Below are 288,358 nucleotides of genomic sequence, written 5' to 3'. Positions count from 1 at the left end.
AAAGCCTCTTGTTATGTACTAGGCACAATTCATACTCATTAAGGGAAAATGTGGTGCCATCCCATCATGGTAGAACTGCAGGAGATGTGCTGCTGCTACTCTGAGGACGTCTCCTGCATGTCTCTGAGGACCGGTATGGTGAGCAAAGTAGTCCCACTGCCACCAACCTGCTGATTCACAAGAAAACAGGGTTATAGTTCTGCTTTTCCCAGGTCTATTTTGGGTGCCTTGCCTTGCAAGGGGACAGAGAAGGGGTTTGTTCTGGAAGAATAATAGCATCTTGGTAGTCCATGATTCAGTCAATAACTATGCTTACTTAAATGTCTTGGTATGTAGATGGAGCAGGGTTTTTTTCTGAAAACCAGTCACTGAACTGTGTATCCTGGATGCTAAGAACAAAAAATTAGTATTAGTATTAGTGCTAGTATTCTGCGCTGCCCTACAAAAAATGTAAGACTGCCCTTTAAGAAAGAACTGGAGCAAGAGCACATATGAACAATTTTCTTCAACAAAACTGTCCTTTGCATGCTACCAAATGTAGTAAGGGGATCTTCCAAAAAAAGTCAAATGAGTCCCCCTGACAAGAAAAGTAAATGCAATTACTGTTATGAAGAATTGGATCTGGATCCAGCTGGAATTGTTTAGAGAAATGACAGTGAGTCAGTCTCAAGGAAACCAGTTTGAATGAGGTTAGGGTTTTGTAGAGTGACACACTGGTCCTTATCTTTCAGGATATTATCATCAGTCAAGGAAATTACATGCTCTTTTATATTCTTCATATAAAGACTCTGAGGTTATGATTGTGTTGGTTGGATGATTATCTAAGAAACAACAGTCAAGATTCCTTTTCCTCTCTAAGACTCAATCAGTACAGAAATACTCCTGGCAACTTTATAAGATGGTTGTGAAAAAATAAATAATAAAAAAGTCGGTCCTGACATAATTTAATTGTGTCCATTCTAGACAGAGTCTCAGCATGCTTTAATATCCTCTGAGAATAGCTGACTTACAATAGAACAGCTCATCCCAAGCTTTTGACCACCTAACTCTCCCACTGGCTGGAAGCATGAAAATGTCAATGCCAATATTTTCCATTGCTGTGTCTTCAGCTGCCATTATGCACCATCCAGGGTGAGTAACATTTTCAACTGCTGACAACAGTCACCATCAGATAGCATGAACTCGCTAACAAGGAGTTCCAAAACCTCCTGGTTCACTATCACCATCTCAGAGAGCATGAGGAAATGCTTCTGATAAATAACCATCCTAAAATGCCTTGTAGATAAACACCTTATGGCACCTTGACACAAGACAGTTGATAAATGACTGAGTGAAAAGACAGTGGGTACATTCAGATCATGTTTCCATTTTTTAAAATGGTACTTTTGCACTTTTTCAGAAGAGAAACCAGGGACTTCCTAACCTTACAAATGAAAAATACAGATGCAGCAAAGTGGTGGATTTAACCTGAGAGTAAGTATGTGTTAATTTCAATTCCTGAGAGTGTGCCGCATTAAATTGTTCTTGACAGAATTTAATAGGAATTTTGGACATTGTACATTAATAAATAAGTACTACCTTTGCTATTTTAACTGCAGTGGTTTTCCTTAGTTGAGAAAGCCTGGCTCTCTCACTTGATTTATATGATGCTATGTTAAAAAAAGGTAGTAATGATACGTGTGTTATTCATGTGCTTGGAAGTCTCAAAGAATTTTAAATATATCTTGACACGTATGCTCATAAATTGTGTCTAAGGTAGACATTTTGGCAAACTGGATATGGAATTAATGTTCTTGAGACTTCCAAACACCATTGATCAAAAATACTTTCAAAATTCTCCAGAACTCCAAACGGATTTCTTTTGAACCTGCCTGTGTGGTCAGTACACCATCTATCAAATTGTCTTCAGCTTACAGACGTAGTTCATGGGCCCAGGCTGTGTTTCAGTGCAAATTCTTCCCATCGCGAAGGCTTGATTTCATCAGTTTGAGACAGAGCAGTTGAGCGTGAGCCTCTAATGAAGCAATATAAAGAGTGAAACATGAGTAAGCACAGAGCTCAGCATTCCAAATGTGCATGTGTTTATGAGTTTCTTAGTGATGATCTTTTTATACTCAATCTAATGTGTGAAATGCAAAGGCTTTTGAAAGCAACATGTTTACTTTAAGCAGTGAGCCACATGGTTTCTGTGGGGTGGATTTGGAAGGATGCTCTTGAGAAGATTTGGAGAGGCAGAATCAAACACAGCAGCGGGCTGAGAGCAGGATTCTGGTTTTACTTCCCTATCTGTATATGGGCTTAACTCCTCCGGACCTTTTTTCTACAGATCTCCTATAACTGTTAGTATTACAGATGGTTTCAGGCATGAAGAGTAATTTTTCCTTACTGTCTCTACCGTGCTGACAGCTGTTGTAGCCTTCAGGTAAGAGTGTAATCCCAATAACATTGCTGCATTCTGATTTATACAACTAGCCCAAGTGGGGGCCATGAAGGTTATTTTCCTTAGGAAAAGCAGATGGCAACCTAATATTTCTTTGGCAGAAAGCATTATTCTGGATGCAGCAGTAACAAAACTGGAGCCAGTTCCCTTGCTTGCCATTCCAAGTCCTTTCCAGGCCAGTCCCCCTCCCAAAATGTGTCCTCGATGTCTCTCCAGGTGTGCTGCAAGGGCTTCCTTACCTACTGCCTTTTTGATGCTTTCTGCAGCTGGGTAGCTCCAGATCTTGGAGACCAAAGTGTTACTGGTCCTGGCTGCTCACCTCCATACCACAGCACGTTTCCACTGTAATTTAGAGAAGATAGAGATCTAATTATTTATAACAGGGTTTACTTCTTTTTTTTCCTACGAGGTCGTTCTATCTCCCACTGATCTGACCAAATCTCATTCAAATGTTCTTCTTGCCTGATTACCTTTTCAGCACGTGGAAAGGGTCTTTCTGTTTATCTCTGATGGGTCTCCATTGTTCCTGCAAAATCTGCTCTGTTTGGTTCCTGGAGGTAATTTCTTTCTAGTACAACTATTTCGGTGTCTGATATGATACTCCTTGGTTTTTGTGGCAGAAACCTGAAATAGTCCTGTGACACCTTTCTGGGTGATCCTGCAGCATTCAGAGCCGTCTTCCAAACTTTATTCAGCCTGTCCTTCCTCATAGCTCTTCCCACACCAAGCAAAATACCTCTTCTAAGAGTTCCCTGTTTGAATAGGCAGGAAACCTTTTATAAACTGAAAATATCTTCTTCAGCAGAAATTAGCATTTTTTCAGCATTGCCCTATAGAAGGCTTGTATAAGATCCACACTTCTGTGTTTCTTTTCAGGAACCACATCTGAGAATTTATGAAGGACCCAAGTTTATGCAACACTGTGGAAAGTGCCGTGATATATTTTACTCTCTTTTTGGAGTGTTTTTCTATTCAAAGGAATGGAATATACAGTTCCCAGTCTTTCTTGGGAGGTTTGATGCACGTAACCAGATGAACTGCTATTGAACCTTACTACTACACGGTCAGATTGCTGGTGCAGAGGTGAGTGTGAGATTTCTAGATTCACAGAATCTAATAAACAGGACAAAACACTTTGAATTCAAAGTTTAAAAGGCTCAGGGGGCATCTCCAGTATTAGTGTACCTGCGTTTCTGAATTTCTTTCAGGGAGCACACATGTTAGTGCTTACAGTGCGAAGACAATGTTAATAAATGAACAGAAAGGACTGGGAGGAGAATTTGATTTACTGCAGGGAAGTAAATTTCCCAAGGAGAACTTGTTACTTTACCTGGCAGTGCCTAAGTCTGTATCACATTTTCTCCATGACTTGTATGTAAATTCAAAACTCCAAGTAAGCCAAAAACTCCACAGAAAGCTGTGTGTCGAAAAATGTTTGTAGAGCTGATTCTTCCAGAGAGCCTCCGTTTTCTTTCTGTAAGAGGAGTTTTCTCCCTCCCACTGGGTTTCATAGCAAATATCCTTTTAAACTAACTCATGTTTCTCTGCGTTCGCTTTCCTATTGACAGCCCACTTGCTTTGCCATCAGAGAGCAGTAGTGAAAATAGCAAGTTCTGCTCAAAGATTTTAAAATGCTCCGTGGTATTATCTGGGTTTAAAAAAATATTCTGACAATGGCAAGCTTAGCCATGCAAAGCCTGCTCCACGGGCCTCCCAGATGGGACAGGCTCTTTCCCCACAGTAAAAAGCTGTTACTTTAAATCACACCAGGCCTTGTTCTAGTGTATTTTCCCCTTGTTTGGGGCATTTTCAATTTTTAAGACCAACACAACAGGCAAGGGTGTCCCCCATTCCTAAACATAAACAGGAATCCTCTACCATTCCCTAGGGTAAGGTTTCTGTGCTTCAGGCTGAATTGACCCCTGCTGCTTGTTCAAGTCAGCTCGCTCCTGAAGTTTTGTTTCCCTCTGTCCAGCTCCCTGGGCAGAAGACAAGCTTCCACTGAAGACACATGATGCTCTGTCTGGCCAGCCAGAGATATATAACAGTCTTGGCCATGAAACAAAGAAATTTCATAACAATAACTTCTATGTGGTCCATTTCCTAAATTTTGTGTGTTTGCCAATTTTTCTCATGTCTCCTTCTCTCTCTCTTTAAAAAAAATTAAAAAATAAAAAACTGAGTTTCATTGTTTCTCTGTTAGCTCAGGAGAGCCATGGGCCAAGTTAGAGTCCCTTTGCTTTATATGTGCCAGGGGTGGAGCAGATCATCAGGACTCATGGATACCGTCTTCCAGCCTCCTTGCTACCGCAGGCCCTTCTCCTGCTGAGAGACTGTTGACTGGAAAACTGGAGCACCAGTGCAACTTATTCCATGTCCTGAGGTATCCTGGGCCTTTCTTCTCTGATTTAAGAGGCATGTCTCAGTTCAGGCAAGCATCCCTATGTTAGTCTTTTAAGCTTTGCGATCTTTCACTGAATCTAAGCCCACATGAGCTGAGATTGCAAAAGTCTCCTTGGACTTTCTCCCTTTTACTTAAGGTCTTCTTCTCTCATGCTTTCCATCCAGCTGTAACCTGTTATCTGTCTGGCAGATCTCAGGCAGATTTAGATGAACAGTACAGTAGGTGTGTTGTGTACGACTTTCAAAGCGGGATGATCAGAGTGATTCTGTTTGGACTGGCATATAAAACCCCCAACCAGCTTTTTGGGATGCGAGATTGGCTGACATATGTATGCCTTCACAAAAGCCTGACCCTGAGCTGACACTTACCTTCTCTCCCATTTGGTGTTCCCAAATAGAAGCTGGAGTAGAAAGAACCACCAATGTGAAAGTCCTTTAGATGGTATGAGTCCACATTTGTTTTATTTAGCAAACGGGGGGTGGGGGTGGGTGGGGTTTGTTTCTTTTTCTTTTCAGCTCCTTAAGCCCTTGTTTCAGCTGAACTGTATTAGTAAATTTCAGTTGAAAAAGGCCTCCCATTTTTGAGAAGCTTTGTGATTCTTTATATCCCATTGCTCAGCATTATGTTGATCCGTTACTGACTGCAACTTGGAAATCCCTAAAAAACTGAGTGTCACAATCTGTGACAGCAGAGCAGAGGCAGAAGAACCACCTTACACTTTTTTTTTTAACACTTTTGCCCTAAACTTCTAATATTGGCCATTGTTAAAGAAAGGATACTCTGCTACATGAATCTTTAGTTTCTCTTAGTGCAGTTTTCTGAAGTTGTTTTTTATGTGCTGGTTGAAATTGTATTTACTTTAGCAGGGGTTTTCAGTCTGCTCAGCCACACTTGATGCTACCTCCAAAGACCTGGTCATATTTCTGTCTTTTCTGGGAAACTACAGAATTTTGACTCGGTTCCTTTCCAGAGGCTCCAACAATTGTGTAGATCTTGTTTTAATTATTTTCTGGCTATTCTTGAGTTTTGTGAGTACCTCCATTATTTGTTCCAGTTTCATTGCAGATACCAGCTCAATCTTTCTCTCTTGGGAAACCTGATTCCTCTGCTGATATTTGCCTGTCCCGTAGCCAATATTTTTGTTGTGCAAGATTGTTTTCACTGGAAGGAGAAAATGGTGACAGGTATTTCTTGATTGCAAGCATGTTTGCTTATGGAGAATGTTCACAGACACCTGCAGCAATGACCTAGGAGTCAGTGTCCTTGCTCATAATGCCATTTTTCTTCTCCAGTAATTCTACCCTTTTTGGTGTTTTTATTTTATAGGTACTCTTTCTGTTGTTTTCTACCTGCCACTGGTTTCTTCTGTCACTTGTGGAGATACATACAAGTCTACCAAGCCATGAGCACTGCTTACAGTGTGTATTCCGTTCCCAGCCAAACCACCAAAGACAGCTTAATAGATATATCAACTGTCATGTAGATTAGTTACATGAACAGTAACTTCTCTTGTTAAACATAAGAGCATTTTTTCTGCTCTCCCATATATCCTAAATAAAAGGCTGCTACCAGTTCCATCAGCTTCAGAGAGGCTTGGAAATGCCTGTATACCAAAGACGCTACCCTTTGAAGCATTGAATCTGCCAGCAGAATAATGAGAGAGATTTGGGCTCCATCCCAAGCCTTCATCCAGACCTATTGGGTGGCTGATAGTGTCTTAGGCTTAATATGCCTTATTTTCCCATTCTGAGGTACTGAGATAGCAGTAATAAATTATTAGTTAGTCATAAAGCTATAGATATTAGTGTCTATGAAGTGTATTTGGATCCTTCACTGGGATCAATCTAGAAATGCAAAACTAAATTAATCAGAATGGTGACAGGCACAATTTGTAGGTTACAAGCAGATACACATAATTTTTTTTTTCATTTTCTTTGAACTGGAGGAGACACTCTGCAGACCTCAGAGGTGGCCTCTTCTTTTTGAGCCTTCAAGTCTTTCCCCATGGAGCTTGTGGGAAATCACTTCTGCAACGTTGCTTCATCTGGAAGAAGTACACCAGAGAGTCAGATCTGAGACACTGGCCTTTGCAGGTCTTTCTCCCTCCACACTTAAAAGTTTTGCTCTGTTCTAGATACACAGGACAATTATGTAGCTATCAAAGAGGAAGGAGTTAAAACAATTTAGCTAGGCAACAGGTGAGCAACAATGTCATTAAATGCACAACTGGAGGAGTTTAGAAATTTGGAGTAACACCTTTACTTTAGTGAAAATGTGAGTGTATGTTTGTGAGGTAGGGAAACCAGGCGGTGTTCCCTCAGTAGTGTTTTCTCATGCGCCGACAAGAATAAAAAGAAACTAATATATGGCTATTTTTCTAATGGCAACAGGAATTCTACCAAAGTTTCCACCCCTGTGCTGACCTGAGGGTTTGGACAGCTGAATGCTGATCCTTTGCACCCAGAGATTTTGCAGAAAAGATGTAGTGTAACTTCCCACCAGGTCAGTGCCTTCTCTGCTCACGCAGCCAAGTCCTTGCTGCTGACCTGTTCATCTGTTGGCACCAGCACACACTTCCCCTCCGTGCTGTACCTCTGGGGTCAGCATGACCTGGGCTGTGGCTGCAACAACAACTCCTGGCTATCCCTGCTCGTTGGCCCCAAATAGGCCCTTTGTCACTACAGCTGATATTTTTCCTGCTTTAACCTGGCAGGCGCTTCTCTTGATGAATTTCTTCTCTTGACCCTTGTTCTCAGCTCGCTTGGTCTGAACAGACATTTTTTTCCTCAGCTAATGTGTGATGGAGGATGGTGTTTTGCCTCCAGCTCGCTGATAGCTCTGGTTCCACCCTTAATGCCCTGCTTGAGGCTCTAAACTTCTCTAACCCCTTTCCTCTCTCCTGTGAATGTTTTAGATCTCCGTCTATTTATTTTTTCCCAGATTTTCAGCTTTACATCTTTTCCCTTTTCTAGGATGTTCTTTTCCACTGAACTCTAAACCCTTTCCTTGCCTTTACCATTCTCTTTTGCTTCTTCAAGCCTACAAGCACTCACTCACCCATCTGGTCTGGGGATGGCTCTGAAACATCTTTCTTCTCCAGAATTATCTTCTGAAGGAAACTGGCTCTGAACCGACACTGACCTTTTCCCAAGGGGCTAGGACACATGTTTAAATTTCAGTCCTTTTCTTTCTTTTTCTTTCAGTGACGTTTCTTGTGGTAACATCTCCCAAAACACAGGCAGGTTTTTCTAAACTGTCTTTCTTAATTGTTTTCAGATACAAATGATGCATCTTAAAACTCACAAGCCATTAGTAATTGAAGGAACTTTTGGCATGTAAAAAATGGTGTTTAAATGCTGAGAGGAATCTGGCAGAACATTACTGCCCTACCTTTCCAAATGTTGCAAGATATTCTTGGCTTATTACATATTATATAACAGAGCCTTTAAACATGGATTATCTTTAGAAAGAAAGTCAGTGATTATTGTCAAACTGCAGTGATGAATTAGCTGAAGCTGATGAGATGCATTTGCAAAAGGAACTGACCGAGAGAAGTGAGAAGTAGCCAGCCTGTTTTGGGAATAACAATGTTCTTAAAGATAAGTAAATAATGCATGTGATCCCACATTTATTCTTCTCTTGGAATGCTTTTTCTGACTTCAGAATAAACAGAACCTTTGTTTACATTACAGCTGTCTGCTTTTCATAGGGCTAACTAAGGACTTCTGCCTGTCAGTATAGCAAAGCTATTGGCCAAAACTGGGGCCATGGCAAGATAAAATATCTTTGGTTTTCTATTGGAAATCCTGCCATACAAGCAATTTCTGACCGATGGAGTCAGTGTAACTCATGGTTTTTCTAGGACTCTTACTGGCATCAGGAGAAGACAAACATTGGGGGCAAAGTTAAAGGAGCAGAATTTTTGTGCCTTGGTTTGCTCATACATTTTGAATAGATGCTGCTTCTGAGTGCTAAGATTTTAGTCTTCAAAAAGAGTAAAAGAATATGTCTTGGATGAACAATATCATGCTCCCTGTAGGGATATTTGTGCACCCTACTCTGACTTAAAAAAATTCTTTTAAAACTGGGAATACTTTACCCGATTTCTTACTTTACTTAGCATTAGGGGCTTATGATTTCTCGGAGGAGTAAATTATAACCTACTTCTTCTGTGAATATTTAATAATTCGATATTTTGTGCATATTTAAGGTACAGGTTAAATATGAGTCCGGCCAAAACTCCCATTCCTGCTGATGAGATTTTGCCCTTTTGTAACTAGCAGCTTGCCAAAGAACGTGGTGGATTCTCTGTTGCATATAGTCTTTAAATCAGACTGCATGTCTTTCCGAGAAAGATGCCCTGAGTCAACCGCAACTTATTGGAACTGATTTAGGAATTGCTGGGCAACCTCCTCTGGGCTATGCTCTGCAGATGTCGGAGTAGGTGAGTGCAAAGTTTCCATGTGATCTTAAAATCTACAAATACATGGCTGATCTTTGAAATTCCAGGGTCTTAAAAAAGTTTTTCTTTTTTCGTCAGGGAAGTTTTAAGATCTTTGATGTGCTAATGAGTCGTCTGGCTAGATGATAAATCTCAGATGAAAGAAGTAGATGGTGAGTTAAGACTTCTTTCTCACCTCTGCCTGGGAGCTATGGCACATATTAGTAACTTCCTTAATAAATAGTATGTGTGTTCATGGGATTGGGCATGATTTTAATTGCAGCTCAGTAGGAAGCTGTTTTCCTATTTTATGAAAGCTCTCTTGGTTTTTCAAAATGTCCTCATGCATTGCGAAGCTGAAATCGTACCAGCCTTTCGCCTCCTTCTAGCTTAAAGCCCAGGGTTTAGGACTCTGGGGTTATAATACCATGTCCTTGTTCTGGGTCAGACAGAGCAGGAGACTGATCTTTTGTCTTCCAAACCTTTCTGACAGAGTTGGGCTGGGGACTATGGACTGTTGCCCGGCAAAATTCCATCTCCTTCTCATTTTGTATAGCTGCTCTATCCTGGACCCTGAAACTTTCCCTGGGGAAACTGGCCAGTGCTTTCTGGTGAAAATGCCACTTCTGACAATGTGATATTTCTTCGCAAACACTTTCCTCCCCAAATAGTAAAATATTTTGTCAGAAAATTAATGGCCAAGTCTACTAGCAATGATAGCAAAAAAAGCTACACTCAGATATATGGAGAGATCACTTAAAGCTGTGGTGCTTTAAGAATCTCAAAACCTTTGTGGACCACCAGAGATAATAAATCACAACAACTGTGAAGGTTGAGATGAAAACACTATAGAATACCATACAAATTGTGTCTTCTCTTTTAAGTGTTCAGAAGTTTTTTAATGAATATGTTTACATACTTTTAAATCAGAATTTTCTGTCAATGCTAGTATATACATAGAGAAAAGAAAAAGAACAAAACTTTTTCACGTCATAATCAGATTTATTAAGTGTAAACAAATGTCCTTCTCAGTCTGTCTGTAGCCGGCAGTGCAAAATTTTAACTTTGCAGAAAGTATTTAACATAATGTGTGTAAATATTATGTTAAAGGTTTTGCGTCCTGTTTTGAACAGTGGCAAAAATTTCCTTTCGGTCTTTAGGTTTTCCACTAATTTCTTTCATATTAAATCAGAGCAGGCTAAAAAAACTGCTGATCAGATCTTTACTGAGCTTTATTGTAATGTAGTTTAAGTGGATGCAGACGGCTGGTTTTTCTTTTTCTTTATTTCCTCTTTTTTTTTCCTCTCCATGTCTGAAATATTATAAAGGAGACTGAAGTTCTTGTGGCATTAACATGAGAGTCTCAAAATGGGCCAAAAAAGAAATATTGTAAAAATATGTCATCCAAATCAAATACTGTGTGAATAAGGGAAACTGGAGAGGTTACAATTGTGGTTCAAGGTTTTACATGCAAGGTACCTCAAAAGTTAGCTAAATACATTTCAGATGGATGTAAAATGCAGAGGAAATGTGTTAAGTATCTTTCCTCAGTGAGATCTCGAGCCTGGCTCAAATAACAACCTTGGAGGTCAAGTTCCCATGTGGGTACCTATGGGGTGGTGGAAATAGGCTCAGATCCCCCTCTCCCTTCGACAACAGCATCCAGCTGGTAAAAAGGCAGAGGATCTGCTATGGCCTGACAGCACACTGTGGACACCTTTATGCTCACCTGCAATCAAAACCCTGAGGGTGCCCAAGAACTATATTGCAGTATATGGAGCCTTCAGGTTTCCTTACACCGGGCAAAAGCTTTGGCTACTGACTGCTCATGGTGCTTAACAGTATAATTGTCTTAATTATGCTAAATTGCACTGTGTAGTCCCTTAACAATTATGTGGGTTAGCAACAGTATTAAATGACAAAAATGACATTAATGCAATTGCAGCATTGTCTAGCAGAAGCATGAAAGTCAGTAAATACCAGAGCCTGCATAGGTTTCCCGTAACGAAGTGCTCTCACCACTGCACATTCTGGCAGCTGCATGCGACTTCAGCACAGGGGGTGATCATAATATCACTGATTATGCAAAAAGTCTTCATTTATGGGATCACTCCACCAAAATGCTTATTTTTAAATATTCACTAAATAGTGAATGTTTGGGCAAAGAGTTTTTAGCCAGTGGTTTCCATCAAAGAGCTGATGTTGGCTATCAGAACTTGACTGAAGGGTTTTCAGCTGGTTTTGAGTATTGCTGTGAAATCTTACTATTACTTTCACAAAGCTGGTTGAATTCAATAGTCCAGGACAGTTTTCATGAACAGATTGTTTTTAGGGGTGCAGTTCTGGTCAGTTCTTTGACCACATTGCTTTCCTTGGGAGCCAGGGACACAGAGCCTTGAAACGAGAGTCTCAGCAGCGAAAATCGAGGAAGAAATTCTGGTGGCTAAAATCTCAAAATTTTTTGCAAGTGTCTAGTTTGTGACCCTGCTAAGATCTTCCTATTAACTTGGGTACTGCGGACCAGTTTCCTTCCTCCCCTGTCTGAGGCAACAGAGCTGCCTGTGGCAGCCTCCCCGGACAGATGGGCTCTCGTTCTCAGGAAAGGTGCAATTCCTCCCCCTTTTCCAGAAGGGTCAACCTGCTACAATAACTCCAATGTGGTAAAGAGGTAGCTTCCTTCCCTGTTGCACTATCTGCAGTATTATCTATTTTAATATAAAATATATCAATTGTATTTAATAATTTAAATATTTTAAATTTACTGTTTTACCAGACAATAATATATATTGCATTTGTGCAGCAAGCTGTGAGCTACAAATGTGACTCTTCTGCCATCCACTGCTTTCCATATAACTTATCTGAAATCTGCATTGTTTCAACCCCTGTGACTGGCAACAAAAAAGACTGTAGCTCAGACGAGCAACCACACATGAGTATGAGCTTCAGGGAGGCCTAGAAAGTTACAGAACTGAGTGCCAGCTTTTGTGCTGTACTGTGTTAAGGCCAAAAGGAGGCTATACATGTATTATTTAAATATTTGACCAGCTTCACCATGAAATAACATCAGGAGTGAACAGAAACTAGCTTGTTCTGATTGAGTTTTCATGTTAGGGTTCTTTAAGGGTTTGTCTAGGATCCTCTGCAGCTAGCAAGCTTATTACATGTCTATTTTTAAAAAGATGGTTATAGGTCATGGGTATGAAATAACATGGCCACATCAATGAATCCCATCTTAAATATTAGTAAAGCATTTATGCTTGTTGTCCTAAAGTGCTGCTAAAATCCAGAGCAAGGCCCTTAAGCTAAGCTACTTGATTGACTGTCTCTGCCAGTGAAACCATTTGTAAAAGCTAGGATTAATTTATATTATCTCAAAGTAATAACAAATTGTGGAGAAATATTTTTTCACTTAACCATCTATGGAAAAATGAGTGCATTCCTCTTTTCATGTTCTGGGGTAACCTGTAAATTAGTTCCTTAGGTATTTATAAGGATAGCTCAGTGTGTGGGATTTGCTCGTAAGTCCTCCTGAATTCTAGTTTGGGTTTCCTTTGGTGAAGTGAGCATACATATCCCCAAGTAAGCCATCTGGACACACCCTGTTCAGTCTGAAGAATTTAACATTCCTGTAAGGTTTAAGCATTCCTAGAAAATTTTGGATTCCCATACAAATTGTATTTACATTTTTTAATAGTGTGAGTGTAGCCAAGATGGACTCTATCTGGAAGAGGTCTCCCATTTATCAACTGAATACCTATTCTTTGAGTGGTGAAGAGGGCAAACCTTAGAAAAGCAAAGAAAATCTGTTTGAAAGGAGGAAAGAGAGGTATTTTCTTAAGATGGCATGCCTTCTTGCATTTGAAGTCACATTTTATAGAGTATATGGCTAAAGTTCAACATTGTGTGGTCTGAGCTTGGCTTCTTTTGGTAAATAAAAGCATACATTCAATGGATGGACCTTCCTTTAATTTCAAATTCAGCCTCAAACTCCCTCCAGAGTTTGGGGAATTTTGCTCCCAGGGTTATGACCAATAAGCTGAAAAAGGAGGGAGCTGTATGCAAAGCTCCAGGATTTGATATTTTGGGTTGAGGACATCTCTACCATTTAAAAATCCTTCCATATACAATCCCCTCACAACAGACTAACTAATAATCTACAAAGACTTACAAAAATGTATTGAAAAATGAATGCTGTGTTTGTATCTGGGTGTTAGCTTTTTAAAAAAATCTCAGTCTCTCCTCCTGAACTCACACTCAGTAGTGCTTCTGCAAGCACTCAAATAAAACTTTGCAGTTAAAGAATTGCTTTATCAGCCAAAATGATCTATAAAAAAACTTGAGGAATTTTCTGGTGAGTAAAATATTGTACTGCAAATATTTGCTCTGCTTTAACCTGGCATTGTTCCTGCTCTGAATCTATTGACAATCTGGGGGGAAAGACACGTTATCGTTTTGAGCTATGTCTCAGTATTCCTGGCCTAGTTTCTTTACAGAATATGTTACGGCAGCAATTCCCTAAAAAATGTCATTTGATACTTTGGTACAAGTGGAACAGTGGTGTCAGCTCTATTTCTTTGCAAAATACCTTTGCTGTGGACACAGATCGCAGCAAGTACAGCTCGTTTAAAGCCAGAAGACTTTCTCTGGTTGCAGCATTACTCAGCTTCCATATTTAATGTGTCCATCAGTTGCACACTTGACAATTACTCTTGTCCGAAAATAAATTTTAAAAAAAGATAACTTACTGGTTGAAAAAGTGATTTACATTAAAGAACGAATTCCCGCAGTGCATTATAGGTATAGCTGCGGAGGGAGTATGGATTAGGAACCTTGCCAAGGTCCCAAATTTATCTGTCTTAGGCAACTTCATGACTCATTTTGACTGCAGTTTTATCTATTTGTGTTCCACATTTTGGGTGTCTGCTGCGGGCAGTGGTTCCCTCTGTGCTCGTGGCAGCTTCAGAAGGACAGTAGTCAGCCTCAACACCTGGGGCAGTCTGCAGTGAGGTGCACTTTGCTCTTTTCCTCCAGCAGACACAACCTCCAGCCTGAGAGAGAGAAGAGCTTTACAGTCTGAGTTCTCTCTTGCCCTACCACTCTCAAAACCTAATTTTAATGGGCTTGTAGATTAATTTATTTGTTTGCAGGAGAGATTCATTTGAGAGAATGGGCTGGGTTCATTTGTCACACCCATGCAAATCTGGAGTAATGGCTTTTGTCTTGGAAATCACTCTAGATTATGCTGCTGCAATAAACCAGGAGTTGGCTACTGTGCTCTTCCCAATCATAATTTTAATTCCAGCACATACTTGTATGTGCACTGTGGTAAAATTAGAGAAAGAAACATCTGGCAAACAAAATGATTACCAAATAGATGTTGCCCATTGGCCCTGATTTCACACTCAGGATATTTAAAACAAATGTTCTGGTGTTATTGAGATCTTGACATGTTTGTGTTTAGCTCGTCGGGTCAGCTGAAATTGCCTGTGTTCACAGTGATCCCTGATGAGAGATGCTTTGAGTCACAGATTATTTAGACTATTCTCAGTATGGGGTACAACTCAAAGCTCCTTAGCAGCGTGACTCTCATAACAATGATATAACCCAACAGCAGGTCCTCTGACCTGCCAACACGCCCGTCACTTCCAGGGAATTTGTGTAGCTAAACAAAATATTTGTGAACTAGTGGGAAAACAGGAGTCACCTGCAATGAATCTGTCTTTATTTTAAGGACAGACAGCACTCTGCGGCCTGTTCTGATTTCCTGGCATATTGTACCAGGATTTTGTGTGGAAATAGACCACAGCTCAAGGGATGCCAACAGTTTTCTTTTCCTCTTGTCTCCTCCCCATTTGGAGATGAGCACATGCACAGTTTGGTTTGGCAACTTTTGGCTGCATGTTAAAGGTAGGATGGAGCCAGCCTCTCTGCTCAGGTGTTAATTAAATGATGATGAACTAGGCAGTAGAGTCCATAGAAGAGACTCACAGGTAGGGCAAATTGGCATTTTTGCCATATCAAGTCAACAACATATGTGTACAGGGAAATGGGAGGGAGAAGAAAAGGGTAAGAGGATGTCTTTGTTTGAGGGCTGATAGTCTCCAGAATCTGAAGACAGGTGACTTCACCAGGAATAAGCACACATGCATGCTCCAACCTACCTTAGACTTTCCCCTTGTTGGTGAACACATATCTCCTTTTTTATTCCTCTTGAGCACAAAACCTTCCCAGCAAATCCAGCTTCCCGAAACAGGATCACCCTTTCCCCTCATCCCAACACAGTGTAGAAAGTTGCTCTTCCCTCTCACCCACTCTGAGCTCAGTTTGTCCTTGTTAACACAAACAGGAGCAGGCAGCTAATACCTCATGTCCTGCAGAAAATACTTCGCTTTTCCATGCGTGATTCGTTCCTCACATGTAGTATGCATCTTTGCCTCCAGACAATCCACTCTTCCCTTCATCTCTTTCCTTTGTATGGTGCTTTGGAGACTGCCAAACCCACCGCCTAGAGTAGGCTGTGCTCATTAACTTCTGGCTTTATAACATGTTCTCACCTGACACCTCTCTCTGTTTTTTTTTACTGTCCAGCTGGGGCTGGCTTTCTGGATGAGAGTGACAACAGTTTGGAGCGTTGTTTGGGTTTTTTTGTCTTTACTGGAATAATTTCTCCATTCAGGGAAGGCTAAGTCAGTCTTGGTAGGCTTGTAGGGGCCTCAACCCAAACAAAGTGAAGCATTCAGGCTCAGCCAGTCAGAATCACTTTAGTGGATCCATAATCTACAAGAACATGCAAATTTGGTCAAAATGAAACACTTCAGAAAACATATTGATTTTGTCAGCACTTTGGTTTAAGAAAATAGGAAGGAGGAAGAATTTCAGTCTTGTTGAAATGTGCTGTTTTTAAAATACTGCTATTTTGTTTTTTTCATTTCAGAGAAACTTTTCTTTGGCATTTTAACATTGTGTTGTTTTTTTCTAACAAAATCAAAGTAAAAATCAGAAAAGAACTGGTCTTCTGTGTTGAATTCTGAAGCTTGCCGGTTTAATTTTAAAATAAATGAAAATATGTATCTAAATCAGCAGCAATCAGAACTTGTTTCAGCAGAGATCCACACTAAGCCAAAAAGCTTAGGCAATATCCCTACCAACTCCCATCATCCAGCTCTGTCTGGGGAAAGTGGGACCGCAGGGGATTCAAATAACAAATTAACATGGAATCATTACAAGTAATTTAACTTTTGAAATGAGATATTTCTGCACGAACAATAGATACAGCTTGAACCCCCTTCTTTCCCACAACTGTCAAACATGCTTGTTTTTATGAGGCCTAGGATAAATTCAGTTTGACTGCTTGATAACATCTTTTTGGTATCAAAGCAAGTGAATGTGGCATGGATTCTGAGAAATAACTATGTACGTGCAAAATCCAAACCTGACTGTAAGTAAGTAGGTAAGGCTGCTTAAAACAGAACAGATATTCTGTCAAAGATCTCCCACTCAGTTTTAATTTTATTTATGTGTACTCAGAGACCATTTGTTTTTATCAAACAGGTGTGTTGGAATACTTTTTTATACTGACTTTTATGTCAGCCTTTTGCATTCTCCCTGAATTTCTCTTCACCTTCCTTTTTATATCAAGATTTGAAGACTTTTTCAGTTTAAATATTTTTTCTAAAAAAAACCCCCAACAAACCAGTACTGAAAAAACATGTTTTTATTAAAATCTGTTGATGTTGACAACATTTGATGACTTCTGAGTGATCATTTCTAAGTGCTCAGTTCTAAGTAAAGCATTTGATAATTTTTTCAGGCTGCATATGGGGAAAGTAGACACAGTCATATCAGTAACAACGGAAAGTATGTATCTAATTCTTCTTATGCCATCACAGTAAAATCAGTCCTTAATAATAACATTACAGCAAGATAGATAGTTTTATTATTCTTAATAGCATGGTAGAGTATGGGAGACTAAAGGACAGAAAAGTTGATTGAGTCTGAGAAATGTCTGGTATCCTTACAGTTAAAAAATGTCATCATTAGGGATGTGCAGCAAGAACAAGGTAGTTGTGTGCCATCCCATTAAATCTGTCTGTATTAATGAGCAATTAAAGTGTAGTCACATGGATGTAAGTGAACATGATTAGGAGTGAAAACTCACCATGCCCCAGAAGGAGTTTTGTTTCAATTCATAAAAGGAGCTGGTTGTTTAATTATAACCACACAGAGGATCAGAGTCAAAATCAGATTCGCTATGTATTTTAATTCATGAATCAACCTTTTGTTTAACTGAAAGAAAGAAAAGTTGTGATTTAATTAGTGGCATGAGAGCTGGACAACCTGATCTCATTAGGACTAATCACTTTCCAGGAAACGCTGAGTGTCCTGTCTCACACAGCATCTCCCAGAAATGATCACTATTTTGCAGGACTGAGCTCGGTGTTTAATACAACTGTTGCAAGAAGCTCTCATTAGCTGTGTTAGGGAGGACAAAACAGGGACAGAAGGCCACTATTCTTGAAATGAGTGTGGCAATCCAGGCTCTCAAAGCTTCCTCTTGCTCATTAAAACTGGAGTTTGCCATCTCCACCCAATACAGGCTCGAAGAACAAACTGGATTTTATTACGAAGGGAAATAACAGAGGATAACTCCAAACAAACAAGGAAGTTGGGCAGGAAGAGGTCAGGTTTGGAGAAGATGGTGCACAGATGCTTTTGGGAGTAAATATATCCTCGTGGGAGCAGCCACTGAAGGAGGCACACAGGGCAACAGAGGGTGCCATTGTGCTAATTGTGTAAGTGTTTTTGGGAATGGTTTTCCCTTGTAAGCTCTGAGATCTAGTAGATAAAACACAATCAGATATATTTATTCATAAATCTTCCAGAATTTGTTTGCATGACATTCCTGGCAATGCAGGCAGGAGGGCATCTCACATGTTTTCATGTATATATATGTACAAATAAATATACACATTGTTGAGGGGGTGTGAATAAATACAAAAAAGCACACCTCCTAGGTGGACTGTGATAAATGACTTCAGCACACATTCTTTCCTAGCTTCATCTGCAGTCAATCCACTAATTTCTTGATCTGGCAATCTATAGGCTCCCGGTTAAGCCCTGTCTCTTCCCCCCTCCCCAGTGCTTTGGCACTGGAATATTTCCCTATGAATCTACTCTGGCTCGTGGTCCAGTAGATCAAGGTACTCAGCCATAGACAGCATTTGTTTATAGTAAAAAATGCCATAGCTTCATATCCAGATTTAGCCCTCGTCTCTTAGTGCTGTAGAAAAGGGACATTTTTAGATACTTGATGCTCATTCCTAGCTCTCAAGTTATCAGAATTTACGATTGTAATGTTCTTATTAACAGAGAAGGCTATTTTTGGTCAGAATGAAGGCCCGTGATGGACCAAAGCTATTAAGACCCCTTATTTTATTAACAGGAGGGTAAAAAGTAGTCCTAATTAAATATTTTTCAGCTCTCCAAAACATTCCTAAAATAGCCCTTTCTGTAAGGGAAGGGGCATAAGCAGAGGGTGTGTACAGGGCAGTGCGGTTTTCATGGCACTCCTTTAGCTGCCTGCAGGATTCATACCGCTTGTTATGTGCCCAGCCCAAAGTTCATCTGGTAAAAACCTCTCCCTGCTCTGCCATGTGCTCCTTACCTATGTCGCAGGCAGGCACTTGCACACTTCATGCAGCATTTGCTTCACGCAGCAGAAGGCACTAGGTGAATAAAATCACTGATGCCCTTTAAATCACTGTAAAGCGGGTCGAGGTCTTAAAAGCTTAAGAGGAGAAGCTGAGCTGTGCAAATGTTGGTGCAAAAGCTCCGTTGTACAAACAAGAGCTGCGTTCCAAGGATGCTGCCACCTTGGATTTCACTAAAAACAACACCCCCCCTTACAACTGCTGAATTATTCAGGCTGTGAATCCTCAAGACAGACAACCTTTATTTTGAACCTTGTACTCTACACGTCCTGCAGGCTCACGAGCACTTCTCCTACCAGAGCAGAGACTTAGGTACAAGTTTTATTGCTGCAATACAGAACTGAATACAAGTTTCGGTTTCTGTCTGTGTTTGAAAGGCAATACAGACCCAGCTAATGACAGGTCCCATTTGCTGTCTATGGAATAGACACATTCCATATCATTTGTTGGGCATTCAGAGGAAACAGCAGTGAGACCAGCTAAGCTCCTAACTAGTTTAGGAGCATTGAAGTTTTGAACCTGGAAGATATTTTTTCAGCAGAAGTGTGTGTTTAAGTAACAAAGCCATGTGCCATGCAAGTTGTTCCTGCTATAAACGGAGAGTCCTGTCACGGTGCCATTAATTATAACAAAGAGAATGAAAACTACGCACAGTCTTTCAGTGAAAAACAGCATGAAAAAAACTTATGTCAGAAAACGAATGTCTCTTTGTATAGACTCATTTGGAAATACTGTTTTCCCTTGAGTTTTGCTTTGAAGATGAAGAGATCAGGTCTGTAATAAAAATGTCTCATGGAGAGAGAAGTAGAATTATTCAGTGTGAAAAGGTGCGAAATATGTGCAAGAAGGACCCCAAACTGGCAATGGCTTGGAGGTAGAGGGGCATACTTCTGCTCCTATGGTGAGTGTTCCAAAGAAGACTGAAAAGCTTTAAAACTTGAAAAAGACAGGTTTTGATTGAACACAGATTAGAGTGATTAATTTCTAAGCAGCACAAACTCAATGTGGCTAGGGAAGCCAGAAGAGAAATAGCAAGGTTTCTGTGCTAACCCTGTGCCAAACACCAGTACGTGTGTGTTGAAGGTGAACTTTAAGCCCAATCCATAAGCTCCCCCAGGACAGCCTCTAACGGCCAGGACAAATGAGAACGGAATTCTTAGCTCTAGCACCCTCCCTGGCAATGTTCAAGGCCAGCTTGGATGGGACTTTGAGCAACCTGATCTAGTGGAAGGTATCCCTAGCCATGGCAGGGGCGCGTGGAACTAGATGATCTTTAGGGTCCCTTCCAACCCAAACTATTCTATGATTCTATGATTCTATGAACTTGCTCTGGAGGGCATCCATCCACATTGCTTTCTTTGCTAGCAAGCAGCAGTGTGTTGGGCCAATTAACAAACCTGCCAGCTGATCTTTGCCACAACACCATGGGGCTGGCAACATAACTCCCAGTGTGAAGGAATAACCATGTTTTTTCTGCTGATCATCCTGAACAAAACTGGTGTTGGTGCAGCGGAGCTGTGAACATCCACCTACTGAAATTCATAGGAGCTGTCATGATCAGCCAGATTTTTCTTTGGAACAAAGGAAACTCCCCCGTTCCGGCCTTCAAAAGTTAGACCGGTGTCTAATGTTGCCAACCTCACCCTTCCTGTCCCCTCCTCACCTGCCTTTGATGGTAAGCCAGGTATTGTTTGGATGATATACACCCAATTCTGTTTCTTCACCAATGAAATGCCATCAGCTACAACGGATCAGCTCTTTCTTTATCCGAGCACATTGTGTGCCTGAGGACTGATAGTTTTGGTCCTGTGGGATTTATGCTCACAGATGCTATCTGATGTGGTAGCAAAGAGTTACCATGGTCCCTCTGAGCCAGCAGCAGGGACAATCAGTGCAAGAGGGAAAAGTGGCATCTTTTTGGATGAGCACCTCTATGGTTTCCCCTGCACCTAGAAATTGCTTGAGGTCTGAAGTGCCTGGATTTATCCTTTCCAAGTGTTTACATTCTGTTTTTCTGTAACTTTTCCTCTTCATTTCTGTCCTAGGACTGAGTCAAACCTGGAGTTTTTATCCTATGGAAAATCCTGGCACGTCAGATTCTGTTTCCATTCTCAGTCAGAATTAAAAGAATATGTTGAGAAATTCCAGCTTGGAAAAAAAAACCCTATTGCCCATCACCTGAGCCATCCCAATTTGAATATAGCTTAAATGTTTTTGCCAAACTGTTTTTATTTCCACTTTCTATCACAACAGAGAAAAGATATGTTTAAAAAGTTTCCTATAATCTTCTTAAACAAGTTAATCAAAATCATCAGAATACTTTTTGTTTTAACAACAGTATTATTCTTACCAAAAAAAAAAAAAAATAAGCATTTAGCCGGAAGCTAGTCTAAGTCTAAGTCTAGTCTTTTCCTTCCTTAATTTCTGCGAAGTTCATGAACACAGAGACACAGAGGAGACCCACACTCTTCTTCTAAAGGTCTTTTTGCCACTGCAAAACCTTTTGCCACAAAAATCTTTTGCTGTGAATGGGGCCATTCACTGATTGAGTGAGTGAGACATCGGCACTCTCTGACCCGGTAACAAAAGACTCCGTAGAGAGTCGTTCCCAGTCAGAGGGGGTTATATAGTTTGGAAACAGCTGGCTGTGGCCAAGATGCTCAGACTTTCTCACCTACAGAATTGCACCTTCACTTGAAACTCTAACACTTAACACTACACTTAGTCTGCTATGCTACATTCATCCTATGATCTGGAGTACCACAAAAACCCAAATACAATGGTGTATTGCTTTTTCTGTGATAAATGCTATGTAATCAGAGACATTTCCCAGAAAGGGCTGCTATGATTCTGTACAAAAGCACAGTTGGGCTTTTTTTTATCCCAGAGGTGGTCTTACCCTTGACCTCCAAAGGACATTTGGCGGAGAAGAGTGGTCAGGAAAAATAGCGGCTATGCCATGAGACAATTGCACAGCACTACATTTATAATAATTTTCAAATAGGATACTATTAAATGAAACAAACAACATGCTAAAATTGCAAAACTACAAACAATCACTACATCTTTTTTATTGGTATACTCCACCCCCGCACATACATCTGAAATACATCCAGATCATTATGCTGCTTCCCACTAGCACAATGATTTGGCCTTGTTGCTCCTAGAATTGAGAGAGAAGGTTTTAGGCTTTTGGACCAAAAGGGAGAAGATCCAGATATACCCTCTAGGTAGACTGCATGTCTTCATTTTTTGTAAAGGAAAGGATATTTAGGAAATCACCTATGAGCCATAACCATGAACTTTCTCCAGGACATTCAGGTTAAATGTTAGACAGCTGCCATCACTATTGAATAGGATAGGAAAAAGTGTACTTAACCTTGATGCATCCATTTATGTGCTCTTCCCATTGAAAAAGCTGGAGGTGGAGGGGAGGTGAAGTGATACCTCTCTGCCATGCTATGTGTTGCCCTGGCATATGGGCCTCTGTTGGTGAACTGTACAGACCAAGCCCCTGTCACACTAGCTTAGCCAAAGTGCCAAGGACAAACATTGGTGTGACCAGAGCATGGGGTCACTGAAAGAGAAACACATGTCCAGGAGTTGGACAGTCCTTTAGCTAATTATCTGTCAGATCTTGAAGCTCTCAGATCCTCTGCGGCTGATGTGCGATAGGAAGGTGGTGCCCTTCCCATCCCATCTTTCAGCAGGGGATCAATGGACTTTCTCTAGAAGATTATCCACATGCCATTGTCCATGCATCAATCATGTGCCATTATCTGGCTGCCATTGACTGAGGTCCTGTCTCCAGGGACTTTGGTGGAAAAGGCCCCAAATGACCTTAATGGGTCAGGATCCCACCTTGCTATGTAAAAAAAGAGCATCTCTCAATTATTCTTGTTTCAAGTGTAGTCCCTCAGTAGACACACATGGAAGATACGTTTTAATAGTAATTCTCTCTAGATGCCAAAGATGATTACTTTACAAATTTCTCTAAAACACCTTTTTAGCCAAAGCACACTATCTCTTTAGCTCTCTCTCTGTCTCTGTGTATGTATTTTTGTGTACATACACACATACAGTTATACATAGCATAGGATCACACACTATCTAAACAAGAGTGTATTTTGGTTTTGTCAGAGCCCAACCGTAACACAGTAGGAGTTAATCTCGCCATTCAAAAATCAGCCCTTCATCCAGCTTTCTGTCCTACACAAATGCTACATCACCTCCTGAGCTATGCAGGACGGATGATCAGCCATAGCATTACAACACGAGTGTGCAAGGTACAAACCGGCTGCGTGAACGCGGTTGCCTGGGGCTGGGGGAGTTATTACTTGCTCTGTGGCATCTGTCAGCATCTTGCCATGAGCTTTCATTCTATATTTATGAAAAGGTACTGAGGCACAGCAGGCATTATGCATGATCTTCAGCATAAAAAAGGATCATGCCCTTATCAGTTTTCTACAGTAATTCGCTAAATGTCATTGCTCTTACCCAGGTCTCATTCTGCGGAGCCCTGGCATGCTGTGGTCCTGCTAAAATGCAGTCTGTCTTTCCCCTTGCACTCATGTGAGTGTTTGCTCTGTCATGAGATCTTCTGAACACTGGATGTTTGATAGGCCAGTTAGGTGCCTGAATAAATATTTTCACTTTCTTTTAGTCAATGCTAAAGCCAAAATTTCAACTGAAAATAGCTTGGGGCAAGTATTGCTGTTTTCAAACTAATTTTATAATACATTCTGTTCGTGGAATCATTGATTAGTGTTCCTATGCTGGCTTTTAAAGTGCACTATACAATATTGCAGAGAAATAACTTTTTCAATGCTAGAAGTATTACATTTTAGCCGTGTCTGTTTTTGGAAGGCTATCCTAAACTGTTCATGGAAAAGTAAAGCAAAACATTCTAGCTCAAAAACAGTGATACATGTCTATTGCTAACAGATATTTGATTGTTTGACTTAAATGACTGATTGCAGTTAGTATCTACTTTTGCTGCAGCCTAGAGATTTTAAATGAAAATTAAAAAAAATAGACTCTACCAACTACAGATTTAAGAACACTTTAAAACCTCAGTAAGAGTTTTAAAAATAAATAAAAAGGTATGATCCTAGTTTGGATGGTGAGCTATTTTTTACATTATTTGATAAAAGAAGTCAACACGGATCTTTTTGAAATATGGTTCTTATTACCATTTGGACAGAGTACATTTCCTTTTTCTTGATTCAATCATGAAAAAATTCCACTTACAGATAGTCCGTACAGTCCATTAGAGCAGCCTCTTTCACACATTACTACATCATAATACAGCTGGCTGCACTTGCTTCAAACAGGTCCACTCAACCCATATGGCCTGGCTTTATTATTTCTTGCTCACATCTGTTTTAAGTTATCTTCTTTGGGCTACGTTTTTCTAAGAGATGCTCTTCAGCTACATGCAGAAAGGATATTTCTGACAGAAAATGTGAACAACAGGGGACTTTTACAGTCTCACATCTGTGCAAGGTTCACTGAAGTCGGTGCAGCCTACTGGTGTAGATTTTGGCTCTGCAGAGTCTGTTAAACCCCATTTTGTCTCCATGGTCTAAGTTTACATTACAAAACCCTAGAGGCCTGGTTTTTAAATCCTTCATTCACGTGAATATTCCTGCTGGAGAAGAGCATCTTGCAAAAAGATGTCTTTCATTTTCATTTTCCCATTCACCTCTTTCCCTCCTCGTCTCTCCCTACTGGGTCAGTGAGTGCTGACCACATCGTCCATGCTGGAGAAGTAAAGAAACAATCCTTGCCCTAAGGCTTTTCCATCCTTAGCAGACAGGTCAAAACCTAGAGGAGATTTCTGCTGACTTCCCCAACTTTTTGATGGGTCTCAGGGTGGACTGGGAAGACAGGAGAAGCAAATCCAGCTCACAAGACCTTCTCCTACCATCCAGCCTCGCTCCACTCTCTCTAGGTGGTCAGACCATCAAAGTCACTTCCTTGTTAGGAAGTCCATATTCTTCTCCTTTCTTGTTCTCTCCTGAAACTCAATGTTCCCAACATAGTGATGCCATTTGACATTACTGATCCCTCCTAAACACCTGCTATCAAATGCATCAAATCTTTTCTTGTCAGCTTGCGTAATGCCCCAGGTCTTTGCAGCATCAAGCAAAACTGATACCACACAGCTGTTGTAGAGTCTTATTTTTTGTTTTGCGGACATGTCACTACCCCATACTTTTGCCCTTGAATTTATTTACATTGATCTACACCTTATACTGGTCAAGCTTAAAATGACATCGGACAAAATCCAGGCAGAATGGTCCAGAGCACTGGGAATGGGAATAATACAAAAACATGAACGCTGCCATGACTGCAACTGACCTCAAAGAGGAAGGACAAAGCCAGTATTTCTTTTCTTCAATAGACCCAAAGCCATTATTTAATCAAAAGTTTTGATGCCTGTTTCTACTGAAAGTTTCACTTTTTAGGATTCTTTTTTTTTAAGGTGATCACTGACCTTTAGGCTCACCAAAGAGGAGCCAAAGGATTTTGTAATTCTTGTTAATAGCTAGATATATTGTATTTGTGAAACTCCTTAGAAAAGAGAGACAGAAGGCAGTGGATCTTAAATAATGTATTAAGTCCGAAGGATGGGTTTTCTTTTTCAGAAGGGAAAACTTGTGATATTACTGAATTTATTGCTGAAGTTCTGCACCAAAATTTAAAAAAGAAAATAACAGAGAGGAAAAAAAATGAAAATCAAAGCTCTGTGCAGAATTGTTTTCATTTGTCCAGAGGTAGGTAACACTGTTTATCACAATTTTTAACATACCTTCTGACTTTTTAAAGATTATATTGACAGTGTGAAAGAAAACAGACAGAGAATGATGCTGTTGATTTTTAAATTAACCTTTCCTGATTTGTTTTGTCTTCTGTCAAAGCTTTCTTTGTCTCTGTCTGTGTGAAAGAATAAAAAAGAGTGTGTGTACATTTCCATAATACAAAAATAATTTGAAATAAATAAAGAAAAAAATATCTGAAAAGGGTTAGACATGTGTAGAATGTGTTTTTCTTATATACAAATTCCAGGAAACGTCCACACGTCATAAAATCAGACTATGCCAGCCCATGTAGAGCACTGCATATATTCAGTAAAGGTAATATTATGTCAGAAAATAAAGAAAAGTTCCTTCCTAGAATTATAAAATTTTGTGGGAAAAAAGTTAATGCTATATGACTTACACATAAAAGTATATAGTAAGCATAGGCCATTAAAAAAATTTAACTTATTCTCCAGTATTGACGAGGACATTAATAATATGAACAATATATATGTTAGAAAGTGTTTTGAACAATAATATCTAATGTAACTACAATTACAGTTACATTATACTATACATATACATAATACATATATAATTATCATATTTTATTATTGTAATCATAATAGTATTTGAATAATATGTTCTTGAAAATAAATATTGCAACCAATATATAAAAGTAATTTTCACTTAATTGTTATAATTCTATTTACTAATTGTTAATTATAATATTTTTACGTAGTGCAATTATATAACTGCATACATTATACATAATATTATTATATATTACATGTAGGAATAAACTGTTTACAGTTTGCAATGGCACCTTTCTGGCAACTAACATAAGACTGTATAAAACTCTGGTGTATTTTTTTTCTGCTTATTAAAAGTCACGTGAACATAAAAGTATCCAGTATCAGATTCATTCTACCTGTAATTTTGTAATTTTCATCTAACTTTTGTTAACTTAGAGCAGGCTCACATTTTATAAGAAACCAGAAATATTTTTATCTTCCAAAGCAATAAAGTCAGCATGCAAGTAAGCACGAATCAATTACTGCATTCAGCAGTTCAACATGTGAACCTTTACTGTGACTGTTTTTTACATTGCATGTTCCAAATATTGCCTTTATTGTTTACGTATCTAAATAAATATAAATACATTGTTTACATATCTAAATAAATAGAAATCAATATGTAAATAATATTAATAAATATATAGATAATATAAATGTAAATATAAACAAATATAAAATATATAATTAATACATCAGTGTGTCTTTAAAAAACACATTTGAGAAGTTATTCCTTAATTGCAAGACAAATAAATAAATGTAAGTTGAAAAGAATTCCTGTCTGATCTACAAAACTTCTGCAGAGCAAAGATTTCTATTCACAGGAACAGATGTTGTAACTTTTAGGGTTGCTTCTAGATTTTGGTCCTGATGGAGATAGGAGAAATAGATTTATCACAACTGTTGGAATAAAATCTCTCCATAAGTAGGTATCGGAATAGTTCTTGTATTTTTCTGTGCTGGAGAACAGTCTTTGCTATCCAAGATTCAAAAGATTTATTGTTTTGAAGTTAATAACAAAAATCATCTTGATCAGAATTTTTTAAAAAAATTGTTCAGACATTTGAGTTGCAGTTTAAAATGGGAACGATTTAGTGGGCAAATATTCATTTCAGTGCAACTAATAATATGAGTAACTACTACTGCAACTGGTTTTCAAATAAGTATACAGCCTTTCTCTATGAAAAATATACTTTTTTTATAAAAGTGACATTAATTTTTTAACTCTCCCAGGTTTTCTTTACAAAATGGGACGCTGTCAATTAGATACTTAAAACTCAATTCAGTTGAACTTGCTTTGAACCCAACAATAGCACAGTAATGAGAAAGAACATTTTAAAACCTTTAAAACATGGGCTGGACACTGTACAGAACGTGCCCTTTTACACCAACAGTGACATAAGATAAAGGTGCCTTTCAACTGTCTTTTTTTTTGCCAAGACCATGTCAAATGAACTGAAAAGAAGCCAGTTGACAACGAGCCTGTGTGTCTGAGGTCTTTCTTTCTGGGCGCTGAGGTAACATTTTGAGCAGCATGGTTACCTGCATAAAGGGCAATAAAACAGAGGTGATTTTAACTAAGAGCATTAATAATGTGCAATGTGATCTTTCTTCACTGTAAATCATGAGGGTTTTGGGTCCCCCCCCCCCCCCCATTTTATTTTTTTAAATTTCAGGACTGTTTGAACGTGGCCAAAAGGAACAGCATATCCCTGTCCCAGCCCAGATGCCACAACTGGCTGCAAACCTCCCTTAGCCTGGAAAGAGGTCCTGGCATCCAACAGGGCTGAGACTAGCCCAGCCTTGGAAGAAAAGGCTACAGATAAAGGAGACGAATTGCACCCCAAAAGGTGGGAGCAGCACAGTGAAGGTGACATAGAGGGTCAGTGGAAAGACACCTCAGTCTCCAGCTCTGGAGGATGACTGAGCTGAAATAACTGTTCCATCAGTGAGATGGAGATGTTGGACCTGAGAACATGAGGCTCCACGAGCCTGAGCATGGACAGACCCTAGTGTCTATCAGATAAACTTTGATTTCTTGCAGAAACAAGTTTGGAAACGCACAGACATATGGACAGTGTGCCCAGGCTGAAAACTTCGATCTAAAATACCACTAGAAGGATATCTCAGGGCAGGGAATGTGACTTTGTCCAGCTGAATTATTTCCCAGGGCACAGGCAGTATGGGCAGAGGTCCTCTGTAGAGACTGATGACCATAAAGCTGGTTAGCTGAACAACTGCCCACCTCCTCACGTGATGCCCTGCCAGCTTTGATCTCCGGAGCCAGTAGCTCCCCTGCCTGAGCAGCTGCTAGAGGGAATTTTCCAAGAGGGCTCTTGTTTCTGAGCTTGTTAGCCCTTCTGAGCTCATTAGCCCTCTTGGCCCAAAGCAGCCAAGCCCCAGTGACATTTACTGTTTGTTGAAAGACCCATCCGTTACGTGGCCCTTCTAGTAAAGGATGAGTATAAGGAACTTGTGGCATAATGTAGCCACGTGTTGACTTTGGCTAGCCAGCCGGAGTCATTTGGGGAATAATGCCATGTGTATTAATTATGACTTTGTACTTTGCATAAGAAGTCTGGTGAGCTAGAGACAGATAAATGGGGTAGTCAGCTATGACACCAAGAGAAAAACTCAGGTCCCAACACTGTTTTTATTTCCATGTGAATACCATCAGCGCACACATTCAGGCAGGTGTCACCCACAAAAGCAAAACACAAAGCTTCCCTATCTTTCAAACTGCTGAGACTTTGTCTTCTCTCTGCCTCAAATAGGAATACCATTCTTTTTATGTCTTTACTTGTGGGCCCCATAGGGAGCTACTATGATGCCTCCCCTACACAGGCAAGCATGGTGGATGGGTTGCAAAGAAATGCAGTAACAACTGGTCCTAAGCTATGGTGGCAGAAGGAAGGTCAATGAAAATTTAATCGGAGAAAATGGAACAAAAATTGTCAATGCACAAAAAATGCCATCAAGATAAAGCAGCTTGGTACACCGTCACTTGCAGCTAGACCACAAGTTAAACTGCACAGCTATATAGAGCTCCAGCTCAGCATACAAACTCTCCTTTCCCTATTCAGTATCCCATAACCCCGTACCCACCACTGTCCTCCCCGTGTGCCAAAGACATCGGCAAGAGCTGAGCCTTGGCAGTGCTCCACTCCAGAAATCACATGGGACTGGGAGAGGAACAGAAATTGGCTACTGTCCTGGACAGAGAAGAAAGCTCTGAGGTCTGAAGGAGCCGATTTGGTGCCATTGCTCTTAAATGCAAGAGACAACAGGGTCAGCAGGGGGGACTCCGAGGCAACATGGAGCAATTATGTTCTGTGAGTTCTGCCCTGCAGAGCTTACTCAGGTGGACAGACTCATTAACAACAATTAACATCCCATTTCCAGGCATGGCTTGTAAAAGTACAAAGGTAATCACTGACTCAAAGCTGAAGTAACATTTAAAAGTCAGTTTTACTGCACGTCCAAGTCAAACAAACCAGATCTGAGTTTCTGCAGACACTCGGTAGTCTCATGTGCTGTTTCTGGGCAACAGGGAGGCTGTTATACAAACAGCCTTGCTACAGCAGGCTGAAACCGTGCTTTATTCAAACCATTTCTGAATGGTGCCTTAATTGCATTCTGCCTCCCTGCTTATTTATTATTTGCACTAGGTGACCCTGTTACCAGTGCAGCTTTACATAGAGAACATCAAAGGGAAGTTCAGAAGTTATCAGAGCCTTCTTATCTTGTAGCCAACATGATTTCCTCATCAGCACACATCTGCATTGCATTTTGTGAATTTTAGCACGTTGAAATCATTGTGGCTCAGAAAAGCTTTTCTGGAGCCTGCTTGGTTGGTACACACTCAAATCACTGCTGCTTCATGTCCTGGTCCTCCAATGCTCAAGTACTTGAGTTACTTTGCACATCTGAACAGTCCCATTGACCCAGTAGGAATATCTGAGTGGGTAAGTGTCTGCAAGATCCAGACCCTAAACCTGAAGTGAAGCTGAAAAGCACAGGCAAAAAGGGGTCAGGGAGAAGGAAGGACATGATAAAAACACACTAAGTAGTGAACAACCTCAGGCTGTGAAATCAGGTGTTACTATTTAACTTCTCATAATCAAACAATAAGGAACTCCTTGTAGCACAGGTACGATAACAAACTGAGAAATGACAGAAGGAAATACTGGATTTTAATCAAGTCACATAATTCTCTCTTGCTCACAAACAGTAATTCATGCTGGAAATTAATCAAAAATGCAACAAGGGAACTATTGTACTTCTTTCTAGCTGTGGAAGAAGGATACATGCATTGGGTGATTATGCAAGGAAAAAGATATAGTGACAATTTCTCAGCACAGACTGGAAGATCTTGCTAAATTGATAGACGCTGATTTTAGACACTGGCTAACACATATCACAGATTAAAAGAGAAACATCACAAAGTTTGGTTGTTGGATGGGGAGAAGAGTGGCAGCTGAGACAAAGAAGTTTGTACACGTTAGGCTGAAAAGCAGTTTGGGGCAGGGATTTGTGTTGCAATATATTTCTACAGTACCCCTGAATCCTATTACCAAGAAGTATTATTAAGCCAGAAAAAGCTGGTTAAAAAAAAAAAAATCAATTTTTTGTAAATAATACTGTTGAAGACCTGCATGCTTGGGAGTACCATTGCTCATTCAGGGTTTAAACTGAGTTACCAGGATTAGAGACAGAGCAAAATAAGCCCTTCCATTACCTTGGACAGCCCGCCGCGAGACACGAGGGTGACTTGCTCTTGACCTGCTGGTCTCGGTTTTGGCATCGTGCCCTGATTTGAGTGAATGTGACTCACTAATATTCTACAAAAATACAGTTTCCTGGTTGTTGGGTGATTAACTATTTGTCCTGTTGCAATCCTTTCCACTCACCTCCTCATACAGTGTGGCAGTAGGAACGAACTGTAAATTTGCTGGAACAACAGCACCAGCAAACCCAGCGCAAGTGCCCCCGTGACTTGCACATCCTAAAACCACAGTGTGCTGAATTTAAATTGAAAAAAACACTTTCTCCCTCACTCCCTGAACCAATCTGAATGATTGCTGTAATAGAGGCACTGAGGAGTTAATGACGAGTATGGCTTTGGATGGAGTCTGAGCCTTTGATGTGCCATCGCGTGACAGTTTGTGGATGTTGCTGCAGAGCCCCTGTATTCGAGAGCCGGTCGGGCTGGAGCTGATCAGCACACCCAGAGCCGCAGCTCCTGGCATTAATGGATGCAATCAGAAGCACAGCTAGATGGGAATATAGAAAGAGGCAGCCTTTCAGTGGGACAAAAAATGCCTGTTTGTCCCAGCTGAAACGCTTTGCAGCAGCTTTCAGATTTTGACAACCACCTGGGGATGCAGGGGGGCAGTTTCGGGGGGACTCAACCACTTCACCTCTCTTCTGACCCCAGAAAGTTACTGACGTGTTTGAGCATAACGGCCAGAGTGAACTGACTGCAATTTTGCAAATTTTTTCTGAGAGGAGCAGGAATCTGGGTGGCTCCATGCTCTGGGGATCATGTCTGGATGTCCCAGGGGGCTGAGCCTTAAATCTTTGAGTAATCGGGGCTTGGCAGAGCCAAGCCAATTCAAATCCTTTCGCTTATTTGTTTTTGAAATGCTTGGAGGACTCCCTGTTAGCATGGATTCATGGTACTACCAGGTTTAGGTGAGAAACTGCCAGTTTCTGTGCATTAACATAGAACTTCATAGACTTTATCAACAAACCAAAATACTAGCAATTCTCTTCCTATCTCCTCTTTTCTTTCCACTGTGTGATTTTTTTTTTAATGCCAGGATTTTGTTTCTGAAGATCATACTGTCATTTAACTATTTAAAACTACTACGTACCCGTGCATACAAATTTCTCTCATATATTTTCACATTGTCTGAGATACTTCATAATCTTACACTTGAATTAACAATTACTTTGTCAGCACACCATCTCAGACATGACTGAGTAGCTGAAATACAGCATTTTAAAGTTAGGACACCTGAGTGGTTTTTTTCCCCTCCTTGAGCTCTCCTGCTGCTTTATGTAAGGTGCTGGGCAACTTACTATAACTTTTTGCACCTCATTTTTTTAATCTGTTTTGCAGAGCTCCAATAATTTCTTTCTCAAAATGTTAGTGTGCAACTAAATTCATTAGCTTCCTTTTGGGTGACGAAACACAAACTGTTATCACTTATTGAGTCTGGTAATCAACATAATTTGAATATAATGTGGCCTCAAAATTAATAGCCCTGAAACAAATAAGAATAATAGACTCTAAGGAAAACTACCAAAATAGGAGCACAGCAGGCTCTCTTTAAATATGTCTTTAAAAATAAATTGCATACTAATAATCCTATTATTCAAAGGAAAAAAGAGTATCTTTCTATGTTTATTAGATACTCTGGAAAAGCCACAGACTTTTATAATACTTCTTCTCACAAATCACTTCAGTTTAATGACAAGATACTGTACACTTCATCTCACATTTAAGTAAATATGTTTATTTCATCCTGGTGAGAGATTTTATTTTAACTTTAAGGTTATAATTTCTTATAAGCCTGTCACAAAACAACATGAGCACTGCCAAATGGAAATACATACCAACCCCCCGGTATGTTTAAAAATTAAGTTTTTTTCCTCCAGCACAGAAAAATACTTATTTATTCTGACAAAGAAGCAAAGGATAGCGATCAGGGACACTAAAGTTAACTGCTGCCTGAAGTCATAAACATCTGGTGGCTATTTTAATTGCATTGTGAACTAACCACAAAATTCTCTGCTAAAAGAATAGAAATATTTCCCCTGTGCAATATTGTATTTTAGAATTCCTCTCTTCTGAATCAATGTCAGATGTGATTACAGCACAATGAAGTCTGTGTTTTCATGCCTGCATCTTCCTGAAAATGCCGCGTACCCTTATTACAATCACAGTGTTACTCAAAGATTCACATACAAACGAATTATTCTGGTTATTGCTGTAAACACTGACTTAAAGCTAAAACATAACGCTTACATCATTGTCATTTTTTTGCAAGTAAGTTAGATAGATAAATACGTCTGTATACAAATACTGGACATCAGAAAGCACACGGATAATCACACAAGCACATAACTTTGTAAAGAATATATATATGTATAATACACACAGACATACAGATATTCACACATATATATGCATATACATGTGTATATAGGATGCATTTAGTAAGTAGTAATACAACCTACCTAAATGTGAATAGAAATTGTTGTTAATAAAATACTTGCATGAGTTGTACAGGGACCTTCTAAATGTCTGTGCTTCCTGGGGAGACCAAATGACCTCTTTTTTACAGATACCAAGATCAAAGCTCTTGGTTTAGATACTCCAGCTGTCTCTCTCATTGGCATTTGACATGCAACCCGGTCCATTTAAAATCAGGGGGCATGTAAACATTTTAACCCTTGGCAGCAGTATCTGAGAGAGATGCTAGCAATAAATGGTCATAACTGTCTGGGCCAAATCACATTTGGTGTCCTTCCTTTGAAGTCCATGCAGGCACTGTACCCTATGGTTTTGACAAAGAGCCAAGTCCAAAAAAAGGTTGTAGTCTCTCAAAGCTGGCTGGACGTGGACTTTGAGATCCAGAGTGGCTCCGCGCAGCTGAATAGTTGCCTCCAAACTTGCCGCAGGCCTCCCTGCCTGACCTTGGAGGGTCTTTGCCCACGGCTCTGCTTTGGTGTGCTGCCTGCATTGCCCCAGCTCCCACAGACAAGTGGTGATTTTTTTGCCTAAGCAGAGGGGCACCTTCATCCCTTGCAAAACCTCCCTTGGTGGGTGTGCACATGGGTAACACATGCTGACAGGATTAAATCCTGCACTTAATACAGTCACAGCTATTTTCTTTTTTTAAAATCATTGCCACAGGAGGGTGCCATTTTTCTGTTTAAGTCCCAGTTGGTCAGGTCCCTTGCTCAGAGCCAAGTTACAGGGTTCAAATACCTCCTGAGATCCATCATGTCCCAGGAGAGCTGGAGATGATGGGTGTGAGCCCAGGAGAAGTGTCCTCACATGCACACGCCCTTCCCACCAAAGTCAAGCCAGGTCCCTAGGGACAGGCAAACAAACAACATCAAAAAGATCCTACGGGTAAAAGCACTTCTTCTGGAGAGGACTTCTGGTCCTCACTGCCAGGATGATTTCTGTCACATTTTTGGAAGAGAGATAGCAATGGAAACCAGCACACTTCTCTTCTGCAGCCACGCTTTAAAAAGAGTGACTATCTCTCTCTCTCTCTTTCCAGTCTTTGAAGAAACAGTGGAGAACCCCATCCCATTTGACTCCTGAAGCTACCTGCCTCCTGCACCAGGTACCCATGGTCTGGAGAAAGGATGAGATACATACCCAGATAAAATACGTCCCATTGGCTTGTGTGTGGCTTGAATGCTATTATCCCCATGCAAAGAGCCTGGTTGCTTAACCTGACTTTCCAGCTTCATTTTGGGTTCAGGTGCTTAAATACTTTTGCCCTTAAAGTGCCAAAGTGCCCAAAGGTGTCCAGGGCACCTAGGCAAAAGCCAGCTCTGGTGCAAAGGCAGTAAGACAGGCTGATGTGACACTGGTTATCAGAGGGGCAGAGCAGACCTGTGGAACAGCTGCCTCTTATAAGGTGATGCAGAACATGTTCAACACGATGTGACGCTTGTGGGGAAGAGGAGGAGGGCACTGCAGACCTGGGTCTATCCTTCCCAGAGAGACCTTCATTGCAATGTGGGTTCTGCAAAGCCAGCTCTGATGGTTGTAGCCTGGCAGTGGAGTGGGGAGCTGTGTACCTGATGAGGGGGCAGGAGCTGGTTCTCAGGGGGAGCTCTGAGGACCCGTTTCTTGCTTGGAGGACAGTTGATATAGCCAGCTGAAATGGCAGAAATAATCCTGGCAGCAGAACCCCAGGAATTTCCTGTCCCCAACCACAAAAGAGTTTCAGGCTTTGCACCCCCTTTTCCTGCTGCACTCACCCAGGCGCTTGGCTTCTGTAAACAGCTGAGTTTCGGGCACATCCCTCTCCTTGTTCCTCCTGGTGCAATCTTCCTGTTGAACAGCTACTTCCACAGAGGGTTTGTCTCCCTGTGCTGAGACAGAGAACAGCCCAGACAGACATCTACCCTGGTGCTGTGATCTGCCTCCTCGGGGCTCCACAGGTAGCAGTGAGGCATCTTCATGAACATCCCTGTGCCTGAGTCCTGCTGCCTATGGGTGAATGTAGCTGAACACAGACATTTTAGGGAGTGATCCCTGAGTCTCAGACCAAATAGTGCCAGCTGGTTTGTACCCACACTGCTCTCCTTCCTGATCTTACCCTCCAAGGTGGAAGTTGCTACAGCCCTGTGCATGGCTCCCCTTGGCGTGCTCACAACAGCTTAGGCTGTGATGGCTCCTTGATTATTAAATTCACAAGTACTCAAAATTACACTCAGAGGTGAATTAGTAATATTTAATCCAAATCAACTTAAATTGATTTTCAGCACATTTGAGTATTTAAAAGCAGTGGCAGTCACTATCAACTGCAAATAAATCTATAATGGCATTGTAAGCACTGAAGAATGTATTTGCACTCAACATGTATTGTTAGTAATTGTATTTTATACCAACAAAGATCTCAGCAAATATGATCTAAGGAGGTCATTGAAAGGGGAAATTATAAGATAATGCTAACCTCTGAAGTTTTTTTCCCATTACTCTTTCTCACAGAACTGCAGCTATTAAAGTGTCTTGTTAAATACGTAGCTTCTAAATAAGTGCCCACTAACTCAAAATTTACTGTGCCTTAATATTATTTTAAAAGTTATGCTTGTACAAAGAGACAAAACAATCTAACTACACCATTTCAGAGTTTAAACAAACACACTTTGAGCTGTAGTGGCAAGATTTGGTTGCTAGCTGACTGTAATTGTATCAGTGCATTTATTTCCACTTCCAGATGATGTTACAGAAAACCATCAGGGAAGGATTTCCTAATAGTGCGAGTGTAGCTGGAAATATTAAAATAAACACTATGCCGAACTTCTGTAATTAATACAGAGTTGACTCGAGGTTTTTGTAGCCAAGAAATTGAAGAAATCAACATAACATTTTTGAAATTGGTGCTGTTCAAGAATGGCTACCTAACCAGAAAGACTGAAACCTGGATTCCAAGCGTACCAATCTCGCACTTTGCTATCAATTGCTGATATGGATCACTGGTCACAGCTCTAATTGACTGATTACACAAAAGCACTTTGCAAAATCAAGACTAAGCCTCTGCAAATTATGAGCTGCAGTTCCTAGTGACTGGCTCCAACAGAGCTTCGAAGTTTGCATAGAGTCACCAAAATTGAATCTGCTGACTTAAAAGCAAAACTCGGGGGGATTTGTCCTGTGCATTTACAGAGTCTGAAGGAATAATGAATAGAACTGAAACAGCCAGATGAAACATTAATTGCCAGGATATAAATTGAGCAGCAGTGTTTAAAAATATATTTTGTGTCTGGCTTCAAGTGAGAAAAGGATTTAGATCAGAATTGGCGTTAAGGTTGGAAGATCAGCTTTTGATTTGCCGATAGCAAAATACAGATGAATTTCGGGAAAAAATGATAGCACAAACAAGCATGCCTCTGGAATATGATTTCATTGATGGGTCTGTGAGCTTGTTTTCCTTTTACCTATTTCAAAACTAATTAAATTAACTGCTACCGCGTCTACCTATTTACACTGTAATCTCAAATCTAATTCTGCAGATGGCCTTGAGACATCTTTTCATCTGTTGCCTTGAAAACAGGAAGAAAAACAGAGGCAGAGAAAGAGAAGCGTAATCAAAATTCCTGGTAGCAACTAAAGATCTGAATATCAAACTGCTTCGTTGTCACAATTATTTAGAAACAAGCCATCTCACTTTCAGTGTGTGCTATGATCTTACATGGCAAATGGTGGAATATCAGATCAGGAGTGCAGAATTTATGTAATAAATTAGTCACATCAAGCATAATAAGATTTTGTGTTCTATTTCTGCAGCACCACGCTATCCATTTCATGAAGGTTAGGGTACGTTTAAAAAGACCCTCAAAGTTTTCATGGACATTTCAGCAGCCCAAGAACAGAAGCCATTATACCAGTGCAACCTAATAAATTCTACCAAATTGGTGGGTTTTTCCTCTTCTTCTTCTTCTTTTGAAATTCAGAGAGGAGATAAATGAGTTAAAATAACAAGGAGGAAAATAACATTCCTGTAAATCTTTGCCAACTTCTAGTTTATGGAAAAAGACAAATGTAATTTGGGACAGCAGATTTGTATTAAAATGTGACCCTTTACAACTGGAATGTCCATAATGGGTGGCAGTTGAAAGATCTGTTTTATAACCCCGTCACTTCTTTAACAGCCTCGCATGCAATAATTTCTGCATTCAATTTCCTGTACATGTGTATGACAGCTCACCCAAGGGAATTGGGTTCCCCTACAATCCTCCTTCTTTTCCTGATCATTTGCAATTTCTAGCCACTGGAGGAAAAAAGGGGGGAAAAAAATCCCATAAAACATAACACAATAACACTCTATTTATGAAGCTGTGAACAAGTTTGCATTCTTTGCTTCCAGTGGAACGGAAAAGGTCTGGCCTGATTCCACCAAGCTGTGCCACAGCTCTGCCAGCTGGAGGACAAGCCCTCCTCACCGGGGAGAGCAAAGATGTCCCTCATGGCAGCTGTCAGATCCAGATGTGAAATGCTGTATTCCCCTTTCCCCTTCCATCTCTTCCATTTGGAGAAGAGGTGCAGGGAAGGAGAATGGGAAAGAGAAGGGGAAGAGTTAATCTCAGCCTTGTGGCTAATGGGGATAGTTCTGAGCCAGCTATGACAAGAGATGGTAAAGATGTCATTCAGTTTTAGTATTAATCTTCTTCACAGTAGTTCTGGACTGTCATGGCACACACTGTATAACTTACAATTTATTATTTGGCATGGGAAATCATAAGGAAATCCTTTACTTAACAATGAAAAGTGTTTTCAGCCCGTTTGATAACTGACACTTCCTTGTCTATTGTTGTTGGGTTTGATGCGGGAACTGCTGGAGGGAATCGGTAGCCCAGGCTATGCCCAGAGGACTGACTAGACAACTGATTAATATCCTCTGGCTGTGTAGTTCATTCAGAGTAATAAAGATAAATCAGCTATTGATCTACATATGGAAATTTTATATACTGGGTTAGCTCTGCTAACTAATGCTCCAGGCTTTTAGAGCTGGCTTTGGGCAGATAAGGAGCCTTAGTGCTTTTAGGAAAACCATTTATGCCCTGTGCTAGGCACAAGCATTAGCCTTGCCAGCATTGCGGCTTTGAAGGGATGTGTCATGCAGCGCTTGCAGACTTGAAGTCATCTATCTTGTGGTGGATGATAGTACTTCCACCCAACCACTGCCAGCAGATGAAATGGTAGTCATTCCAGTTTGTGAACGTAGGTCATCTATATTTAAAGTCTGCATATGCATATAGCTCCATATCTATATGTATGAAGTCTACAATATTTAACAGCTCCTCAGCCTTAAGTGTAATATTGGTGTTAAGGCTTTGAGCAAAGAGTAGATCCGTTTTTGGTTTTGTAACAGACGTCTTCCCTGTTTTTGGCATAGTCACTTTCTCCTGGAACTATTTAATGTCCCTTTGCCCTTTTGGGGGTGAGGATGGTCTCCAGGATGCCTAAGCATTGCGCTTCAAGGGACTTGCAGGTGCAATTGGAGCACAGATGGTGGTAATAGCTCCAGAAAATTAAACGTACTTTTTTTTTTTCTTTTCTTCCTTTTTTTTCAACAATTACCATCTTAGAAATCATTTGGCCAGGCAATGCTGTTCAGTGCACCCAAATACAATAAGAAATCCAACAAAGCAGTCAAGATATTAATCAAATTTTCCAATCCCTTTAAAAAACATCAAGTGATGTGGCAAAATAAACTACCATCTGGATAATTTTTGTTGACACAGTAGCGTACATTGCCTAGAGAAGCTGCCTTCTTTGATTTGTTTCATCCAGCAATGAGGCAAATGGGCCTTAGCTCTCCAGCTACATTATCAGCGAGAGCATTAGCATGGCTGCTGTGCCATTTATCTCCTGTGCTTCCTGACACGTCCTTTGTCCTGCTGTCACAGCAGATATTTCTGCAGCTGGAGACACTCTGCAGCGAGTGTAGCAGCCCAAAGCAGGTACACCTACAGAAAGAGGGAACTGGGAAACATAGCACATCCTGGAAAAAAAAGGCCATGGTTTCACCTCTACCTCCTGGGAAGGCAAGAGTGTGCTGACAGCACCCTCTATATCACAGAAATTACTTCTGCACCCAGGAAGGGCATTGCTCAAACGCCCTTCATCGGTGTGAGCAAGAAGATGGGGAGCAGCATTGTGCATGAAATGCTTTTTATTTCTTCAGAAAAAGGAGCAAGCCCTGCTGTGCTCTTTGTTTCCCAAAACACCCTCAATGATAAAGAAACTCCAGGCACCTCCAGCAGGACCTGTGCACCAACACAGTACATTTGGCAGCTTTAAAATCACACAAGACTCTTCTAGCTGGCCGATCACAGAAAGGTTGAGGTTGAAAAGGATCTCAGGAGATCATCTTGTCCAACTCCCCTGCTCAAGCAGGGCCACCTGGAGCCAGTTGCCCAGGATTTTGTCCATATGGCTTTTGAATATCTCCAAGGATGGAGATTCCACAACCTCCCTGGGCAACTTGTGCCAGTGCTCAGTCACCCTCACAGTCAAAAAGTGTTTCCTGATGTTCAGAAGGACCCTCCTGTGTTTTGGTTTGTGCCCATTGCCTTTGGTCCTGTCACTGGGCACCACTGAGAAGAGTCTGGCCCTGTCTTCTTTGCACCCTCCCGTCAACTATTTATGTACATTAATAAGATTTCCCCTGAGCCTTCTCTCCTCCAGGCTGAACAGTCCCACTTCTCTCAGCTTTTCCTCATAGTAAAGATGCTCCAGGCCCTTAATCATCTTTGTGGCCTTTTGTTGGATTCTCTCCATGTCTTTCTTGTCTAGGGAGCCCAGAACTGGACCCAGTACTCCAGGTGTGGTCTCAGCAGTGCTGAGTAGAGGGGAAGGACTACCTCCCTTGACCTGCTGGCAACACTCCTCCTGATGCAGCCCAGGATACCATTCGCCGCCTTTGCAGCAAGAGCACATTGCTGGCTCATGTTCAACATGTTGTCTACCAGGACCCCCAGATCTTTTTTCTGCCAAGCTTCTTTCCAGCTGGGGTCACCCAGAATGTACCAGTGCCTGTGGTGGTTCCTTCCCAGGTGCAAGATTTTGCACTTCTCCTTGTTGAACTTCATGAGGTTCCTGTTGGCCCATTTCTCCAGCCTGTTGAGGTCCCTCTGGATGGCAGCACAACCTTCTTGGCAAACTTGCTGAGGGTATACACTGACCCACCATCCAGATCATTAATGAAGGTGTTAAACAGGACTACACCCAGTATTGACCCCTGGGGTGCACTGCTAGCTACTGGCCTCCATCTAGACTTTGTGCTGTTCATCACCACTCTCTGGGCACAGCTGTTCAGATGGTTTTCAATCCGTCCAGTCCTTTCAATACGCCTTAGCTGCCTTCACTAGTGTTCAAAATCTTAGAACACAGGAATTGTTTACTAAGATAACCCTCAAAACTGCAAATCTTGCATTTGACAATTGAAGAGTGCAGATGTTTTATGGCCTCTTCTAAAGTGCCTGAAAGGTCATTCTGCTTTGCCTTGCTGTATGAGGCAGATGAGGCACTGGACATGTCAGGCAACCAGATGGACTTGGTATAGAGAAAGGGACCTCATCTCCCTCTTGGGGGCATGGCATCCCGCCCTGCTAGTCATCACCATGGCAAGGAGAGGGGAAAGAGCCACTTGGCTCTTTGAGGGGGGAAAAAATGGCAAAAGGAGCAGAATCAAAGTTATTTTAACCAGCTTGTTATCCTAGTAGCACAGCAGCCTTTAAGAGCAAGATAGTCCTTTTCTTTCTTTTTAGAGGATTTCTTTTGGTGCACTGCAATAATGGGGAGGCTCTAGAATGCCAAAAACATCTCCCTTCACCTCTGTCCATAACACTTGCAAGCTGTCAGTCCCCCTGCTATGAGCTTGTTTTTCTTGTCAAGGGCAGTGCTGACCCCACTTGTGCTGGCTAAAGAACCGCAGCACTTGGTGCCAGCGGCAAACTGGCAACTGGACTAGCTACAGCTGTTGAGACTTCAAGCCAAAAATCTCCTTTTGCAGCTCCAGCAGTGTAAGGCGTGTGTCCCTCCATGCTGCCCTATCCATCCTATCATACAGGTCTGCATTTCCACGGTGGTTTCAATGCAATCAGTGTTAGTCCCTTATGTCGTTGGGCTCAGCACCATCCAAATGCCCCCAAACCACTGACAGCAGCCTAGAATCCAAACCTTTGTGAGATGGATTTTTTTTTCCCCATTTTTTTTCCCTCTCCAAAATGTGCTAATTGAAAGCTGCAGTCAGATGATCAACAGGCAAATTTCACAGGATGGACATGTGTAGGTGTTACACCAACACAGCTCGCTCACTCACCACCAGATCTGGAGCCACCAAACCACAACATTGCTGGCATGATGCTGCCATTGCATGAGGATTCAGCTGCTGTCTCCACAGTTTGCAGAATCATGGGTTAAAGTGCACAGATTTTTTATGCAACCATGTGGATAGAGGATGTCAAGGTCATAACTGACAACTTTATGTCACCCATCAGGTAGTTTAGATAGTGATTGGACATGTATTTACCAGGTAGGTTCTTGAACAAAACAGAGCTAGCTTCTTAATTTAAAAAAAAAAAAAAAAAAAAAAAGGCACCACCCCCCCCCCCCACCTCCCCCACCCCCCAGCTTAATAAATGTTTTTATTTCTGACTTTCAAAACCTGGAGCCTGAGAACTACAAATATATTGAGGAGTCTAGGTCCTGTTTAGGAAAGCAGCAGGGATTAAAATGCCTGACTAAGTGACAGGCACTAAGCACTTTTTTGCTCCTAGGCCTAAAATGTTACTGATACAAGGGATTGCCAGCAGACTTATTCTGGGAAACAATTTATTCAGTTATTCTGAATTGTTACATTTTGCTCTGGTTGTGGATGCACCGGTGAAATCAGAAGCCCTTTCCACAATAAATTAAACACTAATGTGCTTTGGAAAGCAATAGGGAGGGATGGTGTGGGCTTTACCAGAGCTGGGTTTATTTCACATTCATTCCCAAATTTTTTATACCTTTGTGGGCAAATCATCTTATTAGTTTGAGACTTTATTGCCTAAAGTATAAAAATATTTCCTTTCTCTGCAATACTTTGTCTCTCTTGTCTGTTCAGCTTGTAAGTTTTCTGTGTGTAAATGCAGTGTGTAGTAGCATTAACAGGACTCCAATATTAGATGGCAATTCTAACACTATTGCAATAATAAGTGTAGCCAGCTCACATTAAATCAACATATATTTGATGTAACAGTGACAGTGTCAATGGAATTAGGCTAGAGAGAAATTTATCCAAGAGTCTTTAGCAGTGATTTAGACATGAATGCCCTTCTTATGTAAAGTGATAGTTGGAAAGATTAAGATTGGGAGGTTAATCTTTCCTAATGGCTAACTCATTGTTTTCTCACGATTCCAAAATTCTTTGGTAAGAGACATGTTCTGGACAGCTCACCATTAGCAAATTTGGAATGGAAAGTTAACCGCAAAATAGTCAGAGCTGGATATCTTGCAAAACTTGCTCAAATACTGATTTCCTTCTGAGTCTTTCTTCTAAAGATGCCAGACACATTCCTATCTATGTCCAACAACTCTGTTTTCTGAAACAGGACGCTTACACATACACACATATCCACGCAGAGACACACATGCTCAAAAGAGACAACTTAAAGTCTCTGCCAAAGAACACGTACACTGGAAAATATATTGATTAAATAACTTGTTTTCTTATCACAGGCTAAGATAGCTTGCCCTTTGTAAGAAAGGGTGCTGCTCATAGGGGAGGCTAACATCAAAGTTAATATTAATTAATTAGAAATCTTTAATGATTTTTTTTCTTTAGTTTCTGAAATGGAAAGTCATTCCAACAAATATTTGGGACAGAAAGGAATTGTGCTGCTAGTCCTTCCCAGGAGGAGAAAGACTTTCTGTCAAAGAACTGCTGGAAAGCAAAGAGGGAAGGTGCCATGAATAATTTTTGACTTAAATCCCAATATCTGGAATCTAAAATGAGACCTCTGGGTGCTATGCTAATACATACCCAGTATAAATCCCCTTCCAACCTCCATTTGTAAATTTTGTCCTCAAATCCAGCTATGTAACAAGTTAACAAAAGCTTCTTGTTTCCAGCAGATTTCTCCTTGGTCTGTCTGAAACAAGTCTGCAGTTCAGCTTTGCGTCTGCTGGGCACTGTGTCGGTCTACGTTCCCTCCGGGGCACTTTTGTTATGGTCTTGCCATTTGACGGTTGCATGACCGTGGATTCAGTGGGAGCCTGCTCTTGCCAGAGGGAACCTTTCTCCGCAAGGATTCAAGCATATTTATAGGCAAATGTAGAGAGGTCTGGGTTTTTTGGGGGTATATCTTTTACATATCAAGGGTCTGATGGCTTCAGGGCAGCTTGTGCCCAGGGGCAACCCGAAATAGAGGATGCTGCTCATGCTTTCACGTAATCAGTTCAGACCATGTGCAAAATACATTTAGGGCCAGGATTTATGAAACAGCCTTCTATTAGGCAAAATCTGCTCCCATGGCGGTATCTGAGTGGTACACGCATATAAATGGAGCAATGCTAGGCCAGCGAAGAGCGCTTTTGGAAAACTGCCAGACTACACAGTTGTGGGATGACATTTCTCAGTCACACCCCGAATTCTTATATTCTTCCATCCTGTTAGAAGTGAAAGTCCTGTTACTTGGAAATTGTTAGTTATGCTTCCAGTTCCTAAACAATTATTAAAGAGGGCTATGTCGGGTTATTTATGGCACAGCTGCAATCAGAAAAAAATGGCTGTGAAAGTGCCATTGTGGATATCTGGTTCAGGAGCAGCTTTCTTCATCCTGTTTACAAATCAGGGGAGTTGTCAGCCTCACAAACTCAGCCAGGGAACCGAGTTTTAAATGGGGTCATTTCTGGCTCAATAATCATTAGCAGTACTGAACTTTCTGCAAGATAAAGAGTCCTCCATCCAGGCACAGATTTATATCGGTAGGATCAGAGCCACCAGCACATAAATTCTTTCGAGGCCAGCACTGCCTACATTTATGTTTTTAAAGTATCTCACTGAAAGGGGCCTCAGAGCCATATTATATTGGAATTAAATGTTATTTTTAAATCAATGCGTTCCTGAATCAGTTACATGGTTTTGGCCAACCCGAGGCACTACTGTTGAGAGAAATACAATAATTTAATTTTACTGGCTAATTCATTCTGGACACCTTTAGATGAGGCAGTGACCTGATGTCCTCTGAGACTGGTGGAGAGACAGAGAAAATACAGGCAAGAAAAGTCTTTGAAGCTTCGACTAGGAAGTCCAAATTTGGAAGAAAGGATTTTGTGCTATACAAATGTTATTGTGAGTTTGGGACAGAATTGTATCATTATTTTTTATAGTGTTATAAAACGAAAAACTCTTTTTAACGAATCCAGTTCTAGCTGTCCCTTTTGGGTTGTCAAGTCCAAGCATGCTCTGCACAGGATATAATTAGCCTGATGCGCAAGCTAGTGAAATAAATGGACTTTTAATGATGCTCAGGGTGCTCAAAGAAAAGAGTAGCCAATGCAAAAAAGCACATTAGAACTGGAAGTCAAATAAAATTGCTTCTTGTAAATGACTTTTTGGCTTGTTTTCTCATTTCATCTCTGGATATTTCTTCTTGCTTTTTTTTTCTTCTTTTTCTTTGGTTGAATTATTCTTCATAGCTTCCAGGGAGGCAAATCTGCTGCAAGCACAAACTTCCCTGACTATCTGATCTTCCCACCCTGTCACAAGCAGCTGCCATTTCCTATGCTCCTTCACGAGAAACAGCCTTGCCAGCTCTTCCCTGGTCCACTGCCATGAACCCCAGGCAGTCTGGTGGGGATGCCCCTGGGCCAAGCGGGCTGCAGGCTGAGCAGGCTGAGCCTCAGCAGAGGGGGTCAGAAGACCTTTGATATGTCCCCTCTTCACTGTGTAGGAATGTCTTTCAACTTTCTGTCTTGCATTTTTCTTGGAAGTGGAAAAACTCTTCTAGATCCCACTGACTTCTGCTTCTGGCTCTGTCTCTTCAAGAAAGAGCAAGTTCAGCCCTGAACTTCAAGAGCCCTTTGCTTAGGAGCTGTCATTTTAAGAGGAACTTGTCTGGCTTTCAATGACTTCAGTTCTTAAGTGCATATAATTTGTAAAGAGCATAAGTCTCATGCTAACTATACACATCCTGTGGATGTTCATATTGAAAGGCCATCCTTCTTCCATGATGTACTGAAAAAGGGAAATGAATCACAAAACACAAGCCTCCGTGAGCTGGACAGAGTGCAAGTGTCTCCCTATCTTCGTTCAAAGAAACTTTTGGCTCTGAGCCCTAGACCCGTTTGAACTGGTGGCAACCTTCCCACTGCCTTCAGTGGCACTGAATTTGGCCGTTGGACATTTCTGTTGCTAAATGGAGCTAATAGTCCCTGGGTGAGCCAGGAGAAGGGTCCCCTCCAGCCCACAGGGTCACGGGGTCTGACTCTCACTTACTTGAACATGCAAAACACCACCATCAAAAGCTCATAAACAGCAGCAAAGGCTGGACATTAAAAGAAATGTCTGCATGCTTCACAGAAATCCAAAAGCAGTTGTGCAACTGCAAACACATTAAAGCATGAGTCAGCCTGGCATTTGGAGGGAAAACACGTCCCATGGTGGACAGATACAGTGGGTAGATGGACCACATGGCCCACTGCCATCCTAAACTGTTGCTATTTTAGGTCTCTTATAATATATTATTTGCAAAACAACCCTTTCAAACCAACTTTTGTGCCATGAAGTGGGGTGTAACTTCCCTGTAGGTTGGGTTTCTGCCCCGGATCTCATTATTTCTCTGGTTACACTCTCAGTTTTCCACTTTCCTTTTCTATGACTCTGCTCCCATTTTTCTTAACACTGCCCTTTTTTGAGCTGCCTCCTCCTCCCTGCTCGCACCTTCTTAATCCCAATGTTTGCAGTTACTCTCTTGTTACTTTTCCATTGGTCGGTATCCTTCTGTCCCATTAAACAAGCCATTTATGCAGCTCTGTTTAAGTGTGATCGCCTGATCCCACAGTCCATGTTTTCTTCAACTCTGTGCCAGTATTGGTGCTCAATTATTTGTGTTATTATTCTTAACTGGTCTGGTATGTGCCCATATTTATGGTAGGTTTTTTCCAGTTCAATCACTACTCTCACCTACCCAGTCTGACGAACTCTTCCTTTGCTTTTCTAAGGAGCACCTTTGTTACACGGTCTTTTCCTTAATACCTTTATGGAAAATTCAGCCTGGGGAAAGCTTGGTTGTTAAAGATCTTATTTGGGAGTAGCTGGAAAAGTGAAGGTGAGTCAAGCCACTGATGCACGATTGCCTTGAAGGCAGTATTTGGCTGATCACCTTCTACTAACAGGTGAAGTCAGCATCCCCTTACTCACCTCATCACACAGCTGTAAACCTCATGCAGCTTGTGACAACATCTACAGCAGTCAGTATGTGGGAGAAATACAATTTCGGCTCTAAAATTTTACACACTGTTGTTATGAACTGTGAAATGATGGCAGCTTTCCATCCGCAAACAGCTGGACTTGCATGTGGGTGAAGTAGGCTCTGTATTTTACATCTATACTTATCTTATCTACCATAAGGTAAGGATTTCTGGAAAATGGATCAGTCACCGCATTAATACAAAAAAGCATGTTGCTATCCTCACAATAAGTTCATAGAAAGTCATGAAATTACCACACATGTCCATTTCCATCCATTTGCATGTAGATTTTCAAACCCAGCTTGGCATGTTTTCTTGGAAAATGTGAGGTTTTAGGTGAATGAGCCATTTAGTTGTTAAAATATTGCCTTTTTGCAGAGCATGATTGAATGTGTCTTGGATGCCAATCAGCTCGCTCAGTGAAGAGAAAGAACAGACAAAACTCTTGGAGCGTTAAAAAGCTCCTTAGCTGCCATCCACTTTCCAGCTTTCCTTAAGCAGCCAGCCTGGAGGGGACCTGGTTATTCTCTCCTTGCAAAAACACTTGGGCATGTGTGGTGCAAGGCTTGAGCAAAGCAGCTTCCAGCAGAAGCAAGTCGCTTCTTACCTAAGAGCACGACTAAACTCAGTGGAGACAGCAATGAAGACTGGAAGGTTAATATTTTGGCTCCAAGGTCCTTCTGGCAGACTTTAGATTATCTTTGGACGTGTCAAGAAAAGCTTTCAGGACAGACCCCAGAGCCAAACATTTCTGAAGCGACTAGCAGTTTTGGAAGCTGTGCCGTGCCCAGCTTGAGAAAGAGGCATCTGAAAACTCACCTTGTGAGAAATCAGTCCCCTTTGCAGAGATGGAAGGAGATAACTCAGCTCTCCACCTCCAGTAACACATAAAAGCATTGAGCGAATCCTTGAAGTTGCCTCCATTTCTTCCCAGTAAGACATCTCTGCAAGATAGTTCTCATTTCATCATGAATTTCTGGACCATATTAGCGTTTGAGATGTTTTTGCATTACTGTTATTTAGGTCTAATTGCTTTCAGCAACATCACTCACAGTGGAAAATCGATAGAAGTTTTGTCACATTTCAACGTCACTGAGATTTCTCACAAGTGAGAGCTTAGATGTCAGCCTGCTGCTTCAGAAAGGCCCGGTAAATCACAGACACGAGGAAGACACAGTGTGCTTGAACTCGTGTTCATCAGTCAGACCTCAAAGTTGGCTCCATACAGAAAAAAACAATTCTCCCCTCCCTAGAGGGCAAATGAGGAGTTCCCCACTGAAGTCAGTGGGGTAAAAATAGTATAACTGAATGGAAACTCTGTCTCAAAGAATCAGCCTTTTAAGGTTGTATTCTGATTTTATATATGCTACCTCAGGTCTGGAGTATGCCTGACACAAAGACTCTGCAGCTTAAAACTTGCACCTAAACGTGAAAAAATTGACAAAGCAAATTAAATATTGCAGTGCAGTTAGGTACGTAACTCAGCTGTGAATCCTCTGCTACTGTAAGGTCTTGAAGGCTGGTCTGCTTTTTGTCCGACTCTCTTATATAGCTGTCGGGTGAAAACCCACACCTGAAATGTAGGAGACTGAGATTTGAAAACAATATTCCTCCTTCAGCTCATCTTTCCCTGTCTCCCCTGACCTGATGGATATTTAACTGTGTACAGAAAGTGAGAAAACTTCAATAGGAATGCATCGCTCCAATAGCTTGAAGGCTATCTGACCTTGCAAACAAAGTGTGAAGTGATAGCCCAGCTTCAGATGAGCTGGAGGAGAGGTTCTCTGCATGGCCATACCAGTCACTCAGCTGACCTCAAAAGGCCATGCCCCTGCATTATCTAAATACCCCCATACTTTTGTCCATAGGCAGGAAAGGGAGAGGAATGGCTGGTATGGGAATCCCTTGGGGTTCATGCACTTCTCCAGGTATCTTAGCTCTGCCAGGGCTTGGCAGGTTTGCTTAGACTTTCTGGCAGAAAATTAAGTACCTGCTGTGTCAGGTGGCAGCTGAGATGAAGTTTGGAACATCTCAGTGGAGCCTGTGTACTGAATTCAGGCACCTCATCATCCAGCTCTGTTCCCAAGGCCTTTCTGGAATTTAATCCCTTCATTTCCCTGAATTGCTGCTCTGAGTCCAGACCTGCAAAGAGACAGAGTTCAGACTCATATGGTAAAAAACCCAAGGAACTCTGCTGCACCACCACTTCTCCAAGTACCATGGTCCAGAGGTGTCCAGCATGCAGACATACAAGATGCACACCTCTTCAAACTGGTTGTGGTCTGCCCAGCACTGTACGAGCTAATTATATTCTTTCACTGGAGAACATTCCTTCCAGCAGCTTATCAGGGCAGGGATAGCTGCATTTGTCGATTAAGGAGAAAGCTTTGATTATTGATCCTTTGTGGATGGATTGGGGCAATAGCAACTCAACTGTTGCAGCAACACAAAGCTCCAGACTCCACGTTGGCTGCCGCCCACTTCTACTGCACTCTCGACACTCACCCTGTTCGGGCCTTTTTTCACCCCCAGACATTGGCAGCAGAGCAATGGAAAACAGAACATGTTCAACATGTTGTGTTTACTCTTGTCATGACACAATTTGGGATTTTCCATTTAAGCTTGAAAAACAAACCCTAAACAGAATTTATTAGGAAAATAGTAGCTATGAGGTAAACTTATGTCAACAAATGCCAAGAGGTCAAACAGATGACACATGATATTTTGGTTGAATATTCTGTGTGTTCCTAGAAGCAGTGCGAAAACTGGCTCACAAAGCATTTGCTGGAGCGTTATAGTGACTGGGGAATAGCGCAAGTCCAGAAAGTTCCTGAAAGCAAAGCCTTATTCTGCTTTGTTGTAACAGAGGTCTTTTCTTCATGCACCAAACCTGAGTGCTCCAGATGCCAAGGCTGGGGAACGGCAGGGGATACCGACACTGGTGTGGCCACGTCACCAGCAGGAGCCAGAGGTTGCAGGACAGGCTGGTGCCGCAGACATCCCTGCTCCAGCCTGCGTGTAGAATAACTCTGACTTTTCCCATGCTTCTCCCAAATTAATAAGTCATAATTCCTCCTGAAAACAGTCCTAACCACCACGTCAAAGTGAGAGATTCACAGCCATTTCTGATGAAGGTGCTCTGCTCTTATTAACAGAGACAGAAATCCCCTCAGCCAGCAAGAGGAGAAGCAAGACTAACGGTGAAAACTGAATATGAGGAAGAGGAGGGTAACCATCCCTGCTTCAAGTAAGGTTCATATGTTGTCCTCAACAATCACAAACCTGTATGATGCATCTCACTCATTTTTGCATCTCACTCATTTTTACAGCTCTTGCCTTGTTTTTAACTCCATGAGTTGTGTTTTTAATTCATAATGAATATCACAAATTAGACCATTCCTTTATTTAGACAGCAGCTGGAAACTGGGTAAATCCTATGTTGTCAGAGCTCCTGCATTCCTGGGTTACTAGCTTTCTACCAAAATCTTGCCCTTGTCCATCTTCAGGATGCCTTGGCACCATCTGAACAGAAATACTGAATACATACAATATCACTGCTAACACTAGGTTTTAACAGTTACTCTGTTTTAATATACTCCAGTAATGCTGCAAAATTAACATTTATCCATATTACATCCCCTTTCTTCCTATTCTGTTTGTTGTTTTGGTGCTAATAATGCCATTTCCAGGTGTGCAGTTCCAGAAATTATTCTCACCGGTTTACATTGCAGCACGAAGTGTTTGCAGATGGTCAATAAAACTAGAATGTACTGAGATTATGAGAGAGGAATTAGAAGAAAGTCACCAACTGTGACCAACAGGGCAAATTATCATCACAAAGAAGTTAAGTCTTAAGTGTTGTGTAGAATGATTTTGCATAGATGCAATGTACTCTGAAATGCTCTCTCCTCTCAGAAAACGAGGACAACAGTCATATAGACACACGCTATTCATAGACTATGGGTTGAAACCCAGCAATTCAGGAGAACTCACATACCACAATTACGTGTGCTAATTTTCATGGCTGTGATAACCGCACTGTGACGGGCATATCCCAACAGGTCGTTTGTAAGCTGCAAATACTACATAACCCTGTGGTGTGCACAGGGGCCCCTGGAAGATGCCATGACACAATTCAATGTTTTGCTGCGTATCTCTCATGTGAGCTCCAAATTCACATGCTTTATGGGACTTAATTTACAATGCAGAAAAACTGTAAAATAAGTAATACCAGAGGAGAAAGGTGGAAAAGATGTTTCAGATGATGGAAAAAATTTCCAGCTGCATCTGTGTGACCTTGGAGGGTAAAGCCACAACTGTACCAGCACATTCCCAAGGGCAAGGCCATAAACAGGAGAAGACCTGGTGTACAGACCATGGGCCATGGACCATGTCATGATGACTGACTGTGGGAATCCTCCAGTGTGATAGCTGTCTCCCTCTCCTTTGATCTACCTCACACTCTATCATGGGTAAGAAAAGCATTTACCCACAGTCAGTGAGGTGAAATAAAGCCATCCCCTGGCTCTCTCTGCGATGACTTGTTTGTGCAGCCATGCTCTAAATCTCAAGTCACAAAGCTCAAGTAACTTTGAAAGACAGGATTTGGGGTAATTTATGGTCAATTTTTTGCAGCCTTTGCAGCATCTAAAGATGCCCAGTAAGATTTCAAAGTTGAAATCCTGTTAGGATCACAGCATGTTTGAGCACCCAGACTCCAAAAGAGTCCAGATGTCTCAGATGTGCCTACGTGCAAAATTTAGGTCCACTGAGTCCTTCAGCTGTAACTCCAAAGCTTCCCCCTAAACATTTTGACTTGTACTGTCAACTAACATTTCCAACAACAGCCTTTCTGCCAGGTACCTAATTCACACTGAAACCTGGGAGGGAGCAACCACTGCTCTGAGCAGAGGCCCTGGGGTGAGCTCCCACTCAGAGCTCCCACTCAGACCAGCTGGGATGTAAAGGTACAGCCAGCTTCCCCTGATACTCCAGTAGCTGAAGAACAACCTTTTACAAGAGGAGGAAAGAGGATAAATGCTGGGCTCTTGTCATACTTTACACATATGTATATCATATAGATTGAGATGTAAGGATCTCCATGCTTTGGATGAGCATTGAGTTGAGATGCTTTAATCTTCAGGCTATCACTGCCCCAAGTTTCAGGTGGTACAAGACTGCAAACACAGACTGATATTTAGCCTTTCCTTGGTGCTAATTAGGGTGGCTCCCCACATGTCGTCTGGTCCACACCCTTTCTTAAGTGATCCGTGAAGTATATAAGCCACAGCCCCCAGGTTACTGGTCTGGATCTCTCTCTAGCAGCTAAGGATCTAAGGTAGGTTCTTAAGCAACTACCTTTTTCAGTTGAAACCCTTTATTAGTTCTAGCTCTGATCCTCCAAATATGCATAAAAATGTGATTATTAGACTCATGGAAAATCTTATTCCTTCCCTGTGAAGAGCTGCATCCATATCTTTGTAACACCAGCATATTTTTCTTGTAGAGATTAAGTGCTTGGGTAAGGCATCTGTCAGTGGTGGAATCTGAAACCCAGAATACAGGTATTTGTGAGGAGGATTCAGTTTTAAGTATGGGACATCTAGAGCTTTAAAATGTCAATTTTGAACCACTAGATCCAGCCACTGCTGATATGGGGTCACATGGGCTGTAGGGCTGAGATGAATAGGACAGCAGAATCTGGTCCCCTCCTTTGCAAGGGAACAGAGAGCTTCCAACAGAGCCCAAATTCTGCCTTGGGCACCCTGACCAGAGCTAGGTGGTGTGCAGAGGCATTCCTAACATGGTCCCACAGCGAATCCCAACAAAAAGACAAATGGAGGTCAGCGCACTTCCCCACACTGCTGTTCTTTGATGCTAGCCCCCCTCCATTCACCCACACAACCCCTTGATGTAAATGGGTCAAGACTCACTCTCCATATGGGGCAGTGCATGCTATTTTTAATTTTTGAAAGTTAAGCCAGCTCTGAAGCTGGATTAGTGATGGCAGATCCCCCTAAACTATAGGCACGTAAACTGAGGGTGGACAGCTGCTCCGACGTTCCTGGCTGGGAATCCAACCCTTAAACACACTAGATGCACATACATGGCTTCTTGGCTGCCCCATTTATGCCCATCTGTTACGATGGCACACTGCCTGCTTAGAAGTTGGTCAGCTCTTTGCCCTTGGGTAATATACCAGGCAATGATGGATATATAAGGACAGCCTGCACACGGTGGCAAGAGATCTCTTCCCCAGGAAGTGCTTTCTCTTGCTCTGCCTGAACCTTGCTGTTTGGTGTGGTGGTACATCCTTGCACTCCAGGCACACCTGTTTCATTACTGGCCCCCTAATAAGTAAACAAGCTGAGGAGAAGAAAAGGAGTCTGTGGACTTCATGGAAAGTTCTGGCTGTCAACAATGAGCCAGGTTGTATTACAGAGCATTCCCGAAATACATGCGGTCACCAATGGGGACATCAACATCACAGTTCCGCCCACTGCCACTTTGCATAACAGGCAACAGGACCAGGGAACAAATCAAATTTCAAAGGATTGCATATATCTGAGCCCAAGATACCACTTGTACATTTGCCTCAAGAAGAGAGACAAGGGACATAACCCTTCCTGGTCTTTCATAGGGTATATGATGTCCTTTCACATGGGAGCACGATGACATGAATAACTGTCAGGTGAAAAACGGGGATTTTCTTGTGTTCCTTTAAGATATGTCCATTTCCCTTTGCATAAAGTGAGAGAACCCCCCTAAAGTGAAGACAGAATTTTATGGGCTTCTCTTTCCCCTCACCCCAAAGATTTTTTTGCCAGAAGCAAAGATCTTGAGTCAGTAGGACAAGTAATATTTGGCTTGATGCAGAAGAGGGCATGCACTGATCTGCCTTTGTAATGCTTAGTAATACTTAGAGACCTCACCTGAGATTGAAGCTCTAGTCACTCTTTAGGACAGCTTCTGTCCTGGGAAGCATAAAATATAAGAACATAATATGGAAGAAGGCAAAAGACGAATATTATCCTGCAGCTAAATACCAAGAATTGGATAAAATGTCTTATCTGTGCTCACAAAGGAAAGTTTTATTTTAGCAAAGCCCCTATATCCCTCACTCACACTTTATGAGATAAGTCCTCCTATGTTAGAATTGTCTCAAATACATTTGCACTAGTATAGTACATCTTTTGCTGCCTTTCTCTCTAAGCCTTTTCCACCACCTCATGATTCTGCTTCAAGTTGATTTATTTAGTTCAGTAAAAGCTTAAGGAAAACAAAATTGTTTTGATGTCACCTCGCAAGCTGTTGTTAGGGGAATGATCCCCCAGGATCCTGGCTCAGGAGAGCAGGAGCATGCTTGATTCAATGCATGGTGCCAGTGAGGGTGCTACAACTCTCTCACCCTACTCTGCTCTCCCCGTAAATCTGCACCTATTTCTACACTGTCTGCAAAGCAGCTTCCAAGCCCTGTGTGAGCTCTGGTGCCCAAATGAACGCAGTGGGTCAGTGCACCAGTGCAAGTGCGCTCCAGCTCCACCATCTCGTGGACAGGCGGTTGGCAGCCCTTCAGAGGCCATTCTTGCACGATGATACACGTCCCCAAGGGTAGGTCTTGGAAGGGTAACTGAATGTCTAGATCCCACTGAAATCCTATAGTCTCCTTGTCCCCCAGGCCTCCATATAAATTGGGAATAGCAGGAAATCTCTAGCTTAGAAGAGTGCTATGACGCACTTAGATACTGATGTAATTACAGCTATTTATGTACTTCAGGTGGATGGATCTGATGTATTACCTGTGATGACCCTCTTACTGTCCAAACCAGCCTCCACTGTGTGTACATTTCACTGCAACATGCTGGCCCATATCCCATTGCTAACAGCTATTTAGAGTGCGCTTTGAGACTTTCTGGTGAAACCTCTATCGTTCAGTCACCAGGATGAGATTAACATTTCAACGAAAGAGAAAGTCCACAGTTTTCTCACCACCACCAGCGAGAAGCCCTTGGTGTGAACTCCTGTCTCTGGGAGTGGTGGTGCAGGGTGCTGTCCCACCGACCTCTGAGTCTGGCTCAGCTCCAGAAGCCAGGAGTGGACAACGTATGCAGTTTCTGACCGTAGGCCATTTCTCTCACTCTAATTAATTCTGGCAAGCCCAGTTTCTCCTTACACATTGAGCTAACATGTTCCCATATGAGAAAATTTTATTCCAGCTGCCATTGTATAATCAGAAGTATTATGGGGTTTGTTCTTTCTTGCCAGACAGTATTTTTTCTCTAATTGGATCCATAAGAATGCCCTTATTCCTGAGATGAGACAGACTTTTGCCAAGACTAATGTCTGCAGAGAGGAGATAACCTCATTCATACCTTACAAAGTCATGCTTTTAATCCAGCAAAAGGATTTTATCATTGTGTTGTTTGGATGAGTGATATGGGGTGGAAGCCACCTAAGTGACCTAATAACTCTTAAGTAGTTAGTGGCATAAACTCTTCTTCCTAGAAAATCTTCCTTTAGTCTTGTGTCTGCTGGCTGCATTTTGCAAAATTCCCATCCTAACAGATGCCCTGTAGACACCAGTGGGTGTGCACCTTGCTGGTGAAACAGCTAGAGAAAAGCCTCTTGTATGCAGTCTGGCAGGATTTAGCTGTAGGTGAGATGTGTCAGTGTCCAGCATGTTCAAAGTTTAGTTGGATGTGCACAGGGTGCACTTGGTGTGTGTGTGTGTATATATATATATATATATATACACACACGCTTGGATATCCAGCAAACCATCCCTAACTTCTGGCAAAACATATGGCAGGTAGTTCACAATAGACCTGTCCCACCTTTTCAGTCTTCCAATGTCCTTAAGCACAAGAAATATTCATGTAAAGGATCCCTCCTTCCCTGTGATGGTACCTCTCTGTATGTTTGGACTACTGTGAAACTTGTACTGTGAAGTGAAAAACTACATCGTTCACACTTCTGAACACCTGAAGGTCCAAGTCTCCATGCAAATCAAGTCCCGAGACTTCAGTAGCACACACAGACAGCAGCTGAGCCAGGGCTGGAGGATCTCAGTTTTGCACTTAGGACCACAGGGAGTTTCTTATTCATTTTGTGGAGCTAGGTCAAGAGTACAGATGATACTTCTTTTTCAAAATGCCTCATACTCATTAAATTATATTTCTGTTGGCAACTGAGGGCCTTTGACCTCTCTGAGCAGCATGTTCTTTCCAGAAGAAAGTTTATATGTAGACTGGCTAGTTCATTACCACACAAAGGATCGCTTCTTTTTTAAGAATAGACAGTACTTGAGCATGGTTAAAAACAAAAACATAAAAGAAACTGGTCCTTTTCAGGCAGGAAATCATGGATGTGGTCTTCAGCTCTGAGTGAAGGCACTGAACTGCTGCTCCTTACAGTGGCATGAGACAGGAAAGGTCATGATACAAAGCTGCCAGATAATTGCTAGGGTTGGAATCATTCCTGGACCAAAGACCCAGAGAATCAAGGGCTAAGGACTGCCAGCGTTGTCTGAACCATTTCTTAAAGATTTAAATGCCAAACAGATTTAGCAAAGCTTTTTGAGCTAATATAGGTTTGAGAAACTATCCTACAGAATACTTGACTGCAGCTATGCTACAGCTTCAGGCTGACTATAGGAACGATGCAGAAGGGAAGGGGGAAAGCACAAAGATATGTCCAGGATGACTGCCTTACACAATACCTTCCAGAAGAAAGGCCAAGATTTCTAACTTCTTGGATGTACTCACCCAAAAACTTGCCAAAGCTTTTCATTCTCTGTGCTGTGAACAGGAATAAGGTAATGGTAACGGGAGGTGAAATTCAATTAGGTGGAACAAAAGGGACCTTTTATGGATTTTCCATCATAAATCCTTTACTCGGATTTTTTTTTGGGGGGGAAAATCATACTGTTTAAAGAAATGAGGCATAACATATAAACCAGTAATGGTGATTAAATAAACATAAATCAGTACTTAGTGAAAAGTTGGTGCAAATGCAATAGCAGCACAACATGTCATTGTCCTTTTGCCAGGAAGACTGTTTAAAAGTAATGGGTGAAAAACTGCTCTTATTTAGGCACCAGATGGATGCCAAATGGTATTTGGGATTTTAAATCACAGTCTATGTTTAATGCATTAAGTCCAATGAATCTCAAGCAAAGGACCACTTCCATTCCTTAGACCCTCCACACTTAAGTCATGCTGACTTCCATCTTTTCCTGTCCCCATATGACGAGGAATTACAAGGCATAAATCTGGGCTTTGTCCACTGATATTGAGGGGATTGACTTAGGTCCTACTGATGTCAGGGCAGCTGCTGCAAATTTAGACCCTGACTAACCTCTTCATTATATTATTTTGAATTTTTCCCTGGCACCTCTCAAAGCCCTTTAACAGTATAAATATTGTCACACTGATGTTTATATGCCACTGTATACATCAATGATGCGTCTGCATCACAAAACCTGTCTTGCCCCACTCTCAAAAAAGCCTAAGTAGTAAAATGAGGAAAGTGAGCATGCAGAATCTCTGTTTTCCCTCCTTTCCTCATCTTTGGGTTATAGGTCCAGGGAGAACAGGGTCATGATCCCACCAAAGACTTCTGGCAGGTGACCCAAGTTTACCTGGTAGTGTTGCCAAAGGCAATGTGGGATGTCTAGCAGCTTTGGGGCTGCTGGTACCGGGGAGTTTTCTGCCCTCCCCTTGAATAGGTCCTCCTGGACCAAGGGGGATGAGACTATTATCTCCTACATCCCACCATCCAGTTTTACATTGCTCCAAAGGCAATGATTCTTCTCCAAGAAAACTTTGTCGGAGTCGTGGTCTCCACGCCACCCTCTGGAGCCTTCGTGGCCTTTGGGTCATAGATTTTTCCACTTCAGCCCAAGTAAAAAAAATGGTTTACTGCTCAGCACCTTTCACACAACAGGTTCTGCCAGATCCCCTGGCACTGCAGTCGGACACAGAGGGTAATATGAACACTGGATCTGTTTCTTCAGATGATGGATGAGCCAGAGCCATGGCCCACAAGGACTGTGCAGGAGTGTAGGGGGGTGGTCCAGGTGATGGAGGTGTTCAGCAATGGCAAGGGTGACAGTGTGACCTCCATCATCATCATCTGCTCCTCTGCAAGTTTTGCAGAGGCAGGTAGAACTAGAGCTTGCAGGTATATCCCAGTGTCACTGGCACCTAATGAAATATTGAACAGTGCTGTCAGGAAGAGCTGTTTGCATAGTTAGTTAACCATGGTGATTAGACCCTGAGAGCGCTCTGTGTCATGGTGTTGATGTACCTTTGGCGGTCTTCCAGTTTTCCTCTGGGAGAGTGATTGTCAGCAGGAAAGCAGAAGACATCTGGAGCTTAATGAGGAAGAGCCCAGGTCAGTGCTGTGTGGATACAGGCACTAGATCATGGGAGTGAAGTGATGAGAGCCTTTGGCTCCATCTGTACCAACAGACAAACTGGCCCAAGGAGCACTTGGGCAAGGCAATTCAGTTTACTGTGCATTGCTAGAACAGCCACTGTCATGGGCTGGCTAGCATTGCCACAGACAATTTCTGGGCATAGGTCAGGAACTAGCAGTTCCCAGTGAGCAGTTTTCTCAGGGCCACCACTTGGGAGACTTAAAGACAGTGACTGGGATCATTTGGTACAGGCAAGTCTCAATGCCAGACAGAGATCAAACACATACTTAGTTCACCAGTATATACATAGCACTTAAGGGCAGCAAGGACCATTTTGAGCAAGAAGAGAATGGCTGGAGGCCTCAGCCCTCGAACCATTTTTGGTATGCCAACTTAAAAGAGGGTATTGCAAGGTCAGAAGAGCATGTGTGACTCTCTTCAGTTAACAGCAGTGTCACACAAGGTTCCATAAAAACTGCATCTTGGATGGAAACACAAAGGTGCATACCTATCTCAGATATAGCAGCATCAGACTCATCCATGTTTAAAAATGCAATTCCTTGAAGATGGCCCACAGCTCTCATCTGCTAACTCCAAGACCTGAGTCAAGAAGCTCCATGTTTTCTGAGTGATAGAAAATGCACAAAGGCAGTGCTACTGGGCCTTTGAAGAGCTTCTACATGAAGGTCAATGCCTAGAGGCTGTGGAGGAGGAAAAGCGCTCTCTACTCTTTCTCCTTTTAGTCATATGATTTAGTTATAGGTAGTCCTGCAAGGAGCAGCAGGGTGTTGGACTCGATGATCCTTATGGGTCCCTTCCAACTTGAGATATTCTATGATTCCATGATTCTATGCTTTCACCCATATTGCCATGCTGGGTCATAATAATCCCTATCTCCCTGAGGAGAAAAGAAAATAGGTCCTGCACTGATTAGGTAGCTTAAATTTCTCTTCCCTGACAAAGCAAATCTTGCAACAAGAATGTCTGTCTTCTTGTAGGGCCCAAATCCCTTAGGTAGAGCAGTTTTTATACACAAATATAACACATACACTTTATTACAGAAAATCACACCCCACAGACATCAAAAGAAGGGAACAACATATTTTGCCTCTCCTCCAGGAGCCCACAGGAACCCAGGCCTTGGATGGAGAGGATGTGGGCACACCAGTCACCCATCATCAGGCAGCATTTACTGGTCCTGCCCACAAGAGACATGTTGGTCACACGTACGCAAGAGCTCAGAGAATGGCCCATGGTGAAGTGTACAATTTAAAACCCAGTTACATTCTTGGAAACATTCTCCCCCAAGTCAAACAAAGAAAAATATGTATTCCAAATACCAACAAGAGGCACAAGGAATTGCATCACTCTCGTATGGCTCCAGGGTTGCAGCATGGCCAAACAAAGAAGGAGGCACGGGAAGGGCAGGATGCAAAACTGCAGCCCTAATTGTTACCTTGGAGGAGGCTTGAGGGTCCTTGGGTTCAAGCAGGAGAGGTTACAGCCCTGCACCAGAACTCTCCTCTGCTACCAGCGTATCACCCATAAAGATGGCAAGCTGATTTCATACAAGACGCAGTCTTGCTCTCAGCGAAATCGGTGCTTAGACTTCTCCTGACTCTTACTGAATTAAAGGCTCATGCAGACCTGAGTACCACCTTGCATCAGTGTGTCCACCAACGTTCAGCTGTCTACACAGCAGCACACCAGTGCACTGGTAACACAATGAGCCCACAACAGACACCCAGTTATGCATCCGCATAGTCACGCATTCACAGATGTTACATCTGTAAATAATCTGTTTTTAAACATGATGATGGAAATGAGCTGCATATCTTTAAGAAGATGGGGGCTTTTTTTGCAAAAACAATGATTTTTTTCTCATTTTTTCAAAGTGTGAACAAAAGAGTGGTAGGTTTAATTAACGTTCTTTTTTTGCAGGAGCCATTATTTGTAATTTCAAGAATAGAGATCTTAAAAAAAAAATCAAATTCAACCTGTTCTTTAATCTGGCCTTTCTTTGAATCTCTCCTTTCTTTGTAGACATGTCCACTAGTCCTTAACCTGATTTATGTGATTGGTCAATTGTGAGTTAATGAAGGGGATAAAATGTTTTCTGGAATGCTGGGATAATCAACAAATAGCAATGACCAGTAACTGGACCACGGCCAAGACAGGAACTTAATCCCCTGAAGTCCAAGGGTATTGTGAAGTTGCACTGAAGTGGGAACTGAAATAAACCAGTTACATCATTCCATTTGTTTCCTTAGATTGGGACAAATGTGCTCACTCCAGAAAGCATATTTGGAGACTAATTATATAGGGAGAAAACAAGTTAGGAAGGAATTTCTCTACTTCTAAGCATATGTGATTTCAAGTGCGGTTTAAGGGGTTTAATCCTCTTCTTTTCTGGCAACTTTTTACTGTTTGATGCATTCAGTGTGTGTTGTTTCTTCCAGAGGTCACACACTCTCACCCCCTACCTCTGCTTTCCCTAATGATGCGGAGCAGCTCCCTCGCCCTCTGTCAAACATTTCGCCTGAATTCTCAGTGGCAACACAAGAGCTGAATGGTTCAGCCGCAAGGATTAAAGAGGTGGGTTTAAAATGTATGTATATCCTTCGAGTGTAAAATTTAAATTAGAATACAGAGACACCCTTGCTTGCTGTGCCTTGGATTTCATGTAAAGGTCAGAATTCATCACTGCTGGAGTCCCACTGAAGTTAAGCAGTTTTGTCAAGGACAAACTTGGGGTTACTCAGTCCAGCCAAGGCTTCTCAGCCTGGATCCTTCTGGTTTTGAATGCACACCTCAAGACACATGGTGGGGGAGGATGGGGAGAGAGGATTTTCAGGTGGTTGGTACACAGTCATTGAATTTAAAAGTTGAAACTATGCACATGAAGCCCTGATCAATGCTCATAAGTTCAGCATCTAGACGGGTACTGAAGCATAGCACCTGAAGAAGTGAGTTATCATGCCTTTGGTGGAGGAAAAAGGGTGGGCTATGGGCAACCCACTAGTGATAGTGAGAGTACAAGGGGAACTCTAAAATATCCCCTCTGCCTGTGGTGGGTATCACCAGCACCAAGGAGCTTGCCAGGAGTAGAGGGAGGACAATATAATTTGCCCTAGGCCTCTGGTTTTGAGAAGTTAGACCAGGTCCCCAGTGTGTTACATGATATATGTCAGTACAAAGAGGTTCGTTGACTCAGTCCTTGTACTAAGACTATGCAACACATCTCCCAGGAGGGGATTTTGGGGATACTGCAGGATGACCCCTGTGCTCTGATCAACACCCAGCTGCTCAGTAATGTTTTCTCAAATATACATCTTCTCAGATCTTAGATCTTGCTGGAATAAAAAAAAATGCTACAAACAAACTGAAGTGACAGAAACTTTTCATGGACTTCCAAGCTAACACCCTCCCATGTGCTTCTCTGCTGCTTAGGCTCACTTTTCCTTCAAAGGGTGGTTAATTTTTATACCATTTTATGGATATTTTTTCTGACAAGAGGCCCTGGAGAGCTAATGTTGCACATGCAGGTGGATTGTAAATTCCATGGGGAGAGGGCTGAGGTTTATTTGCCTCATTTGCACCTCAGACAGTGGGTCCTGATTTCACTGCTACGCCTAATTTATGTAATTGATGGGCAAATAATTGAACAGCTTAAAATGCCTGGGAAGGCCCAGGAGAAGGTTCAAATGGAGCCATTGCTTTTCTTACAAGAATAGTTGGGGTCTGTAATGATGTGAGCTTTGAAGGGAGCAAGAGATGGTGTTTGTGGTAATGAGGTTTCCAGAGCCAGGGGCCCATGGGGAATCATAAAGAGAGTGAAGTGAGACATGAGGAGTGAGGAGAGATTAATTAGTGGTAAGAAACATCCTCTCGATACTCTTTAATAAGCCAAAGCACTCAAATATTTGAGAACTGTGTTAACAGCCCGTGGTAAAACACCGGATGGGCCAGCACCAGGGTCTACACCTGAATGTAGGAGCTCTGGGGTAGTCCTGCTGCTCCTCTCCCTGTCTGGCTCTGATCCAAATTTGTAGACTCCTCGCCACCCTGAGCCACCTGGCCATATCTCTGATGGAGTCAGTTTCCTCTTCCACCTCCCCCTGGCTCCTCCGCACCAGTCTCTTTATGCTCCTGGCCTTGCTCTGTGTATTGCTTCAGCAATTTTGCCTCTTCATTAGCATTTCAGCAAGCTAATTGCTGTCCTCCCACGAGCTGGTTGGATAACTGTATTGGCCAGGCAGCTGCATCTCTCTTGTGTTTAGGGATTTGTTGATTAAAACGATTAGCTCATCCAGTTTGACCCTATCAGCTCCAGCTTCCTTTGCTGCTGATGAGAAGCACATGTTGGTGGGCCTGGAGCACTTCACAGCAGAGCTCATCAGCAAGACAAGGGGCTGGACAGCAAGCAGGTGGGCTCTGGCAGTGTGCATTCCTTCTTACCATGGGTTCAGAACAGATCCGTAGGGAGCAATGGCAATCACCAGCACAGAAAATGCTGCCAGTAGCCCAGGATCCCATTTAAGACAAAATTCAGCAATAGGTGGCTTCAGAAGAAAAGGTCCTTCTAGAGAAAAATTGAAAAAGATGGTGCTGGTTGGGTGAGGTCTAGGAAGTTAAGGGAGAAGAGGTGATATTTAGCTCTAATCTGCTTGTGATAACAAAAAATAAAAACTTACAAGAATTATTGTGTAAATGCCTTGTGAAGAGATAGAAATTATTCTCATTGGGTTTGTGTGTGGTGTACTAAGGACACCTAAGATATTGCATAAATTCAGGAGAGCTGCATCTGCTCTGTGTTTCACAGACTTCAGATGAAGGTTTTGTTACTAGTCAGCTTTCCAACTCTCTGAAGAAAGCTAGATCTGATTAGATTACCGCCCAAGGTGCTAAACCTCATCTCCACACCCTTTTAGTCAAAGAGAAGGCTTAGAGGAAAGGTCCAGGAAGGTTTTAGTATTCATTTGCCTTCAATCCTTAAATGCCATATTACAGTACAGACTTATAAGGTCTAATCTGAATCGGGTTTAAATCAAGAGGACTATTGCTCTTAAAGACAATGACATACAGCTGTCCAGCAATGAACGACTATGATAGCTCAGTTTAAGGCCTGATTCACCTATCTCAAGTCTCTTATAAACCTCCCACTAGAAATCTTCCTATGCAGTCTATTCCAGCACTTGCCTATCCATGAAGTTACAGAGCTTTCTGCTGTTCAGCAAATCTGATTCTTTCATTTGTCCACGATTTTTCCATCTATCTTCTCTTCTGTGATTTGGATCTTGTGTGTCTGGAGTACATATTACTGAAGCTGTAGTGCCTGAAGCTGAACACAGCACTCCACATGTCTCAGATATGCCTCTCTCAATTAAAACCATAAACTAGAGCTGCCAAGTGCTGACTTCAATAATGTATCTATTAATAGTGACTGTTATCAGGGAAATGGGAAGAACAGCAGACAGATAGAAGGAGAAAAACAGTATCAAATTAGACATTTCATTTGAAATATGCTCCAACTTAAACCACAAAATATAGTCAGATAACCTACAGAGTTACGGCTATGTGGGCGATAAGCCTCCCATTAATTTTTGCATAGGAAACTGTGTTTCAGATTAACTTTTCAGAAGGGATAACAAAAGCGATTTACTCCTACATGCACAAAACCCCACACTAGTGTGTTTATGCATTGCCATGGGCAAAGCGCCTTCCAGACACTGAAAATTGTTCCCTTCTCTAAGCACTGTGCAAACCAGACTGTTTTTGTTGCTTACTGGGCTATAGCAGCACTGATTATTAAGTTTGTAACAAAATCTCAGGTAACATAAATATTTAGAAACGGCAATCCAGAGGCACTGAAAAAACACAGAGCCTAACTCTTACAGGATTTCCCCTGTGTTGTTATTTAACTTGCACATTTTAGAGATAGGAAAACCAAACTGTGTGGGGCTGTGTTGATTGCTCCCAAAAACTAAATGCCTGTAGATATGGGACTAGATTTACAGGAAGGATTTAAGGATCAGTATTAGACCCTGTTCCTAAATCCTAATTAGGCAATTCTTAAAGATGGTAGTCCACAAACCCCAGCACCCTGAGCATAGCTCTGCCTAGTACCAGACCCTCTATAAAAAAACCAGCAAAATGCCAAAGGGGAGAAATTTCATGTGGGATTAACAGCTGGAGGTTTTTTCTTAAATCTAAGCATTGAATCAGGTCAGTCATTCCTCTCCCTTCCCTCAAAAAATACTAGAGTTGGGGTATCTTGTGCAGAGCTCTCCTGCCCCAAATATTAGCCTACACGTCTCTGACATGAGAGACCCCCTTCAACGTCCACACCCTGTGCTGAAGATCATCTTAGAAATTGGGTCATTAGGTCTTCTGGTGTAATTATTAAGGGTTTTTCATGCAGAGGGGATGGGGCTTTGGTGTGGTGGGGAGTGCAAGGAGAGGGGGACAGGCTTTCTACAACAGCCCATGAGATATGCACTTCGTGTCCAGCATGCTTGTCCCATCCGTGGCCTGAAGAAAACCTAAAACCCAGCTGAGAGCTGGGGGAGGCAGCTTTACGTGGTGGGCCACTGGGCTTATACACAATGAACCCTATTTTGGATGGAAAAGCTTCAGTTCCAGCTCCAGAAACATGCTAGCGTCAGGGGACTGACCAAGTTATAATTGAATCTCTTTTTGTTATTGGTCCCTTGGCCTTCCTAAGCTGAAGCAAGCTACAGTTGATTTCTTTGGCATTGTCTAGCATGTGTACTGCCAGCACATTGCCCTTGGTGCCTTGTGTAAGCCAAACTGGCCACTTTGTGACCTCTTGTTCCTTCTATACATGGAACATATTTCAGTGATTTTATAACTCTTCAAATAAGGTCTCTCTTATTCTAATCTGAATGCCCTGTTAACTTGGTTTTGGATCCTCTCCCAGTCTCCAGAATACCTGATGCTTTATATTTTGGATATACCGGACTGCCTGTTGCTCCAGGCTGTGACAGATGGTGCCTGGTTCACATACTTCTCCCTTTAGATGTTAGACTGCTTATTCCAGTTCCTCATCACCGCTTTAAAAAAAAAAAATTGGGGGGGGTGGGTGAAGAGTGCAAAGAGCTTCCTTCAAAATTCTCACTGCAAAAGCTGCCCATCACCTCACTTGTGCTGTCTCATCAGCTAGCAAAAGCAAAAAGTCCCTCCTGTTACTCCGTTCAGCTTGTCCAGCCCATGTAAGTGGATAGATCTTGAATCAAGAAAGCTCAGTGTGAGTTGTTTCAACACAGGTGTAAGGGCAATGTCTGAAGCACAGGACTACAGAGATGAGGATCTCCCAAGCAGTGCCGGAAACTGGCACGAGAAAAGCCACATTTCCTGGAAACTGGTTTGTCAGAAGCCAACCTGCTTGCAGGAACATTTGGGGAGGGAAGAATCTCCAGACTAAACATTTTAAAAAGATACTTTTCAACTTGCCATAACATGCTCTCTCTCTCTTTTCCTTAAATGAAGATTTTCTTTTGATTCTAAAGCACCTTTGAAATTGCAGTACACTAAACTTTTCAAAAGTTTTTCATTATCTTTAGATATCAGAATTGAAATAAACTGTTCCCATATGCTTCAGATTAAAAATTTCAGTGGAACCAATCTGAAACTGGAGGGGGAGATTTTGGCGCACAGAGTTTTACTTGTTCTTCTTATTTATTACAGGAGGGGAAAAACGAAAGCTCTGAAACCTCTCACAGGATGGGGAAAAAGTTTCCTACTCACTTGTGGGGGCCAAGTTCTCCAGGCAGAACTGCTCTTACAGCAAACCAACCCTGGTGAAGGTTACTTTCCATCAACAGATGGAGAGGAAATACTCCCCTCTCAAATATAAACTGGTCATGGAGGGTGTAATGAAAATTGGGGGGTAGATTAAGACAAAGTGATTGACCCTTTCTCTCATTCTCAACTCAGCTTCCTCCTCTTCCGCCAAAGTAACTTGTTTCTTTGTACATCTCCTGCTTATTATTAAGCATGCAAGCTGTAGCTCCTGCGGTGGTGGAAGATAAGGGTGCAGTTATATTAAATTATAGCAATTGACCCCAAACTTCTCCTGCTTTTTATGCACTTATGGTTTTTTCGACTTCTCCCTCTCTCCCTGGCCTTGGCCATTTATTCCTTGAACTTCACCCTCAAAAAGGCCTCTCAAATCCTGAAACAGCCTCTTGTGTCTCCCTCATCTGCAGATTTTCCAGTTGAAGCATCCCAGACCATGCCAAACTGAATATCTTTTAGAAAACCCTCCCAGAGGGAAGACTTAAGTGTTTCCCCCTGCTCTTCTCCCTGCTCCTCTTCACACCTTTTTTTCTGGTTTGAACTCTGGGCTGTATCATCTCTGCAGCCAGTAAATTAGCCAGGAATTCAGCATAAATACATTCAGCAGCATGTGGGTTCCTGTCAGTTTCTTTGCCATGCTCTACCACAGCAGTCAGGAGAAAACAGTGGTTTTGGGAGAAAAAAAGCAAGATGAGCAGCCCCGAGTGCCTTGCTGGTCCTCTTCTCCTGTGATGTTGGGAGGTGCTTAGCAAAGGTGCCAAGCCTTTAGCTTCATTGTGGACATGACTGATGAGTTTCCAAAGGGTCCTGAGGTCTTGGAAGTGTGGACAAGACTGTCTGCCACCCTTGTAAGCTTTTACAAAACTAATGTCAGCCTCTGTTCAGGTGTTACCATGAAAGCATGTGGTTACTTCTTAATTTCTTGTCCCTCATGAACTTTCTTTTGCACTCAGATTCCTACAATACAAGTTTTTCTTCTTATTGCCTGTCCCAAGCTTTCAGTCAGGAAGAAAGCTACTAGTCAGGAGCTAAGGAGACCTTGCCAAGAGAGCACACCATTCACCAGCCCAGGAACAGAAGCCAAGGCAAAATGGAGCCCAGGCTGACTGCCCCTACATCTGCTGGGACAATAAACAGGGGAAATTGCTCCAGGTAGCAGATATGACTGTACAACTCCAGGCTGTGGTCCAAAAGTCATGCCTTATTGGCAGAGGATGACTCAATGCCATGTGAAGTGCCATCCTGTGCACTGGGAGCAGATGCTGCTTGCGGAAATCCCCACCATGATTTACAACCATAATCCTGGGCAGTGGAGAACCTGAGGTTCCCACGGGCGTGCTGTGACCAGCCAAAATTATAGCAATGAAGAATGTTCGATGACCAGGACATGTCAAGTAAGGCTTCGGTGAGGTACTACGAGCAGTAGGAAAATATTTCTAAAGGTCCTTCTAAAATCCAACCTGCCTTTTCAGCTCTCCACCTTTTTCTTCACAGCGAGGGAATTTTTCAGGGCACTATTGCAAGGATAATCCTGAAGGGCCAGGGAAGTGTGAAGGGTGAAGAGGACGTGAGGGACAGAGAGAGATGGCAACACGGGACTGGTCTGGACCAGAAATACAAGGCAACGTGGAATGGCAAGGACTAGATACCTTACCCTAATCTCCCAAGTAAGGATAATATCCAGGTTTTCCAAGCCATCTCCACTCAGAAATAAGAAAAACAGAGAATTGCAATCAATCTATCCCTACATGTTCACTGATGTTCTGAAGCTTAAAATAATAGCCTGTAATCCCAAGTGAGGAAGCAATTACTAATTATAAATGTAATATAGAAAACGTGTTTAAAAAAAAATCCCAGTTCCCCTTTCCTTTTCTTATAAATCATTCCCTGAATTCTGTACAAGTGTTAGCTATTCATAAACCTTAATTAAAAATTTTGAGTAATAACTTTCAGACAGTGGGATGCCTGTGAATTGCTTTCTTAGATGAGTCTATGTAATTTCCCAGTAAGAGATGGCTACACTGCCATTTGCAGTATCAGAGTGGCCAGCTAAACCTTCCAGCATTATCTGTATGCTGCTGTAAAATGAACTGTACCACAGCATGAGGTGTGCTAAAGGCTGAATGAAATTATTCTCTTGTCAGAAATGAGTGGTGAAGGAGATGCAAACATTTTAAGAAATCCCCAGCGGCTGCCCCATACATTTGCGAATATGTTATTTAATTATTTGATGGGCTCTGGGTTGCTATGGGAACCTGATGAACTTGGAGAGACACAACAAAATGAGGCCCTTCCACTTGGGACTGCGATGTCTTTGGTCCCAAGCATTTCACGATGTACTGTAATTATTTAAATGCCAGCAGAGCAGTGATATCATGCAAAGACATGACAGATCACACTTTTCTCATATTAGGAGAGAGGGCTGGAACATGTGAAAATGTGTACAGGAGTCTGTTGTAATGAAACTGCTGTTATGGGGCCCTTGTGTGCTTGCAGTCTCATTTCATCAAGTTAAGAGTGCTCACTTTTCTTAATGCTTGCTTAATGTGTTTACTTAAATATATTTAATAGCCTACAGAGTCCATTTCCATTTACTGTTGGAGCTTTTTTAGAGCTTCATAGTGATAATGCTGCATAAGATACCCACAAAAAACATCAGTAATTATAACATATTGAAAGCGCTGAGGAGTGCATGTTCAGGATGTAAGAGGGCAATCTTCAGTTTTGTAATGAAAATAAGTAAATGAGGAAAACTGTGGGGACATATTAAAATAGAGCAGTCAGCCAGGAAAGTAACAAATTACTCTATGTACCCAAAGGGAAAGAGTGAAGAAGGCCAGTTTCTTTTTTCAGATGTTGCTCGTTGTGGAAGCAATAGCTGCCCAGTTTGGAAAAAAAAGTAATAATAGTACAAGATATTGCTCTCTGCTCCCTGTTCACCATCTGACCTCATCACTATTGTATTCCTAGCTGCAAAACAGCTCAGCTTCAAGGAAAAGACTGGACTGCTCTCAAGAAACCCTATGACCTGGTGGTTAGGACACTCTCTTAGTATGAAGGAAAGGAAAGTTTAGTGCTTCTTGGTCTCAGTAATAGCCTCTTTCTTCCTAGATAAATGCAGTAGCATGCAAACAGCAGCCACTATGAAGAGCAAAAGTAGTGGCTGTTCTGACCACACTCTGGGACCTTCTCTGGGAGGTCTTGGGTTGATGTGGCTGGCTGGCTGAGGCAGCAGTGGAGCTCCAGGTGGGAGATCACCACCTCGTTTTAACATAAGAGGCTCTTCTGACCATGTCTGAGGACTAAAGATAAGCATCTAGGTAAATCTCAGGCAAAGTTGCTCCACGTCCTACAGCTATTTGTGTTTCTAGGTCAGTATACAAGAAACTCCCTGATCAGTGACCTGGGGGAAGAGTGGCAGCGGAAGAGGCTAAAAGCCTTGAAGCAGAGGCATCAAGTAATTGAGAATCCACCCTTAAATTTCAGGAATGGCAAGGGGATTTTGCACTCACCCTTTCGGTGTTTGAGTACTGTGAGTCTTGTTATTCCTGCTGGAGACATCTATATGCTAGAAAAGCAGGTCTTGGTGGCAAAGGACACAATGATCTCTTCAGAGGGGTCCCAGCTGCCTTTCCCTGTTCAGTGTCACTCATACTGCTGGGCCCGGGGAGCCAGTGCTCATGCATGTAAAATCACTCTTTTTAATTTTCTGTTTCTGTAACGTGACCTATTACTATACTACATCTTCATGAGGCAGAGCTGTCTGGAGAACATCTGTTGCAGTCCCAGCTGTTTGGGTACTTCCTCCGTCTGATGTTTCAGCCCTGATATGTGCAAATCACTGACAGTATTACATCCCCTAGTTCCTCCTACAAATCCTCTTTTCTCTGTTCTCACAGGGAGAGGAGGGAGAAAAAAAGATACTTTTTATGCTTAAATATGGGCTAGATGCTTTATTCTCACCAAATTGCACCAGTAGGGTCATTGTGGACCGACTCATACCAGACAGACAGTAAAAACCATCCCAGTGTTTATTCCCTTTGGAGCCTATATAATTAAAGCTGCCCACCTGCTGCTGAATTTTGCTGTCATTTTTTGATGCTATGGGCAATGTGATACTCAGTTATTATCATAAACTATGTTAAGCTCTACCCACTATGGGGTTTATGACAACAATCCTTGAGAAAATTGTAATCCTCTGTGCTCAAGTATATCTCCTTGTTATAATGCTTATGATTCTTGGCTTGAGATGATGGCAGATGATGGCCATGAAAGACTTCCAAATATGGGTCCTGGCAACTTGCTCTCTCCCTGTCTTGCCTGTGTTAGATATGTTAGATGAAGCCATTTTCAGCCCATCTCTTCCAGCCTTTCAGCAGAGCTGTCATTCCTCTTCCAGGGCACATACCGAGAGATGTGATAGCCTGCCCTGAGGTAATAGTTCCCCTCTCGTCTCCAAAGCCATCCGTCACAAAGCCAGGGGGAATTAAGGTGGCTGCAAGGAGATGGGGGGGCTGGGGTTTCATCTGAACAGCTCTCATGCTGCTTCACCTCAGAGTCTGAAAGAAAGCCACTCGCGTCCTTTCCCTCAGTAAGGATTTGGGGCAATTTTCAGGGCTTTGGCTGGAAAATTTTCAGGGACTGGAGTGTACAGAGCCCTTCTCCCACACCTTGAGTGAGAGTTACAATCACTAGATCCTCACATTAAAGGGTGGCAAATCCTCCAGGTGTGTTTTAAAAGGAAACACTGCTTGGATATTGAGAGAAGGGATGTACAGAAGAGCACTCCAGGCTGTGGGTCCCATGCACACTGGACTTTGGGTGCTTCCAGTGTCTGATATTTCCCTTTGGAAAAATGGGAATTATTGACTAGTCCTCCATACACACTGCACAGGCATTGCCAGAGGCAAAGACCAAAACATGTCTCCAACACTCAACATTTAATCCACTACATTTTTTAAAAAATCTAGCTTCTGAGCTCCAAATACTGTGGAATAACCTAGGGACATCAACTTACAATATTACAAATACAACCATGGGACTGCTCAAATATTTGACAGTCTTGGAAACAATAAAATGGGTTTCCGTATCACCCAATACCAGTGACACATATATTAAAGCAACCATCATAAAATGCTTACTGTAACTTCACGATTGAAAACAGCAATAACACGTTTTGTCTCTGTAAACACTCTTCGTTGACTTCTGGAAAATTAAAAAGCATTAAGAATATATCTTTATAATAAGATTTTAAAAATGGTACAAACACTGAAGGCTTTGGAAATTAAAAAATTTTTATGACTCTTTTTTTTTAATTCAGAATAACAAGACATCCAAAATTTAACACCACATGGTTACAAAAAATCCACATCTGATACAGTTTTCCCTGTACTAGTGCCTCCAGCTACAATCACAATAACAAAAAACTATCAAGATTAACAATCCAAACATGTTTCCTAGACAGTCTGGTCATCCATAATTGTTGGAAGCAGCCACTTGTCTTCACTGCCAAAATATTGTCTATCATTTGTTGCCTGATACTCCTGGAGGGACTTATCAGTGTTTATTAAATAATTTGAATCTGCTTGGTAAAGTTTCCATTTAATGCTGGTTGAAATGTGAATTATTTGTCATGATTTTTTTTCCCCAAGCTTTCTGAAGGACAGCACATGGCCTTTGATAAAAGCTTTTGAGTGTTGGACATGCATGAGCTGGAACCACACACAAATAACTTTCTGTAGTAGCTGTAGGACAAAGGTTTGATGTTCACACATCTTGCACAGGTCCTCCAGGATGGTGCAAAGGAAAGTTTCCCTTTGTATTTCTCTTGCACATACTTACCCAGAAAAAAAAGGAAAAAAGAGACATTGCTCAGTGCTGATGACAGCAGTTGTCAGAAAGCTGCTAGCTTCTTAAGAGAAATGAGCTATTCTCCCAAGAAGTCCAGCATAAGACTCCCAGTCACTTCCATGAAGCCAAGTTCAACCCAAACCACTCTGATGGCCTCACCCAGTGGCTGGGGAAACAGCTCCACCTTTTAGACCATGTTTTCAGAGAAACAAGGATAAGTCATCACCCTGAACAGAATAATAAAATCATCTGCGCCTTCCACTGACTGAGAAACTGAGCTCAGCACTGCAACACAGCCACCCCAGTATGGCCTCCAGTATCTTCACTCTGTCACCAGCTCAGGTTTGGGAAATAATTGATCTTGGTCTTCGTTTGCTACCCCTGATGCTCTGAAAGACAGCAGATGTCCTGTGATTTCCCTGTGTCAAAGCAGCACTACTGATATAATGAGGAAGGTGGTGGCTTTGGACAGACATTCATTTGATGCATGGATCCAAGTCCAAATCTCTGTTCTTCCTGCTTTAAAAAAAAACTTTTCATTTCTCTGTATTTCAATGTCTCTTCTACACAGTGAGAGTAGTTATTGCTATAATTCACAGGGATGTAGTAAGAACAGGTGGGCAAAGGTGTCTGGAGTGCAGACACTCTGGAAATAGACAGAGGCACTCAGTCATTTACCTACACAATGTATATCATCTTTTCTCTGAAAATTATTTAACAGGCAGGTGATTTTTAAGTGCCATTTTGACCTTGATTTGCCTGTGTGATTTTCTGCCTTTTATTTTGTAGGTGCCTGTTCTGGCAAAGATGGCAAATCAGGTTAAATGCTGCAGGGACTTCCACTTTAAATGCTGACCGCAGAGTCGTGTTTGCACAGAGGCCCCTCCAGCACTGTCAAGGAACCAAAAAGCAAGTGCAAACAGAGTTGTGCTGACTTTATGGCCTCTTACAAATCTTTTCTAGCATATGGGAATATTAGGTCTTAACACATCAAAATGAGAGAAAAGTGTTTTATCACTTCTCTCTGATATTGGGTTGAACCTGTCCTTACACGCAGCCTCTATTGTGCACGCACATTTGGAAGAGAGTTTCAGATAAACATCGAAATGCATCTCTTGTGATGTCAAGCGGGAGAGCTCTTTGCTCTTATTGAACCATGACAGAGGGCAGCTTGTGTTCCCCTGGCAGCGTGGGGCTGGGGCCGGCAAACAGCGATGAAAGTTGGGGCTTGTACCGGCAGGCAATCCCACCCTGCACGTCTCTCCCCTCTGATTCCCTCATTGTGTTTTGTTTCCCATTCCTACGTGCAGGGAGAGTTCACGAGAACATCAGCTTCCCAGGCTCAGAGGAATGCTGCAGAGACACAGCAGCATAAGGAAAGTCACAATTATTTGCTGAAGTCTCTATCAGGTTTGGGCAAATTTAATGTATATGGACACTTCACCAATTTGCTGCATATTTTTGTAATTTTCCAACACTGTATTTCAGAGCCAAAGCCAGATTCAGCCTTTTGTTTCATGGTACCTGGATGACAAATTTAGCATATCTTGTTGGCTTCATTGGAACAGTAAACACCTTTGGGGGTCTTTTTCTCCACCCAGAAACCAAATCATCTTTGGGAAGTGCCAGTTTCTCTTCCCTATTTAAGGAAGCTCATGATTACTCTGTCCCTAACTTTGCTACCTCGCTAAGGAGGATGAATCCAGGCCTTAAAACACATCCTTATTTCTCTTTGAAATCCATGCAAGGCAAGAACATGTTTTGAATTAAATATGTTCTCCAGTGATGTGCTCAAGAGATATTGTCTGTTATAGCGGGAATTGAGTGCTCCGATTTGTCCTGGGTCTGGGGGGAGCACCCAGCAGCAGCTCCCAGCTGCCTCCCAGGCTCCAACCCATGCGGACCGATCAAAGCAAAGACTTGACTTTACCCTGGAAACCTCCTGTGACATGTCACCTCTCCCCCTCGTTTTAATTGCTCCTTCTTATCGTTCACGGTTCCTCTTTTCACATTCACCTCCTGTCTTAGGCAGCATTAGTGAAAGCATTAATATTTTCAATTTTCTATATTAATAGCATTAATATTGAAATAACTCAGCAAAATATGCCTTAAAGCCTTCCACAGTTGCTCAGCAATATTTAGGATCCCAGCTCCCACTGGTTTCAGGATCTGGGCCTCCATCCTTATCTCTAATTAAATCATTAGCTCTAAAATCCTTCACCATTTTCAACCCAATAATAAAGCACAGGAAAACGTGGCTGTAAGCTTCATGAATATTTATTTTCTCAACAGTGAGGGAGCAAGTTTACCTAACAGCTTTGCTAACTGATTGTCTGCAGAACAAGGAAGTTATGGCCATGTTAACGCAAGCAGTAGTAGTTTATTGTTTTAGTAGACACTTCTTTTTCCTTCCTTTTGAATAAACACACCGCAGGGTCTGGGAGGACGTGTGCCAAGAGCATTACTGAGCGCAGCAACAGCCGAACAAAGCACGACAAAAGCACAATCCTAATCATAACAGAGCGAGCAAGTATTGTTACAAATGTTCCCTTTAGTATGGAAATGAGCCAGAGGTAATAAAAAACACCATAAAAATGTCAAAATGACTGATCACCATGAAGCACTGGCCTTTTTATAACCAAAACTTGCAATGAACTTAAAAAAATTCCTGTGTTAAGAGAAATGCCATTTTTACTTAACTTTATTGTTCGATTTATCCTCACTTCGCTGCACAGTTAAATGACTGCAGAAGAGAACAACTTCAGAAGGGCATCAGTAAAGATCTGATTGATATTGGATGGAAACAAACTGTTAACCAGGGCATTAACATTAACACTGCTACTGCCTCTTTATGAGAATATGGGGCATATTTAGGTACTAATTGTTTGAACAGCAGCAATAAAACATAATGCTTAATGACATACAAATGAAGAGCTGTGTAACTCGTGTAATTCCATCCGAAAACGCTCAGGAACAGCAGCTTGACTCTTTAATTACTCAGATCAAAGGAAAAAAAGCATTTTGAAGTCTGGTCTAAAGTGTTATTTATTACTCCTCTAACTAAAGCATAGATCAGCTCGGATAGAAATAGTACTTTGGACTGGATTTGGTTAGTGAAAACGGGAAAAAAAAGAATATTCATTGCTTTGCTGATGTCCACATATATTGGGGGATACGTTAAATCCTAATTACAACAGACTGGCAGAAAGGAAAAGAAAGTAAAAGTGTAAAAGCTAAATTAAGGACAAATAAAGGTCATAGCTCCAGGTAGTGTTCTCAGAGACTTGAAGCTGGTAAACACACACAAAGGTGCCTGGGCTAAACACGAAATATAAAATGGGCATCCTCTTTCCTCCAGACTCCATTCTATACACAGACAATATGTATGTGCCACTTAACAGTCAATGCAGCACCAGTATTTTAAATATGGTTTTATCAGCCATTACTTCCTATTTTCAACTACAATCATCCACATTTTTGGTGGTTTTTTTTTTTCTACATTTGTAGCAAACCTTTAAAAGCTGAGAATCTTGGCCCAAGAAATGCTTTGCTGGTAAGATAAGGTCAAGAGAAAGTCTGAAATACCTACAGCTTCCTAATTATTACCATTTTCTGGCAGATCCAGAATGCAGAACCGAGCTGGCAAATGGCCTGAGTGCATCCCAGCATATTTGGATGACAGACCCTAACCCTGCCCAGTACCTTCATGCCTCATTTCTTCCTCTGTGAAATTCTTGCTGAGATTTAGAGGTGAAACCCAATCCATAAAGCTAGGCGTTTTTGTGACTATATGCCCCTCGCACCCTCACTACATCCATCGATCCGCAAACAGAGAAACACACACGGGTACCCTCTCTGTGCCTCTAATGCCCGCTGGGATCCCATGAGTGTAGGACACCTGCAGGGTCACTTTGGCCAAACGGTACAACCCAATATAAAACCCCTCGTGTCCGAATGAGTGTGCCGGGGGGACCTGTGTCCAGCCCAGGGTGCAGGGCAGGGCAGGATCCTGGCCGGCTCCCATGCATGGCAAAAAGAGGATTGATACTTACCCTAGTAACACATTTAAGCAACTGCGCAGGCCATTAACCTCATGTGTTTACATTCAGATTTGCATGTAAATCCTTCATGACACTAACTGCAGCGAATCCAGTAAGAGTTTTCTAAAATACTGATAGTGTAGATGAGCTGGGTATGCGTATGCAAAAGGCTACGCTGCTGTTTACACAAGGGGTTTCTTGCAGACACAGTAAATGTCGATGCACAGCTCTGGTTTATATAAATAATGCCATTACTGTAGTAATAAGCTGGAAAGTGCTGAGATCACATACATACAGTCTGGAGGCAAGTGGAGCTGGGTGTGCAGGCTGAGCGAGGCTGCCATGTGCCAAACGTTGCTGTAAGGTCTGTGGTGCACGTGTGTGCAGCTACAGCGCTCGCCAGGAGCAGCACAGCCGGGTGCAGGGGACCTGCGCTTGGCTTGCATCTCCTTTTCTCTGCAGCTTGACTACATTTCTTTAGGGCCAGAAGGGACCACTAGATGACCCCATCCAGACTAGATGTATCCCTTTACCCTAATAACATTCCCAAAATCATGCATCCAACTGAAACACCCTGTCCAAAAAGCACCTAGCCTTGTTTTGAAGATTTTGAGAAATGCAGTGTCTGCCCCTTCCTTTGATAGCTCCTCCCAAAATGTGCGCATTTCCCATTTAAATGTGTCTGGCTTCATACTCTGGCCATTAACTCCTATCTTTCTCTGCCAATGGCCCAGCCAGAACAAAGATGTAAAAACATTGCAATAAGTCCATGCGTCTGATTGATTTCCCAATGGACATGGCAGGGATTTTTTCTCACTGGCATCTGCAAAGCTGGAACGGGTGCTGTATGTGGAATAATCATCGACTTCAGGGCATTTGGAGTCGTGGGCACGCTCAGCGTACCCCATGTAGGCACAGGTGATGTCCAGATAGCAAAGCCATGATAAATTCCCCATTAGCCTTTGACCACCTCGCAGTTTTTTCTCACTGCTACATCTTCCCTGGAGCTTTATTCCAATATTTCAAACCTCTGAAGGGTTTCAGACGGCCACAGAAATGGCACCGACAGAGAAATATTTCCCCTTTCCCACCCCATGTGTGCAATTTCTGCACAGGGCTCTTTGGGGCCAATGTCCAGGTCAGGTCAAGATGAAGTTTGGGTGAGGGACAGCTTTTCTTAATTTAAAAGTATCACAGCTTGGATATTTGCTGCCTCTGGAGTGAGTAGTGAGATGCTCACACGTTTGCCTCAAAGGGGTGGAGATGCTGGGCTTGACCCTGAAATCCCTGCTCCACTCCAGGCACTGGAGTTTGGCTGTCAGCTCCAGGGACCCCAAAATTTCATCTTGCTAATGGCAGTTTGGCTCCTGGTGCAACTATGGCATTTGGCTCTAGAAGTGAAGAGAGGAAAAATAGTCCCTTTTTACAAAAAAACCAAACCTTTTCCAAACCATTCAAACACCAATGCCTCTGCTAGATTCACAGCACCTACACAAAATACCAGACCAAGTTGTGGTGCAAAGGTAATTTTGCAATATTGTCTGCTTTGTCTTGCCAGCACATATTCCTAATGTGTGTGAACACACACATGTGCACACCCTCACACACACACAGAGCCATCCTTTCCTTCAAAATATAGTAAGTTTACAGAACTCTATTGTCTATTAACACAATTCCAGGCTTTTATTCCTTTCTTTTCTTCTGTAACTTTTACTACACAGCCACAGGCATACACATGCTCTGCCATGCTGTCTCATTTTGATGTGTTCAGCGACTGTATTTGCCAGCGATTGAAAATCATGTGACACTTTTTATTTTAAATGTCTGATAAAAGTTTTTAGTTTGAAAGGGCCGACCATACACATATTGTCCATACAAAGTTTAAAAATGCCAACACAAACTGGCAGGTAAGGCCATGTTTGTTCTGTAATGCAAATAAAATAAACAAAGATGGTGAGTTCTAAGCCTAAAATTCCTTTGATCTTTGAAGCCCCATGGCTTTAAAAATACAACTGCCTTCTGTATCACAGCCTGGCATGTACATCTATATGCCTATATGTATATGTATACTTATACACAGCATAAAAAACTTCTGTGTTCAAAAGAGGGTCAGTAGCTAATTGCAAGACTATGGTTTTCTTCTTTAAATACCCTCTATTCATGAATGAAGAGGAGTCCAAATCTCGTCCCGCTGATGAAAAACAAATTCAAACACAAGGAGGACCTGGCTGAATTTATTTAGAGTAAGGAAGACTTTGCAGTACATGCAAGGCACAATCAAGCCCTGAAAATAAATGGCATGCAGAAGGGCATGGGATAGTGACTCAAGAGCACTTACAGGTACGCTGTAGAGGCAAAATAACTCCTCAAAAAATGCAAAACCCACCCAGGAACAGCAAGCCAGCACAAGGCCCAGACAATATATAGAGCCCCTCTTAAATAGAGCATATGATGATATTTCCCTAGGGGGAAATTTCACAGCAATTTGGGTGCCCAACAAGAGATGCTCAAGAGGGAGCTGATACCCCAGGCAGGATGAAAACCCCAAGCTTTCTCAAATCAAGACCTTTATAGCATCTCACATGGCACATCCAAAACCAGAGCTGCCTTCTCAGCACCGTGGCTGAGAGCTGCAGCTGCGCTTGGCTGTTGCGTTGTCCATGCTGGATGGTTTGCTGCAGTGTTTCCCTTTGGAGATCTATCAGCATCGCTAGAGATTTGTGTCTAAAGGCAGGAGCTTTAAAGGACAGGAAGAAGCCACTCCTTCAGCATATCTGGCAATATGTAAAGTTTTTGACTGCATGATACAACACTACGGAGCTGGATCAAAGGGTAGAAGGCACCAGTGGAGAGCGTTATGCTCAGTCTGGAAGATTATGCTGTATGGGAAATGCAGAAGTGCTTCTTTTAACCACTAACCCTCTATCTGAGGGTCAGCAATACAGCTGCCATTTGAAAAAGTGCCATAGGACAGTCTCTTAGGGCTTCCTTAGAGTTCAACCATACAAAACCAGTATTCACCTCCACGTTTGAAGCTGGTATCAGTACCGCTGTCACAGCATGTGTTAGAAGCGTCCTCTCACTGCAGCACTGGCACAGAGAGCAGAGAAGGGCCACGGGCTTACGGGTGCATCCTGCCCTCTGCTGTGCCCCTAACGCTGCTGAAATGTGTGGTAGCTTGGTATGTACTATGGTGCAGTAAGTCGTTTCCCATAGGCATGAGATATGAGATATAGCCCTTGGTATCTCTCATGGAAACATCCGCTTACTGCCTTCTTGAAATAAAGGTGATGCATTTAGTGTATAGAGGCTTCTGAGTTTTGGGTTTTTTTTAATGAAATCACTCAATAAACTATAGCCATTAAGAACTCCTGCCTAAATCATGCCTTATATCCAAACAGACCCTCAGTGCTCCTATTTAAGCCTCTCTAAAGCAGAGAGGGTGCGTGCGAAGATACCCATGATCTGAATTTAGCTTTTATGGACTTCATAAATTTGTGTTAACAAAATGTAACTGAACCCTCCTGCTAGAAAAAAAAAAAAAATAGCAATGGGTTGTTTTATTATAACCTCTACAGGAAGACCATCATGACGGATGGTCTTCCTGTAGAGGTTATAACATGGATTTCTTACTACAACATACAGGAAAGCAGCAGAGGAGCGTGCTATGCAATGCTTTATTGCAACAGTGCCAGTTGGTAAACTCCACATGAGTAGGAAGGTCTCCCTCTTCTACTTCCTCCTCATCATCCTCTTGCTCCCCTTCCCCAGAGTTACCAGATGGCTCCAGCCAGTACCAGCCCAGTGGGCAGGGATGGAGCCACTGATTGAGCTGGCTAAGGCAGAAAAGGGACATTTTGGATCAGCATGTATTGGTGAAGGAAAGCAGGAGCTTACATGCTTTGCTGAATTGGGGCCCCATCTCACAGCTCTACGGCTGAGCAAACAGGGGACTGTTTGGTTTGCTGGTGACTCAAACAAGCCAGCAGAAAAATCACTGCAGGTCAACCCAGAGCAAATACCTTCAGAAAAGTTCAGAGAAAAGCAAAGCCTAAAGCATTGTTTTGTTTCAGGTTAAATGAAGTGTTTCACTTTTAAACGGAGCAGCTGGTTTGCTGAAGATCTCTTTCACAGAACAGGCTTGAGCAGGAAGTTGTTTCAAACTTAAAAATTGGCATGTTTCAAATTTTCAGGGTTTTTTTTCCCAGCAAACTTCAAGTGAAACTCAAGTGAACAGCAAACAGTTGCAGCATTGCTGAACCTGCCTTCTATAAAGAAAATTTTGGCTGCTGAAGGGTTGGGTGCCTCTCCTTGGCATGCAGCAGAACGAAGGTGTGAGCCCTCCTGGAGGAGAGCAGCTCCCCACGTCCTCTTTTTACTGCACCCAACTCACCCTCCGCTGGCTCCTTCAGCAGCTGCATTTACAAATGAAATGTTTCACCTACATTTCATATTTTCCCCTCCCAAGCACCCTGAGGCCGAAGTTCATTTTACAGGCTCATAAATTATTATGTTTTGATTTACAAAATTTTCTTTTAAAAAGAAAACCCATTGCAGGCTTGTGCTTAAAAACCAAATGCAACCTCCTTCCCTCTCAAAAAAAATGCATAGTGAAACAGATTTCCTTGCGAGCAGAGATCTTTTCTACTGAAGATGACAAGGGGTCCATGAGATCTGGCCTCTGCAGACCCTCACAGACAGAATATAAACAGTGGAAAAGGCCAGTTTCTGATGGAAATGATGGCACCAGCGGTACCTGAGATGAAGTTAGGAGATTACACATGGCTAGTGTAAAAAGGCATAGAGATAGAAGACCTCTAGGTTAGAAGAACAGTTGGTCACATGCTACATTGAGTATATTCTGAGCATGGCATCTATAGAACCTGAAAAAAAAAAAAAATCTTTATTTTCTTTGATCAAAAATATGTATAGAAATGCCTGTTTCAAGGAAAATATCATACATTTTTTTTCTTGTTTAACAAAATAAATTAAATATACATGACTTCTGTTTAAACTCTATATAGAATTACAAAGGTCTTATATTTGCAATTGAATTCATTTCCAGTCCATATAGGTATTTAATATGGTCCTTATTTATTTTCTCTTCTTTCTGTTTTTTACTGTTGTTTGAACTGCAACAAAGTTGTATCATTTCCAAAATGTTATCTGAGGGAAGGGGACAACCACACACAACCTAGGTGAATATTTCTCAAATGCATTTTCTCCTAACCGATTATTATTCCATTCTCTTTGTTTCTTACTCTTTTTTCTAATGTTTTCACGTATTTTGCATTCATGTAGAAAATCCAGTAGCTTGTCACTGTGAGCCATCAGAGAACGACAGCGTGGTTTGCTTTCTTCACCATCAGCAGTTCAATTATTATTATTATTAATTATTATTATTTCTTAAATATAAATATAAAGGTGTTCTGTACAATGTTCCTCTTTCCTTCTTTCCTTTTTCCTGGCAGTGGCACTGAGTCCTAGGACCGGGGAGTGGAGCACTTGTGGATTGATCTGCACAACCTCCCATGGGAAACACGATGCCTTCAACTTGCAGAAATCAAACCAACCAACTTGGTTAGCGTTTCAGATCAAATGACCACGATTGAGAAGCATTTGGCATTTCACGTTGTGAATAGAAATTAGTTTTTCCAGATCTTCTTGTGTTATTTTTTTCCCGTGGAAGAGGTGAATTGGTTATATCTTCCTGTGCTTTGGCACTAAACCTCAGGTACTTTACAGCTCAAGTCAGGCAGAGCAGGTCTGGGGGCTTCCCACCCATGCAAGTGATGTGCAGCAGGCACAGGAACACCAGTGCCCATCCAGAAAAGCACCGCAGTCACCTCTTGCTCTTCTTGCTCCTTTTAGCAACACAAGGAAGAAGGTGGTGGTTCACGTCCCCGTGTCCTGTCTCACTGGTCGCCACCTTAATTAAAAAATCCGGGAAGGCTCCGCTGTTGGAGATGGCTGCCTCTCTGCTGAGATTTGGAGTTCCTTCATTATTCCTCGGCTACATCCTGATTGCAATAATTAAAAAAAAAATCTCTTTTCTCTCTCTGTCTTTCTCTAGTATATATATATATTTATATAGATAGATATAGATATATACACATATATATATACACACATACACACACGCATATACAATTATATATATATGTATATATATATTTAAAATTATATATATAATCTTTTCTGTCTGCTTTGCCTATTGCTGGCAGTGTGAGCTGACTTGGAGCAGTCTCTTCTGAGGTACCACGAGGAAAAGCCCAAATGAGCTACTGTACACGGCCACCCTCTTAGCACTGGTACTGAATGTGCTGGTGCTGATGGACTTTGCCTTCCACGTGCGAGTGGGTGTGGGTGTGGATGTCTGTGTAAATCTTTGGGTACATTTTGGATGCCATGGCCGGGGCGAGTGCAGGCCCTTGTGACAGTAAATGCTGCTGCTGGGCGACATATTCCTCATAGTTTATGGAGGAGATGCAGTCTTTGTCGGGGACCTGGGAGACGCAGATTCTGTCCCGGGGCTGTGGCCGGTGCACGGGGGCAGCAGCTGGTGGGGAGCAGGGCTTCTTCTTGGTCTGGCAAAGCCACAAGAGGATGGTTCCAAAGATGAAGACGGCTCCAGCAGGGATGCCGATGATCACAGGCCAGGGAAGGCTGCTGGCCGAGGAGGGGGGCACAGGTGCACTTGGAGGCTTGGGATCTGGACATCATGGCAGGAGAGAGACAGAAAGAGTTAATTAAATGCAGGCAAAGTGAATTCAAAACAGATGTCACACTTGGGCTGGCTTTTGTACAGGCTGTCTGGCAACCCTGCCAGACTAAGTAACAAGGGAGAAATCAAGCCAGCACATGATGTTTGGTAACTGCTTTGCTTTTCAGTGCTCCTGGAAGGACAAGCAACTCATTTTCTCTGGTTTAGGGGTCGGGAGGGGAGTCTTTGGGGGATTTTTTAACTTTCTTATCCAAGCTTTAATGGATGCACTAGAGCCAGTCCGAGAGAGTTTCCTAACACCCTCACTCTGCAACAGACTGAGCTTCGGTGCCCAGATTGGAGGACACAACATGGGACATGTCGGCAATACCTCCATGTCAGAGACCCAGGAGGCACGATCAGGTTGCGCAGAGCAACGGCACGTTGCCCACTTGCCTCTGCCAGGTGTAGCTGTGTCTGCATTAGTACACTCTTTAGTATCCCTCTCTGGCAATACTGAAGCTACTCAGCAACGCTCCGCCATGGCAGGCAGCACAAATGTGGTGTTTTGGAGAGGTTGTCTTGAATTTCTTGTGTGGCTGGGAGGAAGGGTGAAGGATGTGAAAATGCAGGTGAGCTGGTGTCCCCTTCTTGGTGCCCAAGCCATGGAGAACTGAAAGTTCACATGACATTAAAGTGTGTGTCCCATTCCCTATGCCAAATGGTCTCTACCTCCACCAATCTCTTTGGAGCTGCTGTTGGCTTTCCCAAGGGCAGTGAATTCAGTTACCGGAGGAGATAAGATGCTTCAGACAGCATCTTTCACACCTACCTCCCGCTTCCCCTCTCTGCTCCTGGGAGCCTGTACATCCCTGGGTAGCCACTCCAGTTTCTGAGCCTGATCGCTCAACTCACAGACCCAAAAGGAGTCCTGGGATAGGATCCTAGGTATCAAAATCCCCATCTAGATATCTACCAGCCAGTATTTCCAAAGCCCTGAAAAATACCTAGGCACAGAATTCAGCTTGAAGGGAGACACTCCAGAAACTTTGACAGCCTCAGGCTATCCAAATGGCCCAATATGTTATATCTCACTTTAAACTTCCAAGCCAAACTTCTTTAGGACATTAATGTCTTTTTCCCTCCTTGACAAATAATTCTATGGCTAGTTTGAAATATTAAATATATACCATGTGGTCTCTTTGAAGTCAGAAGGACCTATACTGCTGACCTCAATAGACAAAACTTTGATTCACCAACACTGGAAATTACAGAATATTTTAGGCTGGAAGGGGAGTCTGGAGGTCATCTGGTCCAGCCCCCTGCTCAAAGCAAGACATGACCAGGGAACTGACCCATCAGCTGACCACAAAAACAACAGTCTTCATGTTGGTTGGCAGAAATCCTCTGCTGGGCTGAAACGAAAGTGTTTTGATATTCATCCATGCTGTTCTTTGGAGCTGTCTATGTCAAATCTGGTAGATTTACAAGCAAAATGGTATTTTTCTAACTCATGGCCTTGCAACCACATCTTTGCCTCTGAGGGCAAACTGGGTTCTCCTTCTCTGTCATTGCCAATAACAACAGGCCTGCAGGCTCTGGTTCTGCTATGAGGCCTCATTATAGTCCCATTTAAATCAATGGAAAGTCTCCCACTAATTTCAGTGGGAGCTGGATCAGACTCTCATAGTTCAGAAACTCCCAGAGGCTTTGAGTTATATCCCACCCACGCAGCCTTTTCTTTGGGATTGACAGGCTTTCTAGTTGGAGTTTAGCCCTAAAGTGATGCAGAAGAAGACGCCAAGAGCATTCTCTTACTTGGCAACCCACTGTCAGTGTCTAAATTCAAGCTAGGGACTCTCGATGGCTGCTGAAACGCAGAGCTTTGGCAATCAGTGAGCAGAAGAAGCCATGCTGCCTTACAGGAGTCATGAGCATTTTCCCCACTACCTACACGGAAAAGCAGAGTTAATGATCTCTGTCTCTCACTGGTGTCTTGACTGGAGACACCCCATTAGACCCGACAGCTAAAATGTTCTGATACTGGCTCCAGCTCCTGTACTCTCTTAGCTGTATTGGCCTTGCAGTGGTGGAGAGAAGAAAAAGCAGTAAGATTGATTTTTGTCATAAAACTGGAGGATCTGAAGCTAGGTTCACATGGCAATATGAGGCAGAAAGAAATGCCCTGTTCAATAAAAAATATTTATCACAGCAGAACTGCACAGTGAGGAGGCAAAGGAGCAAAGGACAAAATGAGGATGCTGCTCCTGAAACACACTTGGTACAGCCTCAGTTGAACATGGCCACCAGCTCTGAGGCCTGGGGAGAGAAGGAAGCAGCTGTGAGTTTGGTACAAGGGTCCCCAGGGGATCACTGGGTAAGAATTTAACTAATCAATCATGCTCCCTTTCACACTTGTTCTCTTCCTTTCCTTGTGACCGGGACAGTTTTTATTCTTCTCTCATTTTATGGGCCTGTATCATTGTTTCCTTTTACCAGTAAAAGCAATATAAATAAGAGCAAGAGAAAGAAGAAATGTTTAGGAACGGGGTTGCAAGCGGTGCTGCTATTCAGTTCCCCTCTCACCTCCCACATCCTATTGCTGAAGCGATGTAGTGCCTGCAACTGCAGTATCATTTCCCAGCTCCTCTTTCACACAGGACCAGATCATTCATTTTATTTCACCTTGCTGGAATCATTATTCCCCATGAAGGGAGACAAGAAACCATCATCAAGAGGAACTCAGCAGGGGCTGATTTAAATCAGGGCTGATTTATTCCCTCACTGATTCTTATCAGAACTGGGCTAGCCTAAATCAGCACAGCATCACAGAGGGCCATGGAGCCTGATGGACATCAGCAGTTGTGTTAATAAATACCATGATGCAGACTATTGGTTCAGATGGGAGAATAAAAGGAATAACTCACCTGGCAGGACTGTGAGAAAAGCGCTGCGAAAGCTGTAGCCCATGGTGTTTGCCCCTAGGCAAATGTACATCCCTGCGTCCTCTTCCTTAGCTCGAGTAATCATCAGTTTGTTCAGGTAGGAACCATCGGGACGGGACCAGACCTCCCCCGTGGGCAGCACAACGAACTTCTGTCCCCCAACATCGATGGTTGAGTTGTACTTGCTCTCTGTGCCATACTCCACCCTTTTCAGCCACTGGATGACAGGTTTGACATCGCTGCGGACTTTGCACTGGAAGGATGTGGTCCCACCATAGTCTACTGTCGTGTTGACGGGGTGCGTCCCTGTCAGGATGGGCTTGGACCTTGTCCTCTCTGCACAAAAACACAGGGAGGTCCATGGAAAAAGGTGTTTGCCAATCTCATTAACTTGTGATTGCAGAAACATAGGAAAAAGGCATAGGAGGGATGCAAAATAATTGTCTAGTCCAACTCCCTGCCCCAAGGCAGGCTGAGATTTCTGCAAACCTCTCCTGATATAAATTTGCCCAGCCTCTACCAAAGCATCTAATGGTAGATGCTCTCCAGTCTCTCCTGAGAACTACTCCATTGTCTGAGGTTTAGCAAGTCTTTTCTCATGCTCAGCCCGAATCTTCCTGTTTCTGACAAGGAAGCTACTCACTCTATCTGCATCAGATCTGGAGAAAAGTTTGCTCTCCCTCTTAGCCCTTATATTTTGGAAGATTTTCTTCAGCCCTCTCTTCTGTACACTGAACAACCCTCCTAACTGCTAAGCAAACGGGGTCCTAAGAATCGCCTATGGAAGGTTTTTCTGTCTTTGCTGTGTTTCTGCTCTCTCAGGTCACTCGTGAAGCATTTATATTTAGGTACCCAGTTTGCAGTGGTATTACTTGGCACCACACAAGTCAGACCTGGCCTTTCTGCTGCTTGGCAGGTACTGTAAGTCCAGTGTGGACTGCTGAATTTCTCCATTCCCTTACTGTATGAGATGACAAAAGGGGCCATCCTTCCTTGTACTCCTGCTTATTCCCATGTGTCAGGGACCATATCCCCAAATAATGGGATCTGGGATCTTAATGATGTGCCTTGACCTACAGGGTCAGAGGCTGCAGTGATCTTTCTTGAGCCTTGACCAGAGGAAGACAAATGGCCTGATACTAGCCAAAAAAGCCAAAACCCATTTCAGGATCAAATTTGGGGAATAGTACAGGTCTGAACACAAATGAAGTGGATTATTTCACTGTAAATGTTCACTTGATATTGACCCCGATGATGTCTTATCAATGTTTATAAATATCTGAAGGGAGGCTGTAAAGAAGATGAAGCCAGGCTTTTTTCAGTGGTGCCCAGTGACAAGATCAGAGACAATGGGCCAAACTGAAACACAGGAGGATCCTTCTAAACATCAGGAAACACTTTTCTGCTGTGAGGGTGACGAAGCACAGGCACAGGTTGCCCTCCATCCTTGGTGATACTCAAAAGCCGTCTGGACATGGTCCGGGGCAACCATATCTATGTGACCCTGCTTTATCAATGGGGGTTGGACCAAACGACTTCCAGAGGTCCCTTCCAACCTCAGCCATTCTGTGATTCTGTGATGCTGTGTCTCCTACCACCATTTCTGGTAGGGTGCAATTTACAGGTGAATATGACAGAACCTTTATGTATTCTCAGACACAACCTCAGCTTTTTGCCAGATTATTTACAAGCACAGATCTATTGAGAGTCCACACCAGAAGCACTGCGGCTACCTCCAGTTTGGGGACAGTGAGGGGCGGGGTAAGACATGTTCATTCTTCTTTTGGTCTTCCCAAATGTTCCCTAAGGACAGACAAAATTGGATGGGAAAAAGCCCCTTCTTTCATGGACTAATGGCAGGCTGTGTATATTGTCTCATCTTTTGTTTGGGAGTCCTTCAGGAGATATCTGTCATCTCCGGTAGCTTCCCATGGGGACCAAGCTCTACTGGAAGCCATTATATGCCATGTCATCCTCTGCTGGGGGAGCTGAGACCACAGGCACTACTGGTGAGGAAAATCTTCACTTCATCCTCACCTCCCTGCTTTTATTATTTCTTTCTTCAGTCTAATCATCCCCACACTCACTATGGAGCAATTTTTTGTGGAGAAAGAGCTCAGAAGGCTTTTGCTTTTCCAGCCAGTAATGAAATCTTTATTTTCTCACAAAATTTTTTGCCTCAAGTCTCAGCTGATGAAGGAAACAAGATGGTAGGAAAGGAAATCAAACACAAGAGGTTCACAAGACCATCCTTTCCAGCATGATCATAAGCCTTAGGTTGTGTCAACACCACATAAAGTCAAAGGAAAAATATATCCCTCATTCTGAGGAATGTTTGGATTTTTTTTTAGTGCTAGCATCAGAGAAATCTGTCACAGTTTCCAGACAAGGAGGTACTGCAAACCTCTGTCCTTGGCACAGAGGGAAATTATGGTATCACAGTGGGTGGTAACTGCTGGCAATCAACAACCACTTTTGATGGCAAACACTTTTGGATTGAGCATGTAACAAAACAGCTCCCACCAGCACTGGCTTTGGGATGAGAGGAAGGAACAATGGACCCTCTTTCAAAAACTCAGGATACTTTCAATAATGAGGGCTCTAAAGATGTGTTCGGGAAACAAAAATACCACAGTGGTCTCCATAGGCTTTGCCTTGGGACTATGAGTGGGAATCACAGCTGGGGAGACTGAGACTCAGATAAGCAGGACTTAGGAGTGGAGTCTTGGGGGGGAAAAAAGGAGGAAATTGAATGAAACCTGTAACACTCCACAGAATGATGTTAAAAATAGAAAGATGTCTGAAAACTGCTTAATGCCCTTATCTCCTTGACTCTGGTTCCAGCTTTCGTTACTGTTTTCACTCCTAGCCAGCAAAAGCTAATGAAAACAAAGGTTACATACATCTTTAAGTTGATAAAAACCAAGATAAACAGGGACATAGAGAGGGGTTTGTTCCTGGTGCTGTCTGGTTTTGATGAAGTGAAAATGCCACAGCTGCCATTAGGATGGGGTTTGATTCATTTCCCTGTCTCTGCTCCTGGTTTTAGTGTAAACACATGTTTTTACTGTCTCCACACAGCTGCATCTTTATCAATCCCAGATGTCCAGCAGGTTTGTGCCTTTGGAGCCCAACAGAGCTCCCCACATGTGCTTTTAATTCCTGTGGTTCTAGAGAAAGGACTTATCAGAGAACAGATCTTTACCTTTAAGAACAATCTTTCACACTGGGATAAACTTTCTCATGCTAAAATGTATGCACAGACAGACAAACAACATGCTTTCCATGTGGCTGGAAATAGCCCTCCATGCCCTTGCTCCTCATTAATGAAGGCTATTCAGTCTTCCCTCCACTCAGCAAATCTTCTCCACTTTCTTGAGTTGGCTGCTCTGTAATCATTTCCATGATAACTTATGATGATGTCATAGACAAAGCACAATGATTTAAAAATAAGGGCTCTTCTCTGGTAGGCTTAGGTAGGATTTTAGTATAATTATCTTCAGTAATAATAGGGAAACAGGAGATTAGAGACCAAGAATCAGAATAGCTAGATAGTAAGAAGAGCAATTTACTCTACCCCACCGCAATGCAGGGTAATCCCCCACAGCTCATCTTCTAAGGGTTGAATCTCTAAAGCTATGTAGGCATCTAATGATACAGACAGGACCCCAGTGGGATTTTTTTTTTTTTTAGTGTCTCATTTGTACCCACCTGAACCTTCAGATGGCCAAATGTTTTTTAAAATCTGGCCCTAAAGCCTTGTCTGGCTAATCACTCTAGTCATAAGATTTCTGCTAATTCCCTTGGGAGACTTCTCTAATGAAGTGGGCCTCCTCTTACAGCTATCTAGACTGAAAATTTTCAATTGATTGATTGGTTTCACCCTATTACCACTCTGATAGAGTAATCTGGGCCATCCTAAATATTTCCACTTCCTCTACGGTACGTGAAAGGGCTTTCTCAGTTAGTTCTCAGTCTGTCCTTGAATTGACTCTGTTGGTAGTGTAAGATTGAACTGGGCAATAGCGAACTTTTACCACACAGGTGCCCTTAGAGATGACTGTTTCCCAAGTATCTATCTCTCCTCATTTCAGCTACTAAACTGTATTATTGCTACTCTGTCTTGCCCAGGTGTTATGTTTATTCTAGAGTTTCAGTAATGTTTTCTCTGTCTCTGCTGATGTTTTTAACACTCCTCCAATTCTGTGTCCAGGTATTGGCACTGCACACTTGCCATCATGCTCTCTTTGCTAAGCCTCAGCCTACTTTCTCAAAACTCCCTCCCTGTCTTTCCACCCCAGAGGCTGCACTTACGGATTACTTCAACTTTGTATGTTGCATTGATTTCTCCAACTTTGTTAAACACTCGGCAGGTGTATTTCCCACTGTCCTCTGGCTTCAGGTTCTTCAGGTTTAGCGTCCATTTCTTCTTCTTGTTCTCCCCAATCTCTTGGGGCGTGAGGGGCTTATTGTCCTTCAGCCACGTGATGTCAGGCCGTGGGTTCCCGCTGGCCACGCACTTCAGGCGGATGGAGCTGCCGACAGGACGGGCGATCACTCTTCTTCTCATTTTTGCAGGCTGTGTGAACCTGGGCCGGGCTGCAAAAGGCATGAAAAATTGACTGTGGTGAGCAAAGGGCATGCAAAGAAGGATACTGCTGTCAAGTGTTATGGCCAAATTTGCTTGAGAGGCACCTGGCAGCCACATACATACCAGTGTATCACTCTCTCTCGTATCAGCTCAAACTGATTTCCTTGGAAAGGAGACACCATCCAGCCTGATGCATTTGAATGTCTACTGGACTGCTGTGGCCACCACATTACCATTCTGCATAGCACAACCCTGGAATTTCTCGGTGTCTGTAAGGCAACTGTGTCAGACCATCTCACAAAATAATACCAAAATCATGCTATTGTAGCTGAAGGCAAAATGCGGCCCCATAATCACATTATAATTGTTACCATATTCCATGCCACAAATGCAAGCTCTTAGCCAAGACCAAAGGAAAAAAATTCAGATTCCTGTCAAGCTGACTATTTTCTCAGTCTTTTTCTGGTCACTTGAAGCTTAATTTTCTGAAGATGTTTTGCCCCTTAGCTCTCCCTGGCTTTAATGGGACTTAAGAAGAGTCACCATCTTTTCAATATGTAGGAAAGTCTTAGAACTGTGCCAGACTTTTGTACGTTGATCTAAACTTAAATGTATGCAATTCATTCAACATTAATTTATGAAGCATTTATGTTGAAAGGCCCAAAGAAGCAAATAAACAAATGGAAAGACCCAATAAAAAACCCTTGAGTTTGTTATCAGAAGATAACCCCATGCCAGTCCATCCCAAAAATGGAGAAGCTGAAGCAATAGCTGCTGATGGACAGGATCATGGGTTAATATAGTCACCTTGTCTTAGTAAGGAAATCACCAATATTTCTAACGGCAGTGACAAGAACACTAGAGAAATGCAAGGTCCCCACCCAGCAAAATCTGAAACTTATACCCTCGACTGCACCTAACTTTAATTCAGATTATGTCAGAATTCCAGGGGGAAAAGAGGTAGCACCTTTACAACCTAGTAGCTTTACTGACATTGCAGAGAGTTTTCCTGTAAAGTCATGAGTTGGTCTAACTAATCAATGGAAAGAAAAAGATCTTCGCAAAAAATTTTAAGACAGTTGAAACAATAGAACGTGATCTGTTGCAAGGCAAAAGCTTATCTAATAGTATCCTGTAATGAAGAATTCAAAAGAAATTACAAATTTCTCATAGTTACTTTAATTATGCAATGCCATTCCAGGGGCACTTCTAACTGCATTCTCCTGCTGGATTAACACCACTTCTGACTCCTACTTGGCACTGTCCCCCTACATCCAAAATACTCCTGCCAAATTCACCTGTCGTCTTTTTTTATTTTGGCAAAGCCAGTTTCTCCTCCGAGTCCATTCAGCACTTCCACAACAGGTTTCTCCCCCTGCTTTTGAACCTTACTTCTTGCTTACCATGATCTTACTCTTCAGCCCCAAAGGGCAGTCACCCTGCATTTTTGCATTCCCCTGGCAAATCCTCCCTGCTCCTTTGCTTGAGAAATAGGTAATGAATGGCCTGCTCTGTGGCACACTGGGTTGAATTATGCCCATCTCCCATTGGCCTTCACCAACGGCAACTGGAAAGCCACAACCTCAGTAGCATATAACGCACCAAAGCAAGCTGAGAACGTGGTGCTGCAGGTAGCAGGGAGGTTAGCTACAGGATGGCACGGTGGGACTCCCTACTAGAGAGCCGGCCCTCCTGTCCAGGGCTGAGAGCCAGAAGCTCTGGGATGTGCATTGTAGCAGAGCTTGGCTGGATGGAGGAGGCTGGTCTGCAGCTTCCTCTCTCCAAGCACTGGGGAACAGCAGCCCTCTGAGGCCTGTGAACATATCCCTTAGTCCTCATCCCCCTGCAGCCTTGCTCAACATCCCTCCCTCTCAGAAGAAGACACCCTTTGGCATACTCCTCTCTTCAGAGTCCTTTTCTGTAGGGGAAACCATCTGCCTCCGCAGCCTTCCCTTGCCCCATTTGGCTGTCATTTTGGGTCCCAGCCCCTTCATGTTATTTCAAACTCTTGCTCAGAAATGCTTTACTCTCCATACAGAGGCTTTCATGTGTAATCTAATGAACCGGAGCAACTCCGGCACTGAAAGTCCTTGCTGTGACAGCTGAGCAGCAAGTGTGACATACTAACCCACTCCACAGGTCATGGTGCGTAAATTGCTGGGTATTCCCTTGGGGTCTGCTGCAAGAGGAGGCCTCCTCCCAGCAAAAACAATCACCCTCCCAGAGAGACAATTAACCCTGTCAGAGCTGCATGCTGTGAGCCATGACATGCCGAAGTTTAAGTCTGAGCTGACGGAGATGTGCTGATAAAGGCTGTCATTGTGGAAATTGTCTGAGTAAATGTCTGCAAGGCGCATGGAGAGGTTAAGAACCAGCCATGAAATGGGTCTAAACTGTTATTCTCTAATATGGCAGTAATTTATTCTGAGACTAGGAACTGCAGGTCCAGGCAGGGGTAGATCCTCGCCAGATGGGATTCCTGGACTTGGACTAACATATCAAAGCACAGGTTGGAGACAGGACAGCCACACTGCCAATGCAGAGTGAAGAGTCAAGTGAGTGACTCTAAGCTCTCACTGTCCCTTAACTCTTCCCTGCTTCCACAGCAATATTTCAGAAGGACTTGGTGGTGTCCCGGGTCAGCAAGGGCATTGCAAGACAGAAACTTCAAACTCCTTCCAAAAAAGCAGGCCTATATCTCCATTGAATCTGTCCAGAGTTTTGCATTCACTCCTCGTACATTGTTGCCCAGATACATACCAAACTACAGGTAAAGCTAAACTTCTTTGGCTCTTTCTGTCTGTCTGTCTTCTTTTGTTTAAAGAAGGTTAAGTGATTACGTGGTCTCAAAAGCTACTCCAGGCTGTGTGCAATACGCTGAAAACAGATCCCATTTACACAGTCCTGAATGTTTCCTTGACAAAAGCCTGAATTGGACAAGTTTAGAAAAGCCAGTTAACAAAAAAGGAGAAAGAGAGAGACACATAAATAAAAGAGAAAAAGAGACCCAGAGCAAGCACAAAGAAGAAAGAGGGAGAAGCAGCAGTGTGAGAGAGAGGCAGAAAAAGTCTCTTTTGATTTGGTGCTAGTAAATGTCTGTCCCCAAATCTGTACCATTTACAGAAGTTTTGCTTGTTGGAATGACAGCGAAGGCCATTACAAAGTGCCTCTGTGTTATTTATACTTCACATGCTTGTTCTCCTCCACATCACTTGGCTTTTGCTTCATAAACATGAACCGCACATTTGTACAGTATAAATTATGCCACACACAAGAGCAAGGGAAAGCACAAGTGGATGGGGACAAAGAGACAGTGTTGTGTACGGGTTCCTTGCTGAAATGCTGTGTACCATGAAGATTTATTCAAGCTAATGAAAATTAAATGAAACAGAAGGCTGTCGACACAAAGACCTGGGAAGGAATTCAGCAGTCTCCTCTCCCTGTGGAACACCTCAAGGTGCATGGATTAGTCCCAGAGGCTCCTGTCAGACGTTGCTCATACAAAGCGAGGTGGTTAGCTAAAACATGTAGTCTGCTGTGATCTGCCACAATTACCTCCACATAGTGATGGTCAGTACCACTTCAAGCTTTCATGATACTTATACAAAAAAGTGTCATGATATGATTAAGTATTGAAATACTTTCAAGTCTTTTGGATAAGAGCTCAGTCAGTTGTGGGAAGACATGGATGGGGCTATCTGTCTTTCCCCACATCAGCTCCCTGCTCTTGATGGGGGCAGGATTTCTCCCCAGCAATACCACTCCACGATGGTGGCTGGAAAGCAAAGTGTAGCTTTTTTTTTTTTACCTTGCTTCTCCTCTCCCACTTCTTTAGGACCCAGGACTCTGCAAACACAAACTGCTCCTTCACCCATTATCCTCCAGAGACCTGCAGACACACACTGACCCTCCCTGCACACCAGCTCACACCAGCATTTTGCTGGTGAACACTGCCGGATGGAAAGGGCTTGGGGGTGTGTGTGGCCTGCCCCAGACATTTCCCTGCCTGGGGAGAGGACACAGGAGAGAGGGAAAGGGGAAAAAGCAGAGGTGCAGGAACACTCTGCACCACAAAGAAAGACTGGGTCAGGGCAGCACAGAGCAAGACACAATCTGATATGAGATTGTCAATGCCTAATAATTTTAGTAGTGCTTACATCTTTTTTCATAATATTATTGTTGTATTGATCCATCACCCACCAGCTCTACCTGGAGCACATCTGCCATGGCATTCAATGTCTGCTCGTATCTCCACCAGGGCAATGAAGAGCAGAGAGATGGCAGCTTTTCTTGCTAGCTGCTGAATCCTTCCTGAAGGACTCCTGACCTGTAGTTTATCTAAGCCATCCTTTTTTTAGCTCCAAAATGCTGTCATCCTTTTCCAGAATGAGTGGAGGTTACCTTCCTCTCCCAGAGCAAGCTCAGATGAATCTGTAATTCAAAGCTATTATGGCACTGCCTCCTCCAGGTGTGGACTGGACTACACCACAGCACACCACATCCCTTGTTTGCCAGCTCCTGAAGAAAACTGGCTTCAGCTCAAGTGGTGGGGACTCATACGGTGAAAGCTTGACAGGTTCCACCCCTACCATTCCTATGAGGTTACTCCCTGGCCATGAATGTGGTACAAAGCCACCTCTGTACTATAAAATTAAAGGAAGGGATGTACTGCAAGAGCAAAATGGAAATGCTGTGCTTCATCCCGCGAGGTCATAAACTCACATCACACTGCTGTCAGTAATGGCCAAAAGCTGTTTGGCATCAGCCTGACAACTTATTGTCCTTCAAGGAGTGCTTGGACCAAACTTTGGATGTGCAAGTCTTGCAGTGATTCAGAACCTGTTCCAAGTGAGGTTTTAGCAGTTCCCCAAAGCTCTGCAACAGCATCAAAATCCTATGCTTGAACAGGCTAGGGCTTAGAGAAGTTCATGCAGGTGTCTAAAAGAGAGGGTAATTTTAAAAAATACTCAGCTTTGGCCTAATGCTAATTCTCCTGAAGTGAAGTCAGACCTCCCATTTGCCCTCAGTGGGAACAGTGTTATGTTGGCACTGAAGGCTTTTGGAAATATCGCTGTTAAAGTCAATATGCCTTTTATAGACAGTCTGTGAAAGCTATAATAGCTGCACATGCAAAAGAAAGTCACTGCCCAGAAAAACAAATGCAAGGGAGAACCATGCTGGGGTATATGGCAGGGGGCCCTAGAGCGGACCACGGGCTGCATTTCACAGAAGGACCCTTGGATGGGATCCATTCACACTGACATGTTCAGCTGACGCTCTGTTTATTATTTGACCATCTGTAGGGAGAACTCACTCCAGTCGCTCTGCCTTTCCTTTCCTTCAGCAACTGAGAAATGTGCTGCATGAACAGCACTGAACCAAGAACCGAGGAAAAGCAAAAAACATACAATGCTCCTTACCCCATTGCTTCCCAGAATGATCTTCATATTCTCCATTGGAGCCTTCAGGTACCTGGCTATCCTTTCCTGAGCTGGCATCATCTGCAAAGGAAAGGAAAGGAAATGGAAGATGTTAAGAAGGTCTCCTGCAGTGTAGCAGTACGATAACAAGAGTATGCATTTCCTCCCGGAGGCACCATGCAGCTGAAACACACTCAACATACATTTGGCATCCACATCCTGGCACTTACAGCTTGGCCAGTTTAATGAACAATTTAGTTTGCTGCTTTATGAGCTTTTCGGCAGGCTACCAAAGCAATGGGAGATTAATCAATGTTTCCATTAATAGCTGACAAAAGCCTCTTTGTTTATGTTTACAGGTTGCTGTTCCCTAGGAGGAGCTGATCTGTTGTACCTTGTATGCAAATAACGGTATAAATCAAAATTACAGATAATTAAACCTAGGAGGTGGGGGAAGACTTATGTGATCAGCCACACAGAGCACAAGCAATGGAATTGGGGCCACTAATTCGCCTTTCAGCTTCCATACAAAATCAGGAAAGCAAGCAGGTCTGGGGTCAAATGAGCCCTCAAGGGATTCTGAATGCAAAGCTATGGCTGGAGAAAGTAATATTGAATTGAAAAGCTGTTTGTGGTTTGTTTTTTGTTTTTTTTTTTTTTTAATTAAGACCACCCATCTACCTGTATCCGCAACACACTGCTTCATCCCTTTTCACTCTAGTTGTCTATACCACTACCACAGAGCAGCATCAAGGTCTCAACTCTTTGCCCTGTACTGCTAGGAGAAATAGAAATCACCACAGGGTGAAACCCCCACCTCTCCAGCAGCCCCCATCTCAAATTGCCACTGTGATATGGCCACCTACGAGGGCTGAGGGAGCAGAAGAGTGCCCTGAGCCTCCTTCTGCAACCCAGGTGATGCTGTTGGACTCGCACCTCTGCAGTGCCCAGATGTGAAGTTTTTTCCTCCTCCAGTAACAACCCGACCTCTATTGCACAAGTGCTCAGCTCAGAGCATCCTTGTATAGCAATGTGTCACACCAGGAGGGAGGTTCACCTGAGGGACTTTGGGCACCTACAGGTGATGGGCACAGCAAAGTATGGCTCTTTCAAGGCTACTTCTGTGCTCTACAGGTGGCACAGCCCCATACAGCAGCTGGATTTGAGTTGAAGATCTTGCTCAAGAGCTACTCAGCTCCTAGCTAAAGTGCACTGAAGTATGTGAAGTTTGATTTTCAGAGATCGGTCAGGTGAAGGCTGGGAAAAAGTTCACCTCAATAAGAAACTGCTCTGCAATGGTGTAAAAAAAAAAAAAAATCAAGAGAAGTGGAAATATCTGACCTAAGGAATGAATCCCTCCAAATGCCCAACTCCTAAAAGCCATAAGAAAAAGGTCTCATGAGCAAAAGAGAGGAAATTTCTTGCTGTAGTTTCTGCAGCAGAGAGGAAAAACTTATCTCAGTTTATACGTGAGCATGACCCACCCACCCCCCCAATGTATAAATAGTAGAGCTGCTCTTTACAGTTGTTTTAGAAGTCAGGTTGTACTTAAACAGTGCTTGGTGCGTAAACTTGTGTGCAGTCTTTGTGCGAGAAGAATGTGTGTTTAACCCCATCCTCACCCCAGTTTCCGCTGTTTTGGAAAACCATCTCATCTCTTCAGCATGGAGCATTTTATGCCGACACATGCTCCAGTCTCGTTTGCCGCTGTCCCTTAAGCAGAGAGGCTGCAATGCCATATGGGTTTGTCCCCTCTCGCCCCTGACAGATTTTTCCCTTCTCCTTGCGGTTACTTCAGCACAGTTCCCCCCAGAGGTATGTGCAGCTGTCACTTCGAGGGGAAAAGAAAACTTTCAGGGCAGAAGCACGCCGTGCTCTTACTTCGGCAGCTCACTCCAGCCGACTGCCCTTTCCCACCTCCCTCTCGCCCTCCGTCCATCACTGGAAACCCAGAGGCTTTCCCAGGGGCTCCAGCCAGCTCCCAGCACAAACCACAGGGAAGCAGCGTGAAACACCGCCATGCTCAGGAAACAACAACTCCCGTACAGGTCCGTGAGTGCAAACGTACTGTCCAGGCTCTGCCGAGGCTGGCCCACAGCCTGTGTTACAGAGGAGACGAGTAACCCATGTGCTGTGTTTTACAAATATATTTTTACAGCCTTCGCAAATCGAATGCAGGGAATACAAATATACCCATTATATATGATGGCTTGCATATGACAGATTGTCTCCTTTCAGTCAAAACACTGAATCAATTATCTTCTGGCATTTGTACAGTTTTTCACATAAATATCAGTAGTGCTACGAATGAAATCTTGGATGCTCTCCGACAGAGAACTTTGTAAATCGCTTAGCACAATTAGGAAAATGTATTAAGTAATGGAGAAGAAAGAAAAACTGCGGCCAGAGATGTAGGATTCCTGCCCATTGTTAACTGCCGAACATTTTAAAAGTGGTTAAGACGTTTAAGTGGCAATGTTCTGTCAATTATATCTTAATCCTACTCAGCTTGATGTACAAAGAGCAGTATATCCTCCCTTGCCTCCTGCCTCATGTTACAGTATGTCAGCCCATGTGCACTCCTCCTGCCTACACACAAGGACTGACTGGCGTTCCCAACACTTCTTCACATGCTGCCAAGCTCTTGATGTAAGTAAAATTGCTCTGAAACCGTTTGATCCTTTGAAGATGCTTCTTCAGTTGTTATCCTGCCAAATCGCAAACCTGTGGAGTAACCTACCAAACCCAGAAAAAAATCATTTTGGGGGGAAGAGATGAGGATAACTAATGCCACCGTGCTGAGCCTATGAAATAGATAATTTGGTGGAGGAGCAAGACTGAAATAAATAACTGCATGCATTTAGACACGTTGTTTTAGAACCACTGGAACCGGTTTCACTGTTGTTAGGAATGTGGTAATGTTAACAACACCACATAGCAGAAGTCTTGATGGTGGTGGGGAAATGTCATAAGCATGGAAACTCATGTAGAGCAAAACTACTCCTTCCCACCCCCAGAGCTGCACACTGGGTGAGGGATGTTACAGCAGTCTCCATTCCAGCTGCAACACACAGTGAATTGGGCTCCTACCTTCAGCATGACTGTATCTGAGCAAACTCACACTTGAGAACCGTAGGAAAAAAGCTGATTCACGAGACCCAGGAACTGGATGAAACTCATTTTGGGAAGATTTCCTGAAGCCCAGGAATCTCCAGTCAAACTGAAAAGTGTGAGTGAGGCAGCAGAACAGCTAGTGATATACGATAAAGCGTTAACCTGGGATGTGAGTGACCCAGGGTCAAGTCCCTCTTCTGCTGCATTCAGAGAGGGATTTGAACCTCCCCTCTTGCACCTCGGGTGAGCGTCTTAAGCTCTGAACTGTGGTCTCAGAGAGCCAAAAAAGAGCTTATTATTACATAAAGTGGAACAGCACTGTGGGAGACATATCTCAGGAACACCCTTAGGATGGAAGACCCCTGTTTAATTCAGATGTCACCAAGATTTGACTTCCACCTGCCCCATCCAAAGTTTGTACTGTGGCTGCATGGAAAGAATCTGTCTCTCCCTGTTTTGAAGAACTTTCTTATGTTTTTAATTTTAATATCAAGTGGTTTCCTAGGGTCGGGAAACACTTTTGCAGTTGTTCTAGTCCCTGTGCTAGCAAGGATGGATATCTTTCTGTACCCCAAACACACTTTGGTCAGCCTGCTCACTCCTAGGGAGGGATCTATGACACTGAAAGCAAAACCAAATTTCCTGAAAGTTCAGAGGCATCTGGTTCAGCCCAAACCTGCAGTCTGAAGCCTGGTTAATAGTGCCAGATCTGAAGACCTGTTTGCATTTCACCCCAAGCTTTACAAATGCAACTGGGTCTGAAAAAATGAGCCACATTCAGATATGTATGACCAGCATACAAAACAATGAGTTAGTAGCAGAAATCACATGAGTCTTAGCTATATTCAAAAATGACCTAATAAGCCAATTGCTTGCTCATGCTCTTGTCACCTCCACTGAAGCAGGCAGGTCAGGGGTATAAGTACATGCAAAAAAATCAGCCTGCAGCCAAAGGGCAGCAGGGACCAGCTATGCAGCATTGCCAGCTTTGCTGCCAGCAGATTACTGCAAGGGGCAGTGCGAAGAAGGATGAGCTGCTGAAGTTTCCTACAAGCTCCCTTTTCTGTGACCTATATTGGAAGGTCATCCTGTACTGGACTTCTTGGACAGTATCATGGGCTTAGGAGAGCAGCCAGTTGGAAGACGAAGTGGAAAATCTGCCTTGAAAAATAATCACTGACTAATTTTATGTCACAAGTATCTGAGGCTAAGAAAACATACATGATTTAGGTGTCCTCACTGTACAATTTGGTTCCATGGTATTACAAAGCTTGCTAGCTAGTCAAGAAACCTGAAGTGGAAGGCTCTGATATCATGTCAGGTGATAGACTTGGAGACATGGGACAAACTCATGCAGTCCCTTCCCCTCCAAATACTGCACCTGGCCATACAAGACAGGGCCAGGATGGATCCAGAGGCATCAGCCCATTGTTCAGAAATGTCATCCCAGTGGCGTGATCCCCAGCTACTCTCCAGCCATTGCCTCCCTCTTGCTTCAGGATCTCGTTCCAAGCTGGCTTCGAGGTCTGAGATTCCACAGGACTGAGATGCTGGCGCTGTGCTGGGGAAGTGCGTGGTGGAGCTGAAAGGGGCAGTCACGGGATTGGTTTTGCATGAGACTTGACATATCTGAGTGTATGAGGCCCTGATTATCAATGCTGACGTCATGGGCCAAATTGCCCTTTCTCACCCCAGAAAGCACGATGCTCTACACTTATTGCCTGCAAGGTGTCTTTTTGGTCTACCCCCTGTCCCAAAGCAGGCTGGATTTCTGCAGGAAAAGGGATTTCTGTATGTAACTCCATCAATTGACAAAGCACTTCGGGGATCCTATGGGACAAAGAGTGCCACATAAGCGGGGTATAGTTACTGTTTATTACCATAGCAGAATTGTTCCATTCCCTCTTAAAAGTTAAAACAAATGGAAAATTCTGCATAACGGTCCTGCTCTGAGAGAAACTGATGGGAAATATTCACTGACTGTTACTGAGTCAGGATCAAATTTTATTTACCCACAGACTCTCCAGGAAGGCTTCGTGTTTTAGCTGAACGGGTATGACTGGTTTTCAGGCCAATACTATGTGCTGAGCATCCAACCACGAGTCAAAACAACAGCCCGATTTTTGAAGCAAAAATGTAGCTGGAATATTTCTCTATGATTCACAAAGTTGCTTTAATTTGTTATAATGCAAGGCCTGTCCCTGCTCTGACTTGATGGGACCAGCTTTGGAGTCTTTGATGTCAGAGGCCTTGAAAGCCCCATTTCACAGATGAGCCAGCTTTGCATAAATAAACAAAGTGACCTCTGAACTGGAGCCTGAGACCTGAGCACACTTCAAAGCACTGGGGGAGGTGATGGGGGGGCAACAGGGAATGAAGCGATCAGCATGCATCATTAAGGCAGCCCCTGCTCAACGCTGCTGCCAAACAAGGGGTGTAAATAAAAGGAGGGAGGTAAGCGGGGAGGGAGTGAAATGAGGGGGAAAGTGATGTAATCCAGTCAGGCTTGAACAATTATAATGAGGCCTTCTCCCATGGATGAATGAAAGAGATCTCTCTGAACTCCAGCTTTAAGAGCTGACTCTTGCGTTTACCCAGATGCATCATATTTGCACATCATATTTGCTCCCTAACGTCCTTCACTGCTGCAGATGTCTAGTGAGTGACAAAACACAAGTTGCTTGTAGGAGGTGGTTCTTGGGCCTTCCTAGGAGTTAAATCAGAATTTGTCCTGCTGAGCCTAACCAGTAAAACTGACAGGTGGGAACACACCATAAACTTAGACCAGGAAGTGATTGGACTTATTTTTCAGTAGTCCTAATGGCGCAGTAGATAGAAGATAAACAGACATGAAAGTAAGTACAATCTGAAAAAGTAGGTCTCTGCAGTTTATCTCTGATAAATTCAGGATTTCCTGGAATACTTTCTGGAATTTAAGGGGAAACACAAGGGAAAGATCATTCTGTACTTTGTTTTAGGGAGTCTTCTGCTATCCCGACTGGTTCATCTGATGCCCACCCAGATGAATGGTCAATGAGGTATATATGTAGGCAGGCAGTAACAACTTTATCACTGGGTTTGTGGGGATTAAAGCACTTGCTTTCCTCAGATCTCCTTAATGTGGATTAACACGCCAGGTTTCACTAGAATTTCAGCTGGTATTAACCCCCAATGGCCAGGGAAACACATCCCAACCTACTGGCTAGCACATGATTTCAATCTGAAAGCTACCACTGCCAGCTGCCAGGATTTTAAATGCTCGTCTTGTGATATTTGGGGTGTTTCTGGAGGACCTTGATCCTGGCAAGTGACTACTTGAGAATCTAATTTTTTTTGTTATTGAATAACAATTCTTAACATCTGTGATTGTGAAGAACAACTCTACACAAACATACCCTAAAAGCTTGGAGGAAAAGGAACAAAACACTCATTTTTGAGATCTTGTGATTTTTCAGCTTGTTTTGTAGGTTTGCAAGGTCTGAATTATGGCTTCAGGACCCTTGGGACTGGTGATCCATAGATGAATCCCAAAGCTGATTTGAAATCATGAAAAAGATTAAGATGCAAAGTCTTCATCTTGATTAATGCTGAATTTCCTCCCATCATTGACTTCTAATTTAGTAAACCTCCTCTCTGAACCCTCCTTTCTGCCAGAGGCAGACAGGACAAAACTCCAGTGAACTCATCTCACTAACACAAACCTGCTGTAAATCTTAGATACTATTTTGGATGTTTTTCATAGCTCCTCCATCAACCCTTCATGTCATGCGCACCATTCCTTAACCTGCCTACTGTATTAACAGTGTTACCTACTGTATTAACAGTGCTGATGCTATGAAAAGACAGGAAATGTGTTTAGAATTTATTTGGAAGGGCACAGTGAAAATGAAGGCATCAGGAATATTTGGAGGGAAGAAAAAAGATCTCATGGAGGAAATCCCTCTCCTTGGGCCCAGCCAAACAAAACCCCTCAAGATGAAAAAGAAGAAACCCACTCAGAGGAGCACATAGCCAAGGAACACTCTCCTTGTCTCAAAAAAAAAAAAAGCCCAAAAACCTAACAAAAGCAACACAAACTAAAAGGTTACTGGCAGAGAATTTGCCTCTGTAACGGGCACTGAAGACTTTACTGCCTACTGCCTTTGACTCCAGCTGGGCCAAAAATAACCAGAGGTATTGATACTGGAATTTCCTAAAAATAAAAATGAAAAATGTTTGTGTTACTGGCTTTTTTTGGTATTTTCAGCTCTGGCCATTTTCATGAGAATTTCCATGCAAAAATTTTCATGGATTTCACTTCAGTCCCAGCACCGGGAATCTCTCAGTAAGCAGGATGCTTTGCAAAAGAAACGTTTGCAGCCCACCTGCTTCCTGAAACACTGGAGAGGCTCCATGGTCTACAGACCAAAGCCCTGGCTGGGGAGTGAAGAAACAAGACTTCTGTCCCTAGATAGATCAGTAACTTACATTTTTAAGTTATGATGATGTACAGGCCCATCCTATCACCTGTAGATGACAAAGCTCTTAATTGGTGGTTATTGCTGCATCCCACATCTCAACACACAGGTGAACATATATCAGAAGCGACTGCTTTAAGATCAAAGAAGACTTAACTCCCTTCCACAGAATGAAAGAAGGAGGGACTATGGCGTAGCATAGACATATCAGAGCTAGTTTATTTTACAGGCTGGTACCAATCTAGCTCCAACAGCACAGGCAAACCAGTTCTACTTCTCTGGAGAGTTTTAGCAGCCCACAGAGAATCTAGCACTGCTGTGCACAAGCTGCTACCAGCACCCGAGCTAACTCTTTTACCACAAATTCCTTCTTAATACTGCAATATCTGCTGGGATTCCAACATAGACATATCCCTGCTCCGAACTCTTGCAGACCACTAAAGAATGCTGTGGTTTATTGTTTGGGCTTGATTAAAAAGCTTTGGTATGGAAAGGGATCACATATTTCCTTAGAGAGGTAAATGTGTAAGGTGGAGAGATGGAACTTCAGAAAAGTGGGGTATTTTAGGCATATAAAGGGATTAATACACAAATAATGAGATAGAAAATAACAGTATTTAAATTGAATATATATGAAAGCTTCCCAAGAGGGGCATCTGCTAGACTATGGAATACTTACCCAGCAGAAGAGAAAGAAGTCCTATTTCATAGAATCATAGAATCAGAATCATTTAGGTTGGAAAAAACCTTTAAGATCCTAGAGTCTGACCATAAACCTAACACTGCCAAGTCCCACTAAACCATGTCTCTAAGCGCCACATCTACACGTCTTTTAAATACCTTCAGGGACAGGGACTCAACCACTTCCCTGGGCAGCCTGTGCCAGGGCCTGACCACCCTTTATGGTGAAGAAGTTTTTCCTAATATCCAATCTAAACCTCCTCTGGAGCAACTTGAGGCTGTTTCTTCTTGTCCTGTCGCTTGTTACTTGGCAGAAGAGACTGATCCCCACCTCGCTACAACCTCCTTTCAGGTAGTTGTAGAGAGTGATAAGGTCTCCCGTCAGCCTCCTCTTCTCCAGGCTAAACAACCCCAGCTCCCTCAGCCGATCCTCATAAGACTTGTTCTCTAGACCCTTCACCAGCTTCGTTGCCCTTCTTTGGACACGCTCCAGCACCTCGATGTCCTTCTTGTAGTGAGGGGCCCAACACTGAGCACAGTACTCGAGGTGCAGCCTCAGCAGTGCTGAGGAGAGGGGGATGATCACTTCCCTAGTCCTGCTGGCCATACTATTTCTGATGCAGGCCAGGATCGTATTGGCCTTCCTGGCCACCTGGGCACACTGCTGGCTCATATTCAGCTGGCTGATGACCAACACCCCCAGGTCCTTTTCCGCCATGCAGCTTTCCGGCCTCAGTCTTTGGAAAATTTAAAATTATAATGGTCTAACTATGGCTGAACTAGAGATTTTACAAATCCATTTGCCAAAGCTGGCTCATCTAGTTCCCAAAGAGAGCTTTAGTAACTCCTTCACTGTTACTGAGAATATGGTGCGATCGGTAAGAATCAAAAAGCACAACAGAAAAGGATGTTCATGAAAAAACAGTCCTTGAAGACCATAAAAAAATCTCTATTGGCTATATCTATACAGAGGAACTTTGGAGCTCTTCTGAGCTCCTGCATGGAGCAGGATGAGACCAGTGCATACCATGTTCATCTCTCTCCTCCCCTTCTTTTTCCCCATGACTCTGCATCTGGTTCAGATCTGCACCTACTTTATAACTCTTTCTCCCCCTCCTTCCCCAACCACTTTCCACAAGCTGTGGAGGGAGAAGCCTTCCTGAAGGTTTAGTTCTTCCCTTGCTCCTTGTGGTCTGTCACCACCCACAGAACTCACAGGCATCTGAGACACATGCTCAGTCATGGTACATCTGCACATAGGGATGCTCCAGCTCCTGCTGTAACCACACAAAGAACCACAAGGAGAAACGGCTGGAGCTTTTCACTGAACCACTGCAATTCCCTGGCCTACTATTATGACAATTACATTACAAAGGCAATCACAGGCCTTCTGCCATGCCGACTCCTCCAGACACCAAGGCCTCCCGCCTGCCTTCAGGTCTCCGTTCCACAGGGGGCAAAAAACCAGTTCTTCTTTCTTTGTTGTTGTTGTTGAGGTTACTTTTTTTATCAGCATGCTCCAGCACACACAGACAGCAGCCCCGAGAGCTCTGCACCAGTCTGCGGTTATATTCTTGATCTACTACTACAGAGGATGTAAGGGAGAAGAAATCAGAGAACAAGATGAGTGGTTAGGCTTCTGCCTTGTCACCAGCACTTTCTGAGCATGAAATAGTAGCATGAAAATGACAGCAACTACCAATCAGCTGTTCCAGACCTTGAACAACTTGATAATATTTCCCAGTATTTGTTAATTGTAACTTGCACCATGGTAGTATCAAGGATTTCTTAGAGACACGTTCCCAGTATATTAGACATTGCACAAAAGACAGACCCTGTTTAAAGAGTTTACTGCCTGGGTAATGCAGGCATGGAGTGGATGTCACATGTATTAAGGTTCCTCGTTAACATATTTTTTAGCACCCACCTGTTTTTGGCCTGATGGGAGAATGATGGGGGTCTTGTATTTTTACAGACTTGAGAAGCAAAGCTTCATTTATAACATCAATCAGCCTACCTGAATTTATAACAATTTTATTGCATTTATTATTTATAATAATAAATCATTAGTTACTTATAGTAAGTTTTTAAACATTGGGAAGAACTACGTGATTTTAATTGTTATCTGACAAATAAAGATGTTGAAATAGCCCTTAATTTAGAAACCCATCATATCTAGTGCCCAAGTTAGGAGTGAGAATGAAAAGAAGGTCAGGTTGACATCTACCTCGCTTCCCTGACTGCAAAAGAGATGATGGAGGGGGCCTCAGCCACGTGCAGTGGGTGCCAAAAGTGAGGTGGTATGAACCCAAGAACATAGGCCAAAATTCCATCTTCAACAATCCTAAATTGCTTAGGGTTGGGGGAGGGAGGCATGCCACTGAAAGGACTAATGCAAGGTTAATGATAAGAAGAAGATTACAGCAGAGCCGAGGATAAACTGATAAGACCTGGCTCTCAGCCTTCTATTTTAACCACTACACAGCTGCTGTTCCCCATAAAGTTATACCTCTATCACTCCCCTTCCTAGTAGCACTGATCAATGTTTATTATTTCCTTCACCAAGATGTGCAGGAACATCATTGGTACATGTTCTATCTCCCTGAATGTTCATATGGTCAAAATAGCCAGCACAAAGAAATTTCCAGAAGGGTTGGAAGGACAGAGAGGTCATATATGTCAGTGACTGAGTACAGAAATTATTTCTGGATGGCATTTATAATCAAACGAAAATAATCAATTGTACAATCCTGTCCCTTCCAAACACTGAGTTAATTCCTTAGTGTGGAATTACCCAATCCATCATGATGAACTGGGAATTGCAATACTGGGCTTTACAGACATGAATGTGGATCCAGCTGTTTCTTCAACACCAGTTTGAAAGTTATTGGAACATTCTTTATGGGCTTACATATTTCATAGTCTTCTGGTAGAAAAGTAAAAATATCTCGTATGGAAGAGAATGAAACATCGCATGCAGTATGACAATTACCAAATGAAGGAAACTCTCAGAGAGGACTGCTGCTTAACATCTTTAATAGGAAAAGTGAGCCCCATATGTGTTTGCTTGAGGCAAAAAATCACACCTCATCAAGATCCATCATTAGCCTATTACGTTTTATCTTTGATTTCAAGAAATAACAGCACCTATAAGTGGTAAAGTGCTAAGAAATCAACAGAGGATGACAGTTTTTAATTGGACATTACAGAACATATAAAAATCTCAGTGTCTAAGATGTTAGTTATATTCAGTAAGGCATAAAATGTTTTTAGGGAATCCTTCCTCTCAAATTTCAGAAGTAAAGAGAAGTATTTCAGAAAACAGTCCATATATGCAATAAATATGGGTTTTAAAAAATATGTCCTTTGCAGCTGTCAGCCCCTGAACAGCCACCAACCTATGACTATATACTCAAATATCTTTTGATAAATGGACTTTCTAAAGGACAGGTAAACCACTAAGACAGAATGCACAGAAAAAGCATTTGAAAGGGTAGAGAGGAAAAACAAATTTTAGCTTACTCTTTTTTTTTTTAACTTAGACTTATCTTTTATTAACAAACTGATATGCAGTAGTTTAATAGCAATATGTCAGCGGTGCAATCTCTCTGACCACTATACTTTATAACATGACAAGAAGCTAAAGAAATTGAGATTTTGGGATGCAATCACGAAAGACAGAAAGTAGCCTCATTGTCTGATTATGTCAAGCCTTTCAACATTGCCCCCATATGCTCTTAAATACATAATTTTATTAGTGAAGTGCCATACACCTTCTACATAATGTTCAATGAATGATACATATATCTCTGGGTCATTGTCAGACTAATAATAAACTGGTTTAAGTAGCAAAATCTTACCACTTTCACAGTTCCATCCAAGAACAACTCTGGACAAGTGGCAATTTTGTTGGCTCCCAAAACAAACGGAATACTTGGCACCCTACCTAACGTGAGGATTACAGTATATTACATGGGATAATATGGGTCTATGTCTCACCAAAATTAAACCTAACCTAATTACTTGGAGTAAATTATAGTTTTCCATGTGGCGTAAAACACAAATTGTAAAAATGGTTGCTCCACAATTAACTATATAATCCCAATGCTGTCATTACAAATTTCTAAAACATACTTCAAAACAATGACTAGTGTAGTATCGTCATTCCTGTGGGTTGGAATTAAATTCCCTTGTGTTTTTTGCGTTGTGTTTTTTTTTTAAAAAAATGCCTGTCCTAGCACATGACCAGCAGTGTATGAGAACAACAGCCAGTGTAGGATCATAAAAGACCAGAGACAGAAGCTACCTAAGAAAACACGTGAAACCCAAGATTATTTTAGGTAGAATTCAACAGCTTTTGGGTGCTCAGTCACAGAGTTACTGCATTTTTTGGAGAGCGAGGGTACAGCTCTCCCCAACACTCAGAACCCTCTACAGTCAGAGATGCAACGCATCCCATGTTAGTGCAGTTCATACCTTGAACCTCTTTTAAAGGTTCATCTCACTGAGATGAAGAAAGAGTGGCAGAGACTCTGCATGAGTAATACTGTTTTGCAGATAGGGAACAAAGGCATGGAGACCATATAAATGAATCGAGAAGACAGACTAGGGCTGCAATTTGAATTCAGTGCTTGTCAATGAACCAGAGCTAGCTAACATCTAACCAGTGTTAGCTGCCACCTATGACCTTGCCTAGACGATCCATAAACAACATTTTCCAAGAACTATTTCACCTTCTTTGATATTTAGAAGCTAAAGCAGGTGCAGTTTATTAGCTTTCTATTGAGTTACCCCATAAGGACTGCTCTGGGAGAGCACTGGAAGCCACAGTGTGGACCAAAGGTACAAATGGGAACATTTAAGTCCTCTCTTCAAAATCCAGAGAATATATCTCAGTATTATCTGTGGGGAAAAAATATTTATTTTTTTACTATTAAACAGTGCTTTCTCCAAAACTGCTAAATACTTACTCTAATGAGCACTGCAGTTACACACCTTATTTTTTACCGTGATAATGTATACTATTATTAACATACTCATATGAATATTGCATACTGAATGTATCCCACACGCTGTTGGCTATTTTAAACAACAGATGTGAGAAGGATTTAAATGCCAATTTTAAAACTGTGCAGTTGATTAAAATCCTGTGAGCCATTCATAGATTGCCAGATATTCTATTTACATGTATTCCTCCCATGTAAAATACTCCAGGGAATACTCTAGACCGTGGCATATGGTTTAGAATGATGATAACCGATGTTGGAGATGCCACACAGACAACAGGACATATTATCCGGTTACATCTGTGTGTAAAATGCTTCGAGATTTTTTGATGGAAGGAGTTATGAATGTGTAAGGCTGAGATGCTACATTTATGTCCCTCTAAATCACGCTCAGAGATAACAAGCAGTTTGAGCCCCATCGATGCAAAACCAAGCACTTTTATGAATGCATTTCATTGCATCCATGTGCTGTTATCCTCTAGGGTAATTATGACTTGTGGGTGAACCTTGAAAAATTGCAGAGGATCAGCTTAAAAGGAGCACTCCAATGCCAAAACGCATCCAAACCTTGAAAACAGAAACCTTGTGAGAATAGCCTGTGCACAGTCAGATTGCAGCACAGTCAGGGCTTACTCTTCACTTCTTCTAACACTGGGGAAACCCCTATCCATGCCACAAATCTGACTGACTTCAACTTCTGCATCTGTAGCCTCACAAATCCCATGGGCCCGAAACTCCCACGCTCTATAGCAGAGGCACTGCCTGACAGATTACATGCAAATGTTACAAATACATCATAGGTTATAGCAGAGGAATGTTCACAGTCCTGCAGACGTGTTCGGGAGAAAAGATTCAGCAAGACCCCTTGGTAAAGTCCCCACAGTAATACATCCTGAATGAGGAACTCTATCGTGTGAAAACATTCCTAATAATTCCTTGTTTTCATTAATAATATTAAATTTCCTGCTCCTGGGGTATCTTTTTGTTTTAACAAGCACAGCTTTTTGTCTCGTCTTCTGAAAGACTGCGCACTGTAGTCTATTATTACTATTTATGCTGAAGTCGTTTAAATGGACCAGGCATCCCTATCCAAAATCAGCAATTTGCAAGCCATAATCTCATACCAACCAGATTATTGTGACACCTGAGATGTGTTTTCTTTCAAGACGTAGGAGTCTGAATGGCTGAAAGTGTCAGAAATGCATGAAAAAGTAGTCTTTCTGCTTCAGAAACGTATACGTAGTTGTTTCTGCGGTGCTTGTAAGTGACCTTCGGTGATTTTTTTCTTGACAAACAGCCAACTCAAATTGAATCAAATTGTAATAGGCCAATGGTTTGAAATCACTAGGAAAAAAAAAAGAGAGTTGTTTTCTTATTATTTGAAATACTTCATTCTGGCTCAGAAATAATTAGGGGTGGATAAATTATCTGGTCTACAGTTTTCTCTGGCATATTATTTTACTCATGTCTTTCTTCTTCCTCTGCAGGGGGTGCTTGTGGTCATATTGTTCTTTTATTTATGGCTCACAGCCTTTTCAGTGGCAGCATGCACACCAAAGCGCAGGCATAGAGCGGGAATGCAAATTCCTTGCGAGGTAACCGAGAAGAGAAAAATGTCCCAGACCATGCCAAATCTTTACAAGAATGGCAGTTAAATAGAAAACTATACCCTTAAAAAACAAAACCTGGGAAACAACAACGTTTAATTAGAAAATCATGATTTGTATATTTACGAGCTTTAAATATAAGACCTGGTTCCCTATTGAAGCCTAATTGGTTCTTTTGAAATTCTCTTATAAAACGGTGCTCGTATTATCCAGCTGATGCATTCCCCTATTTATTTTGCTCGATGGTGACTTGCTTCCACTTTGAATTGGTCGCTCCGAGGACTGCTCTCTGGCTCAGCTTTCAAGCTGATTTCTCTGACAAGCTGGCAGCAATAAAATAATTCATTCCAGAGTCTGAGAGAATCACCCGCAGCATATACTGCAAGTATCGTCTGGCAGCAGTACAGAGGCCTACGCAATGGGAAGCCTGGGGTAAACCCTGTGCTGGGAGACATGAATGCTGCGGGGAGGAGGAAAGGCTTCAGTAACTTGACCGGGAATAAAGGCAGCATCATGGCAGTGGGATGGGAGGAATGCTGGAGAAGGGTTGCTCCGAAGAAGACTCACTGAAAGGAGGAAGAAACAACCAAGGAGAGGAATATTTTGAATAAAACTGGAATTTCAAAGAGAAGAAGCAAGCCCCTGGGATGAACCCTGTGGTGTGGTGCAGGTTTTCAACTTGTGGTCTGCATATCCATGACCACTTCTGAAGGCCCAGGGAAGATAACTGAGGAGGACAAGCCAAACAGCAGTAGCCATGCTTTTGCAATGATTTGATATAGTTTTCTCTGTATTTCTGCTGGAAATGCTGGGGATCCACAAGCAAAAAAAAAATCCTTATGCTGAACAATATGATGTAGGAAGTCTTATAACTAGGAAACTCTGAAAAAGACAAAACAGCAGATCTACTCCTATACAAAAAAAAGGTAAACTCCTCAGAACCTAGCAAGAGCATGGGTTTTTGGATCATACCTGTGGCTGGGGTTTCTATAAGAAAAAACAGGCTCGAGATACAACATCTCCCTGCTGAAGTCACTGGATCTCTGAGTGCTCAAGGCAATCAGGACTTTCCCGTATCAGCATGACGTGTAATGAACTGGCCCAATATCTCACTGAACAATCACCAGCCTGTTGCAAGGAAGTCTGATTACATATCCCCATGTACTTCCAAACCAACCACATCTGGGTAGAGATTAGTCACTGTTTTTACAGTAAACTCCTGGACTAAGATCTGCTGTCTGATGCGTTTCTGAGGGGTAGAGACCCCACTACCTATATGCCCTGCAACCTGTATTTGGAGTCAGCCCCGGCTGACTCCCACGTGCTCCCTTGGAGTCCCATGTAGGGGGACACAAGTCAGGGTGATTTGGCAAGTCCCCTTTGAGATAACACAGCAGGAAAGCAGGGTTTAACTGTGCTGGCTTTGCTCTTTGAGCACTCAAAAATTATATCATTGGAAAACTATATCAGCCTCTACATGAATCTTCCTTAATTGGACTTCTGGCTGGTGTAACCATAATTTGTCAGCATTTCAAACTGCAAGAAGTCTCTTCTGCAAGACCTTCTCGTAACAGAGAAAGCTGGCTCTCCTGCACAATCCAGTTTGTTCAGCTCAATGAGCAGATTTCCATTGCCTCCGTTCAAACTTGCTCACATTGTCCTGGCCCAGTCTACATAAAGTTCATCGATCCCTAAGGATAGCCTGGCCAAGGTCAACTGCCTGACCTGCAGCTAGGACGGCTCCCCATAGAAGCTGTCTAGAAGGTGATGCACCACATTGCCCCCACACAAGCAAGAGCTAACGCAACCACACTGTCAGTACACTAGAGATGCAAAACAGACTTCATAACACGACATTCAATCACAAAGCCCCATATTGAAATCTTTCCATTGAATTGCCAGGCTGAAGTTGGCAGAATTTAGGATTACGTTTTCAACGAAGCAGAAAATTGCTTCTATTTTATTTCTAAGCTACATGTTACTCAAGTGACCAGATATTCCAAATGAAAACTGCATTGGAAACTTCCCAGAAACCGAGGTGTGGCATTAATTCTGTATAAAGCAGAGCAGAAGGCAGCTATCTCCTTTCTATAGCATGAGTGGTTAGTTGGTGCCCAGCAGTCTTAAGAAGATTAAATATCACCTTAATTTCAGAAGCCTTCTGCTCTGGCTCTAAAAATCCTACAACTGCAATAATAATACAATTGATTGTAAAACTTCAGTGTTTGGCTTGGATTAATACCACTGCTACTTTATTCCACAAGGAAAGTAGTGCAGTGGATCTTATGTGTTATCTCCTCCAGACAAGAAGGGTTAATTACCCATTATTTGTTACAGTAATTGTGTTTTTGCTTGCTCAAATGGAAAAATTATGTTATTTTTCTGCTTTATAAACAATGGGTTAATCTTATCAAAAGAAAAAAAAAATGATCTCTGAAAGCAGATTTGTTTTTTCCATTAGCCTTTTTTAAAAAGGAAAAACATAAAGAAGTGAGAAAGCATTTTTAGCTACCAATTTAAAAAAAAAAAAAAGTTAAAAAGCTAATTTGGAGACAGTAAACCTGGGGAACACATACCCATCTCCATAGGTAAAGACACCGTTGTGCAGTAGACATCTCTCAGAAGAGGCTTTCAGGGACCTGTTAGCTCAAAGCTATCAAAGACCCTTCTCCTTCCTTGCCTTCAAAGGGGAAAAGCAGAGCAGATGACATGGCACTAGCCATGCTCTAGGCTCACCTTGACCACCGGCAAGGTCACCTTCCCTGCTGAAGGCCCAGGACCTCATCTGTGAAACCAGGAGCAATAGGTTCCCACCAACCGGGAGTAATATGAGGATAAACACAGCCAAATTGTGAGCCTCTCTGGTACGAGCATAGGCGCAGAGAGACAGGCATGTTGTTTTAGTCAGTGTGTATAACTCACTTAAATTTACCATGCAGTTTCAACTTGCAATCCCATATTTCCTGTCCTAATCTCATATACAATGTGGGTTTTGTACTGTTAAACAGTTTCTCTGTGGTTGCTCCATAGCGATGGGCAAACTGATTCCTGTACAAAAGGCCAGACTCTGCTTTCAGATACGTACACTGTTTTTACTGGTCTGAAATGGGAGTAGACGGTGTGTTCAAGAACAACAACTGGTGGAAGGATAAGGCACAAAGGAGCTGATTGCTTCTCCGCTCTGTCCAATGCCTCCAAGTAAAAATAAGCAAGTTATTTACTCCTCTCACTGCCTCAAATTTTTACCCATGGTAATATTAATTCTGCCTTTTCTGCTGTTACACAGATTACATATTCTTTGGGCAAGGGTTGCTCAACTGTTCACAACCAGTTGTGCAACAGGACGCTACTGCAAGGAGTCAGTAATAACTAAGAGCAACATTGGTATTCCTTTAGAGGAAAGGCTAAATACAAACTCCTTTTAACAACCTGTACAACATGACAGCAACCTTATACAACTATCACAGGCCTGATCAAAGCACACTAAAGCCAATTAAAATGTTTCATTGGCTTCAAAGTAGAATGGATGAAGAACATTAATGTTTAAGGATGGATGTGAACAACACTGAGAGACCCAATAACCTGAAATTGTTCTGCAATGGCATCTCCCTGAAGGAATGAAGTGTTCTCCGTTATATATTAAGGGATTATATCAACAAGAATGAAGCAATGCCACAGGAAAAAAAAAAAAAAAAAAAAAGGAAAAAAAAAAGCAATGGAAAGCACAAGCAGCAGAAGGTCCCAGTAAAAGGAACAATACAAATTACTTAGGAAAAAAGCCTGGATAAAATTACCACCTTCACTCTTCAAAGTTTCTGCCTGAAACCAAATCTAAATCACACCTTAGCTGCACAGGAGTATTACTGGACGGGAAAGTGAAATACCTAGTTAGCAGCAGCAATGCAAAGAGCAGCAGTGAAAGATGCAAAAACATCTGTTTAGTAATATGTTGCCTTAGGACAATATATGTTATGTAGGTTATTTGTGTGAGTTCTTTGATACCTGATTTGATCTACACCTTGGGGTTTTTTGAGCTTAACAAGTAGTAGGCCTTATGACAAATCCTGATCTGTATACACAGTCAATGGCCCCACTGGCAATTTGTGCCAGAAAGATCTTATTCTTAGGAAACATGGTTATTGCAACTATTGCTTTAAAAGGAAACTAGTTTTTCAAAATATGTTATTGCTTCTCTGCACACAGTAGATAAGCAGACATTGGTTTGTGCTTCTGACATCTAAGCAAAGGACAAGCTTCCAACATCATCCACCAAATCAGACAGGACACAAGTGAGTTCCTATGTCCTACTGGGAAAGGGACTACCCCATGTAAGAGAAACACCGCCTGGCCCTAAGTGCTTCTTTGTGCTTGTGATTTCTTAAAACAAGTCACTCATCTTTGCCATGGCCACAAAGCGTATTTCTCAGGAATTCGTCCAACCCTCCTGTCTACCAGAGCTGAGGAAATAACAAGTGCTTTGCCTTCAGCAACAAATATCCCCTGTGGGAATGGTGGACAGTGTGAAGCCACTCCAGCATGGGCAATTTGCCTGACAAAAGGGTGACAATCCTGCAACAGAGACAAGGAGGCAAGGTTCCAGTGGGAAGAGAGGAAATGCTGTTTGGTTGGAACTGAGCAGGCATCAACTAGTCTCAGAAAGGTGAGAATTTATTTGTCTAGACAGCCTTACTCCATGTAAGGAGAGGGACTGGACAACTAGCGTAATACCTCCCACCTTTGCTGTTTTCCTAAGGTGAAAGATAAGTGGAAGGGTTGCCTTTTCCAGCAAAAGCACTGCATTTCACTGTGGGTCTCGGCTGTTGGATTTTTTAATCATACATCCTCAAGATCTAAGAGCAGGAACTGGTTATTAAAATGGCAGCAGCTATGAGTGAACACAGTTGACAAGTGTAACCTGGGAGGGAGGGGAGGGGAGAGCTGGCTTTTATGTCATACATTACGGCTTCTGAGCAAGGAAAACATAACTGGCAATAAATTACAATGAAAAGAAACAAGCTGATCAAATACTCAGCACTGAAAAAATTGTCATTAAAAAGAAACTGATTTAACCAGCTGCAGCGTGGTGCATAATGACAAATTTGAGCTTCACCCTGTGAAAAGCAAAGGAGATGCTCTTGGAAAATGAGCTAAATGCCTCATAACTTACAGAACATAAAAGCAGAGACACCTGTAGTGCAAAGTCACAGCTGAGAACATTTTCAGTAGCAAAACCAGGCTCACAAAGAGCAGGATAGAAAAGAGGTTGCTTTTTCTTATGTCTCAACTGTTGCATACTCAGCATGAGGAGGAGATACCTGCCTCCTTCACTCCAGTCTAGCCAAGCAGGGCAGCCCAGAGCCAAGTGAGTGCTCAGAGAGAAGTAGGGCATCAGTGAGAAGTCAGCTACGAATCAAGACTTGCCTTAAATCCCCTGGGATAATCTAGCAGGTCTAAAGAATCTGATTCACAGTTCAAGCAAGGTAAGATTAGACAATTTCTACAGAAGCCAAAAAATAGCAGAAGAAAGCAAAAGAACACAAAAGCCAGTGCAGTTGCTCTGGAGGAAAGGCTGTTGTATTGGTTGACTGCAAAAGCAGTCCCTTTTTCCAAAAATTGTTTGTAAACAACTTTCTAATATTGCAGAAAGGATTTTTCTCTAATGCTGCAGAAAGTATTGGCAATGTGAAGAAGTTCAAGACAAACCTTCCCCCAAAAAAACTCTTGCCCCTACCATTAAGAATTTCTTCTCTTTCAAGAAGTTCTGCCCAGATCCAGATAACTCTGGAGTCTGGGAAAATTCAGAGACTCCCTAAAAATGGGGCAGGTCAGACCCAACTGCCTGCCTGTATCAGACTTACAGCACAAACAGTAATTATCTGCAACTGTGTGCCATTAAGGCCCTTATTGCAATTTTTCTCTCCAGAGCTATGGGCATGGTGGGCTTCATCCGCACAAGTGGCTATTAACACAACATGCAGAGTGCTCCAGGAGAAAAGCGGAAGGATTATGCTACAAACAGTTCAGTAGCCTTCAAAAGCCTTCACTATGTTAATAGCCTTTAAAGTGACATTTCAGAGCACCAGTGGCACCTGGTCCAGCTGCTCGCAGCTCCGCTTCCATCTAAACCCCTCACTGCTCATCTCCCAACCCCTTGGGCCAAGGTGAGGAGGGCTTGTGACTGCCTACTCAGTGCTAAAATTTATTGGTTAGGCAAGAGGAGAGGACACAGGCTTCTCCTTCGGTTTCTTGTGCACATTCTCCTCTACAGCTGCTGAACGTAACTTTAGCAAACATCAAGGAGAACAGGAGGCTTTACTGAATTAAAATATTTAGCATACTGGCTAGTCATCGTTCCCTTTGAAACCAATACCCATCTGGGATTTGACTTCATGAAGACTGCTACAGTCTTTCCATACCATGTCCCAAAAAAGTTCAGAAGGGAAGCACATTGTTGTATACTTTATGTAGGCCCATAGAAAGATTGGGCTTGGAGTGCACATGCACACAAAAGCTTTTTATCTTCAGGGCCCTAACCTTTGATAACTGTCATTGCAAGCATTTTATTTTGCTCACTTAAGTAGCGCTATCAATAACTGCTTTTTGCTCTAAAGACAAACGTGGTCTGCTTTTCCAAGCAAAGGAAAACAAAATAAAGACTTAAAACACCCATTAGCTGTTCACGTCAGCAATTTGATCGCTATCTTTTTTTTTATTTCCAGAAGACCCTTCAGGCCAGATAATAGTTATTCACTGCTCGCAACACTGCACTTCAGTCCACAGCATGTGTATTTTTTGAGAGCTTCAGTGAAATATGAGCAAGAAGCACAGATTAGAATCTGACCTGGAATTACGGTTTGAACTCTGCAAAAACGGATACAGCAGGTCAAATTCTCCTCTCAGTTACACCAGAGTAGCATTCCGATGAAGAACAGAAAATCCATGTTTTTAGCCCTCATTTTCTATGTTATTTATACAACCCAGAATGATGGGGGGGGGTTAGAAGGATTAAAATAATTTGTAAGAAATCCGTGGCAAGCTGCATGTGTACAGCTTACTGGCACATCAGCTGAATGCTGGACTGAAGAATAAAAAAGTGTGTGGCTCTGTGTCATTTGGGAGAAGGCAGATAGGTCTTACCGCCTTGCAAGTCTTATGCCTCTCTGTGGCAATTCCTGGAGTCTGGCTGAGTTTGGAGGAAGCTCCCCAGGCAGCAGAAATTTAGTTGCAGCAGCAGAGAGCTCAGCAGGAGCGATTTTACTCAAATACTCAGGATTCCTCAGTTATTCTGATTTACTCTAACAGTATGATAAGACACACAGCCTTGCACACCACCATGGCTAGGTGGATGCTGCTCCCCATGGTATCTAGTCTAATTGCATTTGTCATCACTCCATTACACTGAAGACAGTGGTAGAGACATACCCAAAAAACAGTGAGAGGAACTTGACATTTACCTTTAAATGAGAAGAACTGACATAAACACAGTGGCAAAGAATAACACCAAAAGGACCCTGTGCAATACAGTCTAGGGAGCACTAGTGTGGGAGCAATGCAAGGCATTTCTGATGTGCACGAAATAAAACCAGCATTTGGAGCCCCAAACACATGTGGACATTAGTGGGGGCAAGTGTGAGTTGCACCCACATGTATCCACATGCATGTGAGAAAGGGAACGGGGCGTGTGCACCTCTGGTGCTGTTGCACTGGAGTTATTCAAGAGGCAGCAATTATTGGCCCTGCTCCGCTCCTTGCTTACAGTGGAGACACATCAGGGATAAATTTCATCCTATGATTCTAAGCAGCTGGCCAAAACAATAAAACTGCAATCTGTAAACATGCTCAGATTTTTTTTTTCCCCAAAAGGTAATAACTTCCCCTCACATACACACATGCACATTGTTCAGAAATATTAGCCATTTCTCCCCTGCTCCAGCTCTGGTAAACCAGGTAATTGAAGCTTCAAAGGAGAATCACGGTTTCATGGAGCAGTGCTTGCCAAAGAAGACAAAGGACTTTCATTAGATTTCTTCCAGCTTATTTACATGACTTATCTTTTTATAAATTCAACTTCCTTCCAAAGTTGATAATGAGGTGCCTTGAAAAAAAGAAAAAAATGGAACGGTTTATTTTGTCGCAAGACAAGTGATTATTTTTGTGATAGTGTCTGGTGTAAAGTTCAAAAACAATGGAAGTAATAGTCTTGAGGCAAAACGCATAACTGTTCCTGATAACAGCCTCTCAGGAAAAAACAGCATTTTTCAGAATTCTGCATAGTAGCATTGACAAATACCTTCCAGAAGCAGCTGTCATGGTTAATTTCTGCTCTAAGATCTAAAACCAGGGATGGCTTTCCAATTAGACATTATTCATAACTTTTTTGCATTTTATTTCTTTTGCCCGAGTAGAGAACGGACATTTCCGAGACAGGAAAAGAACCGTTAACATACTAGATTAAAATGTTTCCATGCATTTCAGCCCTTGTCATTCTGACTTGGACACAAATATATCCAATTTCTCCACTGTGGAGTCCTCATAAAATCACAGGCGTGCTGATATTTTTCCTAAACTGGCCTCTACGGTGTGGTAATGAGCCTTGTGAATATTGAGATTTTAGTGAAGGAAAACCAGAAACAGAGCAATTGGGTAATCTGAAATAATGATGGAAGTTACTTTCTAGGTAATAAGTGATCAAAAAATAGGCAAGGTGATTTGCACTGATTTGTCATTCAGCAGCTGGGATGCATAGAGAAGATTTACCCAAAACAACAGAAGGGGACAGACGATCAGAAAAAGGATGAAGTAAAGCATCCCCCTCTGCAGGGAGTCAGCTTCAACACTTAAACTAACTGCTTCTTTATGGTTTGCATAAAAACCTGACAAATAAGCACTCACTACCACAGTTAAACCATGCTTTAGCTGAATCTAAATTCACTTGAGAAGCACTCAGTTCTGGCCCCAAGATTCCTGTTTCCAAACTTTTTCAATATATGTATCTGCAAACGAACGGCTTCTATGTTTGAGTTTCACTCAAAAAAAAAAAAAATCCATGTCATTAAATAAAAACAACATTAAAGCAAAACTATGTATGCAATAATTAAACAAAAATAAAAAGCCCTAGCATACTTGAGCAGACAACCTAAAAATAGTTTCCAAAGAGATACTCAACATTTCTAAAATTAAAAGCTGTCATAATAAGAGCATGTTGCAATAGCAAATCTTGCTGTAAAAAGTCCTGAACCTTATGTGTGTGAACGAAAAGAAACTAAAGCAAGAATTTTTATAAGTCACTTGATTCAATATTATGCTACATTAACCTTGATTTTTATTACCGCTCAGAATTTTTGCTTTTAGACCAGAGCAAACCCCAGAAATACCAATGAATACACATATGGGGGTGGGGAGGAGAGAAATGGGAGGATTTGGGTTTTGTAATCACTGAAAAAATGCAGTATGAGTTCTGTGCTTAAACCCAAGTGGGTTATCATTTTATCTAACTGATTAGCTCCATCCATAATTAAACCCCAACTTTTCTCCCTACAGGCTATGAATCAAAATGTGTCTGAGAATTGTGCAGGAGGGACAGCCCGGGATGGGACATGGGCTCAGGTTCAGGGCACAGCTCAGCCTCACTCCATCGAGACTGGACTCCAGGAGGAAAGTAACTTGCCAAAACATCCATTTTACTGACCACCTCTTATTCAGTGAAATATCACATGTTTGCAAATAAAATCACTAAAAATAAAAGGGGTAGCTGCTCTGCAATTGCACTGATGGGAAAGGCAGATGTTGCCTGTAGCTCTGCCCACCACAATTTTAGTCTCAATTTACCCGCCCCCCCCTGTTTTATGGCTCACCCTGTGGTAAGATACTGGAAGTCAGAGCTGCTGGTTGCCAGTATGAACCTCGTGCTGGTGTTTATAAAGCCTCATACCAGGAGCCTTTGCTGGAAAACAGTTTGGAAAATATCAAGAAACATTCTCCAGTCATTCCAGTGGGAACCCATGAGAGCTCTGAATTAAACTTGGCCAAAAAGGAAGTGAAAAAGGAAATAAAGAAAACAAGGGAAGATAGCATTCCTGATAACGCACTCAGTTTACGTGCCTAAATCCTGCCCTCAGATAGAAGCGGGCGACTCGGCTGCTAAACAAATGCTTGAGCAAAGAATTTGGCAGCCACATTTCTAACCACAGGTCACTGCAAAGCAAATCATCGCTGCTGCCCTTTGCAGCACTGGGAAAGGTCATTTCCCAAAGATGCAGGGGCCCAGATGTCCTCCGAGTGGGCCAGGAGACCCCAGAAGCACTGTGGCAAAGCACAAAAGGCAGCATGAAGTAGCCAAATCAGTTCATCTCAATCTCTTCTTAAGGCAACTGAGTCTTTCTGCAGCCTTCCAGGTGTGACAAAAAGCTGGTTGTGTTTGACAGAACAAGATGCCAGTGGTGCGGCCGATGTCCCAACCTTTCCAGGCTTCCTCTCATCTCTCTCATTAGGAGTCTAATGATCTCATGATCATCCCAGATTCAACCCATTTCATAAATTTAAGCTAGGCCAACACAGTGTGGATGCCCTTTCCCACCCTGTGTTTGCATCCCTCCTTGATTCGACACACCTTTACATTTGTCTGCAATCAAATGTCAGCATGTTACCGTGGGACTTTTGTAAAATAAATATTTGAATTGTGATTTCTCCTAGTAACAGAGAGCTCCTGCACTGATTTGTGAACACCGTTCTTCTACACCATGTAAGATCATGGGCAAACGGGCAGATGCATTTTTGAAGAAGCCAAACAGATTACGGCAAACACACTGGCACCCAAAACTAGGAGACAGCACAGCAAAAAATTAGCCCAGATTTCTTTAGTCAAACTGGCATGCGAGTTGTTCAGCTGTGGCTCATCTCTAGTGGAAATGCAGCATATGCTGAGTATTTCAATGATGTGGTGAATGCAGTTAGCACAGAAATGCAAGCCCAGAGAAACACATGGCTGGTTTTACAGGAGGTACAGCACGGTCTCATCTCAGACTCCCTCATCTTCAACCCACCTCCATCTATCCAAATATTTTTGAAAAATGCCATATATCCACTTATCCATAGAGATGTGCACACTGGTGTGCCTTTACTGGCCAAGAAATCACAAGAGGGTACCACAGGTGAAAATAAACAACTGAAACTTGTAACTTGATGATCTTTTTGCTCCTAGTTGAAGGCATTTTTTGTATTACTCATTTGTGGCTCTTTCATTAAGCTAAATGATTTGGATGCCTTTATGTATGCAGGCTGGCATGGTGAGGCAGCAAGACCGGACCTCCAGGCCCACCAAAACTCCCACTGCTCCAGAGGAAATAGCTCTGAGAGCGTCTGTGCTTGGATTTGGTTCCGGAATAACTGTTTTGCTGTCAGCCCCATGGTGACATCCTTATTCCCGAGCGCTCAGTCCAGCTGAGGAATGAGTGGTGAGCTCAGACCCCTGGAAAGAGAGGTTTGCACTCCAGAATGGGAATGGGTGTCTAACAATGAATTTATGCCGCAATACCCTTTCCAGAACTTCCAAGCATTAGTGCAAGGGAAGCGAAGCGGGTTCCCTGCACGGCTCTCTGTGCCAGCTAAACCTGCAGTAATTCTACATTTGATCGTACTCCCCTGAAAGAACAAGAACTATTTTGGTTGCAAAAGGAATGTTCCGTAGGAACAGCAGGAGGCAAATCCTGGAGCCTTGACTTGCCTGTTATACTGGCTGATGCTCAACCGAGGTTCCCGGCAAGGACAGAGAGAATTTAGCTGCACACAAACTTTACATTTTGGCCCTAAGGGACTATTGCTACCGAAAAAAAAAAAAAAAAATCCTCTCTGTCTCCAAAGCAGGAGCATTCGGGAATTAAGGGGAAGTCTGAAAGCTCCTAACGAAGGGAAACATTTCTGTGGAGAAACTCCTCAGTGTGGGCAAATTAGAACTGGAAAAAATCGAAGCTCTGGAGGGTTTTATGCAACAGTAGCCAAAACCCTGAAAGAAAACATTGTTAAAGGTTCGTATTTTCTCTTTTCTTTGGGGGCACCATTTCTTCTAGAGTGGCCTACATTCTCAGGCCTGAATTCTCCCAAATTAATTGCTTTGCGTCCTCTTCCCTCCCCCCACCCCCTTTTCTTTCTCTCTCTTTAGCTTAGTCCCAAGCCGCTGAAGTCTTGGCTGGGGCCTGTAATGAACTGGCAGAATGATAAAGAGATGCTGGGCTGGAGGGAGGTGGGGGACCGAAAACCCGCTAATAAGACCAGGATCCCCTACTTACGCCATGCCCCACCGCGGGAAAGCCATTAAAGACCCACAGAATAGAAGAGAAAAGGAAGAAAGTTCTTACAGAGAGACCTCCCCTCCCCAGGCCCTCTCCAGCACTTTTTCAGAACAGAGCCCTCGACATGGCTAATCCCTCCACCGCTTAATGAACTACAAGCTTCCCTTTCACTCGGACAAAAGTTTCTTTCCTTTCTCGGGCCTAATCGCAGACAAATGGTCCCCCCACCATGATGCCTGTTAAAAACCCATTCCCTTTTTTGAGGCTGCGAGGCAGGAGGAATGCCACTGGCAAGAATAGGTACCCTTGAAATGAGCTCCTTCTGCACTTCTGAGAGATAAGTGGGAGATGACATTGGAGCTATAATGGAAAAAATATTTTCACAAGGCAGCATCTGTTGTTTCACTGGATGCAGCCCCATTTTTGTTCCAGAATGCTTCTGTGCATCTGTCTATATCTTTTCTGTCAGTGAAACAATTACCTCCTGCCCGCCCTCTCTCTACACACACATATATTACTGCTAGGAATGTTGCATGGCTGCACAATAAAGCTGCCACAGCCTGTGCCGAGTTTTGTACGGACAACAACTTACTGCAAGAAAGAGCGATTGGTTTGCTTCCAAAATGAAATAGTAGGCATGACTTTTACAATTTATTACTTCACAATGCGTGGGATGAGCTCAAATATTGCCAGTTCCATACAGGAAAAGGAAGATATGCTATCTAATTGAGTATAAAAAAGTTGAGCATCCAAATTTTATTTTGGTATATAAATAATTATCCTTATTTCAGGATAATAAAGAGGCAAACCATTTGCAGCTCTGACTTCTGCTGAGCAACAATGAAACCAGGGCATTTATTTTAGTGTTTAACCTTCCAAATACAGGATGAATATTTCATCTTGGATGACTTTTTAGATGACCATTCAAAGTTGATTTCTCCAAGTTTATAAAATACACCAGTATCAGAGCTGGGGATGTGCCAGGTCTGCCAAGCCTCCCTCCAGAGCTATGTCCTCTGTCTCACACTCCTGTGTGACAAGAAGATGTATAGACTTTAAAGCAAGTAGGGACTGTTTGAACATCTAATCTGAACTCCCATCTAGTCAGTGCTGCTGTATTTGGCGAAAACATTTTCCAGGAAAGCTTCCAGAAATAAGCTGAAGACATCAAAACATGGAAAACCCATCTTTTCCCCTGGCAGTTTGTCCCAGGGGTTTTTCACCTCCACTGCCTGGCAAGTTCTTACCTTGCTTTTGTCCAGACTCACCTTTTAGCCGTCATATCGGCTTACGCCTTTCTTCTGCTAAATTAAAGAGCTGTTTAATATCCTGCATCTTCTGTCCATGAAGTACTTGCACACTGTAATTAAGTCACATCTCAATCTTCCTGTTGATAAGGTTCACAGCTGGAGTTCTTTAAATCTCTTTCTTTAAGGCCCTATCTTCATCCTGTCAACATTTTTGTGGCTTTTCATATAGCCCCCCAATATGTCAGTGTGCTTTTTAATGCATGGGCCCTTTGGTTGTGTGCAACATCTCTCTGTCTCACCAATGCTGTTCACATGGCAAAACAGAACCTCCTGCTCCCAACAAATGAGACCACACAGGTCCTTTTGCAATGGCATCATTTACACCAATATACAATCATATCTAACCAATAGAGAGAGGTACTCAGTGCATAAAAATGACTTTCTTGACTTTCTGTGGGAATGGATACTGCTTATTTTCTGCACCTGGACTGAGGGAAAAGGCAGACCTCAATTTGTTTGCAAGACAATACTTAGTTACTGGATTGGATTAGAAGGGAAGGGAGAAGGAAAAACTCCCAAACCTATCCCAGCACAGAGCCTTGGGACACAGGCTTCTCTCATGATCCCATTATAAGGAAATGCTTGAGTCTGAATCCATGTCTCAGTAGATTCCACATACAGTTATTTTATATTTTAATGGGGGGGGGGGGGGGGGGAACGGACGACGGACGGACGGGAATCTGTGTATGGATTAAATGAGCAGCTGTAAATCAAGTAAGACCAAATGCTCACAATGGTTAAAAGTTTACATCAATGGGCAGGTCAAATAAGACCCGAGGCATGTCTCTGGGGTATCACTCATTCAGTGTTTCCTTTCCTTACAAATCATCACAGCAATAGTAACTGCAGTTTCCTAACAGGCCCCTGTGTAGATACCCAGAGTTTTGGGTATGTCACCAGCAGCTTACAGAGCCTATCTGGGACCTCACAGAAGCATTTTTCCCTGCAGGATTCCCAGCAGCTCTTGCTCCTGCTCTGCTCTCCTACCACTATACTTCTGCCTGTGCTCTGGATAGATCCAACAAATGCAGAAGCAATTGAGGAAATGACAAGTAGGAACACTAATACGATCAGAGATGTGCAAAGCGATCTCACATCGCCGCGTACTGCAAAGGAGAGAGAAGCTGAAACCTGCTGGTGCGAATAGGGGCTCTGTGGCTTCGAGCCCACCTTGAACCACCACATTTATGTAAAACAAGGGTGATGACACACATTTGGATCAATGAGGCTTTAAACTGAACTAGTAACAGCTATACAGAATCAGGAAAATGCATTTTTGACAGAAGAGGTCTCTTTTAAGGCTATTTCCCACTACTACACCATTGAATTATGGCTCTCTTAGGAGAGGCTCTCCTCGTTCAAGTGGCAGAGCCCCCCAATATCTGGGTTACCCCAGGCTTTTGCAAAAGTAGCATGGAGCTTGTCATCACTGACTCGCAGCAGAGTTCACACCACAGTCTAGGTGAGTCTTTGCCAATGTCTGTAGAGTACCTGGGACATGAGAAGTGACAGGTATTAGTATTTTCAACCACGCATTTCTGACTCTCCAGAGCAGGCTCAGTTTCAAAGGGCTGGATTCAGTTATTATTTCTCTCAAGCTTGTCTGCCCATCAGTACTTGCAGGATCAGGCATAGGAGGAGGGGACTTCTACCCAGCAAATCAAGCAGCTACAAAACAAAAGGAATCCCATTCAATTATTCCCAGCAAGCAGATTAAGCAATGAAAGCGACATATGAGTCCTTTGTGTGGTATTTTTGCAATTATGTTCATTTTTCCTACATTACTAATACGCTACTAGAAACTAGACACCATGCCCAATAATGCAAAAACAAGACAAAAGAATAGAGCCAAGAAGGGGAGGAACAGAGTGGAAAATGCAAAACAGTAAACTATTCCTCTTAGCAAATGTTAAGTACCAGCAAGGGCACATTATAGCTGGGCCCCCAGACTCATGAAGAGATCAACTAGGAGCAAAGCAGCAGATGGTGGTGCAGCAGATTAGAAATTGCTACCAACTGCCTGTCTGGAGAGCTTTGCTTGGGATTACGGACTTGAGGGTAGAGCAAAAAACTGTAGCGAGAGACATCGAAATGTAGGGATCCTTGAAACAGGAATGATTCAGGCTATATGGAGATTTAATCTGCCCATGTGGACTCTACCCTGCCAGGGTTGGAGAAAGCAGACAGAAAGGTTTTGTGAATGTGTTACTAGAAAAAGTAACTAGATCATGTTACTGTTGTGAATCAATGCAGCTGCACTGGCACCAGCAGATCTAAGTCAAAATGTACTATCATCTGAGATTCAGGCTTCAGAAACCAGGCAAAACCAGATGAAGGTAATCACCTTGTGGCGGGCTTACAAAGGAGTGGGAATGAAATAAAACACCATGGTCTATGTATGTCCTAGAAGGAAACACTAAAAATGGATTGCTTGCTTGTTTTATTTTTAAAGACCACTTCCATATTCTGACCAGGTAGGGCTGGAGCAGCTCTGACAGGTCTCATAGTCTTTTTCTGCCCTTTTGCAGAGCCTGGTGTGCAGCGTGCTGAACTCTTCACGTCTCTTTCTGGTTTCTGACCACAAGGATTCAATGCACTAAGACTTCTAGTACAGAAACGTACCTGTGGTGTGAGAGTTTCAAGCGTACCAAAGTGCTTATACAGTGCTCCTTTCTGCGAAGATCAACCATGAATTCTCCTTTACCCTTCTATCCCCGTTGTCTTCCCAATGTAATTGTAGAGTGATGCATTAGGATTTCCCCATTAAAGTGCCATTACAGAGCAGTACTTTTCTCCTAAAGTGCTGATAAAAAAGGATGTACAACATTAGAGGGACGGTCACCTTTACTGTTGGCTGCTTGGAATAGTAACTGCAGCACAGCTACTGAGAGCAGAGAGCATTGCAGCACTCTTTAGTGTGGAACAAGTGTCTAAAACTATTTCATTCAGAATTTCATTCACAAGGTCATCCTCATGTTAAATGGTTCTCAATTAAATTCCTGTTAACTACTGCAGCTACTAGTTTATCAGTGCATCTCTAACTACAAGGTGACAAACACCACACCTAAGCAGGAACGCAAGGGAGCAAAGGAACCGACTTCAAACTTTACTGGATTTAGCCTTTCCCTTGTATGATCAGAGGTATTTTCCAGAGCAACAGTTAGATGAAAGCTTGGGGGGAGATCTACTGTATCAGGATGGGCAAATGTGCATGTATGCATATATTTATCACCACAGTCCTCCCAAGGACTCCAAGTGCCTTCTGCAGAGGGATATAGTTTCTTTACTGGGTGATGTCCAAGCATCAACTCCTGTCGTTGGCTTTAACTAATGAAACATTCTGACAATAAACCACAGCAAGCTGCATGCTGCATCCATCGTGCTGAACCAGTGTGTGTTTGCACACGCATTTTTGAAAGCACATATTCCTTGATGAGCCTGTAATTCGACTCAGTGGGTCAGTGCATGTGCGCTAAATGGGATGGGAACGTCCTTCACGGTATCACTCACATGGCCAAAGATCTGAAGCAAATCTATTAAACACATTATGTTATTCCAGATATTTAGCTGTGGAAACAAGATCAGGACCTGGCTTATGATCACAAGAAAAATGTCCCTTATGACCTTTGTCTTTCAAGAGTGAGGGGAAAAATCTGCCACTTGAACATATATAAGGTTTACTGATATAGATTTCAACGTGGACCAAAGAGGACCTAATGAGTGGACCAAATGTTAAATCAAATTAAATAAGTATTTTACAGCAGTTCAGATTTGGGGCTCCAGTTGTCAGTCCAACCAAATGCTGATCTCTTTCTATTCCAGCATCTTCCAACCAAAGCAACACAGGATTCCCAGTCTCTCTTGAGAACACAAAGCTCTAAGTAGCCTTGGAGTTTTACTATACAATACCTACATACATATACTTTAGAATTGCACCTTTGCCTCAGAATGACCCTAATTAGTTTATAAGACAGTATCTTCATAAAATTCTTTTTAAAAAGGAGTGAGAAAGGGAATCTTCTCCCATAAATACTGCCCACACTCCTGAAGGAAGCCCAGTGCCCAGCGAGGTAGTTGCCCCTGTCATAGAGGGCAAATACAAGGAGGTAAAATACCTGTCTAGTTGAGCACTAACTCTTTAAAGCTATGTTTGACACAAACACAACCATTTCTGAGAATCTTAGTAGAGGTGCTCAGAAAACTGGCATTTTCACATCATATTTGTCAATCAAATAAGATTTTGCTGGGAAATAAATAAAGCACGCAGGCTGCCTCACTAAGGCTTTTTCCAAGAAGACTGGTGACATAAGCAGCAAGATATGTCACCACTTGCTGCCATGGGGGACAGTTAGTGGGTGAGATCCTGGCAGCAATGCCATGTAGTGTACCCCATCAACACACACTGGGATCTGTGGGAAGAGAGCAGTCAGGGTTTATTGCCATTTCCATGAGGAAGAAACCCTGATTAGACTGGCCAAGGCAAACGCTGGCCTGCCCTCCCGCCTGCCACAAAGGTCAGGGCTAGTGGGGCCAAGACAAGTGCTGGCTGTCATCTGCTGAACTTGTGCCATTCCCCACGCAGACGAGGCTCTGCTTTTCCAATATGCAGCTACGGCCAGGCCTGGCAGATGCTCTTCGTTGGTGATGCCAGGACTTTCACCTTGGCTTGGCTTCTCCCATTTGGATGGGAGTCATCTTTAGCGGCAGACAGGCTGACGCCTGATGAGGGCTGCCCTGCAGGCAGGATGCGACCCCTGAGCGATGACCAAGGGCTCCCTTTTCTCTCACCTCCGCATCCACACTCCAACCCCAGAGGCAGAAAAGAGATATGCCTGCAGTGCACAGGGGTGCTGGATCTACCCTTTGCCTCCCAGAAGATGAAGCCAAGAAACGTGGTCACTCCATCTGCTGCAGAGAACTTAAGTGTGTAAAATAGTAGAGCTGGCAAAGTTTCTTTAAAAGCCAGTGCTCTTTGTAATGAAGGCAAAAGAAATCTGTTAAACTAAAACTGTTAAAGTAAATCTGTTAAACTAAAACAGTGATAGGTTTGGCAGTGATAGGTTAACGGTTGGACTTGATGATCTTAAGGGTCTTTTCCAACCTTGACGATTCTATGATTCTATGAAAACCCCAATTATAATGGTATTTTTACATCAAAAGAGAATTTAGTAGCTTTGTTGCTTTCACAATAATAATAATAAAAAGAATCACTTCTCAGGAGACACAAATTAAATATTTGTCTTCTTGGCTGACAGAAAGGGTGAGGTTTCTCTCATCTGCTGCACAAGTGATTCGCGTGCACTCCCATCGTGTAACACTATCCCTCTCCACCATCAAAGCAGTGTGGGTAGAGTTTAATCACTGCCCCTACTTGCTCTGCTTACAAGCCTTGCCTTAGAAGACAGGTCTCCCTTTGGAGATGGATTTTCCAGTCAAATCCCTCTTTTCAATGCCACACCCACCACACAAGATCACAAAGAAAGAGGATTGTTTAAACACAAAACCACAACTGTTTGATCACAGCAGTGTTATCACTTATAAATACGGCAACATCTCTCAAATCTCCAAACATTCATATAAGAAATATTTAGTCTCTTCTCCACATCATAACGACATATTACTCCCTCTTCACCAAACAGAGTTGACTTAAACTCGGAAAATGAGAATGGCACATATATACATAACACATATAAAGAAATTATACTCCCCTTTCTATGCATTATAGATCTACTTAAACATTAGCCCAAGCCAAAAGCCAGGATCTAAACTACCTCAGGTTGTGAAAACACGTGGATCCAACAGAATTAAGCCTAATCTCCAGTAACATATCAAGGGGATACCTTGTAGCAGAGAAATCAGGGACGCTTTCCCCATCTGAACCAGACATAAATTCTAGCAGAGTCCTTCCTTCAGGCTAAATGGCTTTTTAGAACATCAGTATTGGTTGTGTGTTATTTCTGATACAAGCACTATGCAAACTTGTAAGTTCATTGAACTAAAAAAGGAAGATGGAAAATCTAGGAAAGAATATACAAAATATCTTGAAATAAATAACTGCATGGCTATAGCCCAGTGACCTTACCAAGATGTACGTTAAAAGTGTGCAAAAGTGCCTAACACAGAGCTCTTGAGACAACACTGAGAATGGAACAAACTGAAGAGCACAGAAAAATGTAAAAATTCTGCTCTGTGGAAAATTCTGACATTTCAATATTTGTTTTATATCCTGGGTCTAAAATGTTGACACCTTCTAATATTTGTCTAATGGACCAAAACATGAAACTGTTTCATTTTCATGTTGTCAAATCAAAACAAAACATGCTAATATTCTCAAAAATTACCCATTGTGATGGATTTCAAACTCCTGAAATGCTTAATTTCTCACTATGTTGACACTAGACTGCCTTCTCTTCCTCTTGCACATTGCCTTGTGGGAGCTGTAGTTCCTGGCCATACTTCATCTTCTAATAGGTATGCAGAATGACTGATTCTTGTGATGGATCAAACAAGTTTGGACAAGAGATACAGGTATTGTAGTACGAAAATAGCCCATGGGAAAGAATGTAAGACTAAAGTATAACTGCTAGAAGGTGCTTGCTGCATTAATAGAAGCAACTTAATACCTTATTGAACTGATTCAAAACAAAGTAAGTTGAGTCAGATTCCATAAAACAAAATATTTTAATGTGAATCATGCATACTCAAATAAAATTTCTTTGGGATTTTCCCAACAGAAGAACTGATATTTTTGGCATAATCAGAAGTTTTCTGAATTAATGGATTTATAATTTCATGGAAATTCCATTTTCCATTAGAAAATGTCTCTGGGAAAAAGTTTCCAAATAGCTTTCATAAACATTGTTTGTTGAGGCAGCAACCATCTTTCTGTTCATTGTACACTGGCTAGTATGATAGGGTCCCAGTTTGCGTTGGGGGTCTTAGATCTTACCTTGTTACCAATATCATTAACTACCAGAAGAAATACACTCCTATTCCCTTGCTTTGTAACAGCTTTTTTTTGGTTTCTTGTGGCATATTTCTTTCATCTCCAAGCCATAAGTCAATTTTACATTCATGAAGTTTCTTGCATTTCCATTTAAAGAACTTGTCCTTGGATCACAAAAGAAGCTGCCAAGGCTTACTACCCCTGGCAAAACTCTACTGAATATGGCTCAAATGCCAAATTTACTATGAAAACACACAGAAGAGAAGCCTCACATTGATTTCTTGTACCTCACCGACACACCACCAAATAGGTCTTCTCCTGTGGCTAGCAATTCATAGGCAGGCGAATAAGTGATACGTTTCATGCTGGGCTTTATTCTCATGGCACACACCTACTCCTCCAGGCAAGAGAAGTTATTTTCTGGGCCTGGGGGAAAGTATTTGACAGTAACTGATCAGGACGAATGGCTGCTGTGTGCCTCTCCAAGTCAGTGAAACATGGTAACACGCCATCCAGAATTTGTACTACCGCAGCTTGAAACACATTAGGAAAATAGCCCGATCAATAAATCCTCAATGAATGCACTAGCACATTGCTGCGTTATCACACGAGTGGAAACAACAAATGTGTCACTCCAGTGATTGTTTGATGTGAAATCATGTGGAACGCCTCATTTGGAGAGCAGCCCAGTCGGCCTCTCTGAAACCAATCCCCCTTGCGCCATGTTAACGAATGCCGAAGCGTGAAATCCAACCTCGCATCTGCGCTGCTGCAATCTCATTTTGTGCCCGCTACGTGTCAGCGTCTGTTTTTATTTTCTGGCACCTTGAGCAAGTGTTAGTGACTCTAAATAATAAGTTACACAGGGACACTTTGCTAGGAACGAGCACCTGGACTGGAGCATGGCATTCATTAAACCCCAACACATTCACCCTCTGCACTCTTTTCAGTACCTTCCTTTCTTTCCCTTACCACACGATTACTCATGTGCCTACTGGCAATGTGAGAAATGGAAAATATAGCATGCCCCACTGGTCTAACAACTGGACCATGATTCCACCAAAACTATCCTCCTTTTTGGTCCCTTTCATCCTTTCTGCACGGCACGTATAATAAAACCACAGGTACACCTTGGTCAGCTTCCTCATTAGAGATTAGGCACTTATTTTTCTTCACTGCATTGAAACCAGGGATGCCATACACAGGTGCGGTCAAACTAAAAGGGTATGTATGTTTTGCTTTAGATGAGAAAACAAATTTCAGGGGAAGTTAAGTGCATCTCCACAGCTTTGTAACATGCAAAAAGCCTGAATTTTTGATACACATCTTCCATGAAGTTGAACTTCAGAGAAAGAAAAAAACAGTGTGCACCATGATGATTTTGAGACTTATTAGTGCTCTCTTATCCTGTGTAACTACTAACTTAACCACCAGATGAGTCAACAGAAACAGAAAGATGAAGAAGAAGATGCATGTTGGGTAACTTGTGGGTTATCAGTAAGTTGCCAGCCATCATCCTCCCCATAGGATTTGCTGAATTAAACATTTACTATCCTCCAAAGAGAAAGCTGTGTCTGGAAGGGTGGAGGAATTATAATGGCTGTGCCATACTGCACTGGGTAATGCAGGATAAACTAAAAATTTCCAAACTATGTGAAGGAGGAGGAAAGATTTATAACCTTTACCTACAGCAAGCTCAGTTCAATGAGCTAAGGATGCGACGACCATGAGGATTTTTCACAGAGCATCTACTTTCATTAGCAAAGACAATGACTGCTCTTAAGCCTCTAGTCATCAGGTGTCGGTTTCGGGGGGTTTTGTTTTGTTGGGTTTTTTTGTTGTTTGTGTTTTTTTTTTTTAAAAACCAAAATGCTTTCCAGGGATTACTTGGAGTATTTACCTGGGCACCCCATGCAGCCTGAACTTCCCTGTGGTAAACTTTCTTGGTTAAAATGATGTGTGAAAGTAATACTAAAATATCAAGAAAAAGCATATATATACACACACATGTACAGGTTCCCTGAAAAACAGGGAGAAGAGAAGATTGATGATGAAGAATGTCATTAGTCTTTAAAAAACACAGCCTGCAAAAAACTGAAGTTAAAGGAGTGAAACACCAGGGACTCATCAAGCCAAAATCAATAAAGCCGCATTTAAAAATCCATTTCAAGTTCAGGATAAGCCTGTTGCTGTATGGGAAGGAAAATACATCAGTGGTAGCACAGAAAGGCCAGAAGCAAAAGCAAACTGTGGAGAATGTGTATCCTGAGAAGGGACATGACTGTTTGTTAGAGCATAAACAGCTTCATCCACTGAATAGGTAACAATTCAGCAGGTCGATGCAGTGTGCATATATCTGAGGTTGGAAGAGTGCAGATTTTCAGGTTGTGAGACTCAGTCTTCAAAATTAGTGACTTTAGGGCAACCAGCTCAACTTGAACTCTGAGGCAAAATCTGTGGCGAAAACAGCCAATGCATTATTTGGATACAAGGAGAATACTACATGGAAGTGGATAGGTGATCTGACTGTATACACGATAGTATCTGAGATAGCATTTTGGGTCCAGACTTGAAGTCATAGCTTAAAAATTAAATGGAAAGAATGAACAAAAAAAAAAAAAAAAAAAAAAAAGAGTACAAAAGTGAGCCAAAAACAATTACGAGAGCAGGAGAAAACACTTGTAAATGTTAAAGTACTCAACACATCCTAATAGTTAGAAAGAAGGCTGAGAAGTGAGTTAAGCCCCCTTAAAAGATTCTACTACATAACCAAGACATAAAATTGTGGCCTCTGCAATTTTGGTGAACCAGGCAAAATATAAGCCTGTGGCTGGCAGTGGAAGTCAGCAAATGGCAAAGGAGAATTTGCAACAGTACGATTTTTTACGTTTCATTCAGCAGCATCTTCAAACCCTTGAGTAAACAACTTTCCAACTTTTTCCTGGACACATACATAGACATACAGCTGTAACATGGGACTGAAGAAATCAACTGTTTTTTCACAGCAAATCTTTCATGGATTCCTAAGCCTGTCATTTTTCATTAACTTTAATCTTGGCAAGTAGCAATGTTTAACCCTACGTTCTTAAAAAAAAAAAAAAGCAAAAACCAAATAAGCAAACCCAAATATTTCACCATTTTTCCAAACAAAAGGAACTAATGCAGCGTAGGTAGCAATTGTGATGACATTTGAGATTATCCTATAATCCAGTTTCAATCTTCCAGCTGGAGAGTGGAGACTGGATGGTTTGAAATCTGTGAAGCTATTCAATTTTAAAGGCTTAACAGGCAATAAAAGGCAGTGTAGGCCAATGACACCAAATTTGCTGTACAATGTGTAGTACGCTTGATCCAGATTTTATATGTGTCCTCCGTTTGCTTACTCTGATATAAAGAGTTACAGCAAACCAGAAATATGTGCTGTCTGTGAAAGATGGACTGGAATTCTGCCCTTGCTCACATCTGATCTGTTCACACAGAAGTCAGCAGGATCAGCCAAAGGAAGCAAAGTTCTCAAGACAGAAGGTATTTAACAACAACAACAACAAACCCTAAAAAAATTTATCATGAAGGAGGAAAGGTCATGGGGAGCAGAGTATGCATCTTTATATTCTTTGTATCGTATCGTAGTGTGCGACTAGCTCTTGTCCACTAACTCAATCAGGAAGACATATTTTAGAGAGTGACAAGTAAGAATGAATACAGTCAGTCTTGTTTTCACCGCAGGACACAGAGATTGGGTTTGGATGTCTTTTTGAAGCATTAATTTGCCAGGCAGAATGGGAGCCTGAGGGCAGAAGGCTTCAAAAAAGAAAAAAAATATATAACCCAAAAGTCATCTAAAATATAGGGCTACACTGTCAGCTAGTGTAAATGAATGTAACTCCACCAATGAGAAGGAGCATCCATAGTATAAACCAGAGGAAGATCTGTCCATGACAAACTCAAATTGTGCCCTTGGTCACATCTGATCTATTCACAAAAATATGCATGCCTTCTGGGGCAAATTTTACTATCTGCTCAAGTTTGTTTGGGGAGAACGTGCAGCTATGTCTGCTGGGAGAACCAGGAGGGGCAGAGGGAGTGTTCTAGCATAAAAAGCACTACATCATTAAACATCTCGAGGAGCAAATTCCACCCTCAGTTGCACAGAGGACAATTAACCCCCTCCGGAGCTCTGCTCCAGATGATCAATCCAATGCCCAGTTCTCACCACTCTTGTAGCAAAACTCCTGGTAGAGCCATGGTCTCCAACCATTGTGTTGGCACAAAATAGGAGCAACTTTGCTGAAATAACCATCATAGCCATTCTACCATAAAGCTGAGCTGCCTGCAAGGGGAACGCAATTAGAAATAAGTGAATTTATCTGTCATGGGTGGCAGTGTGCTCCAGTTCAGAGCAAATTCCTTGTCATTTACGCATGCAGCTCTATGTGGTTTTAACCTTAGCGTAGTTGCTGGTAAGTCAATAGTAACGGGGGGGGGGGGGAGGGGGGCAAGGATGATTTATTTTTCCTTCTTGCTGCTGCAGAGCAACTGCGTATTTTCCTTGTCAACAGCTGTAGTTCATATACACTATAGAGGCAGGCAGAAAAAGGAAAAAAACCCACCCAATAAACAAGATGTAGGACTCTGAGGAATTGTTATTACATGCTGAGCATGACAATATAACACTATTCGCAGTCTCCTCTCTAGGTCACTAGAGATTCCAGTGTCCTTTGTCCAAAACAGTTGCTCTTCCTCAGGAGTCTGTGCAAACCCTTCTCTTTCTGCCGTACTGCCAAACCCCGATGGAGGCTTTAACCAAGGAAGGGTGAACAAGTCCCACTTGTGCACCTAGCTGAAACGCCTCTGCTCTTCACACCAAATTACCACACGCCTGTCTACCCTTTTTCTTTGTATCCCTCTTCCACGCTTCTTTTCTGGGGCCTTCCACGTGACTGCTTGTGTCTGTAATCCCTTCCCAGTCCCAGTCCTCTAATGCCTTCCACACACTTCTGCTGGGAGGTTTTACTGATGCTGTTAGAGTCCACAGGGACAAGTAATCTTGACACTGACAGGCAGTGACACTCCTACTTGCTTTTCAGCTTCTCCACACGTGGCATCTTGCTTATGGCTTAGGATATTGGAAGCTCTAAGAGGACAACTCTGGCTATGCTCCCTTTTAGCATAAAGGCTCACAACCAAAGACAGTGGAGCTGCTGTGTCTATCCCAGCCACCTCTTTGTCACAGTAAATAACCACTCAGTCTGCCCCAGCAGCAAATTAAACACGGAAATCTAAACTGCTGTGAATGTGATGGCATAAGAATGCCGTTTCGGCTACCACAGCTCAGCTGATGAGGGGTAGCTCATTAAATGGTGATCGCACCAGCATTGTTTATCAAAAGCCTGGGATTTTACGTTGCTTGAATTTAGCTGTAAATTCACTAGCACCTTACTGGCATGAAAATACAAGAGCATTCAGACTCAGGCCTCTGCCTCAGCTTTCTTCTGGGTAGGATAGCAAATATCGTCAGCTGTCTACTAACACAAAACACAAGTGCTGACCTAAACCTCCACTCACCACCTGACCCAAACAAAAAATGTATTAAAAGGGGTAGGAATTCCTTGCTTTACTCTAAAAACAGTCTTGAATTATTTTGGCACTTTCCAAGAAAGCTGACATCACAGTTTCATGATAGAGGCTGTTCATAGAAATTTTGATTAACATTTATGTTGCGATAGTGCCTCAAAAAAACCTCTGTCAGGTCCCCACTGTCTGCAGCACTCTCTCCAAAAGTATTCAGCTTACTGAACACCAAATAATTTTTGCAGGTATGCATGCAAAAATATCCAGGCTGGCTCTCAGGAGACTGTGACAGTTACAACAGGGCCACACAAGTCACCGCCTGAATGACCATTTGCTTCTGCTGGGGCCAAATCCACCTATTGCAATGCAAATATGCCTGCCTACATTCAACAAGGGTTTGTTCAGACTGGCTGAAGTTGGGGAGGACAAGAAATTAAGGTCAATTATTTAGAGTTCCAGTGAAATCCAAGCAAACCTATTTATCCATGAAGTTTTGAGCTGAATTTTGTCATAGAGGAGCTTAGCAGAAGTTGAGGTCAGTAGAAAGAACAAAATTTGGTTTTCTACTGTCTTGCTTTCACCAGAGAGAAGATTTTTTTGGGAAAAATAGCACAGTATCTGAGCTTCTCACAGCATCCATGCTATCCAAGTTTTTCAGTTTGAGATCTCATTTCATGTATGTAATACTGGCTCTATAAATTGCTCTTGGAGAAAATCGTTACAAATACAAATGTATCAGAAACAGATGCAGTCCTGCAGAAAACTAGCTGTTCTCAGGTAGAAGAGTAAGCACACAGAGTGCCCAAAACAATTTTAATATTCATCTTCATAAATAATTAATAGAAAATAGTCAGTAATAGTCACAGAGGTCCTGCAGCCGGGCTGAAACCTGATTTCAAACTAAACACTGTGGAAAGTGAGCAGCACTGCTGGCATTTCCACAATGCAAGTTGGAAGGAATGCTATAACCACTGATTGACACTTGACTCCTTCCAAATAACCTTCAGGAGTTGCACAAAAACAACATCTCTCTGCACCCACTTGCCTTCCACTCCTGCTCCCCAGAGAAGTGCATTGCATCCTCCCAGATGGACTGAAGTTTGATACTGGCAGCCACACCGATGAGAACAACAAAACATAAAAAATCTTGCTCTCCTGGGCTAGGTGCTGAGCTGTGCCTACGTGTCTGGAGCCAGATACTTTCCTGCCTGGCTTTCACAATGCCAGCTTCTCTTTTGTTGTGCAGCACATCTTACACAAGGAACCGCGTATCTGCTTTCATTTGCAAAGAAAGATCACCCACAGAGTGGGACCTCCATGTGCCTGGAAGGAAATCTTTCTCTTTCACTTGGTGGGTTTTATGAGGGCTATCTTCCAGTTTGCACAGCAAACATATGGCCTGATCCAAAGATCATTCAAGTCAACAGAAAGGCTCCTCTTGACTTCTATAGGCTTTGGCTCTTGCTGCTGTGGAGAGCAAGGAACTGCGGTCTTCATAATAAGGCCCTGGGCCAAAAATAGGGTTGCACACATGACACGACTCTCACCCCAACCTCATTCTCATCCCCCACCTGCTTCTACAGGTCACGGCTTTGTAGCCACAGGAAGATGTTTACATCATGGTCCTATTGACACAGGTCAGAGTTCAAGGAAGCCCAGTAAATCATGAGTCTAAATAGGGTAGAGCTGGAGCCAGGCAAAGGAGAGAGGGGAAGTAATGCGAGCAGAACCATCACTTTGAAGAGGAACAAATGTGAATGTTTACAGTCCCCCTGGTGCATTCTCCCTCTGCTGAAAACATGTTCAGACGCTGGTTGGCTAATCTGCCTTCTGAGAAGTTGTGCTGAATGGCAAGGAGCAGTATTCATCCCATCAACAAGATCTTAGCCTGTGCTTCAGTTTACCCTGCAAAATTCCTAGTGGCATGGAAGGGAGCCAGTGCGTTAGTCCTGTATTTTCATATGGGCTGTACCAAAGAGGCTGAACTATGCATTGTGTATTCCCAAAAGGCTGGTGAAATCAGACATAGTCCCGGCACACAGTGGGATTCTTCTCAAGAAGGAAAAGGCAAAAAAAAACCCAAAACACCAAAAACCCAGTTAGCAAACAAGACAGGGCATGTTTCTGCACTAAAGCACAGTATATAGTTTAAAAGCCTTTCACAGATCTTCTTCATTTATCATTGATCTGAAGGCAACTTCTTTTTGCCCAGCAGAGGATGTATGATCCAGCACCTTTATACTACAACATTTCTGGGTTTCTTATACAGTTCAGAGGATCTCAAAGATATTTGCACTGCCTGTGATTACTGCAAAGTTCATTAGCACTTCACTGTGTCACTCACTGATTTCCTCTGCCTCGTTAAGACTCAAGGAGTGTCTGATGAGAGCATTTAATTAAAAGTGAGCACAAACTGATGCTGAGGCCTCATGATACATTTGTTCTTCTGTTTGTTGATCAGTAAGTGGTAAACTCAAGGAACTGAAGGGGAAAGTCCAGGACAAAATGAGTGGAGAAACAGTAAGAAGGAAGAGTCAATGTCCAGGTGTGGGACATCGACTCGGCAAAATCAAATTTCACACGGAGGTCCATGCAGCAAGGGTGGACACAGTATTAGAAATACTTGATCTTTCTTTCTTTTAAAAACAGTCCATGTCTGAAAGACATCAGAAAAGCATTTGCAAGACAGGACAGTCCTATGCACAGAGAGAGGCTTCCAAAGGGACGTGTGATCTGCCTGCTGTGCTCCATCCACTTAGCAAACATAATCCAGCTTGTCTTCAGCACAGCCTCTTTACTGATGCCTCATCTATGCTAGAAACATTATATTCGCACAGCTTTACTGCCAGACCCTTCCTTGCTCAAACAGGCACAGAAAATGATCATATGGACAAAATCCTGCCATTGCTAGTAAAAAAGATTTATTCCAGCTGAGTAGCTGGTCCTATAGGCTTCATTTTCTCTGCAAGAAAGTCCCAGCAGAGATTCACACAAACAAAGGGATCCCCAGGTAAAAGCAACATTTATTTGGCTTCCCGGATGCAGCTTTGGCTGATATCACTTTTATTAGACAGCTGTTTCAGCAAAGAACAGAATATTAACCATGTGGGCAGTCAGCCTCCCACTTCTGTAGCTTTCAGTGAGATCTCCAACTTGTCTTAAGCTCTTTTAAGCCACAAGTATTGTTTCTGATCAAGTTTCTTTATAAATTGCAAAGGCAGCTACTGCATTTTGCAGCGGACAGCGGTGACCTAACTTTGCTGTTCTACAATCAGACTGGCCTTTCCTACATAACCTGTACATTTAGATGTTGTAGCTGAAGGTCAAAAGAGATCACAGAAACATCTGTACTGACCGCCTACCTATCACATGGCATGACACACTGCCTATACTCTTCACTGGAAACACAAAAGTCTTTAGTTAACACAGTTTCCGATTTTCAAGCAACTACTTTGAGAATAACAGTGAAGTCCTACCCACTGACTCACTGTCCAGGCCCCAGTGAAGAAGAGGGTTTATTGCCTGAGGTAAGCCCCAATACTAGCAATATCCCTGGCTGCAAAAAAAAAAAAAAAAATCTTGAGAGATCCCTGCCAAAAGCCCTAAAGAAAAAAATTGCTGGCTCCTAGTCTGGCAAGGAAAGGTCCTTGCCATGTGAGAAAGACACAGAAGACAGACATTGAAACCACTGTGCTGTCTCACAAATAGGACAAAAGGCCTCCATTTTGTTGGTATGGTCTACTGGATTGGGCTAGAAAACAAGATAATATGAATTATTCTGTGGCAGTAACTATTTTCCTTATTCTTTCCTGACTTAATTTTGGGTAACCTGTGAATTCTAACAATGCAGGTTTTGTTATTTATTATTTATTCTGTGGCTATTGCTCAGGGACTCCATTCAGGCCATGAGACACACAGGCCAGGAGCACAAAGCACAAGGATATGCAAACAAACAGCCTTATGTCTGGATTGTAGGCTTTGAGTCGTTATTATTATTTTCTTGTTAGGTAAGTAAATGTAAGATGCAATGGTATCAGTCAACTTTCCTGGCGCCTGCCTAGCCACACGAGTGATAAGCAACACAGCCCACGGTATTGCTTTTAGTAGGGGACATGCACAATTCTGTCTTCTGGCTACCTGAACAATATACTTCAGTCTTATCTGTACAGGAGAAAAGCATCGTGTTAGCAAACATACTTGTTAGCACAACATTCAATATAATTTGTCCTTCTGAACAATGATTATTGCTTTTAAACACACATTAAGTGATCTCAGATATTTCACGGAAACCCAAGTTAGTGACTTGTTAAAACGTTTAACTATGTCTTGGCTCAGGCCCTCTGGAAAGTCAAGGACAAGCTTATCTCTCCACCTGCAAATGACTTAACTATCTTTACTCTTTATTAAAAGAGTTGGTTGTAATATTTAGTTGCCAAATTCTCTGCTGCTTTCTCTTCTGCATGCTCTGAGGCACTGAGCTGCTGCAGGTATTTTTGATGACCCTCAATGAGATGCAGTCTGCACAGGTCTGGATGAGCATCCAGCATACGGTGCTCCCTGCTCCGCTGCGGATGAAGTCCACTAGCTGCAGCTGTTCAGACAACTTTCCTAACACCATGCCATGATGCAACATCTCCTGCTCAGAAATTACTCAGAAATCCCCGCTTACAAAAACAGGACACAGGAAGAGGGTTTTTAGGACACCCAGGACAGGCTGGCATAACCACAGCTCTGTCAAAATATGTGTCCCTCTGTGGCCATAGTAACGCTCTTGCATGGTTAAGTGATGCAACCTGCTACGTTCCAAATAAGCACCAGCTGCAATTTTCTCCATATTTTGAAAATCACATGTGGCTCTCAAGACCCTGGCAACTTGTCAACACAGCCTCTAGTCTGGTGCAATTTAAGTGTCCTTAATCCAAATGGTGTAAAAGGAAACAGTTACAGAAACGCTGAAAATAAAGGATGATGTTGGGTTGATGGCTTTCTAAATATTTCTTAAAATCCTGGGGGTGTCTTCTGTAGACACCTACTTTCAGGCAAAACTTTAAAAGCCTGAGCTGCCATCACTTTCCAGAGGAGCTAGCTTAAAGGCTATATTCAGAAGATCTTGTCAAAAAAGTTTCCTTTAAATCAGGCTGCTTAGTCCTACATAGAAAAGGATGTCATTTTATACTCATTTGCTTAACTTTTAGCTATTTCCATACACACACATTTTTTAAAGGAGAGAGATGACTGGGCTACCTCCTAAACTTAAATTAAACCATCATAAAAAGCTTGCAGAGAAAATGCCAGCTTTGTGTCTAGTAAAAAACCAACATAGTATTTTCCTGGCACTGTGCAAATGACTGATCCAGTGGCTGTTATCTTTGCAAAATGCTCAAACTACGAAATTCTTCATTGGTTGGCAGTTACCAAAACTTTTGGCCAGAATCTGTCTTATGTGATTCAAGCACTGCTTAGCATCTCTCATGAGAAAGGCTTAGGATGAGTTTTCTTCTTTTCCAGAAATCCAGTGAAACTGAAGGAAAACCTGAAAGCATGAGGAAAGAAGCGAGTGAACAGAACAGCTAAGTTACTACTACTGAAGTGCTCTTCAGGCATCTTTAACCATCAAACATTAATGTGATGCTGTCTCCTTGGGGATGGATTACACAATGTCTTTCTGTAAGTCTTTTCCAGCCCTTACATCTATGAGTCATCCCTCTTTTGGGCAAAACATAAAACCAGTGTGCTGATCATTCATCATCATTTAAAATCTCATTGCGTTTTTCACAAAAGCAGAGATGTTTGTTCTAGCCAAAATTCCAATTTGCGTAATTACTGTACACTGCCTACCTAAAAAACTTCCTTCAGTTTGAATCAGAGAGGCATCACTCTATAATATCTTCTATTCAGAGGAAACAGCCTTCATTCTTCACTTTCTTGAAGACTGTGCATTCATTTGCACTTACTCAAAGTGGATATAAAATGTTATTGACATACATTGTATTTGAGTCCTACTGGGTAAAGCATCACACAAGATGCTGTGAAGGGAAGAAGTGAGCATTATAAGTCGTGCAAGCCATGGGAATGTAGCAATAAGGACAGAAAAACATTTTGCATGCTTTCAGACATGACTTCCTTCTTGCTGCAAAGCTGAAAACCTTCCTAGTGAGTGCAGGGCACAGCCCTCCCAGGAGACATCTCCCTAGACTGGTCCCTCATGGATCTCAGCTTTTCTGCCCCTGCTTTGAGCTGGGTTTGGTCAGGAGGGCCTTACAGAGATGTTAACACTCTGCCCAGGGTGACATTTTCTACAGAGGTATTTCCCTTACTCTTTTTCTTATGGAAATGTGAATGGTTTTTACCACAGAAAATTCTGGTTCCACCAAACTCCAGGAAATTTTCAGAAAGAAAATTTGGGGCCTGCTCTCAGAATGACTATTGCTCTAGACACCATCACAAGCTGCAACAACCTCTTCCAGAAAGCAGCAAATCTGAAGAAATAGATTTCTTCATAACACACATGACTCTTATTTGGAAAGAAACAAAGGTGAAGGAACGACTATTGTCCAGCACTCCCACCATCATTTTGGATGCCATTTCCATTACTCCACACACAGTACACCTCTCCCTACTGTTGCAAGTCCATGGATGCCACCACCAAGGCAAATCTGGAAGGATTTGTGGACAACTGTGAAGGAAAACAAAAAGATGACCTTGCGGATCTTTAAAGTAGTGGATGCCAACCTGTGGCCAATGTAGAGCCAGATAATGGCTTTTCAGCAATGCAATTGATTTGGCTGTTCCCAGCATGAAGGATCAGGCCCAGGGAACTTCTGTCACAAGAAAAGGACTGAGTTGGGATGAAGCCTTCAAGGGTTTGTTGTCCACGGGAGGTGAAGGAGTAACTTCTGCTACAAGCCACCCAGAGCTGCAAGAAATGGTGACCCTTCAGCAGCAGCTGTAATGCTGCTTGCAACTATGGAAAGGACTAATCAGCCACTGCAGCCCCCTCTGACAGGAGAGTGAAGTCTACTGCTGCTCTCACAGCCAGTGTATTCCACAACAAAAAATCCAGCCACGTCTCCTATACGCTAAACAGGACCGTTTACTCCATTTTTAATTACAATATTTCCTCCATGTTGTTGATAATGAGCCAGCACAGGCTGGGGTCCAGTGCTTTGCATGCTGTACAGAGACACCATTTCTGTTTCAGGGAATTCCCAAGGAGCCAACTATTGGAGTTTGGGCACTTATGTCACAGGAATACTAGGATATGCTTCCTCTGTGGTTTTTTCACTTTTCCTTGGCCGTCTACTATCATGAGTGTTACAGACAGAACATTGTGCTAGATGGGTCTCTGCTTCGGTCTAACCTGGACATCCTCGTGTTCTGATATCCCATTCCTAAGGCCAGCATGTAAGACCCTATCTGAGGAAATTAACTCAGTGATAGTAGGGTGATAGTACGGTTATCAGTGATAGTACAGATAATTTCACAGCACAGCATCCAGCACAGATTCTATGCTCAAAGACTCCTCAAAAAACCAAATCCTTAGGGAACAGAATTTATACTTCATTATTGTAATAAAGCTATAAAAGCTGTAAAATTCTAAGACCAAACTGCTACTGCCAGAGGTTCAAAGAGATTTATGGCACCTCCAGTGAACTGAGCACTCTTAACAGATCCTTCTCAGTCCTTAATTTAACGACTAAAATATGGAAAACCCCATGCATGTAACACAAATTTGGACAGAAAAAAAAAAACAAACCAAGATACAAATTAAAGTGGAAAATATCCACAATAGTCAGATTTTAGGTTAGACAGCAGAACCTTCTAAATTTTTAAAAGACTCTATCCTCCACATTTGGGCCAGGTATATATGCATGGAAGCACCCTTGTCCCATGTCTTCTCTTCTTTACACTGAGACATTATAGCTTGCTTTAATATGCTTTATAAGCTTGCCTGCCTGGCAAATTTTAACATACAATACCTTCCACATGTGTTAGAGAAGTTTCCTGATGCACCAACAAATCTTGTATCTGTGTGCCGGAGCAAACCCAACAGTCACTGTTCTCTGTCATGTATGTGCATTGTCAACAGCAGAAAGCCAAAGCCAAATCAAAAGGGAATATCGAATTCATTACAGTGTGTCTACCTCAAAATAGCAGAATGAAATTCAAAAAGAAAATATTTAGGTTCCATATCAGGAAATCAGAAAAAAAAAAAAAAAACAAAAAAAAACAACAAAAAACCACTCTGGGAGAGAAATAACACCTATTAATAAGTTTTGGAAAAGAAGGACAGACTTCTGATTCTGGCACCTGGATTTGTAACACAGGGGATCAGTTTCCAGTTCCTATACAAACTTCCTTTGGGACTTCAGGCAAGTTCCCTCACTCAGAAAAATGGGACAAGGGCTGTCACTCATCATTTGTCTGTGTAGTTGACTTAGCCTGTAAGATCATAGGGGTGAGGTCTATTTCTTACTACAGAAAAATGACCAGTACAACATGGCTTTGCTTTCCATTTGCACCTCTGAGCGCTATCATATAAATAAGACATAACCCCAATGTATTTAAAACTGCTTGGGACAAAACCAGAAAAAATAGGCCGAGGGGAACAAAATAATAATAAAAAAACGTTTCTTGCAATAAAGGAAGGCAAATGGCTCTGTTCAAAGACGAAAAGACCAATTCTGGGGTGGGACAGGCAGAGTTCATAGCTGGGAATGGGCAGTAGACTCCCAGGATCTGGCGGACAGACGTTGCTGCCTCGATATCCAGGATAGGACGATGGGAGCTGACAGCAGCTCTGGATTCCTGCTGGGCTGCTCCTCTTTTAGTTTCCATCTTAAACCACTCTGAGATGCTGCTGGGGGCTCTGTCACCAGTTCCTGCTCTGCCCCAGAACATGGCACCTCAGGTGACTTTGATGCACTACCATATCTTCCAGCCTGGTGGATACCCTTTCCTCAATCCCTCACCAAGGGTCTATCATATCACCCACCCCTTCACCCAGTGGATGCATTTATCTGCTGGTGTTTCCTCTGCTGCTGGCCACCGCAGGAGATGTACGAAAGGACATGGAGAAGATAATGCCAGAAGCCCTGTTCTCCCATGGTGTAAATCTTGGATCTTGAAAAATACATGCAAGATTTTCCCTCAGACAGAAAGCAGATTTCAAAACTAGAGAATCAAATTCAGCCTTGGCATATTCCCAAGAAAATGGACAACTCAGGCTAGACTGAAGCCCAAGGGACCGCAAAAGGGAGCATCCTGCTTTTTGGCAATGCGCTTCTGGCCATCACACCACCACACTTTAGCTTAAAGGACTGCAAAAGCCTTCACTTTATAAAACTCTATCAGGTACTTCCATGTCGTACAAAAATGTAAGTGACAGGGAGAGGAAAGTGGAGAGGGAGGGAGGAGAACAAATGCACTAAGGAAATCAAATGCTGTATGCACAACTGACATAAGCACTAAATATTTACCTCAGTTTAAAAACTTGAGCTATTTTCCTTTTCAGTCCTATCAAATCACCTTCCTAATCATGCGCACTTGTTATTTTTCCCCAAGGGCATGAACACAGCTAGTAAAACATCTACTTGAGGAAAAGCAAAGTGTTGCTGGCGTGACATGAATTGCTGAAGAAATGCTGCTGAGGGTCTGACCCAAATGCAAGCTTGAGCCCTGGGCTTCCAGCAATACCGAAGACACAACTCTGAAAATCACTTCTCTCTCTCTCTCTCTTTGCGTCCTCTGATTCAGCCACTCTATACTAACCTTTCAGATTACCAGAACCCACATTTCACTTAATTCCTAAGACAGGAGAATCATAATAAAAACCTGAGCTCAGCTGCTTTTGCCTGAGCCTGAGATCTGCCACTTGAAAGAAAGGGACTACTTTTTCAATTTCTATTAAATTATTTTTGCAAGGAAATTGTTTTAGCAGAAGCTACGCAAATGCTGAACTTTTTGCAAGCTGTGAAGATCCACAGGAACTGAGGAACTTTTCTCCCATGACTGTTGCATTGTTTTACACATGGAAGGATGAACAGGAGGTCAAAAGCAATGCAGGAACAGGAGCCTTTGGCCAACTTTGTGTGCTAAGGACTAGGAAGGCCCACTAGGAATTCACTCTGCATTATATAGAACAATATGGTTTCTTTGCAGTGTCCAAAAATCCTGCCCCACCTCCTCAACAGTGGCACATAGGCCCTACAGCAAGCAAAAACTGCTTTAAAATATTTCATCCTGTGCTCTGGCTAAAGTGTTAAACCAGGCTTCCTTCCACCACTCAAAGCTCACTGAAAAAAAAACCCCAAGCTCTCTGCAAAGACAATATCCAGAAATAGGTCTTTGAATTCTCTCACATCCAGGATAGACATAAGCAGAAATAAACTACTCTGTCTCAAGAATTACACATAGAAATTAAAAGAAAAAATATGTGTGACTCTTCACTAACGACATTCTGAGGAACGCTTCCTTATTTGAAACCTTATTAAACAACTGCAAAGTATCATTGTTATGGCATTATTAAATAACAGTGTGAAATAATTCCAGATGCAATGAGGATGGAAAGGAAGAGGGTGCCTCACGCTCCTTCACAATTATATATTCAGACGACTCTTTTGCTCTAGCTGCAATTTCCCACTCTATGTCCCAACAGTGGAGGTTCGCAGCGCACACTGGAATTGCTAAGATGAAGCCCACGATGAATAATAGCACTTTTGTTTCAAACGAGCTCCAATTCCCATGGTTTCTTTTGAGATCTCTCTCCCCCTTCACAGATTCTATATTTTGCTGACTTTTCGTTATATTTAAGTGTCAGCCAGCAAAGAATTGGCAACAATTGTGGGACAATTGCTTCTTCTCATCTCCCTCTTGCAGGAAAAAAAAAAAAAAAAGGAAAAAAGAGGAATTTAAAGAGACAGCCTGCATGAAGCAGTGAAGCTTAAACCGTAAGCTGCACATTTTCAGAGAGTGTGAAGCTGTGAAGTGGAAGGCGTGGGGAACTGGAAAGATGCAGCACACCTCGATATCTAGGTTCTTTACCATGCCACCTGAAGTGAAATTTAAGGGCAATGGACCTGTATTGCAGGGCTTTTAGTGACTCACACAGTCAGACACCACCTGCACAACTTCACTCCGTCCTCCCTAGCCCACGGGTGTGTGAAGGGAGGGCTGGTGGACTGAGGTGGTCGAGGTGGAAGAGCATTGACTTGGCAATTAGGAGACTCATAGGGCATCCTGAGTGGGATTGCTCTATTGCCACCCCCACTAGAGTTCAGAGCCTGGTGAGAACATCCTTGATGTCGAACTATTAAACATGGAGAAAATAGTGTGAAGCTCTGGAGTGAGTTGGACAGGGAGCTCCATTTTCTTCCTGTCATGCTATGCAAGGGGAGGAACGACGCCCTACCTTTCCACTGCCTTTCTACGTAGACTTAGACTACTTGCTACATGGCCAAGCATCCAGTGAAGTACAAGTAAATTATTTTTAGTGAACAGAAGGTAGTCTAAGCCACTTTTCTGCTGTTAACCCTTTGGGAACTTCCTGGAACAGGGGTTTGCTACGAGTGAACTCAAATGGCAAATGATTTTTCTTAATTTGGCAAAAATGCTAGTCCTCTTATGTCTTCTCCCATAGCATTTGCAACTTGTTGAACACAGCTAAGGTCCCCAAGGCAAGGGATCTGGAATCTCTATTGCCATGTTGTAGGATTGTCCTCCATGGAAACATGAATACTCTGGTCATACACTTTTATTTGGGATCAAAAAAATAGATGACGCTCTCAGGAAGTTTCTAGTGCAGTCCTGGGTGCCACAAAACTGCATCTATTCCTAATTAGTCTCAGCCCTCTCAGCATCCGCTGTGGGCACAGAAAAATCCCACTTCTGCTCTGGATGGAGGTCACGCTGGTTAGATGTCCCTCCTACTTTTGCATGTGATCAGAAGTGATGCTTTATCTCCATGGTGCACAAGGGACTTGGGACACCATGGAGGAAGAATACAGGGTAAGGACAAATGGGCTCAAACCTGGGAGCCAGACTAGCAGGACACATGTGATGCCCAGGAGGCTGGGGAAAAGCTGACGTAGGGATCTCTACCACCTTAGATTTTACGGGCATGAACTTAGGCCCTTTCTAATATTTCACACGAGTCCCTGGGACAAACCGCCTTGCTTATTCACCTTCCCACCTTATTCTCTTCCATCTTGCCTAATGCCATTAGACCCAATGAAAACCTAAGAGTCCCAAGAAACAGCTTTGCCATTGCTCTGGCATGAATACACTGGTTGCACACAGGAATGAGAGCTTAGCCTGGAGACATAAACCCAAATATACAGCTGTGTACGGTATGCTGAAAACTAACCCAGCACAGAGAGCTGCTTTTATGGGCAGGATTTGTTTTTCCAAATGGGATTTATTTAAAAGAAAATTGAATGGTTATAAAGAGCTCACTCTAACAATAACACAGAAAATGAATCCAGTGTTCACTGCCGGCTTTGCTACAGGGTACAATCCAATAGAGAAATCTTCTTTAAAGGGTCCTGGCAGCAAATGACCTGCCCTGCAGAGCAACCCATGCCTTATGGGGAAACAGCTGGCTGAAAACTGGGACTCTGCTAATGACTGACATTAAGGCAGGAATTTCACTGGGGGTGAGTGTTACAATGCCAACGTGATGAAGTGACTCTGGGAACTCCTTGTTTCAATAACCTGTATCAATAGCGTAGCAAGGCTCTAGGAGACAAACGAGACTTCCCCCTCCAGGAAATTGTTGGTGGTCCCCATTACCCATTTCACCATCTTCATCACCAGGGCCAGGACCCCTTCAGTCCAAAGGTCACTTATGCTCCCTTGATGCTCCAGCCAGCTGTATAAAACTGCCTCTGTACAACCTTGCTTCAATTTTGATGGCATTTGGGAACTAACTGATGGGTACAACAGAGGTATGCATCAATAAAAACCTCATGCTTTAGGTTTCAGCATAAGGTGTACATAACCTGCCCCACTGAGCTCCTTAAAACAAAGCACTTGGGACCTTTTGACCATCACGGTCTACAAACCCTCTTGTCTATCTGCTTTTCCCAGTGCAGTACAATGTGCTGCAGCTTCCTTTGTCCTGTGTGTCTCCTTCAGTATATGTCTCAACAGGCCAATAACACCCAGTCACCTAATTGCAGTTTATCTAACTATCTGAAGTACAGAAACAAAAATAATTAGCAGCGACCATTAATGTTTATGATACAATTTGTTTCAGAACTACAAATGTATTTCAGCGACTAATTAGAGAGACCATTAGATGTCTTTAATCTGGGGTACATCAAAGACCTTTCTTCTCCAATTAGGCAATGGGCTTCATTCAGTCCTGCCCAGGACAGTAAGCCATGCACTGTTGCACAGATGTTTTCAAGTCACAAAGCAGAGCGGGTGTGGGGACAAATTTTACAGCTCTTACTGGAAACCTATTAAGGTCATGGTGTTGAGAAAGAGCATAGTATGGCCTTCATATTTTAAGCTTTGGAAATATCAAACCCAGAATTATAAGATTATTTATACTGGAAGCTGGCTACTAGGCAGCTGCCAGGGTAGAGCTAATCAAGGGACTGGCTGGCCTATTAATCATGACACATGCCCCAGCCCATAGTCTGCCTGTAGCCTTCCATACCTACTCCACAGTCAGCAGATAATCCATTACACCAAGAAGTCCTGATGAAACCCCAGATGCAACTAACTTTTTAAACCTGCCCCAACCATATTAAGATCCAGGCAGAGAAGCAGCAGCTGGTTATTTAGCCGTTATGAACAGAAATCTAGAGATGTGGATTAGCCCTGGGAGAACTGTGATCACCTGTGAGATCACCTGATCCCTTTCCGGACCCTCCGAGAGTTCCATAGACTTTTCTTTCCAGAGAGACATCACCTTTGCAGTCCTCCCCATAGAGTCTCTAGTTTTAATACAAATTAGCTCCCATCTCCTTGTCCCAAAACTCCTACGTATCCCAGCACTGTCCTAGCCTTCATCCCCCAACAGCCAGGATAACACAAAGCACATTGGAGCATCCTTTCCTTCTCCCACACTCCAAGTCCAACACTCAGCAACCAGCCTGCACCCAAAGTAGCAGCCTCCATTGCCTCTACCTCACATTAGCAAAGTTCCATCTTTTCTCCAGCAAAGCCTGAGGAAAAATGTACTGATTGCAGGTGAGACTGAACATGCCTACTCCAAATCTACCAGATCTCATCCTGCTTTACAGTTATCCTAAAAGAACTCAGATTTCAACAATTCCAAATACACCTGCTTGTCCTCAAATGAAGTAGGTTTCCTCTGCATAAATTGGCTGTGCAGATATCCCAAGCTCATCTTGCCATCAAAAATATGCTTACTTGATTCCCTCCTGGGTTATTTTGAGGATTAATTCACTCAAAATTGTATAACACCTTGAAGAGGTAAGACACTTGTGCAAGTGGTAAGTTTTAGTAGAGTACATTAAGTGACAGTGAAAATTAAATGGGGTATATGAATTATGCAACACAAGCAGTTTTCTAAGACCTCTGTAGAAAACTTGTAAGTAAGTGTTTCTTTTACCACTACATTGGCGCATTTGCAGAGAAATCCAATGTTACCCAGTGCTAAGGAAACCCTGTCAAATAGCTACCAGTGTTAAAAAGAGGAATTTCCCTTACTTAACCTTTTGAGGAACAAGAGGTTAACAGAAAAGGTAAATTGTAAATCTTTCCAATTTAGAAAGTGGGACCTTTTCAACAGCATTTTCAAGGAAATCTACTGCCAGAGTGTTCCCAGAATTAAAATGGAAAACCTGACACCTTAAACAATTTCCTGCCACTGTATAACTGTCAGCGTTGCATGGATTTTATCAACCCAGAAGTTAAGTTTCAAGGTTAGGAAACCTTTGCATTCATATGCTTTTTGGTTGTTTCCATACAGTTTTGTTTCCTCTGCAGCCCCAAGATACCTGGCTGAGGAATCCTCGGAAAGGCAGTGCTGTGGTTTTTTACAGATTCTTCCTTCCCCCATGAAACACCATGCAATAAAGATCTGAACAGGAGAGTTTTGGACCACTCCCGTGATCCAAAACAGCTCAAATCTGTTGCCCTTCATCTCACATCACAAGACACAACATCATTGGTGTGGCTACTACTTGCCATTCAATTAAATTCAGATGCCATGACAAAAATTAGAGCCCCAGAAGAATGAACACCATCCCTCTGGGAGTACACAAGTGGCATATGTAAGACCCAGGTAGGAAAGCAATATCTAGTGGCACCCAGTAGCTAAATGCCAGAACCAGGAATAAAATCCAGGTTTCTTAACTCCTTGCATTGTGTGTAGTACACTGTGGCATCCCATTTCTGGGGTAAAGTGGAAATTTGGCTTAGCTACACATGCTGAATGTAGTTAAGGGTAGGGAGGACTGAGGTGAAGCTACAGTCTTGCTGGATTCATACTACACGTGGATGCACCCAGCTTGTACTATCTTATCAGCCTAGATAAACTTTTTTTAAAAAAAATCACAGTTCCTCTCTTTCTTGGTCTCTCTGTCATGTGCACTTAAAAGTCAAATTAGCATCACCAAGATCACAATGAACATTGAGAGTCACCAGCATGGAAAAAGGTCTCGATATTTTACTGCTCCATCCTGTTTATTACAGAAAAAGTGCTAGCTTTCTTCTTCAGAGGTGTTCTAGGGTATACCAGCCCATTTTAATCACTGTGAAGACATTCATGTGCTCATGTCTCAGCCAGAGGTGCTCAGAACACTGAGAGTGCTACATGTTATGATTTGATCAGTTTCAATAACTAAAGAAATATAACATTATAAACACAACCCAAAAAGCAGCCCCCAAGCATGCACATCGCTATAAGGAGAAAAGCAGGAGAGCTAACAGGAAGGGAGCTCACATGGGAGGAAGAGACTATGACTATAGTAAATGTTTCTACAGTGCTGTTAATTATTTTAAAGTCATCCTCACCATCCCCCACAATATGCTATTTTTTAATTTTTTTTTACAGCAGAAAGAGCATTTGAGACAGGAGAAGGCATTCGGTTCAGCTGTCCGCTCTCAGCCCTGCAAAACCACAGGGCACTCTCTGTATTTCCACCTCCACTATGCCGGGGAATGACATCACCTCTGCTCAAGGGGGCTGGCAGGCCAACAAAAATAACTGTTACTGACCAAGAGCGCTATTGCAAGGAATATTTTTGGAACCGTACTCTGCATTCCTCCAAGTCCCCTGCTTCCTAGTCCAAACATATCATGGCCTAAAAATTCCTCGCATTTTCTATGCAGTGTTTCCTTTGGGCTCGCACAATGGGGCAGTTCTTCTGCTCAGCAGTGCTAGTGTTCTGGAAAGGGAAGGGGAAAAAAAAAGCTGAAGCACTAAATAACCCTAATGGCAACCGCAGGGGCCGCAGTGTTATTTTTAGGTCAGAAAAATGATGCAGAAGGCAACAGAGTCACCTCAGATTTACCTTCCATTGCCCTTTACTGAACAAAAGGCCAAAGAGCTTGGTCATTTCTTCCACGTGGCAGTAAGGGGGACTCACCTATGTTTGTGGCAAAGACCCAGCTATTTAGTGGAATTTTGCATGGAAGGAGGAGGCCAGGAGGATGTGACATCTCCCTCTGACAGCACCTCTGGGACCATGCAGGGGTAACGCAGCCCCAAAGCCTCCTCACCTCTGTGCTCAGCTGCCCTTCGGCTGCAAGAGGCACAAAACAATGGAGGCAAATTCTAAGTTGTGTCTAGGCTGTGCACCAGCCACCGTATACCTGGAGGAAAGAGCAGAAATCCCCAGTGGGGACTGTCCCTACTAACACCCCACCCAAATGGCACTGTACATCCCTTCCACTCCCACATCTCTTGGTGTATTGACATAAGGTGATTCTAGAGGCTTTCTTACTAGAAAACAAATTATTTTGGCCAAATGTGTATACTTAAAAGTATTCATAGAATCATAGAATTGTTTAGGTTGGAAAAGACCTTTAAGATCACTGAGTTTGGACCATTAACCTAGCACTGCCAAGTCCACCACTAAACCATGTCCTAAGCACCCCATCTACCCGTCTTTTAAATACCTCCAGGGATGGGGACTCAACCACTTCCCTGGGCAGCTTGTTCCAATGCCTGACTACCCTTTCCAGCCTAAGCCAAGCAATGGAAAAAACCCTTATTCCTTCTTCACTGTGCATGTCTACCATTTTTTTTTCTCCTTCATTGGATGAAAGCCATTTTCCTTATTATCAAGGTAAAAGTCATGGTTGATCTCACAGGGAGAAGTTACACGTACCTAAATGGTAGCTCCATTTCAACCCTGCTCTGTCCCAAGCAGAACTATTTACCCAGTCTTGGTACAAATTTCTATTTGAATAGAAACAGAGGCTATTAAACAATACGTGCTTTACTGCCAATACTTTGTTTCCTGTTTTAGCTGCCCAGATAAGAAAAACAACGCAGAGAAGAAACTAATAGGGGGCATAAATAGGCCTCTTATGCCACTGGTGTTCTGCACAAGGTTTAGAAACTCCCTTTACCTTTTTATTCCTCTGTTACTCCACCAGTCCCAAACATATAAAGATCAACTTCATCTGTTTAGACTATAAAGTCTGGGACTTGCTTTCTGCCCTGCTCTTCCCACTCACAGGTAGGCCTGGAAGCCCATGTTTATTAGAAATCATTATATTTTTTAAGGTATTTAGATTCACTGCACATCCACAAACAGACCAGTTGCCATAAAACTGTTTCAAACACAGGAAGAGCAAACACAATTCACTCTTTGGGATGTTACAATTGAGAGACGAGGAATGGGCTGGGGAAATCAGTATTTAGGTGGAACTAATTAGCAACAACTAAAAGCTAAATGACAATGTAACCCATAGCCCCCTTGTGGGATATTCTAAAATGGCTGTGCATGTCTGAAGCATTTCAAGGACTTTCATTATCTACTCGGTCTACCACTTTCACAGCTCAGATAAATCAGTATTTCCAGCCACAGCATTCAGCCTGTTGCCCAGTGGAATAATTCCCCAGTCGTAACGTCCAGAGATACAGGAGCACACAAAATATGATCTCTTTTACTAGGCTAATAAAAATCAGAAAGTATACTGTTTACATTTTATAGACCTCAAAGGTCTATCTTCCGTAGGAGGAAACTGGGACTTCAGGCTACTGTCAGCACCGTAACAGAGAGAAAAATTATTTATTGGCTGCTTTAGAAAACGCACCAGATAGAAGTCACCAGCAAAGCAAAATAACATAACTATAAGCTTACCTGAATCTTTCCTCTTTGTGGAGCTCTTTCATGTTACGATTTCAACTTGCAGATTAACGCTCGTAGAGCCACAAGGGAAAAAGGGCCAAGCGGCAAGAAAACTACTTCTGCTTCTTTGAGTCTACCCCGAGCAGGCAACTCTATACTATCAGAATGCAAAGCACAAGGGCCATATGGGTCTCACTCGCAGCTCCTCTGCATTGCTGCGCTGAGCCCGCTCTGCACTGCGTGCGGGGTCACCGGCTCCCTCCAGCTGAGCCGGGCTGGGGGCGTTCAGAGGAGAGAAGGCGCCTGCTCTGTGCAGAAAGTCCTGCTGATTCAGAAGGATGATTTGGGGAACCTATCTGTGCTCCATTTCTGAAACACACTGGCCCTTAAGATATTACTGTGTTCACTGAGCACTCTGAGGTATGTCAAGCACAGCCCTCACGGCTGTGTTGCTCCTTGCTGAACTGGGGATGAGAGATTGGAAAACTAAACGCCTCCCGAAAGCCACCTGGGTGCCTCCCAGGAGCTACATCCTGAGCCGAGAAGATCCATATGGATTTAGCTTCTCCACAAAGTGGAGGGAAGCAGACTGTGAAAGCAGGGGAGGGAAGGAAAGGAAAAGATTCGTGCAATTTTCCCCAAAGAAACCAAGGTGCTGAGCTAATGCTTTTATAAAGCTGAATGACTAGGCAAGAGGTGAGAAGGAGGACTTTTTGATTGTCAGGTTGGTGAAATTGGGAAGAAGCTGAATACTGGGGTCCCAAGGGAGAGAGACTGTGCTTCAAGCAGAAGCTGTTTGCTGTAGAAGAGGAGCCCAGCAGAGGCGACCTGGAGACCCAGAGAGGCACTAAAAGAGATTTTGGAGATCACCTCAAGGCTGGGAGGAGGACCCCTGCACCAGCAATGTGTTTACTTCTTGCCATATGGCTCCTGCATGGTACAAAGCAGAAAGTGACTGCTTCAAAGAGCTTTCTGCAAAATCCATGTCTGTTTGCTTGTGGGCAAAACCTCATGCCTCAGACAGGTGAAATCAGGCACTTCAATATATGCCCTGGATTCTCAGAAAGTTCCTAAAGACCCCAAACCTCATCCAGATTCTTTGAGATCAGAGGTAAGAGTGATGTCCTGAGCACAGACCTGAGCAAATGTGTTTTCATGTGCCTTAGTGGAAGGCTACACCTCTAAAAGCAGTTATGGTTTCCCATAAAAGGGATGTTTCTCTCCTCGGGTTGTTTGGGTCCAGAGTGCCTGCCCACATGGAAACACCTCTCCTCACCTTCATTTCAGTGATCCAGGACTGGCCAGCTTCAGAGGGGAGACGCAATGGTTGTACAAATAAAACCAACCAAGGACCATCACATTTTTTGCTCCTCCAGTGACCAAGGAGTTCGGAGACTATAGGGCAATACAAGCACAAGTGAAAGCCAAAAGGGCTTTTTACTTCCTCCATGATGACGGCTAGGTTGGATTGCACAAAGAAATCTGATTCTTGCCAGGGTAAGCAAGCTCTTCTTGGGCCTAGAAAAACTATTCTCCAGGGCTTTCCATTTCACCCACCATGGATGTGGATGGCACTGACCACTCTCCACTTCAGCCAAGCCTCAGGGAAGAGATCTGTTGCAAAGGAAGACAGGCAGGTATGTGTTGTGACTGGCTTCCACTTACATAACTTCAGACTTAGTCCCAAATTCATTAGCCAATTTTCTCTGTTTTTAACAAATGAACAAACAATCCCTCCCTGGATTTGAAGAATGGAGGGAGATTGCAGTAACCTTGGCAGGTTTGGGGAAGGCAGAGAGAGGAGAAACTCTATTGAGACAAAATTCCTCAAGTGAGATTAACCTAATTAATATGAAGTATTCAGTCTTCACAGGAGAGAGAGGGAGCCACAAGACCAGCTCAGCCCAGGCTAATTACATGAGGATCCCATCCCCACAGTCTAGTGGAAAAAACAGCGGGTGTCTCTTCAGCCCAGCTTTAGTCCTAGTTTCAGTGCTAAAAGATGGAGCAAATAGATCTGGTTCATGACTTTGACATTTGCTCTGCTATCATCATCAGTTCTATCTGATAGGATGACACTGCTTAAGCTGTGGTAGCCAGAGGAAATCCAATGCTAAGGAAATGGACATTCATTTAATGTTTATCTAGGATCTGCTCTGCCAATGAGTTCCAGATGTTGGCTTTAATTGTCGCATTCTGGTATGTTTAAGCAGCAGGAGTTTGTAAGGCCGATTTGTAAATCAGTCTGGCAGATTCATACTGAATCCCATCTTTGCCAGCTTTTCTAAGTAAGAAGATGCTCTTAAAATATTAAGTACTTAACGTGTCTGCAATGCAAAAGGAAGGAAAGATTTTTTTAAATCCCTCCCTGATGTTTTTCTCCTTTTGCAGAACTGCAAGACAAGCCATTCCCTTCAGACGAGTGCAATGAATTTTAGTAGCCCTAAAGCTAACAAGGGCAGGTATTAGGATGCCTCCCTGAAGCATGGGCAAAGCACCCTGCTCCTCACTCACTTACATTCCTTCTGAGTAACTCCACTGATTTCCCACCATGGCCAACGGCAACTGCATGCATGGACTACATCCAGCAACAGTGTTCCTGACATTTGAGCCTGGAGTTTTCTTAAAGCAGAAAAAAAAAAATTGATTACTGCAACCTTGGGACTGTTTCAGGCCCCAGCTTCCATGTTCTTATTAATTAGTATTTAACTGTTACAGCAGTTACAGCTCATATCCAGAGGTAGTACAGAAATGTTTCATATTCTGAATCCCAAAACATCGTACAAGTTCTGAGTTAGACACTAGCAAACCTTGCAATAGTTTCGTGCTTAGCGTGACTTCACACAACAGCTGAATGTGTTGGACTGGTGTTAGAGGGATTGCTTATTGCGACAGTCAACTTATCTGTCAGGCCTTGCTTACAGGAGAGAAAACAATGTTAAAAATTAGCTTCAGCTTCAGTACTATGTCTCTACTGACTAGAGCAGACACTATAGCTCATTAAAATTGTTTTAGAAACCCATTTTCTCAAATTCCTTTCAAAACACCTGCTCCTGAGAAAGAACCTCAGTATTCAACACATGTGAACCCTACTTACATTTTCCCAGGAATGTGTGCTTAGTACACACATTTTTCAAAAGGCATCAGTGGATGGTTAGGTAGGGTTTCAAAAGCTTTCAGCATTGGCAATACTCATCCCATGGAAGTTCATGGGAATTCTTCAAAAGCGGTTGACTCAGCCTCGGCTGACTGCTTTTGAAAAACTCCCCTTTATCTTCCATCTTTGACGGCCCCAGAGATAAAGTGCTGTAAGTTCATTTTACCATCCTCCTTTAAAATTACAGACCTCTAAGCAGGGTCTACTTCTTCCCTCACTAAGAACATGAAAAGCATTTCACTAGTGGCCTGAGTCATGCCATATTTGAAGAGGGGTTTGAGAAAAGCAATGGATAAAAATCCACCCATTACACTCTGAGCAGAGACCAAAGCATCAGCAAAGAACTGTCTGTATCATCTCAGCTTAGCAGTGGTTTAGCATTTGAGGCTGGAGAAGAAATCTCACTGCATTACAACAGCAAATCCCCCAAAACAGGCAGGATGAAGTGAGCAGGCTTGAAGCTACCTTCCAAGTCCATGGTGCCATATCTAAGCAAGACACAAAAGCAATGCCATCCCAATAAGTTAAATCGTTATCACTGCACATCCTGCAGAGCTGGGGTGGCACCAGGTGTTGTGTCACATCTGGAATATAAAAAGGCAGGTCAGAACTCCATAAGGGAATAAGCAAACTGGTTATTTCCCCACAGCAAACAGACTCCCTGGGCTAAGTGTCAAAAAAGCTGCTACGGGGCTCCGGGGAGGTAGCTGTCAATAAGAAAAGCAATAAAATACTGTAAAAACAGGCTGAAGCAGAAATAACAGGGAAGACATGCAGACAACTTGTTGGCTTTTATTCCCCATGTCTGAAAATATTTCTGTTGTCCATAGCACATGAGTGAAGATGAATAGATTTGGCCCCAAACACAGAAGAGTTCTTTCTCCAAATACCAGGTGGGAAGGATCTAGTGAAACTTCTAAAAAGTTTCCCCTTCAGGACATGCCAACATGGCCTTGGAGGAAGAGAGATGCTGTCACAGGAACTGCAATATTCCATCCCTTGCTGCAGATGCTGAAGGGCGGCAAAAATGTCTCTTGTGAGCAGTCCAGTGTGCAGCCCATTCTCCTGTTAAGTGTGGAGTTTTCAACACAAGAAGGGCCAAAAATTCCTAAGAAAAGCTAACATGGGTCAAACAAACAAATAGCAATAACCACATATAAGGCTTAACTTCTGTATTTAAAGTTTAACAGTTTAATTTATAGTTGAGTATGTCCATGACCCAGGTTTTGCCTAGAACAAGGGTAAAATATATCCAAATCATTCCTGGCAAAGGGATGGGAGATACACACAAGTGCTGACGGTACTGAGGATGTCGGGTGGCCAAATTACTTTCTGATGCAATTCCACCAATCTACCCCTGAAAGCTGTTGCCCTTTTGTCTGTTTATCATGGCAAGGTTTCAAGGGGCCACCACAAAATTCTCCATAATTACCCAAGGACGGAGCACCCAGAGAACCACCTCTTTTTTTTGAAGGTCATATAGACATGTTTTTACAATGGCCATGATTACAGCTTCTCAGACACCTCCCCATAGGCTCTGAAAACCATCCCAGAGGAAAGGGGTTGATGGATTCCCCATAGATGAAGCCAACCAATCTGCCAATGTGAGCAGGAGACAGCTCGCATCTCAGGAACACTCTTGTCAGGACGGGAGGAGCATGCCTAGCACCTTGCTTGGATTTCAAGTCAAAGGCACAGACCAGCTTCTCAAAATTCACCCTCAATATTAGTCACTTCCCACAAGCGAAGGCTGCTGCATCTTCCAAGCCTCCTTGAAGGGAAGGGATTAACAAAACCACACTCAAACCAAAGCAGCTCACCAGAGACCTTGGCTGAAACAATCCCCTTGATGTCAAATTCCCACAACTTTCTCCTGGGCTGGAGTTTCTCCTGCCAAAGCACACGCGAGGGCTACCAGGGAGAAACTGCAGTGGGCTTGCAGTTGTCAGGAGACGCTGCAAACAGAGCACAAACACTGGGCTGTGCCGGGGATTGGGGAGGCGCCATCCATCTCCTCCATGAGATTCCTGGGATTGCTCTAGAGAGAGCAGCAGGCAGGTCTGGGAATCCCAGCCTGCATCTGAAGTGGATCCAGCTCCCTTCCCAAATTCCCTGCCAGCAAACAAGGAGGACTGTCACTAGCTCTCCCTCTCCTCTCTCCTGCCGGCTGCACATTCAACAAAGATGAGATGAAGAAGATCCTTGTTTACTTCAGTGGAAAGGTCATCATAATTTATTCTAGCTTGAAAAAACCCAACACAAAACCAACAAGCCAACTCATATAATTTCTCTTTAAGAAGAGAAACATCTAACATTGGACCAAAGAAAACTCAACAAAGAATTTGGTGGCGATGCTTTTTCCAAATCAAAATAGTTTTGCGATGAAGGATTCAATCCCAAATTTCAATCCCAAATATTTCAAAGCCCTTTGTTGACAATCAAGCAGAAAACTGACTCAACTCAATAGTTCAACTGACTTGACAACATTTTTCAGGGAAAAAATGAATTGGAAATAAAACAAAAAAAAAAAAGGTAATAGAAGTCCTATGCATCATTTGAATTGTGTTATAAACTCAGATTTAGTGGCTTGGTTGGCATGAAGAGATCGGAAAACCATCCATATTCTGCATTTTTTTGCCCTAGAACCCTTGTAGTGTGTCTGTAAGAAAATTATATACACACAGAGGAACACACGTATCTATAGCAAGATGAAAGAAAAGAAGAAAAGAAAGACTGCCTTTGTTGCACTGGATCACTGCAATGGAAAATAAAATTATTTGCTTCCCTTAAATTTACATGAAATATTTTCTGTACAGGCCTGCTAATAATTTAGCTTGTTCTTAAACAACAGCATTGTTCTTACTTTTTGTCTCCCTGTTGTTCTGCCACTTGCAGTAATTTAAAACAACCCAAAAGAAATCACAGACAGATGCATTGCATAGAGGACAGATGTGTTGACCCATACAGTGCTTTAACAGCTAAGCCTGCAATGTTTGTTTATGTTCTTTGCTTTTACTGCACATTAAAAGAAGGTTCTCTTTAAAACATTAACTTGAGAGCTGCAAAATACATCATGGGAGTAGAAAGTGAAGGGATAAATTCTGTGTTATCTGATTCCTTTTACTGCTCAGAGGGGTTTTATTTCTCCCCTCTTTTCCTTGGCTTCAGTGCGAGGAGCAGGTTCCACCCCGTCAGCGCGACCAGAGTAAAACTGACATTTTATGAGTGGAAACAGTCCAAGGATGGTGGCTTATGCTCTTAACATCCTGACATCTCAACCTCTGAGAACAGCAGCAGCACTGCTTCCAGTGGCTGCAGAACACCTTAAAAAGCAGCACAAACTGACAATGAAAATAAACTACGATTGCAGCGCTGCTGGAGTCTGGCAGCCCTTAACAAATACAGCAGCGTCTGGGTGTTAAAATACATAAATCTGTCATCATTACCAGGCTAAGGGGTCGTCATCCTATTCACAAAATAAAAGAACTGTGCATAATCAGTAGGGCAGGGAGTTCAGAACAAAGTACGCCTTTTACAAACTCTCAACTGCTGATAGATGGATGTTTGCAAGGGACTTAATGTCTTTAACAGGGTACGTTTAAGAAGGAGTGTAGGTTTCAAAACTCCTGGGATTAGTGCTTTTTTTCTCTTCTTTTCCAAATTTATTGCCAAAAGTGTATAACGTAAACACTCAGGTCTTCTGACTATGAAACCCCCGTTATTATAAAGTAAGAAGAATCAAAGCGTTCTAGCACAATGATATTATTCATCAAGTACAACACAGAACATGTTCTTTCTCTCCTCAAACAAAAATAAATTGGATTTAAAAATAGGTTTATACACTAATTGCCAGCAGTTTTGTTAGGTTTTTTTTTTCCTTTTCTTCATCTTTTTCTTAATGTGGATGCCAAAGACAGCACAGGAAAGGTAGAGAACCAGACCCTACAGGAATGTAAAAATACACCTCTTCAACAACCATACATTTTAACAGGCAACATACCTACATACATGGATCAAGAAGCAGCACGTGAGCGATCGATGGTGTGTATGTGCATTTACATATAGAGAGGGAGTCTCCAAAATCAACATTCAAGCTGCACCTTATAAACTAGCTCAACTTGGTGCTGTTCTTTCTGTAATAAATATTATACACTGTGCTTTAATTTACAAGTGTGCCTTTTGTGCATTGCTGAGTTAACTGATATTAAAGGGACTAAAATTTGGCTAAAAACCACTATCAATCAGTGGTATTTACTGGGCAAACTGAGGACAGCAGAGCTGTATGATGGCTCTAGTGAATAGGGCACAGTGCTTTCTGGCAGAGACCTCCTGGAGACACTCTGCCCATGATGCTCAACCCAGCCTCAGTGGCCCTCTGAGTCCAGTGAGGCCATGCTAAGTCCTTCACTCCCAGCCTTTGGCAAGAAGAAAAGGGATGGAGCACAGGTGCCAAGGAAACACTGTCAGGAAAAGGGGAGGATGGTAGTAGTTGTGGGAAAGTTAACAGAAAGATCCTGCTACCTGGGGAAGATGGTCATCTTGGATGGTTGGGAAGATGGTAGATATCTCAAAACTGCTGATGACCAGGTCCGCACTTAGCATGGTGGCTTCTCATTACTTGGAGTGCTATTAATTAGAAGACTCTAAACCACTATTCTGCAGTCACAGCAGACCTTGACTGGTAATTTAAACCACCTTCTGCATGCCTGCTTTCCACACACATACATATCACCTGCTTAGACCAGGGACTGCCTCGGCTTCACTCACAAATGCTCACTATTTCTAAGCATTATAGATCCGTAGATGTGGACAAATCAGCAGCTGTGCACATCAGCATCACTCTGTCAACACAGGCTGAAATTCTGCCCATTAGTTGTATGGAGGATCGTAACAAAGACAACTCTGATTAATAAAGTCAGAGGCAAAAGATGTTTTTAGTCTCAGACATACTGGTGAGAAAAACCCGACATGTATGCCACAAACTCGTTGGGATCAGAGGCTAATTCTATTAATATCATTTAACAGAAGGAAGCCATAAATTGCTCAGATCAAACACACTTTTAACGTCAGCTTGCCTGGCACTGTGTATTGCTTTAATTCCCAAACAATATTCGTGCAGCAAACAGAGCTGCAGTTTGCTATTTGCATGGGTGTAGCAGCAGCTACACACTCCAAAGCGTCTGCAAAGGATTGTGGGCTAAATGCATCCATATGTCCTGCATGCCTCGAATTTACACTGGCTGCAACTCTGGTTTGCCGCAGTCTACCACAGGATGGAGTATGGGGGGAAATTATATATCCATACATATAGGTATGAATTTCATGCTTACATCCATGGAAAAAAATCTTTTCATTTCCTTTAAATTGTGAACAGGTGTTATCACCTTCTTAACTTGGCTTCTATGTTACAGATTCATGAAGGGAAAAAAGAAATCTACCCAAAACAGGGAGGCTTTTGTTAGCCAGAACATGATGTATTGATAAGCATACTGTAAAGTTTGTTATAAAATCAAATGAAACTAATAAAACCTAACAAACATCTTGTAAAAACTGTGGACATTATACAGCATTAGCACTGAGTTACATTATAGATCTGGACTTGGAAGAAAGAAGACTTCTGCCCGATTGTGATGTTTTCCAGCCCTTTACACCCGTTCACTGAGAGTCATCAGTCAAATCACTTGGTGCTACATTTTTGATCAGTCATTTTTAGGATAGTTACAGCTAGTACTGGCACTCACATCATCACCTCTTTATGGAGAAAGAGCTTTTCAAGAACAAATTATTATGGGCTGTTGTGACATCAATCTAGCGTAGCACTCATCAAAATGACTAAAACTAGTGAAATCACTTTTCTGCAGCAATCCAGGAACAGTCACCTTTTCATTTTGGAGTATTTCTCTCTCCTCCTTTCCTCTCCCAGAACAGTGGACATTTTCCAGGACTAAACGTGCTGCATATGTGGACAGGGAGTTGTCGGACTCTGAGCAGGATTCTCCAAATGAGAAGGAAATGAAGCACCACTGAAATTCAGGGGATAGGAATAACTGATTGCTTTTAGATTTCTTTTAACATGTACATTTCTCCTATCCCTGGGCAACACCAAGTTTGGGTAGGGTGTGTGTCTTTATGCTTACACTAATAAACACTTGGAAGAGCCCTCACTTGGGTGAGGGCATCATTAGTCAATGATGAGTCACCTCCAGTGGAAAAGGAGCTTCATTTTCAAGTGAACAGGTTTTAGCTATGAGTTTGCACCAAAACATGAAAATACTCACATTTTATGTACCAAGCATTTCACTAACTGTTCTAGTCAATGGGATCAGTTCATGCAGATTGACAGTCTCTTACCACAGGCTGACATACAGGATCCCCTCACTTGGCAACATCACTTAGACAGGTCTTATTATGAACCAAAGCCCTACCTGTATCTCCACAGAGGGGTTGCTGTGACGCAGGGACACCACACCCTGACAAGAAGTCCTTGTGCAATGATTGCAATTGCTAGGCCTTGAGTAGTAAACTAAGGCTCCCCTTTTCTGCTCAGCTCCCAAAGGCCAAAAACAATCTGAGCTTTAATTAGCAACATAACCATTACTAAGCATCAGTGACTATGGCCAGATCCTCATCTGGTGTTAATCACACTGCGTATGCACAGGAGGCCACCAACGTAGATCCAGCTGCCGGATTGGGGCCTTAACAAATTAAACATGAGAACTTTGTTACTGTTTACTGTCACAAGGAATTCTTCATTTCCATATAACAACTGCCTAATCTTCATTAGTCATGATTATATGCCCTGTGATTGTGTTAACGGTCCCACACTGGATGGGCTGCCTTTCACACCTTGTGTTGAAGTAAATGCGCTAAAGACGGACTGCCTACTTCGTACCATGACCAGCACAAGCCACACCACCTTGGTCTCAAATGCAAATACTGCACCTTTTTTTTCTTTTTTAAGTGTTGACTCATTTCAGTTTTTGCTTAGCATTAGCAGTCCCTTGGTGCACACATTGCTGACTCAGTGTTGATTCACATCTTCTTGCTGAGCACATCTCTCTCTGGTCCCCAGAGTTTATTAAGAGGCCAAAATCCAACCATAAATGAATTTGTCATGCTTTTCCAAGATGGCTGGTGGCACCTGACTCTGTGCTACAAATGTTTTCTCAGCTTTTGCAGTATAAATGAGCTCTGAGACACGGATTGATGACTTCATTGGAGAACTGTAATGCAAACCATGTTTTAGTGTACTTGACTTTTTTTCACACAGTATTTTCTACTACTATGACCAGAAAAAAGCACATTAGAATAAATATCCGTTCAGACATTGTCATGATTTTTTTTCCAGGATACTTATGCTGACTGTTTAAAAAAGAAAAGGTTATTTTAATGCAAATTTTTCACACATGCCTGTTATCAAAGAAAGCTGTCTTTGGACAAGCTGTAAAAAAGCATAAAATAGCAGCTGGCTCAGCAGGAAAAAGCTACTTTAAAGATAAATCATCTGATGTCAGGGAAGATTCTCAAAGCAATCAATTGCAGCAGACAGACAGCAGACATTTAATAGTAAATTTGATTTGTTTGAAAACAAGATGTAGCTCAATTTCTGAACAGCCCATCAGAGGTTTAGGACAACAAGCTGCACTCTTCCTCCTGCTCTCTGCACCAAGATTTTACTACTCCACAGCTCAAACGGGACCAAGTGGCTTGGTCACTCAGAGGGCCAGGCACCAGAGGGGGAGTATGAACTGGATGATGGATTCTTCACCAAAATCTTCCTCCAGATAAACCCAAAGAAGAGAAAACACAATTGCAGCAGTCAGAGATACAGGGCAAGAGAGAGAAACACTGGAGCAGCTGTTCCTTGGACTTAAATGTTGACCGTTTTTCACAGAATCATAGAATCGTTAAGGTTGGAAAAGACCCTTAAGATCATCGAGTCCAACCGTTAACATTATCACTGCCAAGTCCACCACTAAACCATGTCCTCGAGCACCACGTCTACCCATCTTTTAAATAACTCCAGGGATGGAGATTCAACCACTTCCCTGGGCAGCCTGTTCCAGTGCTTGACTACCCTTTCGGTGAATAAGTTTTTCCTAATATCCAACCTAAACTTCCCTTGGTGCAGCTTGAGGCTGTTTCTTCTCATCCTATCGCTTGCTGAGATGCACCGAAGCAAGATGTGTCTTTGGCAGTTTACAAACTCCATGTGTAGCAAGAATTCTACACTGCAGAGACAATCCCAAACCCTACTCTTGTTGCTGCTTCCTTTTTCTTTGCTACAGAAGGTAATAAGAAACATGCATGCAGATGCAAAAATAGAGACAGTTTGATCTTTCAGCACTTGGTTGAGCAACTGATGCAAGATGAAGTATTTACTGGCAGCACCTGTAGCAATAGCCCCGCATGTTGCAATGCTGGCACACCTTGCAGGATTTGGCCTATAACACTTCTGCAAGTGAAAAGTCCTCTACATTGTGCATTAGTGAAAGAGATCATTATGCTACAGCATAAATATTTACTAATAGTCCTTCCCACAGCTGTTCACCAACAATTTTCCCTTCAGAGTATGACCAGACTTCTGGAACAAGTGATACTGTTTATTATTGCAGAAGGAGACAGTAATGGAGGTTGGCCACCACCTCCTTGTTAGAAGACTTTGTTTTCAGTTATTTGTAAGTCAGGCAAATCCCATCCATTTGGGCTAAGATTTCCCAGTGAGGGCCTGATGGCTGGAGCATGCGATGGCTCCATATGTGCAACCTCACAGTTTCTCCATGCTGGCCACAGCTTGATACAGGCTTCAGTTACACCATCACATGCTATTTTTTTTTCTGCAGAACATACCTCCATCCAACACATAAGATGGACAGTTTTCAAATAATGAGCAGGTATTCAACATTTTGTTTCTTCCTCTTTGGTCTTAGGCTTCCTTTTAGAACACACTGGCAAGGAAGTTTTATTCTGCAGTAAAGAAACTGCAGGTTTCAACCAAGCATCTAAAAACAAAATAAAGTTACTTTTCACACCTGTAGGTTATAAAACAGCTCTTCTGAATTGATTCAGCTGGGAAAAATCCTTAAAGATAAGATTTTCATGGGCATCATTGTACAAATAACTTCTTGGGAAGGTACAGCACATTTGTTTTGATGAGCTACAGATAATTCTCCACAATAAAGAACCATTGTATTTAATAACTGCAATGCTGTTTTAATACTGATTAAAGAAAAGTTCCTCTTCCAGCATTTGTAAATCTGTCTGCAGTGTAATTGACATCCCAAATCTTGTGGTAAGCCACAAAAACTATTAAGGCTGGCTAGGAAAGGAAATTGTAGTTTTGACTTATATTGGTTATCTGCTTTTACTGGCTTACATTTCATGCAGGAGTGTATTAGAGCAGGATTCCTTGGATCTTTGGGATCCGGGCCTTGCAGTCTGAGAGGATGGGGAAATAAGCAGGACAGAAACCAATTGCTACCATCTGGGTTGGCAAAACCTTTGTCTGAGAAGCAAAATCAAAAACCTAGAATAAGAGAAGACTCCCTTCCAACACAGCAGCAGGAAGATGCTAAATCAGGAAGACTTTACCAAGTGTTATGAAGGAGGAATAGTCTTTTAGGGTGAGATTTAAGAGGCTTAGACTCAACTCTGAGCCACAGCTCATATTTTATGTAGTCTTGGACTAATCACCTGGTCTCTCTTTGCCTTAGTTACCATCTGTAAAATCACAGTAATCCGTCTCATCCACACTTAGAGACTGAGAAGTCCTCCAGCCAGGCAACGTGTAGGTATGCCTAGCAGACGTGTAGAGGCAGACCTAAGTTTGCTCTGCTCATGCACTGAGCTAGCTGGTTGCAAGCAAGATCTGTCATGAAAGCCACAAAGCGACATTTGTACAGCTTATATCAAGATTATTACGTCTCACAGAGACCAAGCTGTAATGCAGACAAGGGAGCTCACCTCTGCCATGTCTGCTGGCACCCACTCGTGTTGGCAGATCCACTGCCCTTTTTTATTCCTTTGTACAATATCACGGATTTTTGTTGGTTCTCTATACTCTAATGGAATATAGAGACTAATAATAGTCAAGATTAATAACAATTATGTAGGATTGAGTGCAGGCAGAGAGGTTGAAGACAGCTGAATTTTAGTCTCAGCTCTCTGTAGGACCTTGTGTAAACCATCACCTTATCCTGCTGCAGTGTACACATATATACCACAGGTGTGACAGTTCCTCACTTGCCAGTGGTGTAGCAGAGCTCAGTTAAAAGCATATAGCATAACTCCAAAATCTTTCAATAAGCTACTGTATAGATTCCAGATATTACCGCTTAAATTCCCAGAATGTTTTAATGTCAAAATGGATTCTATTTTTTCAAGTCCCAATGTTTAATGAATCATTTGATGCTATTCTAGATTTAATATCTTAACCACCTTGCCCATGTCTGACACCTGCGTGGTTTTACATGTTTGGTGTCAGCAGTAAAGCTGGAATAAGAGGGCTTTTTCTCCTTTGAAGGAGTGGGAGAATAGAGAGGCCATATGGTCCAAAAGGCCACTCTGCCTAATGAAGTTTGTGCTTTCCGGAGCACAAACAAAACAGCTCCATCAATTTGATCTTCATCCTCAAAACCGACATGCAGTTGGTCTTAAAACACTGCCTCCTTCTCAAAAATCAACAAAGGATTGATTTGCTCTCAACCAAAAGCATTTTCACCAAGACGAACACAAACATCTGGCCAATGCATTAAATGTTTGGATCCTTTGAAGGAATAAGTCAGTGATACCTTGTGTTTACTTGCAGACCTTGGCAAGAAAGACACTAGGGGAACATTTATTTTCAGGGGAAATTGTTCTAGTGAAAAGCAATTAGTTTGAAGCATTACATGAACACATCTGTAACACTGGAGACGAGGGACATAAGTAATCCATCAAAAATGGTCTGAGCAACAACAATGCACAAGGGTACACTGTGAGACAAGGAAGGAAGGTGCAAAGGGTCTAAGAAGTACTGGATTTAGCCAGCATTAGAACAAGGATGCATGGAGATGAATGATAATTCAGCCCGTATGTCTGCCACACATTTAGTTCAAAGTTACTCTTTTCTTGGCACTTGGTGATCAATATTTGTTTGCATAGGGCTCAATCTCTCACCCACAGAGACCAGTGGGAGCTTGCCATTTCCTTCCATAGCTGCCCGATGAGGCTCCAAATAACTAGTGTTTGTGCCCAGGGCTTTTCAGTGCCAAATATAATGAACACTATTGTTCTTAACACAATTAAATTTGATAATCCAATTTCCCTGAGCAACTGAATTGGAGTTTTTGCCTCAGTCTTTCCTGAGTTGTAGTCCAACTTTTACCCTGTGCCTCCTGGCTTTTCCCTTTCATTTGTTTCTGTTGTGCTACCAAGCATAGTCAGAGCCTTCTTTGACTCACAGATGCCTCGATGCCTCTTTGCCTTGAAGTAATGGGAGCTGGCTTGGGCCCTGAGCTTTGTAGAAGATACTGGATGAAAACAGAAGATCAAAGACTTTGGCAGCCTCCACGTAATGCAAAAGCACAAGCAGTACTGAAGCAGGTTCCTATAGAATTCCTTTCTCCACACCAAACAGTTTGGAAAGCATGTCCAAAACAAGTCTGTATAGACGTGACTCTTTATAGACTATTTCCACTTCACCCTTTTTGCTCAGTGTAGCAACGAAAGATGGATGAATGTGGATAGGAAAGAGCTGAATGAGGAAAACCAAATCCACAAACTATGTAAGCTATAAGATGGCTTTTGCGGCTTTACCCCACTGATGCTACAAGAGTCATACAGTAAGAGGGTTTCCCTCACCTAAGCATCTCTTTCCTGATAAGACATTTACATTCTGGTCTCTCTCCCATACTAGCTCTGCAGCAAAGTGCATGCTCCAAGAATCACCCTGTTATCGGGTGATAATCCTCCATCAAGCAGCACCAAGTGTTTGCTACATGCTCTGAGTCCACAGCAGTCCTACTGTGAAGGTGAAGTAGAAGAAATAGAACAAAAACAGGCCAAGTGCCAATCAGTAGGCAGCTGGAAACTGCCCTAAACTCTCTCCTCACTTCCACCATCTGAGAGAAACAGAACTTTGTAGACCAGATACTGGGGATGCTGATCGGGCAATAGGGTGAGCAAGACACCTGATCTCACCCCCTGTTTTGTAACCCTCCCCTTTGCTCCCTCAGCATCCTCCAGCATGACAAATTTCATCCAGCTCTTTCCCTCCTCACAGACAAGGAGCAATAAGCATGTTTCTGCGGCAGCCACAGCAGAGGAATCTCTGATTACCCAGAGAAGTGTCTTTGGGAGCCTTCAGGAATGCTCAGCCCAGCATGTGACCCCCAAAATCCCATGGCCAGGCCAAACAAGCCCTTTGAAGCTGGTCAAACGCACAGCCAGAGAACCCATGGTCACCAAGATGGCATCTGAAGCTTTTTTAATAATGCCTTCAGCAAGGGGATTTCTCAGGAATTGAGCATCCCTGGGTCATATGCCAGCTGAGCTTTGTTTCAATCTAAATATTATTATTCCTGAAGACACCATGCTTTGCAAAAGCTCAGTACATGGATCTTCCAGCTGTGCATTTTTATATGGCTGCCTTACCATTTGCTTTGAGAAGTATCCTGTTCCAAGAGCAAACATAAAGATCAGTGTGACCTCTCCTTATCGCACAGCCTTTCCTGTGTGGAATTCATTGTGATCTGGACCCTAGTGACTATTGCATCATTTCTGTTTATTTGTAACCTTTGGCACTGCATAATCTTATCTGCTTGCAGCTGGCTGCAGCAGAAGATGTGCAGCAACACAGCCAGTTCTGGCAATCCTCAAACACTGGAAAGGGCCAGTTAAGAGTGGAGGTCAGTAAATGATTAGCAAAGCAAATCTGCAATCATTGACAGCTACACAGAAATCAGCTCGCTCTCTCCCCCCAAAGCAGGTGAGGCCTGGCTTTTCTCCAGCCCTACTCACCGATCACGATGAGGGTGTAGTTCACATTGGTGCTGCCGAAGCCATTGGTGGCTTTGCAAATGTAGGTTCCCGCATCTTCGCTTTCCACCTCCTTGATTTTCAGCCCTTGCTGAAGGATTCGGAACCTCGTCCAGCCGCTGTGGATAGTGCGTCCATCCTTCATCCACATGGTGAGAGGCGGGGGGTCACCCTCCACTGGGCACAGGAGCTTGATAGTCCTCCCTAGCCTCACGGACTGACGGTGAATCACTTTATCGGCAATCCTTGGAGGACCTAAGAAAGAACAGAGAGAGGAAGAGCTGTTATTGCTATTGCCAGTGATATAGCACTGAATTAAATCCCAGTCATCAATCAGGGCATTACGCTGACTGCTATACAGAGATATAGTAAAAAGTGCTTACCAAAAATCACTTACAACCAAGGCTAAAAATGCTAGCAAATACAGAGTTGACAACATGTTGTGCAAGACCTGAAGCTGTAGCCTTGCCATCATCAGCAGCTCATGCTAACCTACCAGGGAAGCCTGGTTTGGAGTCTCTTTTGCTTTTCCAAAGCACCCTCATTTTCTTATAGCAAGGAGGAGTCCAATACACAAACTATTCAGCTGTATTTGGTAAAGCAACTGTAGTTGTTTTAAATTTAACACCTATCCTGAGGGCAAAATTAGTAACAGCACTGGAACTTAAAACAAAACACTGCCCCCCCGCAAATGTTATAACCCTTTCATGTTGTATGTACAGTAATTCCCCTTAATAGTCACCAGATGGGCTTTATCTGAGACGCATAAGCCTGCAGTTGTCGGACATAAAGCATTCATTGGGTAGCGCTTCACCTAAAGATACAACATAGCTTGACAAGTTAACATTGCCTATAATCCAAAAGAAGAAATTTTTATAAATTGCCTTGGCAACCCTTCTGGTTTGACCTGACTGACAAATATTTGTTCTTTGTAAAAGGTGATAATTTCATGCAAAACAGAGTGTCCCTGGAATGCCACAGAGTGAACACACTGTTTGCCTCATGATAACAGGATGCACTTGGACACGCCAACACTCAGAAAAAAGAAGTGATAAAGACTCCAACAGTGGAATAGTCCCATAGCTGAATTCGAACTGAAATTTCTTCCCAAGGCTCTGAAAAGTTGAAGCAGAGAGTCTTTTTCCTGCATCTGCCTTTTCTGCCTTTTCATTAATTGCACAAGTTCCCCACACGAACGGCAATAGCAATGCTCTTCCCAGAATAGTCTATTAATGGGCGTGATAATAAGTGCCCAGCTCTTGCATAAGGACAAAATGTTTTGCTAAGGATTGCTGATGCTGAGTTGCACCCAAAACCCACAAGATGTTTGTGGGATTTGGAACTGTTCCCTCATATTTTATTCCTGTTCTTAGTGTTCTGCAGGATTGGACCCACATGGGATAAGCTACAGAGCTCATATTTGCACTTCCTCATGACTAATTCCTATTATTCAAATGTCTGCCTGAATTTTCCCTAGCATGACTAAGGCAGTACATACAGTTCAGCTCATGAATGACTACAGAGCTGCTGTCACAGTTACTCATGTTGAATCACACCCATTAATTTTGCAGCTTTGCTGGTGAACAGAAGTGCTGCTCAAGCTGAGAAAAGAGTCATGAACTAGCTTGAAACTCATTAATTAGTTAAACTAAGAGCTTGGTTAAACCAGTGGGTCTTAGACACACTCAGATTCTGATGAACTGCTGAAGACCCAAAGTAGGGATCTTGAGAGCACTTATTCTGAAAAAGTCAGTCCCTGGCAAAGATAACACCCACCCCTGCACAGCTTCTGCAGACACCTGTGGGACAGCGTCTCAAGGGTGATGGTGCCCTCGCAGACTCCAAGGGAACTGGCAAAACACCATGAGAAATCTTGCCTGTCCAGATATTTCTAAGCACTGCAAACCACATTGTTAATGTTCTTCACCTTGGGAGATCTCCAGCCAGCTCTATGGATGGAGAGACAACCCCAAGATCCTTTGAATGCTGATCTGACACCAGTCACGTTGCTGAATCTTTTAAAGAGGAAATCCACCCATCAGGAGGGGTTGTGTGTGTTTGCTTTGATAAAGCAGAATTCACCAACACCAGGTGAGGATCCAGCCCCAAATTCTGCTACTTCTTCCTACATAGTGCAGCATCTCACTCAGCGCAAAGGAGCAGAAATGTCCAGACAAGTCCACGGCCTTGTTGAAATTCTGGGTTGGCCCTTGGAGAGGTCCTTTCTGACCTAAAGCCCTACCAGACCATGTCAAACTTTAAGAGTAGCTTCATTGCAATCTACTTGTGAGCCAGGATACTACTCCATGCATATTCAAATGGCAAAAACAGATCTATAATTAGTGCTGGGGAAAAATGTTTGGTGCAGGGCAAGCAGGGACAGTGGAGAGAGAGCACCCTCCTCCCAACTTGGAAACTTGCTGTAGCTCCTTCAAAATCCCTTTCCTTCCGACATTCAGGTTGACTCCTGATGAATTTTGAGACCTGGAGGAATCAGATAGTTTCCCAATCACGTCATGTGCCTCGTTGGGGCAGGCTGCAGAAGCGGCTCTCCTGATGGCACCAGAGTTGCCTCTGGATCGGTCACATGTTTGGGTCAGCGGTAAGCTTGGTCCTCCTAAATGCCATTTTCCTTTGATTGACCTTTCGTTCTGAGGAATTGCTGGATCGCTCTCTGTCACAGGATCTATTCGCAGACCTTTATGACATTTAGAAAAGGGTGCGTTTCTTGAAGCCTTTCTGCCTGAGAAGAAAAACACTAGCATGGTCCTCTGCAGCCCTTCATTAGCCCCTCCAGTGACTTTCTTGGGATGAGGAATAAAGACTTCCCCTCGCTCTTTTTCCTGCTCTGAATTTTGCCGGATACAGCTGCATGCACTTCTCAATGAGGTACAGCCTCAGGACATAGATGTTAAAACCTTGCTTCTGTTCATTTGGTGCTGTAAATATTCCCATTTTATTACCTATCATCTTTGCGTTAATAACTTTCTGTGCAAGCACTACTCTCTCTGGAATCAGTGCCTTCGCATAAGCCAGAGGCTTCAGAGGCCCTGGCAAGCCAACGATAGCTGGACCTCCTGTAGATGGCTACAGCAAGAATAAAATGTTGATATCATCACGGATCTCTGTCTCTCTTTCTAATGTACAGGCATCCACTGGGTCTTATTTCACTACATATCTGTACAGCCCTGCCTTGGGACTGCAACAGTGACGGATGAGTGCTTTTCAAGTCAAGATACACTTTGGCACATCTCGCCACTCCGCGCTGTCAGTATTTGGAGGGGAGGCGGTGGAGAGGGGGAAGTGTGTTTTGCAAAAAGGCCCTTCGGCAACATCCCCTGTGCAGTGGGTGCTGCTGACACAGAGCTGCCTTGCATGGCACACCGCGGAAATCCCACACTATCCAGATAGAAACGTATTCGCCCTCTGAATCTATGCATTAAGCTGCCCAGAACCCCTCAGGTTCCTCTGGAGTTTAATTGCCAGGGCTTCTCTATGGCAGTTCTATCTTCTACTACATGAACAGAACAAAAAGTTGTAGTAAAAAGATGCCGAGCACCCCAATTTCTCATGTGCACCACTGGTACTGAAGGGAGCTCCCCACCTTGCAGAACTGACCCGTAACATGCCAGTGGGGTGGCCATGAGAGCAGAGTACCCAATAGCTGCCAGCTCTCCCAAGGCGTTGATTTGGGGGTGTCCCTTGGCGGCTGCCTCCTGCGGGGCTGGGGCACGTGTGCGCTCACAGCTGAGTGTTGCGGCACGGGAGCAGAGCCCAGGGCACAGCCCGGGGCCCTGCAGGCTGGGTACATTTCTACAGCTGTTTAGAAAGGCAAAATCCCACGAAAGCACCTGCTGCTTCATCTACAGCTGCCAGCGAGGTAAAAACAGGCTGAACCCTGGCTGCTGCTGGCTTCCCATCCCTTGCCACTGCTGGCTTCTGTCCTGTGCTCTAATGCAGCATTAAAAAGCAGACACAATTACTCCTCAAGCAGCCAGTGTCACGATCTCGGCCGTCCTAGACTCCAGCTTTGTGCTGTATGTTAACAGAAATGATCTAACGTATTTTGAGAGCAATACCCTATAGCTCCTTGCTGTGCTGCTGATCTTGCCTTGTTTGTGGGTTGTGCATTAGGGCAACACCACAAGAGCTGGATAGCAACACCATAAGGGATTGTTTTGAAACCTGACATAATTTTGTTATACCAGATTGTTAAAATTGTGAATTCATATATCTATCAACACAAATTTTTTAATGCTGATATATACCACCTTTCTGGCTATGGGGGGGATTCCATGAATTGCCATGTGCTTGCACCCATGGGCCACAGCTCCAGACTGGATCCTTTCAAGACAGAGCAGAAGAGAGCAGTGCTCTCTGGCCCTGGGCATGAATCCTGGGGGAAGTGTCCCTACACCATACTCCCCCTGCTTTCTTAGCCATTAGGCAGTGATTCTTGAAAAAATCAGCCTTTGTAAGTGCTAAGAATCTGCAACCTCTGATGCTCCTGGAGACAGAGACAACTTCCTACAGCATTTTGCCATGAGATATGGGAGAAGGGGCCAAAACCAAGGCCCCAGGTAGATATTCCACCAAAATTAGTGACACAGATTTTTACACATTTTTATAGTCAGGAGGGGAGGGGGGAATGGTGGGGAGAGAAAACAACCACCGTTTCTTGCTTCCACTCTTGCAATTTTCCATTACGCAAAGGCAGCTCTCTACGGCCACAGGGCGCTGCTGAGAAACAGCCTTTTAAGCCACACCACGCTGGAGAGGGTGCAGCTGACTTCACAGCCTGTGCGAACAGAAGGAGCTATTACGATAAATTAAACCCTATCTCGACACAAACCCAGCGGGGGCAGGTTTTCTTCAGTCCCCCTTGTCCTCAACCCTCTCTCAAAGTTTGAGAGAATCATTTCTTAATATTTCGGCCGAGGGGGAAGGGTGGGGTTTGACATCCGTGGATGTGACTTGGGAAGAAGTGACGAGAATGCAGCTGCCTCCCCCCGCGCCTGGTTGTTATTCTTTCTCCAAATACAAACTAAATATAACTTTGCCCCATAACATTCAAATCATTTTAGTTACTAGAAGGGATCATGCCTGGAGTTCCAAGGGCCAGGGTGCAATCAGGCTTAAAATATAATTTAAACAATCCAGACCCTACATTTTCCACCAAGTTAGTTTCTTGCTTGTAGTTTCCCCATCCGCAAATACATATAAGTACACCCAGAAAGAAACCAACAATCCCAGCCAGATGCCAAGTTTTCTGTTCAAGATCATATAAGCCCAGTGAAACATTAACAAGGAAATGCCGCGATCACCTCATTTGTTTTAAATATTTCTGCTCATATACATGCAGACAAGTGTGCAGATTTATTTGCCTCATTTACGAATACAAGCAACTGGAATCTCCATTCTGTTCCATTATATAAAAGACAGATCCTACACCTGTCTTACTGAACAGCTGGGCAATTTTCAATTTATATCCTGCGATACTGCTCTCCACTATCCTATACCGCAGAAAAGCCCCACTTGCTCCTCTGCTGCTGACGCTGCTTTACAGGCATTCCTCTTCTCCCCCCCAGTGCCTTGGAAGGGCTGGTGGTTGCCACTTCTTGGCAAAAGGAGTTATGTAAAACCCAAGAAGACCTCTTTGCTTTAGCCAACAGCTATTTCCGGGAAGCAGCAAAAACAATTTCTAGAAGTGTATTTAAGACACAACAGTGGAATAGCCTGGAGCTTCCTGTCCATATTTCTCACAGTCAAAACCACACACACATGTAATTATATTTTCCTGGACTGCATTGCAAAGTTCATGCACTCGTTCAACTCATACATGTAGTAAACATGATTTATAGCTCTGTGTGAAAACCCTCTAGATATATGGTGTTTTGATAGTGACTTGAACCTAGAGCTATAATTTAGTAACACCTAGCAGTGAAAGCTAAATGATTTCCCACTCCACATTCCTAACTTTCCATGAACCCCTTTTACTGCTAACCTGGGGAGGAGATACTGCTTCTACAATTGTTTGGACTTAGCCTTGTTATTCCTTCAACTAAACTGCACACTAATGTCAAGTTTCACATATGGTGAACACACTAGCACTGACCCACGTCCTATGAGACCATTTGCCATGATACAGTTCAAAGTGAACTTTATTAACACATTAAACATAATTACAAAGAGGAAATTCCAAGGAAGGTCAACCAGCCCGGACAGTTTCTTGGAATGGAAAGTAATTTATAATATCCACATACTGTATTGTAAAGTTTATGAAGAAGTTAAATAAGTCTTAAGAGCCCCACGGGTTATGTATATTTTATTATTTAATACCAAACACATTCACTTTCCATGAAGATAAGATTTCTTTTGAAGTGCTGTGTTAGCAAATTAGCAAAGTCATTTACCATGAAGCACCCAAACAACCCATCAACGCATGCAAGGAGTTAACATCAGGGACTGGGGTATCACAGACAACGGGTATCCTACTAGGAGAATACAGCAAAGCAGAGAAATTTTTCATTATGACACTGAGATGGAGTTGGACAACAGCCGCTAACCAAACCACTTGTTCCATGTGAACACAATCTCTTACACCAACACGTGAGGCAACATTTGGCCTTCATCATAGTCATCACTGTAAAACCTGATCCTCTGGAGTCCTTAATACAAGGATGGTTCACACCAAAGTTGATTTGTTTCACCTCTCCCATGCTTCAGCATGAACATGGATGGCTGGAAAGGACCATCTAAAAGCCAGGTTTTAAACTTGCTTCCAGAGTTGGTTAACTTGGGATATCCATTGCCAGAAAGCTGGGCTGGACAACTCCTGCTTACATTAGGAGTTTAACCCTTACTACAATAGTTTAACCCTCTCTGCAAGACTAACATGAGGATTATACGCTTACACTCTCTGCACATCATTATTACCATTATCTGTGCTGGCATTCAAACTGTAATGATGGATCAATGGATAGAGGCCTCGCTATGCTGGGGGCTGGATAAAAACCTACCAAAGAACAATTCCCACAGGGAAGGGCTTACAAAGCAATGATGGCAAGAGTTTCAATTAACATGAGTAGGTGTTCCTCAAAGAGAGGAACTCTTGGCTCTCGGCACAGTGGGAAGCCATTATGTGGAGAGCAGAACTGATAAAAATGCTTTTTGACAGAGATGAAAGGATGAATGTTTTGTCCATGTATACCATTAACTATTGGAATAAGCAGTTCAAAGGACTGGTGAATCCAACATCTTTTCATATTTTCAAAACAGAACGGTCTGCATTTCCAAAAGGTATGCATTAGCAAGTAAAGTAGGGGTCAGCGTAGGGGTAACTGGGCCAAATGCTTTGGTATGTGACATGAGGAGATCAGATTAGATGAGCTAATGGGTCCTTCTTGGCTTGAAAACATAGGCGCCCACAGACAAAAACAATGCTTATCAAAAACAATCAAAAGATTAAAGAAAAAAACAACAGCATCTCTGTAGAACAAAGACTCTTAGAGAGGAACACAAAAACACCACAAGTATTTGCTGACCAGCCCCGATGACTGGTCAGGCTTAGCTCTGGGAATAGCAGACTGCTTGCAGGAGCAAGTTCTAGGCTTTGACTGCACAGCTGAGCCCAACAACGTGATGGAGAAAACAGTTTTGTGGATTCATTTTACTGCAAGTAAAGTGACATATTTTCTCTTTCTTCCCTACCTCTGTGGCAGGAGCTGCTTTCCTGATGAAATGGATGTTTATTGATAGCACAAGAAGTGCTTGCCATATTTTTACATGAGTAATAACTAGCCCCTTGGGTGAAGGCTGCCAGTAAATTTTCTACTCTAGATGTTCCAAAAATAAGAAAAATAGAATATTTGGGAACATGGTCCATTTAATTAAGTGCCCCGCATACACATTTCACTGAGATTTAATAAAATAGTTATTGTATGTTAAACAATTGGCACTTGATTATTGCATAGATTTATTGCAGTTCAACAACAGTAGATGAGATACGTATCTCTTACATGGTTTTTAAATCCTTTGAGCATATGTTTTCAATAATCAGTTGCTATTTATTTAACATTAAATTACCATCTTATTAAATTATATGTGCATGGGTGACATTCAATTTCAAGTGTTGCTGAATATTTTTTCAGCAGCAAAAAACAGTAACTTCATCCCTTAGGTTTTGAGGTAGCAAACGCAGAGGAGAGTTAGGATTACTTCAAATTACTTTTGAAGAAACAGACTTCATATGCTAGAACGTTTCTCTTCTAGTGTGGAAGGAAAGATATTATTTATTATTTCTTAAGTGCTGCCAGTGGGCTTAGCATGGGCCAAAAGAGAGGACTAATATTTCTACTCTAAGGCTAAAATTATACTGATGGCGCAGTTCAGGTATGCAGTTCAATGGATAACTAGAAAATTTTTGTTAGAGAAAAGTACAACAAAGGTGTGTTGGCACACGTACCCCCACAGTCTCCCTTTTTCATTCCCATTCAAGAAGGCAAGCCCATCTGAATAATGGCATTCCTAATTTGCTTTTTCAAAAGAAATGGCATTAAACATATTTTCAAGGTTCTGAAATTAAAAGGCTTTTTAAGGCTTGTTTCCAGGAAGGACAAACTGCCTAATTCTGGAGGAAAGCTAGAAATCCTCTGGCTTGAGGGAGTCAGGATGATCCAGAACCCGACTGAAAATCCTGCCCCATAGGGCCAACCTGCTCTCTCCAAACCTAACCCAAACCCACAGCATCTCCACCACAAGTCACACAGGGACCATTCCTACCAACATAAGGCATCTGTTTGCTTCCCATAATCTCTGGGAAACAATCCAGTCAGGCAGCCCTGAATTAGCTTCTGGGGTTAAGCTACCCCGATTTTATCATAAATGCTATTGTACTCTGCCCTTCCAACTGCTTCCCAACCATGCAAATCCTGCTTCACGAGCCCAGTGGATTTCCCAGCCAAATTGCCCACCATCTCCAAGACTTTCAGCAAAACAAACCAGACACTCTGCAAATCTCAGTTTAATTCACTTATTTTGTAACAAAACTCCCCTTTGAGCTACGAGTTGCAATCATGTTCGAAAACCCAAGGCTTCAAAGACAGGCATTTACTTCTGAGCCAATATCTGCTCCGTTTTTTGTCCCCACTGCCTACGTGCAGTGTCCTGTCACCTAATCATTTTATTTGAACAGCTCCTAGAAAATAGGATGCCCAAGTTCACGTTTGATGACACAGATTCCCCTTGAACTTTCGCAGTCAATATTTAACCCAGTCTAAGCACAGTACGAGGTTTAATAAGTAATTAGCCATTTCCCTTATAGAGAGACGTTTGTGTGAGAGCTGCACAAGCAGGAAATTGTAAGTGTCATTGTTTATGTCTGCAGGGAAACAGAAACCACGATGGTTGACTCTGTGCCATATTCGGGAACGATGTGAGCGAAGATCTTTAAATAGTTGTTTTGCCTTCCTGCTAGTCCATAGCAGTGAGCCTTCGGCCATACACCGACGCAGGGGGCCTTTTTCATTTGTATCTAAGAATTTGGTTTTCCTCAAAATATTCTTTAAAATCTTTTTTAACAAATTTCTCTCTAAAGGATGACATTCGAGAAGACTTTACGCTCTTCCGTCCAATGTTGGTTTCTACTGGCTTTTCCCCGATACCCAAGATGGAAAAGGTGCAACTAGGGCATTAAGGGCTCAGAAAAAAAAGAAAAAAACAAACATCTTGAACACTCACTCTCAAACAGGAGACACTGCCAAAATATCCATAAGCCTTTTGCTGTTGGGAAATCAGTGGCAGCACCCTACATGGCAAGGCTGATCTCATCCTCTCTTTGCTCTGCCCTCATCACTGGGGGCTTCGAAGTTTGGTCACCGCAAAAACGCGGTAACAACTGTTTGTTGGTGACCACAAAGAGATAAACACCGTGGTATTTAAGAACTGAAGATATTTTCAGAGGCTTCTCTAAAACAGAAAGCACTTCTAGCTGAATGGCTGCAGGGCAGACTTGGTATGGAGTGTTTTGCAGAAATGTTTTTCTATCAGAAAATGACATTTTTGTCAAGAACCAGGACTTTGTCCAGTTTTCTCTTTCAATATTCCCTTTTTCAGTTTGAGAGATCTTTTGGCAATTTAAAATGAAACACATACAAACGAAAAAGTCAGGATTTTAACAGTATATTGATTAAGCAATGGTAATCTTTTTTTAATGGGTTGCTGTATCACTAAAATATGAAAACAGTTTTAATTTGGGACATAAATAAATTAAAATACATTAATAAATCACAAGGGCAAATATATATATTTACTTTTATATATATTTTTATATATATATAAACCCCTCACCTTGGCTGCCAGTTCATGATAGGTGTGATGGAAGTGCTCGATCCAGCTCTCTTGAAATTAAACTGTCATCATAAGGGTCTACCTTATGTGTGCCTACATGAGTGTTTTAGTTTGGACCAGGGGTGTGCTTTAAAGTGAATACTTTGATCATCCCTCCCAATTATACTACACATCATGAAACAGTTTTGGTGCACATGAACTGAGTTGCTTTTATATGAAATTGAGCTGCAAGGAGTGGTCCAGTTCAGATGGGCATTTAGTTCACAGGACCAGATTAGAGCTATTCTGAAGTGAAACACCGCTCTGAAATGAGGGTGTCAGGTCCTCAGCACCAAACGCTTTGCTTTACAGATCCGATCTTACCAATTCCCACCAGCTGCTAATGCAGAAACAGCCAGCAATTGCTATCTAGGTCCCCAGTAAAACAAAAGCAGAAGCTGTGCTCTTGGATTTCCATTAACGAGCGCTCAATCTACACAACCAGACTGGAACTAATCCAGAATAAACTCCCAAAATGCCTATAGTGTGAACATCACCTCCTCAGCACCAAATATTTCACTTTAAAGATTTGTTCCTGCTGTGCCATTCTACAAGCTAACTTAGACACACCTGTACACCTCTTCCAGAAGGAGAAAATACTTAAATGCATTTTAAAAGAAAGTGTTCACAAGGTTGATTCAGTGAAAACTTACACTTAAACTCAAGAGACGCCAAGTCTCCTGCATATGAAAACAGGGAAACCATCACTGAATTCTTATAGCATTCACATCTGGTTCCTGTTCCCCAGACGCTGAAGCACACACTACCTGATGTAAAATGACACGCTACCTGATAGTATTGGCAGGAGCCAAGACTCCTTAATGCACGAAACCTTCATACCTGCAGAATATTATATTGTCAGATTTCATATCGGAAACAGCCTCAGCTCCAGGCTATACCCAAAGGAAAGTAGTTACATTTTCCTCAAATGGATCGTCCCTGGTTTGGTGCCACAGCACAGTGTTAAAACATGAGATGATGCCTGCACAAATCCATGCACAAGCAACCTTCTGGCTATGAAAACTCGAATTATCATTGGCACAGTCTGAGGGCTCAGCTGGTGCCTTGGAGAGAGGCTAGTTCAGATTTCTGCAGCCTGCCTGCAACTGGGACAGCTTCAAACAGATTCACTTCCTCTGCTCCTCCTTTGCTACACGCTGGCTTGCTCACAACAACAGGGTTAGTGCACTCTTAAGTGGCCTTTATTAGTTTTTCTAGTAGGAGATAGCAAAGACTTGTTGTTCTTTTAGGCTTACTATATCCAATCGCACTGCCATGATCTGTGCCTAGGATTGCCAGGTGCTTTTCTGGACAGTCCTGGGACTGTTCAGCTTCTAAGATCAGATAAAAGCAGTGCATTTCATCTGGTACGTCTGAAGCTCTGCTGCACCCCTTGCTGCTCAAAAGCTGCTTCGCTTCATCTGGAGGAAGGTATTTTTCCTATACCTCTATTGCACACTGGTGTGGCATGTCTCAGGATGAATGGTGTTACCAAAACAGCACCTAACAGTCGGTATATTCTGCCTAAATTGAAACACTAAAAATAAATATTTAAAATATAAATCCATTTAAATCCCCCAAACTATCCAAAGCATTTGTAAATATTTCTCCTTTGCCGGAGATCCCATATCTCCTGCCTTTTATCTCTATAAATCTGCGTGAGTAGAAAGATGGTGCTAATTATTATCTGATACACAAGCAAACTACCAACCCCCTGTTATTAGCGCAGCCTGTGACTGTCAGTGCGGTTGCTTTATCTGAGCTGCCCAAACTTCAGCAGCTACAGAGCGTACGGGAGTTTTGCTGACATCGATTGCTCTGTAATTTCAAATGACGTCATTCCACTGGCGGGCTGTGCACTGGTATGTAACGTCGTATCCATCAGGTAGATAGAGCTACACTGGAATATCAATTAATGTGCACTCCTATTACCTCACAGTCTGGTAATGTATAGTCCCAGCTACCCTCCTGCAAGTGTGTGCAGGGGGAGAAACCTGGAGAGCATAACAGCTATCTAGGAAAAGCTCTGCACGGAGAAATATTGTCTCGCCGCGTGGTTACATAGCTGCTTTATCCCCCATCGCATGCATGCGTGTACCAACACACGCACATCGCATCAGCTGTCAGCAGGAATTCCTGACTGCAGATTAAAGCGTTGCCACAGTCTGTCTGCTCAGCCTGTCCTGGTTGATGCACATCAGAGCAAAGTGTCCACTCGCATAAAGATTTCTGAGCTTCTCTGTTCAGAGAAATATGAGGTTTTACTGTTGCAATGACTTGAACTTGTTCTTGAGAGAAGCCACATCAGAAGTCACTTCTGTGCTGCACGCTGGCATTTCTAAGTGAGGAGTCAAGAGGTCAAAACCCAAGGTCAGAAAAAAGCAGACACGCAAGACCCCTTGCTGTACCTGTGGCTGGATAAATCAGCACTTTCCTAATCAGTCACTAATCCCCTAATCTTTATTGCATGTAAATTCCAAGCCCTTCCCAACGGCCGTGCCATGGTAATCTCCAATCTGATTTCAGTAAAACCCCATTGGAAGACTCATTGATAAAAGATGGAAATGTGTAAAATCAATTTGCTATATATCACAAACAGCACTGCACACCCCTTCAGGGATCAAAGAACCGCCATCAAATACCAACAAATAAAGGGCTGTTAAAAACATTTTTTATTTAATAGTGGATTTGACTATTTGACAAAAGACAAAATTCACTTCTGAAGGGAGAACCAGGGCATTGTTTTACATACAGTAAAGGATTAGTTGGTAACTAGGCAGAAAAGGCAGCGTAAGAAAGGTCGTCATTTATGGCCAGGATGTAAAGGTGCAAGGGCAAAAGACAAGAAAGACTAGATGCACGTAGGCTCACAATTTACTGTCAGGAGCTCAGACTCAGCCAACAACCTCAGCTTTACCTCCAGAAGGTACAGCAGAAGCAGTGTTGGCGTGGAGTGGTTGGCCAATGAATTTGTCATGTGGTATTTATCTCGATAAGAAGCAGTAATCATTGGTAGGGCTGAGCAAAATGCTCCACCTTTTGATCCTGAGCTCAACCAAGCTTTGGGCTGAAATGGCCCCAGCAGTAGGGGCCACAGCTCTGGCCTACCGGGAACAGCCTGGGCTCCATCATTGCTAAGGACAGTGGGGTTTAGTTTTGAAAACAATGGAAAATTGATAACACTTATAAAAATAAAATATCTTGGCAGGATCTCACTCTCATTGTCACTTTTCTACAGTGGGTAGGATGGAAGCCAGAGCCTCCTTCATGTAACCCACCAAAAGATAAAGAAAAATATTAGATGAAAAGCAAGTAGAGCCCAATCTACCTCCTGTGTTTCATCCATTTGAGGGGAATTTGCCAGCATTCGCAATTTCATTTTTTAAATCTTGTGACATTAGGTGCTTGTTTCTTAATGTCTCTTTTCTGAGGGCATAATCCTGAAGGAGAATCTCCTGTTTATTTGAACATGCAAGGAAATTTGTGACCTTTGTGATTGTGGGGAATCACTAAATGTTCTAAAAACAGGAAGCAAATAAATAAAATCCAATTTGTTGTAACATTCATGCTATTTAAGCCGGAGTACTGGTTTTCTGGGGTTTGACCCAGGAGTGTTGAACACGCAGGATTAGTAACGTGAGTGTTTCCCACGGATGTGTCCCATGTGATTTATTTAAGCATCTTTATGACATGCATTAACAAAAAGCTACACTGGCTGTGGGATCCAATAGCTGTAGGATCTAATATAGCTTATGCTCCATTCACCATAGAGGAGATTATAAGCAGGTGTCTCTCCTAGAGAAACTGGTATGCTACAGTCAACAGGAAGCTGGCTCATATCCCCAGATGTTTGTCATTATGGGACGGAGGGAGAAAGAGGGACGTTAGGGTCCATAAAACCACGCCGCTACTCTTGCAGCACCTACAGTCCAAGAGGGACTTCAGTAGCTCAGCTCTGCCATTGATAAAAGTTTTACAAGACCTCTGCTCCAAACAGCCCTGAAATCAAAGGTCTGTTTACTTACCCTTTGCTTGCTGGGCTTTAGGATAGCACAGGGAAGATCAAAGCAGAGACCTCGTTTAACATGTCCAAGTACACAAGCAGCAAGTCTGTTTATGTTGGATTCCTACACACTGAGTGTGCTGCTGTCTGTCAACACTTCAGGCTCATTTTCAGCAATATTGGGTGAAGAGGGAAATATTGAGAAAGGCCCCACAGATTTTGGTCCTGCTGAAACAGAAGTGAAATCAGAGCAAGGAGCTCTGCTTTTAACTGTGACAACTGAGGTCAAAAATGAACTCCTTGCAGGAAAAAAGAAGTAGACCTATGGCCTCTGCTGAAGTGCTACACGATTAAAATGCAGCTAAAGTCTGCATGAAGAGTCACAAAAGACAATTTTCGTTCTGTATTATTTGGGTTCCACCTGTTTAGATTGCTAGTGCACAGTGAGACTAAGGTACTTGGTTTGTCATCGGTAAGGGATGACACCCTGTGCATCTCAGAAAGAGGTGCCATAGCCATCAGCAATTCACATCTTCCTGCAGTCTCCCACTGACACCTGTACAATCCCACTCTGGAGATGTAGAAGTTTGCAGTGATAAGCCATTTATTCACCATATGTAGTCTCTCTTTCACTCCTGCTGCTGGGGACTACCATCCAGGGATGGTTTTGCAGTTAACAAAAATGCAGCAGGACTAACAAAGCTGTTTCCAATGGTCCTATATTCTGCATCTGGATTTCTCAGCACCTACTGAGGGGCAAGATCCTGCTGCCACCTTCATTTATTTGCTTGTTTGTTGCTGGTGCATTCATCTCCTTCTAACATTTAGAAAAAGCTGAAGCCATGCAATGGCCTCTCCCTCAAGCATGGTTGCAGTGGGATGCAGCACTATTACAATCACTCCCATCTACATGGCTTTCCATTTTCACAAAGTTTGTTAAGAACTTATTATCTCCCACATTGCTCCTTGTCAGATACATATGAAATTGGCTAATAGGCTTAAAAGCTATTGGAAGGGATGGAGATGGATCAGCCCTCAAAAAATGTCACCACATGGATCTCATCTCCTTAGGACACCAACCTAAAGACCAGCCTAAAGATCAACCAGACAGAGATAGGTACAAAAAGGTCATTCAGACAGAAGGAAGTAGCTGGTTACTTATTTAGCTTTGTAAGTAGGGCTCTTTGAAAGTTTTCTCTGAAGATATAACCCACATCTAGTATCACAGCAGAACCTTCACTAGAAAATCAAGATCACAAAAGTTGGGGCAGTTCCACTTTTTGCTGATTTCTTTTACTTTTCTTGGTGCTTTTGTTAAAGTTTCCCAGGAGAAAAACCCATGTTCTGACCAATGTTGCTCAGAAGAAACAGAAACTCAGGTCCTGTAAAATATGAGGCAGTCTGTAACCAGTGTTAGGAAACCAAGTCTACCAACAGACAGATCGTTCTGGGGCTGCCTCCTGCAAAATGCCCTGCATCTCCTTCTGAAATAGCTGAAAAGGCCATGGATGGCGACAAGGCACTGGACTGCACCGCCCACAGATGAGCCCAGCACAGGACTGGGATTCAAAATACATGATACATACTATTCCTCCATCTCCCAAGTGCTTTCTTTCTGACCTCAAATTGCCTGTATTTCACCAGCTGGGAAACTGAGCCATTTTTTGCAAAGCATTGCATATGTGCTTTGAGATCCTCAGCTGATGGATCCCAGAGTGGTGCTCCTGGAACAGAAATGGAGCCATTTGGTCTGAACATGCCACTTCCAGTGGTTCCCTCGCTAACTTGCTCTTTTGCACTGATGGGAGGAGCAACAAAGTAGTATCTGCTTCTTCTTCCCTTGGCTTCACAGAAGAGTAAAACTTTACAAGGAGTAAAAAACTATAAGGAAACGTGGGGAAGACCACACAAACTGTAGGCTGGAGGAGCCCTGTACTATACTCTCAACAGGACCGACCCTTTAAAACAGAGACAAGTGAAAGGACAGAGACCCTAACGGTTAAGATACTTTCTTAGGTCCTTGATTGAAGTCAGATAGCAAGGGTCACACAAGGTACCGAAGGGCCACAACTGCACACAGGGACAACTCCCTCTGGTGGGGTGCTGTGAGGACAAACAGTACATTGCCAGGCACCCTGTGATGAGGGAAGTGTAGACAGGTACCTAGACAGATATGCAGGTTTCTTTTAAATGAAAAAGAAATCTCACCAAAGAGTCTTCCCAGTCTTGCAGGGGGATGTTTTCCCTACTTGGGCAATACAGCCTGCTTTGCTCCACCTTATTCCAGTGCCTCTAGTCAAAATCCTCATCTATGCTCCTAAACTCTTCCCTCCCCCTCCTCCTGGCTCCAGTATCCAATCCCTTCATACACTTGTAGACAGTTATTGTCCCCTCAGGTGTCACTTAGCCAAGCTATACATATATTTACAAGGAGGTCTTTTAATCTTCTCACATAAATCAGTCCCCCCAGTTGTCTGATCCGATCATCTGGGCCTGTCTCTCTCTGTCTGCACGAAAACCTTGCCTGCCTCCCTGACATCTCATGGATGTCGAGCTGTCAGCTCAAGCTCAGAGCTCTTAATCTTCCTCCCCCTCCCCATCTCCCTCCTTAATTGCTGCAGACACCGCTACCATCCCGCCTGTCGCTCAGGCCCACGGCCTGAGTGTTATTTTTTACTTTGCTCTCCCTCCAGCTCTCCACAGCTCGGCTCGGACTGTGAGCCGCAGAGTGTTTCTGCAGCTCATTGATAAGCCCCAGCCTTGGCTGTCCATCCACTCTCTTGCAGTTTGCATCCAGGCTCCCGTCATATTTCATCACGACTCCTCTGCTCCAGCCTTGACGAAACACACTCTTGCCTCATTCATATTCATTTTTTTCTAGTCACCGCTTGGGCCACATCTGCTTCTCTTCGCGTCTACCTCTCCCTTTCCCTGCCACATCAAACGGCTGCTACTTTTCTTCAGTTGTCAAGGCTCCTCCTGGTCTCTCCCCACTGTTGCTATATCACCTCTTCCCTACCAGAGGTCCATCCTCTTCCAACTGGCCCAGAAGTCCAGGCTCCCTCCTCCCATTTTACATTTTTCAAAGAAGATCATAGGTGTTTTCTGCTAAGCTGACTGTCTTGTGTGAGATCAGCTCCCCATCAGCACTGCCTGAGGTGCTCAGCTCTCTCCCCACACACCCCTCCTTAAAGCTTTCCCGCACCAGATACCCAGGATTGCAGGTCAGCAGCTAAGCCTTACACCTCTGCTGGACCTCATGGTCAGCACCATCTCACTGCTGCTTTGCTTTACCCATCTCCCCATCTTCCTACCATCATCCTTCATCTCGTGCCCCCAGGCAGCTCTTCGGGTACAGCCTTCTTGTTGTGTTCAGACAACACCTTGCACAGTGGGGTGAAGGCCCTGAGCACAGCAGTGACACACACAAATCACGCTAATCACAACAGCTTCACTAGCACCTCTCTGCTGATTATCCTCTTTTCTGCATCCACAGCATTAAAGTATAATTGCATTTTAACAAGCTTCATTAGCACATTGCCTTAGTCAAGCTTAACACAGCCCAAGCACCCAAGGAAACCTCATGGTGCTTCTTTTCTGCTCAATATAATTTTCAAGGCTTCTGTAACCTGATTTGTTGGGAATAACCTCAGGGCTGTAAAGCTTTTCTTTTGCCATCCAGCAATTAAGGAATAATTTGTCATGGAGCAAGTCAAGCTGCAGGGCAGGAAAGCCCTGTGCAATACAACGAAGCTGTGTAAACCATAGCCCTCGCTGCAGGAACGAAGCGAGCATCCCTCCCCTCCTCCTTCGTTAGCCGGAGCCTGTGCTCAGCAGCAGCTCCTGTAAATGCTGCACCATCTCCTACGTAATGCGAGTCCTTGGCCCACAGGCAAAGCCTGTATACACCCTGCCAGCGTCCACTAACTGGGACTCTGCCGCTACTGCACTTTTTGGACATTGTGCGGAAAGGTAAGTTGCCAAACTCTACTATTGGCATGAGCTATATAATGGAATAGGATTAAGAAATGGGCTGCAAAGCTTTTTTTAGCAAGTTTTATGAATCATAGAATCATTAAGGTTGGAAAGGACCTCTGAGATCATCAAGTCCAACCGTTAACCCTCCTGCCTGGTCCACCTCTAAACCATGTCCCTAAGCAGCTCCAAAGGATAACTGAAGCTCCAAAGGATAACTGAAACCCCATCATTTTTTTTTAAAAAAAACTACCCTGGGAAGAAAAATGTTAGTATCTTAAGAATAAGAAAGAAGGAGCAAAGGTAGGTGATGAGCTTAAAACACTTATTGCCTTGAACTCGCTTAATTTGTGTACACTGCTACCCATGACAGGCATGAGGTGTGGTACCCGGGACAGACCAGGGCAACCTGTGGTGCACACGTGACAGGATCAGGACATGATCCCAGGCAGCAGCTCCCAAGCGGGGACGCACTCCGCATCTCAGCCATCGTTTATGGCCCAATAATTGTTTGTGTAGCCATGGACAGATACACACACATACACTGAGGAGAAAACAGTCTATATTAGAAAGAAGGAAGAGGCAGCTCTTATTCCTATAGAGTTCAATAAGTATTTCTGTCTGGCTAAACCTTTGCCAGCGTTAAAGTTGTTTAAAACTTTCTCCAGTTATGTCAGTAACATAAAAGTCAAACGCTTTCCCAAGCATTCCTGGAAAGATGCTTCCTGTTTTGATGAAGGAGAGACGGTATTTTTAAATAAAAAATGATCTGACTATGTTCACTGTGTATTAAGCCCAGTCACAAAACCAGAAGTAGTTCTGCAGATGGAGGTTGTTACCTGATTTTTTTTTTTTTTCCTTAACACCCATAGTAGCCAGACTAAGGAACTGCTAGCAAACCTCAGTCACTGTTTCCAAAACCATACGTAGGAACAGTGTGGCAGGAATAGAAAGCTATAGAGTATCAGCCACTACAGGCCTCCAGACAGCTGTCTCTGAAAGCAGAAAACATGGGGTTAACGGTTCTTTTATATTTTTATTTTAGTACCTGCAGACAACGGAGGACTGGCATGGAGATCATTGATCACTGCTGGAAATTTGGCATGCAAAGAGACAGTTTGATCTTGTGAAGTGTGGGCAACACTCAATTCCCATTAATTTAAAGGGAGATCAAAGATGTCCAGCGTTTTGTAGGAAATTCTAAATGTATGGACAGGTAGGCTCCTATCTCACTACAAAAAGGGTTCTCCTCCAGCAAACCCCTCTCATGTCTCTATTTATCCATGCTTTGTAATTTTTCAGCGTATGCACATAAAGAAGAAAAAAACCAGTTGCTAACTATCTGATATTACAACAGTATGTTCTTCAGGAATACTTACTTTTCACATCTTACTACCATTATTTTAACATTCAGAGGTAGAGGAAAAACTTCACCCATCCCCACCTTCCTCCCCCTTAACCAGACAAATAAAGCATTCAGCTCGTCTGAATTTAAATTTTTATTGGAGTTGATCCAGCAACCAGAGCGCATTGCTAGAAGCCAAGGTCCCGCTTCCTTCAATACACCTCCTTCATTCTGACTCCCTGCTTTTGTACTGCTTTGGTAATCTCAATCTGTGGTCAGGGATAGGATAAAATTTCAGCTATTTCCCCCCTCAACTGCACAGAACAGGGCTTGCTCTTAAATCAAAAGCCCTGCACCCTAAACCTCTGGTTAAGTGCTTAACTGTAGGCAAGTCTTTGAAATCATCATGGGCTTTTTTTTTTCTTAGATATAGCTCTGAAAACCACAGAAGTAAACCAAGGTCTCAGGAATATCAAAGGTATTCAGAGGAATTTGGGGGAAGGAGGCACATAAGGTGGCTCCACAGTACTTTTTTGGCCTGATCCTCCGAAGTAGATGGCATTACCAGTCCTCATCAAGAATGCGAAATTTCCTCTCTTATCCTCTAGGGCATGAGCAAATATTGTTAACTTTTCTGGAAGCATTAGGAGCAGACAACAACTGGAATCCAAGCAGAAGTCACATTTCTGTCGTTGCCTTGGTAAATGACCTCCACCGTTCTGCACAGGACGGTGTGGGCTCCCACATACCTTCTACAAATGTTTATATTTTCCTCTCTCTGTGTTTTTCCTTTTTTCCCCCCATTCCCTCTCCTCTATACAAATAGTAACTCAAGAACCATGATCTACCCTTTGCTTGGCTTCAGGTCTCTTGCATGGGCTAAAGTTACCTCCAATTCTCCGGCATGGTTTGGGGAATTTATTTATATTCCGTGTTCTGGAGATAGACCTCTTGTCTTGCCAAGGGCTCGCATGGGTCTTACAAAAGGAACACTGACAAATATTTATGGAACCTAAAGTGAAACTCAAGACACTGTTAAAATAAAGTTTGCCTTACCTTTTTTATTTTCTTGAAGAATTGACCTGGCTTTCTTGGCAGAAGGACTAATCCAAATGCTATTGGTATCTTAACAGCTCATAAGAACCACATGCTTCAAATAAAGCCATTACTATCAGACACACTGAGTGGTTCAATTAAACAAATATGAAAATAGACACTTCATCCTGCTTTAACTAAGTGGGATCATTTCACTCCTGAATCCAGACTGACAATGAAAATGATATAGTATTTATAGAGTAGCTTTTTATCCTGAAAGATCCTGAAGGATAACGCAGACCTCGCTTCACACACTACCGAGATGCTGCCACTTCCAGGGAGGAACACACGAGCTGTCCCGCAGTCCCGAGGAACAGCACATGGCAATTTAGATGGAGGAGCAGAAAAGAATTTTGCATTCAGCTGAAACTATAGAAGGGAATTTAGGCAAGCAGAATGGAGATTGTTTAGACTGGAGCACATCCAGCACAGAGGAGGTATAGTACTCCAGTGTTTTAAATGTAAAAGTTAAGGCAAAACAATAAAAATGTTCTGGTTTAAACTATCTAAAAATCAGAATTTAGGGCAGAAAGTGATACACCGTCTTGAAGGTGAACAGTTTCATTCTGTCCACTTCATTTGTGCATGGGAAATTCTCTAGAAGATGCTCTTGTTCACTATTCCCTTCATGAATACAAGAATCAGGACTAATAGTTAATACTGCATAGTTGCCTGTTAATGTAAGGATGACACAGGATACTTTATGAATTAAAGGCTTCAAAATGCTTTGACTGGTAGTCTCATACACTTCACGGAGAAGAAAATATTGGGTCCATCTGTATCACAAAAGGAATCACAGCGACTGCTGCCAGGATCCCTGCTGGCATCTGTGCCCCATTTCACATTAGCTGCACTGCAAATGTAATGCAGCCCAATATGGAGAGAGAGAGAACGACTTGCCCAAGGCTGCCCTGCAAGTCTGTGGCAGCAGCATCAGGAATCCCGTTTTGACCGCCAGTGCTCTACTGTGATGACCGGGTGATGCTTCCCCTCTCCTGGACTTGCTCCTTCCTGGAGCCATACATGAGGAGCTGAGCAAACCTTGGCCATACATGAGGAGCTGAGCAAGCCCTGGGGTTTTCATATCTTACGTTAATAGGTGGCCAAGAAATTTGCAGTGAGAAGCTTTCGTGGAAGAAGGTAAAGGAAACTGCTGATTTGTGGAGCAGCAGCATGGCAGATCAAGGTGAAACAGGGAAAAATACATCATTTTAAGAAGCTAGGGACACGGCAACATGACACAAAATCATGTGGGGATGCATCAAGTATCAGTTGCAACTCCAGGGGTTACAGCAAGGAATGAGACTATCTCAGCCTGTGGTTGTGCCATGTCTGTAAGTCCAATTAATGCAAAATGCCACATCTAACTGATTTTTTTTCCCCCGCAAGGTTTACACCTGCTCTCCCCTAAAAATGTCAGTGGTCCTTCTTCTGATTCATCTGAGAAGAGAAGCAGTCCTGGCACCATTACAGTACAGAAGTGCGAAAAAAATACAACAGTGCAGTGAGTTTTTTACCCACCTACTAGAGGTAGCAAAAGACTCTGCAGAACAACTAGCAGAAAGCACCGATCTTATAAAGCTTTTTTTCTTTTTTTCAGTTCATTTAGCCTGAAGTAGAGCAATCAAGGCTCTTCTGGCAGGATACCACATTCTCAATATGTAACCACTTAAAGGAAGAGGACAGCTATTGCAGAAAGATGTCCCAGGAGAAGAAATCATTATACAAGTGAAAGGGATTTCTTTGGAGTTACTTTTAAAATAATGTGAAGCTGCTTTATTTTTTTTTTTTCCCCAGGACTGGACTATGAACCTTCCTTTCACTACTGAGCAGTTGTTCACACACCTAATCCTCTGTGATTTAAATGAAACCCCTCAGGCAGATAATCAAATAGCAGCAGGAGGAAGGGGCTGACTCTGTGGCCCTACAGCCTCCAGGTACAGCACTACTTTGTCCCTGGAGGGGAAGGGAATGGGAAAGAGCAAAAGGAAAATACTCAGCCTTAGGAGAGGAGCAAAGAGGGAGGAAGAAGTTGCATGCTGTGTGAAGGAGAAAACTTCTAGTGGCTCTACAAACTGCCAAGAGCTAAGCCTGTCCAAAATACAAATACATATTTGGGGGGTGGGGGTCAGTTCTCACAGGAGTCATACCGCTGACAGCAGGGAAGAAAGCTCATCTCTACAGAGATGTATAGATGTTCCCCACTGTGACGGGGAAACTGTCCTCAGGTATGATGTAGGAGGAGGACACAGAGAGGTCAGCCCTGTTCAGCTCAGGGTCCCACGACACGCAGGACAGCAGAGCTCCAGACCCACGCGGCAGTGCGGAGGAAGGCTGCGGGATGTATCATGGCTAAACAGGTAAGGAAAGTAGGTGCCTGTTGTGCCAGCTCCGGTGGGATGGTTTGGGAGGTGTGTTGGACTGAGGCCACCAGCTCAGCTCCTGTTTTGGAACAAGAAATCCTCTCTTTTCGCTTCTTTGGAGCAAGAGGCAGATTGGACTAATGGGCAGCAGGCTGAGCTGGAAGAAACTCTGTGCAGCAACCTGAAGGCGAAGCAGCCCGCATAACCCACGGGACTCAGTATTTCATACAGAAGTGACTCCCTCCCTCTGTTCCTGTGTGAACACACTGTTCGCAGTGAGTAAGCCTGTGTCATCTTGCGAGCCTGGGACATTAGAAACACACCCAGCTTCAAAACCTTGTGGATGGTGAACATTTGAACTGCAGTGCAGGGCTGTGCATCACCCAGAAAACCGTGCATCGCCCAGAGCATCTGCGAGCTTTAAACTGAGCAGTGAGACAGACACCCACGAAGACGCAGTGGTAAGGGCTTCTGCACAGATTAGCAACCAAAACACGTGCCTTGGAGGGCCTCTGGCTGGTGTCCAAGGTGAAAAAACAAGCCAGGTGGAGAGCATATTCCCTCTTTCCCACCCTCCCAGTATCTTTAGGCTGGTCCACTGTGCTCTGGCTGGTGCTGGTGCTGATACACCTTTGCTGATACGCCTGCTGCCCACACAGCCTGAGTTCTCCTGCTAATCCCCCCGCTAAATTCCTCTGACACTGGAAATGCCCGGCAAGCTATTGCTGGTATGGAAAAAAATGGTAACTGTTGCTGGGAATGGAGGCAAGGTGGAAAGGGCAGGGGGAAAGAGAATGTTTAAATAATCCAACAAGTGACTGAAGATATTAAAAAATATTTAAAATCTATTTTTCTAAATAAAAAAGAAAGATTTTTGTAAAACTTAGCAGCTTATAATTGGTTCCTCTTCATATGTATATACGTGCACACTTAAGAACACACACGTGTGCACACACGACCTACATGTGAAAACGCATGTATTTTATCACACGGCTCTGTAGATCAGGACATGACACCACCCCACATACAAAAAAAACGTGTGTGTATTGCCACACAGTTGATGAAAGTGGAATTGGGACAGCATTGTATTAATTAAACATATGATGCTGCTCCACAGCCACGAGGGCTCCCTCTCTGTATCTTGAAATACATAGCAATTTTACCGCATGCAGAGCCTACTTTCTCCAACAGCATGACATCACCCGCCCCACACTCAGAGAATAATTACGGCCTTGTCTGCACTGCAAAAACTGGCCCCATAACTCACAAAAAAGTGCTGTTCAGCCAGTAGCAGCAACAGCAGTGCTCTAATGCTAGACTGGACTCAGCTGTTTTTAGTATTGGATCATCTAACTCTGCTTAGAGTGGGATTAGAAAAAACACTGGGAAAAAATCCCACACCCTGACACCCCCCTCTTAACAATAGCCTAATTGCAGCAGCCGCAAGGAAAGCAAGGGGGAAACGGTTTTCCTGTCCCCAGAGATTTTTCTGAAATTTCACAAGGAAAATTCTATTCCAAAGAGAGGTAGCCAATAATAATCAAAAGTAAGAACCTCAGCGTTTTCTCAAAATGTTAATCTAAGAACATTTTCCTATCTGGTCAGATGTATCAGCGGTTTGGGAGTGTTTCATTTCAGTCCTGGCAGTTGCTATTCATTTTTAATCTTTTCACGCTTTTTGGTAAAAAAGTCACCTAACTCACAGATCAAATCCAAACTATTTCAAATCAGAAAATGATGCTTTTCATTTGAAGAAGTAAACTGCAATCACAACCTCCCTGGGTGAGAGACAATTTTATTCCTACCATTCTTTATTTGTACAACAATTAGCCTGTCCTGATCCAAGATAAGTCCCCCAGGCACAGTTGTGAAACAGATGATAACAGCAGTGTGTTGGGTTTTTTAAATGAACGTGATGAATGACCAAAATCAATCCTTTCCTCAAAATTTCAGTTATGATGAGCTAGCATTTTTCACCTCAAAAATGTTACCTCCAAAAATTCTCAGCTAGACCCAACAATGATATAGGAGCATCCTAAATTTCCATGCCTCACAGCAGTTCATGGGTGTTAATGTTATTCTGTGGTGCTTTTGCAGCTGCGTACTGGCACAGCCATTAGCTACTCTTATTAAACACAGAATACATAAGATTTCATGTTTTAAAAAGCAAAAGTAACTCCTTCCCCTACATGGCAATGTCAACGAAAGATGAAATGAATTGAATTCTTCCATGCACAGAGCCAATGAGCCGTAACGTAGAGCAGCACACTAGCTCCTGATGTCAGAAAGCAAGGAAGAAACACACAGCGACCTCATGCCAGATGCACCTTATCATTTCTCTCGTATGCATTGACAGACAAACACATCGGTGATGGCACCCCTTCTCTTTGGTATGCCCCTATCTCTCAATTCCCTGCCAGGGGAAGTGAAATGCTTGCAAAGTGACCTACTCTCTGCAAGTATCTGGGAGGCCACCCTGCGCAGCGAGCTATCTGGCATGGCCTTCAAGGTCTTCCATTCCTCTTCACAAATTACTTGGTCATTCAGATAAAAGCAGAGGGAGACGAAGAAGCATTTGTGTCTGGAATTCTCTGATTTTCATTACCAACCACCGAGGGCTTAGCCAGGGCCAAACTCTGTGGCTACTGCACAGCCACACTTTGATTTCAGGATGAGAAAGGTCCATTCACTACCACCGACGAGCCTTGAGGGGTGTGATACGAGTGCAACGAGGAGCAAGGAAACAGCCCCCAGAGTGACACCGGATTCAACTCACACAAACGGGGCGGCTGTCGCAGCATCCCCGCTGTGACGTGCGCTGCCACAGTACTTCTGCTGCTCTTGTAGTGCTTAACCTATGTCAACTGCCTTCTGAGCCCTCCGCTTCAGGACTTGATAGTGACAGACATGTAATTCGGTTTGGGAAGGCGTGAGACCCAACGCCTGCTCTCCCTTACCACCTCCCTCCCACACCACCTCCCTCCCACGTCTATCCACTTTCCTTGCTGCTGGGTTATGTCAGCCCAAAAGCTTCCCTGGGGAGGACAATAACAGCTGGTTCTCTCAAACCATCTCACCCAATTAAAGAAAAATCTGCAATCAATGCTTACATGCTTTTATTGTTGATGAGGCACAAGGCGGGTGAGAAGCGACCTCACCCTCCCTTGGCTGTGCTCACTTTATGAGATTCCTGAAAAAAGTCAACCGAACAAGAACGTGGCACTTGTAGCCCATCATTTCTCAGAGCAGAGCCAGGCTTGTAAATGTCAGTACTTATGCAAAACTCTCCAGGATGCCAACTGTGCTCTTTTTATCCTGAGTTAATTATATTTCGTATGTTTTCACAAAGTCCCAGCTTCTGAAGTCATGGGGTAACACAAAAGGATGAACCTTAAGGAATTTTTTAGCTGTTGTGGTGACAAGCTTGTGGAAAGCTCGAGAATTTGAACCGTCAGCCAGAAAACAAGTAACAAGCACCCAAATGGGAATTTTAAAATACTTTTTACAATATCCTCTTGAGTGTTGGAGACTGAGTCATGGTTCTGGGAAGGGCAACATTACATCTTTATCGTCTGCTGCAGGACTTGACTAGGATGAAATCAGACATTTTCTGTAACAATTTTGGCCCTCTGTCTCTTGTTTGGAGGGGATGGTCCTCAGCAAGTATCAGAGGATGCCTGCCTGCTAAACTGGCATTAAATTAATAGAATCACATAATTAAATTAATAGAATCACAACAGCCTTCACTGATCAGGACAAGGCAACACATTTAGGTGTCTAAGCGGATTTAAGCATCTATCATTAAACAGGTGAGTGTGAAGGCTTACGCCCTAACTTCTTAGTGTTGTTATTTCCCTATGAAGTAGGTCTAAATCTAAATCTCTATCTCACCGCAGCCTCTTGAGGTTATTCTAGTGCCTGTAGAGTAACCTGAGATTGAATGAGATGTGCAGTGTCAGTGGGATAATTAACACTTAGTCAGTAAGGGCAAGCTCTTGAAGAAGCATTTTGTACTAGGGACACACCAAGCTAATGTCAGGAGAGCAGGAGAGGCTTGGTCAATGTTTCTCAGCAATTCCTAGGCAGGCCCCCAAGTACAGCTCCTCTAGCAAGTGGCCAACTATACTGATACAGCCACTGCAGTGGCTGAGATCCACACTTGGGCAGGTCAGGGCTTTAGTGGCTAAAGCTGTCACAGGTCACTTGCAGACAACATGTCAACTATACCTCTTACTGTCCCCTGACCCTATACCTATACCCTATACTCGTACTGTCCCCATCCCTACCCTCTCCTCTCATCCCAAAACGTAAGCAAGTGGCACTTCTGGAGGTACTCAGAAAACAATTTTCTGATGTTCACAAAGCAAAGTATGACATGTGCTGAGGGATATGGCAGGGATTCACCTTTCTCTCTGAGCCTTTTCACACATGTATCTGCAGAGCCCAGGCTCGTGTGGCTCTAGGTGATGTGTGCATTGCTACCGTTCTCCAGAAGAGTCAGCTCAGCAGCCCCTGCGTCCATCAGCTTTTAACCGGGACCTTATACATTTTGTTACACCCCCATATCACCATGCCACACAAAAGGCTCCCTACTCTTTGAACAGAGCCCTCGACTCTGCAGCCACACAGCCTGGTCCTGCCGTAGCCCCCTACCCAGTATTCACATATACCTTGTTATTTATTAACAGAGTCATATATTTTCTGCCAAATATATTGCTCCTTCGTACAGATCACGGGGCCATTCAGCTCCTTGCCAAGTAGACCTCTCAAATATATAGTGTTAAAACTATAAGGGTCTTTGTAATTGTGCAGTGTTGTGCGGAGAAATGTTTCTTCCCTGCTATATATTGTACCCTAGGTACAGGAACAGTCCTTATTCATGGGGAGCCGAGGACAATGCGGTGACACTGCTGCTATTACCGAAATGCACAGGGAGCAGGGTGGGGACACAGGCCCATTCCTGAGGTGACAACCCAATGGCCTGGATGTGGCAGGGGACAGTTCACCCTGGCTCAGCCAACAGCCATGAGATGACAGAGTTTTAGGCCTGGGTTCACCACACTGGTCTTTGGATTTTGCAGGAGACATTGCGCTCTGCTCTGCAGAGTCCCTGCTCTCAGACGTGAAACAGCTCCGGAGGAAGGGCCACAATTTAACTGAGCTGGCATGCAGTGTTCCACAAAATTCAGAATTTCAGGCATTAGTCATCTGCAAGCCCTCACATGACAGCAGTTCAGTTCACGAAGGAAAGGATTCCTTTCCCGTAAAAGTCCTGAATAATAATCACAAACCTAAAAAGCCCTTACACGGGTACGAATCTCAGCGGGACCAACCAGGCTACTTTCACTGTTTGCGCAGAGCAGGAGAAAAACAGCACTTTGATTATCAGTCATCTTCATAGGAACAGGGAGGGGGGGGTTCAGAAGCGCCGGATGGCCTGGCAAGCACGACTAGTGCCGAAACACGAAGGGACTTTTGCTCCTCAGCCAGCCAGGAACTTCAAAGACTTTTTCATTCAGTTGCTGTTACCGCAGTACACACATACACAACTGCTGTTAAGGTATCACAAGCCTTGGCGGAGGTCAAAGCTGCCCGACTCACAGTACAACTGCCTGCTGCAAACACAAAGTAGACAGCTTTCTAAAAGGTTTTTTTATCTATATACAACTCATGTTCTGTGCCCAACAGAAACGATGCAGAAATTACTACGTGAGATTTTGTGAGGCGCATTATGCAAGAGGTCGGATGAGATTACAGCACAACCATTTTCCAGCTGCCTGCATTTCAGTCAGAAGATGCCAATTTGAAGAAAAGTGCAAATTTGGGATGAAAGTATATCCAAACTGATATACTATAAAACAACTTTTCAGGTCCAGGATGGAAAATTATGTTTCCCAGAACAGCCACAGCCTAGATCACAAAAATCTCAGTTCAAGCCCTGTAATAAATCAGTGACAACAAGACTTCCATATTTTCTCACAGCTCTAGTGCACACACAGATGCACCTCTGAAAGCCTCTCTGGCCTGAGGAATACTGACTTTATAATAATAAAGAGCTCCAAGAAGTAAGACTGGGAGAGAACCACCTCAAACTAGTTTATCTGGTAAGGACCACCTTCCCTCCTGCTCCAGTGATTTCCCTCCCATAGAAGAGGTTGGTGCACCTTTCTGTGTCTTTAGGGTTTTTTACTTGCTAAAACACCACCTAACTCCAAAATACAATGGAAAAACTGAAAAGCCTATTTATGATAAGAGAATCCAAATGATTCCTTTTGCCTTTCAAGTCTAGGAAACATGTTTCTTACTTCCAAAAGGCTTAAGTTTTAGGATCAAACTCTACAGTGGTTTTTATAGGGGAGCTCCTCGCAGTGCCAGGTCCCAGTTAAGGTAAGATGCAACAGGTTAGTGCAAATCTGCAAAGGAGAAGGAGGCAGACAGGAAGAGGACTACTCTAACTTTGCACCATGAAACAAAGACTAAATAAAGCAAAATGCATTAAAACTCTTCCGAGGTTGCTCATTTTCTGTTGTTTGTTTATTTTTCCCTGAAGTGTTAACAAGAAGAGAAATTAAGACATTTAGTCACGAGGTTTAAGTCCATGGTTCCCTTTAAAAAGGTATATTCCCCCTCCTCTGCTCTCAATAGGTTTTTATTGAGCAATTGAAAGATGCTGTTTTCAAAGCCAGGACTCAAGTTGGTTAATTGTTACACCTCTTTGTGTTGCCTTTTCTTTCAATGAAAAACAGCTAAAGGTTTGCAGGAAGGAGCCTTAGGGCTGCAACAGATGTCATGAGCCACTTCCTACAAATTAGAAAAGGAAAGTAACCCCCTCGGGTTAATTATGGGGAGAGGCCACACACGGAGCTGTGTAATGAGCCTGTGGGATGGAGAGAAGGCAACTGCTTCATATTAGATTTCAAGAGACAGAGCATGAAATCTCTCGTGCTGACTACATGCTTTCACACTGCAAGAGCAATGCCTTCTCCTCTGGGAGGACACAAGCCCTACTGTCTGGGGCAGGCAGCAGAGCGAAGGAGCCTACACTTACATTGTTCGACTACCCTCTGACGACATCTCTTTGCGTACATGTCTTCCCGATGGACGGCTACCGCAGCAGGCTGCTCTCTGCAGCTCAGCACGCCGGGGCTTTGCACCTGCCTCCCTATTTACACAGGTGCAAGGTAGTTAGAAAGCCATGGCCTAAGGACTACAGCATAAAGACTGGGACTTGGCTGACCTGGATGTTGTTATTTTCCTGGTGGGATGAATAGGCCAAAGTCCTTTCATCTTTCTCTGCCTCATTTCCCCATCTGTATAATGGAGACGGTGGCATTCCTCTTTTTTTTTTTTTAATAAAGCGGTTAGATTTTCACTAAGGGAAAGCACCAGAAAAGTCCTAGGTAGCATCGCTACCAGAGAGCCCTGTGAGAGCTCAGGTTATGGCTTTTTTCTCTCTTCTCCTTCTCCATTCTCCCCTCCCCAACATGTTGGTCCAGGCTTGTCCGAGAGCCCATGTTTCATGAAACCATTTCCTTAGGAATCGGGTCACTTTAAAAAGTCACAGATGCTCATTTAAAGTAAATTGGTGTCACTAAGCAATTGTAACTCAGCCATGAACCTTAGCTGAAGAATCAGCCCCATGTTTCTTCAACTAAAATATACATCCATGGTCAGGTTAACATGACCTGACAACAAACCCAGCAACAACGAAAACAACCCTGAATGAGCCAGCTAGCGTGCCTAGAAGATTTATTTTCGTGGGGGGGAAATAGCTTGATGTTTACTTAAAGTATGATTTGCAGATTCAGGGTTTAAGTGACAGTTAATGGGTTCATCCACAAACAAGGAGAATCCTGGCAAAAGCTGGGTTACAGCTTCACCGGGGAAGGCATTGCTGTCATCAGAGGAGAGTTCAGTGGGATCTAGGCAACGTCGCAGAGGCGTAGCTGAACCTCCTACTGCCAGGATGGCCACGTGTAGTTGTTCCTGAAGAAGTAGGGATAAGTAACTGCATATTTTAGTGAACTCGTACAGTGGCCAGGAGGAATGGAAAAGCTCAAGATTTTCAGTCCAAAAGGGACTTTTTGTTGACATTCCATCTAGTGGGGAAAAAAAAAAAAAGTGAAACATTTTGGGTTTGTTCCAGTGCAGAACAGTTTTTTTTCATCTCAAAAAAGCAATGGGAGATAGATCTGCCATCCTTTGGACAGCTGTAATCACAGCCTCCTCCTGTAACATCTTCCTAGTTGTGTGCACACCACTTCTCACTTTTTTTGACACTGTGCTCAAAACAGGGGCCAAGCAGAAAGGTCTGAATTGTTTCAAACTTCTCATAAAGCATGACCAGTGCAGTTTAATACACAGTTCCCTCACTGACAAAAGCACCAGGCAGTGATCGTGGCAGTGGATTTTCATCCACACCTATCACTTCCAAGAGCACAGAAAGATATTCACAAATACTCTAAAAATGACTAGTGGTCAAAAAATACTCAATGACTATTAAATGTCTTTCAATTTTTCCACACCCAAAGACAAACAAGCAACCTCCAGACTTGACCTGCCAGTTTGCATGTCATCCTGCTTCCCACTTCTTCCAAAAAAAGGTGCACCAAACCCACCCTAGTTTCAGCAGGTAGATTAGAGGCTAAGTAAAACTGGTTTTCTTGAGCAGGATTAGCTTGAGGTGCTTCTGAGATAATCTGTCTGCCTTCCAGGCACCCTCTAAATACTTAGAGGCACCCATGTGTCATCACTGCTGCGTTATCCTTGCAAAATGCATCATTGCACGATGGAGCTACCTGATCTGCAGGGTAGGAGTGTGCATGCCTGTTACCTTGCGTGTGTATCTACTGGGAAGAAAAATAGTTTGTTGCCTGCATATTTCAAGCTGAACACCAAAACCGCGCAGATATTAGAGAGAGACACATTGCTGAACTCTAACCCCCCTCTCCCAATGGTGCAGGATGGCACCCAGCTGAGCTACAGGAATGTGGTATGGTAGGTCTTCAAAAACATGACCATTCAGCAAGGCTAAATGAGCAGTTTCAATTTCTTGCAGAAGGTATGAGGGGCACAAACAGTCCACCTGGGCAATTATCTATGTCAAGTGCAACAGGATGGCAAGGCAGCCTGGAAAACTGAAAAAATACAGCAAGTCTTGTTCATACTTGTACCAAATTTTCTCGGGCTCAAAGGATTTCTCTAAGATTTAAACAAATAACAGGATCAGAAGGTTTTAAGAAGCTCTCATGGGCTCGTAAGGGGCTGGATCCAGCCTCCCCGTGCAGTCAACAAGTTAAAAAAAATAATCTCCAGTTTAAACACAGCTACCACGACTTACACCAGCTGCGGATTGCTCACCCCGACGTTAATGGGAACATGCCCAGGCTGCTTGCCAGCACTTTTGGCTTTGCTGTAGTAGGAGTGACGTTCAGGTATGCGTGACCACTCGCCATCAGATTTCTTTACAATGACAAACTTTGAAGTCAGAGCGCTTTGCTCTCCTTCCACAAACCATTTTCACTCAAAACAATAACTATTTAAATGGGAGCCTCACCAAAGCCATTTCATATTTTTTTTTACTCCTTTGTCAATGATAAAATATAGTTAAATCACAAAAACAGAGAGACCTGCCTGCTCCATAGTACCTATTCAGCATAGGCTGGATATCCCAACGCTCAACCACCTCCATTATTGTGCGAGAGAAGGCACCAGCGGCTTCACCCAATATTACATTGAAACACTAAAGAGAATAAAATTGAGCAAATTACTCTTTTTTGCTGAAAATCTTGTTAAGCTCCTCCCTGCAAAAACCACTAAAATTTGTCTTTGCGTAGCCAGCGGGGCTGCTAGAAGCTTGAATGCAATTTGTGGACCTCATCCTGCCTATTCAGAGCAAAAGATAACACCTGCGGGAAGCAGGCAAAAGGTTAAAACCTGGTACCTCTGTGTTTTCCTAAGTGCAGAGCTTGGCACCAGAACAGAGGCTGTGAACAATGGCAGGAGCATTGCGCGTGTTTTCTTTTCCCTTAAAGTAACATTTTTGCTGCAGTGTCATCTTTCTGCTCAGCCAAGCAGGCGCTCTGGGTCAAATCAGCTGCATGAGCTGTCAGCAGATTTTTCTGGCCCTTTCAAAAGATCTTCAGGCATTGTGTTAAGAAGCCAAATCGGTGAAAAAACAGGAAAAAAAAAAGTGGACAGACTGCCCACACGTTTTACCGGTCAGGCGCTCGCATGACTGTGAAATAATCAGCATTCTTTTGGTGATATGTAGCAGCTTTAAACCAGCAATCTGGCTTCACTCTCTGGAAAACAGTGTGCTTTCTCGAAAAAGCTAAAACCAGGGTATTACAGCCTGACAGCTTCAAAATTCCTCAGACCTCCCGTAGGAATCGCTCACAAAAGAGCAGGCTATTCCCCAGGGCTGGGTGTCAGGGAAACAGACCCTCTGATGGAAAACCCTAAGGGAAGGCATACTTCCATTTATACCATCTTTTATGTTTTGGCTAAGTGGCTTGTTTATAATTGTTGGATTTAGGCGGGAGAGGCTTCACCTCTCCTCACAGTTCTTGTAATGCGGCAATAATAGCTTTGGGGCCTGTTCGGTCACTTCCCAAATAGAGGAGAAAATTTCTTAGCGTATTTCACATATTGTGGCAAGCATCCTCCAGCAGACATGGACACAAATAGCACGGAGGACAGTCCCACTTTCACAGCCGCTTGCACAAACCATACCCATTTCTAGGAGCCACCATGCACCAGCAGAGCAGAGAGAGAAGAGGCACTGAGCAAACTTCACCGCTATTTGCCAGGACTTCCATAAAAGAAACAGCATTTTTAAAATGAAGCAGCATTTTTAAAAAGAAATGGCATTTTTAAGAAACCCCACCTATACAAAATTTCTTCAAGGGCTATTGCTATCCCAAACAAAAGAAACTGAGGAGTTACATATGGGACTTCCACACATAATAGCTACGATGAGTCTCTGTGGTTGTGGTGAGAATCAACAGGTTGTTAAAATTGATGAAGACAGAAGTTTAATTGCTCATAATTTTGCCAAGCAGAATTGTTTGGGCGAAGGCTTTCCCGTGCTTGGGACATGTAACTACATTCTTATGAGAGAAAAATAGTAGGAGAACATCTTAATTAGAAATTCTGTGATTTTGCATATGCACACATGAGCTGAATTAAGAGAGAAAAGGATATTTTCTTCAATTCTTTGTTTTACAACCTTAATAGCTTGTTTGATATAATTTTATGTATTTGTAAATATATTTAATGGACAGTAAGTGAATGCTAATTCCTAGTACTTGTGAGGCAGAGGAGTTGAACTAATCATTGCTGCACATTAAATAACAGATTATGGCCTTAATTTCTATTTGTATGTTACTAAAAGAGTGGCCTTCAGGCTTACACTCTCCCTGCTGCCTCTTCTCATGTGAACTTCCTCCAGTTTGCACTGTAGTGAAAGACAGATAAAATCATTTCTAAAATGAGACGGAGGCCTGAAATGCAAATCAGAGGAAGAAGTCATCAGAAAGGGGTCTTCATACAGATTCAGTAGGTTATCAGGTCTTTACCTGCCTGGTAATCAATCCTGGTACCTGATCAGCTTCAGGGGATGGACCCAGCAGGAGCACAAAGGCTCTTTATTCCCTCTACTCATGTTGTGACTCTGCTATAAAGCATAATTCGCCGGGAAGGGCAAGGTGGAGCTGAACATAGGGCCTATCAGGTAACGTTAATGTTCAGCCAAGATATGGACCTTGTGTTTGAAGGAGACAGACAGTCTTTGAAGAACATAATCTGTGTTGCCAACAATGGCCGGAGTGAAAGGAACTCACTCTGGTTACCTTATAGGATGGACTGGTAAAGCATAGTTGGATTCTTATCAAGATGTTGGGTTTGGGGTTTTTTTAATCATTGATTCAAATGGTAATGGCTGTGAATACAAAATGCAAGGTCTTCAAAGGGAGGAAACATGAGAAGGGTATAGCTTTACCCAGTTCATGTTAAGGTTGCACATTTTTGTTCTGTGTGATTTTTTTTTTTAATACATAAACCCTGCTATCCTCACAGGGACTAATCCTATCCATGTCTTTTCAGATTCCCTCCAATTCCAGTTGGATACAGGCTCGCGAGCAGCAGCGAAAAGCAGCAGCTCTCCTGGGGTGCTGCGTTTCTCAGATTGACCTTAGCTCTGTTTACCCTTGCTTCAAGAGTTTGGGCCAACATCTGCTAAACAAACTGGAGTGCCAGGGCAATGGGGACAGGGAGGGGGAGTTAAAAACAAATGTGATTGTTCTGAAATGAGAGAAAAGCTAAAGGAGCTCTAGGGAGATTGTTGTGGGTCAGAATATAGATGCAATTCCCTTTGAATCAATAGAAAGCCTTCTTCTGACATCTCTGATCCAGTCTGCAAACATGCAGAACATACCCGTCCAAAGGTAGCATTTCCAATTCAGACTGAAGCACTCTTCAAAACACCCAGCCAAGCCACACGGCTATTTCTTCTCTTTCCTCTTCATTTGCAGCACATTGAAAATACCCATATACTTCACCCATGCATGCAGCAGTGGCTTCGCTCATACAGTATGTTTAAGAAGGGCAGCAGCTTATACTGAAGACAGCAGAATCTGTTTCCCCTGCTAGCTAAATTCAAGTTAATCAACCCAACAGCAGCCAGCTGCAAGCATGGGGGCTAGAAAGGTGTTTTCAAAGCCGATGCTGTGTTCGTTCCAACACATCATGGTTTAGACCCTCCCTACCAGCAAACACAGCATTTCAGAAGCCATCACAGTTCCTCCCTGACACAAGAGGTGCCTGACTATGTCACGCTTTGGACTTTAGGGCTGGTCCCCTGGCCAGTGGCCTGCACAGCATCACTATGCTGTGGTCATGCCTCCCTCCAGGTGTTTGCCAGGGGCACACTAATCAAAGTTCACTCACTCCTAGTGAGTGTGAGGATGCTCAGCGCTTGGCCGAAGAAGCTCAGCGCCTTGATGGATCAGACATGCAGGTATTGTCTTATATCTACAGTCTTCCTGATTTGAACGCCTTGCCAGCCAGACTATCCTCTAGGCACTAATTCTGAAAGCCAGTAACACTGCATGAGACAACATGCACTTGCCTCCAGAAAGCCAGGAGTAAACAGCAAGTCTTGGACAGGGCTGGCGAGGGGGGGAAAGTGGGCCATCCTGAAGGGTGTTGTCACTGTAATGATGAGGCTGCATAAGAGTGATCCCAGACTCACTCAGGAGGCTCCAGTGTAGACAATATATATGGGAAAACCTGTAGCTTCTTCAGTTTTCAGAGGATGCTTTAGCTGTGTGGGCCAAAGCACGGCTTTGTTGTAGCAGCTATATTCACACCAGGAAGCCACCGACTGCATAGCATACCATTATACACCAGTAAGGCACCCCTTAAATAACTGTATCCTCAGTATTCAGCATATGCCTTTAAAGCATCAGGATTAACATCCCTTAAAAAAGAAAAACTGGGTAATATGAGAGCAGATATTCCCATTATCAACATATCTACATATGTTTTAAGCCCAACCAGCACGTGGCCCTGGGATTATCTCATGGCAGTATGCTCCAGAGCTTATCTAGAATAACTTTGCTTTTCATCACCTTCAAAGTTCCCTGAATATTTCCTTGTTCGTCTCTCATGCTGCCTTCGGCTTACTGGACAGCTCTGTTCATACTCAAGGCATCCGAGAAACAGATCCCAGCTGACTCAAAGATGCTGTCTAGAAAAAAAGGCAAACGAGGCCCTCCTTGACAGCAAACTGTCTGATACTCTTTCACACACAGTGATAGTGAAACCAGCACAGTGTCATCTGAGGTGAGTACAAGCCCAAGAATACAGTCTTAGTACTATACGGGGCTTTATAGCAAATCTTGAAGCCCCAAGCAATTGAAGGTGATTAAGTAGCCAAGAAAATTGGGTAAAATGCAACATTTCTTAATCAAAGATGCCAACTAACTGGGAATATGCTTTGGATATGAAAACTGATTTTTCTAGACATGAAAAGGCGATGCTGCGTTTGAACAAAGCTTCATTGGCTCATGCCAGCCACACAGAGAAATGAAAATGAAGTGGAACTCATCTTGTCTGAAAGCACCTTGCTGAGCCATGCTGGAAATTATCAGTGAGCGTGAAGAGATGGGGGCCGGTAAGGTGAGTTGGTCAGTCACCAAGCAGGAAACCACCCGGCATTATGCTAAAAAGATCAAGCTACAGGAACTTTCCTGGCAGAGTTCTTCCAAAAGGGTCCACAGGGTAAATCTTGCTAAAGGATATCACTAACGGCTTTGGCATCAGAGCATAACATGGTGTTTAGAGGCTGGAAGGCTCTGTCTCAGGGTCTCAAACCCATTCACCACTCCAAGAGCAGAGCTGGATGCCATGTTTCTCCAGAGGAAGCCAATTATAGGCAACCTGGCGTTTTCCAGTCAAAGTATTTCTGTGAAGCAACGTTATCCTTGTTTCACACCCGGGAAACTCATGTACATGCTGGTGATGGCAAACAAAACGGATTTCTCTCAGGTCAGTCAGGAAGACTGCTGATGCACAGAGATTTAAACCATAGTTTGTTAAGTCCCAGCCAATAACTGTAACCACTAAATCAGTCTCTCTCCCCTCTAGGTTACAAGTCTTTGAATTCCTCTCCTGGAACAGATGTCAGGTACATCAATCCCATATTGGGACATTTAAGGGTTAAACAGGGCTTACAAAGCATTTTTTCTGCTGATGGTAAAGAGTTAGAAATATTTTACAATTAAAATCAATAAAAATTGCAAATGAAACTCTATTGATAACTGTCACAGTGAGAACCCCCTGAATTCTATTCAGAGTCAAAAGCAGCAAAATGGTAACCTAAGCCTATTTAGGTTCACCTTTAAAAGAAGAAAACTAGAAGAAGCGGGGAGTTGAAATCTGTGTCACTCGATAGCTCCTGGCAAACCCTTCTTGGCTTTATGGTTATGCTTCTAAATCCTCTCAATTTAATGGCGTAGGTTTCCCTATTTTTAGATCACAACTTAAGGCAGCTCTGCTTTTTTCCCTACATTATTTTTTAACCAGACCGTGGTCATTAAACTTAGCAGCAAAGGAGCAAGAGTGTCCTTTAAATAAAACCCCCCACCATATACACAGAATAACTACATGGCTGGAGAAAGGCAATCACTCCCAGGGGTTGACAGACCTCTTGAGTTTCCACTTCGCTGGCCCACGAGGCAGGTCTGGTGCTGGGACTCCCAACACCCCAGAGGTGCCAGGGCGCTTGGCGGCTGATGGAGAAGCTGCCTTGGCACAGGTTTCACGTCGAGCGCAGGTCACCAACAGGTCTGCAGCGAGCGTCGGTCCACAATGCTTCGGTTGGATTATAACCAAATAACCCCCAGTTTAATGGAATAATCAGGGTGAATACGGCAGCTTGCTGCCTCCTCTCTGCCTGCCTGCAGCCGGGCTGGGGGGGGCTCTGCACTGGGAGGGCATGCCGTACGCCAGATTGTTTTGAAACAACAAGAAAAAAGCTTATCGTAATCCTCCTGGCAATTAGAGCCCTGGCTGGCTGTAAAGTGTAAGGCATTTATCAAAATCTCTTTTGAAGGCACTGAGGGAAGTGAATTTGAAGCTGTTGGGGACTGCAGGAGTAAGAGAGCCCAGTTACTCCCAGGGAGCCTGAACTGGGGCGAGGGGGCAGAGGGAGGAGGGAGAATTCCCTTGTCTGCGATGTGCACATTTTCCATGAGCCTGTTTGTGCAAGGATAAATAAAACGTTATCTCTCTCAGTGTATCTCTCGAAAGCTCAGCCGATTACAGCTGGCATGCTCCGGGGGCTCTTCCTGCAAGGTTCGCCAAAAAGTTAGCCACCCCTGGAGCCATAAATCATCCCAAACCAGGCTGCTTCTCCCCTCCTCCCCATCAACATGAGAAAAACCCAAGCTGTTTAAAAAAAAAAAAGACAAAGTTGCCAGTTTTGTGAAATATCAGGAGGACAAAACTGGCAGCTTTTGCCTTTTTTACAACATGCAGCAGCAGCAGTTTCCCAGAGGCGACTCATACACAGCGGCATGTTGAAGGGGATCATCTCCCCCTGCCACACAATGAGGCCCTGGTCCAGCAGCGTGAGGTGGGATTACAACAGTGCAGTCTTGTAAAAACCATCTAAAGTAACAGGCTAGAGCAGTGTTCCTGGACCTCTACCACCACAGACTGGGTATTGGCACCTGATTAAATTCTTCAGACCTCTTTCGTTTCCCACCTAGGGCTCGCTGCTCCCTCCGCAGCCCTACGGACCTCTGGACATCATTTTCCCTCTCTCCCCTCCTTGCAATTACAAATCATTTCCTTAGAGGGCAAGGGAGAGAAAATTGCTCATGATGCCCTCTCTCCTCATCTGCTTCCCTCTGTCTGGTGTGGACATGCAACCTCTTTGGCCACAGGACACCTTCCTTCTCTTTGAGCAAAGACCATCTTCCCTCTGAGCAAAGACCATAACCCAGGATATTTATGCTGTAATTTTAGTGGTCTCCCCATAGCAACCAGGGAGATTGATCATGACACCATAGCTCTCCTGCCACAGGGAAAGGAGCTGAGTCCAGCCCGTGCTGCAGCCATCCAAGACTACTAGGGCTCTTTGCAGAAGCATGTTGGCACACACGCACCCTCAGCAAGAAAAAGGATGTCAGGATAGGGACTGAAAGCCAGTGCTTTCAGCCATGCGAAGAAGCAGATGGGAAAGTAAAGATGAATTAAAGATTAACTAAATTGTCCTGAGTAAACTGTCTGCAGATAGTAGGACCCCCATGCCATCCCCCTGCATCTCCTCCCCACACAAGGTAGGATTTCTCTTTACTCCATATAGATGCACGGTCCGACATCCCCATCCAAAACACATTCTGTCCTCTGCAAGGTTTTGTTCATCCAAAACCACTGAACAATCATTGCTGTCAGGATTTTTTTAATCACTTCCAAATGCCTTTCCTTTGGGGGATTCCTACTGAGATCCCAAGCTGGATTCTCCACTGGAGTAAATCAGCCTAGCTACACTAACTGGGCTGCTGATTTACATCTACTAGAGATCTACCCTCCTCCCAGTCAGCTTCACTCCCTATGCTCGCCTGTGTGCAAGCCTCGTCTAAAAAACTCCTGGCGAAACCTTGCAGTGCATCCTCCCCTGCACAGGGCTATTCTTGGGATTTAAGGAATGTGGGCATTACATTGCAATGAAAAGGGGCACTGTACTGAACTTGTACATGGGGAAGCTGCAGGGATGAGAGCCAGGGTGTAGTAGCCTTACATCTGTGACAATGTTACAGGGGTGACAACAGCAAAAAAACTTTGATCAATCCCAGAGTACAAATGCAGGTTTATATTCTTGCCATCTGGCAGAGTATCATGTTAAGAGCTGAACAGACAACAGTGGCTGCTACTACACAGTGTACTATATACCAATAAAAGCTGAATGGATCTACAATAAAGCAGACTTTTGAAATAGCTGTGAAAGGAAAATCTAGGCCACTAAGTGCTGTTAGAAACAATGTCCTTATATTTTTTCCCTTCCCTTCCTATTCTCCTCTGTCTTGCTTCTGCTCTTGAGATTCCTCTTCCCTCCTTTTTCCCAGCCCCGGTGGCTACACAGAGAGCTATCAAGTGAAATACTGAACCTAAACTAAATGTTGTGTTCATTTAACAAGCATTAAATAACGGTCAGGAGGGGCAGACTGGCAGCTGCCTTCACAGCTGAGGCCAATCCCCCTCCATAAATGGTGAAGCGTAGCATCCCCACGAATGGAGGAGGTGACTGCAGTCTCTTCTTTCCTGCTTCTCTCTCCCCTACTCAGCGCAAATGCATACGAGATCCACACTGAGCCACAGCCCCATGGATAAAATCCTGGACTGGTGTAATCATTGCCTTTTGCACTTCTCCAGAGCTTCTCCAGCACAAGGAGCCCCAGTCATTCTCTGGACCTTGCCCATAGCCACTATAAACTCCCAAATATGATCAAGCCATGCTGCTTAGTCAGCAACAGTGCTCTGCATCCATTTCAAAGGCAAATGTCTTAGCTCAAATGCCTTTCATTAGAAACGAAGTGGACACACTCTGCCTTGCACTTTCCACATGCCAAGAATACATTTGCTCTAACAGATGCACTAGTCCCTTACACAGTGTTATTTGGGCCACAAAGTGCCAGAGCATCTCTCTGATGGGGATCAGAAGGAGGGACAACCCTTCATTTCACTCACAAGTTCATCGTGGCTTAAAGATGTTTGCCCAAGCCAAGCAAAGTCAGGAAGAGACTCTACCCATTCTGGTTCCCAGAAAGCGGTTTCAACACCAAGACCACCACTCCTGCATTATTCAACTTCACAGGCCACAGACCTTAACACAAAACACAGCTGGTATCATTCTTCACAACAAGCTGTATAAGCTGTCTGAGCTACCAAATCATCACACCCACTGGATATGGACAGACACGAACACAGCAATGCCAAGATGTACTCTCCAGCACTCTTCATTTCATCGCACTGGTGAAAATACCATGGACAATGGCATGTCATCTAAAGGACCCCATGGGATCCCTTGTCTCTGTTTTGAGTATGTATTTCCCATTAAAATGAATAAGAGCCAGCAATTAGACGGAAGAAAAATTTAGCCTGGCAGTTAGGTCTCATTGTTACTAAGTTTTCCTATCAGGAAATACAGTGGTCTCAGAAGGGAAGTAATGGAAACTATCACTCGAAACAACTAAACAGGTTGCTAGACTAGACACTAAAGGGAACAGTCCTGACCTGGCAGGAAGACCCAACAGCCCTATTCTTCCTCTTTGGCATCTGTGATCCTACAATTGCTCAGTCATTTCAATAAATCTTTCAGCTCCTGTATCAGATTTCATTTTTTTATGGGCTTAATTCTCAAAAGAACTCACTGCCCAACATTCAGGCCAGCTTTTAATCTTCAGTTGCAACTCTGAGCTTTCTAAACGTGCTCGGCACCCAAGAGGCTATCTTCAGAAAGTCCCAGATGAGGTGGTATTACTTTGCCAAGACTCTGAAGTACTAAGGGTATATTTGATGGCTGCCTAACTCTTCAACAGGAGGAAACGTTTGCATGATGTTCTTACGGATGTTCACACTGTCAAAAGGGCTAGATACTATTTTCCCAAAGTAACTTGACCCATTTAAAGAACTTCTCCGGGAAAGCCAGTTGAGTACTTCTGACATCTGCATTACCACAGACACTCTGGTATTAACCATCCCCTTTATCTCACTATATTTTTGTTGATAGCTGAACTATGCAATGCAGTGGTTCTGGCATCCCAGCAATGGCTAGTTATCAGGAGCAAGAAAGCACGAGGTCTGGGAACTCATTGAAAACATTCAGAGGCGATACGTGAGGGACAGGGAGAGATTAGACAGGGTTTGCTGGGGCTCCAGGAATTCCTGCAATTCAGGAGTTACATGGCGAGATTTCTTTTTTGTATGGGACAGCAGCAAGCAGGAAGATGGAGTTTCCATTTCTCTTTAAAGTTGTTTTCCCCAAACTGTCACACATACACAGCTTCTCCTGTTTTTTCTCCACTGTTTCAGCCAGCTGGGATACCCAGGGCAAGCCCTCAGAGTAACAACCCTCAAGTAAACTGCAGAGGCTCAACTGGGCTCTCATTTCACCAGGAGCTAGACGTTGGAGCCTGACTGACAACATCCACAGCTGCCTCCCCAACAATTCACCACTGAGAAAGGGCTAATTAGTATGAGGTAATTAGTTTCAGGCAAAGAATGCTTGAAAAATAATCTGTGTGTGTAAGGTCAGCCATCCTAGGTTTTGTTCAACATACTTTTTTCCTGTGCTGCTGAAATAGAGCCCAGTAAGATGATGTAAGACACCTAAACTAGGCAGATGCTGGAGATTCAGAGAATCAAGTGTTTAAACGTACTAAAATGCTTAAAGATGCAACTTCAACCCTACATGCTTCTGATGTAAGAGGCATATAAAATGTGGAGGTTTCATGGATGATGCTAATTATCCTAACAGCTCGTCTCCTTTTCCCATACACCCCCACACCTAGGTTCTTGGTTTGCCCGGGGAAACAAACAAGACAACATGAAAACAATCCAGCAGAAGACAGATGTGCCGACAATGAGGTCTCTCAAGAGTTGCGGCTACATTCATTTGCCACTCGGCTCCTGCCCGGTCATGGGGCAGCTGTGAAAACAAGGCCACTGGGAAAGCACCACATGAAGCCCGAATGGAAATGCCGACACAACCCCAAAGTAATAGCAGCCAATCTCGGCCACAGACACTACAGTGGGAGCTTTCTTGCATTGTTGTTGTTTTTCCCTAAAATAGCCTGTAAGATAAAGAGAGTCAGTGATTAGCTACATGCCATCTCCCCTGATACGCATTTGCCCATTATCTGCTCCTGACACCTAATATCTAATTGCACTGAAACATCCCAGAAGGAGAGCCTGTTCTAAGAGGGACTGAATAGACTGACTGGGGGGGGGAGGGGAAGAAAAAAAAAGCTTGCTGGCACATCCAAGAAATGAAAAGGCTGCACTCCAGCAGGGTTAGGATGTCAGTATGGGGATTTCAACAGCAAGGGTGCAAAAGGTTACTTCTAGGAAAGGTTGGCTACCTCTCAGAAGCACATCCAGGTTCCAAACTATTGGGTCTGGTAGGGTTTCCTGCCCACAAAAATAGCCACATGCTCTCTGTGGATTAGACCTGGGCTTTTCCCTCTTTCCTTTCTGTTTATAACACATCACTTCAAGGACGCCAGCGAGATCAGAGGCTCTCTGTGCTCCAGAGAGAGACAGCCCCTGCCTCACCATGCTTAAAATCTGCACGGGAAAAGCAACAGGGGAGAGGAAGCATTATCAACTCTCAAGGAGTTTTTTGTTGCTGTCTTGGTTTTGTTGGCTTGCTCTTTTTTTTTTTTTTAAACTGGTTCATTTCCCTGATCTTGTTTGCCAGGCAGACATATGAACAACCTGATCCGCACAGCTGGCAGAGCAGCACAACATGGCACAGGAACAGATGACCGGGGATGAGAAGGTAGGAGGATGGACCCTGTCTGAAAAAAACAGCCTGAAGTACACTGGCATCTCCCAAAGCAACACAGGGGACCTGCGGCAGAGACCACTTCCCCCATGCTTCAACCTAGAAGGATGATAACCACTTTAACCACTTGCCTTTCTATCCTTTGGTAACCAAGGAGCCAGCTCTAGTGGTGGAAGAGCTACATACCAAGCCCTATGGGCTCTGGGACTGACACAAGTCATCCTGCCCCTGCATGCAGGACTGAGTCCACCTTAAACATGACATTGTTTAAGTGTTTGTTGTATACTAAACAGGAAGGTATCAGTTATTTGGGAACCTCATGCTGTCCATGCTGGAGAGAGGAAAATCTTTAATCCTTAATAAGCAGCAAAGGAAAATTCTGGAGTCTAGCTCTGCTGACAGTTTTTGTTTGTCTTTTGTTTGTCTATAAGGTTTGTCTTCTACATTGTCTCCTCTCATGACAGTGATTTTGGGTTATGATCTGTAGATGCATGGAAAATGCCTAATGCCCAGAAGGCAGCAGAGATTTTTGGATTAGGTTGCAACGCTTTGTGGCTTGCACATCAACAAAGCAACAGCCACGATGAACACATGCATCCATGACAATTATGATACAGCATAAGAGGTTCACTGTCCCGAAAAAATGTGACATAGTTCTCCATCCTCTGACACGCCTGCCACATGCCTCTGAATACCGTGATACCCAGTGCAAAATGTAACTCTCAGCACTCAGGAACATTGCTTTACTTGGCTTTGAAATCAGTTTGGAAGCATCTCAGTTATCCAGTGTTGGAAATGGTCGTGATGCATTCGAGTGCTATTCTGCCAAAGATCTGTGCAAGCATCTTACAGCCCTAAAACCACTCTGAGCTCTCTAATCTAAGCAGAAGCAGTAGTGCTTGAGACTTGGTTCAGACTCAGTTTGCTCAGGTTTTAGAATTTGAGATCTAATCATAATTAGGTTGCAGAGCTCATTTCCATGATGCTGGAATCATCTAGGCTGTTCTGATCAGAGTCATACTATCTGGAGAAGCATAACAAGGCTCCCAAACCCCACCACATACTGCTGTGATGTTATTCCTGTTTTCCTGATCCCCATGCTAAATGGGACCAAATTCAGAAAACAGACCTCTCATGCAATCCAAATCCAAACCCAAAAACCATTAAGCGTAGCTGTGGATTAAACAAAAGCCTTTCCCCCACATAAGGATTATCATGTAGATATAACAGATAAAGCCTTCAGCTGATGCCCATTCCTTGTGAAGTAATATGCAATAAACAAAAGTCTTACTATATGTACTGTTGGGCCATATTTGTCCTACAGGCCATTGGTTTGCAAGACGACTGCAACTGTTCTCTCTTTATGTGAGAATGCAAAAGGAATGCATGCAGCTCTTCTAGGGATGGATGACAAGCCAGCTGAGAGCTCATGGGTCAGGATTAGAGAGCAGAGCACTGTGGTCAATGTTGTGGTTGGTGTCTCTAACAGACCGTCTGCTCATGAAGAGGCTTAGATTGGATATTAGGGAAAATTTCTTCACTGAAAAGCTTGTCAAGCACTGGCACAGGCTGCCCAGGGAAGTGGCTGAGTCCCCATCCCTGAAGGTATTTAAAAGGCGTGTAGATGTGGTGCTTAGGGACATGGTTTAGTGGTGGACTTGGCAGTGCTAGGTTAATGGTTGGATTCAGTGATCTCAAAGGTCTTTTTCCAACCTAAATGATTCTATGATTCTGTATTCACGGGACCTGGTCCTCATTGAGGACTTGAGTCATCCCAATATCTGCTGGAAGGGCAGCAGGGCACAAGCAGTCCAGGAGGTTTCTGGAGTGCATTGACAATAACTTCCTGCCACAGGTGACTGAGAAAATGACAAGGGGAGATACCCTGTTGGGTCTGATACATATGAACAAGGAAGAACTGGTCAGGGATGTGAAGGTTAGGGACAGCCTTGGCTGCAGTGACTACAAAAGGTGGAATTCAGGATCCTGAGAGGAAGGAGCAGGGCAAAAAGCAGGATCACAACCCTGGAGACCATACTGTTCAGTGATCTGGTTGGAAGAGTCCCATGGGAGGAAGGTCCTGGAGAAAGGATGGGTCTAGCAAAGCTGGCTAATTTTCATGGATCACCTCCTCAAAGTTCAAGAATGATTGATCCCCATGAGCAGGAAGTAATGTAAAGGTAACAGGGAGGTTTGCGTGGATGAACAAGGAGCTCCTGGCTAAATTCAGTTATAAAACAGAAGTATGTAAGACATGGAAGCCAATCAGCCTTATCTTGATCCCTGGGAAACTGATAGAGCAAATAAACCTGAAAGCCAAACATACTACAGACAAGAAAGTGACCGGTAGCAGTTAGCACAGATTTGCAAAGGGGAAATCATGCCAGACCAACTGGATAGCTTCTGTCTAGCCTACCAGAGTGGAGATGGGAAGATGAGTGGATATTGTCTATCTCAACTTCAGCAAGGCTTCTGGCATTGTCTCCCATAATATCCTCATTGATAAACTGATTAAATAGGACTAGATTAAATGGACTAGATAAATGGATTTAAAACTGACTGAACTGCCAGACATAACAGGTTGTGATCAGCAGCATGAAGTCCAACTGGAGGCCAGTCACTAGCTAGGGGTCAATACCGGGGCTGGTACTGTTTGACATCTTCATCAATGACCAGGACAATGCGACCGAGTGCACCCTCAACAAGTTTGCAGAGAATACAAAATTGGGAGGAGTGGTTGTTGTACCAGATGGTCATGCTGCCATTCAGAGGGACCTCAACAGGTTGGAGAAATGGGCAAACTGAAACCTCATAGAGTTCAACAAGGGAATATGCAAAGTCCTACCGCTGGGGAGGAGCTATGCACCAGGACAGGCTGGAGATATCTCCATCTTGGAGATATTAAAAACCAGACTCAACATGGCCCTGAGCAACCTGCTCCAGCTGCCCCTGTTTTGAGCAGGACATTTGGACTAGGTGGTCTCCAGAGGTCCCTTCCCACCTCAGCTATTCTGTGATTCTGTTAAGTTCTCATGGAGTTTATGGAGAGTATGCAAATGTTCTGGCTTTACAGTACATGAATAAACTTGTTAGATACTAAGACTGCTTAATAGCCATTGTACCTTCACATAAAAGGTGATTATGAAAGCTGTCAAAATGATGAAAGCTGCCACGAGGGACACCAGAGGGAAGGCTGTATACCTCCAAAAGTGCAGCAAGCAATGCACAAATACATACTGCACCAGTTAGTGCCAAATATGAATCCCCTTCTTTTCATTTTACTCTTATTTCAGCTTTTATTCAGGAATGAGGTTACAGTTTTGACACTGAATGTCAGAGGTGCAGGGTCAAGTGTCTCTCACTCTCCCTCTTTCAAAGGTACATTTCATTCCAGATCAGAGATTTGGACCTGGAGCTCCATATCCTGCGCCAGCAACCTGAACTCAAGATGAGGAGCACCACACTGTCTTGCTCTTCCTCTGTCTTGGCCTCTCTCTTGGGATATTCCTACTTAAATTTTCTTCAAAACTTCTACCTCTTCACAAGTATATTGGTTTCAACAAGTACAAAAACAATTTCAGGGAAGCTTCATTTCACAAAAATGTTCCCATCACCTCTAATGGTGACTTAACTTTCTCTAAGTATACATGAGTCCAGCTGTAATGTGTGTGTTGTGTAAACCTGATGTGACTCTGCTGAAGTCAGCAGATGTGGTCCAGATTTGCAGTGCTTTCTTGGAATAAAGAACTTCGCCTTCTATTTATAACATACTTCCTTGCTAAAGAAATAGCCTTAAAATGGCATTCACTTTTTCAGTAAATGCTTTAGAAAAAGAAACAAAGACGACCATCAATTACCAAAAAAAACCTTCCTATGCAATGGCAAAAAATAGCTTGTAGTCCAAGTTTTGCTGTTACACTGACACAAAGCTGGAGTCATCCTGATCTTGTCATTAACATGACTGCACATTCACTCTAATTTAAACAGGCAGCAGAAAGCTGTGCTTATGCAAATAATACACAAATCTGCCAGGAACTGGTAATACTTAGCTCAGTTTGACAGCTATGCATACCATCAGACAAGTATTGATAATAAATAAAGATAATGAATGAGAAACTTGGGTTTAGCAGCCTAAAAAATTAATAACTAAAGACAGACAGACAGACAGATGAAATCTGTCAGCACATGGAAAGGATCCACTAATTGCATTGCATGTAAGTTGCAAAAGTAGACAGCTTTTTTTGTTTTGTTTTCCAGAATGTCAAACTTCTAAGAAAGTTGAAAATGGTGTTGCTTATCCGTGGCTGCAGCTCCACCCTGAGCAGGGCGATGCCATATCTGCCAGACATCTTTCAGGTGTCCTACCCCCAGCTCCTCTGCTCCACAAGGGAACCAGGACACCAACAGCATCCCCTCCCCCCCCCCCCCCCCGCGCTTAGATTTTTCTCCCATTAGTCAGGTGACTTTCCTGTTGACTTAACTCCCTTTTCTTTAATGTCTCTAAGGTTGATCTTTCCAACATAAGTCCCATTCATATTTACTCTCTACCTCTATTTAACTTGTCAAGGCTCTAATAAATGAGGAGAGCTCTCTTGGCCGAAGGTTTTCCTCTGATCCGCTTGGTCCAAATAGGTACACGGAAGTAGATACATACTTCAAATGATACAGCTCACGTCTCAGAAGATGCAAGTGAGACTGCAGCCAGCAGCAGGGCATGCAGGCACCTCAGCCACACAGCAGACCCACCAGCACACCCCTTCATGTGGAGACAGATATCAGGTTCCAGAATCCACTTTACCCTTGCTTGCACGTCCCAGTTACTCCCCAGGACAAGGGAGGGAACCTCCAAAGGATGAAAATGGCCACTGAGTAGGTTAAGCAAAAGCAATTTCAAGGACTGCAGGAGTCTGGGATGTGGGGTTCACCATGGTCTCCTCCCACCTTGGAAGGAGACGGCTTCATAGAATCATAGAATCATTAAGGTTGGAAAGGACCCTTAAGATCATCGAGTCCAACCATTAACCTATCACTGCCAGTCCACCATTAAATCATGTCCTCGAGCACTACGTCTACCCATCTTTTAAATACCTCCAGGGATGGAGACTCAACCACTTCCCTGGGCAGCCTGTTCCAATGCCTGACTACCCTTTTGGTGAAGAACTTTTTCCTAATATCCAACCTAAAAACCTTGTTGCTCACAGCCCCAGAGCTGGCTCCCACCACCACCAGGACCTTCTCCCCTCTCCCTTCCATCACACACTGCCCCGCTCCCCAACCCTCGCCCACCAGCACCAGCCCTCCCCACACACAGCGGGCACACCAGCCACCTCAGAAGTTTGCCACCACTGTGCCCTACCCGCCATGTCGTGCTACATCCACCACGTTGCACCCTACCCACCTTGTCACGCCCTACCCATGACACCACCCAACCCAGCTCCTCATGGCAGCCATTGCAGTGGGTCCAGACCACTACCTCAGCAGAGAGAATGAAGCACAGGCCCTTCTCTGCATCATCTGACAATTTTTCCTTCCCCGACCTCCACACCAGTAGGCATTTATCTGAAAAAAGTCACCTTTAAAGCCAAAACCCACGCGGGGGCTGGACGATAGGAAGAAGGGGGCCTTTCTATCTGTGCTGTCCAGACACTCCAGCAAGCGGCACTATCTCAGGTTTGGCTCCCTCCTCAACCCCTAGACAAACGTGGCTTCCCTCTTGACTTGCTATTTAAAAAACGTCCCAAGACTGGCATACGGCAGTTTCAGATTAACAAGCTGGAGCCATTAGTGGGCAGGCAGGCGGTGTCTCCATCTGCGGCGAAGCGCCGGGTGCCCCCACAGCGGAGCTGCTGCTGCCTCCACATCAGACCAGCCCATTTATTTACTTGAGGCTTTGTCTTATTTTTTCATTTAAGGAGGACCACTTCCTAAAATAGAGTAGAAGCTCCAATTCCAGGGGAGAGGAAGCACAGTCATGGGTATATATTGCATAAATTTAAGGTTTTATTGCATTTACACGTCCCTTCTTAGGGCACTTTACCAGAATAGCTCTTTATCTGCAGACGCAGCTCATTGACTGGGGCTGAACATGGAGACCATACCAAGGCGGACAAGAAGACCGAGATCATTTGGATCCCTGTGTTGTGTCCCTCTACTCAACCTGCTCCCTCTAAAGCCCACGTCCTGCCCAGCCTGCAGGGCAGGGTATTGAAAGCCTCCTGCCATCCAGACGTAGGCAGAAGGTGGGTATTTTGCTTCACGTACAACTTCAGAGATTTTGAAATCTGGATTGACGTGGAGCAGCAGCAACACCTGGAGTGTGGAAATTGTCTTAAAAGGAAACCCTTATTTTCAAGAGGATTGTTTAGGTCTGAAGTTCAGCAAAGCTCATGCCACTCTGTGAAGTGCTTTCATTTCAACGGGACAGGACTCCAATTTCTGATGGAAAACAGTTCTTTTCTCATTTTTTTTCCTATATACACCAGAGCTAATGTAATTACATGCACGGAAAAGAGAGTGCATACTTGTAGATCTGCTACACTAAAGGCAGTCACTTACAGTGATGCAAAATGGGTTAAAGCCCTGGCAAATCAACACAGTAGGGTTTTACATCACGACTATTACAGCACTTCCCCCAAGGTCCCAGTCAGGATCAGAGTCCTGATCAAATGAGGTATGGTGCAAATGCACAACGAGAGAGCACATGCAAATGGAGCAACCAGACAGAAAGCAGGAGGATGAACAGAGCTATGAAATGAACTGGCCACAGTCCCACAGCAGGTTGATTGCAGAGGCAGGAATCACCCCAAGGGCAGGTCACACCACCCTTCGCACAGGTTTGCACAACCATAAGTGAGCAGACACTTTAAAATCAGACTCATCGTATAGGGAAACATGGCTTTGGGGCACCACCAGTCCAGACATACATGCCAGGGGCCTCTTTACAGCTCACAGCTGCACTCTTGCTTTCTGTGGCAAACTGGGACCAAAACAGCACCATCACTAGATGGTGACGTCATTTAACACATTTGCTTGCTTAGTGCACCTGGCCAAGAAAAACTGCAAACATTTTGTGTTGATTTGGGATGCAGGTGAAGAGTTCAGTGCTCTCAGGATTTAGCTGCACTGCAGGATGAGAAGCCTGGGGAGACTGATGCTGGGTAGAGGAAAAGAAATAGCCCGCAAGAGGATTAACATAAGCAATTGCAAGAGGATTGACAGTGGTGGAGCCTGGGTGATAAAAACCAGGCACAAAACACAAACTGGCTTTAACATTCAGAAGCAACTCAAAAAAAACCCACAAGAACATGGACAGACATCTATGTCATCTTTGTGCGAGCACAAGGCAGCTCCATGCAGATGGGGTAAGCGCTCAGGTTGTAACGACCTGAAGGGCTGAAGTGACAATCCCCAAAGCTAGCAGATGGGAAGAGCCTCAATTACAGCGGTGCAACCTCTCAGCAATTTGTAGGAGCAGCTTGGTATTGTACACGGCCGTGCTGTACCCTACATGCCATGGAGTGTATGCTCCATTCCACATGTCCAGCAATGGCAGTGCAGTGAAGAGATGACATCATCTCTTGGGTAATGCCATCACAGCATGCAAAGAGAGGGGCTGGAAGCTGGAGGAGCAACTTGTGGGGCTCCACTAACTTTGTTATGCCCTAAAGTTGTTGGTGCATGCTAAAAAAAAAAAGCGGCTACTATGGAAGAGATCTGATTAAAAAAAAACAGGAATTGCATTCTAACCCTGGGAGCTGCGTGGTTGAAGTCCATGGAAAATCTGGTCTAGGATCCCTAGAAGACAAGCTGCATCCTGGGCTAAAAAGCCATCCTGGTGAGTCCTTGGTGGGCAATATTTTGTTGCCAATCAAGCCCCTATCCTTTTTAAATATCCCTGTCAAACAGCAACCTCGTCCACACCATCATCCAGGACCAGTCTTCAGAACAGCCACCCGCATGGCATCCTCCACCTCCCACCAGTGCCCACCCAGCAGCACAAGGACCTTAAGTAAGCTCTGCCAGCTTCAGCCCCAGCTGGCACAGGGCTTGGAGGTGGCTGGTTCAGAGGGCAGCAGCAAGGCCTCCCACCCCAGGCAGCACAGACACACGTGCAGCTCATGCATTTACTTGCGACCATTTCTGCTTTGTAATTTCTGAAAGCAGTTTTTAGGGACCAACGTTAGAAAGGAACCACGAGATTACAGAGGGCTTGTGGACAGCCACAGTCAGGCCCGCCAGAGCTGAAACTGTGGGCACCCCAAACAGTAGACAGAAATTCTCCAGGAACTTCAAGCCCATCACCAGGCGCTGGCTCCTTTGTTTCCATTCAGATTCAGATGAGAAGAACAGGCATTAAATCCACAGCAGATCTGCGGTTTAGGACTCCAGTTAACAAGGGAGGCTTTGCCTTGCTTATTTTTACATTCCAGTTGTACATAAACAAAGAATATAATCTGCTTTTGAGGATTTAAAGTCTGTGGATCTTGCTGTCAATGTTAAGGTGCTTGGCCAGTGCCATCAGCCTCTGTTCATCGGGTCTGATGTGCCAGGTTCATTTTTTTTCCCCTTCTAATGTTTTAGAAAGAGAGGAGCTCAAGAGAAGGGAAAACTGAGGTTGCTTTTGAAGAATTGCTTGCTGTTAGGGAAAGCAGGGAAACACTTCTGGTTCAGATTAACAGGGTTAGGTAATGACAGAGGAGACCTTTCTCTACGAGTCTTTGCATTTCATCAGCACGAGCTCTTTGCCTGTGCACTGTCCAGCCCAGTTCTGACCATTAAAGCAATGGCATTTTCAGCACTGTTTCCCTCCAGAGGCTGTCCTGTAAGCTCAAATGTCTGGAGCTATTTACACTGCCTATCTTTACCCTCCTGTGTAGCTAACAGACAGAGTAGACACCACTCTGAGTCCTCACTTAGATACCCAAATTAGATGGCTACAGTTAGATGATACCCCCACTTTCTCACACACTCCCTTTCACGTCCTTCTCACACTGTCAGAATAGTGCTAACAAACCTGAGCATCCACAAATGTAAGTGTCTCTCCTTCTAGGACTATGTTACCCAAGGAACAAACTGCATCCTTTGCTTGGGAGCTACAGTTCGACTGGTTGTTGGCTGTTTGTTTGGGCAGATTACAAAAGGCGTCTCATCGACTTCTCTGCACTTTCGTGCACATTAAAGAGAAACCACGGATAAAATGCAGGACCAGCCTCCTGCGCTCAGACACCTGTCTAGAGAGGCAATGCCTTGCACCCAGGGGTTGATTTGTAACAAGAAGGGGAGGAGGAGAGAAAAACCTCTCTCCGAATGCACCCACCACCTGTCCAAGCGGTCAGCTTGCCTCCGGCGGTCTCGCTTTGACACATTACACACTGGATTTGGGCTGTGAAATGTTGGGTTGCAACACATCTGTAAAAGTAACAGCCACCATAAAAGGAAGGCGGGGGGGGGGGGAGCGGGCTCCGGGTTTCCTGCAAAATATAACTAGCAGGAATTAAAATGTAAAAGAAACACCCTCCAGGGTCTTCACAGAAGCTATAAACCCAAGCAACTGTTTTGCCAGGTGTTATTGTGCCGTGCCTGCTGTTAAAGAGACTCTTTGCTGGCACCTCGCCTGTCTCATCTTCCCAGTACCCCTGAGCCCACTGGGCAGGCAGCACCGAGCGGGGGCAGCCGGGGAAGTTATTAGCCAGCACCGCTCGGCAAGGGCTGAACCGGCGACAGGCTTTGAGCGGCTGAATGAAGTGTTGTCATTTCCCAGCTGGGAGCGGGAAAGAGCACGGTGCCGCTTCCTGATGCTGTTATTTTATTTTGCAGCAGCTTCCCCTTCCCGCTGTCTGAATGTCACAGATTACTTCACTGCTGTGTGAGCCTTGGGAAGGGGGGAGCAGAGGGGGAATTGAAAAATCTGGCAAGTGCTTCCCGAACTGCCGACATCCCCGATGCCCCAGCTGCTGCACAGAAACCAGAGGCTGGAAGGCATGGGTGGAAGATTCACCTTTTGGGAAGCAAGAACCATGCGCGGGTCAGTAACCCACCTGCCAAGGTCTGCAAACTCCCATCTATTTAACCCCTCTGCACTAAGCCTCGCAATGTCTTGCTGGCTCAGGAAATATAAGCCCCGGGCTGCTTTTTGGAGCCTGTCAGCAGCGCTCTTTTGTCAAGCAGAGGCCTTCCTGTCAAGTGATACAAAGTGCTCGCTCTCCTTTTCCCCTTGGGAGCTGCACGCGCTTCCTCCCGCAGCAGCCCCAGCCTTTGTCAGCCCAAGGGAGCAGGGCAGCTGGCAGGACGCCCGCGTGTCTGGCAGGGAGACCGCTCTGCACGGCCCCGTAGCTCACCACCACATGCATGCAAAGGGTCTGGGCAGGGGAGGCGGTGGGGAATTTGGGGGACCAGGCTGGGGAATGGCAGAGATCACCGGGCTGGATGAACGGCAAGGATCTGTGCGTTGCTTCAGAGCAAAGCAACTCGGCTGATCCCGCCTGCAGCCGCTCAGGGTTGATGGCCCCATGCTAGGGACTGACCTACTGCAGGGAGACAGCGTACCAAAATGGAAAAAGCAGCACTGAGGACTACATCCAAAGGCAATATATGCTGCTTTCTGACCCTTTCCAACCTTTCTGGCTTCAATCTAGAGACAGACATAAAAGCAGAGGGTCTATCTGATCAAGTCAGAACAAGTGCCGTAGCCACATGATTTAATATAGTTTACAAAAACCTCCTTCCCACAGCGGGAGTAAGCTGTCCAACCAGGGCTGAACTGAAGCACTCAGAGAACTAACATGAATAACTAAGAATAAGAAACAAAAGAGCCATGACATGATTTCCCCAATGATGCTACACAGCTACAGCAGCAGCAGTGAGAATATCAAATTCTCCAGCATATGGGAGAAGCCCCTTTTACCAGAGCATCCTTGTCTTCACTTCTCTCTGAAATTTCATTTGGCCGTGGCCCTGTTTTGGGGAATTGGCTCTGTATCTGCAAATTTACACACTTAGATTTGTACCCTGTAGGTTGTACACACAAAATAAGCTAGGCCAAATTCATTTCTTTTTCTATATCTTAATAACTAGTAGCTCCATCCCTGGGTGAAAAGCCATGGGAGGGAGAGCAGACAGCACTAGTTTGAGCTGGGGCGATCTAAAACCAACCTACAGCACTGCCACTGACTATCAGATGGGTCATATTCTCTTTTCCTTGCTGCCTGGTTTAGTGAAAGCTCTTCCCTGTGCCTTGGATTTGTAAAGCAGGGCCAAGGGTGCCAACTGCCTCTGTAAAGCATTTTAAGACCTATCCACTACAAGGTGCAATAGCCATGAATTTCAGCAGGACTGTTGCCTGAATAAGGTAGCACATGGAGAGCTCGGAGGGTAGGCTGAGGCTACTAAAACCATCCTTTGTTTTAGGACAAAAAGAAGATGCAAATAAAAGTATTCTGCTTAATTTGTTCATTGTGAAAGAGATGGAAAGTGCTTTCTTCGGTATGCAAACACAGGAAGGATAATTAAACAGCAGAGAGTGGGGCAGCACGGTGTGTCATTGCGACTGTCTTGTTTGCGAGTTCCCCATATAATTGCCACATCAGAAACAATTGTCATATCTGTAACATCTAGTAAAAGTTGGGTATTGTCAGGAGTGATTAAATTTACAACACTTTCAATTTTTCAGCTTGAAGAGCACATTAAAGTCACTGCAGAAAATGCAAAAAGTCAGATTTGATGGCAAAACTAGTGTCTCAAGAAAGGCTTCTCCAACTGTGAGGAAGGTCTTGAATCACATTCTCCTCCAAGTCATTTTTCCTTTTACTTCCACAGTCAAAAAGACAATTCATTTTAATAGACAACACCCATAGAAAATCCTATGGCTCGTGTGCATCACAGCATCAAGAGAGGAGGACCACAACGGTAGCCTGGGGGTCTCTCTCCTGTTTAAAGCTCCTAGCTATCTATCTGGGAGGCTCTGCAGGACGGGCAGTAAAACCTCAACCTGTATCAACTTCTTGGTGAGTTCCCCCAAACTAGGCAAAGAGGGATGTGTTAGTGTATCAGTGCTTGGCAGGAAAAGGTTGAGCTCCCAGACCACTTTTAACTCATCTAGCCTCATCCTGCATCCACGTGAGACAACCATGAGAAGAAAGTAGGGCTGTAGTTGCACAACTTAGGTTGGCCTAAAGCACTACTGTGGCTGAAGTTGGTTGTAAGTCAGGTCAGTTTATTCCAACCGCGTACAGCAGCGCTAAGGAAGGGGTAGAGCAGGGCTGGTAGGTGGTCAGGGGCAGCAGGCAGGCAGGACCTCTTCTCTCAGCAGCGGTACCAGCTTGTGAAGGCTGAAAGCACCAGTGTTGTTAGACACGCAACCACACTGCCAGCTCTGGGCTGAAGGACAGAAACCATTTCGCAGTAATTCAGGCTAGGAGATATTCGCCACCACACAGCCCCATGGTTTCAAGGAGCATTTAAGCAGACAGGTTGCATTAAATCCCATGTCAACATGCAGCCTCTGGCTCTGATGTTTGGATTGAGTGAGTGTAACTCTCCACTGATCTCTGGGGCAACGGGGAAAACACTACCCTCACATCCCTCAAGGCACAAAGAAAATCTTTTTGTTCTCATTTCTTCTTTTTCACCCCTCTTAAAGCGATGGCATTCCTCACCAGCTGTAATCAGCACGCACGTTCTCCCAAAGTGCCATTTAATACCGTCACACAAAACTGCAGCGTGACCCACTTTGGGTTATTATGTGCAATAATTGCAAGCCACAGCAGTCCCGGTCTGCCAGGCTCCAAGAGGCTTTCTGCAAGGGCACTCACTCAATCCCTGCTTTCTGTAGACTCTCAGCTACATGCCTGAGAGATGGACAGCATTTCTCTCCGTCACATCCACCCCCACCTCCACTTAATTTCATGCTTGGACTGTGACTGCACTAACAGGGCATATCTAGTTTCTCCCTCATACACTGATTAAACCGACATGGTGCTTTGTACAGTCTTTCACGGACTTCTTATCTCCATAACAAGAGGGAGGAAAAAGCACAAGGACAACTCTGAGCAAAGCAACACTGTCTCCTTTTCTGGCACTGGCAGAGTCTCTCTGGGAAACGGTGTGCACCCTCTGTCAGGAAGCTGGGAGAGAAAAGTTAGGACAGCTCAAGGGCTTGTCAGGGCAGGCCGGTCCTGGTAAATGGGAAATTCTGGAGGTCTATTTAACAACAACGTTTTCCAACCTTTTCACTGTATCTTTCAACTGTATCACATCATTGAGGAGGTGGATGGAAATCAGAGGCTTGGAGAGGTTGTGCACAAAGGTTTTCAGAAGTGGCCTCTGCTTCTGAGAGCTCTGCAAGAGATGCCCAGGACTGGGTGGTGCCCTGCCCTCCCACAGTGCATGCCCATGAAAATCAGGATCATGGCTATGGAAGCAGGGCACTAAAGCCACAACTGAGTGCTGCTACTTCACATCAGTCCAAAACTCACTAAATCAGTTTTAACCAAATTTTTTTTTCCATACTGCCTTCTTGTCTGCCAGGCTTTGGTGGTGTTGAATGCGCTCTAGTAAGCTTACAAAGCTTTTCTGGAGAAACATCTTATTTTAGGACTAAAAAAAACTTTAAAATGTGAAATCAGAAATTCTCATCTAATCCCATTTCCTTGGTTTTTCAAACGGTCGTAAAAGCAAGAAATATTCTAAGGCCCACAATAATTGCAAAGAGAATTGCCACCATTAAAAGGTCCTTTCCAACCCGAACCGTTCTATGATTCTATGACCATACCAGGATAAATCAGTGGCAGAGCCATGGGTAGATGCAGAGATGGGAGACAGCTCTCCTGGCTTTAGAGCCTTGAGTCACTCTAAACATAGGATGCCTGGGGCAGCACAAGATGCCCCAGGTCATCCATATGGAGCTGGTAGATAGGACACTGAACCTATGGGATGCCTATCTTCTTGCAGGGTAGCAGAGCCTTGGCTAAGGGCCCCCATGTACTGGTTATCTGTGTTTAGGAAACCAAATAATAGCCTGGATTTCCACAATGCAGCTGCCTACATCCAAGCTAGTTCCCTTCAGCTCCCTGTATAGAGAGTCTGTTCATCTCGTGATAACGCAGGCACTTAAAACAGGTCAGATGATTCCCACACCAGGTCTCCTTGCCCATAGCCCAGCATACTCTCCACAAAGTCTCCATTTGACAGGCTCTTCAGACAGCAATAGAGCAATGACTGTAAAATACAGATGGCCCCAAATCAAAGCCTTCATCAACCCTATGACCTGAAGACACCTTTGGAAAATGCAAACGCATAAACTTGCCTTTCTTTCCAGCCTCCTTCTTGGGCCCTGGTACCATAAGACAGGCTTTTCACTCCTAATGGGCTTGTGAAGCACTCACAGCTCCTTTCAGCTCATGCTAAAACCATCTGACACCTTTACAAGTTCCTTGGTTTCTCAAAGGAGCTAGCCCAGCATCTCCAGAGCCGATTGTAGAAGAGCACAATGCAAGTAGAAAAGAACAGACTGTTTCCAACCCACAGGTTAGAGGCTTTGCTTAGAGAACCTCCAAATCCATCACAAGCGTATTCACTGTCTTCAAATCCCCCTGCCATAACCCTTGCAAAGATGGCAGCACCTGGAAGAGGAATGAGGCGAGCTGATTTCAGAGGCAGATTGATCACCTGTGACACACCTCACTGACGTAAAGGGACCAGATCGGACCTCAGGTTTCCCAGCAGTTCCTTTGCTTGTCACACAAAACTAAGTTTGAGAGAGACTTGCTCTACTCGCACATACCTACAGGTGATGTTTGTGCAGTTTAAAACAGGCTATTTCAGGAGGAAATATCTTTGTTCAGGTTGTTTTTTTTGATGGGACCAGAGAATTGCAGCTGATATCACTATTGAATGGAGCTAGGCCAGGTGGGTTATCGTTCCAGATAGCTGGTCTGCTGGAAAGTGCTTACACACACACACACGAACACACAGAAAGAGTTTGGCTGGGCTGGTTAAAACACTGCAACACTTATTGCTCCTTGAGGCCTATGAGTTCACTTCTAGGCTCCAGGCCAGCTTGGAAATCACATAACCCACATGAGCAGCAAGGTTGTAAGGAGACATTTGTCAAGAAAAAAGACAGTCCCTGAGTGCTGTTCCCCGCAGGACATATCTCAGCAACCCTGAATCCAAGATAGTAACTAGTCAACACTTTGGGGACTATCCTTGGCAAGGTCAGCCAAGAAATGACTGCCCACCACCATGAGTGAGAGGGTTGCCATGCTAGGGGAAAAAGGAGAAAGCACCTCCTAGGCTTGTCTCTTTTCTGCGGAGAAGCACAGAAATTTTGAGTCATACTCTAGCGCTTTTATGTCAAGTAAAACGGCCAAAGAGGCATAAAAGGGCCCTAAATCATTTATGCTGTCTAGAAAAGACAGCAGAGCATGGGTAGTAATCTTCCAAGGACCTCCTTGCAAACACCAACACAAGGGGCAGGGGAATGATGCCAGGAAATCAGAGAATGGCACAATGAAGAGGCATGGAACAATAGTGGATGGCATTACATGGTCCACAGGGCACCTCATTTATAGACATGCCTCTAGAGAAGATGATTGCAAAGCACCATAGGTCTCTTTCCCCCACCAGAGCAACACATGATGGGCTGGCAGCGAAGTAGAGAAATGCCTCTTAGAGCTACCCACAGAACAAGGTCCTTTTCCCCAAATCCTGGCAGGAACAGTCGTGCTGGCCCTTGACAAACCCATCCTGCTGTGTCCTCTGTCTGCAGCACCTGGTGCTTCAGCTGGATCACAACGGGGTGAGAACTGGGTCTGAGACATGAGGGGGATTAGGAAGCCTTGTCAGGCCAAATTCTGATACCTCACAAGCACATGCCATCACTGAGGAAGGCAAGGGGGTTTTGGCCCATAATATGGGGATGAAATTAATCACAGAATCACAGAATCATAGAATGGTTTGGATTGGAAGGGACCTTAAAGATCATCTGATTCCAACCCCCTGCCGTGGGCAGAGACTCCTAGACCAGATTGCTCAAAGCCCCATCCAACCTGGCCTTGAACACTTCCAGGGAGGGGGCATCCACAGCTTCTCTGGGCAACCTGTTCCAGTGCCTCACCACCCTCACAGTAAAGAATTTCTTTCTTATATCTAATCTAAATGTACCCTCTTTCAGTTTAAAGCCATTACCCCTTGTCCTATCACTACATGCCCTTGTAAAAAGTCCCTCTCCAGCTTTCTTGTAGGCCCCCTTCAGGTACTGGAAGGCTGCTGTAAGGTCTCCCCAGAGCCTTCTCTTCTCCAGGAAGATAAATTTATGCTAAAAACAAGCTAAATTAAGGGAAAACCCCTATTGCATCATGGTTTAACAATCTGCATGAAATCACACCTATTGATATCATCAGGTCTCCCATACCCAATAGTCATCTTTTTCTTCTTTTGTTTTAATTTTTGCTGTTAAGAGGTAGCTCATTATTTAGGGGGGCTGGCTATGTTTTTTTTTTTTCAAATTAAATTGTGGCAGCGGTGTGCAGAGAAGCACGGCACTTCCCCTCTCTCACCGGGTAAGCTGCAGCACAAAGGCTTGGGGCTGATCTCACATCCTCTTCAACAATTAAAAGTCAAGGCCAGCAGCACAGCCAAAACTTGACACGCTCTTTAGAGAACAAAGGTCACAAGATTGAAGTCTTCACTCCCCGCTTTGGCTGAAGCAGCATGAAACATCCTCTTCAAAACCTAAGGCAGTTGAATCTTTATCAGGTGATGATGGCTTTTTGGAGAATAAAGACAACTGACCTCTGTGTCTTCCCTCCTACTGTTCCATAAGAAACCTTCAAGCCACTTAATTAGTATAAATCATTTTCCAGTAAGTGCTCCTGCCCATGACGGCCTCATCAGACACAAGGTCCAGAGATAACGCTCCTGATGGCCGCAATAGCAGCTGGGCCAACGCTGGGTATGATGTCTGAAACAAGCCAGAAGCCAGACAGTCACAGGCTACGGTTGGCCCAGCTCCCTGAGGAGCAGCGCAGGCTGAGGTGGTCATCACGGAGCTGCAGGTGTGACCTCCGCGCAGCTGTAGGCCACATCACTGCCCGGCCAGGGGACAGGGGGCTGGAGAGGACAACAGCTGGGCAGGAAATGAGCCAAAGAAATGCTGCATTAGAAACCCCGGCACTCCTAATGCTTTTGCATATATAGCGTTTTTGGAAGATTAAATGAAATAAGAAGTCATTACATGGTTAAATAGTTAATTTCATGGCTGTGCTCATAAAGCTGACAGAAGTTCTGAGTGCAGCCTTGGGGAGGCCATGTCCAAGCCTGACAGCACCAACACCCCTGCCCCAAGAAATGAGGCTGCACTAAATAATTTGCTTTTGGCTAGTTTAAAATTAAGCCTCAAAGCACATTGCTTGGTCAGCCCAGGAGTCTCAGTCTTGAAAGAGACCAAAAGACAGACTCATAGGACAAAAGTCAGCCATCTTCTTGCCCATGATGGGGTAGGACTAACATCCATCCCAGCGAGTTCGGAGGTCCTGCCTGCCTGTTGCCCTTTCCCAATGTTCCCTGCTTCGTCCAGCATGCTAAAATCCTTACCTGAGAGCCCACCCAATTCAAAGCTAGACTCCAACTCGAGGACACTTTGTGTGAGTGGTGAACAAGACCTAACACGGTCCTAACTCCTCTGCTCAAGACAAGGATGACCTGTGAGGAGAACCTACAATGGTGGACTGAAATTGCCTTGGTGTTCATAGGATTCATCTTACTCACTCCATCCCACCACCTCGTACAGACTCTGGAAGTGGAGTGCAGACTGACTGCATTTCCCCCCCACAGTTTGGTTTGCTTCTAGCATAGCCCTTGTCCCAGCACAGAGCCTTCCCAACAGCTCTCCAGCAGCCAGGGAAAACCCTCACAAAGAGGGTATTTTCAGGAGATGTTTCCTCCTATCAATTTGAAGAGCAAGTGGCATTTTCCTATCATTAGCCCGACAAAAATAGAAAGCACAAAGCACCACAGAATCAGACCTCTCACTTCCATGAGGAATTCAAAGACCTAAACCTGAGCTCTGCCAAACTTAGGCTCAAATTGCGAAGATGAAACCAAGCAACCCCCACCAGCACCAGGAAGGCATTTGGATTCAGCTACGAATTTGAAGAGATCTAAGTCCGAAGCAACACCGCTAAAGCGAAAATCAAACCAACCTTTTCCTCTCCTCAGAGTGTGGTCACTCCCTAGGTACTGTCATGGTAAGAAGGAAGATTCAGGTCATTAATCCAGCAGAAAATGTTTTGTTGCGTTAGTTTTCAGTCGTGTTATGAGTCTGACTGGCCCAGTGCAGCCAGATGAGTGTGAGAAGGCAGCAGGCAGTGAGCAGCGGGAAAGGACATGGGGAGAGAAGGGCCTCCAAAGTGAAACTCACCCAAAAATATGATTTTTATATGAAACAGCCTCTGCTGACAAATAGTTCTTTGTCCCAATGCAGAAAGCATGCTTCAGGCGAGAGCTGCTAAAGCAGAATTTCCTTCACGTAATTCCCTGCTCAACAGAGATATGCTGCAGAAGCCAGCACTGCCTCCATGTGCCCCACCTGCTCTAGGGTTAAGACAAAACATTTCCAGCCGTGTCCTTAAATAAATATTCCATTTCATGTATTGATCTATTCTACTTTTACTGAGCTAAAGTCAAAATCTTCACCCAGTATCGCTGAAGTCAGTGGGGCTGCACTGCCGGGGCCCAGGCAGAACCGCTCCTCTCCTCAAAGTGTCATCTGTGTTAACTGAGCCTCAGAAAACAAGACATTTACTAAAACATTAAGTAGCTTTGATCAGGTTACACTAATTGATACCTTAAATTCCAGCATGTAATTCTAGTTTTAAAAACTTTGTCTCCCCCAAAAAATGTAAGAGGGGGGAAAATGCTAAATTTTCTTCAGTTTTCTTTTATGGGATCCTGAAGAAATTCTAAAAGATGGATGAATAGAGTAGAATAAATTGTATTTTAACTCTGGAATCAATTGGCTTAATAATCCTAGGATGCTCCATCAAAGTTTATCCCTAGAAAACTGGATTCAGGTTTATTAGACACTAATTAGCTATATAAAAAAAATAATCCCACCTCTTCCTAAAAACTAGTCATTAAAAAAATAAAATTGATAAAGAAGTCATAATGGATGAACACACACATGCATTTACCCTGCTACTTACTAACCACAGCCCCTAATAAGAGATAATGGAAGCTGCTTTCAAATGAAACGTCTAAATGGGTCTAGAGCTTGTTTTCTCCAGACTCAGCCAGGCATTACTGCTGCCACAGCCACTTTCAATCAAGCTTTTACTGCAAAGCAAAACAAAGGAAGAAGTTAAATCCATGGGAGATTTCCAATGAATACTTAAAAATCTTTTCATGGGACAGAGTGAGGGAACTCTGTACCAGCAATGACCTCAGAAATCTGGTGAGTTCACTACATTGCAGACTGTTCCCTCTCTCCGCTAGATTTTAATTAGCTAATTCAAGGCCTTGTATGGAGGAGGAAAGAGTAGTGCTTAAGCAGCAGAAAGTTCAGCTAAATTTGCTGTGTGCTTGGAATTTAATACACAAATACCAAGATCCTTTCGGGGACTGTTATTTTACACAGTTAAAGGTAGACATACGGCCACTTGCAGCTTTTCAAAGGACCACGTACACGGACGGTGTGCCCACGCATGCAGCCACAGCAGTTCTTCTTCTATCAAGTATATACCCAGATTTGTGCGCCATGCGTACACCTTCCGATGCGATGGGGATGAACGCGTGGGGAGAGGTGCTGCCACGCTGTGCGCGTGCAAATTTGTGACTGTGCAGACACACAACCCGCACCAGAGGCATTTTCCCTGCCCGCCTGTTTCTCCCCCGTAAGCTCTTTTCACCCGTCTGAGGAACAAAGCCAGCGGCTGAAAGATTCAGCAAAAGTGCCTTGTTACGCAGAAGAAAGAGATACTTTAACTCAGCTGTCAATAAGTTTTGCCCATTTACATGTGTGCGGAACACTTTGAATAAATTACGTTTCCAGGATTTAGCTCCATGACACCAGCCTAACAAAAGCGGACTTACAGCTCCGGGTGAGGGGAGGGGGCCGAGGGGAAAACACATTTTGCACAAGATAAAATCCCTTCCAGAACCACGAGGGCAAAATGGGTTGGTGTTTTCCTTTGAAGAGCGTGGCTTTTACATCACTTTCAATCTATTTTGGGATGCATTTTATGCTTTAAAAAGCTGGGTTTCCATCAACTGTAGAGTCAGTTCCACATATGGTCTCTGTGGGGGTGAGGATGGGATGGTTTTGCTTTTTTAAATACAGACCCAACAAAAGTAAAAACGATGGGGGAACCATGGGTTGCCACTGATGTCAGGTGAAGATGCGCCCCTTGGGGGTCAGATTTTACTTGGAGAGTAAAATCTGCTGTTCCAGCTTCTAGCAGGACCAGCAGCCAACAGAAGTGCTTACAAGACACTGGCTGGGGTTTATATCTTAATTTAAATATGCACACATATATCCCCAAGTGACTACTCTGTCTGCAGAAAATTTACCTGTGGGGAGTGCGACAGAGGAGGATGCAGTCTGTCACATCACTGGGGGGCAGGAAAAGCAACTTTCTCAAGGACCAGTCCTACATCAGGGGAATCGCTTCTGCATTTTGCTAAGAGATCCTGAAGAGGCAAAACCACTAGGCTAAAGTCAGTGGGATTTGCTAAGAAAAAATTGGGAAATTAGGTTTCCTGATTATTGAAAGGGGACTTTCCCAGATGGCAGGTACTCCTCTCTATCCTTCACCTGCCTGCAGGAAGTAATCATATAGAGAGATGCTAGAATGGGTTTAATCAAACCCAAGTTTGTGCACCCATAAGAAACCAAGCAGATGAAGCTCCCAGTTCTGTGCCAGGCAGGACAGACCAGCTGCTCTAATGGTACGCGCCAATCTTTGCATCCTTCAAACTGCAACACCATGAAATAAAGCCTGGTTGCTTTCCAGGGTTGCACTGGTCAGTGACTTTAATAAAAATAAGTGAAGAAAAATCGACCCATGAGGCTGAAAGCTCAGGCAGGCTCGCCATGAAAACAGCAACTGAAAATATCCCCAGCTGACAGGTCTACAGTGCCTCAGTGACAGCAGTTTGGGATGGGTAGCCAAAAAGAGCTAAAGACTACACGATTCCTTCCTCCTCGAAGGCAGCAAACATGAATTCCTGACCTCCCTGATATCAAAATCAAATACACTGAAAGTGAGAGAAAAGGAAACCACCAACATCACAGCTTCGTGTTTAATATCAACAGGAACATGCAGAACCTTTCTTCACTGCTTCAAACAAATGAGTGACTCATTCCCTTCACAGCAGCAACCCTCACAACCCCTGCCAGCGAAAGAAACAACGTAGAAAAAAAAAAAAAATCCATCTCAATTAGGTGAGTTCTCTGCCCCCACCACCCACCAGCAATCAGCGCTTGACAAATGATATGGGAAAACTTTTGAAAAATATCTCATCATCATCCAAAACGGCCTCTCTGCAATTACCACCCTAAGCCAGCCAAAACCACTGCCAGAAGCGTGCCAATTTCAATGTTCTTAATCTTATCTGCAGAAGAGGATCCAGAGCATCAGCTTTAGTGATGTTTCCAGGAAGAGGAGCCCTAATAAAGCATTTCTCCCCATGAATAACAGACAACGAATGTCTCTGCTTGGCCAGTAGTAGCCTGTGAAAAATTAACAAAACATTGTAAAATCCGCTTTGGAAGCAGGGGACAGCTAGCAGAGGATGCGATTGCTGTCTTATCTCCACCAGTACAGATGTTGTGAAGGCAAAGATGACCCACGGACAGCCTATCGCTCCACGCTGGCCTAACCAAATCTGCAAGGTCAAATACAGACCTAGGGAACTGGTCTAACACACTGGATGGCAGTCACCCAAAATGGAGGTTTCTGCCCAATAGATGCTTTTTTTTAATTATGAAGAGAGTTGCAGTAATCACCAATTTTCTTAAAGCTTCAGCTGCTGCAGCATTGCAGCAATGTGAAAGCTGCAGTCAAAAAACACCCATGCTTTCTCAGAGAACTCTGAATGTGCAGCAGAAATAGTCAAAGAACCACAAACCACTTCAGGTATGAATCTGAGAGTAACCAGCCCCGGCTTGGGGACTTGACCCACCGCTCCGGAAGGCACCAAGTGGGCCATGTTGACTTTTTACTAGAGTATACCCTTGAAAAAGAAAAGCAAATGTTTACAAGCTCTTTTTCATGCCAACTGGGCCTGGTCATTCCCAACGAAACCCCATGATCCCGCATGGTTAGGAGACAGTACTGCATTTGCCAGGAATAATTGTTAACGTTGGGATGGCTGTTCCTAAGCAAGTAAAAGCACTTTCAAGTGCGTGCGTGCATGCAGATTTGCCATGGCACTTCTTAGAGACCTGACAACACGCAGCGAGGGGTCAACAGTTCTCTCTGGAAGGCTGCGTTGATATCTGCTGCAAGATAACGCACCCTGCAGTCAAAGAGACTTACTTATTTTCTAGGCTCGTTATCAGTTGTTATTGTAAGTAAAGCAGTACTATGTCAAATGCCCCTTCGTTTTGACCTTACCATGGGCAGGACCCACTAAGATCTCATGGAATGTGAAATAATCATTAATACAGTCTCCGTGGCAGTGCTAGTAAATCATACAGCTCAACATCTTTTAACAAAGCAATAAAACTCTACCAAAGACACACCAATAAACTGCACATACAAGAACTCTTCCACCCCCAGCCTCTTCCCTCACATTCCAAAAATGCAGAAAAGCAGTGGTGACATTGGCTCACATCCTCTAATCCCCAAATCCCCAATTACACTGAGGGAGCTGAAGATAACACAGATTTAGGACCTGGAAGGAAGCTTCTTCCAGAGGTAGAAGAAAAGTGTTAAATCAACAATCCTGGGTAATGGATTCATTTACCATGACAGTTCTCCTTGTGCAGACAGACAGGCAGCATAATGTCTATAAACCTTTGGCCTCCCATGCAAACCCTTAAGAGAGGGGCTTGGTGGTACCTGAGCCTCCTGCAACGAGCTGAATTCCGTGTCATACAGAAAAGTCTTGCCTGTGCAAGGAAAAGGGCTGGCTCACATATTAATCCTTCTAACACTCAGTGAAGCCTGGCGGTGAATTCACATTTATTGGCTTTAAATTAGCCTTTCCTTTTCCACTTCAAAGAAGCTACTCCTGATTTACACCAGGATGTGCTAAAAAACAGACCCCATCAGGACTCCGTCACCTCTAACTTCAGGTACACACAGTGTAGGCACCTGAGGGGTCCCTCGCCTCCCTTTACAGGAGGAAAAGGTGCATTTAGGGCATGATGCATCTCAATCCAATGCAGGTAAATAGATTGGGCCAAATAAATCCTGCTCTGCAGCATAGCAGGGGCCAGATGAGCTTCTCTCCTTCACACTGTCAGAGGGACCACTGGGGCTCTGCACAGAGCACTTTTTGTTGGTGGCTTTTTCCAACTGCTGCCATGATTTGATGTTCCCTTTCACAGCAGTGGAGCTCCGGGCCACCGTGTCCACCTTTTCTGGTTCACACGAAGCAGGAGCTGCTGTATTGACCCTATATCTCACCATGGTGAAGGCCACCAACTCCTTTGCATGCGTCACCAGCCTTGTCAGCAAGGGCAGGATTTGCAGCACTAACTGAGAGAAGAAAGTTTTGCTTCCAGCTCCTGATCCACCACCCACAACTCCTCCTCCTGGATCCAGCTACAATTCCTCTGCTAGGACGCTTATTAAAAAAAAAAAAAAAAGTCATGTTTTCAGGGTCACTGTGAAATTATGTTGTTTTCACCAAACAGAACTGCCTGAACCTGATTTACTGTACATCCCGTCCATGCTTCACAAAGAAAACACCACACACAGTTGCAGGTCAGACCTTTGAGACCCTCCTGCTTGAGCTGCTAATTCCCTGCATGGTGATGAGAAAGCCCCAAGGTGTATTACTCCTTCCCGCTCTGGGGTATAAATTGACCACCAGGAGGGAGGAAAACCACCCCTTCCCTCAAATACATATAATATTACACACTTAGGAGCAATTAGCCTGTGCGTGAAGCTCCCAGACGTAGATACTTTGCTGATAGCAGCCAAAACGTACCACGGATCTGTTCTTGGATGTTTGTCCAGACAGCGTGAACTGTGATGTGTCCTCAGGCACCGGCACTCAGCGGGAGAACCTGGGGGCTCTGGGTAAGGGCGGCCTAACCTGGGCTGAGGTATTAGGTAGCTAAGGAGTGAGCTAGAGCCCATCCAGACTCAAACTCACGTTAAAAAAACCTCAGTGGGACCATGCCTGTGAATTACCCAGAGGCTTTAATTACTGGCACTGCATGCGGACAGATGAGCAGTAACCATATATAGCATCTCCATTAACTATCCCAGGAACCTATGTATGGCCAGGACTTAGTTCTCATAGTTACCTAAATTTAGGAGTCTAACTCCCATTAGAGAAATGCAGAAAAAAAGTCTGCAGAAAGCTGGTCAATACTAGCTCAATGCCCTACTTACTAACATCTCCATCAACTTTGAAGGCAGCTCAGACACCGACACGTAGACGACTTAATCTGTGAGCTGACCACTTCTCATGGTGCCTTGGCTTCATGTCACAGGACAGCATTCCCATGCCTGGTGGGGTGAGCCCCCATGGAGGGGACAAAGGGGTCCCCTGGACCATCTTCCCCATGGGTACCCACCTTCCCACACTCCCCAGTGGTGTGGAGGCTCCTTGCCCACCCAGAGAGTCAATGCACCAGCACAGCGGGCTCTGAAAATAATTAGTAGACCTGCAGATACAGGGAGGATCAGTCCTACCTGAGCAGGAGCACACAGAGGGAGCCAAGTGCATGTCAAGCCCACAGCCTCGGGGTTCATCGGGGTTGCCCTGGTGCTCCTTTGCAGACAGCTGCCCGCTTGAGAGGGGAGCCAGTGAGGGGAGCCCCATGGGCAGGCAGTAGTTTTCAGAAACGCTTTTTCATTCTCACTAAATCCTCAATCCTCAATCCAAACCTTTCCCTTTTGCTCAAAGTCTTTGCAAACACTAGCAAAACCTTTCCCGTTAATCTTTCTTCATCTCGCTAAAACAACACAGACTGTCTGTCTCCAGGGAAGGCTGTCACAGGATATGGGGGAGGAATCTATCATTTGTAATGCACGGAAATATAACTTACATATATCAAAGGCATTTTCTGTAAAAACAAATACGCAGCAAAGATTGGGAGGCCAAACCCCCACTGCCTTCAAGCTACTGTGCTTAGCAATCGTGTGAGCAACAGCCTGAGCAAACCCAATTAACGTGATTTGAAGATTGCACAGATTAGCAATTGTGTTCCAATAGCAAATCCCATAAGGAGCCCCTTTCCCTTGTGCTTCTGTACAGCTCCTCATCTGTTACCATAATATGTATGCGCATCTATCTAAATCCCTTAAATTTATGTGCTGCCAGGTATGCATCCCTGGCTTCCAACAGCACCATACAACCAAGAACTGCAGAGATCTCTGCAAATTTTAATGCTGAAAAGTCTCCAATGTCTACGTCAAGTATATAAGCAAAAACATTGACCCTGAAGCATCGAGAGGCTCAATTTAGCTGTTAACACAGAAAGTTTGGAACAGAACTGAACTGTCTTGAGGATACAATTTCTGGTGGGCTTCACACTTCAACCACCAGCTGTGCCGGGGCTCCTGCACCCTCCAACATCCCTGAATTGATCCAAATTTAACTCCCAATGTGCTCAGATCCAAATGTGAGACCCTTTGCACAGTAACAACACAAATGAGAGGCATCTTAGCAAAAAAAAAAAAAAAAAAAAACAAAAAAACCCACCTTATTCTGAAAATTGAAAAATGTTGCAGGATCCACTCCTAGAGTTGAAATTGTTCTTTCAGCTTTACGAACAGTTCTCTCTCACATAAAAATACCTGATGTAGAAGTACATAGTCAAAGTTGCATGAGATTCTAGTAATGTCTGTTTTAAACCCAGAGATGCCCTTCTGAAATGAAAAGGTTTGTGAAGCTGGAAAAAAAAAATACAGCAGCAACAGAGGGGTAGGGAAAGTGGGGGCTTTTTTTGTACTGCATCAACTAAAGAAACACGTTCTGCTAGTTAAAATAAAAAAAAGCAAAATGTCTGATGAATAGTTCTACTGATATTGACTGGATTTCTATATTTCTAAAAACATGAGCACTTCATAAATATACTGAAATATTCTGTCATCGCCAGACAGAACGTGCCAGTTTTCTATAAATATAGACATCTGGCTGTGGTTTCTTCTACTGTTATGGATTTCTGGTGCTAAGAACGCTACTTTGTGAGCAAATGCATGTTTGAAATTAATTTCATATGTGACAGGTTACATTAAAGAGCAAGGAAGATTTGCTGGGCAGAAGCGCGTAACAAAAACACTGTGTTCCCATACTGCTCCTGACCCTCTATATGAGGTTGCCTGCACAATACTGTAGGCATAAAATATGTTCCTCCAAGCAGGGCTGTGAAGCTTAATTAAAGCATGCCCACAAATTGCATTGAAACTTGAAAATGGGACTTGGTGTCTGGCGTCGTAATTCCAGCCATGGTGAAACACTGCTGAGAAAACAATGAATATTAAATATCAGTGAATAACAGCGTGCTTTGTAGAAACCACCTGAGGGGTGCCACAAGCAACAGCCAGATATATAAAATCCAGTGCTATAGGGCCATGTCATGACTGACTGACTGACTTTTTCTTTTTTTTTGGTGGGATTTCCAGCCAGATCTCTGTCCTAATCTGGCCCACGATGCAACCGGCCACAGAGTTGCATCAGACAGAGGGCAAGCTGGGGACACTACAGGGTCATAGCAAAGACGCGAGCATGGGGGGACACCTTACATCACCAAGGGCTTGCTCAGGCTGAAAACGGATGCTAATCTCACACTCCAAGGGCGACAGAAGACATCTTTGTGTAAGGGTATGGACTACATTTTCTATCCACATATATCTTGCTCACCAGGCTCCCTATAAAGAGGTCATTAGCATCAGCAGGTAAATCAATTTTTGGCTGGAAAAGTTTCTTTTCTGGTTAACATAAGCCAAGTGTAAACACTCCCTTGCAGGTTAACAAAAGCCAGCAGCCCAAACAGGGATAATGCTTCGGGAGAAGGGGAGCTGGAGTGGCGGTAAAGTTGAAAACACAATTAATCACAAGCTTTCCTACACTACAACACATTTTTGCCAGTGATCGGGGATTTAAGGTGACTCTGTGTTGCTCCTCACCCCCTTTAAGCCCTGGTTGGGGGGAATATTTTCCAACTGGAGCCATCAAAAGAGCGGGGCCTAGAGCCACCCTCGGCATCCACCCCCAGGTCCATCATCCCTGCTCCCTTCAGTAAACACCGCTAATTCACCAACTCCATTAGCACCCTTTTTTTTTTCCTCTCCCAAACCACCCTAAAAGCATTTTGGAGCCAAAGAGAAAGGAGCGGGGGGGACTCACTAAACCCAAAGTCTCCAGACAGCTCTCAGCATGCGTCAAATACTTGCTAAAAAATCCAAATAAAGACAAAACCAAGAAGCCTCAGAACCCTGCGTTATCTTTGCAGGCTGGCTGCTGCCTTATCAGCTCCAACAGAAACCAACATTTAAGAAAAATTCAGTAGCCTTTGGGTGGAAGCTGGTTCCATAAGCAAACACACAGCCGAATTGCTGGAAGTTGGTACAAGAGGAGAGGATGAGGGGGTAAGAGACGGCCTGAAAGCCTCTGCCATCATCTCACTGTTCTCTGTCAGGAAATACACTGCCACGTATGATTTTTAATTATTTTTTTTATAATTCACTCCTCACACTTCACACCCATTGCACAGGCCAAGAGCTACAAGGGTGAACAATTACTTGAAATGCCGCTTGCTCTCATTAGGGACTGATGGAGTCCAGGCAAAACCACCAGCTCTTGGTACCAGGTTTCAAAGTGCAACAGAAATGGAAGAAGAGAGAAGATCATGTCTGACACCGGCATTAAGTACCACTGTCCTGATGGGGAAGGATAAAGATGGTTTTTTCCCCCCCCACACTCACTTATAACAAAGATGTTCTTTTTGGATAAAGTCTCCATGGAAGAATTTGACTGTTAAGGAGCATTTTTTTCATGAAAAGCAAAAGTCCCGTTTGCTCTCACACCTAACTCACCGCACACGGATTTTGGCAGCCGCCCCACACAGGAGTCGGACTTTCCCTTCACAAGGGCAGGAGGGTCCCGCTCTTAAAAAAGTTATAAAATAGTTATAAAACACCTTTGCTTGACATTCATTGATGGGTAGAACAAGCTAGAGAGAAAAGAGCTGTCTCAAGGCCAAGGGCTGCTTTTCAGCGTCTCATTTGTAACGTGGCAGAGAGAACAGCTGGGGGGAAGCTGTCTGCCTCTTGTCAATCCCAAAGGGAAGGACGGACAGACGGACACTCCCCAAGGAGCTGCCCTGGCATTATAAACACCTCCAGTAGAGGGTAAGCGGCTTTCTACCTCTGACCCAACCCATTCTCCCCCAGAGAGTCCTCACAAATCTTCCTCAACAGCTACCAAAAATTGAAGTGACAAAGCTGGGCCCCCAAAATGTTCTTTTCTTTTCTTTTTTTTTTATTTTCAAGTTTTACCCAAGATAACATCACAGGGGAGGCAAAGGAACAAAGCAAAGGGAACTGCAAGTGCAGAGGGTGTCTGCACGACCAGGCTCAGGCCCTCACGCAACAGCACTCATAGGGGCACTGCCCACCCCTAGCACCCAAAAATCATAAAGCGGACTCCAAAATAACAGGAATGGTTTAGAGGAGTCATGCAAAAACTTCAGTTCTTTCTTTACTTCCCTTCTGGGATCTAAGCCAGCCAACAAGGTCGGTGCATGCAACTCACATTTTCTATGTATCCTTCAAAATCATCAAGGCTGAAATCTTGTGGGATAGTTTCTCTTTTCTTCAACTAAAAGCTGAGTTATTTCACAATTTCCATGAGCCCAGAAAAATAATTTTAAGAGGAAAAACCCAGTGTCAGAATCCTTGTGAAATAACTGCTACCACTTCAGGCTATGCTTAGGTCCTCCATATTTCACATAAGCATAACACACTGTGTAACAGGTCCTCAGCAAGTGTTTCTTTGAATACAAGCGATCCTCAGGTGCTTAGAAGCAAGTATGTGCTTAAACACTTGGTAAAAATGGTGTCCGAGATCAGAAACTTCTGTAGTTGCAAAAGTGCATTGAAATACTTGATTTTGTACTTCCCCTTGCATGTCTCCGGTGTCATGCTACATGGGTTTCAATGGATTCAAACTGGGATGAATTCAAATAGATGTGTCATACACTACTTTCCTTGTTTTATTTGGCTTTAATTACTTCTTAACAGTGGTGCTGTTTGAAAAATCTTTCTCAATTGAGGGTGTTGGTTCTGCCTAGGGCTGCTTGGCCCTTTTCCACTGAAATGCCCTTTCAACAACCACCACAAGCCTTTCCAAGCAAAACGAAATCTTTTGGAAGAACCTCTTTTTCTGTGCCTGTGTGAAAATTTGCCTTTCTCAACTCCCTTCCCTCCCTCTCCCCCAGGTTTTAGGTTGGCTTTTCTTTGCGCTTTTACAGGAAGGAACAGAAACCCATAGTGGGCTCCAGCGGGATGTGGAGCAGCTCTTGGGAGCAGCCAGACCTTGTTCTTAGCACGCGTGAAAACACCTTGCTAATAATAATAATGCTTGAATAATCTCTGTGATTTTTTTTCTTTTTTCATTCGAGGACTTACGACGGTTGCTTCCATAAAAAATAAGCATGGTGTAATGCCTAGCTCTCCCTAAAGTCAACGAAGAAGTCTGTACCCAGCAGAGAGGGGAAGACTAGGCTTGTGATTCACGTGTATGAACCATGTTGGGTGTGTGGCGCAAGCCCTTCAGCCCATGCACGAACGATAGGTTTGCACCTGTTTTGCCTTGGGCACTTGCCCAGGGTTTGGACACGAGATTATCAGTTGTGTGAGTCTGTGTTGTAGCAGCAGCGAGAAATCCTTATCGGGACAACGTCTGCTTTACACGGGGCGCTGTAGGCAAAGACGGGATCTCACCTTTCTCAGGTTTACGTGGGTAAAATAAAACGGCTGACCGATGGGTCTGGTTTTCGGAGGGCGCCTTTGTCAGAATAAAACAAAGTCCCACACAAAGAGCTGTTAGTACCTTGCAGTTAAGACTGTAGCTGTCTGTCTTTCATTCTGGGTTTGACAGCTCTTAACAAAACAACTGGGCTTTGGTACAATCAGGACTTCCAGGCACTAACCCCAATACTAAAAAAAAAAAAAATCACACCAGCTATAATAACAACTATACCTTATGTTGTGTTCATTGTATCAACCAAAACCGTTGCTCATTTGCTGACCTGCTCTCCAAGAGCAATATTAAATATTTTAGACCTTGGAGTCCTCCTCCAGCTCTGCCTTAATATCTCTGTCTCGTAGCAAAATACCCTCCAACACATGCCACAGACAGAAGGCCCTGCTCCAGTTTGAAGGCTGGGATACTTACGGCAGAAAGCTCATTCAATTACTTTGGTGCATTTTTCATCTCCTTTGGACAAGTTACTGGTTTTGTTGGTTGTTGGTTTTTTTTTTTTTTTACATTTGGTATAGTATCTGCATTATTCTTGCAGAGGTAAAAGTGAAAGCGCCTGCAAGTATGCAAACAAAAAGATCTAAGTCAAGAAGCTATTAAAATTCATCCAGTCTTGTTCCTCTGCTGTTATTTCAATTAGCGTCTGATAACTAAGCTGTTCCCTTTTAATTCTACATTGCACATTTTTTTTCTTTCAAACACTTGTCTCAGTGGAAGTTCGACGCTGTTTTGCCTTCTGGAGAAAGAAACCCCAAAGATGTATTTTCAACCTCTCGGCTCAGTGTTTCCCAGATACTTTGAATCGGGGACCGCTGCCAAGATTCACATTTTTCCACAGATCACCGCACACCCTCACACTCGCAGCAGAAAGCCATCGTGGTGACACAGACGTGGGGATGGACTCTGGAACAGTTCTTATTGCCCTGGTTCTCATTGCTCTTATTGCGGTCCATGAGCCATCATGGGAACCAGCGCTTGCCCTTCTCACATCGTCCAGGCCCGAGAAGATCTGGCAGATTTTAAAGGATACTTGAAAAAACCCACATCCCTGCTGCCTTGGGATAATTATTTAGTACCAAGTTCTGACCTTCCTGAGTGTGCCAGAGTTTAGCCTTCCCACACAGAGTAACCCCAGCATCCTTCACGTGGGTACTGGGACACGCACCAGGATCTTCCCCTCTCTACAAAAAACTGGATCAACAGGCAAGCAAAAGCCACAGTTTCTCCGAGGTGCAGGGTCATGGTTCATCACGTTAGACACACGTCAATCATCCCCAGCCAGAATTCACCCACCACGTCTCACAGGCCAACATAAACACCCCCCCTCCAGAAAACCCCTAAAAGTGTTGTTAATGCAGCCCTGCGGCTTTACCTGTTTAGCCTACTGGCTCTGTTCCCCTGGAAAAATATTTTTGCCTGTGGGGAGCATTTTGCACAGGTTGTTTTCTCTGCCTTATTTTTGCAACCCCCTGAAGCGGTGTCAGTAGTCAGAAGTCCACACAGAGATGAAGCCAAGGTTGGGGGGAACCTGGCTCCCTCTCCGGCCTGGGCAACATACCACATTCACCTTGATACCGGGGTTGATGCACACTGTGCCTGGACTGGAGGGAACTCGATCACCAGCAGTGCTGGTTGCAGGCCATCATCTTTGCTGCCGGCTGTGCTCCTGCTGGAGCAGCTCCTTCCTTGCAGCAGGCAATGCCATAGGAGGGCCAGCAAACACTGGCAGCATTAACTTGCCATTTCCTGGCTCCCCAAAATGATCCTTCTCCCTCAGAAGCCAAAAGCAGAGGACAGAGGAAGGAAGATTCCCATTTCCCCATAAAGCACTCCAAATTTCAAGGAAACACCGAGACAAACAGAAAACAGTCATGATACAGAGTGTAAAAGCTGGAATCTCCCAATTCAAAAGGGTCAGAGATGTGCTACCCTCTCACTGAGCTGAACTGAGAGCAAAAATCAATGGGGAATAATTACTGCCTGTTCAGAACGGCCCAAACCACTTCTGGATGATAAGTTTCTACCAGGACAATATACACTTTTTCCAACAGGATCCACCAAGGGAGGACCCAGGATCCAAATCTGATTTTTCCAGTCTTCACGTTCGCCGGCCCCGGGCAATGCTACATTTTGCAGTGTGGACCCTGCTGCATTTTACATTCCTAAAGGGTCATTTTATAAATGTTCACATAAATGCTCAGTCCTCCAAGTACTGAGCCTTCCTGCTACAAGTGGGAATGGAAAGGACTTGCTGCCTGTGGTCACACTGTGGAACCCCACGAGCTCAGGTCATGCTCCTATAACAATTTTACTTATCGCATTTTTTTTCCAGGTTGGCTTCCTGCCCAGGTTAGCTCCCCAAAACACCCAACAGCAAGGTCAGAAGAGCTTCCACACTGGCACAAGGGAGTTACAAGCCTGAGAGCAGAGCAGGACAAGGACAGGATGGTGGTGGGGTCAAGTTCAGTCATCTTCAGCTGCCATGAGATCACACCTAAGAAGCATTTACTGCCAGGATCCAAGCGGCTGCGGTTGGGCAGAGGAAGGGGGGTCCTATTTGTGCCGCTAATGACCCAACTTAGCAGGACAGAAATCAAATGCTTGACCTTTCCCAGCATCATGTGAAGCAAATGCTCCATATGACGTGTCTCCTGCATTATCTACCAGGCACAGGTGCATGACTGCAATTAGAAATGACCGGCATTTCATACATAACAGCACCTTTCAACCCAACTCAGCCCATCCAAAAACACTTGGAGGCTCAGTTACCATCTTCTTCCCACCCAACCTCCCCAGCACCTTGCCAGCTCAGAAAACACCAAATAATTCCCCCTGAAGTCTCACAGCTATTACTTGGAAATTACACTGGAAGCCACAACACCTCTCTGCACGCTAGTAGATCTTAAACATGGAGCTTGGTTTGTCCCGAGATCATTTCTCACCCGCACCCCTAATTCAACTTCCGTAGACAACAATGCTGCTGGTTTGTGTCCACAACAGATTTATTCCCTCCTCCTAGCAGCTCACGCCGCCTGTACCTTCAAGGGGCAGTAGCTGCTTGAAGGAAATGGTTCCTTCTGGTTTCTGGGAATAAAAGGCTGCCCTCCATAATCAGGGTATTGTTCTCCCTAAATGGACCCAGACTCTGTAAACACGCTCCTCTGCACAGCACCGGGAGGGCGACTGCGAGCGTGTGTATACGTACATGCAGGGCATGTGTCTTGTTCTAAAAAAAAAAATCCCCAGTAAATTATGTTAATTCATTTCCTCTGCCTAAACAGTGGTAATAAACTTTGGGAAAGGAGGAGGAAAAAGTAAACAAGAGTCAATTACAAAAAGGTGAGGGGGAGAGGTAACTGAATAACTCCACTAAACGTCTCCTTTGGGAAAGGACATTCATGTTACAGCTTGGATGGGCTCCACGTAGCCCTCCTTCCATCCTGCTGGAGGTATAAATGCAACCATAACAAATTTTTTTTTTTTTTTTTTAAGGTTGCAGCCTGTTTTCATGAGTTCAATCTTGGGAGCTGGGAAGTGAGCCCCCACCGGTGCCCTGATCCACGGCGAGTACGTCCCCGAGGGCTTTGCTCCGCATATGATGTGAGCGCTCCGGTGACTGAAGCCAATACGAATAGTCAGAGCCTATTTGTAATTTTCTAACAGGAAAATAATTCACTAAGCAAACTACCATGCTTTGACTCAAAACCCTGATTAGCACAGTTTGAAAACAGGGCAGCATACTGTTCTGGGAATTAACTTGCTTGACCCCTAGTCTATAATGGCACTCAAATAATCTGTGAGTCAGACGAAGTTGAAAAACTCTTGGAAGACCACACTGAAAGAATTTACTGGATTTATTGGATTTTCTAGGATAAAAGAAAAATAAGCCTCAAACTCCACTTAGCTAGTCTGTGGTCTTCAGAAAGACAAGCTTTTTCTCCTGATGCTACCTAGAAGAGGAAATGCTGCCTATGCTGAGCAGCACTTTTTAGAGCCCTGAATTGAACTTCAAAATAAATATCCTGAGGCTACTTTATCAGTTGCAAAGGACAACTCTGGTATTTCCAATGAACTTCCAATGCTAGGATTAATCCTGTATATAGCACTGTCACAAAATACTGCTTGAAATCCTCCAAATCCTCTGGCCTGCCCCTGTTTCAGCAAGCAGGGAATCAGGAAAAGCATTCTGCCTTAGTGATACAAGCAGGACCTTGCTCTGGTCTAGATAAAACACTGACCCATCCCTACCTTACGGTTTCTCCAGCCCCTGAGCAAAACGCTCTGACTAGCCTCTACCACTTCGTTGTGTCTCTCTGTATCCCAGAAACAACAGATGTGTGCTGAGAGCAGCGGCAAACATTTTCAGATAACAAATCTGAATTAGAAATCAACTGTCCAAAGCCAGTTCCCCAGCATATGCAAATATCTCCCTAATAGGTTTACGATTCCTTGTCAATCAAACCTGTCAAGGAAAAGTAAACACCTGTCCCGGCTATGATGAAGTTGAAAGCTCCTCTCTCATTAGCCCTTAATGGATTTAACCCCGGCAACACTGCATTTCTGATTGGTTGTGAATACCAGGGTTTGGAAAGATACTCATCAGCTCTGATCTGTTAATCTAGTTTTATATTAACTATTGCAGATCACGATGAACCCTCCAATGGCTTGGTGCCATACTGTACAGAACTGAAACACAACCCGGTCTTACGAGGCCCCAGTTTCTGCTCTCTGGTAGGATCATAAATTTAAATCTTATTCACAGCTACTCAGCCACAACTCACTGAACCTAAAGGAACTATCACCTTTGTAATGGAGAGCAATATCCAAGCCTGAATACTAAAATATGAAACAACTTATCGATCAGAGCACAAAGCCTGATCTCCATATGCTGGTGGAACTGGCAACTCTTCTCCCAGTTTCCCACTTTAAACTGCCCAAAAATACATTAAACACTTCCCAATATTGCTTGTCTGGCTAAAGAGACACTGTGATAACACTACATTTTGGTGGCAAATCTGCAGAAGAATGTGAAAGATTTTGATCCACCCAGAAGGTGAGCGAGATGGCTCATAGCGTCCTCTCTCAGAAAGGTATCCACACTCTGAAGGAGTTTTAGCCACCAGTTTTACACCAACTGGTTGATGGCAAACAAGCGTTCTTCCTTCCACAGAGAGCGTGCAGTAACACCTAGAGAGGTATTCCACAATGTCCAGAGGTTTACCCTGTTATTCATTAACCTTCCATCCTTGACATGCAGTTCATATACCTGTAACTCGTCTGACACTTGTCATTGCTTAACCAGCGTTTACAGATCTGTTTAGGTGAGAACAACCACTGAGAAAAATAGCTTCCTCAATTACTCCAACTCACACAAATCTACTGTCAAGAGGAAAACGAAGGAAAATAAACCAGTTCACACTGCTCCAGTGTCTGCAACAGCCTAACTCCAGTAGTTTGGCTTGTTCAGCTTTGGCAGGCTGGTGGGGCTCAGTAACTGTTCCTTCTCCCTCCTTTGGCATTGATTTGGTCTCACCCCATCCACTTCTGTCTAGAAAAAGGAAGTTAAATCCATACAAGGCAATAGTAAAATACTAGCTACCACAATGAAACCCCCCCTATTACAATAGAATGCTGCTACTCCATCTCACATGTTGGGCAAAAGCCAGTTAAGCATCACACCTATACCTAATGATGTGAGGGCACCTGGGAGGACACAGGTGAAGAGAGAAATACAGCACAGATTTGGAAAAGCCGCATCCCAACATCCTCTTCAGAGCAGACATGCTGCCCTCTCGAGATCCTCTCCCAAGGCTTGGCTGCACCAGGCCTCAAGTACACTAATCTGGCCTAAATTTTCCCTTGGAGGTTGGCTAATGGTTACCTTTCCCTCCATGTCTTCCTCCAGCTTCTTTCCTCTCCCAAATATCTTGTTCTGGGTAGAACTAGCAAGCCCACAATTGCCATGAAGAGTCTGCACAGCACCGGTACCTCTTACAGTCATCAATTCACTGGGCATGCTCAAGCAAACCCAGCAAGGAGAATACAAATTTAAAAAAATGCCTATTGCAGAAATTAAGTCTGCATTTATGCATTTGTCTGCTGTTCCTGTGTTTTTATCTAACATGCACAAATACTGACAGCTCCTAAAATACCCACCAAAGTCAACACCACCCAAGTGGCATCTAGGGTATGACACCTCTTGCATTACTCTGCAATCACTTGACAGGATACCCAAGATTGTGCAAGTCTTTCATGAAATAAATTTACCAGACATAAGGAGAAATGATTTGGGGTCCCATCAAGCTAGAAGCCACTCGTAGAGAGGCTGAGAATAGGGGTGCAGTAGTCCTGAGAAACATTAACCTGCTCTGAGAAGCCTCTGTTCCCAATTTACATTTTTCTTCCCTTAGTGAAGCTCAAAATTAAGTTTGGTAGCCTGGAGTTACTGGCTGAATTTCTTCCTGAAAATTGGAGTGGTTGGGATGAAATAAAAACGTTAGGTTATTCGCAGCACTGCTGGATACCGTGTTTCTACTGCGATACAATGGGGAGACTGTGTAATCAGGGCAACCAACCAAACTCCATTCAGCCCATGTTTATTTGACTCGGAAAGGGAAAAAAAAAAAAATGAGATGTGAATGGACTCAGCAGCAAACGGCATATAGTAACTTGTTAAATAACACTCAAGCCAGTCTTCAGCCCCTCCACACCTAGCAACACCACCCATAGAATGGCACCCTTTCTTTGGGGATAAACCCCCCTGCGGCAACCCAAAGTTAAAGCAATAAATTTCCAAGTTGCTTTCGGCCCTGGCAGCGCACGCTCCAGCCACCAGCCAGAGCTCGCAGCAGGCAGAAGCAATGTGTTTCTAGAATAAAAAAATTGAGTCCAAGCTGTCCAGTCAAGCAGGCGAATGGCAGGATCCAAAATACCACGCTTAGCCCACATCTCTTCTGCTGTTGTACATGAGGGATGCATACAGAGGTCGATATCACAGATAATCTGTGTAAGTCATCCTTCAGGGATGGATCCAAAGCCCATGGGAGTGAGTAGGAGTCATGACACCAACACTCACAGGCTCTGAATCAGGTCCTAACCTGTTAAAACTGGCATGGGCTGCATCTGCGTATCTCATACGACATCAGGGCAGCAGGATCAGACTATTCAAGCTTACTTTTGGAAATATTTTTCTTTTACCTTAGTACCACAGCTGCTATGAACGAGCACCAAGCTCAAAATAGGCTTGCATCAGACAGAGGTCTTTGCAACTTCTACGTTCACACTGGCTCTACTCTTAAAAAAAGACCCTTATATGACCAAAAATGTTCCACCTTGGTGCAAAAGATTAGGACAGGTCAACACAGCCAAATATGTATGGAGGCATTATTATTAGAGAAAGGTCCAAGTCAAGGCTGATTACAGAGAACAAGAAAAGGAATAGAAATCCAAATTAAGTGTTCAGAACAAGATCAAACGCATTTCAGCTTGAGCAGCCCACCAGAAAACACAGGAAGAGGTCAGATGAAAGACAAACTCCTCGAAACAAAACAAAATGAGCAGGTTAATGAAAGAAAGGGGAGAGAAGAGCATTTTCACCGACTCCTGTAATTCTGGGATACATTTGCACGGACCCTTTGAGCAGCATGATTTTAGAAGTCACTGCAGACACAAGTAGGAGCTTCATGTCTCAGGAAAAATCAGAAAGCTGCACTGGTTCTACTCCCACTGAATAAATAAAGCTATGACTAAGGGTTGTTTTTTTAAAAAAAAAAATTCAAACTAGGCACAAGACGACCTCTGCATTATTATTTTTCCCCTTCAGTGGAAATTTTTATCTCTCCCAATAATTAATCCAAAAATGCACAGCCAGACAGTGACTCTCTCTACTGCATTCACGCTATTCCATAACGAGTATTCTGCACCCAGATGTACGAGCGTCACTCGTGGTGAGACAGCCGCTCAAAAAGGAATTATCAGACTGGCCATTGGAAAAGATCGGCTCTATCAGCCAATTCATGCCAGATGACAAACTTTATCTTTAGATAATAAATTAGTACCAATGGTCCCAGACCTTGAAAAGCAGGTTCCTACTTGCTAGCAAGTGTCACTTTTGCTTTTTTGTTTTTGAACGACTTTTTTTTTTTTCCTGAGAGAACCATTTTCCTATAATTTCTCAAGCACCACCTCATGGCATATGAAAGTTTCTTCTGTGGCTAAGAGTCATACTTTGGAGTCTAGCCTTTGCCGCGTACAAGTTCATCACAGAAAAGACGTATTTTAATTTGCTGCTTGCGTCTTTTAATGAAGGTCAAAGAAACATATGGCCTTGGAAAACAAAGTTATAAAAACTTTAAGGAAAATCTAAATGTATTTGAGCAATTTGCCGAGTTTTGTAATATTCCTAATTAAAAAAAAATAAAATCAACCCTAATTTTCCAGTATGACACACGCTGTATTTTATGTTTAAACTCAGACACAATTTAAAGCAGCCAACAGCCTCAGAAGAAGGGAGGAACCAGGGTTTAAAAAAAATAATCAGGATTTTCTTAGATCGTCATGTTGACTCTAGGTACAAGTCATGCTGACAGATTATTCAGGAGCAAGTTCCCCAAGAGCACAATCCAAAAAACGCCCCAAACTTAACCAGAAGATGTGCAGTGACTTACATAAAATCTGAAATCAGGCTGTTTGCTAGATCTGAACATGCTTCTCTTTCACAAGTGAGAAATTACCTAACCATTATATCTGGTAACAACCATTCAACAAGAATAAAGGAGTAAAACAGAAGCCAACAACCATCTCTCTTATATTATCATTATTTATCTTTTCCACATTTACTACCGTTCACTCTTACAAACCCTGAAGTTACAGAATGGTAAATATGTTCACCAGAATGAAGAATTCATCTCCCAGGAAATAAAAAAACCTTCTAGCGTCCTATTCCCTTTTCTCCAATATTCAGAGAAACAAAAATGGCACATAACATTATTTCTACACAAAACCGTTGAATTTTGAGGTGGCCCCATCAGCAAATTCCTTGTAAAGCAGGCATCAACCAGGTTTGCAAGCCAAGTGTCGCATAGAGAAGTGCCAGAGCAGAAAGCAATTAAGGTCCCATTCTTCCCCTCCCTACGCAATGCACAGAAAATGAAATCAACATCCAAACTAATTAGTTTCCAGCAGAATATCAGTTTACTCGCTAACAGGAGGGTTGTTACTGCTCTTACCAAAACCTCCTAAACATACCATACGAAATCTTGCTTAAGCCACGGGACCAAGCCAAGCACATCCCAATGTTACCATATACGGTCACCAATGCGAATACGATGGCAACTTGACAGATTTGGAACAAATATTGTGTTGTATGTCACTGAGATAACATAGGCAGGAAAATATCGGATTGTATTACCTGTATCCGACCGGAGGTGTGGAGTGGTAGGAGCTACATTGCTGCAGGACATAGTCACTAAAGGTTAGTGACCCAAGATGGCATTCGTCCCCGCGGAGGAGGGCCAGGGCAGGACACTGAGGACTTTTATGCCCAGTATGGGGCTGCTTGGAGAGAACAGGAATGGAGTGACACAAGGGACGAGCCGTCGGACCTGCACTGTTATCCCAGGTTCAGGGCTGACACTATCCGGTGCAGCTGGCAACAGGGCTGAAGCTGCCACCCTGTGCCTTGGCCGTCAGGCATAGTCCCTCTAAGAAAACCACAGCACGCAGGTTTTGTTCTCAAAGAGCTGATTTTGTGCACACAGAAGTTCTCGTCTTCACCCACAAGGGAAAGAAGGGGTTTGGATATTTACCAAAATAGCTCCCAAGAAAGACTTTTTTGGTACAGGCTTCCTCCAGGAGATCCTTAGCCCAGAATAAGATTGGTCACTGGGGGAGTTATTCCAGATTAAGTTTTTTGGAAGGGTTATTCCAGTGCATTTGCAGGTGGAGACAAGCCCTTAGCCAAAGTCTTTAAATTTCGGCCCCGAAAGCATTGGTTCAAACTTAGCCAGAGCCACCTCATCCTTCATCCCTCCAGACACAGCAAGTTCTGCACCTGGACCTCTAAAATCAGACCTGTTCTCTGCTTTGTGTGGATACTTGGAATGTATTGCCTCTTTCTTAAGAGTTTATCTTGGTTTCCTAAGATATCCCCTTTTTTGCAGTGTTTTCTACATCAGCGATGTGACACATTGGGTCACAAGAAGGGACCGAGCCAGTAGGCACAGCTCCGAACCTGGAAAAATGCCCCTGTTTGCTGGGGGGGGGGGGGGGGGGGGGGGGAGGAAAAAGTTGCTGCATTAGCCCAATCAGTCATCCCTGTGAGGCCCTTCGCCTTAAAAGGCATCACCTAAATAACAATGTAAAAATAATACAACGTACCGTTTAATGCAAGATTGCAGCTGAGCACTCAACTGTCAGGAAATATCAAAGCCGGAGCGCGTGGGCAACTTAACTCTGCCCCCTTGTGCAAATGCACTATGGCACAGCCCTTCCCCGAACACGGGCACGCAATCAGCCGGCTCCAAATTAACATCCTAATTCCAGCATAAGCTACTTTTACCAAATATGAGTAGAAGCGAAGGCCCAGCGCTTTCACAGAGAGCCTCCTCAGCCACCTTCCTCACTTGATTGCAAGCCAGCAAGCACCTATTTAACTTCGGACGCCTCAGATTAGGAGGCGTTGGCACACTTTGGGCCACACACATCTAATTTGCAATCAGGATACAGATATTAAACGCTATTTGGCCAAAACAAAGAGCCCTTCTTCCTCCAGAGTAAAGCCTCGCGACCTCAGGCTGAGATTTGGCCAGAGGACTGTCTATAAAACCCGGGTGACTGAAACAGGTAACATTTACACATCTCCAGCGGCCGAACCCACCGTATGATACATTCGGAAAAAATCCGCAGGCACATTGACAACTGGGCACGTTTTTCCGAGAATCTGAAATTATCCCAATGTAAACAACTAATAATTGGGGATATTCAAGAGCACAAAATAAGGTTGCAACATGCTGGAGAGTGTCTCACCTCTGCTTACTTACGAGTCTGATCTTTCATCTGCGTCCTCCACTATCAAGGATACCCTCAACCTCAAGAGGTGCAAAGGAGGATTTAAATGTTAGGGGTTTGTTTGGTTTTTTTTACAGCAATGACACCTTTTTCTTCTTGACTTTCCCTCTCTTGGTATCAGCACATGAATGAATGACATTTTTCATGGGTTTGGCCCTGTTTTTTAAACTCTATTTCTACGTCATTTTAAATAACCAGGACCATCTCTCCATCCACTTGCAGGATGGATTTTTCCAGCTCTGAAAAGAGTTCACGTAACCCAATTACCAATACGAGCCTATCAAAATTATATTAAAAAGACCTTTCCATGGGAAAAACGATGATGTCCTGAAATTACCGCTGTTAATTTTCTGTCACTTCTTCACACAACAATAGCCCACAGCACTTCATTTCCCAGGAGCAATAAAAGAGTAGGAGCAAGACAAGTGCAAACCAAATTTAAACAGGGTCAGCCAGTAAAGCGGCCGATACTCGGCTCACAACAGAGACAAAAATCTTTTTGTCTTCTCCTGCCCACTTCAGATCTTTTCCGGAACTCCACCAACTTCTCAGGTCCATTGCAATAATATACATCCATGAGGTCATCTTAATTCATACACTGCTGCCCATTGCCTACAACTTAAACTGAGTCTCCATTGTAAACCTTGCCTGGAATTCAGACTTGCAGGACTTACAGCCTATATACTGTTTTCTTTTTCATTCAACTTCCAGCCGAATCATTTTATAGTGCTTTTGCCTCCATAAAATATTTGCTTGGGAGCCAATGCCAAGAAGGGAAAAAAAAGCAATGCACTAACCAAACCTTGGGTTTTTAGAGTAACACTCCCCCTCTCCTTTCCCACCCTCACCCCCAAGGTTTATTTTTGGCATGTTACGGCCCAAGCGAAGGGCAAGTTTAAACCTTTTACTTCGCAACTCCGTGGCACTGGGTGATTTAAAGGTCTTTCAACAATTCACGCAACTCTGATACTGTTGGGAATTGCAGCTGGAGCAATCTGCATCCTAAAGCCATAGCCCCATTCTCCTGGAACAATGCAGCCCCTCCTTTGTGGCCAGAGCCGGGGGAGCTGAAAGCATGGTTTCTCATTCAGGCTTTCCAGGGACAGCACCCACCAAGGTACGACATAGGCGAGAGCGGACGAAAAGCCACCGCTCCTTCCACTCTGACCCCAGAGCTTTGCTTAATGCACCTTCCCATAAAGAAACTTCTTTCTTTCCACCCCCCCCCCCCCCCCCCCCCGTCACTCCCAGGTCAATGTATTTCAATTTGCCTCTGGTAGGGGAACCTGTTTATTGAAATCTGATCAAGTGCTGGAGCCCCAGCGTTAAAATACGCTCTCGCTGTTGGGAACTGTCATTTGTCTGTCACCGAGGAAGTTAATGGATGTGTTTGTTTAGTTTGCTAGTGGGAATATACAGGGCAGAGGCTGGAGGGATTACAGGAGAGGAGAGGTATTTCTGATCCACAGAGGAATGCAGTTGCTTTTCTTTAAAACTGTCTGTGTATTTTCACACATGCACAAGAAAAGCCCCTGGAAGTTCACCTGCGCCTAAGAGACCTCACCAAACCCGGAGCGACCGCGCTCCATCCAAACCGATGGCCCCGAAACACGCAGGTAAGGAGGCACCACGCCTGGGCACGAGCCTGCCCACAGATAAGCAACGTGCAGAGGACAAGTCCGTGCCGACAGCAACTCCTTTACGGGGTCCCTGCGAGGGCACCGCGGGTGTTTGCGGAGCACGAGCCCAGCAGAGCAGAGGGAAGGGTGCGAGTCGCAGAGCATTTGCAGCAAGCACGGTCTCCTTACCTCTCGCCGAGTCCGAAAATGCGATTATCCCGGCAAAAAGGAGCGCGAGCTGCAATTCCATTTTGAAAACCAGATCCCTCCGTATCATACAGGCTACCGTCCTCTCAGACCTGGAGGCAGGAAAAAGGAGAGCAAAATAATTGCTGGGGGAAAAAAAACCCAAACAACCCACAACTTTGCAGAGTTTTAAAACCTATTGCAAAAAGTTCAGAGCAGAAACAGCAAATGAAAGAGCAACGTACTTGTAATTCATTCCTTGGCGCTCAGCAAGTAAAACTTTGCCCTCCTCTCCGCTTTAGCCTGATATAAATCAAGAACCCACTGAGGCCAGTAAGCTCCTCTAAGTTTACAGTTAATGCATAATTCTTTGGTATCCTGTACAGAACCAGTCTGGAAGGCAAACAGAACACTAGCAAGTGGCCGTAAAACAAGATTTCAGGTTAACAATTTGCGGAGGGACTTGGGGAAGGGGGAGGAGGAATGTTACCTCTCCCATCAGCAGCCCAGAAAACCCTGTGTTGCTGCTTCAGTGCCCCTCAGACAGGCTCGGCTCTGGGTGCGCGCCTTCCTCCACTCCGCCACTTCTCTGAACAGCACTGATTTTTCTTTCCTCTCCCCCCCCCCCCAAGCCCCACTTGTTCCCCTGTGCTCCAGAGGTGCGTCCCGAAGCAAAACCGGACTTAATTATCCAGATTCTTGACGATGCCTTCGCTCTGATACGCAAACCCGGGCTAGATCAGGTTTACGTTAATTACACCCTGTTCCCCTGCTAAAACTCTCACTCTCTAAACACTGTCTGAATTCCTCACCCTTGTAAACTCCCCGGTTTAAACACTCCGTGCCCCCAGGACACACAACAACCCGTGTACAGCATCCAGCAAAGCAAATACGGACGCTTTGCCATTAGCTTCCCAATTTGCGGCGGGGAGCTGGTACGGAGGGAGGGAGGGCGGTGGGCGGCCGGGGGGGCCGGGCAGGCGGAGGGGGCTCCCCCGGGGCAGGACCCGGGGCCCCGCGGGGCGCAACGCGGCTCAGCCCGGCGGCGGCCGGTACCGGCAGCCGGGAACTGGGGTCGGGGAAGGGAGGCTGGAGGCGGGGGAGGGACGGGGGGCACCCGGCGCGATGCCACCTGGTGCTGCCCCCCGCTTCGGGACAACCCCCGGCGGCTGCCAGCTGGGTGTTAGTGTCTCCCCCACCCAACGCCGACCCAGGCGGGGGTCTCCCGGCCGGGGGTGGTGGCGTGGAGGGGGGGGGCACTTACCTTGGCCGCTGCCGGGGCTCTAGCACCGTGCGCTGGCGCCCATCCCCGCCGCTCGCCGCCTCATGCCCTCCGCGGCCACGGCGCCCGGCGGGGCCCTCCGCCGCCGGCCTCTACCTCATCCCCCCCCGGGGGCGGGTGGGGGCTGCCCGCTGCCTTGGGGGGTGCCCTCCCCACGGAGCGGCTCTCCCCCTTCACCACCGGCTTTTTACCACCCCCGCTGCGCCCCAGGGGCGATTTTTCCCACTAGGGAGCCACGGGCGAGGAGCTAAGGAAAAGGGGGGGCGGAAAAAAAAACAACTTGTAAATTATTTTTCCTGCTTTCCGGGTCGGGCTGAGCGTGTGTGTGCGGGGAGGGACAGCGGGGAACCTGACAGATCCGCCGGGGCTCCGCAGCCGCGGGATGCCCGGTGATGCCGTCCCGCGGCTCGCCCAGCCGGAATCCCGTTTAAGGAGCGAGGGGAGGAGGGGAAAGGGGCTGGGGAAGGGAAGGGGAGGGGAGGGGGGGGGGGGGGGAGAGCCGGGGCGAGAGAAACAAGCGATAAAGCAACTTTCCCTGCAGGGCTTTGTGGCTGTGGGGGCAGAGCCGCCGCGGAGGGCGGTGCGGTGCCGCCCCGCTCCAAACTTCGCACCAATCCCCGGGAGCCCCCGCCCTCCCCGCCGGCCCGCTCCGCGCCGCCGCTCCCCTTAACCCTTTGCGGGAGCGGCGGAGGGGAGGGCGGCCGGTGACCCGCCGAGCGCCCCGAGCGCATCGGAGCGGCGGAGCCCGCCCCGCGGACCCCCGGTCCCCTTTGTACCCCACGGCGGTGGAGCCCCGGAGGGCTCCGCACCCCGCCCCGCCACCCCTCCGGAGCCCGGCAGCCCCCCGGGGCAGCGGGGCCGGCCCCATGCCCCAGAGCATCCCCCCCCCGCACCCTCCGCAGCCCACGTAGCCCCCATAAACCCACCGGCGGCGGAGAAGCCGCAGCCCCTCCGTGCGCCCCGCAGCCCCCCCATGCACCCCGCAACCCGTCCCTGCCAAAGCAGCCCTCTGCCCGCGGCAAGGAGAGCCCCCGTCCGGGGAAGGCCACCGCGGAGGCAGCGAGGGAGCGGCTGGGGTCGGCTACGCCGTTTTGATCTCTCGGCTTGGATGCAAATCATGCCAGAAAGAGACTGGACTGAACTAAGCTAAACCAACAGGAAAATAAACCGTGGAGATGTCTGTTCCTTAGATTAACTGTTACAATTATTTATTATTTACTTTCAAATAGGACTCGGCTGACGCATCCGCTCTTACTGCAAATTACTCTCCGCGCAGGATAAAAATCAACCTGGCAGAATTCACCAGACAGACTAAACAAACGAGAAGGAAAAAAGCTGCCTCAATAGCTATACTTTTATATCTGGAAAGAAACATTGTTACTGTTGATGTTACTGTTTATTAGCTCTCTTATTTGATACGCTCCGGCATAAAGGCCTCCTTGAAAATGACGCTGTCTCAATGCTAATTCAATGCGATAGGCACCAGGAGAACCCCTAAACCCAAGCTAGAACTAGTCTGAACATTTGTCTTATCTATTTTGTTAGGATTATGAAATCACACCCTCTATTATTATTATTATTACTAAATATTTTCACTCAGTGGTTCCTGACAGCATTGAATCTTAATACACAAAACCAATGTGAAAAACATTCAAGACTAAACATATAAACCCCCTGAACCAGAAACAAACAAAGCGGCTAACGATACTGTTTTTATACTTTACATATTTATATCATCATTTTTATTATTAAAGTTCATTCATCTGAGAAATCCCAGATGGACTACTCCTCCTATCAGGCAATAACTTCAGCCTCATTGACTTCAAAGACAGTGTTGACTGAAGCAAACCTTCAGGACTTGAACCTACGTGGTCGTATTCATGCCATGGATTCTGATAAAATCACTCCAACTTGCACCAGAATGAGAGCTCAAGCTCACGCTACGTCTCGAGGGATGATGTGTAAAACGCCTCTTTGCAACGTTTCCCAGCCATTTCACCACAAAGGAGCCAAGGTCTTTGTCCCAAGGACATCACCATCCAAGTGATCCAACCCCAAAACTATTTGCACAACCTTCTGTTCCCGCGCAGACTGAAGTCCTGGCTCAGCCTCAGCTCAGTTCTGGCGCAGATGTGGGACGCAGGCTCATCATGGGTGGGTTTCCCACCAGGTTAGAGGCACCTGACTGAAGAGCTCCTACTCCTCATCTTGTTTTTCTGGGTCATGCACCGAGACCGAGGTTTAATTCCCAAATACATCATGGCTTTCTCATCACAGACTGTCTAGAGACTCGGGTGAATTCTGTCTGGGCCTGAATCAGCTCTGGTCTGGAAGAAGAGACCTTCTTCCAACCCAGGCTGTGCCCAAGCCCAGCGTCAAGCATCCAGCTCAGGTGGGACACAGCAGATAAAAGTCTCTGATGGATCCACTCCTTCCACCCTCACTTCCTTATTGGAAAACCCCACGTGTGCCTTTGTAGGCTCCAACATCTCCCAGACTGTGGGCATTTCTCCTCCCAATACACATGTAAAGCAGCAAAATCCCTCTCGTAGCCTTTCACCAGGGGGAAGTTCTGGGAGATGGAGGATTACAGAGGTGGTACACAAGATTTTCAAGAGCACCCAGGTGCCCAAACACCTTCAGATCCCCCTTAAGCCTCTGTCTTTAGGCATCGAGAAGCTTTTTAAGAATCTGACTCCAAGTGATGTTGCGAAAGGATTACATGGGGCAGGGAAAGGAGCCCACAGCTTCCATACCCCAGGCTAAAATAACCGGAAAATAACCCCTACTAACTCCAAAATGTCAGCACAACTATTATTTTTTGCAGGGGCTCGGGAGTGCCTGAAAGACAGTCTGAAACCATGCTGTAGACTTCATCCATCTCATTCCCAATACTGCAGTGGAGGAATAAATGTAAAACATTGATACAACCAAAATAATTAATATTCCTGAAACAGCTCCTGGTTTATCAGAAACAAAATCTCATGCTGTTTTCCCAACACTTCTACCTAAATAAGGAAACATGCAGCGCTGTGTTTTTTCTGGGCTGGCTGTAATTTGCAGTATGATTGAGGAGTCTGAAAGTCAACAGCCCCAGTTTGGTCCTGCACCCCACGGTCCTGAGACAAGGCTGTGGGAAAACAGCTTTCTGGAGCCGACAAACAAAGCCGAATGCTAAGCAACGAAGTACGTGCCTCGGTGTGCCCTGAGAAGCAGCCTAACAGTCCATTTGTATCCCAGTTGTCACTAAAACCCTGTTTCCAGACCATGGCTTTCCAAATTTTGCATAGCTGTGATGGTCTAGTGAACGTCCATCCCCAGAACAACTTTTCTCATGTCTCCAAAACCACGGTTTGGCCTTTTTCCAGCTTTCTTACCTCTTTTCTCCCAGGCACTGCTCACCTCCATCATCACAGAACTCCATTTTTCTCCATTTTCTCCCTTCCACCTTGGTCGTTTTGCCTTTTCTTTTCCCCTACAGATAATTCGGGAGACACAGCACCTCCAGGCTGTAATTCCTAACCTGCTTCAATGATTTTCTCAAACTGCAGGTGGTAGCCACACAGTTGAATTTCCCCATCACACTGAGCACCCCAGGAGCCTGGGGCCATCCAAGCAGCTTGGGCTGGCAACGGTGCCTTGCAGGAGCACGAGGCCCCATGGCACGGGTCCACAGGGACATGCCACCGGGGCGGAGGCTGTGCGGGACCGGGCGGCTGGGCGCAGCTGACGGAGCACGTGAAGGTGATGGAAGGGCACGGCCAGGATTAGGCGCATTCCCTCCATCCGCTGCCCCGTTTGTGCAGCCGTCCTCGGGTTACCGGGGGGAGCAGCCGCGTGGGGTCAGCCCGAGCATCCCGTCTAGGATTCCTGGCTGAGGGGATCGCTCTGGACCCAGGGAAAGGTAAGTAACGTGATTAATGGGGCAGATTTCCCTGGGTGGATCAGTTCTCATAAAGCACTTGGTGTGTGACAAGAAAGCACAGAAAATGTCACAACCAGGCAGACAAGGAGCACAACACGCACCTTTCCGTTTGCACACCACCAGGGTCACGGTGCTGATCTGTTTGGGTCTATACTAAGGCTAAAATTGTGTTTTTCAGACAAAGCGGTGTTTCGTGACAGCTCAATCACCATCTCCCCTACCTGTGGTAACTGAGATCTAGCTGTAATCTAGGTAATATTCAAAGAGGAGGTATGGGCAGATGGAAAGATGAACCAGGGTTGTACGGTCCTGAAATCTGTATTTTTTTCTTCATAAAAAAATGACATTTCTTCTCCCCACATATACATTTATTCCCTTAGACTATACTTTGCCCTAAGCAGTGTTGCTAAGAAACAAATGGTTCATCATATGCATAACGTTAACTTTTATACATGAAGCATGAATGCCATTGTCAGGCACAGAAGAAATGGTAATGGGGTTAAATGCCCTGTCAACGAAATCTTGGGTCCTGTGCGGGATGCTGGGAGGTCCTGCTGCCCCATGGCCCTTGCATTGGGGCTTTCGAGGCTTTTTGCAGGCACAAATGATCCCTCTGCTACCTTGTGGTCTCTCTCTTGGTCTGAAGCACCACCAGGAGAGGGTTCCCAGCCTTTCCCCTGAGGACTGGTTGCACACACTGCCCAGTCTCACTGTGCCTGGAGAACGTGCTTGGATTTCTCATTGATGCTAAATTTGCACATGACGGCATCTGCAGGAAATGCTTTCCACCATCCCCAGTTGGCCGGGAGACCCTATCTCTCTTGGCCAGGTTAGGCACGCTGTGTCAGCGCTCCCTGACATTAGGGAAACGTGACAGCCCTGAGCAGGGTACGGGCAGCGTTCGGGGAACGCCAGCCAGCCCAGCCCAGGAGGATGCACCTTGTCGGCAGTGTGAGTCCCTCATGCTGCCTTTCCAGAGGCTGCCAAATGAAGTTCAAGGTCTCGGTGGCTAGGACACACTGTTCAGCAGCTTAGTTCAGGTCTCAAAGATGGCTCATAGCAGAGGACAACTCCTCTCTCCAGGCTAAGCTGAACTCTCCTCCTGAAGGCAAAGCTCGCTTGTGCGGGAGAGCGAGAACATCCCAAGGCAGCCCCGGGAAGTACAGATCCATATCCCCTGGGTGACAGCTTCAAACAGCCTTCCCTGCTCCAAAAGTGTGTATAAGAAGGTCCTAATGTAATAAAACACTACAATCCATGAAACATTCTCCTTCCTTGTAGGAAAGGTATGCGAAAGGAAGAGTTTTAGATCAAGCAATACAGATGGAAGGACACAGAGAAGGTTTTGGGCGCACAAGTCCCAGACCTCGTCTGCTTTTTCTCTGACTTCTCTCAGTAGATCTAAGAAAAGATATTACCTCTCAGACCAGGTTGCCATTTGTTTGAGAGAGCTATACTCCTTCTGCTTTCTTTAATTGTATCTCACTCTTCTTTCTCACATCACCTCTAGCAATTTGCTTATGCTCTGTACTTTTTTCCACTCTTAAATATTTGCAGGCAGTTCCCTTACTCAGAGTTTGCTCAAACTACAAGTAGTTAAAGTTTCCAAATGTTCCCCATAAACACATCCCTCCTCAGGCCCCTTATCCTTTATATCACTCAACACTGGTTTCTTGGAGTCAGTCTGACACTGATGTATGAAGGATTTGATTTTGCTTTCCTTTTATATCTGGCTAGTACAAGAATAATCCCACTGGAGCCATTGGAATCGTTGTAAGTGAGAAAAAAACCTGATCAAGCCAACAGACTCATCTGTGCAGCAACTATTCAGTCCAGGTAGTCTGAGCTGAAGACTCTGAATATGCATCCCCGAATCTAAAAATCTCATCTGGGGAGGTGACCACAGTTTTGAAGGCCTAAATCTCCTCTCACTGCTCCCTCACATCATCCTCCTGTGCAAGGAAGTTTGTACACATCAATGCTGGGTTTAGCAAACAGATGTAGCAAACATGAAAGGAGAGGTGCACAATATTACCAGGGAAAACAAAAAAAAGCCCAAGATCAACAGAGTGAAAAACAGAAATGTCAACTATTAATTGCTGCACAGACATGAGGAATGTTAAGGGAAACTGTTTGGGGATTTATGTTCAAAAAAATAAGACAACTTCCCAAACTATTTCCTTTCATATCTCCCAGCATTTTCCATAAATTCCATGTGCATGTGTGGTGCTCTCTGATAACATACAAATCTGCATGCATAAACTGTTTGGAAATGTTTGTACAGTTTCATCCAAAAATATGACTATATGTTTGTGTTTTAATTGTCAGCAATAGGATATTAGGCAATAGCCACATGCATCATGTCAGGGGCACTGGCTAAGTTTAGGTGGTACTAGCACAACCTCCCCCTTTCTGCTGGATCTCTATAATGAAGAGAAACCAGATTATCATCTGAAGGAAGAACCTGTAATCAAGCAGGGTGCAAGCAAGAGCACAGCCCCTGCTCTCAGTGACGAGGGTGCTGGTCCAGGCATACCCACTGAAACCAATAAAGCCATTTCAGATTCGTAGGGGTGTAACCAGGAGCAGAAATTTGCTGACTTCCAGGTCAGGCATCAGAGTTTTTGCAACTCTTTGGGAAAAAATAAAGCCTTTTGGGGGGGGTGGGGGAGGATGACACTTTGCTTCAATCAGTGTTGTTTGAAATGTCTTTCATTTATTAACATTCTTGCTGAAGCCGAACATTAGTTCCACTTTATCAGGAATATAATGCAGCTGCATTTTCTGGATGGGAACACCACCAAAAATATGTTAACTATATAGTTGACAGCTATGCCTTGTTTACTCTTATGTGTAAAACATACGGAAACAATCCTCGTAGGAAATCTCTTTTCTTTTTCTCTATCTGTATCCAAATAAAAATAACGGGAGAGGCTGGAATGCCGAGAAGTGGGGTGGGAGGACTTTGCTGCCCTCTCCCCAGAGAGCAGCAGGATCGGGTCAGCCAGCAGTGGGTGAGGATTTGTCTCCCGAGTGTGGTAGAGGGAGCTGAGCACCATGCTGTGCCTTTGCAGAGGAGCGCTGGGTGCTGAGGAGTCTCTTGCTCCATTCTGCCTGGGCTGGCAGGAGCTTCATTTTGCCCAGGGTTTGCCAAGAAACTCTCCTTGATTCCCTCAACTGCAGAACCAGTCAGGTCGGGCTGCTCTGGTACAGCAGTAGGGTTTGCAGGGAAGATGCATCCATCCCCTCAATGCTTTCCCTCTAGGACATTTCTCTTGGAGATGCATTTTTCCTGAAGCAAATGCCACAGGCAGGGTGCTGGCTTGTGCACGACTCCTAGCCCATGCAACCGCCGCTCCACAATGGCTCAGAGGAAACGGCCTCAAGGTGTACCAGAGGAGGTTTAGATGGGATATTAGGAAAAATTTCTTCACTGAAAGGGCAGTCAGGCCCTGGCACAGGCTGCCCAGGGAAGTGGCTGAGTCCCCATCCCTGGAGGTATTTAAAAGAAGGGTAGACGTGGTGCTTAGGGACATGGTTTAGTGGTGGGCTTGGCAGTGCTGGGTTAACAGTTGGACTCAATGATCTTAAGGGTCTTTTCCAACCTAAACAATTCTATGATTCTATGAAATCGGCTGGCTCCAGAGGTGGGTTCCCATGGGCACAGGGCATGGGGACTGCAATGAGGGAGGTAGCTCTGGAGACGTTTCCCCTGAGCGCGGGGACCTCTCAAACCTTCAGCTGCTCAGATGTTCATCCAGCTCTCCTTGTCCTGGTGCTGTGTCCATGGCTTCATCCAGCAGCACTGGCAGGGAGGCTGCGGGCACAGGGCAAAGCTGGAGAGGAGGCCACTCACACCAGGAGGACAAATCCTGATGGACCTGAGGAGCGCTGCCTGCTTGCCCACAGCTCAGTGAAGATGGCTGCAAAATCCACCAGGATGTGACACACCAGAGACTACATGGCAGAGCCTCCATCCCACCCTCCCCAGGCACAGGCAGGTTTAAATATTAACCACACCAGCTCTGCTTAGGCTAGGGCGCTGCACGACAGCCCCTTGGGTTGGGCAGCCGCCCCCACAGCCATCCCCACATGAAGGGAAGAGCAAAGAGCACGCTAAGGATCCTTGGAAATATGCAAGAAGCTGCCAACATTTGCTGCCAAACACTTTTATCTTTAGACGAAGATAAATCTGTTGCTTACTTAACCCAGCCTTTTCGAAACTCACACCTCCAGGTTTCCAAAATAACAGGAGCAGACTAGGGCTGGCTGGTGTCCTGGTGAGCAGCAGATATATACAGGGCAGCTAGAAGGTGACAACGTATCTCCCTAGAAAAATGGCTGGAGAGTAAATCATATATCATAGAAATAAATAAGAACTTAACCTCCATGGGCCAGAGAACTTATCTTCTCGTGTTTCTGTAAAGTGCAGGTGTCTGTTTACCTAAGAGAGTGATTAAGATAAAATGTTAATAACGAAGAACAAAAAAATCTGCTACTCCAAAAGAATAATGAGGAACATAAAAATCCTGCAACGCAAGGCAGATGTAATGCGATAGTGAAAGAACAGAAATGTGCCATAAATACATAAGAGGGTGTCCTCGGCTGTCGCATGGTTCGTAACCCAAGGCCAGAGGGAAGAAAGATGCCGGCGATACAAGGTGCAGCCCCCACCGCAGCGCTGGCTCTGAGCCCCAGGGTCTGCTCACTGAGGTGCTTTTATTCATGTTATACACGCCTGTGAGTTCAAACAGATGAATGTCAGCCCAGGGTGTTGGTGTGGTGCTGAGCGACGAGTGTGAATTTGGGACCTGCCTCCTCTAAGAGGTCCCACGTCCGACTGACCAGGCACTACCCATTTACCAGGGCTGCTGTCAAACCTCAGGATTCCTGCAAAAGCGAGCCAGACTCCACCCTCATTTTCAGGTCATTTGCTTAGTCTTTGCAGGGATAGGTGCTGCAAAACCATTGCAAGTACTGACTGGGAATAGCAATTCCCTTTTTAGCTATAAAACTCACCAGTCCCAGTAAATACTATTTTTTTTTTTTTTAATACTAGAGTTATTATCTGACAAGAATATAGCCCCTTCCCCTGCCACCCGTGACCCAGGCTGAACCTGTTTGGCCTGTGTTATTGTGCTAGTGTAATTCAGTGGAAAAGAGATTGGATTAAACAGGCAGCTCTGGAGGAGTAAATAAAAGGAACATGCTTTAAAGAGTAAATAGACAAGTCTGGGTATAATGGAATAACTCCTGGTGGTGCTAAATCAAAGAGAAAAAAAATGCCCTCACTAAAATCTGAACACGGATGTTTGTCTCTGCAAGAAAGAGCCCAACAAAACCCAGAGGGGAGCAGAGCATGCTTTGCGGGTGTCCACAAATCCACACGAGAAACAGTACCAAAAAAAAAGGAAAGTATAAAGGAAAAAAAATGAGGCAAGGTCTCTGTAACAGCCAGGCGTGCGCTGGGGAAGAAGCTCAATTTCTGAATGATCTGCGCACATTTCCTAAGAGGAGTGCCGAGAAAGCCGGGTTACCTCTGGGTAATTCCTCACTGATTCCAGACTAAATCTGTTTAGCAGCGGAAATATTATTTTTTTCCACACTGCCAGCCCTGCAATTCAACCTGGACTGGCGGGTCAAGTCCTCGGCTTCACCTCCCCTTTTCCTTTTATGCTGTTCCAGCGAAGTCCAGAGCATGTTTGAATGCAGTAATGGGATTTTCTTAGCACGGGGGATCCTGCAAGAGTAGCCAGCAGCTCCTGTCCAGGCCAGCAGCACGATGTCCTGGGGCAGGAGGGGACTGGGAGGATGTGATGCTCCCTGGCAGCCTCAGCATGCAGATTCCCATTTTGGGAATGGTTAGCTGGTGGCTTAAATCAGCCCAGCTGTAAAGTCAATTGATCTGTCTTCCTCCACAGGCTGTTCTACCCCAGCAAAAAGTTGAGAAGCAGATGACACAAAGCTCACGGCATTCCCCCCTTGCTCACCAGTGCTTTGCATCCCCAGAAGCCCTGCGAGAGAAACGGGGAGCTCATCTCTCTGGGACCAAAACAAAAAACAAAGGTTTTTTTGCAAGCCCATGCTCTGACTCTGGTTGCGTTCACACCTGTATAATCCAAGGTGGATCCTGGTCTATCTCCACCCCTCTGCTGTGTTGGCCTGCAGAGAGTAGGGGAAAAGACTTCAACATCAACTCTCACCTGAATATATGAGCGGTAAATATCCAAGTGCAGTAAAGCATACGTGGAGTCGCTTTTCAGGGCTGACATATTCATTTTCATGCAATGGCATCAGAAAAATTACATTGTGAATGACTCAGGGACATTTGTTTCCCATCAGCTGCAGAGGAAATACTCTGCGCTTGCAAGGTGTGAGCGTCCTTCCCATGGGACAATGGGACAGTGAATCTGGGAGCCAAAAATGAAGTTCTCTTTTTTTCCTCATTTCTACAGTGATTCCAGTGTCAGAGCTTTAATGAAGAGTTTTGACAATATATAAGATATGTTGGCTCAGCTTTATGGATGTATTACCTCTTCTCCGCTAACAAGGGAATAGGGATCATCATTTCAGTTGAAAACAGACATACAAGTGCAGAAAGACTAAATATATGCAATTTTATACAGTCATCTTCCTAACCAGACCCCAAATGTCTTCTTCATAAATCATTTGCTAATATGAAAAGGATAGGAACTTTTGAGTATTTTGGGGTCCTGATGTGACCATTAATTGAGATACCCAGATTACAGACACAACCACCCCTACTTAAGCATAGCACTTGAAGTGAATAAATGGAGAGAAGGAATTATACATATTGTAAAGTTATACAGTGCAAAAGAATTCTTCAAGGAATACCACATCCTGAGCCTTAGACAAGGAAATCCAGGCCAGGCATTGTGGAAAAAATTAATACATTTCGAGGCAAGGCAGAATTATGAGGATGATCAATCTGAATAATCCAAAATGCATAAATTCGGCTGTATTTTCCAATGAAGTGGAGTAAGTGTGAGTGTTGTGTAATCCAGCACCGAGGTGCAGGACTTGGGTTACAGACACCAAAGTCATCGGCATGAAAGGCTTACCAGGGCTTCACTTCAGAAGAGATTCAAAAACAAAAAGAGAATTAAAACTGCAGGTCAGCATTTCCAAATCACTGACCGTGACGCAAATCCCAGTGCACAGGGCAGATGGGCATTAGTGGAGGGCAATGGTCCATCAGAGCATTCTGCTTTCACCAGCTAAGGGTTCCTGCCCAGCCTTACAGCCCTCTCAGAGGCAATCAGTCCTAGAGTCACTCTTTGCTTACATCTGGACAAGATTTACTCCCAAAGTGTGTTTTCGTTTTCCCAGCAAAGTTCCAGGGCACAATCATGTTGACAACATCCCCAAGCAACACAACAAGCTATGCCTCATGGGAAGCCCTCTGGAAGGTGCTTCAAGACGAGCTGGTAGAAATGTGGGCACAGGAAGTAGGACTGCGTGGCTTGAAACCTAAGGAGGCCAGGAGAGAGCAGCATCCTTCAGCACAAACACAAAGCTTTGGCCATGAAAAATGGCTTGTCAAGAGAATGTGGAACAGGAGAACATTTGAGCTGGTGTCTAGAAGAAGAAAATAAGAAGACCCTTCTTTTTGAGTAGAAAAACATTATCGCTAGCCTCTGTATCCTTGTATAATTACTTTTGTTAAGCATAGGTTCATGCTCTTCTGAAGATACAACCCAAGAAGGCTAATATGGCATGTGCAAGAACATCTTAGTTATTAGTAGCTACTTTTTGCACAGCTCGCAGAGGTGTGCTGGGGCTAAATAGTTAAAACATGTTTATTGGATCTGAATAAATCCTTGTGGGTGACTCCAGAGTGACAGAAAACTCAAACTGGAGTGGAGGTTAGCCTAGTGCCATTTCTGACAAGTCCCTTTGAAGGCAGAGTTGCAGTTTATTACATTAATGAACTCCGACAGAGTGGTCCTCCAGCCTCCTCCAGTGGTCCTGGAAATGCCTATTTTATTCTTAGGCTAAGACTTTTGCCATCTCCTAAAGGCTTTTGAGCTTTTCTCTTGATCTTCCCCACCCAGGGATGAGAATATGCAAATCGACCTTGCCTCTTTTCATCCGTCTGATGTTGGCACTCAAAGAAACTGATACCTTCCTATATTCAACTCTTGGCAGGTTGGTTTGCTTCGTCTGTTTTTGTGTTTCCTTCAGGAAGCAGAATAAGAATGTAAGTCATATTTAGCACAGGCACAATCCTGCAAGAAAGGGAGTGCAGGTTCTTGAAGGACGTACTGTGGTTTTCCCATCACTTTGAGACCCCTTTGGTGCCACTCTCCACATTGATACTGTGGATTTAATCAGAAGCAAAGGCTCCATTGCACTGTGCAGGAAGGCACATTGTGGCTGCGCTGGAGAACGGTTTCCAGGTGTGATTCTATAGGAATCCATCCAGCGCACAGCTGAGTCTCAAACAGGATTTCTAACTGGAGTCACTGGGGTCCTGTGCATCAGAACAGTAAACCATGTACTTGGATTGGACAACATGGTGTTATAGCCCTGACGAAACTAGATGCCAAATTGCTTCAGTGTTAAACACAAACTTGAATGCTGGCATGGCTCAAATGTTTCTGGGAATAAAAAACATACTTCAGAAGTTTAGCTGTGTTTTCCCAATCAAGATGTTCTTAAAACAGTCTCAGGTGTGCAAACAGCAGAAAAATCAACAACTCCTTATTCTGGGAAAACTGGTGAAGACACAAGGAAATTGAGATGCTTGGAACTGCAAGCTAAAATACCACATATGTAATGGTATAATCTCTCCAGCCTTACATGCATGTTTTCTGCATAGAGCTAAGGTCATCTTTGGATGCGTCAGGACACCAGTACAGCCAATTTCCCGGTCATCAGTTCTTAGGTTCGTGTAAGAAGCTGTTTGGTTGCCATATAGATATACACTAGTCTGTTCACTCATGCATCTCTAAGAATTTTACTACTATTAATAAATTAAATCTCAGTGAAGCCTCCTGCTTCTGTGAGTACCTCCATTTGATGAAGAAGCAAGATGCACTGGCAATTTTAGTCACGTGGCTGAGCTCCCCCAGTCAGCTGCAGCTCTGGAGCCCAGACTCCCAGTCCTTCCTAGTAAACTTTAGTCCTTCATTATGGGCACGTCCCATTTCAAAAAAGAGCAATGTAAGGTGTGAAAACAAGTCTGCCTGCAACACACATACTGCAGGAGAGACCCCATGGTCCCAGAGCAACGTATCTGAAGGGCTTTCACTGAAGGAGGGTTTGCCACCAAGGACATACCCAAGCTTCGGCACTGAGTGTGCATAAGCCAGATGCCAGCCCTTTTCTTCTCGCTGCCAGTTCAAATGTCAATCGCATGCAGTCTCCTGATTTATAGCAAGTCGTGCCACCACTCTTGCGAGCTGGAAGTGAGAATGCTTGCGTGAAGCCCCAGATGCCAGCACAGAGTGCAGGACACATGGTGCAAAAGTGTCTTTTAACGATGCAGTCCCTGTAGGTGTAGGGCAAGCGGCTGACACCATCACCCCCTAACAAGGGGAGTTTGCACAAAGAGCAAACATGAGTACGTGGGCTAAAGCTGACAAAATACTGGTCAGAGATGAGCTGCAGCCCCAGAATTTGGCTCCAAGTCCAAATTTTTCCAAAGCTCAGGAGCATTTAGGCCTGGAGCTGTTGTTCATCTTGTTGGAGACAAAAGATCTCATAAAGATGTGTCGTCTGCTGCTTTGGTTTCTAGTGCCTAATCCAAAAACGTACAATGAGCACATGGCACTCCCAGCATCTTCTTCTCCTCCCATTGTCCTCACATGCTCTCACCAACTTGTTTGAGTTAGTATCATGTTTAGGGAAGCTTTGCAGACACTTCTCAGCTTTGTCAGGAAACTATATCTTCATCCCAGTTTGTCCTGAAGGTAGTCTAGGAGTCTACATGTTTGTCTATGCTATAGGAAATACCCTTTGCTAATTATCCCCCTTCTTGACCCCAGCGTTAAGACAAAAGAGAAAAGGAGAAATAAATGCCACCAAGTCTCAGATGTGGGTGAGTAATAGACGGGTGGTTTATCCCTCTGCTGCTAAAGCCTCCTGGTGGTGCAGAGACATCCATCTGAGCATCATCAGAGGCAGCATGACACCACCTTGCTCCTTACATGTGATGCCATGCAAACTGAACTATATGATTTCCAGGGTCAAAAGTCATTGGCAAGATTCCACTGCTGTATCGGACATACAGATAAGTCCTCCAAGGCCCAGAAGTGCTAGGGAGTATGAGAAAAGAAACGTAAGAAGCTCTGCATAGAGTCTTCCAGATCTCCTAAGACAGGTATTGATCATCACTGGAAGGCCCACACAGTTCAGTGCAGACTGTGCAGGAACTTCTCCATTGAGCTCCCAGTGCATCCCATAGCTACCTCAATTTTTGTCAATATCTGATTATCCCCCCCCCCCCCCGATATAGGAAACATGATTATACATTGAAAATACCAACATTTACTTTCATTTCTTCTTTTCTTATCCGTGTCTTCCTCTTAGCTGCTAAGTGCTGCACAGCCTCTGTGTTGCCATGCATAGCAGTAGTGTGTGAATAATAAATAACAATGATATGCTTTCAGCCAGAAAATAAACCCCATATGTGTCCTCAAGTCTCTCTTTTCTCTTGAAGAATTCACGCAAACATTGGTTCCAGAGACTGTTATAATCCCGTTTACTTGTCAGTGCTTGGAGTGAGCATGTAATTACAGTTCCACTGTAAGATACTTCACATGTAATTAAATGGCAAAGAGCTGCCATGTTATTATAGTCTTCTAAGGTTGGATTTATGCCCTGAAACCTAAAATAGTCCCAACAATTTCTGTTCAGAGGAGGATAATTTGATGCAAACAGTATCAAGTACACCAAGAACAAATTTCACCAAGACAAGAGACAACACAAGCAAGCATTTTTTTTTTAAGCTTTCTTTGCCATCATAGTTTTCTTGGACTTGTATCTTCCTAGATAGGCAAAGGATTTGTGTTTGAGTAGGGTGTGAAAGTGAAATGAAAAATATCAGTGGCAATCAAAGAAACCTTAGGAATCAATTCTGTCCTTGGAGACAGACACAGAACCTCTGGGACACATCTCTTACGGTGATAACCAGTGGTGCAACTTTGATGTCAGTACTGAGCTAAAAGATGAAGAAAGTTATAAGAGTCTCTGGCCTTTGCTCACTTATTCACCCTGGTGCAGCTACATCTCTAGGATCTGTTGTTACGGTACTGCCTGTCATATCATCATCATCAACAACATTAATTGAGCCCAGCCTTAAAATAATCCATCCTCAGCACCACAACACTTAGCGCTCCTATGGGCCTGTTCATACAAGACCTGCAGAGGGCTTTACATGTCCCAACTGCTTAAGCAATACAATGTGCCCAAGAATTTGGTCAGAGGCACAATGGGGGTAGTTGTGTTTGCCTCAATAAATCTACACACTTGCCTATGGCCACAGCCGAGGCTGCTCGAGGAATAGAGGAAGCAACCCAGCTCTTGGCTGCGTTCATTTTCTGCATGCCCAGTCCCATACTTTGTTCTGAGCCTCAGTTTCCTATTTGTAAAAGGAGCTTTGGACCTTCAGTCTTCCCAAGGGCAGGGTGACATCGGCCATGGCACCCCTCTAGAGCAAGTGAGTTATCTACGGCAGTGGAGATGCCAGGGTCTCCTTCACTGCCTTTCAGCAAGGTTGCCCTTCTCGAGCCATTCCCTGACTCCCAAAGCTCCTGGCCAGCCCTTTCGGTACAAACATAACACAGTCAGTTTTATTACAAGGCGTAGAGGCCACAGCCAGGCTAAGAGTCCACAGGAGTCATGCAAATGTGGGCAGAAAGTCCCCAAAGCTCAGAGGAAGGAGAGCAGAGGAATGCAAGTATGGGGAGCACCTGGGACCCTGGGCTGCCAGCAAGCCCAGGTGTGCACCACACAGGTGGGGGGGACCGTGACCGTGAGCCGGCGATGACAGCTCAGGGTCCCTAATACATTAGTTCCTGGGGTCTCGTGTGCATCTGTTGGAGGGTTTGAGATTTGCCGTGGGCCGAGGGGATAATTAAGCAGGTGGGCTGCTGGCTGTCCAGCACGCCTGCCAAATTCAGGCCTGCTGGAAGTGGGTGTAACCCTATGGAAATCATGCAGGCATGTGGATGTATATGCAATATCCTCACCCATGCATGCACACAAACACATGGGGGAGAGAGAGAAGAGGCGCGTGCATGCACTGGCTTGCACACATTTGCAGAAGCATAAGAAGACCCCAGGAAGAGAGATGCGTGATCTGCAACGCAGAACCGATCACCTGAGAGCCACCATGGAAAATGTCTGGCAGTTTAGCTCTCCTCTTAGCAACTCTCCGCAGTTTTATTTAGGAAGAGTTCTCTAATGGGCTGCCAGAATAGCCAGGTTCGTACAACGGTTACATTGTGCCATCTTCTGGTTAAAAGCTGTGGACTCCCTCTCCAGGAGTCCTGCTTAAATCCAGCACAGAAGAAAAGCTTTTTTCTTATGCCTTCAAGAAATGAGATCTGGAGATGCCCGGGCAGCTCAGCTGTTGTGGTGTAACAGCATTACCTGCAGAAATGAACCACAAGCACAAGGCAGAGTTTGCGAGGATCACGGGGAAGTAGGAGCTGCCAAACAGAGCCCTGGTCTGCCAAGCCTGCTGCTCTTGCCTCCAGGAGATATGATGCTTCAGCATATCTCTTCAGCGTGACATTGAGATACCCCTACGTCCATCTGGCCAGCTGTGTGGCTATGAAGCACCTGTAGGTGATGAGCAAAGCCACAAGAAAGTGAAAAAGAAAGTAGACTCAGCAGGGTCCTGAGAGACAAAACATGTTCATCTCTCTGCTAAGGATGATCATAAATATCCATAAATGCATGAGGACACATGTTCAGAACAGCTGCCAATTACTCATCTGGATCATGAATATGGGGAACTGGATGTTCCCAACCCACCCTTTGCTGCAGGAAAATGAACATACACAACTGCAAAGGGATATGTGATCTTGGAAAGAACTCTTCGTGGAGAAATAAGTGGTCTGAATGTACAAGCCTAGACTTGATGCAAAAAAATTAACTGACAAATCCTGTTGTTTTTTAGCAGCACAGTTCATAATCCAAGTTTCAAAACATGGCCCCTGAAAGTAGAGCAATTTCCAACACTGCCACATCACGCCCAACTCTGAGCTCACTTGCACCAACGTAGCTTCCTTGATTTCGACAGCAACATTTCTCCACCTCCCAGGATCATTTTGCAGGAGTAGGTGTGCAGGATGATGGGTTCAAAAGGAGCTAATTAGGCACAGATTAGACAGACAAATTAGAAACAACGACTTCACTAAATACTGGTTAAGCAAACACAGCTTCAGGGAAGATCCGTGCTAGGGGTTGTCATCAGCAGCACTAGTGTGAGCTGGATGAATTAGGTGCACAGCGGTCCCCACCAAAAAGCTGGCATGTAATGGTGTTGCTACAGGAGATGGTATGAAAGGATGAAATCATCTCCTGTTCCAAGGAAGGGGAAATAGCCGCTGCATTTCAGACATTGCAGAGTATGGGACCTGACAGACTGGTGGCTGCAAGCTTTTGCTGTCCTAGTAATATTTAATTATTTGGCTGCAATGAGCTCTGCAAATGTGTTTAGTCTCAAAATGTCTTTTTATAGTGCTCTGAAATTTCAGGTAAATCAGGATCATTATGAAAGCAGCCTGATGATGTTACATACAGGTATCAGCCAGCACTGAGGTACTGTTTCATTCTTAGCTTAAACTAAAGCAGGAGAAGCAGAGACAGAGAGTCTTACAAGATCTAGATGACTTCAGCCTAGTCTGCCCACTTATAATCTGCCTACACTTACTAACATGCCGGGTATCTCCTTGCACAAGTCTGTCATCAGGAGGAGATATGGGAACAGGTCCAGATTTTGAAGTAATCCCGTAGGTCTGTACCTTCAATGATCTGGCAGACGAGCAATCAGGAGCTTGGATTGCACCATGCTGCAGTCCAGCGGTGCGCGATGTCTCTGTGCATTACGTGGACAGTGGGACTACGCTTACTGAGACTAAGTTTACGCTTAGGCTTACATCAGGATCACCAACAGGAGAAGAAGGATTTTGGACCTGAAGTTGGAGGCTCAGTGGGCTGAAATGAGAACTGAAGCATATAACCATCTCATGGCAAGGCATAAGATTTGCTAGCATCTGACCACTGCTGTTATCTAGTCATCTTCCAAGAATGAGTAAGTCCCTCCCTACATTTGCATCATTGCTTGAACACGTTAGTAATAAAATATGAAGTGCTTTTCCTGCCTGCAAGCATACCAAATATCAGTCCTCCTTATATATCAGCTTTTAAACCTTGCAGCATTTTTCTTTTGATCATTTCTATGTCTACATTTCTTAGATTGTATGGGCCAAGACTGATTAAAATATTCAGTATGGGGTCTTTCAGGTCTGTGGGGTTGTAGGCTTCTGAGAGCAGCAATCTGAACTTGTATTTATTTCATTATTTACTGCAACTTTCAAATTTTCTTTGAACTCATTTTTTCCCCGGATCTGCTGATGAGTTGCTGTTCATTCATTGCTGCCACAGTTTTCCTTTTCTCCACTCCAGTTTGGCTCTGTCCTCCTCCACTTTTGGCATCACCAGCTGACAGTTAAATTAAGATTTTCTGCCCGGTCATCAGCACTGATGAACGCACCCGCCCTTGGTGTATTTTGCAGGATCCCATAACAAATCTCCCTGATGCCCTCTGGGACCGAGAGGAGGAGCAAGTCCCCAGATGACCGGGAACTGGCCTGGTCTTGAAGGCGTGAAATAAGAGTCACCTCCACTACTGACCTCCTTGGCACCCTGCTGCGCCCTGAGGAGCTCACCAATAGCAACAGCGCTCTGCTCCTGGATAATATATAGTCTGAGCAAGTGTATTTTTAACCACTTAGTATTTTTATCCAGTTTCTAGCACGGCGCAATATCAAATACCCTGCTGAATCCCAAATACGTTATGGCTGCACTACATTTGCTGCATCTACTAAATCAGGAAGGCAATTATACATTTGTTTGGCATGATCTATTTTTAATACGCCCATGTTGTTTGCTGGCTATTGGATGCTTTTCTGCCAAATGTTGTTACACAAACTCCTTCAACACAGTGTGAAGTCTGGACACTTCCCGAAAACAGACAACAAGCTAATAACACAGAAGATGCCAAGATGTGATTTCATGGTCTTCTTAAAGACAGGTACCATATTTGGTTTCTGCCAGTCTTCAGATGCCTCTGACCTGGAGATTTATTGACTTAATTTTCACTGGCGTTGTTTTTTTTTCTCACTAGATGCCCGATCCTCTCGTTTTGTCCGATTCCCATTGACAGCAGAGAGAATTTGGGTTGATCAAGGGCTAGAGGACACGGCCCTAGCTTTTTTCAACTCCCCTGGGTGCATTTCGTCTGTTGATTTATGTGAGAAATAGTTAGCTTGCCTTGGTGGAGAAACAAAAACACCCAAGTGCAAAAAGAAAAGGCGACTGAAGACACAATGGTTATATCGTTATTGAAATGTGCTTCTCACTTCAGAAACAACAGTCTGTGTTCAAACGAAGTGATAAGTGGGGACAGAGATTAAGCCAAAATAAACGTCCTTATCTTAAAAAAATTCAGCTTCCTAAAGCCAACCTGGATCTGATCTGTGTGAACAACAAGAGAAAGTGCAAGAAAGCTGAGATATTTCTTAAAATAATATTACTGTAGGACCCAACAAAAAGTAAACTTTGCTCATGGGACAAAAGTTATTTACCATTAATACTGACACTATGCCCATGAGAGGTCAGATGGAGAGCAGAACACTAACCCTTCTATGTCTCGCACGTTTAATTTACAAACATAAGCAACAATCCTGTGGGGAGATACCTTGGCCGGACATCAAACACCAAGTGATTCTCATTGTCTGTGAACTTCCCTTTAAAAGCAACAGGACTCCTCCCAGCACGTAAGGTTAGAGGCCTTTGGTTAAAAACTGTGCATTGGACCAATTTCATGAACTCCAATGAGGCAAGAAGGATGATTCCCAGCGCGTGACACTGAGCAAGGGGCTTCGTTTCAAGCCCTGGCCTTGCAAGAGATTTCTTGGGTGCCTGTCCCCACCAAATTTACCTTCCTCTTTTAATCCCATTCCTTGAGGCTGGACTGAAACAAACAAACAAAAAAATCCTGAGTATATTCTTTGTGAAGGGTTATAAATCCCTCTCGGACACTAAGTCAAACCCTCAGGTGCTGCAAACAGGCATTACACAGAAAACAACAATGTAGGCTCAATAAGGTCACTGGCAGGGGAGATCTCCCACGCCATGCCTTGAACTCATTCCTCCTTAGTCCCCGATCCAACCCGATAGAGGTCAACCAGAGGGCTAAGCTGAGTCTTCCCTGCACAGTACAAACCCCTCCAATGTCAGACAGAAATGCGTCTGTCGCAACCCCTCTCCCCCCCTACAGCACACAGATCAGCCCTGGGCTGGGGCATCCCCTCCTCCCTCCTGCCTTACTGGGAATTGTCACTTAAAATTTGCTTTGTTTGCCTGTTGTGCAGATTACTTTGCTTTATGCACAAAATATAAATGTATGGGGGCACACACATATATATTTAGATGCATGCGCACCAGCCTGTGTGTACAGGCTCCATCTTTGTCCTTTAGTTAACATAACCAATCAGAAAAAAAAGGGAAGAAAGAGATGTCATGTCATGAAACCTCCAGGACCTCTGTGACTTCTGCATGTGAGAAGCCATTCAGTTGCCACCATGGGCCACCACCCCTCAGCCAGCCTGACTTTTGTTCTTCAGATTAGCAACAAACTGGGCTAGTGGTTCACATAGGCTCCGAAGGACTTTTAGGATGCCACTATTACACAACCCCAAGGGAAGGCTGTGCCAGATGTGGGCCCCCCAACTGGCCCACCATCCTCTTCCACTCCAAGTTTACAGTGGTGTCAGCTCCAAGTGAACGAAGCTGTGGATGCACCGTGACACACCTGAAGGAAACATTGGACTGTTTGAGAGACGTTATTACCCACACGGCACCGGCAGTGGACAAACAGACATCTCCATATGCTAAACGTAGGGCTATGGATGTGCCCAAAGGGCTGACAGTCCAATGCAATCCCACAGGAGCCAAGTCCATCACTGAGCTCAGAGCAAGAAAAGCCTGGGGCTTTGCCAAGTATTTTGCAGAGGGAGGTGAAGATCTTCTCCTGGGACACTGTTGCCCAGCAGGGCAGAGGAGAAATGACACTTCAGGCATGCCCACCCTGCCTGGGCACCTTCTGGAGCCAGATCTAACAGTGTTATCCCCCACTAAAGGCCATGTCCGACCAGTATGGGTGCTGGAAGAAGTCCAGCCCCATCATCAAACCGTCCATGAAGGGAAGGCACTAATGAAGCAGAGCATCCGCTGGGAAAGGTTGTTTTTCCTTTTCTGACTTGCAGAGAGTCTCTCAACACTGTTTCAATCATATGACACACTCGGCAGCAATGCGGCCTGAATTGTTGCTCCTCAGGGGTCTGTCTGCCAAAAAAAGTGAGGAATGACTCATGTTGTGGCATTCGGAGCAAGGGGAGGGCAGAACCGGGAGGTGACTAATGATTCAAAAGCACAGAGGTTTACTTCTAAGGGAGGACAGGCCAGTCCTATGCACGATGCAGGGAAAGGGCCTTGAAGCACATCAGGACGACAAAGCAGAGCAATGGGTATATGAACAGTGGAGAAATGCATCCCTGTCCTAAGGCAGAGACAGCATTGCCATGAAGAGGCAAGTGATACACATCTGATCCACCACAGACTGGGAGAATCAGAGGATGGTTCAAAGCTGAACCAGATCATTAGAAAAGAGATGAGGGCTGTTTGGTGCCAGCCTGAAATAGGCTTTGGAGGTTTCTGCTGAATTTCTTCCTAAATCACAGGAAAGAGTCAGTGGGGACATTCAAGAAAAGGGCCAAGACGGCCCTTTCTCAATCAGAGGAGGAACATTTGTTAGACCTGTGTTGTATTGTCTCCCCATGGAGATGCACTGTGATCCATGCAATATCTGTGTTGGAGAGACCCAGATCTTCTTTAATGATATTTTTGGGAGATGCACTCGATGAACCCTTGAAAGCACGCTGCGCAAGGGGGAGAATGCATCCCCTTTGCTTCCCCAAATCTTTGTTTTACATCCATGACTTTAGCCAGAACAAACCACCCATTTATGGAGCCCAAGTGGCCCACCTTTTTCACTTCTTGCTGCTTAACAAATCACATGGAAAAAAGCTGTACCTCCTTTCCCATCCCCTGTCCAAAGGAGGGGATCTTTGTCCATATCTTTGTCTCCATGTGAGGCCCCACCCGGAGCCCTGCATCCAGCTCTGGGGTCCTCAGTACAAGAAGGACATGGGCCTGTTGGAGCGGGTCCAGAGGACGGCCACAAAAATGGTCAGAGGGCCGGAGCACCTCTGCTATGAGGAAAGGCTGAAAGAGCTGGGGTTGTTCAGCCTGGAGAAGAGAAGGCTGCGGGGTGACCTTATGGCAGCCTTTCAGTACTTAAAGGGGGCTTATAAGAAAGATGGGGACAGACATTTTAGCAGGGCCTGTTGTGATAGGACAAGGGGTAATGGTTTTAAACTAAAGAAGGGTAGATTCAGACTGGATATAAGGAAGAAATTTTTTACAATGAGGGTAGTGAAACACTGGGACAGGTTGCCCAGAGAGGTGGTAGATGCCCCATCCTTGGAAACATTCAAGGCCAGGCTGGACGGGGCTCTGAGCAACCTGATCTAGTTGTTGATATCCCTGCCCATTGCAGGGGGGATGGACTAGATGGCCTTTAAAGGTCCCTTCCATCCCACAGCATTCTGTGATTCTATGATTCTATAGAAGTCCCATCCTGCTACACATACTAGCCTCCTCCAACCCAGGCTGGACATCTCACAAGAAGCAATGGCACCTGAGGAGCCAGGAAGGACCATGTGACTTTTAGGGGAAAACAGGCGAGTTCTGGAGAAATCATACCCAAAGAGTCAGTTTTGCCTTGAAACTAATATAGAGTATGTGGCTGTGTTTATGCGACACTTGACACTGCCGAAAGGAGCGTGGAGTGGAAAAATAAAGCATCCCCCAGGCCTCCACTTGCTGCCAGCACCAAGCATGTCTGACTGCTAAAACGGAGATAGCTCACCAGCTATGGGGTACCAGGACAGGCTGCAGCTCCCTCGTCGCTGGTGGGCATCAGGGAAAGCACGTGGGGCAGGTTGCCCGGCTGTCCCGGGGCCGAGCCGTGGCCGAGCACAGCCCCATCCAGGCACAGGACTGGTGCACAGAGGTTGAGTCTGGCTCCTGGTGTAACTAAAGTGTGGATGGGGTTTGCATTTGGCAGGGGGGTGGAGGGGTTGCTGCGCCGTTGCGTCAGGGCCAGCTGCTGAGACGATGTCTGGACCCAGGCACTGATTAGAAATTATCCCAGACAGAGCAGGGTGAGGGCAAGGGGGGAGAAGTGAGTGATGGATTAACCCGTTTCGAGTCACACTCTCCCTATAAAGAGTGGGTTCCTTTCTGCTCTGACGCTGAGTTACGCTAACAGGCATTGCTGAGACAGGGCCTGGGCAAGATTTATTTATCTTGAATCCCTTTAAACATTTCAACACCCTGTGGCTGTGCACCCAGCGAGCCTGTGAAACCGCATGCCTTGCAGTTCCTACCCTCTCCCTGCTCTTCCCTCCTGGTTGTTTCACTCCCTCCTTGCTGCAAGCCAGATTGCTTGTCAAAATTAAAAATTAAGCCATAGGAGACACACACTTGGCTTTCCCCTATGCCCATCTGGTAGGGCCCTGATCCTGCCTGGGGATGGTGGGACTTCTCATAAGCACATAGTCAGCGCTAAAAGACCCCATGGCCTCTTGTTTTCTTTAGGGTCCAAGGCAATATGGATACTGGGGAGCAGCACAGTATGGGTCACTCCCTTGAAATCGTGTTAACTCTGGAGTGCCTCGCGCCGCACGCAGGGTGAGGCTTCGTGTGTCTTGGGAGGAGCTCCTACATCTGCAATCTATCACCCACAGACCCAGCCAAGGAGCCAATGCGATACAGCCCATTTGTTTACTTCTCCATCCTGCTTACTAATGAAACACAGTGGGGATGGTTTATGGACTAGCCCTGAATCGCACAGGAGCCCCAGCACCCTTGTTTCCATCCAGCACCTTTGCCAGGATGCACTGAAACTGCTGGGGCTCTCTGAGGGAACAGGGAGCTGTTAGTTACATGTAAGCTGCTCCACCAGCTCCAGGAGAGTTGCAAAAATAGAAAAGGACAGTACTTTATCCCAAAGACTTCCTTGCAAAAGGAACAGCCAAAACACGCAGATTTGCCCGGCTCTTGCAGTACCAGATGAACTTTTCTTGCTGTTGAATCTGAGTTGAAGGGCTTGCAGCTCAGCTTTACCCTTCCAAGCTGCCCTCTATTCAAAAAACATCTTCTCCCTCACCTCCAGAAACGTGACATTCACCACCCATCAAGGCAAGAATTCCTTGGCAAGACAGGCGGACATTTCAGGCTCCTTCCTCCCAAGCATCCTCAGTACCTTCACTGTGTGGCAGACTCTCCTTGCCACACCGCCTGGTAAATGATGTGCTTCACTATCCTGCTGTTTCTACCATTACAGTATTTTAGCACCATTTAGAACAATTTCATCCAAAGATCTCCAAGTACTTTGCAAGGTTTAGTTAATTAAGCCACTGAAGTATTATTACACCTCTCTTATGGAAGAGAAAGCCAAGCAAAGATGTTAAATGACTTGCCAAACGTAATATGAGTCAGTAGCTAAGTTGGGAAAAGAACTCAGGAGTCTTGACTCTTAACCCATGGCTGTAAACCATTTTTCTCTATAAAACAGAAATTAAGCAAGCAGAAGGGTGGCAGCCGACTTTTCCTCTTACTTGAGCTGCCTTATAATTAAGACAGCAAGAAAAATATTGATTCCTAATCTTAGAACTTGGTACATTTGTTTGAAGTGGACTGTGCAGAAGTTTTGAGGGGCTTGCTGCCTTTTGAAATTCTCACATCGCAGTCGTATTTAAAGAAGTTATTGTGCTAGCAGGAGTTACGGGCTTGTTGCAGAAATGAGCTCTGTGTTATCTAGGAAGTCAGAGCAGATGACTGAAACATCACTTCAAAACAGCCTGACAAATCTATGACATCTTCCCGCAAACTAAAGGCATTAAAACCACCAGACCAAGTTACAGTTTGTTCTCTCTGTTACCAGAGACAAAAAAGGGAACGTAAAGGTGATTTCTGTTGCAGAAAAGGACTTCTCTTCCTCCAGCCCAGCCCAGGATCTGCAAGTGGAACTGCTCCAAGTCTAAAGATAAACACAGCGATAGCAAGGGCATTTCCACAAGGAGGCCACTCCAGGAGGAATTTGAAAGAGGAAGGAGTAACTGGGACCCCAATGAGCCATTTGCCTGTATCCTGCTGTCCGTAAGTTTTATAAATTATGGGGGAAAAAATGGTGTGCGTAACTGAAAGCTGCCCCTAGGCACCAATAATTTGTCTGACATGCATTTAGACGACCAATCCGCTCAGCTCTAACTAGCCTTGGCAGCCTCGCACGGGTCATATTTTTACATGGATGAACTGTTCTTCAACAATTTCCTCCAGTGTGCTAGCAGCACAAACAGGCTTTTCTTTGCAAGCAGGTATATGTGCCTTCTTTTTCCAGTTATTTCTTTTCTCACACAAGTGGTTCATGTGGCCATTTGCAAAGAAAAACGCCCAGACCCCTTGCTCCTTCCTACTAGCAGTGTTGCTACGAGCCCTGTTGCAGTTTTAAGGGGCAGAGGTGGAGGTTTGCTTAGAGTTGGACTCCCCTCTTATGGGAGGCAACAGCAATGCCTTTTTCTTCCATTTTTCCAAGTCCTATTCCTATCTTTCCCTAACATTTGCCTGTAGTATCATGTTTTGTTATTCAAGAAACTTACTTGTGCTCATAGCGACAGCCAGAATTTACAGTTGCAAAATTCCCGTTGCTTTCCAGGGTAGTTCTGAGGCTGAATTAGGCATCCAGGAGAAATCACCGCAAAGAAGGGGAGAGATCTGGGAAAGCTGTGCCATCACCTCCCTAAATCCAGCACTCTCATCCTCTGAGTTTGCATGCCATGGCCAAAGCCCTGTAGCCCCTTGGGTCTGTGGGATTGAAGATATGGTAAGAAAAGCATTAAGAAAAGAAAGCAGGTGACAAGGGCACTGTCAGAGATACATAGATATCTGTGTACACACACACAAAAAATATATATTTGCCCTTTCTGGGAAGGTATTCATCATATGCACCAAAAGCCGCATGACCTCAGGGTGTAGCACAGGATTTAAGGGCTTGTAGGAATTTGCCCTCGCTCTTTATTTAACGCAGAGTAGGATTGCGCCTGTATGAACCGAACACATCCAGTGGTTTCCCTCAGACATTTTGATGATGGATTGCTGGCATCACTTGTTTTCTTTTGAAGGCAATTCATTTATCGGAGACAATTACTCAACTGATAAGTTCAGTGTGTTCAGCTGTTCGTGGCTACACAGCAGCTACAGGCCAATAAATATGAGCTGCAATTAGCCTGATTAATGATTTCAGATCACTAAACTGCAGCTTTGTTTAAGATAAGGCTCTAATAAGCTTTTCTGCTGAATCTGGCAAGTTTACTGGCGTCAGTGACACTGCCTTCATTGTCAGCGCCCCAAGCCCAGCAGCTCCTTCAGTCTGACTTTGTGATAAAGCGAGTCCTGCTCCTCGGGACCTCTGAAGAGCTCAGCAGGTGTTTGGCGGGTGGCGTACAGTGATAGGGAACCCCCTTCCATCTGCCACATAGCAAAGCGCTAAGGAAATTGTTTCCAAATGTCCCTTAATTTAGAAGTTTACTTCCCCCCCCAGCCTCCTGTTTTACTCCTCAGGGCTGCTGACCTTCACCTCTGCTGCCATCCTTCAGCCGCCACGTGAATCCTGACACTGAGCCGGCCGCGGGCATCTCAGAGCGTGGAGCAACGAGCCAAGGGAAGAGAAACTATGAAAGCCCAAATACTGTGAGCAGACTTTTAAGCAATGGAGAGCAGGTTTTAAGAGGACCACATTTGATTTAACATGTTGGCAGGCACTAACACTGCTACAGTGAGACTTGCAGAGCACAGAGCTGCATGTGCTGATAGCGATCCCTTCAGATGGGATGGCATTTGCATTTCATTCATTTTCTCGTTATAAAGAACATGAGCGTGAACGCGTGTGTGCGTATACATGTACCTACATGCTCTTCCCCTACTGCCCTCTGCTAAAGGAATCAACGTCATTGATTTTTGTGCCACAAGCCCAGACTGGTAAGGACTGTGCTTGTGGCGTAGCAATTTCAGAGTTACAAGCCCTGCTAAGCTCCAAGCACAGGCTCGAATCGGCTGTGAAATGAGCCGGGTTTCACCACACTACATCTAGCATGTTTTACACAGAACCAGTCCCACCTCGCACTCCTCCTAGCCAAGACATTTTCAGGCTGAAGAACTGGGCATTGCAGATCTCCAGAGAGTTGATTTCAGTGATCTGGGGAATGATGCAACTGGCATTTTGCTTTAAGTGGACATCAGGTGAAATTCAGACCATCGCTATTAGATGTTCCAGCTAAAACATAGGCACTTGCCTCAACCAGCTCACTCAGGGTCTGTAAGTGGGGTGTGCTCTCTGAAGTCGGGGGAGAGAAACAGGCTATTCACTACTAGTAGGAATCTGCTGGTTTCTGGGCTCAAGGCAACACCATGCACAGGGAGGCGGCTGCATTCCCAGCCCTTTCTCAAGTTTAGGTGATAAATTAGCACTGCAGCTATTTCATCCCAAGGTGAGAGTCTCAGGTCTCCTTCCAAGGAAGAAATGATGGGAGAAAGCACCCACCTCTTGAAACAGGGTCCTGCAGCGTTTGCTTGTGCAGTGCAAGATCTTGGGTTCAGCTCCTGCATCAGCATGGGGGAAAAACAATGCAGCAACACAGCTGCATTTCACCTCCACACCTTGAATCTGGATCTCTGCATGGGCACAAGGATCGCGGAGGAGAGCCATGGAGCATGCAGCAGCCACAGCCAGGACCAGGACGAGAAGGAGGAGGTCGTTCTTCCTCGCCCCACTCCCAGGGCCCTTCACGCATTTTACATTACACTTTAGAAGAAAATACGCTGCAGCTGTTAATTTTATGCCCCCCTCATTGCTTAAGTTTACCCTGGGAATCCATTTAAAACATGGCATAAACATTTAGAAATCAATACATTTCCCTGGGAAGTTTTCTCACAAATGACAGGTAATAGGTATATTTTATTAGCTTAATTGAAATTGCTCTCTCATATATCAGCAATGCAGAAATCTTTGTCAGCCACAGCCAAACACTGAACTGTTTACCCAGATGCCCCCAGGGCCTCAATAAAGGGGAAAAAACAAAACAAACCCACCCCAAACTGTAGGCATGCAGGGCTGTGTACTCAG

The 288,358-nt window shown here is 43.9% G+C and overlaps 1 protein-coding gene and 1 long non-coding RNA gene across 6 annotated transcripts; one reads left to right on the top strand and one right to left on the bottom strand.

Annotated features, from left to right (window-relative positions):
* Positions 1-74,438: 74,438 nt before the first annotated feature.
* FGFRL1 (fibroblast growth factor receptor like 1) lies at positions 74,439-260,299 on the bottom strand. Of its 5 annotated transcripts, XR_015700031.1 has the most exons (8): positions 259,399-259,517; positions 258,590-258,699; positions 171,292-171,564; positions 95,879-95,959; positions 90,182-90,466; positions 85,850-86,203; positions 79,859-82,931; positions 74,439-79,789 (listed from the first exon to the last, which is right to left on the bottom strand). XR_015700031.1 is itself a non-coding variant. In XM_087737546.1 (7 exons), the coding sequence occupies exons 2-7, from the start codon at positions 258,675-258,677 to the stop codon at positions 82,522-82,524; spliced, it is 1,491 nt and encodes a 496-aa protein (XP_087593672.1). In that variant the 5' UTR covers positions 258,678-258,699; positions 259,851-260,299; the 3' UTR covers positions 74,439-82,521. The 5 variants fall into 5 exon arrangements, 4 of the variants coding, with proteins under 4 accessions (XP_087593672.1, XP_087593670.1, XP_087593671.1 ...); XM_087737546.1 differs by lacking the exon at positions 259,399-259,517 and adding an exon at positions 259,851-260,299 and having other exon boundaries at positions 74,439-82,931; XM_087737544.1 differs by having other exon boundaries at positions 74,439-82,931.
* Positions 260,300-263,634: 3,335 nt separating this feature from the next.
* LOC148051337 (uncharacterized) lies at positions 263,635-287,634 on the top strand. The gene is made up of 4 exons (XR_015700184.1): positions 263,635-263,772; positions 285,160-285,336; positions 285,893-286,060; positions 286,778-287,634. It is a non-coding gene; the product is annotated as an uncharacterized LOC148051337 (long non-coding RNA).
* The last annotated feature ends 724 nt before the right edge of the window (positions 287,635-288,358 follow it).

Source organism: Nipponia nippon, unplaced genomic scaffold (assembly GCF_047370975.1).
Source record: "Nipponia nippon isolate SJK-2023a ecotype South Korea unplaced genomic scaffold, ASM4737097v1 scaffold_6, whole genome shotgun sequence".
NCBI lineage: Eukaryota > Metazoa > Chordata > Aves > Pelecaniformes > Threskiornithidae > Nipponia > Nipponia nippon.
This window is presented reverse-complemented; position numbering and strand designations above follow the sequence as displayed.

Coding starts and splice junctions, on each gene's coding strand:
- FGFRL1 (XM_087737544.1), bottom strand. CDS start 259,493: ATGGCAAAGCGTCCGTATTTGCTTTGCTGGATGCTGTACACGGGTTGT. Junction 258,700..259,398: donor AAACCGGGGAGTTTACAAGG/GTGAGGAATTCA, acceptor TCCTGCCTCCAG/GTCTGAGAGGACGGTAGCCT. Junction 82,932..85,849: donor TTTTCTCACAGTCCTGCCAG/GTGAGTTATTCC, acceptor CATGATGTCCAG/ATCCCAAGCCTCCAAGTGCA.